This window comes from Oenanthe melanoleuca, chromosome 5 (genome assembly GCF_029582105.1).
Source record: "Oenanthe melanoleuca isolate GR-GAL-2019-014 chromosome 5, OMel1.0, whole genome shotgun sequence".
In the NCBI taxonomy this organism is placed as follows: domain Eukaryota; kingdom Metazoa; phylum Chordata; class Aves; order Passeriformes; family Muscicapidae; genus Oenanthe; species Oenanthe melanoleuca.
Window position 1 is genome coordinate 44,046,137 of NC_079339.1, and position 288,358 is coordinate 44,334,494.

The window sequence follows — 288,358 nt, forward strand, 5'->3', positions numbered from 1 at the left end:
ACAAGCTATAATGCTGTTTCCCATACTCTGACATCTAAGCTTGGCCTTATCCAACTTCCCCATCAATCACTGCACATTACTCTTTGGTATCATGTCATCATATTTCCATAATCATTAATCATGTTACCCAATAAATCCTTGGGCAATTATTTAAGCTGCTCTCTTAGCAGCTGTCCACTTCGCATATTGCCACCTTGGCTGCTCATTTACCAGCTTGCCTTTGATCTGGGAACTGTTCAATCAGATCAATAACATGCAAGGAAAATGCAAATGGTTTGAAACAAGAGAAATTCTTTCATGTGGAATATTCACATTTGAAACAAGCCTTTCAACTCTGCAGCTGAAGCTTTCCTTTATAGTGATAAAGTTCTTTATAACGATTTAACAGATTACAGCTAGGTAATGGCAAAGCATATTGCATTTAGCAGCAGAGCAAGTGGTAGGTGTGAGGAGGAGCTGGGAGCTCCCAGTCACACATGCACTGGCAAGCTCTCCTCCTTCCCAGAAACCCAGGAGATGAGATGCCAGACTATTCCCTGTGGGAAACAGATGAAGTGAGAGACAAAGGCCACTTGCACATTTAGGTCTGTGGGAAACTGCCTTGTTTATCCCTGTGCCTTTCCAGTGGTCTCAGACCTGCCTTCCCCATCCCTTTGTGGGTTCTGGTCGTCTCTGCATACTCTTTCCCATCAATCTCTCCTGCTCTCTTTCCCACCCTTTCCAGCTCTCCTGTGCATTATTATGATGAGGCTACTGACTTTGGGGGATCATTTTTGTTGGTCAGGCTTTGATGATAAGTTTTCTCATGTGTGAGAAGACCTCTTTGGCTTCAGGCAGATGTACAGCTCCCATCTGTCTGTCAAGAAGATTCATGAGGAACAGGCAAGATTACTAAATACAGTTTACTATCTGCAATGACTAAATGCCAAATGCAGATATAAATTGTAGTGCACTTGGAAAGCTGATTAATTAAAAAACCTTAACGCCACTGACAAATGCTCAAGTTTCAAATGTTTCTTTATCAGAATCATCTGACTCTTCCTAGATTGAGAGCAGATTATCATCAAGTAATTTTCAGTCTTCTCTAGTAAAGCTTTCTTAAGCATTTTGTTATTTTGAAACAAATCTTTTTCAGCCCTGTTTTCAAATGGTACCCATTCTTAGTCACAACTTAGCATAGTGATGTATAAATTTCCCCTCTAAAGAAGACAAAAAGGAGAAAGAAAAAGTGATAGACATCTTTAGGAATTATTATATTCCATGCTTTGTTTATTGTAGTGAGGGCTGGTGATAAATGATGCCACATGGCTGTGTAGTTCATCATTTTACAACAAACCTGCACTGCTCCCATTTGTACTGCAGTCCCACCTCCAGGCCCCCAGTGGGGCAGCCCCGTGTGCTGAATGCTGTACACATCTATTGACTGACAGGCCATTCTTCAAAGACCTTATGGGCTAGAGAAAAGAGATTCCTACTGATCAGAGAGTCCCCTTTCTTCAAACAGATGAACAGCAGATTTTGTTTCCATGACACTTGTAGCCACAGATGGGCTGGGGGAGCAGAAGGAGGACAATTTCAATAATGCTGTAGGTAGAGGCTGAATAAAGAAGTCTGCCTTCATGAGACACAGGAAGGATACAGTGGAGACCACTGGAAGAATCTGGAAATAGGCAAAAGCAGTTTTCCTATGGTATATGTGGAAAACAGATTTCAGTGGCACAGCAGTAAGGCCTTCATTCAGGATAACTTATTTGCCTCTTGCCTCTCTTTATCACTTTATCAATAATTTAATCCCCAAGTTCCTACTGATAAATATCTGATATGTGTAGAGAGATATAGGTATGTATGAGCAGGTGTTGGAGTAGAACTCATTCTTTTAAAATAAATTGTTACTAGGTTATGACAACAAGTGTTATGAAAATATTTATCTGCATAACATCTGCATTGACCAGGTAACATAAGGATGTAATATTTATTCTTAATTTCAACACAATTTGGAAAGGTAGGTTGAATCTGATTCAATTTGGTACTTTCCTCCTGACAAGGTACATCATAACCTACTCTAGAAAGAATGGAATAATTTGGAAGGCTGTCTAAATTGTTTTGTTTAATTTATACATCCAGTGAAAATCCAGGCCACCTGCCATTCACGGCAATGTGAACACTGTCATTAAAAATGGGTAATTCAACCTGAAAACAGAATGTTATGGAATTGTTAAGCAAGTGACAAATAGGTGAGCTGAAAACTGAGTCATATAACTGGACAGTCCTTTGGGGGTTATGTTTCAGATTTTCTGTTGCTCACAACTTGAAGTACAGCTCTGTGCTGAGAAAATCATTCTTATTCCAAGCTTTTGCTCTTGAGACATACACAAGAAATCTGTAGGCATAAGAAGATGCACAGTCTACAACAGCAGGTCATGTTATGAGCCAGCATAATAAATGGCATAGTTCCTTTGGCTTTGGCAGCTTCCAGGAAGCTTCCACAACTTCATGTGAGCAATGAGATTTTCTGCCACTAAGACACTCTCCATTGCCTGTTTATGAACAGTGCTGGGTACAGCCAAGTTATGAGATCCAATAAAAAATGATAATGCAGAATTTTGGAGAAAGAAGCTGGCTGACCACAACTGGGAAGTCATTTAGGTATTTAAACATGTCTGGTGCCACTTTAAAATCCTTTAGGATTTTAGGTAATGATCAATATGACTCAGGTGATCTAAATCCTTTTTGAAAGGATGCAAAGGAAGGAAGGAAAGGTCTCAGCTCATTTAAATACAGCAGCACTCAATAGCTGCCACTGGAAACCCAAATCCCACTGCTGACCTCTCATGCAAAAGAAAGAAGAGCGTTCCTGAGTGCTCAGAAGCAGCAAAAGCAAACAGGAGTGGTGGAAATTATATGTAGAAGAAATATTTAAGTTGAGAAAATTAAGACTGGGAGTAGGAGAAAATAAGAGAGCTGGCTTGGGGGAGGGAGGAATAGCATGAGGCAGATGTTCCCTTTCTGCTATGTGTAATACTACCACTACAAAACCTGCTCCTGAGAGGAACACAGCCTGGCAGTGACAGGGAGCTGCTTGTACTGCTGCTGCTGATAGCAGAGGTTAGCAAATCGAGGGTGGTGAGGGGCACGCTGTAAGGAAATGAAGCAGCAGCAGGGAATGAGATATGGCTGGAGAATGAGAAATAAGAGGTTTAAGTCCATTCCATTTTGTACAGATTGCAGTGGGAGCATGGTGTTTTCTGATGATATAAGCCAGTACTCAAGAATCTGGCCTGATGGACACCAGCCCACACACCTGAGGGAAAACCCCAGGCTGACCTTCCCGCTGTGTTTGTTCCTACAACTCCTATTCCTTCCATTCATCCACTTCATTACTTTCCAGGCAGGTGACAGCAAAATGAAAGTAGATGACACTTTTTGAAATAGTTTTTAAACTGAGATCTCCTCCTTTAATTTTTTTGGATTTGTTGTAAGGATTGGGATTTATTAATAGATTTAGACAGAGATGCTCCAATACCATACTACAAGACCTCAGTGATCAGTACAAATGGCTTAAAGACTCACAAAAAAGGAAGACAGCCAAACCAAACATACTAAGAACAGCAAGTATCAAACATCATGAAATATTACCTGAGTCTTATACCAGAATTCCAGCTGTATCATCACTATGGTCTTTAAAGGCTACTGCAATATCCAAAATGCCTTAAAAACCTTTTGACTTTGTTTTTCTTAAAATTAGTGAATGTCTTGTACTGCTGTCTATGAGTGAGAAATTGTAAGCCAGTTTGATCAGATACAATAATTAACAATTTTACCACAGTATGTCAGAGATCTACAAATCAGGGTGAAATCCTGATCCTAGTGAAACCAATATTCTCAGGGACTTAAGATGTCAGCTCCTCACTCTCTAAATTTTATATAATCTGGATAGATCATTTTTAATATGACTGCATAAATCATGCAACTGGATTAGTCTCATAGCAAAAAGTATTTATATTAATAGCTGTTTCAAGAGTATGCCACGGGTAAGTGTTCCAAAGCACAACTATTCTGCAATAGAAAAGCTATTATAATGACCCATTTTCCATTAAGCAGTTGTAGAGTATTTTAACCCCTTTCTGTTTGTTTATTTTGCATGTAATTTTTTTCCCAAACTTATTCAAAACCACCAATCTCAGGACTTCAGCAATGTACAGTTAATTGCTGTGACCAAGTTTTTTAACCTGATGAGAGGCTTTCAAAGAGCTGGTCTCTACCAGTGATCCCAGTAGGACAGGCATCCCTGGGATGATAGAGGACAGCACTTGTGCTCCAGATTTTTCTCAGTGGCTCATCCTTTTTAAGTTCTTCTGAGGTGTAGCTCACCCAGATGCTCACTTCATATTTGTTTTTCTTAGTTGCCTGTAATAAAATGAGTTTATTTCTTAAAAACTGTCTTTCACTGCAGAATATTCTTCTGGCATTGCTGGTTCTAAGCAATAAACAAAAGCTGCCACCCAAAACAAGAGTAAAGAGCAGAAGGGAAGTAAAAGGGCACAGCTATGAGAAACTAGCCAGAATAAATCCTTCTGGAAATGTGCTAATAACAGTTACACATTGCTCCCACCAGGAAAAAAACTAAGGCAGGCAGTAATGTACTCTTAGGGCTTGAATGAAAGCAGACAGAAAAGCTGCAGTGTGAATGCAGACCAAGTGACAAGACATAAAACTGCTTTAGAAATAAATTCCAGCAGTGAAAGTCTACCAGCAGGGAAAGATCATTTGTAAGGTTTAGCTAGAACAAGGCAAGAGTAAACACTGTGTGCATTCCCCTGGTTTTCTGAGACAGAAGAGGTTTTCCTCAGGCCACCAACTCCTCCTTTGGGAAACAGGGGCAAAGTATTTCAGAAGCCCTATCTAAACACAGGTGTTGAGGGATGTAGAAAGTAATACTATGATATATTGAGTCAAATGTGGCTCATAAGAGGGAAGTTTAATCATCTTCCTTGGCAATGACATACATAAATAAGCAAATAAAAAGGGATCTTGGAGAGATCACACATGCTAAGATCTGCAAAAACAAACTGGTTTCTTTAGCTTAACTAGCCAGGCAAATGGATGGGGGTCTACTTCTATGCTTTTGCTTCATATTCTGCTACCAATTCTTATTAGAATTAGAAACCCTCTTCTCCAAAGGACATCTCTGGTTTCCCTTCCTCCCCATCACAGTTACTGTATACCCAGGGACAAGGCCTCCCCACATTTACCTGCTATGAGCAGGTTTTGTTACACAGGAGTTCACCAGTTTTCTCTTTGGAAAGTACCATCCCACCTTCCTGCAGTTCTGCATGGAAGGAGATGGGGTTGGGTTGCATCAGGATACCTTTTATCCCCTCATAGCCCAGACTGTCCTGCTTATAGACACTCTTCTGTGGAATAAAAGCAATTTCACTGAGGGTCATTTAAGAGGATTAGGGGAACAGGGAAATTAAAAAAATCAAGAAACAGCCTGGGGAAGCATCTGAGCTGGAGCAGTGCAGAGGTGGTGGCTGGCACAGGGACACTTAGGACAAGTGCCATAGAGGATATCCATCTTCAGCCAGGATCCAGTGCACAGTCTTCCCATGGAGACTCAGTGTCAGACAAAGAGACCAAGGCTGTCTTTTCCATGCACAGGCACTGCAGTCAGAGCAGGAAATTAACCATTCTGTGCCGTGTGGCAACTTTTTTTGCTCTGCAGACCTGCACTCTTGGTGCTCTTCCTACAGAAAACCACTCTGTGCCAGAAGATAGGGGACCTGTTCAATCTCCTGGCTCTGTGGTCTTGTGCAGGGGAGGAATCTTTTCCCTCCTAATTAATTTCTCAGATCCCAGTGAGGACTACATTCCAGCATCTAGGCCAGCAGAAAAATCTAAAATCTCTCATGATAGAGAGGAAAGACCTTCCCAACACATGAGCTTATTATGCCATTTACTCACTCCAAACAACTTTAAAAAAATCCCTTGTGCAAAATTAAGAAGAGGGAACCAGACAAGTAGAAAGACTTTTGGATTTTTTTTTTCCCACTGTATAGTCAGAGAAATAAAAGAGGATATTCGTGAAAACCACCATGAGCCTGCAGTCTGATAAACAACAATAACCTTTTTCTTGACACTAATTCCTTTATTATATTTTTAGAAGAATTTAAAAGCCACTTATTTTTGAAAAGTGTGATTTCAGGAAAAAGTATAATTTTCACATTTCCTCTGATGTGTTATATGCCCTGCTGTGTTATGACATTTCAAGTTTCATCAAGTCACATTAATTTACATTCTTACATGTTTTCTCAGTGGAACCTGCTCTTTGGGTCTATTTTCATTTATTACTTGATCACTTTAATGTATTTGTTTTACTGAATACTTGGGTCATATTAACTGATCTTTCCATACCCCATGCTTGCAATTCATTAGCAAACATTTCTCTTCTCTGCACGAAGAAAGGAAAAAAGGAATGAGAGAAGAGAAAATGAGAGAAAGACAAAAGACTTGGAAAGAAAGCAAGCAGCAGTTTAGTACACAGCCTGGGATGCAGCCTGCTCTGTTGCTTGGGCTTTGGTTATGAGGAAATTTTATCTGCTGTGACCAACATAAATTGGCAACACAATAAAATAGACCTTATGCAATAAATGCAGCTAATTGGTTGTAAGCTGCCCATTATTTCAACCTCCTCAACTTTGGTAAATGTGTTCACAGCAGTAAATCTGTGTTAGAGATTTTTTTTTGGTACTAAGTGGACTGTTGGATCCTATCATTCAGAAAGCCAACCAATTGTCCAGTCTTGTGCAATGATCATGTCAGGGAGGGCTGGGCATCAAGTCCCATTTGTGGGCTTATTCCTTGCAGCAATATTTTGGTTGCCTGTGCCTCATCTTAGCTTGAGATGATGCCTAAATTCCCAAATCAGAGCCCTCTAAATTCAGTTTGTTCAGAGTGGGCAGCAGAGCTGAAGTGCAATATTACCACTCTTTGCCTCTTGGGATAGATGATTTGAGATAATTCTCAAATGATAAGATATTAGATGAAGGAATCAGCCTATTTTTCCACGCTTTCCCTGTATTTATTAATTTAATGACTGAATGAACCATGGTGTTTCTCCCCACTCTTGCTACCCTCTGCTTGCAAGTGGCATATGAATACAAAGTGAGAAATCAAATTTGGAAAATTTTGCAGCTTCTTAGTAAATTCCCATTCCTTCCTCAATATTAGGATATTTGATGGCACCATGAACATCAGGTGAAAACGTCCTGAGCAGGCAGCTGCTAATCCCCCACTCCAGAAAGCAGCAGCAAGTTTCAATGCCTGTGCAAGGTGTGTCTTTCTCAGCCAAGCATGGTGAGAGCTGAAAGCCTCAGACATCAGGCAGAAAGGAGCACCCTGCACTTAAAAAATCATGTGTCCTGCAGCTCTCCACCAGCGAGGAGTCCCATGCAGATCCAATTTGATCACCATGATAATCCATCCCCTCTGCTGTTAATACACTCCCTTGACCTACCCCGTACTGAGATCTTGCTGTAACCCCAACTTTGAGTTTGCAGCCACAGCATGACACAGGCAAGTGGGACACTCAGCAATTTAGCAGGTTGTAGCTTGTATCCCCCACCTAGATCCATGTGGATACACACCTACCCATCCCACACCTACCCCTAGCACTGGAGACATTGCATAGAGTCCAGCTGTTGACTAATCTAAAGCTACATAGTTCCATCTCCTGTCTTAAAAACAGCTCTGCTACGGGAAGAATAAGGGTGTGGGGAGGAATTGCCCCAATAGAGACATTTCTGACTTTTTGGTTTCTTTGTCATTAAGCTGTTTGTAGCCATCAGGCCAGGCACTACTTTAGTGACAGCTAGGTTTCATTTCAAACCTCCTCCCCACCCTTTGGTAACTCTGGGAGGGCTACCATGAAGGTCAAACACTGCAAAGCTCTAGGGGCAGAGACTCCCAAATGTGACCAAAGCCACAGAGAGCCCAGCTTGTCCATTGTGATGTCCTTGTGTCCCTGGGTGAGTAGGAGGATGATACTAAAGCTTCCTGTAGAGATTTGGATGGAGCAGCCTCATGTGTCAGAGCATTGGGAAGAGGGGACAAGGGAGACTGATGCCAGGCTATTCATCATTGATGGCAAATGAGCTGGTGGCAGCAGGACAGTGATCAGCACAGATATGAGAGCATGCCTGCTATCCAGTGCACACTGGTGACAGGAGGGAATGTAATCTGTGTGTTTATGTTCAGAGATTAGAGACAACAACTGGCTCCAACAGGACATGCTGTCCTGCCATGGGGAATAGAGAAGGATGCTTATGTAAAATGGCCTGGCAGCAGGGACAGAGGGACAGGCACACTCATTTTCTACTGTGTGCAGCAAGGAGAGGGATTACTGCTGAGGGGGAGGCAGGCATGAACGGGGCACAGAAATTAGGAGTCCAGATGTCCACTCTGTATATAGAGTTTCTGAGGGTTTTGGAAATAAAATAGAAATAAACCATACTGTAAATTCAGATACATGTGCAAGGAATCCACGTTTACTCAAGAGTGAGGTTGTTTTATGTGACCTTAAGCAAAATGAATCAGCTGGATTGAGTCTCCTCAGTCTTCTCTAGCACCTGTGAACCTGAGAGAACAGATTTTGCAGAGCTAAAAGTTAGTCCCTCCCTTCCACAGGGATACAGCTGTCTAAATGTCTATGTCCCTCTTAAGAATATAGGGTGGGAGAACTGTAAGGGAGCAGGGGCTGGTGTGATCCACTCATTCATGGCTTTGGCAGCTACATTTCATATTAGCCCTGCTTCAGTGTCCATGAAGTAATTTAACCCATTCTGGAACCTAGGTGCAAAACTGAGCAAGTTTAGATTGGTCACAATATAGTCAATCAGAATTTAAATAAAGTATTGTAAGTAGTATTCAGGCTTAATGAGGGCTGAGAGAAGGAATGCCAAAATGCCAGAGGCTGCCTTACCTTTTCCCCTTGGAGGAATATGATTCCTGACACATGCAGATGAAAAGAAATAAATAGTTTAGAAGCTCTGATGCCTTCCAAACACCAGGTGCAGCACTATCAGTGCAGCTCCATCTTATCTAGACTACAATTGACCTTTTAGTTTCTTCTTTTTTTTTTTCTTGTCTTTTCTCATAGGAGGCACCAGTCATCGCTGTCATGATAAAAATAGAAAAGTGCCATCTGTGTGTGCCTAAAGGTTTATGAAATGAGAGAATAAGAAACTAAACCAAGTGGCTCTCCTTACTATCACTTTCCAGCTCCCCTCTTGAACAACTTTCTGTATCCTTTAAGATGCTGTCCAACTGATGCTGAGCAGCAAGGTGAGAGCCTGTCACAAGGAAATATGCACAGGAGAATGTGCCAGATTTTCCTGTTTTGCTTACTGCCAGTTGACAACAGGACAGAAAGTCATCCCTAGCCAGCCAGGAAAGTTACTTTTTAAGTGATATGCATGTATGGTATGTGGAGACTGAGATCAATGGAGGACAGTAGAAATTTAAATTGACAGTACACTAATAATTGTTGACATTAACTAATCAGATAAGAATTTTAAAGTTCACGCTGTGAGCACTGATATTTTCTGTGTGAAGTGAAGACAGTTTGAACTGATATTTTTTCTATTAATAAGTGTTTGAAAGGGTGGTAAAAGAAATTATTACTGTAGTAATCAGAGCTCTCTGTGTGAAATCGCTTCATAGTCTTTGAGATTCATAAAGCTGGAGATAGTCTTTATTCAAAATAATATGAGCCTTTACCTGATGAAAACTTAGTTATTATTGCTTTAAATAATCTTTGTATTTATTCACCAGTATGCTGTTTTCATGATAATCTCTGTCAAACAGGCAGGGCCCAGGGCCCAGCCTCTGAAGAAGTGTTGGGAGTTATCTAAAGGGCTGTCTGGCACCCTCCACCCATGGACAATAACTTGCCCTGTGGCCCAGGCAGTGCTGGAAGTACCAGGGTGGAGATACCATAGATTGTGCCAGGCCATGGGCAGCAGGAACACAGCATGCCAGCCCTGTTATTCCCAATAAAATGCCACTAGCTCATATGACTGCCACCCAGAGGGACCCTGCATCAGCACTGGGGTAGATGCAGTTGTGTTTGTTCCAGCAGGTTTCACTTCTCACTAAGGCAAATCAGACCCAGGCTGATTTAATGGCATCTTCAGACTGCAGCACACACCAGATGAGAACTTCCCTGTGGTGTTCAGTGCATCACTAGCATGCATGGAAGAGCCCTGCTGGTTCCTACAAATATGAACATGTTAATTTGCAAAGATGAGAATGTTCTTTGCATCACAGGATCATTTAGGCTGGAAAAGACCCTTAACATCATTGAGGCAATTGTTAACACTACCAGGCCTCCAGCACTTATCCATTGTGTCATCAGAGCACATAATTCAGCATCAGTAACTACACATGATGGCTTCTAGCTCTCTCTTGGATTGGGAAGAACATTATTCCCTTTTCCCATGGTATAGCTGAGACTAATACTGTAAGTTGTATTGATGTTCAGCATGTGAAATCCAACCAACCTTCCCTTTGACTCAGAATTATATTTGACACAGTACACCTACAATATTATGCAAGAAGGAGTCTGGAAATGATCACTTGACACTCAGTCCATATCAGAATGTATCTTCAGTCAAAAAACCCCAGAGTGTTAACACCTTCTGAGGTTAACACCTCCTTCCCAGCAGCCTGCTTAGAGAGGTGAACACATTCACCCCTGCTTCAAATCAAATCCTTTGGTTTTCTCCCTGTGCTCCCCACTCCCATTTCTGACTTTACCTTATGATCAATAGAGTTCAAGTTTAGGGTATGTTAACAGAGCCATAATTGCAACTTCTACCATTATAATCTATAGGGTTGCTGAGAGCATTAGAACATCCAGGATAAATTAATTCAGTGTAAGTAAAAGCTTTGAAGTCAGGAGCTTCACCAGGGTTTTGAAACTTAAGCCCCATTTAGATTACTTGATTAAAGTAGGTCCAAAGCTTCATCAGTCAATATATTTTGCTTAGGAACAGTGTTGATACAGAAACATAATGGAATCTGCACTACCCCACCCAGAAGATGCTTCATTAAAGTAAAATGTGAAAATGTGCATGGGGAGAGAGGGGCAAAATCACTGCCATGTGTTTGTGAGTGCCTGTGAAGATTATTTGCAGCTATAGTCCAAAATAGCCAGCATAAAGAAAAGGGGAGCCGAGAATTGGCAAGAAAATTACAGGCTTGGAAAAGAAGTAACTGAATCTTCTATTAGTTTAAAATTGCAAAAAATGACCAAATGTAAATAGACATACCTACAGCCATGCATTATTAAAGGGATAGTCCTGCTCTTTGGCCACTTTCAGTTTGTCTTGCAATCTCCAGTGGGACCAGGACCATTAGTCTGGTTACCTGGCTGGCATCATCTCTGGCATTTTGCCAGAGATATGGCAATGCCACAGCATTGTATCTGCCAGCTAATATTGATAAAATCACAATTAATTGTACTAAAATTAAGAAACCTTAAGCCTGACCAGTAGGTCGTAGCTGACAAAAGCCAAAAATACAATCAGTTCACGATTTTTTTTCTCACCTGAGAATATGAACATGCAACAGGTAAAACAGGTAATGAGGAAGAGCACAGGTTCAGTTCTGCTCCTCTTGCTTTATCTCCCAAGTTAATTACACAGCTCCAGGGTCACTGGGTGCCAAACCACGGCTGCCAGACCAGCACCAGGGAGTGGGAACAGGCTGCTGCTTGTATCCCAATGGAATATATAATCCATTTAGATTTCTAACAGGACTTGATTAGACATTTAAGCAACTTTCCTGCAGTAGCAATTTAAATGAATTAGTTATATTTTCCAGCCTGCTGAATAGATCAGACAAGCAAATCCTGTGCTACCTTCACAGCACAGCCTGGCCCCAGCTCGGTGCCATGCAGCCAAGCTGCTCCCCAAGGGCCAGGGAGCTCTCCAGCCCCACAGCACCTGAGCAGGGTGAGCAAGGCAAACCTGCAGACATAGCCAGATTCTACCCAGAGTTCTGATCTTATCAGGCAGCATTGTGCTTATAAGGCAGCTCCAAAATCTTGCTGGGAAGTCAATCAGTAGATCAGAGCAAAGTTCAATGAGGTAACCAGGGCTGGATACAGCACAGTGATTGCTGGGCAGGTCCCCAGTGACAAGGCAGGTCTGTGGTCAAGCTGGCAAGTCAGTCTGCTGCTCAGGGTCTGGGTCAACAGGATCCTTGGGCAGGCACAGGCACAGCTCTGCCTGAGACAGAGTCTGATACTTCTGCAGCATCACTCAGACACAGACTGAGAGCCCAGGGCTAGGCTGGAATGGGGCTCTGAGTCCACAGGCAGCTGTGTAGAGGGACACCCCAGATGAGGCTGGTCAGGCCCATTAAGGGACCCTGACATTGATCATACCAGACAAGCATTTGCATTTTTTATTTCAGCAAGAACCTCAGTTTGGAGCTGATATTTGTCCATGCCATGGAAATAAACAAGTGCTGGAAAAGCCTCAAAGAGAATGAAATGAATATGCCAGGAGACTTTTATGTTTGAAGAGGATTTTGCCCTGAAGTATCCACCCCTGTAGAGCTGGGATGTGCTGATGTCTCCCCTGGGCTGTTCATTTGGCACCAACCACCTTGGGCACCCACAGCCAGGAGTCCCACCAAGCAGTCTCCTGTCCTCCCCACAGCTTGAGTGGCATTGGCTCTGACAGGCTGAAGTTTTCCTCACCAGTTGCATCATCTGCCCACACTCCTCTGACATGGAACTAACTTCCACATCCAGACTCTGGGTTACAGAGTTCCAGTGCAAAAGAAAACACCTGCCTTTATTGCCAGAGGCGACTAAAACTCAGCCAGATGAGCTGTGTATTTTTTAAACAAATGATTATTTTACAATAAATCCACACAGTATTTGCTTTTGCAACACACAGAGAGAGAGACAAAAATTTCCAGTTTGAAAGTTCAAATTGAAAGATAGATGGGAAGTGAGATGTCTTGGAGAATTTAGGGATTGGGAATGGGCTCTTCTTCATACATCAGCAGCAGACTGAGATGAAACACAGCAATCTGGTAAGATTTGCTTTTAAGGAGATGCAAACAAAACACTGGCCCAGATAAAAAAGTTGTCAGTGCAAGATCCTCTCAGCTTATTATCCTGTCCCTTGGGAGCTCCTTTGCATCCCTGCTGCAACTCCAGCTCTGTCTGACTCCCTGTGCAGGTGTGAACTGAGCCTTGCCCCAGAATTCTGGTGGTTGCTTGCAAGAAAAATTTCTGTCTTGGCAGCAAACCCCTTCCCTTTGGCATCCTGACTTGTTCTGAGGCTCCAGACTGTTTCTCCCTCCTAACCCTAACCTCAACATCAGGAGTGGGCTAAGTCTTCTCTGGCAAACCCTGGCTCTTCCCTAGTGACCAAAACTTCTGAGGGGCTAATCCTTCTGGAAACCCACCCTTTCCTTTGGCAGCCACTTTCAAGCTTCTCATTTTGTCTCAAAAATCAGTATGTTAAAGTAACATGTCTTCTGTCTAAAATGAAATATGTTTGTCTTTTTATTTTTATGCACATCAGACAGTTGTCCTCACAGCGAGCTCTCATGTATTTTAGTGGCATTCACAGTCTGCATGAATAAACAACTGGAGGCAATTGAAGGGATACAAGCTATGTCTGCCCTTGTGTGCCAAATAATCTTTTCTTCTGTCCCTGAATCCTCAACAAGAAATTATTATAATTCTACCTTGCAAACACAGCCAGGCATAAGTTATTACTTAGCTGTTTCAAGATGAATTGTTAGAAAAAAAAATTTTAAAAACCCCTATATTTTGAAAATAATTGATCATTTTTTGTGGTCCCTGGTACTTAGCCCTCACACAGCCACCCAAAGAGGCTGCACCACCCAGCTGCTCGTGGCTCCCCAGCCATGCCCAGCTGTGACTTGTCCTGCAGACCGGGTCCCCTGGGGTCCCACAGCTGCTGTGAGCACCCCTGTCGGTGGAGATGATTCTACCACTGCAATGGAGGTGACTGATTTGCTTCCAGGTACATTGTCACAGACTATTAATTTTACTGCAGCCTCATTGAAGGCAGTGGTGAAGCAGCAGGGCAAGCAAACAGCTCCTGTCAGCGTGGGAGTACTACATGCCCAAACCATCAGGCTTCTAGTTCACCACATCTCAGCAGCCCCCAGTCTCACATTTGTTCACTCCTCAGTTTGCTAAAGCAAACACAATGCCTGGGTAAGGTGAGAGCTGTTTCAGAGGTCAGGTTTTTGGTTAAGTCAGTGGAGTCTCTTTCAAAGAGTTTCTTTAAAACAGAGATAATAAAAATAGTGAAAGGACCTTAGTACCCAGATTTTGTGTTTAGGGCAGCTAGTCTGCCAACACCTAGGATTGCCCAAAATGAAGCAAAGCAGGATTGAGAGGAAGAAGAAAGGAGGATGAGACATGACTTTTCAGCAGGAGAGGTATATCCTAATGTGGTACCTGGGAACTGGTTGATAATTGTCTCCCAAGCCATTGGAGTCCTCCATCCATCCCACAGAGGTTCAGCACAGCCCTCCAGGCAGTTCTGTAGTGTCATTTCAGCTTGGTGCCGGGGTGCAGAAGTCACACAGGGCAGCTGGGCAGGCACATGGTGAGGAGCAGACAGTGCTGAGACAGCAGGACCTGTGGCACAGAACAGGCAGCCAAAATGCTCTGGAGTGGGCAAAACACTTCAAAAGGTGCTGAGAGAAGCCCCTCATAAAGGAAAAAGCGTTAACAGAGACAAAGCCACACTGAGTTCCTGTATCAGATGCTGAGCACTTGCTTATCACAGGGATTCTCCCCAGTCCTTTCCCTATGTACAACTCCTTTATGCCTCAGGCAGCACCAGGAGCCTCCCACTGTCATCTCTCCCTTCTCAGCAGAGACCTTTCCTTTCCTTGCAGGAGCTTTGCTTTCCTTTACCTTTTTTTCCCTGTCCCCCACACTGCATGCAAAGCCCAAAATGGCTGACTGAATGCTGTTTGCAGCCTTGCAGGCAATATTCCCCAAATCCATTCGTTTTGGCATGGTGGATCACCCAGCAGATCTCACTGCAGCATGGCTCCTCCCTGCTGTGCCAGGAGCAGGCAGCAGGCAGTGCCCACAGGGGCAGGAGCCGCTGCTCTGGTGGATGATCTGCTTCTTGCAGTGGTGTAACAGGCAAAGCCAGTTGTATTTGATTACACCCCAGGTGGCTTCTGAAACTGAGATGGTGAATGAACCAGGTTGGAATTAGCAAGTGTATTAATTAGTATGCTGATAGCTGAATAAAGCTATTTTTAAAATCACTGAACAGCACTGCACTTTACTATGATTGCAGAGATTATGTAAGAAGATGATTAAAACCAGGTCTCTGCATCACAGACTGATCCGTGTTTCAGAAATGAAAAAACAAAGCTGCAAAGGAATGAGAGGAGACTGTACTATTTTAAAAGGTTCTCTGCCTGCCCTAATTAAGGGCAAAGGAGCCATAGCATCAATGTTTTCATTTCATTCTAACTCATCCTACTTTTTCTATCATGTTTTGCCAATAAGCCATTTATTTTTTCAGACTGGGTTTGTATATATGGAAATGTCAGCTCAGGAGGGATCTGCTGCATCATCCCCCAACACAGAGCCATTTACAGGGTGTCCCTGATGCATAGCTTTTGGCTCCTGTGGTGCCCCTACCAGGAGTGTTTTCCTCCTATTTGTTGATGTTCTACCACTCATTAAAAAAAGCAGGAAAAGTAAAAAGTGGGAGTTACCTTTGTGTATTGTCTAACAGATTGGAAACAGACAGATAAGGAGAGGTTGTATCTCAGCAGCAGGAAGATGCTGCATTTCAGGACCGAGCTACCAAAAATATACTGTTGTTTTCAATGACAGTTATTTGGGAAAAGCCTCTAGAAACTGATTGTCATTAAAGACCTGGAGAGAACATTGCTTATGATGATAAGCAGAGATTTTAAAATTTTGTTTACAGTCTCCTGCACTGTAATGCTCAGATTGCTGTATATACACAATCATTATTTGATTCCTTACACCACAGTGAATAGCAGCTCTGCTGATCAAATATAAAGTGGCAACCAATCCTAATGCAAATAGAAATATAAACAAACCCTGCAGATTTATAGCCAATAAAAATTATGTCAAACAGTATAAGATGAAAAGCAGAGTGTATGCTTGTTATTAAGTCTGACAGATGTTTGCTGTAGTGTTTCCATGAAGTTTCTCACCACTGTTAATCATCTGTAAGTTATGATGAAGTTTAAAAACCCCTTTAATTATCTTACATGGATTGAATGTGTCCACTCGAAGTATTGCACTATGTTAAAGATTTATTCCTTTATAATATTTCTTTAAGAAGCAGACATCACAGAATCAACTGTTACTTCATATCCTGGCATAACACAGGATCTGGAGCATACAGAACAAAGCCTTTTGTCATTACTTACATTCTATTCTTTCTTTTTAGGCAACTTCCCCAGCCAGCCAGCGTGCATGATGCAAACAGAAGGGTCTAATGCCACCTCTTCACAGGGGAGGGAGTTTGTAGTACCAGATGCTGTTGTGTGAAGACAGGAATTTAACATGAAGGCCATACCAAGGTGGGCATTTTGTGTGTAACCATTTTGTGCAGATATGGATCAAGTGTCCTTGCAAACAAGGAGGGTGAGCTGGGGGCCCGTGTTTTCCCTCAAGTGCCCTGAGCTCAGTTTTCTGTGTTTATTTGGGTCCCTGGGGCTGGCACTGCTGGCCAGCAGCTGCTGAACTTCAGTGAGAATGCAGAGATGTCTGGGTGGAGCCATGTCCTAGAGACACAGCCACACTGGACAACAGCTGGCCTGTGCTGCCCGGGCTGTTTGGACTTCTGTAGCCAAAATTTGCAGTGTAAAAGCTCGTAGGTCTCATGGCCCTCATCATACACTTACACAGCCCCTTCTATTTCTACGTGGCGAGCAGGAGCAGGAGCAGGAGCCTAGGGACATTCTGCCTAGGGACTGCTAAAGGGAAGACATGCAAAGGCTGGGAGCACAAGAGGCAGCTGAGTGCCCCTACCAAGGGTGGGCACCTTAGCCATGGGGTTCTTCTGCCCATGCAGCTCCCCAGGGCTCTCCCAGAGCACAGCCAAGACACCTGCCCCTCTGTGCTGCTCAGGGCAGGGCAGGGCAGGGCAGGCCCTGAGCAGGCTGAACACCCCCATGGCTGAGGTGCTGAGGCACTGAGGTACTGCAGTGGCCAGGGGAGCTTTCAGCACAGGGGTGGCAGTATCACCCATGTGGCAGCTGCCCAGGAGTGGGTCACAGCTGGTTTTAGCCCACTGAAGGATGAGGTGAACAAAAAGGAGAATCAAGCCACTGGGTGCCACTGCTGCAGGCAGTCAGAGGGGCAGGGCATGCTCCTCCTCAGACGGATTTTACAAAGGAACCCACGCCAGGGCAGGAATTCCTGGAGTGGCTGCAGGCAGTGCATGCTGCAGCAGGTACACCCCTGAAGAAAGAGCAGCAGGAAGACCAGCTACATAAATCACCTTGCCCGCCCATGCTGCCCAAGGGCTTGCCAGAAGCATTTTGACAAATCGAGCATAATCCATGGTGCAAATAAGGCTGTTGAGTCTGGAGAGGAGGTAGAACAGGTGTTTATATAGCGTTTGAGTGTTTAAATTGCAGTTGCACAGGAAGTTGGTAGCACAGCTGGCATTCAGCACATCTCTTACAGCATGCCTGAGCTAAATGGCTTAAGACCCTTCTGCAATGCCCTATGCTGAAAGAAGCCCATGTCCAGGCTCTTGGCAAGCTTGCTGGATTGTACATAAAGGCTAAAACGTGTTCTGTGGTGACTGAGCTCTCCTTGCTCCTCTACACACGTCACTACGGATCCATCCGCTGGCTGCTACGTGATCCTTGCCTAACTGGCAGCAGACAGGAGGGGGGATCCATTAGAGGAAATGGTTCAGAGCACAGTTAAGAGGTTTTGTCTTCTCGTCAGTCAACTCTCATCTTATCTCCTTGGCCAAGTTTTTTCTCTCCTTGTTCAATTGCAGCAGCAGTGGGCAGTGAGGATCAGTTACAAACAAACTCTTCCAGGCAATGCATGGAAGTAGCAAATGCCTGGACAGATACTGAGCTTGGGCACTTTTATACTCTTTTGTATTTCAAACATTTGCTTCTTCTGTTCCACTTTCTCCTGGGATGTTCACATCCATCTTGTCCCTCAAAAGCCTAGTGCAGTAGTCTCCCATACCAACCACTCTGGATGGCATCAAGACAAGAGAGGGGGACACTCTTAGGTCAGCTCAGTTCCAGCTTCAGCAGCCATAAATTCCCATTACATGGCCAAGAAACCACCCTCTGCTTCAGCAGCATTTCAAATCAGCCATGAGGAAGTTTGAAGGAAAACTGAAGGGCTTTCTTTCTTCTCAGTCCTTTTCAAAGTTAACTCATAGATATTTAGGGCTGTTAACAGAACCCTTTCAAAAACACAGGGTCTGAGGAATGCCGTGACTTGTAAGATTGTACGATTCAGTTTAATTTTAATTGGAGAAAGCTATGATACCATTACAATTTTTTATACTCCCCATTATTCAGAGAATCCTTCTGCACTGTTCTCTTCAACTCTAGACTTAGATGGGAGGATTGATGCATAGATTACAAAGGTATGTTTTTCAGGATGTTATATGTATGGCATCAGACATTTTATTACTGTGTCTCTTCTGATCAGAAAAACCCAAAAAACCCAAACCAAAACAAAAAACAATTCCCAATGAAATCAGCTTTGTTTCTGGGCTGCAGAACTTATGAAAAAGGAAGATCAGACCCTAACTTAAATTGGTTTAGTATGTCTAGCCATTTACACATGACAGCAAATTAACATGAGCTGATACCTACAGCACTGAAGATCCAGGTAACATCCCACAAGGGCCAGAACTACTTAATAATGAAGGAATCAAAGAATTAAAAAAAAACCTCAAACAAAACCACTGTTTTCTGTCTTAATATGTGGGCATATTCTGAAACCAATAGTCACACAAATACAATAGTTCAATTGATGCAACTCAGTAATTTTTATTGCAACTGGAAGACAATACATCACAGAAACTTTATGGTAGGTTTTGGGAAAGTGTTATTTACAATAATAATTGATGAAATAGTTTGTCTTTGGCAATATGATTACACATCAAGAAAATGTAAAATGCAAGTATGCCTCTAAATCAACAATTTCATATTTCCTAAAGATCAGCTGATTGCACTTGCCTTCGGACTGCTCATTTAGGTAAACACAAATACAACTTAACATCACTGTTCATTCCCCGTCACAGTTCGTATTTTAATATTGATGAAATTGGCAGTTTCAGACGCCAAGTACAGGAAAAAAAATTGGCTTATCACTGTACTAAATTAACTTATTGGCCAGTTAAGGTCCTGTGACCCTTAAGCATTGATACTAAATCTCTTGGTCTTTTGATTGCTTTATCACTTTTTCTGTAAAACAAAATACTTCAGAAATTACAGATCAGAGTATAAAAAAATGTACAAGTTCATAATGCTTTTCATACACACACAAATCATTCCCCCCAACATTTTACATCATGGCAGTTTTAAGTAGTGAGTGTGAATGATGCAGGCATGGAACTGGTTATCAAATACAGGTATGATTTTCAATTGCTGTCCCACACACATACTCAGGAAATGTACAATGCTCTAGTAACTTAAAAATGTACTCAAGTTCAATGTCATCCAAACAAAAAAAGAAGGTCTTGGGATTTCAGGCCAGAGTAAACAGATGAAAAACATTCCCATTGCTAGACTGTCAGCCATTCCAGAGTCCAGCATGTAGTTTTAGTATCTGGTAAAATCCCTTCTAGCACTAAAGGCCAGCACAAGTTGTCATTTATCCCTTAAGCCCTCGGATGATGAGCTCCTGTAACTGCTGGCCTGATCCAAAGCCTCATGAAATCCACTGAAAATAAAAAAGTGAAACAAAACGCCCCTTTCACTAATTGTGAAAGGATTTTACATCAGGCCGAATATTCCCCTCTTTGCAAAAGGAAATGTGATACAGTAGAAAAACTGTTACATAGCTTCAGATAAATATACCTTGTTTTCAATGCTAAAACAAAACCCAAACTCCCCAAACCAGGAAAGGCTACTTATTAGAACAACTCAAAGTGACCTTTAAATCATTTCTGGTTTTAAATGTATACCAGCAAAATACAGCACCATAGACACATTAGGTTGAGACTTTTTTTTTTTTTTGGTCAGTGAAGCTAGTACTTGTTTGCTGAACTGTGGAAGAATTATAAGGTCATGTACGTGATCAAAGATAAAGCAACCCAGCTGACAAGTCTCTGCTTAATTCAAGAATAACCAGTACTAAAAATAAAAAAGCAAAAACAAAAATCCCTAATAAACCACCATCAATTAATACTTTCTAAATAAAAGGGGATTAACAGATGAATTTACAAATGTATGCAGATTTATACAGAACACCGAATGTTGTGTGTAAATCCTTATAAACTTCATCTCAAAACAGAAACACACAAAATGTATAGTTTGACTTACACATCCCATTTCAAAGGAAAAGAGACATCATTACAACTTGGTAACTGTGCTAATTGCAATATAAATCAAACAGAAATTCAGAGTTTGGCAGGTAACTAAGAAGAGGGTTATCACTTAGGTTATATAGCAAAGTGTTGATGTATATTACATAGAGTAGTATAAATAATAAAAAAGTATTATTTAAATTAGATCACAGTGCTGCATTATGTGCATAACAGTGTTTGATATATTACTGGAGGGCTGTGAAGAACACTACTAGAACTTAACTGGTCAGACAGTCAACACTGATACTCTGTTACAATCAGGAGGATTTATGGTTCAAATGCTCTTTTGGTGGCAAAGTTAAGAAAATGTTTCAAAATATTTCCGATAAAATATGCCAATGAGCTATTCAGGCAGTAGTGATGTGCCCAAAGGAGCTGGGCTTGCATTCTCCAGGAAGTGAAGTAGATTGCATTGGAAATGCATTTTCTCACTAGTCTGATCCTGGAGCACAGGAGAGTAATATTTTCAAAAATGCCTAGGGTTGGATTAAAGCAAAAATTGTAGTGAAATGGTAAAGGCTTCCAGGACCACTTGGATGTTTATAGCTCCACTGCAAAGGAGACCAGACACCTTCAAGTTCTAGAAAACCTCAGATTGTGCACTCTCAGACCCAAAGTATGATTTGTGGGGTGTCCTGTGCAGGGCCAGGAATTGGATGGGTTCCTTCCAACTCAGCGTATTTTATGATTCTATAATCTACATCTTTAGATGGATTGGGATGGGAGCCAAAATCTCAATGAAAATAAATTACCACTACTAAGAAACCAGGACAAATTGTTGTTTTGGTAATTTTATCCATGGTGCCATTTGGTGTACAATTTAGGATTTCATTCTCTGCTAAAGTATGTCGATGTATCTTTACCTCACTCCAGTGAAGAATGCAACCTCCAGCTTTTTTCTCTTATCATTTCCACAGATAGACAGTAATTCAGCTGAACACTGGGAGCCAATGCATCTCCTTTGGGATTCCCTTCTCCCATTAAGGTAGGAGAGGAACCAGAATATGAACCTCAACTCAAATGCTGAATAGAAGAGAACAGTCTCAGGACAGTTCTCTAGTCCTACAGGGCACATCTCGCTCCCACATTTGGCTTTTCAGCTGTAAAGCCCTGTGGTCTTTGTAGAACTACTGCCAGTTTTGCCAGGAGAAGATCAGAAGCAGACTGCTTTCAGAAACAGCTATGGGGTGATACATTTAAGCTGTTCAAGACCTGTGCTTGCATTTTTAAATGCAAGCAGAATCTGCACCAAATGCAGTAGGACATCCAACTGCTTGCAGAATGCAAGCACGATCAGCAGATTTCACCTCTGGAGATGCTGGTGGAATCTGCTTATGGCATTAGCTCTGGCCTGCAAGAGCTTCTTGCTGTGAAAGGCATATTCCAAAGGAACTCGCCATGAAGTCCAGCAACCCTTACAATTCATGCCTATGTGAAACTCGCCACTGAACACTTGCTGACCTCGCCCCCACCTGTCTTGGAGACACGCTAATTTGGCAATACTTACAGAGTGAGAAGAAGGGAAAGTTAGAGATTTGACAACTTCTCACCCCAAAATGGCTTAGAAGGAAAGCAAACAAGCAAAACCACACCACCTTCTATCTGACAAGTGAGAGAGTTTGTAATACAGTGCAATTACCAGTCCGTTTTGACATCATTCAGTTGAAGTAAAGACAACTCGATTAAAAGCTGACATCATATTTCTTGGAAAACAAATCAATTTCAGTTCTTACACAAAAAAATAGAAGAACTTCTCTGATGGAGTAGAACCAGTTCTGACAAAGTTGCCATTGTCAGCCAGGCACAAATATGGTTTAAAAGGTGACTCCCAAATACTTTATACAATCCAAATTACGTACTTCTCATCAACAGTCAGAGTAAGCATCAATAAGGACAAGTTGCTTTTAAACACCAGAAAAAATCCATTGATGGCAGCCCAAACTGCTGGTTCCCGAACATAACTTTGTAAAATCCTACCAAAGAATACCTTCCTAGCACATCAGACTAGGAGAAACAAATTTTATATGAAAATAGATGCTTGCCAACATTTTAGGTTTACCAGCAAGTATACAGAGGACTTGTTGAAGTCTTAGATAGGTGTTTTATATATATATATCTATATATATATCTGTATAAAGATAACCTGCCTAATTAGATATTTATGCAAAATGACTGTTTTCTAAGATGAGTAATACTAGTGGTAATTATATATTTAGCCACCAAGAGTCCACATTAATGAATGGTACTTGTTCAGCAGATACTGATCTCATTTGCACTGACACACTGCAATCAGAGAAGTTGCTCTGGAATTAGTGTTGTGGACAGAATCTGGCCACTGGCACACAAACACATTGCTTTCCCTAGAGGACAGAGATGGCTGAGCCATGGTTTGCAATTTCTGCCACTAGATTTTTCAGTGCTGTTTTTTGGTAAATACTAAGCCACTCCCAAGCTGATACTACTGTGCATTAATGAGCAAAGGTGGTGGCAAAGTGATATTGTAGTATCTTCTATTTCAAATGTCTCCCGTAAGTCTTTGAAAGATGAAGACCAAAATCTCTTGTACAGGGTTGTGTGGTTCACTGCCTACAGACTTTGGCTGTAGAGAGCATGGACCTGGGAAGAAGCAGATTATCTCAGTCTGATCAGACAAGGGAAATGTTATGGCTCATTCATCTCTGTGCTACCTGGCCAAGGGACTGGTCCTTCCTGTTTTCCCCAGCGTTATCTAAAGGGCTGCAGGCAGCCAACAAAAGTTAGTATCTATGTACTCCTGATTTAACTAGTGCTGGGAATCAACCCTGCATGCAAACTGAGAGGAACAAGGCTGTTTCTTGTACTCTCCATGGCTCTCTCCTTTCATATTTCCAAAGCTGGCAGCTGTGCTGAGCTCTGGCAGCTGTGAAGCAGCTCCTGGATCCCAGGACATGCTGGCTGAGATGGGAGGAGAGGCACACTTTTGCTGTGCTGCCCTGTTCTTTACAAAATGCTTGCAGAGCACAGGACCAGGTCCAGACCAGCCTGTCCTTCAGTCCTTCCACCTCCCAACTGAGCACACACCACAGGCATCTCCAAATACAACTTTTAGCTCACTTCCTGAGTAGGAAGTCAACCCTTATCTAACTCACTCTTCATAAACTAGATCCATCTTGGTGAAACTGCTGCCTGAAACAGCTGTTAGTGATAAATCTAAACCTATACTCTTTAAGAAACCCACCATTTTGTTCTCTTAAGTGGTTGGTTTCTGGGATTTTCTTTTTGCCTCTAGGATATTCTAAGTGTAGAATTTTTCATGCCAAATGTAAGAATACAGGTGAGAGAGACTGTTTTGTTTATTTCACAGCTTCTCTCTGCTGTAGTGGTTTTCAGTCTCATAGTCATCCTTACCACAAGAGTAGCACTGTACCTGAATCACACTCTCTGTAACACTGATTTTTATCCGGACATCTCCATAAGGCTCTTAACTAACTTTAAATTTTCATGGCAAATTAGCAAAGCTATTTTCTTGTCTACTTATTCCTGAATCAAATCAGAGAGTTTCCTCAATTAACCTCCCATTATTCTCTTGATTCTGTCATACACACTCACTACTAAATTTGCCCTCAGATTATTGCGTCATGTTACACATGTACAGACGAAGAAAAGACACACTTTTTTCTTTTTTTTTTTTCTTTTTTTTTAAACAGAAGTAGGGAGAGGGGGGCTGAATGTGCAGACAAGGCAGTATAATTCAACCATCCAAGCCCTACCAGAGCATGAAGATTTTATTTTTAATATTGCAGAGTAAGTTCCCCAACAGTCAGTGTTTGTCCCTGAAGAAGGTTAAACCTTAAACACCTGCTTCAAAAAAACCCCAACAATAACAAAAAAGAACCAAAACAAAAACAAAACAAAAAAAAAAAGAAAACCCCCAAAAAACAAACTCTAAGCCTAAGGGCTTAAAAATTAGAGGCATAGCCTTTTTCTCTATTTTCTATATTTATATGAAAATAATTCATGCTTCATGCTAAATACATTATTTACCTTACAAGAACTTTGTCATCTTTGAATAAAAAAAATTGTTTGCTTTTTTTTTTCCACCCTTCCCTAAAGAATCCATGCAATGTGGATCAAATTTCTTCTGCTGGCTATGCTGGTTGAATCTGGAAATTTGTTGTCATTTTTGCACAGACGAATCCTGACTGATGGTCACCGCACACTCATTTCTGAGGGCAGTGTAGGAGCTCTTTTGTTGAACTTCTGAATTTTACTGTTCACCAATACACTTTTCTTCTATTTTTAAATACAGAATACTACTAATGGCAGGTTTTGTAGCTTTGTTTCCCCTCTTAGATCAAGGATGTGATCCACAGAGAAAGATTCTGATGTACATTGTATCTACTGTAATTTCTTAGACTTGATTACTTTTCACTCAGGCAGTTTAGAAGACATAGTTTGTTTTTCCCTATTACTATTATTTTTTGCACGCAGTGCCAATCTTCAGGCTTATGGCTTTTTGAACATTCTTTCAATTTAATATAGAAGACAGAATTCAATGGTTAACAATGCTACTAATAGTCATCCCTGTTTCACTGAAACCCATTGCATACACAGTTTAAATTTTCTCAAATTTAAAGAGTTATCAGTCTTCACATTACAAGCCACATAGAATATGTGACACACTAGAAGTGCATTACTGCTTGCACAGTTGCCACCAGTGGTTGTCTAAAGACTTGTATGGCACAACATCTCTAAGTGCCACTAAATAGTTCTTGGTTGAGAAGTATGTGCCTCCTCTTTCCCACAAATTTCTTTATTCACATTCACTTCTAACACAATTGTAAGGCCATTTAAAAAAATCTTAAGGGCCAGGCCTGAATGAATACTAAATTATGCACAGCTCTTCTACCATAAGAGGGATTTCCACGTGCCCAATTTTACTCCCATCATATTAATGTTGGTATCACTGCGTATTCAACCATACATTTTTGACAAGCTGGAGAAAGCAATGGTGATTTTGGCTTTCCTTTTTTGTTAACTTTTTGTCTTCAGGTAATTAAAAGCTTTTGTAAATTAGCTGAGTGTCAGTATGAGTTCTATGGCTTCAATCTCCTTTAAAAATAAAAATCTTAAGGGTCAAAAAAAACCAAAAAAAACAACCCAAAGAAACAAAATAAAAAGAAATAGAAGGAAAAAAAAAGGAAAAAATTGCTGATATTGCCACAAATCATTAGAATTCACCTGACGTGCTGAAACAAAACTTTGTAAGTTCAAACAAATCATTGATTTGTTCTAATTTTTTGTGGTTTCCTTTTGCTCTTTCTGCCCCTTTGCCGTCCGATTGGTGATGTTGTTCAAACAGGATCGAATTCCTGCTAAATGCAGGAGTGATCCTGCAGCTTCTTTCATCTCCTCATCGTCACTTTCAGGGGGCTTTTCTGTACGTCTCTTTTTAAGAGGCAGTGTGTCACTTGGTACTTTTTTCGCCTTCATTAAATGTTGCCTTTTCTTGTGCTGGGATGCATATCCACTGTCAGCTAAAGAATCCTTGGTCTCCTTCCGACTTTGCTTTTTGTCCTCCTCTTCTGTTTCACTATGGCTCTCATGGCTCTGGAAGCTAACTTCACTTCCTTCACTGCTGTCTTGGCTACCTTTAGTTGCAAATTCATACTGGTCGTCAGCAGAGGAAGAGGAAACGGAGTCACTAGCAGGGGATGTGCTCCTGTGGTTGGAAGATTTGGCACTGCTGTAGTTGTGATCCTCCTTTGGGTCACCGCTAACAACTGGAGAGCCGCAGGACTGTTCACTTTCCGTCCGCATCCGGCAGTTTGTTATTCCATTCCTGTAAAAACAAACCCAAGCAGTCTTAGAAGCTACAGAGGTGTGATCCTGCTTCAAAGCAAAAGATGATACAGCCAACTGAAAGATAAATTTAAATTACAATCTGAAACTATGACTATCAAAGTAATGTCCATGCAAGCTGGTTTCAAAGCCTAATCGCTCGTGGATTGGACTTGACATACAAAACAAGCCAAAATATGCAAAATAGCACAAGAAGCAGGGACAAGTAGGGGATGGTTACAGATAAAAAATGTGTAAAACAGTATTGATTTAAATTTCAATGAATAGTTTACACTTCCAAAAATTAAAAAGAAGAAAACCCCAGCATTACTTTATCTTCTCGGTAAATAAACTCTGATAAGTTGCATAAATAGTCCTTCTTCTTTTTCATATAAAGGGATACTACCAAAAAACGTGGGGAAGAGACACTAGCTTTCTTGGGCAATTCCTTGCCTCCCCTGAAAGACACTTCCCAACTCTAATTTCAACTCGCATTCCAAGTGCAGGAGATGTTTCACTGGCAGTAGCACAACTTCTATTCAGGATTCTTTCCAAGACAAGGAGCGACCAGGTCCAGGTACAGTTCTGATCCTGATCAGTTAATAAATAACCTCAAAAGCAATACAATCTTAAGCCACTAGCTGCCAAGAAAATATTAGAACATGTTCAAAACAAGGAGTAGAAACAATAAATTTGGATTTGCTCTAGAATCTGTCATTTTGTCCTTTGGTTTTATGGCACCCTGTGCAGTGGGAACTACTGCACCATGATATATTTAAAAACAAAGAAGTTTTTTTTCTGGAGTAAAAAGTATTAGAGTATTGCCACTGACTTTGAAAAACAGAATACAATGATTACAATAGCATTAAAGAAGGCACTGATTCTCTGCAATGCTTAACTCCTGCTGAAAAGGAGGAGAGTAGGATGCTTGTCATTGAGTAAAGCCATCATCACCGCCACCTGCCAGTTTACCAGCCTTGAACCTCTCTGTCAGTGAAAAAAATCCAACAAAAAAGAAAGGCTGTTTAAACTTCACATGATAAACTGATTTAAAGCCTACTTTTGCCATCTTTGTGCTACCATTCGAGTGCTTTTGCACAATTGAATAGAGACGTTTCTTAAGAGGAATGGCACAATGGCAAGTCCAGAGTATTACTACTCTTCTACTTAAAAATATGGGAAAGTAGAATTCAGGCATTAGACCTCATATATGGTTTCCTTACACAAGAAACAGCAGAGTATTACACATTTCTGAGAGGCAAGGTTGAAAGGTGGGAAAAATAAGAGTGGTATGCAATTCCACAGTTCCTGCTCATCTAAATGCCCTTGTCTGCAAGAGCTCACTGAGTTAAGAAACCCCTCTGCATTTATGAACCAGTGACAGGACAATGCTAGAAGGCAGCAAATTAATTGGTCATTCCAAATGTTATTTACAGTGCTTTCAAAGAAATGTATAGAAGGTATACTTATTAGCAAAGAAAGCCCCTTGCCAACCTCTTTTGCTCAACTAAATTACTTTCACCTAGATTTCTGAGTAGATGTATGATCCATAAATTCCATATAGAACCCAGAAGGAATACACAAAACTCCTTCAATTATTAATGACTAAGTGCAATGTCATTCATGATTGTGCAGCAAGCCAGCTGCATTTACTCTGTGATGGCTTGCAACTGCAGGGGTTGTCATTAGAGGATGCCAAATGCTTAGAAGAAGAAATCATCCATACTAAGCTAGTTATAAGGTGAATTTATAACCAGCTCCTTAAGATCAGCCATTACAAGGAAGCATGTGATGAATTTTAAGTGACAGATATTTCATTTTTAGTGTAAATTTACATTTAAAGATGTTAAAAATTATCATAAATTAGCATAAAATTAAAGTTATTTGATTTTACTAGGCAGCTAAAAGTCAGAGCAATATGGCTCACTAAAAAACACACGCTACTAATTTCCCATTAAAAAATAACAATCAATTCTTGCTCCAAGGAAACAAATACAGGGCAGAATAGGTGGGAACTCAAATGAGATTTCCAGTGACTGCAAGTGAACAAAGCTTATAACAGATGTGATTTAAACCAAGATGCCCATTTTTATGCTATTTAGATCCACTCTTGTTAGTTTGTACAAAGACTGTCAATAAAAGGAAGGCCACAGCTCCATCAAGCAGCACAACCACATGCCAAAGAAATATCCCTGATTTGCTCTGCTCTTGAGTCTCTAGTGTTGCCTTTACATAAACGGGCTATAATTTGGATTCAAAAGCTCTGATCAAGGGACTTACTCCAGATCCCAATTCCTCCAAATCAACAAAAAAATAGAATGAAATGCCCAGTGAGTACAGAGGGACATCCCAGGGGAGGGTGTACTATGGGGCTAGCATCCCACAGTGAGTGTCTGCAAACAGAGATGCTGGTAAAGAAAAACAGAAGTTCACAAAGAGGTGCAAAAAAGGAATTGCTTTAAAAAAAAGTGGGAGAAAAGGAAACACCAACACACTTCAGAAGAAAGGCTTCTATGGTGGAACTGGTCAGGAAATGGATAGCGTTTGCATCTCAGAAAAATCTTTGGGTTTCACTTACATTTTGAAAGATTTCCAACCAGTTCTGCTTGAGGAAATACAAAAGGAAGAGAAAGCAGGTCAAGGAGAGAATTAGCAAAGGATATTTGCAGAAAAGTAAAAAGTTACACAGGCAGAGTGCTTTAGGATATTCACAACATCAAAAGTCATGTACTCTGGAAGTATCTTAATATGCAATAGCTCAAACATTAGATGAATTACTTATAACTGACATTAGTAGATTAGTAAGAGTTGAATGAACTAATATCTAAACAATTCATATTCCACACATGCCTCTGAGACATCTCAAACTCTACACTGCTCTTACACAATCATAAATTCGTTCCGAAATGAATCCGGAATCTACTTAGTTCAATCTAGACCATCAGTGGACAGAACTCCCCTGGGTTTCAGAACACAGATTTTGGCCAGCTCAATTTATTTTTGCTCACAGTTCTGGCTGTAACTCTCACTTTGTTACTGAAACAATAAGAGATTAACAAGCACTTGCTCTGATGTTGAGTATTTTTAAATTACAGAGGGAAAGAAAAGGTATTTAAGAATTCTGTGTTTACTATAACAATGAGGGGAAATTTATTTTCAGTAATACCTCATTTCCCCCAGTTTTTTTTTGTTCAGAACTTTATTTCAAAATTTCCAGAAACTGACATATTTTCATGTTTTAAAGCAGTAGCTTGCTCTTTCAGGAAAGTCAATGGGACAGACAGTAGAGCTTTTCATCCTACTGACATGGACTATCTTATTTGCTTGAGGGAACTGAGCCTAAAGCAATGTGCAGATTCTTTTTAGAATATTTCCAATTGGTTGTAGCACAATGACACTCACTACTCAAGCAGTGCAGATGTAAGTTTGGACTTCTGAAAGTCTGACTTCATTCCCACTGTCAATAGATATGAACTCTGCTACCAATGTCATCAGAAGCCAGATGGGACTCCCAGCAGCTGGGTCTCAAGTCAGAGGAAATAATATCCTTTGCACAGTGTTAGTGTCTCTGCCTTTCAAAGAGGTCTTCCTCAGGAGCAGACAAAAGTCAAGTCTGTCATTTTACCAAGTACAGGCATATCTTCCTTGAATTTCTCTTCTAGCTTGAAAGAAAGATAGGTAATCACATTCTGTTTGCAAAATGGCAAAGGTTTTGCTGAAAAATACTTTCTGCATTTCCCACTTGAGACAGATATATTCCTTTGATGAACAAAGAAAACCTATGTGGAGTTTATATCACCTTAATCTATCTCTGATCCTTCTGGATGACAGATACTGCGTACCCACAGATGACAGTTTTTGTATGTAACTGGAAACAACAGTTAGAAGATACAAAGAAAACAGTACAGGTAAGCTGGGTCTGTAGATTTTGACATGTCCCAGGTTTGCTTAAAAAAAACCCACTTTTTTAATTTCAAAGGAAAATTCAGTTCAGTCAGAACTTTTGGCTACATCTGGTTGAACTGCTTCTTAAAACCACTACAGACCAGCAGAGAGGAAAGATAAGCAAGCATTAGAAAAGTAAGTGGTGCTTACTGGCTCTACGATGAGATTCTGTCAGGGGTTACTGAGTTAAAAGTCAACAGTGAGCTGTTCGCAATAGTGACAGAAGCTCTTACAAAGGTACTTCAGAGAAAAATTGTATGCAAAAGACCACAGTAAATACAATTCATGAACTGCCAGCAGTATCAGCAGCAGATCTGAAATTAAGACAAATGGAGCCCTGTGTATTTTGCAAAGAAAGAGCAATCAAGTTAGTCAGCATTATTGTCCTTTAGTTACTAAGGAATTCCTCTGGCTCCCAAGGATAACTCATCCTGCCTGTTACAGCTGGGGACAGCAATGCAATGCCACAGGGATGATCTGGGCTTTGTTAAACTGATCATGCCAGTGGTAAGCACTATGAAGATACAAATATGAATTTATGGAAGGAAATACCTACCAATTCCTTTATCTAAGCAAAAATAGTAATTCACAGTTAATGTCAGTGAATGATAATAATTCTACTTATGTTTTGGCATTTACTCTGCACATGCTTCTTATGTTTGTTTTATTTAATCACTGCTTGAATGGCTGCTTCAAAGGAGGAAAATAGAAGCAGAAATAAAGTCAGCATGAGAAATAAAGTCACAATAATAAAAGCTATGCCCAAGGAATAATCTAGTAATTGCCCTATAATTTTAAAGTGCAAATAATTCTAAATAACCATTTTCCATCTTCAGATAAGGTTAAACGCAAAACTCAATCTTGTCATGCCCCAGTGATCAGGAGTTGCATAAGGAACTGTGGCATTAATAGGAGAAGAACAGGTACTTTAAAATCCACTCATGATGAAGTAGGTAAGGTTTGTTAGTGTTGCATTTCGGGGTGCTTTGTTGTTTTTATGATGGTTTTTGTTGATTTTTTTTAATTCCTCAAAATCAAGGAAGAGCTGTAGCTCTGTTGGCACAGGTGCACTTACTTTCCCTATGAAGAAAAACAACTTTATCTTGGAAACTTGAGCAGAAGTATTTTTTAACTGAGGGAAGTTCTTTGGCAAGTCTGTGTGTAATTTACAGGTAATTGTGATATTCCTTGAGAATGCGTTAAGCCCAGACAACAACCATGCAGCTGTTTGCTCTTCCCTGTCCAGGTGGGATTGGGAGGAGAACTGGAAAAGTGTAACCATGAGTTCAGATACGAACACTTTAAAATAAAGTAAATAATAACAAAACCAGTAACAACAATGTTGATGAAGATGACAAAAAGAGAGGTAACAAAAAGGGGAATAAAACACAAGAAAGATGAGGGATGCGCAACACAACTGCTCCCAACTCAACCCATCCCTCAGGAGTGATCAGCTCTTCCCTGCCAACTCTCCAGATTATGCTCTGTGGTATGGAATATCCCTTTGACCAGTTCAGGTCACCTGCCCTGCCCCTGCTCCCTCTCAACTTCTTGCACCTGCTCACTGGCAGAGCATGGGAAACTGAAAAGTCCTTGACTTGGGACAAGTTCTGCTCAGCAACTAAACCATCAGCATATTATCGACATTATTCTTATACTAAATCCAACACAGAGCTCTGTACTGTTACTAGGAAGAAAATGAACTCCATCCCAGCCAAAACCAGGACAGAGGAAGTATGAATATTTGGTGAAGTATTGGATGTAATTTCCCAGTAATTTTTATTTTTAACCTGCAGTAATTTAAAACCGAAGGTATTTCTAATAAACAGTACCAAAAGTAATCTAACCTATTACCTAGGCATATGTAGCATATAAAAAAGGTTTTTTTTTAAAAAATTACCAAGGATATTTTGTAAAACACCTTCTCCAAAATAACCTGAACCAAATCATAAGGCCTATGCTAATCAGCTAGTAAGGTTCTCTGTGGACTGAATTTCCATCAACCTTACCTCAGTGGATCTGTCCACATTAGGCAGATGAAAGGCTTAGGCTCAGTAGTTCTACTGCATGGCAGCAGGACTTGGGCATAGTCACAAACCACCCTACACACTACAGATAACTGGAGAGATCACAGTCATAGTGAAAACTGACATTACGTAATCTCAAATGTTAGATCAACTTCCAAGCTTGTGCTCTTCCCAAGGGTTGATGTCACAGGTTAGCACCTGACTCCTGTGGAAGGTGATTATATATGGTAAGAGCTTCGTGCACCTTGCCAAGACACACGGATGTCACATGTACTGGCCACTTGGACAGATACTGTTCCTACCAAAGCAACACAGAAGTTCTCCTAGGAAAACATTTAAAAGATATTTTCCAATGGCTGATGATAGGAAGAGCAAGAGCTCACTTTCACAACCAACTCCTCGCATGTAAGGAACTACTGGCTTTGCTTGCTTTTATTGAATACCTCTGTCAGTCAGTATTTTCTTTTCTACATATCCAGACTATCACTGCATTTGCTTTTATATTCTCTCAGGGAACTATACAGGGATATGGTCTGCCAAAAATATCCCCAAAATACGATGGATCTCATGCTAGACATGCTACACGCTGTGCAGCTTTGAAGCGTTATTTTTCCCTGCTGTTTTTGGGTGGGTCTTAGACTTGTCAGCCACTACATGGAAAATATGGATGGTAAACAAGCTAAAAGCGGTGTGAATAAAGTAAATAAAAAGCTACTGTCAAAACACATCCAATTATGCTCTGTTGTGGAGATTTAACACCAGAGGATGATTTTCAAAGTAAAAATAGTGTGGGATGCCTTTCCATTTGTAGATTATTTTGGAATGAAAGGCCTATTTAAGCCAAATGCACTATAAAATAATGATAATCTCCTCAATTGCAATTCTTTATTCATGGGAAGTCATGTTTGTTAAATAATTTTCAGGAGGGTTTTTTAACCCAAAGTGTTTAATTTGATAGTACCTTATTTTATATATACAATATAAAGTAATTACATGTAATTACAAGGGAAAAGCAACACATTGATATCTTGTGCAGGAACGAAATATGCCAATGCATTCAGTCACACTGTCAAAGATTAAAAGCACAGTAAAATTTTCTACTGATGGGAGTTAACACATCAGAAATCACAGATTTCAGCTTCTTAGTCCAATCCTATAGTTTTGGCCTCCTTTCTGAATAACAGATTAGTCAAAACACCCCATCTAATTCCAACTGCAAATTTAATTTAGGACCAAACTTTTTGTTATTGTGTTTTGGCACTAATGGCATTGCACAACAGGACACCATACTGCAAGTTATTTGCACCAGGTTGGGGGAGAACTAAACCAAAGACTATTAAGATATTGAGGAAATAGGACACAAAATTAAATAAACAGCTCAGACAGCAAGGAAGTGCCAACAGAAGACCAGCATCTTACAGAAGAACCTGATTCCTACATACGGTAACTAAAGTAAAACAGTTAAGAGATTTAATTTATTATGCAACTATCTGCTACCAAGAAAATGCTAATGGTCCCCTATGAGAATGACAAAAACTACCTTCTTCAGGTGGCTTTAGGCCTTTTATTTACAGCACAAAAGGAACACTTCTCAAGAAAACAGATATTTGATTTAAAAAGTCTTAGAAAGAAGATGTCTGGCTTCTTAATATATAGGCAGAAGCACACGATTTCAGCAGAAACCTTAACAGGAGACTGTACCACCTCCCATGGCTGCCCGGACCTCCCTCCTGGTAAAAACTAGTGGGGAAAATCAACCTTCCTGCACCTAGACAGGTCTGAAAACATCCCCTGCCAGACTGACAGACCATCATCCTCTGTGCAGGAATGACAGCTCAATCTGAGCAATCCACCTACTCTTAAATTGCAAAACAAGGCTGCATGGATGCTGTGGTAAATTTCCCCTGCTGCACATTATAAGCAGAAGTTATTCTCATGAGACGCCATGAAAGCTCAACACGACAGGTCCTATTTAGTCTTGTGTATCTGAGGAGAGGGGCTGGCACCAAGAAACAGTGTTATTTTAACAGGAACTGATAACAGAAGTATCCATTTTTAAGAGGACCAGATGATGTTCTAAGAGGCACTGTGAAACCAGATTGATCTTCTTCCTAAAGAAATTCTGAATCGTATTATCCCTGCGGGAAACAAGACAAAACTGCCTGCTGAACTCGCTCTGTTGAAGAGAGTCCCCTAACTTCTCAAAAGCTTTCAAAGCCTCTTGTCTGTGCTTCCCTCTGCCTTTCAAGAATTAAAAGAGGGGATATTGCAGGAGATTTTAAATATGAGCAGACATTATGCACATCAAGAATATATTCATAGCAAGCTATTTCTAATACTGCCTAAGGCTGGAGAAGAGAACAAAAAGAATTAGAAATGTCTGCATTGACTAATTATAAATGCTTTTCTGTGAGACAGAGCAAAAAGAACGTAAGCAAGGGAGGGGTAAATCCCTAATTTCCCATCTCTACATTAACAGGTAGCTGGTAAAGATCCTGTTCTCTATCTGCTGGGAAAAAACCATGAGAAACAGTCCTTTGAAAATATATAAAATTTAACTGTAGACAGCTTTACAGAATAGCAATTTGAGAACTTCTTACACAGAAGTAAGTCTTCAAGTGGCCTGGAAGTGAAACAGTTCTATCTCCTCCGTGAGTCCATTCTGATTATGAGAGTCAAAGCAGGAAATACAGATACAACTCCAGAGAAATATTGAGACCACTATGTGCTCCATTTAGCTTGAAAACCTCATAAAAAATATATATAATTAATGACCCGGTAGTCCCACGCCTCTGCAGTCCCCACTGGAGCAGAATACAAGTCCTGGGTAAAGCTAGTGGCAAAGCTGGTGGAGAGAGCTGACCCCTGCTGCTAGCAAGGCCAAGCTGTGGTAAAGGGAGATGGAGAGAAACTCTGCAGAATTCTGGAGGATGACCCTTGGGGCTGCATCCCTTCAGTGTAGCAAACGGGAAAAACAGCTGAAGAACTTGCTCATCAAAAAATATAGATTTTATTTCAATTAGTGTCTTCCCCTCTACGCATTTTAACCATCAAGAGTACATGAATGTCATAGGCTCTCTTTGTCTTTTCTCCATTTACTGGATGGAAAAACTGCACCCAAAGGGCTAAACACTGATTCTGAAAAGGGATAAAAAATAAAAAAATCCCATGTAAACAGTAACAGAAGAAGACCTACCAAGACACTTGATTTCACTGCCTTGCAGACCTTTCCTGAGAAAACAAAGTGCAATTGGAACAGGGCAGTAAAGTGAGGTCAGCACTAATTATGAAACCCCACCCAGAATACCCAACTGCCTGAGCTGAAATAGCTTTTGCAGATACTGAGAGTTCTGAAAGAGGAGGGCAATGGCAGTACACTTGACCAAATTAATCTCTGTCGTGACTGACTGAAAATGGAGCTACACCCTAGGCAAACTGTTTTTCCACCAATAAACCAGCACTGCTTTAAGTAAAACAAATCACTGAACCACAGTTCCTACTGCCATCACTAGATGTCTCTTACTGCCCTGCTTCCTGATAGTTGAGTATCTTAAGCAACATTTTACCCTTGAATGTTTCAGTATAACCTTGAAATAAAACTGTACTGAAAGAAACTGCCTCACAAAGATTTAAGTAAATAACAAAATGACAGCTATATGTTCAAACAGCTTTCAGGGTTTGCTTTAATATTATTGATACTCTTCTCTCTGGTATTTAATCCAGGCAAAAGTCTTTAAGAAAAGGAAGAGAGTGGAGGAGCAGGAAAAAGCATTTGCACTCAGAAAAACAGGCCACTATAGGAGGTTGTCACCACAAACTGCCTGCAATTTGCTCGTGAAAATAAAACTGCTTTTCACAAGCCACTGCGCAACAGACAGATATGCCATGACTACCTTGCAAAAGATGATACCTCAAGAATTTTAGGTGGCAGAGTTTTATTTCATTTAGAAACTCAGAAGCATTGGCAAGCAGCAAAATACCTGTTTACCAGAGCTTACATACACTTTTACATCTTCTGCAAAACACTGACTTATTTGATACCGATCCCACAATGATCCACTCTTACCTTACTGCAACAGCCATGCTCCCTATAGGGTTGATTGGCAATGGCCTGGCTCCAGGAAATATTCCTCTACTCAGTACTCGAGCTCCATTTTGTATCACTCCCGAAGGAACTAAAAACAAAACAAAACATAGAACGTTTTTTCTTCTAAAGGAAAAGTTAGAAAAATACAGGAGCAAAATGTAGAACTTGAGCTTTTTCAATGTACTGAAAAACCATTAGAGAGGCTCGTGCAGTACAGTGCTTACCTTGGACATCTCAGTCTCGAGTCTTCTGAGTGCCATTCTATTTCCAAAGCTATTTTCATGGCAAACGATAACATGGCTTTCCAAAGCCACTGCCTGACCTATCTGCTGCAGATCATTCCTTGTACAAATGAATTACTTTTGTTTTGTAATTGCTGTTCTGCTGCGAATGCATGTGCTTAGAGTCAAAACCAGCTATGAGCACAGATTTAACTATTTTGTCTACAAAAAGAAACAATGACCCCTTACAGATGAAGAGAACACAATTGCATCATGGCAATATCACAGCTGTCAGGTTTTTATCATACCAGTTTACTTTCTGAGGAGCAATATCTTGGCCCCCCCCCCATCTCTGCAAAACAACATATTCACTACAAATATTTACTTGCCAGGAAGAGAAAGACCAAAGGCTAAAAAGGCATTATCTCATAGCACTAATTAGGCCCTGTCTCTGGCCATTGATGACCCTGTCACACAGCCTGGCAGCAGCCCCATGCCCCCTGTACACGGCCAGGTCACAGCCAGGCTCCCACACGCATCATATGCCGATGCCACTGACACCAAACTCACAGGTACTGACCACTACAGACAGGACATTTCACTGGGCCATTCAGCTTGGCTCTACATCAAAAACTGCAGCTCTGGCCAACAAGATTTTAATCTACAACTTTTTTTCTACTCAGGCCTGTTTCTGTACACTACTCATCCCAGGGCAGACAGCTGAACAAGTAGCAGAGAAGCACTACCCAGGCACCGCCAAAGCAAGAGTGTCCTTAGCAAGTCTCAGGATTTTCCTCCTTCACTGTAAGATGCAGGAGTGCCAAATACAGGTCTTAGTTTAGGCCCTTACCAGGGACCTACTTGCATGTAGTAGCATTTGTCTGCACTACTATAATGTCCCTTCAGGCTGGAACAGTAACCTTGCTACAGCCTCCACTTGAACTCACTTCTTTAATATCCACAGCCAGCCAGTTCACACACATTCTATTTACTATAAGTCATCATTCATACCATAACTTCGCCCCATGGGATATGTCCAAAAAGAGAATGATGATCATTACTCTTTTTATATTATATTTAAACATACAAATATTATATACACATATAAGATAAATGTAAACCATATCACTTTACGTCCACAGAATTTATTTTTAAACAAATTACACAGAGACTAGAAAAATTATTCTGAATCAACATATACACTTTACATGCCCAACTTTAAATACTCACACCCTAAAATAGTATTCTGAGGCAGAGGAGTATAGGCTCAGAAGTAATGTTAGTTCTAAGCTGCTGAGGTACACTTCAACTTCCTGTAAGCATCAAGCCAGATCGACACCTCCCCTCCTACTGTGCTGGTGCTCACCTTATTTCACTCTAGACCACACAGATTAGTTCTGGGAAAATAATCTTCTTCCTCCTGCTTGTGAGAGAACATCACTCTCCCCATCAAATCCTGTCACTGTGTTACACCCACTCTTGCTTTTGAGCACCTTTGAAGAACAGGTCAGTTATATTTAGGTGCTTAAGTACAGCCTCAAATGGCTAAAATTACAGAACCTAGTTTATAACAACTTGGGTCAGCTTTCAATGACCAGAATAATTTTAAAATTGCATTTTGCTATTTATACCTCACTACTCTACACTTTTTCCTTCATCGCTAGTTTATGAGGAATTGATCAAACTTCATTCACTCAAGGGACATTCTAAGGCTTTTGCTGCTCCAATGTTCTGGTTTGTAGATACTGTAGAGGAACATTATCATGTTAAAAGTCAAAAAGCTGAATTTCTTATTGTGTTTGTTACAGCAGTATGACTTTGAGATGGTCCAAAGACCAGCGTCATGAAAGAAAAGCAGTCTGCTCAAGGATATGGCTAACCTAAAATGCAAGCATAACAGGTAAAATTCCAAGCCACAGATAATATCAATATTAAAAAAAAAACCTCAATAAAAAGACATGATTTCCATTTGGCATGGTTATTCCAATAAACTTTTAAGAGGGACAGATTTTATACTGAGCTTCTCTATGTTTTGGTATGGCTTCTCTATTCAAAAGAAAGGAACCAGCAGTTTTGACTGAGAAAGATCTGTGAATTTTCATTATGATACAAACCATAGTTTTATACTGAAATGAAACATTTATGCATACATACAGAACATCACTTAGCTATGGATACTACCTAAATATACACTGTAAAACTTAAAGCAAATATCCTGAAAGTGTTACTGCAAAAAGAGAGCAACAGGCTCCTTGATGCCCAAACTCTTCTTACCACAGTTATCTAATTATCCTGGTCTACTGGCAGAGTGAACTGATGCTTATTTTATTCTTGTTCTTCTTCAACTTTCTCTCTTATTGACAAATCCCATTGCCTCTTTACAACATACTGTTTGCTTCCTCACCAATTCTCAAAATTAGCTTCCTGTCTTTCCTTCTTTATCTCTTTGGAGTTTCCTTTTTTTCCCTACATTCCTATATATGTATCTATACCCATATCTATATCAAATACACTGCCAAGTCTCACAACTTAGGATTTCTATACATTGACACCCTTGCTGGAACCCATCCTTTCTTTGCAGGTTTTTAAGTCACGGAGTGCTACCCAGGAAACATTCTCTTCAAAAGCTTCACATTTAAAACATTGCCACATCAACACATGCACTCACACACACTCTCTCTCTCTCTCTCTCTCTCGCATATTCCCTTCAAGAAGTTACAAATGTTTGTAAAAATAGAAAACACAGAAGTTCGCTGTCTTATGAAAATATCCCCTAAGAGACAACCTGGTCTCTTGTCCTGCCTATGAAATTCACTTCCATCATGGCCAGTCTGTGCCTCGTGCCACCACTCACTGAAAGGCTTCAATAAAACCATCAGATCAGAAGAGGCCTTAACCATGATTCTATGACTCTAACTTTTCTCTAAAGTACATCACAGCTATGTATAATGAAATTATCACCCAGAATCCAATAACTATTTCAGCTTGCGACAGCAGTGTTATTGCTACTGATTTTTGGTTTTGTTTCCTCGGTCTCTGAATTATGATTCAGCAAAAGCACTACATCACTCAGACAGACAAACAGAAAGGTTGTATGCAAGGGATCACTGAAGAAGGACACTGAACCACATGTGTAGTATATGTTTTCAAGAAATAGATGGAACCATAAAGAAAAAAAAACCCAAAAAAACCACAAAATCCGAGCTTGCTGGTAAATCAGCTTCCATGGCACTCTAAACCTAAAATGAAAAGCAAGATTAAAACACTTCAGCAGTAAAAGGTATTAATTTCTAGTTATCCACATTACCTATGTGCCATAGTAAGATTGATCTTTCTTGCTCATTCATCTCTACTTACAGCATTTAAAGCATCCTTGCTAAAAATAACATCAATTACTTAATTTTGAAAAGATTACATATATAAACTACTACTACACTGTGCCTGGTACCCACAGTCTTCCAGCCTTTGTGCACACTGCATGATAGCTACTTATAGTCAAGGAATTATTTCTACATCTTAGTGCTTTTGAAGGGTTGTGGATTATTTACTGGAAATTATGTGGTGTTTTTATTCCAAAGATACATTTACGCCTTACAAGCTTTAATTACGTTTCAAACCCATACTTTGAGGTGAGATACTTATATTTTAGATTGAAGATTCAAGGTGTAGAGGTAAGATAATTTACTCCAAGTCATATCATCAATCAGTGCCAATCTGGACTAACACCTTACAGTCCTGACCTCTCTCTTCTAATGCTTCTTTAACCAACAGTACAGCAGGTTACAGGTTCCCAATTCCTAGGCAGAAGTGTGAAATGTAATTTACACCTTTTCTGTGCAAGTGCAGAAAGCCCTTTATATCTGAGAAACTCAGCTCAAGAAAACAATGCAAGAAAACCTGTGCATCTCTTTGATGAAGCTTTCCTTTTTCACAAAATGTTCCCACTGAAACACAAAGAGTCTGAAATGACAAAATCATTATTCACCTTTCAACTTTTGTCACTGCTATGTTTTCAAGGGTCTACTCTGCTCTCAGGAAATTTAAACCCAGGAAACACTTTCACTGGAGTAAATTGTGTACTGAGAATCTGCCCCTAATCTACTGCATGAATGGCTAAATTATTTTCGGATCTTATGCTTCTCTGGTGGAATTTCACAACCTGAGTAGACTCAGCCAGCTGAGTCTCCACTGGCTAACTCTGGAGCCAAGCAATGCACCCAATGTCAAAAATCAAGACTACATCTCTGAAATTCTCCAAGGGGAAAAAAAATTGTCCTTTTGTAGTGAACTTTCATGCTGTAGCTTAACAGACAATAAAGTCAATGACATGAAGGAGAACATATCATAATCTGAATCCATCAAGGCACTGTGTTCACATAGTGTTAAAAGAATCCAACAGAAGCCCTTCAAAAATCCAGTGTTGTTTCATAGCCTGTACTCAGGGTCTGTAGGTGGAAAGTAAGTAGAAGGCTACATGATGACAGCCAGTGCAGGACTATTTTAATCCAGAGCATGTTCTCATGTGCACATTAGTTGAGTAGACTGTTCCAACTATGGACATCTTTCACCACATCTCTCAACAGACCGCACCCCTAATCTCTTACTTGCAGGTGTGTGCAGGTTCATTCTGGTTGAGACAACTACCTCATCCAAGATCTTCACAACAGTGTCAGAAAACCTGTGCCAGACTGGGTCCTTCCCTGAAGATTTGACTGTCACACAAACAATGTAGCAATTTGGTAAAATTGAAGTGCAAAAGAAGGACGAAGTAATGCACAGTCACCAGACACAGTGACACCCCAACAGCTCACTAAAAAAGTAAACTAACTTCTTGTCTTGGCATGTGAAAGATAAATGAAGTATAATCAAGGAGTGAGATTTGTTGTCAATTACAACAATGAACTGGGTAAAAATCTTTTTCTTTGTGTGATCTCAGAAACAAACACACCCTTCACTAAACTGTCTAGCTCAAGGTAGCCATTTCTTAGTAAGGGAGAATGAATAGTATTTACTGATGAATTTTAAAGAAGTGGAATGTGTGAGTGCATGCTGTAGGGATAGACTGGTTCTTTGCTTCTTCTATCATCATATGGCACATGCATCGATCCCAGGGCTCCCTTCCCTGACCCAGCTTTTAGCACAGAAGAAATCATTATAGACAAGAGGTACTGAGTTTTGGCTAATATCTGTCAGCTTCAGCTCTTTTCTGCCAAGCTTCCCTTTAGCACAGTGTTTAGCAGAATTCTTTGTATTAGGCTATAAGAACTGAAAGTAGGAAATTGCTGATGATGTATAGTGGATAGGACATTAGAAGTTGCCAAAAGCAAATGTTTTCTGCCAAATGTGTGTAACTTTATTCAGCTATCTTATCCCACGCACAAATTTGATGACATCTGCCCAACTTGTATTTTACTGCTCCAAGACAATTTTACAGCTCTTAAATTCCATGTGCTGTAGCCCTTACAAAATGCAAAATCTAGGATGCAACCAACAAGCCATTTATTCTAAAAAAAAATTGAGGTGGGGGAGACACATGTATCCTGATAACATTATCACACTCATATTTTTTCTGAAAATATTATGAGGAGTACAGAGAAAGAAGTAGAAAGTATTTCATAAAAGTAAGCTTTCTTTCCAAATTTATTTCATCCCTTTAATGGCTTAATATTAAACACCAAAGTAAAATAAATCAAAACAAAATCCCAACCAAAACCCAGCAACAGAAAGTATATGAAAATATATCTTCCTAGTTTCTTGCTTTGATACAAAATTGTCAGCAAAAACAGCTTTATGAAACATTTTAGTCTCAATGATTTATCATTTTCTGATACTCAAAGTTAGGCTGGAAGCTGCCTCAGTTATAATAAGTGACTTGTCCATAAGCAGTACAAATAGAACATTACAGCTATCAAGTTTCATGTACAATAAAAATGTCCCAATAAAACAGCATGTTCTACTATATCTTATTTGGAGATTTTCTGACTGCCATTATGGCAATTTTTTTTGGCCTTGATTCCTGTATATGTGTCTTGCTCATATACTATCCACTTGCATTAGTTTAAAAAGTGACTTTCATTGGGGTATATGTTAGGAGTATGGAGGTAAAGTAGATCTCCTTAGGGAATTACTTCTCCTCCCACCAACCTTACAATGTATATATCTAGTTTGGGTTTTATATGTTTGGAGATGAAGACTGGTAAAGACTTCCAAATCAGAGACACTGGTTTCAACCCTGGAAAACCTATTTTTTAAGCAAAACTCCATGTTCATATCTTCCTAAACATCTCTACCAGAGCACTTCAGTCTCCTACAAGGAACCACCCACAAATCCAGTGTTGCTAAGTTTTCTGAAGGCCACCCCTTTCTAGCCAACGCAATCAACTGAGTAGTGATAAGAAGTACTGATACCAGAAGATGGATGTCAGGGCTGGGAAGACTCTCAAGTTTCCTGGTTTCTACCCAAAACCTTTCTGTGAGCACTGTTTAATAGCTGACTGCAGATCTAAACTTTAGGTTGAGCAACGTACTTACATTTGTGTGCAATTCACAAATTATATAGAAACAGGCAAAGGAATATGCATGAATGTGAAGCTATGTGTAATAACACCAAGAAGCTTCTTGAATTGAATCAGTATTTCCAGGATAATCCCTCTGACCATAGCACTTTCACCTGCAGTAGCAGCCATACACTAACACAGTCCCTTCTTTACTCATCCCTCCAGAAAAGCAAGTGGCTCGAAGTTCAGAATGACCTCACCAATTAAGAAGGTGCTGCTACTTACACTCTTCCAGTGACTTGCATCTCAGGAATTCAAATCCACTGCAAAAGCACCAAAACCTACTCCATTTTAATCATGGCAAAATATCATGGTTTGGCAAGACTCAATGACACGCCCAGGATGCCACACTCTTAGAAGCAGGGAATACTATGACAGGTAGTAATATTCTCTTTCAAGGCATTGGTAAGAATTGAAGTGCTGAAAAACTTCTGTACAAAAAGCAAGTGTAGAAAACTAACTCATGGACTTCACTGATGTAGTACCCATAAGTTCTAAACTGAGCTCTGCCATTTGTTCTCCATCCTGTTTTCTTCTGCTTTCTCTCTAAATTAGATTCACATGAGGGAAACAGGCCCATAAAGGCTGTTGCCATAAAGGCAACTTGCACAAGATGGCCCAGACTACTCAGTGCCTTGCAGATCAAGATACAGTTTTCAATGCAAGTCGAGTATTTTAGAATTAATATTCATGAACTGGCTACTAATAAGAATCCCAAGAATTTGTAACTTGTGATAGCTACTTCTAAAGGAAACAGGTGTTTCAACTGCTGTTTCATTTCAAACACAAACCTATAAAACCTGATGAAACAAAAGGACTTCAATAAACTGAAGCAAAAAGTATTAAATCTATGTTCCTACATGCCCTCTCTTAGCATATCACAGTATCTTGCATGCTTTAAGTCCTGGTGCCAGCTGGATTGCAGGTTTCAGTAGAAACTTGTACACAGCTGGCTACTTTGAACTTCTGCCTTTGGTTACAATCAATTAAGTACTTGTCTGTGAATATACTGCTAAGTGTTAATAATTGAGAAAATGATTTCTGATGTTAACACTAACTGCATATTCCTAACCTTCAGCAGCAATGTGAAGAATCAGTTTTATGAGTGTATGCAGTAAAACCTACACAAACACAAAATAATCCTAATAACAGTATTTTACTCTTTTACTATGCCTTTTTGTTTTAAAGGATGATGGAAGTGGGGTAAATGGTAAGCAATGTTTGTCAGACACCATTTCAAGATTTCATATAAAAGCAAAAGCTGATTTTAGAATTCATTTGTGATTGTTAGCAGTGTTTCCACACATCAGTGTGGAATTTTAAATGGTCATTTAAAACCATAAAGCTAATTAATCAATCTCTTACGAAGCAGGAATAGTTTACTCTGGGTTTTCTAGTACCACTGAGATGGGATTCCCTTCTGACAGACCATATTAACAGTATAAATTTCAGTAAGACTTTGAGAAATTGTCAGAGCTAACTTCAATCTAAAGATGCTTTTGGTACCCACACTGCCTAGATGAACATAGATTTCTACAGCACTTGAAAAGCAGCTTTTAATCCAAGATGTCTTCACATTCAAGAGCCAATGAATGTAACCATCCATAGAAAATGAATCCATATTCTGTCATAATCTGCCTTGGAGGTATCCACTTGTCACTACAACGGTTAAATGTCTGTAGGACAGGAAAAGGTCTTAATGGACCAGAGTTTTAAGCTTTCTGAGTTGTGAAGTTCCTGTAAGGTGAAATGACCTCAGGTTCTGCCTCCAGTGACTCTTTGTTGTGTCAGTAAGCAGCATGTTTGGAGTCAGACTCTCAGACCAAAGGAGGGTTTCATAGAAGTATTAAAACCTATGGCCAAACTACAAACTATGTCCTTCACTCTCCAAATCTTGTCTTCAGACGATGGGGCATTTTGCAGCCCTTGTGCATGTATTTGACACCACAGTCTAACACCAGGAATAGCACTCTCAGTCTTCAACAGATCAAATGGTATCAGCACACTTACTGTCCTGGTAATTCCCAGCTTGATTTATAGACCACTGTAGCCCCTGACAGAACAGAGAATGTGAACTTCCAGATGATGCTCAACATTGCAGTGAAACTTTTATAGCCAACCTCCCTTTTATTTGAAAACTAATTTTAAATGGGATTGTTTTTCATGCAATTGTTTCCTTAAGTAAAGTAGCAATTAATTTGCTTTAAGCTGCCTAAGATTTTGCTAGCATGGCACATAAGTGAGACTCAACTGCAATTGATAGGACAGGCTGCTTTACTTTTTCAAGGTATCCATTCACACATCTGCCAAAATTCTTCTCCTTTGTAATTCAGAGGGCCTCTGAGGCTAATTCTGGCTATTTCTCCCGGCAATTCTATCAATGTCTAGAAAGATCCATGAACTTCTGAGCAGACTCTGCATTTGAGTTTAAGGACACAGAGGAAGGTCTTGTTACTCATGGATATCAAGGAGGGAGCAGTGTCAATGAGGAACCATTTTTTGCTTTCATCTCCCTGTCACTTTTCGCATCCTCAGAACAAGAGCCCACTAGGAAGGTGACACAGGATGTGGAGATATGCCAAACTCATAGGAGGCTAGAATTTCCTTCCTCAGAGTGACCTCTATAACATAAAACAGTAGTAAGCCAAAACTATCCAACTGTAATGTCTACGAAATGACACTGCACAAGTCTTCAAATCACTTGCACTGCAATGCTGGCAAACACATGCACATGACAAAAATCTGCAGCATGTCTAGTACATGTTTAGTATTATGGATCTCCTCCTGTTCTTGTCTGCAGCCCTCTCCCATTCTCCAGTGCCTCCAGGAGTTCATATTTGTGTTTTCTCCATCCTTTTCTATGCACATACTACTCATGCCCTCTTCCTCTCCCACATACCCTTTCACCCCTGCACTTTGATTCTATACCAATTCCTTTCCCGTTTTATTCTACCTCACAAATCTGGTTTCTTTAAATCTGCAATCCTTTGGAAATTGTCTCATTTTATTCTTCCCACTATGGCCAAGCATAACCTCCTCTTCCCAACAAAATCTTCTTTTTCCTACCTACACACTGCAGGGATTGCTCGCCCCTTAACCATGCACAGTTCCTGAAAGTTGCTTAGGAGGAGACAAGGGCCACTCTTTTCTTTCCAGAACAGTTTCTTGGTACATCATGCTCTCCTGAGAGAAGCTTCTCAAGAAGCATTCCTCTGGCAGGGTCACAAAGCAGGATGACAATAGCTTTCCTCAGCTGCATGGGAAATGCTTTGATGGTAATTGACTCTCTTCCCCAGGCAGAGTATCAAAGTGCAAATCAAGGCTTCCCCTGGAATTTGGAGTTGGTTGCCCAGGCTAGAACAATAGCAGTGATGCTAGACAGTCTTGGTAATGGCTTCTATTTTAACTTCTGCCTTTATTTTTTAGAGCTGCCTGTCACTTGGCATTACTACCATGCTTGCTGACTAGTGATATGTTTGTTTTCTTGTATTCCCTGTTTTAGTGCAGCTGTATTCCACCATGGATTCCTGTAATATCTTCACTGCAAACTCTGTGGGGCAGGATGGTTCCTGCAGTATTTGCACTGCCCAGTACAGTGGGGGTCTGGGCCCCTTCAGTGCTCTGCTAATACACAGCCTTAAAACCTTAGACCTGGTCACAGAACAGGGAGGACAGAGGAAATGAGACCTCTTTGCTTCTTGTCGCCTGTGTACCACCATGCATCAGTCAGAGCAAAAAAAAAAAAAAAACCAAAATGGACAGGATGTGTGCAAGGAAGGAGCTGAAACAGTGCCCAAGTGAATGGAAAGTATCCAGATGGCTGTGGTAACTTACACGATAGGAGTCAAATCAAAACAAAATGAAAACACAACCATATGCCATGTACTCTTCACTCTCTTGCTCTCTTTCTCTCTCTCCCTGCCTTTCTCCTGTTGCCCCAGGTCTTTCTATGAGTATGGATAATAGTATGTTACTCATTTAAGTGTATGTCATGAATAACAATAACCTCTCTTTTACATTAGAGATCACGGATTAATATTATTCATGTAACAAAGAATGTAATATGAACCACAAAAATATACTCATGTTAGGTCAAGGAAGTGCAAGGGTCTACAAGGGAAGTTATATTTCTTTATTACATCCTTTTTATCTGGTATGCTGTATACTTATAAAAGAGAATATTAATTTTATACGTCTATGTTGCTATATGCTATAGAAATATCTACTCACAACCTGCTTGTATCTCAGGGGGAGTATTCAAAAGCATCATGGCAGTGGCAGCATCAATGTCAGGATCTGGAAAAATCAACCAATAAATACATTACTTACAACTGGGCTTATCTTCTCACCCCCATTTCTAAACTTCAGGTTTGACCACGTATCTGAGTGAAAAGGTATGAGAGTTCACTATTCAGAGGGCTTGCTGACTTCACATTAAATCTACCCCAAACTTGCATGTGATCCCATTGTAACTATTAAACAGAGTGGTGATCTATGTCACCAAGCCATACTTGTACTTGTGTATGCACGGTACCTTTGATGTTAGCCTCACCAATTCCCTGTTTAATTCTGTAGAGAGCAGTTAGATTTCATTACAAAGGATCTGTGAAAGCAGGTGCAACATCACAATTTTGAAGCAACAGAGAGGGATGAGCTGACAGCTGAGGAGTGGGAAAGCACAAGGAATACCTGAGCAAGTACAGAAGATGACATCTGGTCATTTCTATTTGTCAAGAAAGATTTTAAGGTTTGAGAAAGTGTTGGAAGACAAACTGCTGCAATTAAGAAACAAAAAAAAAAAAAAAAAAGAAACTAACATTTCATTGAAGCACCAACTTATTTGCATCCTTGACCACTGTCACTTTAATATAAGCAAAAATTATCAACTGGCTGCTGTTATTCTTAAATCGGTTTCAGAATCCATCATGAACAGTCAACTGACAGATGGCAAGTTACAGAGACAGAACAAAATATGATCCTTTTATAACTATATTCACTTGCTTCACACACAACAGCTCGGCTGCTATGGAAATGCAGGTATCTATGACAACAGTAAACAACCCCACAACGGCCACTGAATAAGCTGAAAAGAACATCTGCCCCAGCAAAGCGTCCCAGCTGCCCTGGGGCGCAACTTGCTAATCGTGCAGTGATGCCGTGTGACAGAGAAAGCCGCCTATGCCATGTCCAAATAAATGAAGTGTGCAATTGAAGCAGACATAAAAACGCACACCCTGGCTGACTGCTGCCTCTGTGCTGCTAAACTGAATGACTAATGAGTATGCATTTGTTGTTTGGGGTTGGGGGTTTTTTCAGCTTGTCAGTATTTATACCAAATTACATACCAAAAAAACTAATTTACTACTAATAGCTTCATGGCATTTTATTTTGGCTATTATGACAGAAAATTACTTACCACTGTTAAAAATATCTGTATTTTTGATCTTTATATATTTCAAATCTATTCCCAGTAATGTGATGTGGTATAAAGCCCTGTAATTTACTAACAATACAAGTGACATAGACAGGATTTCAAAATCTGCTTAAGCCAAACAGGAATTCACTTGACTGCAGAATTAAAAAAAGGGACTTTTTATTAGTCTAAGTATGTACTACTATTCTGTGAATAGCTGCAAACACTCTTCTAAAGGCTACTACTCTATTATTTAATTGCTAAAACAGGAAACAGAGGAACTGTATAGTAGGTGTCAAACTGAAGCTGAAGCAGCAGCAGCATACTTCGTATAAAAGATGTCTGTGTCTTCTGGACAGGTCAACATTTTCCAAAGACAAAGCAGTGTTACCAAGTTATGTTCATCTTCAATTCTGAAGATACCTCAAAAGCAGAATTCCTGCTGCAATTATGTATGCTGAAAATGCCATTTCCCACAGCTTCATTCCCAAATTTGTGCCATGTTGCAAGACTGGATCCACACACCACACAGCAAGTGCGTGCCTTCAAACTAAAGAGGAATAATCTATCTCATGTTAAAAAGCAAGACAAAAGAGCAAAGAAGCCTGAGAAATAAAGACAAATCAAACCAGAGTTCTTCCCTCTTTTTCATACAATAAAATCAGGAGATTGTTGAAGTTGAATTTAGTGTATTGCAATTCATACAGCCAAATTCAGCATTGGTTTATTGGCTGTTCCTAAATTTCATTTTGTTTTAGTTCAGCGGACGACACTTTAGTAAAATGCAAATTTTGCTGCTGAAAGAATAAAAAACAATACTAGGAAAAGCACATTTCCTGATGACTTTGGGTTTTGTTTGTGTAACAAACTCTGTGATTTGAGATAAAATTGATGCAACCAGTTTCTGTTGAAAGGTGTGTTCTTAGCCTTTGGACCACTAACGGTACCAGTGTTTCTGCGGTGACGTAAGACATGAACATGAGCTGCTCCTGACACAGGACTGCACCTGCAGCAGCTGTCTCCCGAAGAATAGCCATGTCTCAAGCTGATCCATGCCTGCTATGTGCCTAGCTCTGTTCCTGTTGGTATATTCTTGAAGAAACCAGACAGCTATTCCATAATGCCTTGGCAGAGGTAAGAGAGCTTGGAGGCATGCATGAATGGTGGTGTCAGTAGGATCCAGGAAAACGTGCTTTGGGTTTTCCTACTGCAAGGAAAAAGAAGAAGGAGCGACTGCTGCACAAGAGAGACAAGGGCCGAGGGCCAGGTGTCTGAGCCCACACAAAGAGGCAGATTGAAAATCTGGCACATTCTTTTGCAGCATTTTCAACAATTTGGAGGCATTAACATGAGCAGTGTGTCAAGAAAAGCCAAGAAGTAGCCATGAGGAGCAGCACCAAAGGCATGGGACTGAAGGGCACCTTTGCTGGGACTGGCACTTCTTGCTTTGGCGGGCACTGGTCCCCACCAGTGCCCCCACGCTGGTGGCCCTTTCCCCATTGCTGTCCTTCTGAAGTTTCTTCCATGTGGATGCTCCCATTTGTAGCTCTAAGGCCTGACCTTGCTTACTGCTTCATCTCCACCACCTGGCAACTGGATCCTGTCCCTTCTATCTGGCCTGTGTTTGTGAAGCTGTGGATTTCAGAATTGCTATCTTGGTCCTCCCTGAAGTCTGCGATCAACACAAAGGCTCCTGAAGTTATTAACAGTGGGTGGTTAGTGAAACATGATTGCAGGAATATCCTTCCCTAGGAAACCAGGTTAAAAATAACTACATAAGAATTTTGGAATAAAAAAATTAAGTATTTAAATGAATGCATTCTGGTTGCTTCTTTTGGTAATTCAAGTAAATAGTGAAATGACTGTATAGGTGAACTGTTAATTCTTTATCAGCGGAAAGTAGATGTCCAGCCTTCCCTGTGAAAGAAGGAAGGAACGAGGAAGAAAAGAAAGAATTGCAGGTGTTGTACAAAGAAGTAAGAGTATATCAAAGTTTCAAACAGGCAACACTGGAGAGTGATAAGAAAATAATGACAAAAATCGCCAGCAGCCACAGTTCTTTCTAACAAACACCTGCAGTCTGGCTATACATTTGGTGCTTCACACTAAAGTCTGAAGTTTCAGTGCTTGGCCCCTCATGCACCAAGGGTCCATCACAAGGTACCAGAAAGGACCTGTAAGAAACCTTAAGCACTTACAAGATCTTGTAAGGTATGAAAGGCATCAAGGGGCTGGAATGAAAAGTAACAAGGGGCTGGAATGGAAGGTAGTACAGCTGCAGTACCTCCCCCTGCGGTATGAGCCTGTTGGTGTTTTGACCAGCATTGCTCTCAAACACAAAACTTCTTTTCATGAAGATGATACCAATGCTGGTACGAACCTCATGGCAGTTCTGTTTGCTGCATTTTAGATTCACACCCCTTGTAAGCAGTCTTCAGCAGTGAACACCAAATTTGTAAACAGCACCTAGCTCTTTCAGTGAGAAAATAACCTACTATTTATCACTCTGTGGAATTACATCTATGCATATTGTCAAGACTTTGAGCTGAATTTTGCTTTGCATGTTACCTGTATAGATCAGAATCTATCTTGCACGTGAAATGGCGAAATGGTAGGCATGAAATATTTAGCATGAGATTACATACAAGCAATGCAGAGAACAGCCCTCAGGTAGCAGACTCTTTATTCAAAAACTAACTAAAATCAGACTGAGAAAGCCCGATGTGACAGCTGTTCTTTTCTACGTTGTGATCTCTGATCAGAGGTCATTTTATAGAAAGAGAATGTGATTCATAGTAATTCATATTATTTTGATATCATTTAAAACTTTGATCTGGTTTCATCAAACCCTTCAAATCCATCCCTTTCCAATTAAATAAAAATTAGGATAACATAGTGCCCTTTTGGTTGTGTAAAACGATATTTATCTTTACAGCCATACTATAAGGTTTTAAAGAAAACAGCAGCTAAAGCAGTTCAAAGCAACCATGGCCTGAATTTTCCAGCACAGATGCCTAGAGAGAGGCACTTAAGATGCATATTTAGGTATTAATAAAATGTTACAGCCAACTGACGTAAAAAATGTAGTGAGTAAATAAACTGCACCATCTGTACACTACAACCATAGCTATGTTATCTCATCAGGAAGGAATTTATAAGATCTTCTTTTAATTTAAAGTTACTACATCTAAAATAGAACTATTTTTGTAAAGCATTTCACTTTGCCATTCAGTATGCTAGTTTTTGGCCCATTTTACTTCTGCCTCAGCATCCTCCACGGCTTTTTCCCATTTATATGTTCCTAGTGTAGATGGCATACCTAAAACCTAGGGTCATTGTACTCAAAAGGCAGAAGTTCAGATTATCCCTTGTCTACAAATCAGCCTTAAACTCCCTCCCTGCCTTACTTTCTACCACAGCCCATTCCTACACTGTTTTTGTTATTTGATATTTTCAATTTTTATCAGTAGTAAAATGGTGCAAAAGCAACATTGTCTTCTATCTTTTACCTTCAGGCTTATTAAACTACAACAGAGCAAATAGCAACTTGCCCCTGTTTAACTTGTCTGTTAACAGACATGCCTTTTCCCTTCCCACATCATGATGGTTAACCTTGGTACAAAACACAGAGAATAATGAACAGAGTGGAGGCTTTTTCCCACTTGATTTTTTTTCTTTTCTATTTTTAATTTATTTTGCCTAATGATGGAATAAGAATATGGCTGTTAAAATAAAGTTGCAATGTGCAAGACAGAAAGAAATACCTGAAGAGAACTGTAAGTACTGTAATTCTGTCAAACTCCTTGGTGTGGGATGCCACTGAGTCCACTTCTGAAATATTTAAATAAGGTTGAGAAGTTCTCTTAAAATAAAAAGAATACTTGTGGAAGTGTACAGCAAACCAGTAGGATTCAGAAGCAAGATCTTGGGAAGAAACAAGAAATTATATTCATATCTCAACAACAGTGCACGAAAGACCACACAGAATTCTGGAAGTTATACAATAGAGGCCAGGAGGAAGCAATTCAATTAGCAATGCCAAGTTACAGTGGAGCATCTCCCACTTCTTTAAACAAATCTAGTATGAGACACAGAAGAAGAAAGGCACAGGTCTAAATGAACTAACAATTTTTCCTATTTAAGTTCATTTCCAGCACGGCCAAGTAAGCTATGGCATAAGTATCATAAGAAATCTAATTTCAAAAAATACAGAATATTTCTACCCGAAATCTTCTTCCTGCTCCTCTATTTTGCTACATTTGTATTGTCATGAAGCAACACATATGATTTCCATTCTCTAACAAGTTTTCATCTGAAAAATTTTATCAGCTGAAAAACTGTAAACCAAGCACACAGTTACAATGTAGTCTCATTAAAAATACTAGAGTTAATAAAAAGAATGACAGTAGAAAGAGTTATAGTAGGTCTTATACATGCACTAACTCAAAGAGGTTCATCTATCATTCAGAAAGCTGTGGGAAACTAAAGCACCCTAATTTTTCATCTCAGGAGTAAAGATGAAAATCATTTAGCTGTTAAAAGACAGACTCACAATACTGATAAGTCATTTTACCAGTGCAAAATAAAAATATTTTAAGAGACACCTCAAAAAAGAGAGATGAGATACACATCTTACACATAAAGATGATGCATTACAGCACATACTCTCCTTAAAAGCAGGGTGGAGATTTTTGCTTTGGTTTTGTTCCTTTATTTATTAAAATTGTTTTTTCATTTTGATGCACATTACTGGCAAGATTAACTTTCAGTGCACAAGGATGTGAAAATAAAATTTACCCATCATGAAGGCAACATTAAGTTTTTGACTCCATCCAGCCTGTGCAGCATGGAATACTGAAGAGAGAACAAAAGCTAGAGAAAACACTGGCCAGTGAACTAGCATAGAAGAGAGAAACAATTTGGTGTTGCATCATGTACTTACCCAGTTTTTGATCAGGAATTTCAACCATCTTCTTAACTGATTGCTGCAGCCTCAGCTTCTACAGTGGGAGACGTGATTGTGAGGACTGTAACTCCTTGCAGTCTTACAGGTTACAAACTTTTTTTTTTTTTTACTGAAGAATACACGTATACATAAACACACATGCTCTTTGAACCCAGTTATGCAGATGTGTGTTATCTCTGGGACATCAAGGTCATCATTGCTCAACCTTTCATAATGTTCCTGCCACTAAGAATAGGTTTCCCTTCCAGCAAAGTGGGAGAATGGCTGGCAGAAGAAGTCCTCTATAAAATTGTGGCCAGGAGGCAGTCCTCTACAAAACTCTGACCATTCAAGACCAAATAAACCATACCCTATATTGTCACATACTAGTGTTTTTCTAAGCACTCATTTCCTTCTCATTCCTATTTCGAAATACATTTGTGCCCACCAGGCATTGAGAACCAAGAACCTCTTTCAGTCCAGCAAACACAGGACATGCCAGCTAGAAAAGACCCAATGCACTTCCCTTAGCCTGACTCTTGAAGAAATGTCTTCAGCCCCCCTGCCTCCCTCAACCACTACAGTTTCCTGCAGTTCTGCAGGAAAAGGTGGCTTCTGGGTACCTTCACCACAAGATGAGTCTTCAGGAGGGCTTCACCCAAACATCCTAACTGTTGGAACGACTGTGACACAATCCACATGAAGAACAAAGCAAGGGAAAGCCTGGGGAAGTGAACCCAATAAATAAACTCCCCACTGGTTTCAGATCCAGAAAGCAAAGGGGCAAATATCAGATAAACATGAAAACAACAGTGAGAAGGGTATTCAGGGACCTGAAGAAAAAAATGTTGCAGGTAATGATGAGAAAAAGGTCAGGCAGCATGTGACATACCAATGAAAGCTCTGTATATAGTGTAAGAGCCAAATGCAGTCTAAAACCAAGGTAAGCGCAGAAAAGGTGAACAAAAAATCCAGCAGCTAAAATAGCTGTGTGCTAATGACACAGGCAGACTGCCATAATGGAAGAGGAACTCAAAGCACTAGTGCTATTACAGGAAAATTCACAAACAGGGTGAAACAGCAATTATTAGTGAAACAGGTGTCAAAAGGTCTGTGCTTTTCAAAGAAAATACAGATTTTATATGATAGGATACTGTTATGCAATAAAGAAAGAGCAGACTTCAGAAATAGAATAGAAAAGAAAATGTTTGGAAATGCTGTGGACAGATGGTCAAAGAAGATTTCTCAGAGAGACTCTGGGTCTGCTCTTGACTTCTTATACCAGATATAGATCTGGATACAGCTCTGCATCATTAAAGAAATGGGAATTACATCAACAAGGGAGACTAACTTCACAGTACAGATTGGAGAACAAATGCTATTAACCATGGTAAGACCAGTTATTCCTGGACGTGACAGCTGACAAGTTTCTTTATCCATGTTGCTGAATGAACAAGAATAGATTCTATTCTGCTCTTTATGTTAAATAACGAGGATGACTCTGGAATGGGGGACCATGAAGTGATTCAGTTTAGATTAAGTGGGAAGGGTAACAGCAAGCCTAAGTTTGTTTAAGATCTATTATTTTGGAAGAGCAAGTTCTGATGAACTAAATGCTTCCTGTGGAACCTTTGGAAAACAGACTAGACTGAGGAAATCTATACCTCAGCCTGGGAAAAGTTTCTGCAAGTCACTGGACCAAGACCTAGATCAAACCTGTATATGGAGAAAAGCAGGGATGATGCACTTTTTGAAAAGAAAACCACAAAACCTTAAAAAAACCAAGCTAGACAACCAAAATGACATGGAAACTGACTTTAAGACAGAAAGCAGAGAGCTTGGCTCGCACAGTTAAGCAAAACAAAGGCAGACAGGAAGTAAGACTATCAATATGAAGCAACCATGGGATGCAGGGGTAAAAAGCAAAGTAGAAGAACTATTAAGTTTAAAGATAATTTCAGTAAAGCAACACTGGCTGAAGACGAGACTGGCAATCAGAACACTTCTAGTAAACTCTTCTAACAGGAGCTGAAACAAAGCAAAAGGTCTGCATGTGAAATTTCAGAAGTATTTATAGTGCGTTGCTGCTCACAATGTGACACAGGGGAAGGGACACTTCAGAAGCTGCCTTCCAAACTGCTTCTCTAGGGCAGGTAAGCACTCTGCAAAATTATGACAGAGAGGGAAAGAGCACACAACACAGTCATGAAGAAACTATGCCAGTGAAAATTTATTTGCACAAAGGCTTATCTACACAAACCTGCAGAAGCACCAGGATGTCTGACATTCCAGGACCAGACTTGCACCATTTCTTATCAGAGGTGACTTGCAATAGGCTTAGGGGCTGTGCTCTGGGCACACAGAATCCATGTCTGCCAACTTCAAGCATGCTCTGTGCCCTGAGCTGCTCAACTCAGGCAGGATGGCTGAAGATCACTGGCTGTATGCACTTGGAGGAGACAATTCCTGAGCTGGAGCCTCACACCAATGCAGAATGGTGACACGAGCCACACATCTCATATGCTGCCAGCCTGAGCCCTGGCAGAAGGCTTAAGCATGAAAGGAAGACTCCTGGTGCAATCAGGAGGAGTTGGCCAAGAGCTACTCCAGTAGCACTGGAGCCATGGCACTTACAAAGAAAAGTCAGTGGGCAAACTCTGCGAGACCTGGCTTGCAAATGGTGTCACCTCTCCTGTGGCATTCTGTGCCTACTCCATTCCCTCTTCTCTGCATGACAGCAGAGCAGATCCAGGCAGGAAGATGCAGAGAGGTGCCATCAGGCAGAGCCTTATACATGGGGGACTGGGAGAACCAAAGAGAAAGGACACTAGACAACAGCTTAGGGAGGTCTATGCACAGGGACTGCTCCATGAACCTAGGAAAGGCTGGGAAAATTGGCTGCAAGTCCTACAGTTCCCATTTTGGTGTATGCTGGGCAATCCTGAGTTTCAAGGTGTGGATGAAGGCAAGACAGCTAGAACTGTCAACAGAAGTATGTCAAAAAAAGCCAGGACAAACAAGCATGACTAACTAGCAGGTACACAGACAGGAAGGTATGAAGTCTGCTGGGACTCTACTCCACGCCATACAGCCAACCCAGGCATGTCCTCCGATTCTAGATTAGGTGGTTTTTCCCCAGGAGGACAGTGGATACATGAAGGTGTGTTAGTGCTAATTCTCAAGTAAAGTCAGATCTGAGAGAAGAGATTACTTTCTATTTGTAATTATGTACAAATAAAGCAGAGGTATTTCAGCTCATCAGCTGAAAGGCGTAAAGTGTATTTACTCCACAAAACAGAGTGGGTAAGCTAAGAAGCTCTCATCCCCTCCTCTTTCCAGAAAATGAGTAACATCCATGGAAGAAGATCAGGGTAGCAGCATCCTGCAGGGCTCAGCCCCAGGCTAGAACAGCTGGGCAGCTTAGCTGTAGCTCAGGACAGTTTCATAAAGGACTAATGCTTTCATTAACGACAATCATAAGCATGTTTTGCACAATTCTCATGGGCATACAATTAGGTCAGAGAAGAAAATACCTTTTAAATGGTGCTAGATCTCATTTCTTTGCAGCCCACCAAACACAGCTCCTGATACCAGGCAGCTGTGTCTCTGGTGGGAAGGAACAGTCCTTGCTCCTGCCAAGTGGGTGGCAGGGCAAAAGTTGCCATGAAGAAACATGGAGCTTGCTTTTATTATTTAGTAATCTTGTCAACTTTGTGCTTAGAACCAAATAGAGAAAAAGCCCCACATTTCCTTTTGTACTCCAAAATTCCAACAACTCTAGAGAGAGCTACTTTCCTGATTTTAAGCAGCAGTTTCTGCAAGCCTTGTCAGTGCAGCACAAAGGCACCTCTCTGGCCTTTCAGAGAGTTCTACTTCATATACATACAGCACACAGTTTTTACTACCTCTGCCAGTGCAAAATTAATTTACTACCACGATCTGTGCATCGTATCTGAGTGTCTCTTGAGAGCAAAACACAGGCTGTTTGGGCAAATGAATCTTAATAATGTTGGGTAACCAGATCAATTACAACAAACCAAACCAGAGAGCACACATCTGCCTTGCCCCTTGCCCACGTCTGTGCACTCTGTGCCTGCCCTCTCCTGGGTGTGCCACATGGATACACTACACCCCACTATCCCTCTGTACAGAGGCCCTCCCAATGCACACATCTCCTCCCTGGCACAGCCAGAAGGTGAATAGTTGCTAGATTTCCCAGTGTGCCTGCTGAAGATTTCCCTTCCCACTCCACATCTCCCTGCTCCTCTCCTTCCTGTCTCCAGCAGAGTGCAGGGAAATCTCAAAGGATAAGGGTTGCAAACCTCCAGAAAAGCAAATGCAAAAAGAAAAAAACCTTTGATTTATTTTTCATTTTGCTGCCATCATTTACAGCAAACAGCTGTCTTGCACATAATCAGGAACAGAACTGAAAACACTATAGAGATCCTCTTCCCTTTATAAATACCTGATGCCCTGATTTTGAGACAATTATTCATAAGTCTGGTACAACATTTCATCCAGTACAACAAATACGCTAATGGCATATACTACAGAATTGTAAGGTTTTTGTTATAAAAGCTACAAATATTATTCCTTTGGGAATATATCAATGAAGATGTTTCTATTTTATGCAAAATTGTCAGTGAAAATTCCAGCAGAGTTACACATCTGACAGGTACAGGACTCCTTAGAGTAAAAAAAAACAAGTGCTACATTGTACAACTATAATACAGTTATAGAAAAAAAATACCGTTATAGAAAATAGAATAAAGCCTTGAAATGGCTGGGGAGAAGTCATCAGTCCCTTGTTTCAAAGAAGACTAAGAGTGATAATTATGCCTGAATAAAAATCAACTTTGCTAGACATGACACTAGTTGGAAAAGACCTGGAATTCATAAATCCATGATCTCTTAGTGCTGTGCATGCACTGAGCTACATCTTCCTTTACCAGAGATGAAGGTAAGCTGCTCGCTTCCTTCTAGTTTCAAGGCAAAGTTATCTGGGAAAGTGTTTGAGGCTGGTTTTCATGTCACTACTGGGTATTTTAACAGAAGTGTCAGGATGTATTTGCAATGTAACAAAGACCTTATTTATAAAGTTAGTTTTAGAAGTGGGAAAACTTTATTTTCTACTCATGTCAGCCAGTAACATCAAATATGATCTGACCCTCAATCATAATAATGCAGCACAGCTTGCTTAGGCTTTTTACTGATGGGACTGTTAGAGATTGCTAGAAAGGATGCTGATGAGTATTAACTATGATGTCTGTCATTTTGTATCTCTGGGTAATAATCCTACAGCTCTATCATTATGATAGCAGACTGCCTCTCAAGAATTTAAACATAGGAATTCTCTCTTGTTTTTTTTTTCCAAAACTTTTAGATTAAGTAGTTTGACAAGAGTATATGTATACATCAAAGAAAAAGAAAATGCATATAAGTACAAGGTACTGGAAAAAAGCAAAAAAGGCAGAAAAGTGAATTCTGCAAAATCTGTAATAACACTCTGGCTGAGCATGTCTACATGAACTCCTCCTTTTGTGGTTATTAAAGCCAAGCCTAAATGGCAAATACTGAAGGACATCACAACTTCTCAGGGGCAAAACTGGAGGAAATCTCTGGAAAAGCTTTGACTATTCAGACAACTATTTCAATTTTCCAGGATGGAAACATAATAGATATATTCCTAAGAGCCTCTATAAAAACAGCAGAAAATTTTCTTTTAAATAAGCTGGGGAGGTCTTGTCAAAGCAGCAAATTCTGTTTTTTTATTTTAAAGCCATGTAAGCATATATATTCCAGTCAGAGCAGCAGAGAAAGTCGAAGTTCACTGTTACAGATGGATGAAGCAGATACTTCTTGCTGGTGTAGCAACATGAAACCCAGCAGCTCTGAAAAAATGAAAAGCCCCCAGAGCAGAGGCAGAAACAATGGTCTGACACAGAAAGCAAATTTCTTAGCTCTGTCTCAACTTACCCACCATCACACTTTTGATACCAGCTCACAGAAATCTGGATTTGCTATAGTAGTCCAAAGCCCTGGTTGGAAAGCTGCAGCACTGCTTTCCCATGATGGCTGATGCCATCATCTCCATGACATGATATGCACAAATCTGACATCAACACAGAGCCACCAGCTGACCAAATGCAGAGGAGAGGGAGCTCGTCCCTGACCCCACAGAGACTTTTGGTGGTCTCTCAGCTTGCTCATTTGTATCTGTTCTTCTCAAACCAACACTTCCCTGTGCTTTATGAATATGGCTAGGGAAGGGCAGCCAATTACAATCACCACAGAATAATTTCACAAACTGGCAAAACAGTGTTCCTTTAAGATACCCCAGGCATGCCCACAGCCATTGCCAGAAGTGGGCTTGCCATTCTACCCCACAGAATTCAAACAAAAACATGTCTCTGGTCAAAACCTTTCATAACATTTAAATATCGTCCTCTCCAATTTTCTTTCTTTTCTCCTGTTTCTCTTGGGCATAATCAGTTCTTTCAGCAGCCTTTTTCTCTTCTTGCACTGGGATAAGATGTGGTGCCCATTGCTGTGGTACCAGAGCTCCTCACACCGGACAGACACATCAACACGCCCTGCTCAAGACTTCCCAGGAGGCTGGGACATGGCTGGGGGCTGAGTTTCAGCAGGGTTGGAAACACAACCCTTCTGGGGCAGGCAGCCATAGCTGAACACTGAAATACAATGCCTTAATAAGTAGGTCAGCCTGTTCCTATAAAAGCAATGGGTTTAACGCCAACCGTGCCTGCCAGTGAGAGTAGGAAGAGACTGCATTTTCCCCCCATTTCTCTCATTCAGCCCCTTTGAAGCCATGACACTCCTCTGCTGTTACCCTCCTGGCAGCAGGGCTGGGCTCATGGGGTGCCCACAGCTCCACCTCTGCAGGGCTGCTGTCAGGACTGCTGGAACATTGCACCACAAAGCAAATTCCATGAAAACAAACACTATCACTAGGCAATTGAAATGTAGTTGGTAGCAACAAACAAACCCTCTGCAGTGAGGATCTGGGGCTCTGTTCTTGCCAACAGGTTCAACAGGTTTTGCATATTAAGTCATCCTGAGATTTATTAGTGCCTAAAAGGGAAACACCACAAAGATCTTGTCACCTGAGGTTTCACACTGTCCCCTCTTAAATTAGAGAACTCATTCCCCTCCTGTCCAGCTGAAAGTTTCAAGCCCCCCAGCACACTGTGTGGGAAGGGGAGGTGGTGGGGGCAGCACCCTGCCTGCAGGGCAGTGGGAACACTTCTCTGTTTGTAGTTTTAGCTGCACAATGAAGCAGATCCCAGAGTGACTGGTGCCAAGGCAGGATGCTGCCCTTCAGGAGCACACCTGGGCTGTCTGCACTCCACAGACCACCAACAATCCTCTGTGATCCCACCCCAAACACCTGTGGCTGAACCTTACCTGCATAGCCTCCTCACCTTATCACAGCTAGCAGGGAAAAGCTCTCCTGAACAGAAGGATCACTGCTTGCAAAGGACACCCATTCATTTCAATAAAGGCTATGATATGCTCTCATCACTTTCTTTAAATATAGCAGCAGTCAATGGCATTTACTGAAGACAGCACAAAAGACAAAAATATCATTCAAATGTTTCTTCTCTTGGTGAAGCTGCTCACTGGGATGCCTCTGCAAATGGAACTCTATGAATCAGCCCAATATGGCACTGAGTGGATTGCAAGACCACAACACAATGCCCAAATACCATCTGCTCCTCCCATGAGCTTGGTCTTAGAAAGTGTTTAGCTTTTGTAAATAACTGCTGGTCTATTTTATTTTGAGATGCTGCACAATGTAGCAGAACACACTTACAAGCTGACTATAATCAAAAGCTTTATAGTCTGCTAAATTTGTTTTAAATAATACAAAAATACCAAAAAAGACACTGTACTTTTAATCTATTTTCATGCAAACTCAGTTTTCTCTGCTTGTTGCATTTTCTGTTTATAGCAGTGTGGTTTTAAACCACAGAATAAATAGTATTATTTTCTGTTCCCATTTAGCTCTAATCCAGAATCATACAGTATATTTAATTATTGTTTTGGTAGAGTCCACCTATGCAGACAGGCTGTGCTTACATGAATCAACAGCTATCTCTGGATTCAGGGCACTGAAGAGGTTAAAAAAACATAAGGGTACTTATGTCAGCCCCTCCTTCCTCCTCCCTGCATGTCATCACATTGAAAGGGTTTAAAAGTAAAAAATTCCTTCCACATCATATAATCCTGGCATCTGCTGTGTAGCAAATCAAGCTCACTCATTTTGCTGTTACTCCTAAAAGTAACTGTATGGATTCGGGTCTAGAACTCCATTTTCCACTTCCTGAAGTTTCCTTAGGCACATTAGAAAACGCAGTAAACACAGCTAGTAAATACAAAGCAATCTTCTCTGTCTAAGTGCAGTTCTGATTTCATTACTTAAGAAATATAATTTCCTGAGGCTTTTTACTACCTTACTTTATGATACACATGATATGGTATCAATCTACCAATTTCTTTCTGCTGCCCCTGTCTTCAGAAGTCCACGGCTCACCCATGACATTTTGTAGCTCAAATATGAAGCCATTACCAAGATTAAAGGACAGAAGGAATCCAGTTTAGAGAGTGAGTAGGTCGCTGTGGTCATGTTTATTATTTAATAACAGTGGGAATAATTCATATCACAGCAACAATTCTCTACCACTCCATTTATCAATTTCAAAGTAAAGTACATCAGACCTCCAAGCAGTGATGGGAAGACTCCATCCATCTGGACACTCTGTTAAACTCTGGATTCCTATTCAAGGATATAAGATATATAGGAACAATTATTCTATACCAGTATCTAGGTCTATCAAAGACCAACAGGACTAGATGTAAACCTGTGCCAGAAAAAGCTTGAGAGTAGCACAGCCTCAAATTCACATCTTTCTTCCGAGCAGACACTGTGGTTTCAGGTAATGTGTTTCATCCTCTCTTCCAAATGGATGAAGCTTAATTCTCCTTTGCACAGGTAGCCTGGCTGGTGTACTCACTCTGCAAGCTTTTTGAGGTAAAGGCTGCCTCTTACTACATGTGTCTTGTCTGACAATAACTGCCATAGTTGGCCAGAAGTCTATAATTTCTCAGATTTTTTAAACGTGATTGAATATGAAACGTTATGTCCTCACTAGTGCCTGCCTTGGATATACCTTCTCTACAACACAGGACAGCGCCTCAGTCATCAAGCTAATCCAATCATTAATTTTCTTCTTTAAGATGCCTTCCTTCACACCCTTGCTATTTGCTAATGTGATTTTCAATACTTATTGAAGGCGCAATGAAACAAAAAGGAAGAGATAACACTGGAATTGAATTTTTTATCACAAGTATTCTTACACATCTCACAGCTGAGGCATTATACTATCAGCTTGCTTCTTCCTACATGTCTTTATTCTGCAGCTCAAATTATTGATGAATGTTTTACCTGAGTTTCCAAATGCTTACCAGTGGGCCAAGGTTTTTTTTGTTTGGCTAATATTTTCACATCTATTTGCCTTGCTGCCACTACAACCAAACAGCACATAAGTGATTTGGGCTCATTCAATAAATTCCAGATTGGAAGTCTATTTTGTTTGCTTTAGGGCAAGAGGAGGAAGCTAACAAGAGCTTTGTTAAGTGAAGTTGCCCCATATTATTCTCTCTATTAGGGCTGTGAAAAGATATAGAAATTCAAAGTACTCTTTACAGACAGCATCACTTCACGCTGACCCAACTTGTTTCAATTCACTTTAATTTGACTCTGCCCCTAGAAGTGGTATAACTTTGATACCTACCATGTTCTTATGCATTCAGACAGATTGTTTTCAATTCAGCAGGACAACCTAAGCTAAGTTCCATTTAGTTTTGAATATTTGCTTAAAAGGAGGGATGGAAGCTCACAAGAACAAACCCTGAGGCTGAAACCAGCACTCTGGGTACCTAATGCCATCTTCTCATTTGTATCATATGATCAATTGATCACATTCCAGTGCTGGCATTGTTTAATACTTTGAGGACTTTCCCACTAAGGTGGAAAAGCTACTTTAAATGGTCTAATAAGCCCCCACAAAATAATTTTTTAATAACTGCTTACCAAGCATGTACTAATGCATAATAATATTGCAGCATAGCTGCAGCAGACAATCTGGCTTATGGTAGTTCGTCTGCAGTCTGAAATAGGTAGTGCTTTCAAGCTGATTTTGCTGCTCCATGCCTTCATGGCAGTCATTTGAAGACTTCTTACCCAATGGAAAAAAACCAAACAAAACTAACACAAAAGAATCCCAACAAAACCAGCAAAACAACCCAAATCCATCCAACCAACCTAACCCAAAATAATCTACTGGAATCAACATGTTCTTAAATAAAATAAAATAAATGCATTTTGAAACTTCAAAAATTTATTCAGTTTCTTTCCAGTCTAGCTCTGGCAACTAAATAAGTGCAACACAAATGCACATCATGGCAAGAGGCTGAAGTAACACTACAGCTAGGAATTACTTTTCTTTAGAAATCCATCCAATTGCATGAATAAGATTCATAATTCCTAAAATGGATTTTAAAACCCAAACAATTTCTGCATCTTCACTCAAAGGAAACTTTCTTTTAAAAAATCCTGCATGGAGCAGAATCCAAGAGCAAGGGACACACAGATGCTTAATTCACTTGGTTCCTTCAGCAGAGATGGGGTATCTCCCCTTTCAGCAGCTGCCTAAGCACCGCTGGCATTGGCAGAAAACTGAATTTAGTAACATCATGATGGGATGCAAAACCCCACAGCCACTAACATATAACTATCAGTGAGCTCCTAAGAGTGCCTTATAATCCAGTCTTTATTTAATATAGCCTCAAAAACAGTTGCTGAATGCATACAATTAAAAATTAATTAAACTGAAAAAAACATGGTTGGGATTATTGTTGTGAAGGTGAGGATGGAGGAAAGAAAGAAAAAGAGAGGAGACATGAAGATGTATGAGAGAAGAACCAAAAAGATGCTGTCTCAGAGGCCCAAGAAATTCTGGGCAACTGGTCAGGCAAACACAAAAATGTACAACTGATACGAGATTCACAGACGTAAAGGGAAGACAGAAATTTACTCCTCTGTAAGCTGAAAGTAGAAAGCCAACCAAAAAGACATGAACAGACCTCCAAAGAGTTGGCCCAGTTCTAGTTTCTGGTGTTCTTTCCAGGCCTGCAGAAACACCTCTCCCCCCACACTTCCCACATGAAGGTTGTCGCATTACACAAACACTACAAATGATTAAAAATTACATGAAATTTTACAAAATTACATGGTATGCTTCTGCTTCTATTGCCAGCCCCAAAGTGTTTAGCACACTGTTAAGCTATCAAGTTTTGTACTCTGTGCCAGTCACTCCCCACGGTGTTTATGTGAAGCACTCAAGCAAACTGAACAGAACATCTGTATTCTATTTGCTAATGAGCAATCATCATTTCTACAATTCTCCAGCCAGGGATTTTGCTGTTTGGAATACTAATGCCATTTGAAAAAAACTTAAAGAAAAAAATATGTTCTGCTCATTAGTACTAGAGTTACTAAATTACTTCTGCACTACTTACAATGCAACTAGGCTTCTAGTTCCATTGCTTTCCCGTATTTTTACAAAATTAGAACTTTCAGAAATAAAAACTTTGATGATATATACCTAATGTATTTTCTGAATTATTGTGATTTACTATTCATCTCTTGGTTTAATTACATTTTATCCACACAGAGGCAAAGATTTAAAATAAGCTATTATAAAGGCTTTTCAAACAAACCCTACTGAAGATTCCCCTCATTGTTTGCTTTATATATTGTGGCAACCCCCTGAGCAGATGAAATGAAGTAGAAGTTATAAAAATACAGGCCATGGTCTACAAACTTCATGGTATAACATTCCTATGTGCACACAGAGAGTGAGAGAAAGTAACAGCTTTGAAATATGGGATATGTTTTGTCTGCAGACAGAAGGAGCTATCAGTTTCCCTTCTAACCAATGGATGTGTGAATCATGTGTGAGCCAAGATTATCCTCTGATGGAAAGGCCACATCACAAAAACAGCAACATGCAAGGGAGTGCTCCCAGCTGCCACCCCTCACTGCAGTACTTGGGCATTTCAGATGTGACTCTCTCTTACCATCCCATGCATGAGAAATGCTGCTGAAGTCACTGAAGTTGAAGAACAGAAAAGGACTACTGAGTCAATAAGCTCAATTAAAATGGCTTATGTAAGAATTGCCTTTATATTTGCTCATGGAGTGCTGAAATGTAACTTACAAAGCAAAGAGAACAACAATAAATACAGGATTTGATTGATCCAGTTTAGAAATTCCAGGGTGGCACTTGTGCTCTGACATGGGAACAGGTGAGGGGAAAGCATCCCTGCTAAGCGGAAAAAGCACACAACTCCAGGAATGTATGTTTTTCCACATGAGAGCAGAGATGTATTTCAATATGCCATGATACCCTTTCAGGCTAAAAATAAACACCCTCCTGCTATAATCCCCAATCGCGTCAGGTAGGGTCAGTACATTTCAATCACCCATGAGAGACTCGAGGCAGCTCCACTCCCCAGCAGGGAAATACATCTCTGCTGCTGCAGCCAATTCCCAGGGAGGACACAGCGATGGAGCGGTGCCTCGGCTGGGGAGGCTTTTACTACCATGGCAACTGGCAGCAGGCCACCAGCACAGACCACAGCCCCACCCCGCAGGACAGCAAGCACAGTGCCATACTTCAGTCACCTTCCTTAAGGACAAAACAAAATAACACAGAAGAGAGTGAGACACCCCAACTTGCAGATGCTGGATGAAATAATCTGCTCATCACAAACCTCTTCTCCACCCCATGCATTCAGCTTCAGACTGTGCTTTAAATCATTCTGAGGGATGTGTTCTGTTTGACTGAAATACCCATCTGGCCTCATTTCGCTCAGCCAGACAGGAGGCAGCCCTGCTTTTTGCAGCATTTACCTCTCTTTTTAAGCAGCTGTCAACCAACTTGGAATTGCACACCCCTCTTCCTCAAAGAACTTCCAGCTGGTGGCAAAGCCAGACCCAGCCTGTGCAGAGGAGCTAGCCACCAAAGCAGGAAGGCAGCCCCAAAGCCCCCCACATCAAGCCAAGTATGAGCCAAACAAAACCAAAGCTATATATAATATGCAGGCGCAATCAATGTTTCCTATGCCATGGTAAGGTATCTTGTACCTGCCCCCTTCTGCCCTCACAAGTGCAGGCTGTTCTACCCATGGGGAGGAAAAATGCACTTCCAGAACGGCTTCAATTTGGTTAAAGCATTCTACATCTGTTTAAGAAAATAACACAAACCTCTTTTAATACACAGATTACCACAAACCATAACTCACTCTCGCATCCCCAGAACTAATTATATACATGTCAACAGAGTATCACACATATGTCTCTTTCCACCAAGAGATCACACTGCAGTCTAACACATTATATACTGAACAATACTCTCCATGCAATAGTTTAGGGAAAAAAACCCCACCTGGTCCTTCAAGTGATGTGTGTTCTTTCATGAACTTACCTAGAAGTAGCACTAAGCTATAGCTGTTATTATTTAATAACACATCCAGTGCGTAAAAATAAACCACACACCTTGTATAAATACTGATAAAAAACATTCTTCTTTCTGTGTTAGTTGTAGCCTACATCCACACCAACAGCAAATATAAAGGAACGTGGTGTACTTGCAGAGAGACAGCCAGCAAGACTTTACTACGAAAATAAAGCAGGAACCCTGTTTAAAAGCGAACAAAGTTAAACCCGAACCCAGGTTAAACACAAAGTTACAGTTCACCTGAATGCACAGGATTTGTGACCTTGCAGTTCGAATAAAGCAGCAAAACTATCTATAAACAGAGAGAAGCTTCTTTTAATGGGAAATACAAGAGCAAGCACAAAAAAGACTGTGCAAAACCTCAGACACCATTGAAGCAAACTGTTAAGCTGACCATATATAAATGCCTGAGAGAAACAAAATAGCAGGGAAACACCAGACTGAAAGAATAAAAAAGGAAACAGTTCACACAAATAGAGGGCCCTTCATTCGCACATCCCCTTCTTGCTGCAAATAAAATGGGATACCCAGAGGCAAAATCAGTTCTTTTCATCATGCAATGTCTATATAATTTTCCTAGAATATACTAGCAAACAAATACACCATTTCTGTTTCAAAATATGTTAGAATAACCCATACTGATGTGTTTCCTCAGCTTCAAGAACAAAAAAATCAAAGCTGGCATGGGAAATTGAATGGCTGATAGGAACAAAACTCCAAACAAATATGAAAATGTACAGACGGGCCTGTACCTCTTCTTGAATCTCCAAACATCCTCTTCCCTCTCAGCACGACAGCATGATGTATTGGGCCATGTACCAGAAGCATATTTCAAAGAGAACAGGCTGCAATACTGAACCAACATCAAGAAAACATATCTTAAAATTAAATTTTAAATGAACCACTTTCCTGAAAACTGCAAAATGAAAGAACGCCAATAAAATCTGAAGGAATTCAATATAAAACAAATAAGTTGGATAAAATTTTCAGTTTCTCTTTTGCGTCAAAGAGACAGATCTAGAGGTTGTTCTCACAGTAAGTCAACTAAGGAAGAAGTTTCACATTTTGAGCATAAAGAACACAGTATATTCAAATTTTATGTATGGGAATAAAGTCACTTGCCCCCAAAATACTTGTGACCAGAAGTACAGTGAGTTGAATCTTTCTTTCTTTTCACACATTAATTAAATAATGGCCACTCTTACAATGACTAAAAGAGCTTAAGCAATGCAATTATGTAGTTAGGAGAGAAAATTCATATGTGCTTATCCCAAAAGGAGAGGTGTACAAAGAATCCTGCAGGACTGCAGGAAACATCTGATAACCAAATGTGTGCACATAACATAAAATGAAGACATTTGTTTATTGACAGTTGCAAAATAGGCTGAGCATTTTATTTACTGTTATCTCATTTTCAGTATTACACACATCATTTGAAAGAGGGCAACAGGGATATAAGTTACCAAGCATAAAGCATGTCCATGTGCATATGTTTATGCTAACAGTCATGGGGAACTTCAGCTCTCTACCTTCTGTTTTTTCCCTGTGTGGGGCTACGACAGCAGAACAACTTTAGTGCATGCCAAGCACACAGCACAGTCTCTCCTCCCAACCTCTTTAGGCAGCTGCTGAACCAGGATAATTGCTCATGGTCACGGCTGTTCTCTCTTTGGCAACAGCACTGCCTGCTCTAGGCAGAGCTTGTGGCTCTCTGGCTTCTTCCCTCCCCACCCCTCTGAAGTGAGGGTTCATCTCTTCTACACAGTAAAACCTTGGCTACTGCTAAGAGAACTGGCAGAAAACACTTCTGTCAGCACCACACAGAGCCATGCACTCCAAGTTCTATGGTCAAACTTACTGTGTTAGGAGATGCACTGGTAGGACAGACATCCACTGTAATGGACATAAAGGCTTGAAATAAGCTCCCAAAATGTCCAGCTCTCCTACACAGTTTATATCCCTTTTAAGGTGGAGCATTCAACCACGGTGCTATGTTTAAATTCAAAATAGGGAAAGACCAACCAACCCAATTTTAAACCATCAGGACTGTGATAAGTCAGACTGACAAAATCAGAAGGCCCAGCCAACATGAGTGCTCTGCAAGTGGTAGAGGTTATCTCTTACCCCCTCCTATACAACAGTACACCATGACTTCACAGACCCAAAGACAGACAGACAGACACCCTCAGTCCTTCAAGCAGCTCTGCACCAGGTGAGAGTGTCCTTTAAATTCACTGTGTTAGGCAACACTGTTTCCAAAGACCAGCTCACTGAAACCATTCTGGCTCCACAATTAACAACCATGTAAGTGTGAAAAATCAAACTTAAGTTCCAGACCTCCTGTACTAAGGCCAGGGCAACAATCTTACAACATACCACAGTATTCCATACAGCTGCGTCAAAATGGCATAACACTGATCCCCTGTGACAGCAGGCATTTGTACCAAGAGATTTCTGAAAGCACTACAATATTTCTTTGTGTGAAGAAGCTGAGAAATAATACTCTCAACCCCCCTGCCACAACGTTCTTTTCCTTTGTGCACTGCCAAGCAAAATGGGCCCCAAACCATGCTCTCTTTATTCTTTTACTGATGGAAATTACATTAGGGAGAAGACCAGCAAAAATAAATTTTTTGGCAAGGAATTTGTCTTTTATGTTATATTCCATAAAACACTTGAAGATCCCTGACTGATATTTATAAAATCGTGTTCATCATATACCCATCCAGGGTAGCTGCTGCAATGTTAACTTGATCTGCACTTCAGACTGGCAGTATAAAACAAAACATTTAAAAACATATTAATAAACAAAGACTTGAAAAAAACATCCAAGCCCTATTCCTTTACACCTGTATTCTAAACTAATTATGGCAAAGAAATTCCAACGTACAATGTAATTCTCAACAATATAAGCAATGGATTACAAACACTTGTGGCGTCTTTGGTCCTAAATAAACTCCACCATAACTAATGGCATAGGCAATCCTTGTAACTCCTTTTCTGACAATTTGAGTCCAATTTATTCCCTCTGTTTCTTGGCACATTGCCACAAGCTGCACTGATTTTCTGCCCTCCTTGGTGACTGCTAGAACTTCAAGTTCAGAAAGGCTTTAGGATTCAAACTTGTGCTCCATTTTCAGCAACAACAACAACGGTCTGGAGAGTAGCTTTTGTTTTTTGCAAGACAGCAAAGAGCCAACAAACCACACAAACAAAGGCAAGGTGTGCAGCACTGTGTCAGAAGACATAGTCCTTCCCAGTAATAACTTTCCATCACAGGTATGGTCTGATCTATAGCTATGGAGTTTTGCTTATTGCTTATACTTATCACTGTGCTCTCAAATGCTTTAAATAGTGACAGTTCTTCACCAAAATGCAGTCTTACATGCACAGCCAGGAAGCTGCTCAGTAGTAACAACACTAAAATATTTTCGACTTTAATAAGGATAAATAATACATCAATAAACTTGCCAATTCCAACTTCCCCAGTTACAGCTGGCATTTTGTTGATGGGTCGCCATGTGAACCGAGATCCTGCCCCATCACCAGCCAGGGACACATCCAGGTCACCTTTGGATGAAGCCAGGGCAAGCAGAATGCAGCAGGGCTGGGCATGATCCCAGCAGGGACAGTCTCACACTCCTAAGGAGCCAGATCACAGCCAGTTTTCAGCAACTACCAAGGCTCAGTGAGGGACAGCGCTACACAGAGAGTCATCACGTGCCAATTTGTATTTGATGATGCTTGTGAAGTAAGTTACTATACTTAGTAAATGCAGCTGTGCCAGCAAAATGCTTTTTGGTGGTACACAGTGTATCTGCAAGGAGAATTTAACTGTAAAACCACATTAATAAACAAGACAAATTCTTCTGAAGCCTAGTGCTCAGGAGGTACAGCTACAGTTCTGCATTTCTTGTAGAACAAAATATAGCACAAACCATAAAGCAAAATAAAAAAGTTCTGAATTATTTCCAAATAAGTACTTTTAAATATAGTAATTGCAGCAATGCTTTTAGAAGTGACTCATATTTCAAAACACTGATGCTTCGTGTATTAAATAATTTCTATCGCACTTGCAAGAATTAGAGGCCTTAAAATCTGGAAGGTCTTTAAAGAACTTAGTTTTCAATACAGTACAGAAACTTAGTTTTCTTTCTTTTGGCAAACTGAATCATAATTTACTCTCCCTATCTTCAGTAAATCATTCTCTTTCCTGAACACCAATAAAGGATTAAAACCAGCCCAACATTTTGGACGAGATTTTAGGTCCCCAGACAAAATAAACATTTTAAAATACAGAAAGGATTTAGTGAATTAACTGAAGTAGTGACTCATCACCCATCGCATCTCTCTAAATTTACTTCACAAATTCTATTACATTGAGCTCTGTCAGTTCTGGAGGGAGGGAAATGCTTGATTGAAAGATCCAACTAAATAAAAACCATGGGGGGCCATTCTGCTCCTGCACACCTGTTGCCCCCTGTAATTTAACTGGCAGTCAGACACACCTGCACCAGCAACAGAACTGCATACAAAGAAAATATTTAAGTTGATTAGTAGTCAAAAGGCACCTTAGATAACCTGACAGTACTGCTGCAACCTCTGCCGAGTTTCACCTTATTTATTTTCAGCTATAAATTGTACAACTGTCAGAGTGCTGCATAGAGGTCCATGAGTCACTGGGGGGAAAAAGTTAGACCCATAAGAATCTCACTTCTTTAATGTCTTCCAAATCCACAGTAAAACCTAAAGTTTTTATAACTGATTATGTTATATTCAGGAAATGATGTTTATGTAATCAAACACTCATCCTTTACTCTGGGCAAAGGAAGGCCACTGGGAAAAATCACAGCTGCCAGCTGAAGCCTTGCATACACTGTGCTGGCCCAAGATTTGTCTTGTGCAAAAGTCCAGCAGAAATACAGGCAATGCATGTTGCTTGCTTACTGCATCTCTTGAGCATGAAACTGTTACAACAAGATCATTTCATTTTCAGTTGCTTGCCTCCTCCCCCATTTATCACTCAGTGCACCTCTCCACGTTAATTGCTTTTTAAACATTGCTCACACTTAAAATTCAGTCTCAGCCTATACCATTTACTTCCCAATATAACTTAATGCTCAGAGTAAAACACATAATTATTGTATAAAAATTTGCACAAATATGATTAAATATTGGAAACTTTTCCCCTCCTGAAATTAATACTACAACATACATGCCCTAATTAAACTTAAAGCCCCCAGTTAATGTCAGTATTATGAAACAAGTTTCTTTTTGCCTGTTCAAACTACAACTGCTTGAAGGGCATATGTCAGCACAGCAAACCACAGCATACCACAGCAAACTCTCGGTCCTTAAGGAAAAGTTTTTTTAAAATTTCTTTCACTGAGAACACACACAGTCTAAATCCTTTGGTGAAAGCTCCTGTAACTCCACAGACTTAAAGGGCTGAACAGTTAGTTCATCATGAGACACAGAGGATCATCACTGCCACCCATGGATCAGCCCACAGCTGATCACTGCACTGTGTGTACCAGACACGCAGGTTGGTACAAGGACTCAGCTCATGGGTAACAAAGAAGTGTTTTCAGTACCACTGTTCACACACTGTGTATGTGGAGCTTTCATTCTGCTCTGTCAGCTGATATATCACTTCCTGAAGGCCCTTCATATAAGAAAGAAAACAATTAAAACTTGTATTCTGACAAGGTAACACCTGAACATTGTTCTCTGTATCAAACAGACAGTGCAAAACTTGTGCGGTTTTCCTTAATTAATATCTTTGTGTGAAATCAGGATTACCTGATAGCAGGTAAGGTATAAACTCTTCCATCTCTATCAACACTTGTGCCTGTTGTCTTCTAGTTCAGGACATCCATGCCTTGGAAAGCATAGCTATAAAATGCCTGCTCTTCTTCTGATTCACACAGTGGCTGCTGCAGAAATTGAGGCAATTCTGAAGTTCAAATATTTTGAGTGTGAGCCTACTTCTCACTTCAGAGAAACAAGATCAAAGTTGAAGTTGCTGTCACAGTACATGGCAGATTGAAATACACAGCTGATAGCTGGTCCCAAACTCTAAGTAGCTGAAACTTTTGGAGAACTTGCTAGGTACTGATGGTTTTCTTCATGAGCCACAGCAGAGGTTCTGAGCAAATTTAATCATAATTTACCTAGAAACATACCTTTCTATAAGGCTGGTACAATGACTGGTGCCTTCCTCTATGTGATTTAATTGGAAGCGGCAGAAGGGATAGGGGAAAAAAGGGAAAACATAGCTAGGAAACCATGAACCAAAACAGCTAGAGTGACTCAAAAATTTGCTCCTGGTCTTTCTCCTGAGCAAACCAGCCAGTGCCTCATGGTGTGGGCATACATCACCCCTCCAAAATACAATCAAGCCATGCCAAAGCACTGTCAAAAATATACGTACAGCATCAATGCAGCAGGGAAGAGAAACCCAGGCTTGCAACAGATGCTGCAATAAAAATGAAAAGACCTGCAAAGCTACTCTTCATTTCACCCCAGAAGTAAATTGTTTAAGCATAATTAATGATCAGTTTATTAAACAGGCATCAAGCTTTTACGTCATAATTCTCCCAAAATCCTTGGCTGTTACATAATACTTAAGAATGAGTTTACATGGGATACTTTGATTCTGGAACATCAATGTTCATCTATCCATCAAGGGCCCAGTAGGATAGCTTACCACTCCTTTTAAAGTCAAAGTGATTTTACTTACTTTTCAAGATGAGCTCAGTACATTTGCATTTTTGTATGTTAGGCCAGTTTTAAAGACTTAGGAAAGTAAGTCTGTGGAATGCACTGCATTTATCACAGCAACAAAGCCACAGGAAAGGCATTTTTCTTTTTTTATGCTTGTCTATTTTCCTCTTCTTTGTAAAGGACAGTACTTTCTGGCATTCTTTTCACAGCCACTTTTCACAGACCAACACTCCAACAAAGGCAATCCATTTCATCACATTTACTGAGTCCTTATTGTGAGGAGAGACTACAGATTTGTCAGTGAAATGCTGAAGTTACTATTCTCTGTTAATAAAATGTGCTGTAATACAGTGCAATGCATAGAGTTAATCCTAGCTACTTTGCAGAACACAGTTAAAACAAGCACTTTCTCATGGTTACAGTCATGCTTTCTAGTGTACTGTCAGACATCTCAGCTTCAGTACCAGCAGAGAACAACCTCCACCTACCCCAGAGGCAGACTTGAAAATCCCAAATCCACAATGGAGCAAAGAATCACACGTTCTATAGCCCTCTCCAGTAACTCCAGAGAACATGTACAAACAACAAAATACCATCCTGTCAGCTTTGAGAGATCCATTATGCTCTGCTACCCATCAATGCAGAGAAAGATAAAGTCTTGACTCCTGGTGCTAAAGACGTTAAATAAAGAAGAGAACCATTCATTTCCAGCCATGACGGCACTTAGCAAAGCAAGTGAGGGAACCAACAGTAAAGTATACTTGGCTACTGAAGTTTATTGTGGATTGGTTGGAAGTTAGATTTCTTTCTACTATGATGCCAAAAAAATCCATTATGCAGAGGCACCAATAGCTATTTATTCATCTAACGTTAGCATGGCTTCACGAAGAAGCAGGAAATACTTAGTTTGGATGACAAATCATTCCACAAACATTATAAATCCTTTGAGCGGTAAATGTTCCAGGTTTCAAGAGCCAATTAGAAAGGTCAGCATCTATCTTTTTGTCTGTTTCCAGCCTTAATAACTTTTGCTCTCTGCCTGTAGATTAATCATTGAAGTGGAAGATACAGAGGTTTATAAATAGGAAAAAAACCCATACGCATAATAAGAGAGAGTTCAAACTGGACAAAAATTATCTCTACCTGTTCTGGTTTTGATGTCTATAGCCTACCTTAATCCAAAATCTAATTATTTGGATTAGATTAGGACAGTGGATCAGTGGATTTTCCTGAAATGCCCAAGCAAGCCACATACTATTTCATATTTGGGGCACAGGGTTGCATTTCATTTCCAAATCCCTTTTAATTCCACACAGGCATTTGTAATTTCCTCCTCCCATGACAGAAAATATTTGTCCCTTTGCAAAAGTTTAAAAACCAAAATCTCTGCCTCTCAACCTAGCAGAAGACTGTTCTTTGGCTCTCATTGTTATTCACTTGCTGCACTAAGGTCATTGCAATTACTACAAAGCTGAGAAATTCTACAGTTTCTCAAGTGAGAGACATTTTGTAGGGGGATTTGTTGCGTTTGTTTCTGAGGGGTTTTTTGAGGTGTTATGTGCCTATATTCCATAATAAAGCATAGTAACCAATTAAGTATCAGCAGTATCTATTTCTTCCAGGGCAGGAGAGCATTCCAAGATGCAGAAAAAGGGATGTTATGCAGAAGCAAGAATGAATACAAATCAGTCATGAATGTACAGTAAGACAGCAAAGAAAACACAGCTGACAAGAAAACAAAAAACATGCCTGTCATGTAAATAATTTCTGATTGCTAAATGGGAACCTTGTTTCTACACCTACCATGAACAGACAGTAATATTTAAGGTTTAACTCATCCATACTGGTGCATGAACCAGTTTGTTTAATCAGTCTTTACGAGAAAAAAAAACATTAAGATATAAGACATACATAAAATGTCTAAATTCATACAGAAAATTTTCTTTTGAAATTACTTCTTTCTGCATTCTTGAACTAGATTCCTCAATATCACACTGTTAATCTCTACTGATTTGTGAACATGGCTTTGTTGTTTCTCTGACATAATGATATCCAAAATGTATTATTATGAAGAAAATAAAAACAGTTCTCCCAAAACTAGCAGCACACAGAAGATCCCATTGCTAAAAGAGGATGTATAATTTGGACTGTTTGCTTCAGTTCTTACAGGCTGCACTAAGCAGGCACGTACAACTCACAATTTATTTCCAAAACATCCCCTTAGGAAAAGATCCTACAAAAGACTTCCTAAATGCTAGTTTGTACACTATGTGTTTTAATTACTGTACAGAATAGAAATTACCATTTAGATAAGATAATGCTCCCCAGCCACCCCACCTTTGCATTCTGAAACTCTGCCAGGTTTCTCAGCCCCTCATCCACTCATTATTTATTTCTAGCAAACCTCAGGCCTGGTTAGCATTAATTCAGCTGCAGTTGGAGAGTTTCTCCAAGGCAGTCTCTTCAACTGCAAAGTACATGGACTACTTAATTTGAGTGCTCTGTGATTCAAGTACTTTAAATAGAGAAAATACTGCAGGAAATTACAGACCTCAAACTTGCTTATGTGACTGCTCCAACAGCTGTATGGACAGAGGGATCTGCACATGTAGGTGCAGCCCCAGCTGTCAGTACAGACCCCCAAGAGACCACACCTGAGCTATTTGTGGTGTCTTGACAGAAATTTGAGTTCACCTGCCAAAGTCTGGGAACCACAGCAGGTGTCACTGGGCTAGCCCAGCTCTTACACAGCAGCCACACCTGTAGTAAAGACTCATAAAGATTATTGAAGATAAAAAGATACACTCTCTAGTCATGGAGGTGCTAATAAGATTTATAACTACTTCTCACAGATAACTCGTTACTCTGCAGTTCCTTTCTCTGCTCCTTGCATCTTCTCATTTGGACAAGTCAAGAAGGTCCCTCACCCTCTCTAACACCTGCCTATTTCTGGCTCTCTATAAAGAAATCCTGCAGTAAATGTCATTACCAGCAAAGAAAACCTATGGCAAGTTTCCTACCCAACTGAGAGACCATGCAACTTTTCATTCATTGGAGACTCCATGTCCAAAATGTACAAGAAGATAATTAACAACAATTTTGGGTCACATTTCTAGACTATGATGGGAGTCTTTCTCAAGGTAAATTTAAAAAGAAGTATGCAGGAACCAAGGAGGGCTCTGCAATCCCGTGGCTCGTGCCACACCTGATAGGCATAGGCTCATTCTGAAGAAGTTGCTCAAACTCTTCATTTAAACCAGGAGTTGAAGCGCTCACCTAAACCCACCAGAAAGGATACTTTGTGATTTAATTAGACATTAGACAATGCTTGAAAGTATTTTGAGAGTGAGAGGTGCTCTATGTGGCTGAGCTATTATCAAAATCCAAGTAATTTATCATTCTTGAAAACAATTCATAGTTTTTGAATATTAAACAAAAATAATTGAAGGGGTCCTGTTTAGACATGTTAAATTTAGACACTGTGTATCACAGGGCAAAGGTCTCTCATTCTGATTTTCTGTCATGTGCCATACCAATTACAGAAAAGCCCTGCCTGAATAAACTTAGGTATCATGTATTTCTATTACAGTAACAAGCTAACGAAGTCCTAAAAAATGGAAATGGTTTTCCTTGATAACTGACCCAAAGCTTCAATTTTAGTGAATGTAATAATAAGTAATTACTCTTGCATGAGCAAAAGGAACAACATCCAACTAAACAACTAAGAATTCTTTTTTGTTAAATGCATACCTCAATTAGAGGAGATTTAAACTTTCAGAATGGGCGCTCGAGAGTTTCATTTTTATTCTTTTTGAGTCACTCAGATAATGTACTCATGAGATATGAACTCATTCCATCTCAAACAGAACTGACAAGCAGGATGCAGAAGTGTGATAGAATTGGGTGTAGAATTTCTTCCATAGACAAGTAACAAATCTAAATGAAAGTCATGAAGGTAGCAGAACCAAAAAACCCCAGACCAAGTCCACCCACCAAAAGGTGATGCACTTAAAAGCTAGAAAATGCTGCATTTCAGTAGACTGAAGTAGTCCTCCAAACCACCGTTTCCACAGTTAATGCACTGAATAAAGCAAGAGACGAATAGAAAAAAAACAACCCACAGGTTAAGCAATTATATAATAAGAGGATCTGTATCCTAAAGTACACATAACAGGAGAGCAGAATTAAAATTGCATGGAAAGATTTAAGCTTATTTTTTTCCAGCCTATATTTGACTGGTAGGAGACAAATCACTACCAATAGCCAATTAATGTAACTGACAGTCAGCTTTGTTGGTAGAATGCATTATGGCAGAACAGCAGCCTGGCAGGGTTCAGCAAGTGTAGAAGAATTATGACTTGTGAAACCACCATTACAAAGCAGTGCAGTGAAAGCTGGGATGAATCTTTGTGTTGGTATAACAAGAACAGCATGTCGAAATCCTCACAAACTTCAGCATTTGCTCTTTATTCATGAGAATTAGCTAAATCTTCAGTCATTTAAGAAACTTAGCACTTGATGTAAAACTGTTCCCTGCCAGCCAGTTCAGGGAATCCAAGCACAGAAGAAAAAGTACATCTGAATTCTCAGAAAGGTGTTTCAGATGCATTTCTAAAGACATGGCTTACTCCAACTAGCCCTCATCAGCTCGTTTCTCCTTTCACAGGTCTCCAGTTGCTTTTTAAATTGCCTCTTTTCAAAACAGTAGCTGTCACAGGAACTGTGAGATCAAACTGACAGTTCCCTTTTAGAGAGGCCACCTTACTCTGCCCCTCAAAGGGGCCTCCTGGCATTGGCCAGCTAAGGATCACCACCTTCCCCAAAGGCTGATTTCCCTAAGCAGGCAGTCTCCTGGCCAAAGGCAAGTGCCGCCTTCCAGCGAGCAAGGTCAGCAGGAAACTCTTGTTTATTATTTTGCATGTGGTCTGCATGCCTGAAGGTACTTATGATACAGGCTTTTTTTTGCTTCTGAATGACCAAATGTCATGCCTGCAGGGAAGAAGCACAGGCTTCAGCTTGCAGGCTTCCTATGTAAAGTCAACAGCATTTCCCTTCCTGATTTTTTGTTAATAAATACTGGAGAAACCACCTAAACGAAGAATCCAGGCAAGCTGAGGTTGACAGAGATACCTGTAATATGACAATGCCTCAAGTCTGTAGGATGCTGCACTTGAGCACATCAGGCAGTCCCTAAAAGCAGTGGAGATGGCTGTTTTAACCAGCACACACATAAAAGTGGAGGCTCATAATGTCAACTATAGCAGCCACAGCAAATGATTCAAACCCTTCATTTCTTTCAATAACAACAGCTCAATCTTCATCAAGTTACTTGTGAAGTAATAAATGTATAATAAAAACATGTGAAAAGCATTGGTGGAAGGGTTACACATTTACAGACATGGGTTCAGAGTTCAAAATGAAACCAGAGCTAGTTGTTTCAAATCCGAGTTTTCCAAGGTGACAGACAGACAGCACAGCCGAAGCTCCACTCCCCTCTCAGGACCCTTAACCAGGTGCTACAATGCTTGGGTGTGGCCTGAACTGCAAGTTATGGGCTGTTTGAAAAAGCTGTTTTAAGATTCTTTGCATATTGTCTTGTGTCTATAAAGCTGTCCCTCCTCCTGTCAGGCTTACAGAGTACACTCCCATAGGACATTATGTGGAAAAGAATTTCAGCTTAGAAAACAGGGTTACCAGCAGAATAAGACATCTAGAGGAACTGTAAACTGTTTTTATGTTACTATGAAGATCTGTTTCTAAGTTACACTTTTTTCCTTATTGTTATTTTAACCTAATTTTCAGTAGAAAAGATTATTATTCCACTCAAAGTACTGCCTACATCTATATTTGTTCAGATGAACTACAAAAAAAGCCCACCTGAAAGTCAACCCTCCAAAACTCCCAAAAAATAAAACCCTGAGGAAAAAAATGAGAGATGCCTTTAGTAGACTAGTAGTTCACTAGTATCATCTTAAGCTATTTTACTCAATCTGTAGATTGCTGAACAGCTTTCAGTGGTCTTGTGTACTACCAAGTCTCACTCTGGACCTCTGTATTTCATTTTCCTTCTCTGGTAAATAAAAAGATTTCTTGTTCCAGTTAATCACAGAGAAAGCAAAATATCAGTGAGAAACTCAGGAGCATTTGTTTTATAATCTTTGCTGGCCATCCTTTGAAGAGCAAAAGCAAAGAGCTACCTGGAAGAGTTTAATGTGTTTCACTCTTCAAGAAAAACATCTCCCTGTAGACAGAGGGGCAATCTCTAAAGATAGCAGCCAAATCATGGAATGTTTACAAAATAAATCATGATGCCATGGACCTATATGCGCTTGCAAGTCTGGCAAAAGAGTAACTGCTGATCCTAGGAACAAAATTTCAGAAGGATTCATTTCAGAAATCTTCCAGTAAATTTGGATCCTGTCCTTCAGAAGTAATTGGAGCCCTGCTAGCCCCATCGTGACTGAACCGAAAAGCCAGGGAGTCATGACCTTGCAGTACTGTGTGTTCACTCAGCTCCATCCCCATCCAGTTTTGCCCTGTCTCATTTCTGCTTCCAAGCATTAAGCTGTTCAACAGATGGTATGGGGAAATTAAAGGGTTTGCTGGGTATTTTGAGAATCAATTTGAGTAGAAGTATCCTTCTGTATGAAACTGTCTGCTGAGCACCCGTGTTGTACACAGGTTGCCTTGTCAGTGATTAATGCTGTCCAAAGTACTAAGAACAAGTGTCAGTGCTGTATTCTGTATCAGTCCTTCAAAGCCTTTACTCAGACAACAATTCACATGTTTAAAGCCTCATCTTTTCACAAATAATACAACAGCTTCATTTGCACAAGAATAGCAAAAAGAGCTGTATTTGTACAAGACAACGTAAACCATTTAAAGCAGCTAAGTTACAGACTCAGTAAAAGGAAAGAACAAACTTGAAAAGCCAAAAAGTAAAACCAAATAGCCAGAACACCTCACAGATTGACTACAATGCAACAAAATAAATAAATAAATAAATGAAATTCTTCAATTTCTTAATCAATAATGCATCTTGGCCAGCATTTGCTAATTTATGTTTTTAAGCCACTAACTCATTTCTACAAGATGTTTGAAAATGCAGATCTAGCTTGTGGTTTTTCAGTGACCAAGGCAAGTCATGATATTATTATTTTAAAAAACTCTAAACAAAATAACACTCTCATCAGCAAAATTTGCAAGAGACGGATACAGAAGTATACCTTGAGCTCCCTATAGAGACTTAATGCAGCAAATAAGGTGTCTGCTATCTAAGACACAGAGAGAAACCTATCTTTGGTAATAGAGTAAGTTGTTATGGACAGAATGTCAACACAAATTCATGGTCATGTAAGATTAAGCAATTTTTTTTAAAAACAAAAACAATTTATAATAGACCTTGTTCATTTAACTCTAAACTGTCTCAAGCATTAGCAAGGTCAACTGTAGTAATCAAAACTTCAACTGTTTGGAAGGGAGTGGGGAGGAAAAATCATGAGGATAACAACTTTATTTTTGATCCAGGGGACTGAAAGGAAAAACTGGCAGAAACAAAAAATAATAAAGAGAAAAAAATGTTTCTAGAGGTCACCTCTTAAGCCCGAGATACTTGATGAGGCTTAGTCTGAAAGTCACCCTCTAAAGACATGTCAGTGCTCCTCAAGGTTCAATTCTTGCCTGTTGGGAAACTCAAAGGGATCTGATGTATTTCACTGAACCTGAGAGTAATCTTTGAAAGGCACCTTTACACACATAGAATAAGGTGTACATTTCGTTTTACCTCTATGTGTGTGACTTGATTATGGTATGAATGTTACTAACCCAAACCTAAAGTTAAGTCACTGTTATAATTGTAGTGAACCCTAATGAATCACTTTGCTCATATTAAAGTACTCAATCAATGATTAAATGTTGCCAAGCCCCTTTGCACGTTTATCTTCGCATCAGTATCCTTTGCACCCTTAATCCCTTTTGCAATCCTGTCTTCCATGTAAATGATTCTAAGTTGCTTCTAATTTGATCCTCCTTTGTTTGCTTTTTTAACCTGTGAGATAGGTAATGGAGTGAACCTTGCCATCCAGCTCTGTAAAGTCATATTTTCGCAAATTCACTTGATGCTGTTTCTTTAAGCAACTAAATCACTCATTTACAACAATCAGAATGGGGCAGATGCGCCAAATCTTTAGCACAAAAAGGGGAAGTTTTCTACGTAATTGTGTACTTCTTTGTACATGTTCAATACATTAGATAACTACCTATATTGATATTTAAATTGATTTAAATATACACACAGGCACAGAAGTATTTGTACACACACAGCTGACCAAGTGGGTCTGGCCTTAGCCATTTTTTCATCTCCAAGAAAAATAATGTATTGTTGTGGTTTCTAAGGAGAAACAAGTTACTTAATGTATTAATATCAGAAACTCAACTTCTGGTTCCCAAAGCAGCATTTCCTATTTTATTATAACAAAAAACAATGTATGTATTCACACAAAATAAATAAACTGTGCTTAAAAGATGCAAAGCATGGATGTTGAAATACAAAAATGGAAGATATGCAAGAAGTGTTGTTAGCATCTTGATTCACAGTATGAGTGTATGTAAAAATCAGGACTGGAGTTTCCCATCACTGCATAAAAAAATTTAATTCCAATTTCATTTTATCCTTCTTGTGCACTAGAGAGCAAAACGACAGGCTAGACACAGAAATAAATACTGTCAGTGAAAAACGGAATTTATTATTTTTATTGTATACAATTCCAAGTAATGTGACATTCTGACCTGAAAAAAAAGGAAACCAAACAAATAACCTGTACATGAAGCTGAAGATCCTATATTCCTATTTCCAAGTTGACATATTGTCCTAACACAATTTAAAGAAAAGTTTCATTTTCTGTGCTAGCTTGTGATCAGTATTAAATGCATTCAAGAAAGGATAAATTATTACACAGACTCTTACACTTGTAAGAAAATTAGTTTATCCCACCCTGCTGACTAGAGAGGACTGTTTTGTAGAAGTTTGTCTGTCAAAATCCAACTTCACTTTCTTTTACAAAGGATGCAAGGAAGAAGTGCTGTGTACAGTCTGCGTATAGACTGTGTTCACAGTCTACTCTTGGGAGGTGTACTCTAGTACTTTGAAACCTGTAGTGTAAAGCACTACTTACCCCAAAAGATGCCCTGGCTTTGGTTTTTGGGTTTCCGAACACACTATACTTGTCCTGAATAAGAGAAAAAATCCTGCCTCCTCTTCTCTTGCAGTCCCAATTCACTTTCTAGTCTGTTATCAATTTCAGGAAAATCAAATTATGAATTCATAGTTGTAAGAACAAACTGTGCCATCCCAGACTGCATACTCTCAAGTGTACAGCTCAAGAATTTCCAGCGGCAAAATTTATTCCAGTATCTGAAACCAATGGATTTTTTCACATTTAGCTTAAATAAGGCATAGTACTGAAATGTGCAAGCCACTGACCACCCAATCAATTTAAGATAGCATCTACTTCTCTCAACATTTCAAATAAAATTAAGCTCTCCTAGTAATATTTCATTTCTTTTAATTTGCCATTTTTTTATGTTTAAGAAATGCTTTTTATAGGACCAAGAACTTATCAGCAGAACAGAGATTTGCTTTGACCAACAGGAAGAAACTTCTAGCATGTTAGAGGGAAAAAATTGTTGCCAATGTTAATCATGACCATCAATAACACAGACAGCATACAAGAAAACTCACACAAGGACACAAACATTGCTTAGACTTGATCACCATCACTGACTGTTCTATAATTTTCCTCTTTTTAGTAGTAAGGAAGGTTTGACTTCCCCAAGGATCCAAAAACAGGTGACTGCCTATCACACAAGCAGGTCATAGCAAGAGAGTGTCTTAAAAATTCTTAGACCTTCTGCTTTAATTTCTTAATATAGGTCTGGCTCAAGAAATATGACACAGTCAAGGAACAGCCCAATTTGACAACAGCGTTCCCTTGCTCATAGCAATCTGCACATCACCAAAACTACTCATAGCAACACAACTGCAATAATATTCTTATTTTAGTAATCTCCATGTAAAGCACAGGCATATGCCTCTCTTGTAGCTGTGCTCTCAGACTCTAGAATTATGAAAGCCAAGATTGCTTCTAATATCAGCCACCTTCACATTTTAGGAATGCCAAACATTCACAGGCTCTCAGCATGAAGCATATGCTCCAGCTCATCAGCCCAGAGATTTTGATGGCAATAGTCACAATAATTTCACAGTTACAGAAAATAAATCTTTCCATACTCTACCATTTTCTAAGACACTATACAAATTTCACCATCAATTTTTAACTGCGACTTTTTCAGAGAACGTCTCCTATAAAATGGGATGTAACTGGTGGTATGCTATATTCCTGTCACAGGCCACTGAAATTTATTGCTCTAAGCCTAGCCTACGCAGAAGTAGCCTATCCCAAAACTTCACTTGGAGAAAGGTTCGACACAAGCTGCTGCCAGATTTGTCTCCATATCTGCAGTGATCACAGCCAGTACACTTCCCTGCTACATGACAGCCCCTTAGGAGATGCTCCTACTGTGCCGCCAGGTACCCAGTAATCCTGGATATAAACAATCACAACAGGCAAACAGCCCTCACTCTTTGAGCAGACTGCAACTCCTGGCATGGAAAGGAAAACATTGGAGGCTGTTCAGCAGTTTTAGTAAAGGAAAAAGTTACTGAACAGGAACTTGTCATTTCCTTTGCTCTATCTAGTCTCCATCTTTCTTCACCCAACTGAAACCCAAGAGCATCACAGTCAGTTTTCCATTTGTAAGTCAATCCTGTATGTGTGTTTGTGGGAGGAATACTGGAACATGTCTCTAGACAAAAGCACTTGTCCTGATGCCTACTAAAGGGTCAGTCACAGAAAATACTTTTCCTAAAAAAGCTGAGATCAGCTATTTCAATATAAAGGAAGTAGATTCTAGTGTTCAGATTGCAAAATCATAGCCACATCACCTGCAGGACCAGCCTGAAAATAAACTAAGAACAGCTCTGAAGCCATTTAGCAGCATCTTTGGAAAATCAGTACCTGTAGGTTACCCCAGCACTGAACTGCCAGGACAAGGACCACTCAATTCCTTCCTTCATGCTCTGGGGGGAACCTCCCATATCTTTTCTTTCCTACACCACAGCAGCTACTGAGGCAGCCAGGCCAGTACTGAAGGAACTTGCAGCAGTTACTTCTCTCTCTGGTGTGTTCTGCAAAGTGCTGTTTTACTGCCACCACTTACACAGAAGTTGACTGAAGGCAGAACAGGTGAGTAAGACCTGTGCCCAGAACCTCTGCCCAAGGTTAATACTGTGGTAGGACTTGCCTTGCAGCACTCATCCACACTCTCCAGTTGTCAAGGGAAATAAACAAAGTCAGTAAACCTCATCTTGAGTCACTCACAGGTAATAATTTCAAAAGTCACTATACAGGACTGTTACAAAATAAGCAGAGTTATCTGTAAAGATAGTAAAGACACCCATGCAGATATGAAATGTAAGTAACTGAATTTAAACACATTAGGAATTCAACTTATCTTTGTGTACTCTGCAACGTGACCTGCCATTACTGAGACTCGTCTGACAGAGTTCTGTTTTCTTCCTTTTCAACTTCAGAGACCAAAGGTAGCTCAGACCTTTTGGTCACAGGGAATAAACAGCTAGAGGTCCCATTTCCATACTAACGGCTCTAACATCAATGTTAGCAGGACCACACTTCAGGCACATAAGAAATAACAGCTTTTGCCATATTTTACACACTAAACTAGAAAAATATTAATAAAAAGATTACATACAAACTGCACAGCTACACACACACCCTACACAGAATGCAGAGCTAAAAATGTCACCCCAAGCCCACCATTTCTGTATGAATCACTGCAAAATTCAGTCACTCACTGGGATTTTTTATTGACTGTACAGTGCTAAGGCCATTACTAAATCCTCTCACAAACAGGAGCCCTTACCAGCACCCTCAGGACCTCAGCAGCCCCACTAGGAGTTTACCCACTTTCCCAAACAAAGGAGAGCTCTGCTGTTCAAATTACTCCCTTAGGGACACACTGCACAACCCCTCTGATTTAATTTTACTTCTTCAATAATACCACTGCAAACACACTGAATGCTAATAATAAATAAATTATTCAAATATTCAGTCTCTACGGAAGCACCATGTAAATCATCTTCCTGAAAAGAAACTCCTGAAGAGATTGTCAGGAATCCTTCACGCGTGTGGGGAAAAAAGAAAAGAAAAAAAAAAAAAAAGAAAAAAAAAAAGAAAAAAAAAAGGAAAGAAAAAAATAGGAAAAAAAAAAAGAGAAAAAAAAAGCTCATTTAAAGAATTATGCCATGTGAATGAAAAGTGATTTATTTTAACAAGGTGAAATAGTACCTTTGGTGTTATTTCAGTATGTTGACCCAAACCAAGTCACCAGCAAACAGAGCATGACTGTCGCCATTGTTTCAAGGATAGTGGAATGGCAGCTCAGAGGAGCAAAAGTTGAAGAGAAAACATGATGAAGTCAAAAGGTTTAATGCTCTGCCGACTAAAGTAACTACATTGGGACTAGATACTCAGCCACCCCAGGTCTCTACACAAAACAGTCATTTTCCAAGTATATCTCTCAGAGCAAAGAGTTCAACTGGAGGGAAAGAAAAACAAACCAAAAACCAAAATTCACTTCCCTGCAAAGGCTAATGGACAGCTCTGTTGCTTTTTATAGCTATGTTCGCCCTGTTTAAAGTTCTTCCATTAGTAGAGCATCAGAATATAATGCAGAGACAATATTTTGTAGATTGACAGCTCTGGGCAGTGCAAAGCATCATTATAATCCTCATCTCACAGAGCACAAAATCAAGAAATTATAATCCCAAAGCAAGAAAACATATTTAGATTCTTGGGTGCAGGAGATGCCCAAATATGCATTAAGAAATTTAGTTGGATTTGGATGTTAGAGTTTTGCCCAAGACTCTGTTATAGATCACAGCACCTAAATCTACCAATCCTATGGATGGATTATTTTGTATTGCTTTTGGCTTTTTCCTTATGGTCACCATGACATTTAAGTATTATGTAACATTAAATTATCTGTAACACATTCGCTACCCTGTCACATTCTTTTTGTTTGCACCTCTAGGCAGTAGAAGAAGTCAGAGCATTTCTCTCCAAGGTTAGTTTTCTTTCGAGGTGTGACATGCAATTGTGAAGGTTAAACACACAGGAGACTTGCTGAAGTTTCTTGTCTTTCAGCTCTCTCCTGTTCCCCCTTCTCCTCAGCCCTGTCAGCACCAGAAGGTACAGACACCTCGTGTTTCCAGGATGGGCTGTACCTCTCCCCTGCATGCCCAGGACTTGCACCTGTTCTGCTTGCCCAGTGGAAAGAGCAGACGAACTGAATTTCCACCAGGAGAAAGAAGCCCATTGTGCTTGCAAGGGCTCCTGGGTATTTGTTTGTGGTGTTGACAAAAACATTCCAGATTTTCCCCTTATTAGACAGAAAATACATGTGGCTGCAGGCATGCAGGCATCCTCTTTTAGTGATTTTGTTGTCAAGCTACTTCTTGAAAGGCTTTACTCTTGAAAGCAAAAAACCCAACTCCTCTCAGCTTCTCCAGAGTAGAGGCTGAGTAGCTGGTGTGGACAATACTTGTCCAAAGAAACCAGGCCCCTGCTGCTGTTACATTCTTATCTTAATGCCACTATTGACATAAAAACATAGACTGGATGTCTTCATTTATAAGAGTGAAAGTTTCTAATTTAGCATTTTTAAGGGAAATAAGCAACAAATGCCCTCCTTTTTGCCTCCTTCCCTGCTGGTTTATTTCTCAGCAACTGCTTCTACTAATAGCTTGTGCTTGGAAAGATCAAGTCCCAAATCTCCTCTCTCATTTCTTACAAATACTTAATGGGAAAGAGATTAAAGGGATTGTTTGGACATTTCAAGGATTCTCAAGCTTATTAGAGAAGAAAAAGATCTCTGTACAATTGTATGCACATGTTCAAAACAAACTGGCTCCTCATCTTTTTACGTAGGACATCTCATTTCTGGTCTATCCAAAGTTAACATAAAATAAACTTTCTTATTAGGAATGCAATTTTCTAGCTCAAATAACTCCCCATTCTCAACTAAGAATAAAGTGATCCATGTGCTTTGGTACCTTCCTTGAAGTCTCACATCTTGGCCAGGTGTCAGATGTCAGCACAATAAAATGTGAAAGCCACCAACCTGGCCTGAGGGCATTAAGGGTCAATGGAGTAGCAGTGCCCAGAGTTTCTATCCTGCAGCAAACTGTGGGATCTCCATCTCATACTGGTTTTGGTGACACCTGACCCCTGTGAAGACAGTGTCTCCCAACTCTTTCCCATCACAGCTTCTCACAGAGAGTGCCAGCTACAGCCATGGCAGCTGGACCAAGGCAGATTGCACATGGCTGCTTCAAGTGTCAGAGAAGGAAGTGTCCCTCTCACACAGTGCTTTCCCAGAGAAGACAAGTCATTCCAGGGAAGTATCCTATCCCTTGCTGTTCTGGAGCACGAGGCTGCCTATCCTCTGCAGCTGCTGGTAGAGAGAGAACTAAGCAGACCATGAGATCTGGGGAGGGAAATCCCTCCTTTCTCAGGCTCCCTCGGCCAAGAGGGACCAGAGGCTACATGCAACTCTTCACTGCCCCCCTTCTGCATTCTCAAGGGGATGGATTTCTCCAATCTTTCTTTCTATCCTCACTTCCTTTCAAGGCAAGCCATGGTGTCTGAATTCAGTTCACTGGCTGCTGCAATCCAGTTCACAGGTGTGAATCCAGTTTGGCAGATCTCTGAAGAAAAAGCTCATATCTTTGATGTAACAACCACAGGCAGCAGATTTAAATTGTGCTGACTGTCAGAAGAGGAAGTGCTCACCTTGCTCACACTAGAAAGCAGACAACTTGGCAACAATCACGGCTCTACTTACAGTAGGTCAGGCACAACTGGACCATCAGGTCCCAATGAGGAGGCTCATCTCCATTTTTTTTTCAACATCAATAGAGACTGGATGACCCAGGTTCACTTTCCTTCCCCAGACAATGAAGACAAATCAAGACAGAACAAATTTGATACGAAAAGGCAATGAAATATGTTGCATTTAATTTATTAAACTGTGAGGGCAAATAAGATTCAAAAAGAGTAGTAACTTTGTTGTTTCTGGTTTCCTTCCCTCAAAAGGGAAGTTACATCTTTAAGGAAACAAACCAAACCCCATCTTACAGGTGGCATTCAGACACTGGAATTTATATAACTGCTGCTAAAAGGTAATTTGAATATATATATTTTTGTTTATTCAAGAAGAATGTCAGATATATTAACAGCAAAATAGTTTTATTATTACCACTGATCTGTGAGCTCAAGTCTGTAACTTGAGCTTAACACCCAAGATCAGAGCAGAGGCAATGAAACTGCTCCTTTCAGAACACCATATATTAGTTTCAAGGTCTTTAAGTTAATGTCACTATGGCCCCACCTATCTACCCCAGTATAAGTTCCTGAAGAGTTTAGAATATGTCTAGATATCTTCCACCATAAGGACTTTTTCCTCACATATATTTTATTATATAAAAAAGAATGTGTTATGACAGATCAGAACACAAAAAACAGTGGGAACAAAGGCTCTCCACACAGCAGGTTAAAAAAAAGTAAGCCATGATTTGAAACCAACACACTGTATGTACAATAACAAGCTACTAAACAAAACAAAACAAAACAAAACAAAACAAAAAACCAAAACAAACAAACAAAAAAAAACCCCAAACAAAAAAACAACACAAAAAGCCAAACAGAAAAAGAAAAGCAGCAAGAGCAAAAACCTGTTTTATATGGAAATCCTGAAGGCTAGAACACAGCAATTTCCATGGACACAAAGGTAAATTTTGAGAGAAGACAGTAGAGTCTGGTAAGACTGAAGGTCCTACCTAAATTAAGGTCTGCATGGAACTTCTCAGGAAGATCAAGCAGTACAAGAATATAGGGAGCAACTGCCACCCAGCAAGAGTTCAAGACTTCAAAAAGCACCTAGGCAGGTGACTCAATACAGAGTAACTGGTAAGGGAGTTAATGCTAAGAACAACAGTACTATGATCCTGACAAAAAAAAACCCCAAGGCAGCCATCTCATATCTAATAAAATCATAGGCAAAAAGAGAATGGTGTAAATATATTTCAAAATTCTTCAAAAAATACAAAGCCAGAAAGTGACACAGAATTAATCCTGCTCATGTCACAAATATTAAGGACAGAAAATACCTAAAATGAATTTTAGCCTCCCTTTCTCTTCCTTTGGTATTTTGAGGTACACAGATAACTGTTTTCTCAGACACTTTCTCTGAAGAAATATGTTAAACTCTTTTAAATGGTTAAGATTATTTTGCCAAACAGTTCTGACATAAAATGAATGGAAACCAGGGCACCTTCAAATCTTCTTGGCTAAAGAAAGCACTACTTACATTGTGGGATTTTTTCTCTTCATTCCTCAGACCAGCAAAAGAACATTTTTCTTAACAACTCAAAAGAAATGAGGTGTGACAAGTGCACGTGCATATCACATTTACTATAATTACAGAATTATTCTGTATTATTGTCTATAACACAGCGAACATTCTTTTCAAACTTAGTAGAACAATTATCAAGTAAAAATAGTTTTAAATCCCTTTGTTACCTCCATTTTGCCAGTCAAAAACCAATAATTGAGTCAATTTTTCATTCTCCTGTTTGCATTAAGCTGATTATAAGCACTGGAAAAAGACTTCAGATGGTTGGGTAACGTAGGTTCTGACAAACATCCACACCTCATCTCACACCTCCCTGCACTGCTACCATTTCTCTACAGGGGTCACCTGGAAAAAGATGCTCAGAAGTAGCAAAGTGGTGGATGCGCTGTTTCCGTGCAACCTGCTAAAGCCTACGTATTAAAGAGCCTATTGTAGGGGAAAATCCAAAGACAGAAAGGAAGGCTTCATTGATTTATCTTCTTGCTTTAAAATTATAACCAGGAAGTGTTAAAAGATTACTTTAATGAGGTTTTTCTTCATATTCTCTCATCCTTCCAACCTCAGTTGTATCATGCATATTACAGTCCGTATTTGCTGTTTTCCACTTGAAATGGCAACGCAGAATGCAGTTCAGTTAAAGGTCTGTTAGGCTTTGTCAGTTGCTTGAAAAGGCAGTCATCTCTTTTCTCTATTTCTTTAAGATATTGAAAGTTTTGGGCTTTTAGATTTTCCACCCCAATACTGAAGGCAGAAGAGGGCAGAGGAGAAAAGGGTAGAGAACAGTGTATTCTTCATCGTGAAAAGACTTTAAGCAACAACTGAGATAGGGAAGACTACAAAACCAGCTGTTATTAAATCCTGGGATCTTGTATCTTAAGAAAAGGTAAAACATTTCTGCCATACAGACTTGACAGAGCAAGTTTACATTTTATCAACTCAGATTACAAAGACCACATATGTGCAGATACCCATTTAAAATCAGAATTACAGAAAAAGTGAAACAAATAAAGCTATTTCACGATAGTTCTTTTTCCTTACAAAAAAAAAAAAAAAAATAAAATCTAGTTCTTCTCATTAGGAAGAACTGTAAAGATAGTAGACCTGTCTGATCAGACTAAACCAAAGCAGCTAAACTCTACAATTTATATTATCTCCTAGTGCTACGAAATAATCTGAATGCTTTAATATATTTAAAATTCGCTTGAACAAACCTCAGTTATGAAAATTCTTAGATATGTGCAAGGAATGAACTTGAAAAATATTCTCAGGTAAACCTCAGATGCTGGACTATGCTTTGGTGTGTAGAAGGTAATACTGCCTGACAATGAATTATTTGCTTGTGTGTCTCATCGTGAGTAAAGCTCCATTGTAGGTGATTTGGATAAATGTACCTGAGAACATTATACAGCACTTTCTGTCAGAAGAAAGACCAGAGAAGTCTCAGCACCAGGAAAATGAGCTGAAAACTGAGACAATTAATGATAAATCCTTGCAAAGACCATAAAACAATCCTCAACCGAGTAAGTTACTTTGCACCACAGAGGAACACTCAAAGTCTAGGGACACAGCCTTCTGTATTCCTAACACACCTCCTTTAAGAGTGATATACTCAATGGCAGAAATATAAACAGACACAGCAGTGAAAAACTATTTTATGAAGTCTGGTATAGTAGACTGAAAATTTTCAGCTATCAAAACTGCAGTCATATAGCTTCTGTATATATTGTCCATACAATGGAAATTTGCTATTTAATACTGTTCTATGAATATGAGCACTATCAAACATGGTAGCTTTCTTGAGACAAACATTCTGGCATTTTTTTTCCCCGCTACATCATGGCTACCTACTTCTGGTACCTTTTGCTAACAGCACAATTAAGGAGCAAAGAAAAAGATCCCTCTCAAAGAACAACCTTGTTTCATCCACAGAGCTAAAAGCGATGTGTTCCTGGAACATTTCCTTCTGGGCACTCTTTATCCACACAAATGGAAAAAACCAAAAAGCCACCCTTCACCATATATTACAGCAAGCAATTTAATGATCTGAGGAAAGAACAAAAGCAGCAACTTTCACAGACTACACTCACTGTATGTGGTAAACCGCCATTTTCAAGGCACCTGATGCACAATAAAGGAGAAAGGGTAAAGGAAACAAAAAAAACACTTGGTTATTTCTTGCTGGGTGAGTATCAAAAAAGCTGTGCAATTTGCAGAAGTTATTTCTCAAGTAGAACAGTTACTCCAAGATGTAGTATCTATCACCTACCTTGTAGAAGGGCTCCATTTCTCTTGAAAAAGGTGCTTCCTGGCCAAATAGGTGGACCTGATGTGCTAAAGGGAATAAGAAACAAGTGTAAAGAAATTCACATTTGCATTATAGGTTGCAATTATAAGTTACTATTTGCATGAATTCTGTTTTGCTCTTAAGGCTAATGTAACATCATTACACTTTTGCCTTTAAGCAAGGGTCTAAAATTTCATGTTAAAAATAGGTTAATTTGATTCAAGATTGACATTTTCTACATGAGGAAAAACCTTCTCAGCAGAGCACACACCCACACTCTCTTGGAGGAAGACAGAAAAAAGCAATGTCAAATAAATAATAAAAAACGTCAGCTCAATGTCGAAATTATTTACTGAATTCTCGGTACAGCAAAATACATGTCCTTTTCCAAAGATACCTGCTAAAAACTGAAATGTTTTATGGCTCTCACCGGGCTGTGACAACACGCTGCCCAGGTAACGCGTCTGCCTGGCCGGACAGCGCCTCACCACGGAACCCCCTCAGCGCCCCAGCACTGACAGATCTCGGCCTTGTGCCCCTGCATGGTGACCACGGCTCCTGAGAGACCCTGCCAGGGCACTGGCCATGGGGGCACCGGGTGCCTGGCAGGTGTGTCCCTGCCTGCCCTGAACTCGGACAGCGCCAGGCCCCTCCTCTGCTTCGCCCCTGCAAATGCAGAGCCTTCCCCAAGGCCATGGCCTCCAAGAGGCCACTCCTATCACCAGTGCAGATGAAGGCAACAGCATCTCAAACACAGGAGGGGGAAGAGTGGGGAACACCAGGAGGATCTTGTTTCCTTTGACGCCTTGGAGCAGCCCCACAGTGCTGTGGGCAAGTGAGTGTGGAGCATCTGCTCCGACAGCCTGTGGGGCTGTGAGCGGGAGGAGAGGGGAGGCTGTGAGGAATTCCCTGCAGCAGCCACCCTGGAACCACACCAGTAACAGAACTGGGGCGACCCAACCCTGCTCCTGCCCTGCTGCAGGAGATGGCTGGGCCAAGCTGTTACTCTACACCTTTTGTCTCCTCTTGAGTTGACAATTGCAATGCAAAATGCAACAAAAAGAAAACAGATGCTGTCTATTACATTGACAGCATTACCAAAGTTCTGTTCAAATGCCATATAGAAGAAAATCACTTCTTCCACAATTATTCTGCAGATAGTCTTGTGCCAATACATAGAAACTTTACCGTGTTAAAATAAGGACTGTACATAAATCCAAACCAATTATGTGAGTAATAAAAACCTACAATACTCCTGAACAAAAAGGGGAATTGAGAGAGAGAGAGAAAACAAAATGACCAAAAAGAAGTTAAGTAGGTCTACATTCTAAGTGCTGGAGAGCATGGGGCACACACTTGTCTGAACACATGCTCACTTCATAGTGCTTAATGCAACCAATTGTTTGCATTTCTTATAGTAAGCACCTGCTCTTCAGTGCAGCTCCTCAACTCACAGGAAGGTCAAGAGCTGTTGAGGGCATTCACACTCCTGCAGCATCCACTCCTGTAACAAAAGTTACTGTGTTTCAGAGTCCCACATAATCTCTGGAACAGGACCGATCAGGCTACAAATGGAAAATCACAGCACGGTCTTGACACTGTAGAGATTCGCCAATCAAAACTCACAGTATGGCAACTAGAGACCTTTCAGAGGCCCAAGAGAAAAAAAAGAGTGAAATTCTGAAATCACCCTGCAAAAGAAATTCACTCTCTAGGCTGTCATAAGTGGGTGGTAGAGGGTTAATGAAAGGAGTGAGGAAAGCATATATATTTGAACAGACAAAATGTCTCCACTAGAGAAACAAAGCCATAGTGATTTATCTTCTTTTCCAAGTTGAAAAAAGGCCCAAGGCTCTCATAAAAATCTCCATCTGATTCAGCACAAATGCACATGAACTGAGAAAATTAACTGTGTCTTCCCAGGGTAGGAAGCTAAAGAATTAAAGCATGTAAATAATGTACTGCAGTGACTGTCAAGCCTTTCAAGCAACAAACTTTTGTGTTTGCAGGGCTTTGCAGAAGTTTACCTATGTCTCATATGCATTGGTAAATTTTTTTTCTGTTCCCAAACTTCTGTACGTGAAGTCTCAGAGGGTATTGATTATTATTATTATATATTTCAAGTTGAAAAATGACAGAGTTGAACTATCTCTCACTTTAAAGTGTTCAAAAGCTGCTTCCTCTCTGTTCCAGTTTAAGAAACCATTTGAAGAAGTTCACTCTTCTAAAGACCATCAATAAAAACCCAAAACATTTGGTCCATCTCAGGCATTTTTTCAAACAAGTTGCTTCTTCAGTGTGGACTGTAAGCTACAAGAGAAGAATGGCTAGTTGTCCTACAGAAGTAACAGCATAGTCAGCATTTATGCAAAATAAAAATGCAAAATCTGGGTCTATGATTTTCTTTTGTAATCGATACCTGATACAAAATTAATATTTATGCCATTAGCATTACTGGTGGAAGAATTTTTCCTCAAATTTACCAACTAATCACACTGACTAAAGTGCTTTTCTTCTCTTGGAAGAAAAGCAGTAAGTACTTTGAAGTCTTATCTCACTATGAAGAAACTTGGGGCCTATTACATTTTTGCTTTGGACTGGTCTACTTCTGAGAAGCAGATGAGTACAGGTCACTTTGTGGAGGTGGATGAAAGATGGACCTTGATCAGCCATAGTAAGCTGAGATGTCAAGCAAACATCTTGAAAGAACAATTCGTACAGTTTATGAATTAGATAACACATGAAACATCAACAGTTACCTGCCAAGGACCATTGGTTTGATTTTCAGAAAACACTATTGTTTGAAGCATACACTCAGCCAACAGGCTATCCATGTGCAACAGTTACTTGTAGGAAATGAATAAACCAGGATCCAGGGGTACAAGTTCAGAGGCATCCATCCAGTGCATGATCCACCTCTCTCCAAAGCAGTCATTTTTACTGTGGCATCTGTGCACCACCACAGGGAGCAAATGAAGTATTCACAGCCTGCTGAACCCATATCTGAGAGAACTGATGGAAAATGGTGTTTAACTCCTGAGGAATTGAGAGTCACCTCTGATCAAAGCCCACCTTTTCCATGGATTGCTAGCAATTTTTAATGGCAAGTGGGAATCAAGGCAAGCAATAAACTGTTCTTTCTCTGAAGACACAAACAGTAGGAAACTTTGTTGTGCTACTGGGCCAGGCATGGGAAGCTTCTTGACTGCAGGGATTTTTCTGAGGAAAAGCTTTTCCGTAGGAAAATGTTGCTTTGCTGAAATCTAAAACATTCTACAGGAATGTGTTGATTTGAATACTGTTTCTGCTGGAAACCAGGCCAATATGAAGACTGTCCAGCCAGGGTTCATGGCAGCTGGCCAGCCCAACCAAGAGCTCCCAGGGCATACAGAAGCAATAATGTGTGTGAGCCCCATAATTAATTATTTCTATCAAAACATATGGCAGACATTTATAAAAATCTTCAAAAAGTGCATATGCTTCAAGAAATTTAAAAAAGGAAACATAATCCTTTGTCTTCTCGAATTCCTATTAGAGCAAGGAGACTGCAGTCTTAAAGCCAAGCACTAAAAAAAGCCAGAGTAAGAATTCTCTTGCACAGTTGCAGTATTTCACAACTATGCCAAAAGCTCTCACAGGCCTCTTTGTCAGAGAGGCTTGATTAATAGATTTAAAAAACCCAAACAACTAAAAATTCAAACCAAATTCAATTGTGTGAGACTACACACCACAATTAAAGGATTATGAAAACATAGAAGCCAGCAATAAATACAGGCCTATGACTGTTACTGTGTGTTACCAAATATGTCCACAGAGTGACGGTAAAGCAGGAAGACACAGAAAGAGGGGAAAGCAAACACAGAAGCCAACACCAGCCTCTGGACACACATTTCAAAGCCCTCTGAAGCTAACGCTTACTAGTCCAGTGAAGGACAGCTCAGTGGAGAGGAAGGGAAACTGCCCCACACACACACACACCTTAGCCCACTGTGGCCAAGAGGAGGTGGAATTAGCTGCAGGGGCATGGGTGATGCCAAAATACATCCCAGGTTTCAGGAAAGCCCAGACTACAGGGCAGGACAGCTCCGAAAATGACAGAAATACGAACAGTGTCAGCTGTAAGTTAACAAGCTGTTGCACACAAAACACCCAACACAGTCTGCAGTAAGCAAACAGCTGCTAGACCACAGACAGGAAGCAAGGAAACAGAGGATGTCCTCTCCAGTCCTTACCAGTGGCAAAAATGATGGGAACAAGAAAAGAAGATAGACTAAATGCCTCTGCATCCAGCTCAACCCAATACACTGCAACTACCTGCCTTTGCCCTGAGGGCAATACCAGCTCTGAGGACAGCTACATAATTGAAAATTTCTGGAAACAGAAGCTACCACTGCCAGGTGGAGGGAAAGAAGGCACTGCTGTACCCATGCTGTAAGTATTCCATAACCAGCCATCCACAGTGCAAAATGCTTCTCTGCCAAGTTTCCCCAACACCTCTGACAAAGAGTGAACTAAAGGAAACGCCAAGAACACCAAACCTAGAAGCAATAATTTTGTCAAAGAGGAACCAATGAAGCATCTTGCAGGCACAGAAGAACATCTCCAAAAGTTTCTGAGAAGCAACTAAATCACAGTCTTATATTCAAGTTGCTGATAACAATAGCTGTAGATGCCTTATCTGGATGGAGCTCATTAAACCCTGTTATCTAGAGGCAGCAGGGAATGATGCTCTTGACAACACATTCAGCTCCCAATGCCAGCAGGGTGCAGACTGCTACTATAAGGTATATATATGGTTGTCCAACTGAGATGGAAGACTCTGGTTTTTACCATTACTTGAGAAGTATATTTAGGATGCTGCTGTAACTGAGGAAAAAAGGTTAAGTATGTTTTTGTGGGAATACAGCACTCCTTGATGTTGGAAGATAAATAGTACTTCCTTATGGCAATCAGCCTGTGTAAGGCATGGGAAATGCTTCCAGGTACAGTGATGAACAGCATTCTTGGCTCCTGGGCTGAACAAATGTGGTTTGCAGAGTGGTTCTTGAATGGCACAGGAGGAGGTCACTTGGTCCAAACCACACTGCCATAAGCTTGTAGAGTGAACACAAGACACAGAATTTTGGTGACTCTTCTAACACTCGTCAGCCTTTCACTGCTTGCACCAGAGATCTCACATCCTTCCACTGTTCTGGAAGCTTCAATTTTAATCCATGGGGGTGAACAACACCACTGCACTGCAAAGAGGGTCTAATTCTCTCCACCTGGGTATAAAACCATAGTTGTTTTAACAAATTGATCACTGTTATTACATCTTTTGAACAATACAGAAGTATTCATATACTGCTGGAGCTGTAATACTTGCATTTTGCTAATGAGGAAAAGAAAAAGTCTAATTCTTGCCAGCAGCTTGTTGGCAGTTAATATCACAACTAGCCATCACCCAGCAACAAAACAAGCAAGCTTCCTCTCCAAGCAAAGTAAAAAGCTCACTACTAACCTGAACCAATGACAATACATAAAAAAAAAAATCTTGAAGTCTGGTGATAAGGTATTTCCTGACTTCAATGAAAACTGATTAATACTTTAGAGATTTTAAATATATAAACCCATTACTCCGTCTTCTCGAATTTTCCATAACTGACAAAACAGTACTGTTAAACAGATTTATGAATTCACAATACAGATTTTTAATTTATGACTGCTAATCTAATATTCTGGCAATGCTTCTCTTTTCTCTGCAATTCCCTATTTTACTGTCTCTCAGTATCTCTCACTTATTGCAACATGTGAGATTGAGACTTTAAGCTCCTAGATGGAGTCTTTCCTGGTTTCTCTAGGGTGTCTAACACATTTTCAAGTGAACAATAAAATTCTGATTCCTTGCGAACTCTAAGCGAGTTTTCTATATGACACTACTGCCAAAGGGATTACATCTAAATTTCATTAAAGACTAAAGAGAAGTTGCTCATGAAATCCACTCATGAACAAAATGACTGAAAATAGAATTTAATGTTTTTTGAAGGATGAAGTGAAAAGTTGGCCAAATCTTTACATTCTCTAAATAGCCAAAGCCATTCTCCTGCAGGGTCTTCACTTAAGTAACTAAGCAAGAACATGGCAGGGGAAGTGGAATGGGGGGCAGGGAGAATTTAAAAAAAATTAAAATAAAACTTCTCATATTTCCAGAATCAGGGATAAAAATGGTAATTTCTAATTTCAAGAAAAACATGGTCATGGTGTCCTTTGAAACCCATCAAGGACTCTGCTGTGGTGCTCAAAAGGCCCCTCTCATTGCTGGTGTGATATACGAAGCCTTTTTCTCCCCTATGTGAGACTCTCTAGCCTTCAGCCAGAATGTTGGTCTTTGCTGAGAGCTGAATATTATATATTTACAGACAACACAGGATTTGTTTAAGTAAGTGAAAAGATCATAATTTTGAGAGAGTAATTGTTTCAAGACAGATGGCTGAGGTACACCAGCCTCATAGTGCAAAATGAAAATCTTTCATAAACCTGTGTTTAAATATTTTAAGATGCATATTGTGAACACAAGATAATTCTAGGCTGAATACTGAAACATGGGAAAGTCCAGATATATTTGAAAATTCATGGTGAGGCAACTGTCCCATGTTACTTTTAATTTAAAAAGATTTGTATCCACTGGGAACTGGGAGAGGCTGCCTATCAATCTCCAGTTCTAATTCTACCTCGAACACTGAAATGACACAGTGACTTCAGGCAGGTAATTTCATGCATTCTGTCTGAGTTTTATTTTCCTTCTTTTGTACTAAAAATAGGCTTACTAACACAAACCATATATCTCTGGAAGGAATAAAGAATTGTTAAGTAACAACACAATAGGTGAGGGAATAGTCTTTTGAAGTGCATGTAGTTAAGGAGGGACCAACACAGCTCCCACTTCCCTTATTTTGAAGTAAGGAAAAAGACAAGGTTACTTCACTTGCTAAAGTGCTGTGTTTCTCCTCAATTCACAAGTGCTATTAAATGGTTCCTAGACTATCACTGGATGAATAACTGGTAGTTGTCAGGCAGGGGAAACTTTGGAGTTACCTAAACTTGCTCCTGGGCTCCTGTGCTACAGAGCATGCCTGTGTCAGCTCAAGCAGGAGCCACATGTCAGTGCCCTCAAGCCCAGATGAACAGAATATTCCCTTTACAGACAGCCACTGGCCTCTCAGACTACAGAGGACTGTGGCCTCTTTTGGGCTACAGCAGCATCAAATGCTGACCTGGCCAACAGGGAGAAGTTTAATTCTCTTCTATTCTATGAAATTAGAAACAGAGAACTTCAGTTTTCTGCATCCATTTGCTGCAAAACAAGTGAGAGAGAAGATGCTCATTTCTGGTTTGGTTTCACTTGCTTAAAATTGCACTGGAAGAAAAAAAATTCTTCAATTTCAGGCTCCAGAAAAGAAATGAGTCCTAGACATTGTCTGTACCTAAGGCCCATTTTCACTTTAAAATTAATGTAAAGAGTCTGCTTGGCCAGTTAATGCTACAGTACAGAGAAGGCTCTAGAGAACATCCACAATGACCACCTGAACAACTAAACTGCAGTGAAATTGCAGAGCTATTAACCAGGCACAACATGATATTGTTCTTCTAAAAGAAAGATTCTCCCAAATCATAACTGATTAATTCTTTTAAAAACCCAAGGTTACACAACTGACTTCTGTTATTCTAGTCCTGAATTCTCCATTTATTATCTTGCAGAATTTCAAACAGCTTTGCTGATAGATTTCAGAAATATTTCCTACATGAGGCTCCCACTCACATCTCTAACCACAGCTTAACCATGGCCTGTCAGTCAGCTGGACTTGAGAGTGACGACAGGCACACATCCACCGGAATGGCTCATCACCCACACCTGAGAATATAACACTTGTCTGTTTTAAAGACATACCCTGAACATCCACAAAGTTATAAACATGCATAGGCAAAAGGGCAAATCTGATCTCAAAAGAAACGGAAGTAGATGGGAAAAAGGGAGAGGCCTTTAAGTTGTGTGTGTGTGTGTGTGTGTGTGTGTGTGTGTGTATGTGCATGCGTGTGCTCTGCCAACTCCTTCAGGTTGCTTGTTGAAATTCTTGTTTATCTGGAATGGTGTGATTCCCTATTTCACCAATTTAACAACTAAGGAAACTAAAAACTAAGCATGGCCTGCAGGCTGCTGTCAGTATAAACTCCCCCCCTCCCACCCCCAACACTTGCTCAAAGCCAAGGCGCTTACCAGCTGAAATTTTCCATACTTGGTCTTTTTCATTAATCTTGAATGAATGTGGTTCAGATGATTCAGAACTAATCTGGCTTCTGGAATTACAGCAGCAGAGGACAAACGAATGTTTAACCTCTCCCCTGGAACATTTAACCTCTCCCAGATGCCAAGGGTACTTTTCCCTGGGAAGCTTAATATGCTTATAGGATCTGCAACACTGCTGCAGAGGAGGTTGCCGAGATTTGTACTTACTGGGCCATACACAAAAGTGCTTGATGGATATGTCAGAAAGTTATGTAAAAGCAAAAAATACAATGATGACGATGATGATGACAACAGCAGCATCAAAACAGAAATACTGACATATTTGAAAAGTCCCAATTACATATTTCATTATCTTAATTCTACTTCTTCCTGCATCTACGATGTAAGTCCAGCATTCATGGTAATACCCTTATCCCCCAGAAGACCTGAGCCTGAGGACCATACTGCACAGCACACAAGATGCTCAAAAGATAAATTACAGATAGTTTATGGAAGCTATCACCAACACAAAAGTTTAATACATAAATAATGTGTTATCCTTAGGGACACATTTTTAGAAATAAACTGCAAAGGCATAAAAAATTCAGTATCACAATGTGTCAGTTTTCACTCATTCATATTCCCAAGTTTATTCATTTTGAAGAACTGAGAGCTGTATTTTAGGGATAGGGAGTATCCAAATTCACACACAAAAAATCCTACAGCATCCAACAATGTGCTGTTTCACCTCGGGGTCTGGGCCTACAGACTCAACAAAAGAGAGCATAGCATTTTTTGCATTCAGAAGTACTGTAGAAATACTGCCTATATAATTTCTCCCACTCACAGAGCTACAGAGAAATTATTTCCATTCAGAGAAAGGAAAACATACACACAGAGGTAACAGGGTACCTCCAAAAACACCCAGTAAACAGTTGCAGAGCAGGACTAGACCCCAGACACTTCTCTCAGCACCGGGCCCCAGCTGACAACCCACAACCCACATTGCTGTTGCCAGTGCTCCTCATCACTGACTGACAGTAGCTGGACCCACAGCAGCTCAGCTTTTCTCCTAAACGTAGCCCAAATGTTTCAGGTTGGTTGCAGAGGAAATTAAAAGCCGAATTCTAATATGTCTTCCACTTTACAATAAATTTAAAGCAAATGGCACAAGTTTGAACAAATTCTATCCTATCGACTCAGTCCAGTCAGGAGAAGATGAAAATATTCCACTTGAGAAGTCTTCAATTCAAGAAGGCCTCAAATTCAAGAGGCAGAGCAGATGAGACCTCACGGATATTTACACTGCAGAAGTCCCTTCCCTCTCTACAACCTCTGCCAAAATTAAGAATCCCACTGAACTGTTGGCTGGGAAGTCTGTGTGATCTGGACTTCCCTGATCACTAAAACAAGAGAGCTCCTAGCTAATTTTACAGGAGCAATAACCACAGCACCTAACTTCCAGTATCTTCTATTTAAGATTTTCAAAGTAGAACTATGAAATAAAGAATTTCATACATTCTGCACACCTAACTGTACACAAATACTCAAAGGACTTAATTTTTTCTTTTCATTTAATAGAAAAATAAACCTCCCACTGGTAATGGGAAATAAAATTCAGTGTGTATCTTTATCCCTAATCCTTACCTCTATGAACAGCTATTCAGCCTGTTGAGAATACTAACATTGTACTTAATAATATTCTAATAATTCTCTCAAGTTACAATATTATCTACATGAATGAAGGAACTCAGTGAGGAAAAGAAAAGCTGACCTTCACAGAATTTATAGTGAGAAGTCTCTCTTCTACCTTTAGGCCAGTGATTTTGCATATGACTGATGAAGCTGTATCACTAAAAAAGACACTATTTTTCCCAAAACTGTCTTAAAACATTGTCATTTCAACAAATCTCAGCTTCCCCAGTGGAATCCATGATGTGGTCTATTTCCTTTTGCTGCTTTTCCTCAGCTGTTTGGACAGAATTTGGATGGACTCAGTAAAACAAGGCTTTAACATTGCTTTTCACTTCGAGATTTGTGGTAGAAAGCAGAGGTGTAGGAATAAAGGATATATGAAGAAAGTGAAGTTTTACAATTGCTTTTGCAATGAGATACTTGTTTCTACACTTCTGTTTTATCCACTGCAACTCCATGTGGTGAAGGTTGAAAAAAAATTATTATGAATGTGAAAAAAGTCACAAGTCACAAATATCAGAGTTTCTCCACAGAGGGAGAGTAGAGTCTAGGGCCATCTACTCTTTTTTGTTAAAGCCCAAGAAAGTTACAGAATAAACCCAAATATGGCAATTCAGCAATCCTCAGTGCCCCTCCCTGAACAGCTCTGATTTAGCAGCCAGCAGAGGAGACCCCAAGTTCTCAACAAACCAAGAGGTTCTGGGAGGTCCATCAGCAGGTGGGTAACCCCAAAACAGGAGGTATTTCACTAATGAAGAGCACAATCTTTGGAGGCACCAAAAGGAGCTGCTAAGGACGAGCATGGTTACCTATCAGATACTGTGTAATTCTCCTTTCCGTTGGATTGGTATCTGCCATGCAGTTGCAAAATGCTCTTATTAATATTAACTAGCAAAAATATGTTCAAGAATGTAAATGCACTCTCTCTTTGTAATTAATCCCTGTAGTAAAGCTGTTCCTTGGATCACCACAGGTACAGAAAATCAGTGAGCTAGATTACAGGAAACAATTACTTACGGTACACTGGTGTTTCGAAAGAGACAGTGACACCCTGACATCCCCAGACAGCATCTGAGCCCTCTAAAGCTGCAAATCACAGGAAGTATCAAACTATGCTTTTCAAACATCAGATGATGCAAGCTTGTTCATTCTAGTGAAATGATACTAAACAGTCATAAAATGAATGGGACACAATCTTTTAAACATTCAAGAGGCAATAATTTATCAAGTATCAGTTTACTGTAACCAATTAAGCAGAAATATTTTCTTCATGTGTCAATTGTAAATTCTCACAAATCAGAGAAGGAAAAAATGGAACTAATTACTTTGCCAAACCACTCCAGTTAATTCTCATGTCGGTGGTTTCATTGATAGTTAAGTCTTTTTTACAATGTTGTGTGCAGAACACCACTGAATTTTCCAGCCAACACACAATTGGCTAATAGTAAATACGCATGAACTAGAAAGCAGCAAGCTCAGGCATTTGCAGGACTGAACCATCCAGACAGCTGCCTCTGCTAGATGTGATCAATACACCTGCAGTTCTGAGTTCAACTGGAACATGCTCAAGCAACAACTCCTTTTTAGAAATCCCTGCACCTAAATTTCAGATCACAGAGAAACATGACTGGAAGCAAAGCAGCCTTGGATACCTTCAGCAAAAATTGCTGTCATCTCATTCCATTCTTAACACTTCTGAAACCACTTTTTTGTCCTACTCCTAAGAGGACTTGCTACTCTGTTGTCATTACCAATGCTTGTTTATAAACTATCTCCTCCTCCATATTAGCTCCTCTGCTCAATCTGTTTCAGGGTTTTATTATTGTCTTTATTTTATTTCAGAAATTTTACGGCTCATTTGTACAGCCCTTAGCATCTCAGCACGGGGTAACTTTACAACTGAAGTCTTATTAAAGCTAGTTGCACATTTCCTATGGACAGGACAAGGGCCTGTGTTTCTTCATCAACCTGTGTGGAAACTCAGCTGATGAGTTTGTCTCTCAGTCTCTCCCTCTCTTCTTGGAGGGACTCTAGACTAGGTTGTAAAGGCTAGAAAGCAGCAAGTGAGATTTCACTAGATTACACAAGAGAAGTATAATGGAATTAAAAACAAAATGGACAAAAGTTTAGCATTTAACAAGGACTCTGGACGGGGACTAAGATAGTACTTGGTTATAAACAAGTCCAAAGATGACAACTCAGCTCAAAGAAAGATGTAGAATGCACTATTTTAATGGCTTTGTCTAGAGATAAAGGGAAGGTTATTTTTCTTTTGAAGGAGAGGTTATTTTCTGCGTGTTCCCCATACAACCCAATCTTGCCCATTATTCAGGCTACAGGAGCCTGATGGCAAGATGATGCTTGCTAACCTCTCAGTGCCACACTGGAAAACAGCTTTAAGCATTGAACTTAGAAGTCTTTTCAAACCTTAACGATTCTATTACTTGCCTATGGAAGTAGTTTTAACAAAGGCTTATGTGAATGCAGAAGAGAAATCAAGAGCACAGCAGAACTCATTATACCTTCATCATGAGAAACTTCCCAGAACTTGTAGGCACAGTGGACTGAAAGCAAAGGTTTCAAGCCTGCCTGCATAAGTGTCTTGCACTAAGCAGTTCCACTGAAAAAAGTAAAGAAAGGAAAAAGCAGGTAAAATACATTACAGCTGTGTGATCCCGACACAGCTATTGACTGTAAGCCACCCCAAGAGGAACAGCTTCTTGGGAATGGCAAAAGAAGTGTCACTATTTCACGCAGTCCTGCATGAACAGACTGCATCAAAACATTTCCTTTTAAGTTCACAATGTCTGTAATTCTTTTTGGTAACTCCCTCTTTTGTCATTCTCCTTCTGAAGGAGAGGAAGACAGAAGACTTCTCTTTCTGCTGTCTCCAGGCAAGCTCCAGTCTTCAGACCCAGCCCACTATGGTGTTACATGAGTGTGTATTGTGGTCTCTTCAACAGGGCAGCAAGGCTTAGTGCCTGCCTCCCTCTCCAAGGAAGAGAACGATGTTCACCACTATGGCACTGACCGGAGATGGTGCTTTTAATTGAAGTAGGAATTGCCTGATTTGCATCTTTGAGCAGGCAAACAAAAAAAACTGGCACTGAAATTCATCTGTAGGATGGGTTGTGAAAGGGTAACCCCAGTGCCAGTTTCATAGTAACCTCCAGGGAAAAAAGTTTCCCGAAAGGAAAAGAGGGAGTTCAATCTGCCTCCTTTTCTTGGCTTCCCTTTTAAAGAATACAAATAAGCTTCCTGAAAAACAACAGGCCTTTTGATGAGGTAATAGCTTTCCTCCATGTTTTTGTTTGTTTGTTGAAAACACTTGGATTTCACAGGAAGCAGTAACAAACACAACCGGGGATCAACATCGTTAAAGAACCTTAAAAATCAACAGGACACACATCTCTTGCTTCAGCCACTAAACTGGATTGTCTCACTGGCTCGAGCAAAACTGCTGAATTATTTCCCTAACAAAAGAAAGGCGCTTTTAGGTCCAATAATCTCATTTCAAATCCTTTTACCCACTCCCTTCTCTTTTTGGCCTTGAAATTGCAATCCTCTTTCAGGACTAATCTCGGGACTAATTGGTGCCAGCACTCCAGTTTCTCTCGCCATTTTGTCCCCTCCCTACCACATTGTTCAGGTGCCGAAAAGGACAGCAGGCCAGGGTTCAATGCCCCTGTAATGAGTCTGTTCCTACAGAGTAACTGTTAATAATTAGCAGGAAGCATTTTGCCATTAAATTGCACAGCATGAGCAGCACAATTCACAGAGCCAGAGAATTGCTTCACTGTTGCTCACGAAGCTCCCCAAGTTTTGGGTGATGTGCAGGCTGGAGAGCAGCGTGCAGGGCTGCCAAGCCCTGGCCAAGCCTCCCAGATGGGCACACAGGGTGGCACAGGCAGTGCCAGCCTCTCCACAGCTCCCTGTGCCAGGAAGGAGGGAAACGAGGAGCACGCTGCACACATCACCTACAGCAGCTGCCACGGAATGCATCAACCTGATGGGACTGAGCTGCTGTGGTGAAAGGACAGTCTGTGTTTAAGAAATATTCCAGAATACAATTCCCTGAAGAATAACAAGCAAAGAGGAGATTTAAGAAAGCCTGCTACTTTTCAGCTCAGGACTGTATTTGCAGGTAGTGCCAAAAAGGAACAATTACTTCTCTTACCAAGGGAATAGCAGTGTTGACTGTTTTCCATTTTCTGACATTTTCTCAGACTTGGAAGCAAAATTAGTTTTTCTGTATTTGGAAACTTCAATCTAGGAAGCGCATAAAACAAAACCATAAAAAAGCTGTTTCCAATGTATGTTCATTTTCAGCAAACCTAGGCTAACCTTGAGTTTTGATTCAAGCAAAAATAAGCCAAAAGCTTCAGAAGTTTACTTTGGTTTTTACACCACCAAGTGTACACCTTAAATTTTGACACTTTGATATTTTTTAATGCCTTCTACTGTCCTGAAGCTGAAGGGCAACACAAGAAAACTCCATCTGAGATACACACTGCTTCCTTCCATCGTATACATTCACATTCCTGTTCGCTACGGTCTTTAGCATCAAAAAAGGAAAATGACACAACTTGCTTCACTGTCCTGAAAGTGGAGCATCAGTGAGAGACAAGTTGTCAGATGTTGAGACTCCTGCAGAAGTCAACACACAAGACACTCATGTCTCACTAGATTTAGGGAATCTACCATTACTGCGAAGAGACAACACCAAAGATACACGTGTAGAAAGGAATGCACAGCCAGCATCTCACTACCACTGGAGAAAAAAGCAGTCTGTAACTGCAAGAACCTTCTGGAATGGTGTTGGTATATAACTGTTACACAGTAAGAACACATCATTTATCTCCTGTCATAGAAACTGATAGCAAATATGGACATAATGTTAAAATTACTAATGATTTTTCTTTGTTTGCACCATAGCTTGAGGTCAAGTGGTGTCTCAGTGGCTCAGTTAAGATGGGTAATAAGTAAATTCTGCATGTTATGCTAGATTCTCCCAGCACACTAAAGCCATCCACAATGCAACACCTTGCTGACAAATTCATATTATACATCAGCTGGAATAAAGGCATTCAAATTTTCCATTCCTCAAAATGCAGTTTGCAAATGCGCTTGAGATCCATCACTTATTTCTGTTTGCCTCCGTGTCACAAATTACAGACTAAGGGCTCTCCTCAGGTCATCCAATTCAGCTTACTGCCAGCAGAAAACTCTTTCTTACAGTCAATTTTCTAGAATTTTATTGAGTCTGCTTTTCAGCACTCTACCAGATGGATTTCAGACAATCTCCTTTAAGGGACTAATTCAGTCCAGTAAGTTCATTATTTGCACCTGGTCAATGACCAAGGAAAGATAAGCCAGGGTCTGTGTACTTGTCTCCTTCTCATATGCTATTAAAACGGGAAGTTTTCCATCCTAGTGTCAAAATCTGTTCACAGCAGCAATACAACAGCAGCAGAGACAACTCCATGAAAATGAAGCAATTGTGTCTACAGAGAGATATTATTAATTTGTTTACAGCATCAAAGCAACCTCCCTTTTCACACTGCAGTTTGAAACCTGGTAATCAGAAGACAGCAAGTGAAGACCAGTTCCTGTTGCCAGACCTCTCTCCTCAGGTCAGAGTCCCTGGGTAGTGTTTGTCTGCTTCAATGCAGTCCAAATGCCTGTGCCAGCCCAGGCTGCTGCACTGCTACTGCATTAGAACACCAGGGTGAAAGATGCAGCAGAATGCCGAGCAGTCCCTTGCAAATCACCCTTTTTCACCAAGCCTGTGAACACCAAGGAATCATGAAGCTGAGGTAAAGCTTTTTTTCCCTTGCTTTACCTGGCATTGGAAGACTTTTCTATAGTGACTTGAAAAAACAGATTTGCAAGTCAGGAAACCTTTAAGGCAGGTTTGTAGCACACACCCACCAGATTATAACGGGGTCAATACTAAGCACGATGATGCCTCCATGCTCTTCTGGAGAGAATCTGCCTTGGGAGCCAAGCATACCATAAATTAACTAGCACAGCACTGTGCTATATCAGTAAGATTATGGCTCCATGATGGGTTTCCACTGGTAGGAATGCCTTAAGAAAGCCCTTGTCCTTGACAAGTCCCAATACTTAAAAAAAACCCCACAGCAAATCACCAGAATCACACAGCAGAACTACACAAGTGTCTCCAACAGCACAACTAAGAGGACAGTTTGCTAATCTACAAGGGCAGCACCTTAAAATGACTTTGCAAAGAAAAAAAACAAAGAAAACACACCAAAAATCCCCCAACAAATCAAAGCCCAAAAGCAACCCTCTGAACAACCTATTACTATACAGAACAATCAGATGATACTGCTCCAAAGGTCTTCAAAGCTCAACACAAACCAAATTCCTACAGTTCTTGTTCCATGTAATTACAAAATACAGAGCTCATCAATACAAACTGTCCCATTTTCAAAGCAGAGTTTTGATAGTGATATCCCCCAAATCTGACAGAAAAAAGACCAGCTCTAACACTTCCAGAGGAAATTTCCAGTTTCTTTTCCCCCCTAAATCTGACCAAGTCTACTTCTACATATGAAGGCAAAAGCAGCAAAATGTACTTAATAATAAAAACATCTACATCACTTTAACAATATTGCTGACTGTGACTCTTAAACTGTCATGGAATAAATGTGTTTGTATAAAGCCTTCCTTTTACATTATATTATACTTCCAAGTTGCAAAATAAAAGCTGTCTACTCGAGAAGCTTTGTTTGTTATTAATTCCCTCAAGTTTAGAAAATTATTTCATTCTAATTAATTTATTTATTTTTTTAATCTCATGAGAAAAATGGTCTTCTTCATCTTTCATATGCTAAACAGCTAAAGAGAGAACAATTTTTTATATAGAAAAGGAACTCCAATTAATAGAGATCTTAAATACTTGGGGAGCCGTTATGAATTTTGCCATTGATCAAACAGCTGCCTGGAAAAAAAAAGGGCCTTTTCAGGAAAGTTACATAATTAGAAGTAACCCAATTCCTTTTTGTTTGTATTTTTTTCTCCATCTGCTTATCCAGATTAAACACAAAAATTAATGGAACCCAAATGATGTCGAATTTACTAAATTTACATTTCTCTTTCAAATACTTTTACTGGAACCTGCAGCTTGTACTGCCATCAGTTATAAATTCCCAATGCTCCATGGACATTTGAAAGCACTGTTACATTTTTAATAATGCAACCTTCAGTATCTGCATTACTATGCAATTAAATTTTCCAAATTCCATATATTGTCTTAAAAAACACCACCTTCACACTAGACAAAACCACAGAATTATACACACTTGTAAACACTGAAGTTTAAGTGTCAAAAAGGAGAGTCTGTTCTGAGCATCTTAGCTTTTGAAAATAACCTTAGGAAGCTCTCCACCAAGCCTGTAACTGTTTGAACAGAATTTCTTTTGGAAGCATATATAATGGAATTGTGATAAAAATAGTTACAGAAAAAAAAAAGCAGTGAGAGGCGTAGAGCTCTGCAATATTTATATCACCCAGGCAGACAACACAGAGAACCCATCAGTGAGGTTAAAAACTGCAGCACAGAGAACAACTAACAACAGCAGTCAGGTATAAGGGGCCATAAGGAACAAATGCAAAACTCCACCAGCTGCATAAAAATGGACACTGACTACTACCTTTAAAAGTGGGCAGAATAATAAATGAAAGCTATTTTACTCCTACGAAGTCCATGTAGTCCTGATTCCAATACCAAAAATATGTCATACAAGCTGATGAAAGGAAAAGTTGAACAAGTGCACACATGCTGCAGCAAGCCAAGAAATACATTTACAATTGTATTAGCAAGATCCACTGCCTGTTCTCTCTTGGATGCTTTAAGAACAGAGTAGTAAAAAATTACCATACATAATGGCACTGTTCATATGAGCTGACAGAGTGAGTACTGGCAATTAACAGAAGGGGATTGCCAACAAAGCAGAAATGAGTCAGGATGAAAAAGAAAGGAAAGATCTTTTAAAAGCTCAGATCCATGCTCATTTCTGAGCTGGCCAACCTCTTCAGTCATTTGCCTTTCACAAAGGAATAAAGGATCTTAACACACGGAGGTGGAAACCATGCTCCCTTGTAAACAGATACACATTGTATGTGAAAATCCAAACAACTTCACCCCATAGAGAGAGCTGCTACTACCCATGCTATCCCACCCATGCTCCTCTTCTGGTATCCCCAAGTTATTCATCAACAAAATTAATTTCCCTAACGTGTTAGCTTGTCCAATTGCTTTCACAAATCCCGACTAATTTCAGACTAGTTGTCTCAAGCAATTTTCCTATCACTGTTCTCAGAGTATTTGCTCTTTTGTAATGAAAATAGGTCACCTGCCCTAAAACAGTACATTTTGTTTCTAAGTGCAAGAGGGAACAGCTTCCCTGGCAGCCAGGCTGTCTTCTGACATAAAAAGTACACTGCAGTATATACACATGTCTGTGCACTGAAACCCCCAGAGATGTGCACATTTATTACTAAAACCATATGCATTCACAGGGAAAAAAAGCCTCAGAGACAAAATGGGCAATCTTATCAAAAGTAGAACAACATGAAAACCACCAAACTGGATGAAACCCACAGCCTGTTTAGACCAGGGTTTCTATGACCTAATGCCAAAGATGAATTTTTCACAGAAAGTGGAAGAGCAACATAACATAGCACAGTAAACTTGTGCTTGCTTCTTCTACAGCCCTTGTGAATTTGAACTACTGGAGAGATTGATTTAAACCTAAAAATCCCACAAGGGCTAGAATCTTCTTCCAGATACACTTGTATTAACTGTGGACGTAGTAATTAAACAAAATTCCACCTTTTGTGGGATTACCACTTAATCATTAGCCTCAACATTCTCCTGTGGTAACCACTAAGGTTCTACTAAGTAATTTACAGCCTGGCTAAGCCTCCCATTCCTATTTCTTAGTAGAAAAAAAAAAGCCAAAACAAACCAAAACAAACCCAACAAAAAAAAAAAATGAAACAAAACAAAACAAAATAAACAAAACCAAAACAAACCAAAGGGAAAAACGCTGCATTTTACAAACAGGTTCACAATTCAGAAACAGCAAAAAAGGCCACCAATGAATACCATATGTATTCAGACTGGTGTCAGAGACACCTGGAATGGAAAGAAAGCCTTTCTTGAAATCTATCTAAAACATGGGCCCTGAGTACTTACTTTTTTTTTTTGCAGTACCAAAACTGCCTGACAGAACTATGGTGTTTCCAAAATAAAGTCAAAACATCTGTGAAAAAATACACTACAGATAATCAAATATAACCTCCAGAGTTTCATCAGAGCTTTACTGAAAAAGAACAAGAAGTGCAAGTGCTGAGCACTTCAGTTTTATTAAGGAGAAAGGAGAACAACCATTTTATCAAGCCACTGTAGCACTGGACAGGCAAAGAGAGATACCTCTCACCTTCTGTTCTTTTACTCCAGGACAAACAGGTGGTGAGGAAAATAGTCTGTGTTCCCAGCCAAGGGGAACTTGATAAGGAGGATAATGGAAATTTCTCTACTAAGGACCCTCCAACACCTCCAAAACCCATTTTTTATATAAGTACTTTATTCTGATGAAACAAGCAGCTTGATTTTTCCAAGTTAAAATTCAAAACCCAAGCATAAAGAAGTTTTTTGCATTAAGAAAGACTCTATGCTTTTTGTTCCAAAAGTTCAGAAAAAAATGTTTTAATACCATTTAAGCCCTTTCTGTTTTTATTCATCTGAATCCTGGAGGTTCTTGTGAAAGGAAACAACTCCAGCAAACCTTCAAGTTTTATTCCTACAAAAGCCAATTCCATCAAAATAGGAGGAATATCACTTTTACTTAGGATCACACAGAGGGCTGACTCACACACACTGAAAACTGGATTCAACAGGAATCCAGGTGTCATGGTGATAGAGTTATAAAAGCCAGGAAAAACATGGTCAGAAATCAAACATGCATAGACAACTCCAGCCTTGAGCTGAGGCATTCTGACATCAGAAGTTGAGTCATAACAGATGATGACAAAATTCAGGATTCAAGTACTCAAATACTAACAAAAGAAATTACACCAAAAATGTACTTTCTTTAAACAAATTAATAAATTTCTTTTCTCCAGAAAGGATACCAGAAAATACAGAAATACTACCCCACCACCATAAGCACCCTGTTTATACACATACACGTACAAATACAACACACATCTCAGAAAAAGTGAATTGGTCAATAAAGATTCAAAAGGACTAACCCACTAAAACTTGTTTCGAGCTTTTCATCTGAAAACACATAGATACTGAAGAAATAGGACATCTGTGCTTTAAAAAAGACTGATTGATACTTTGAGAAATACTGGGTCTAAAACACAGGCAGGAATTATGGATACACCCAATACAGGTATGAAATGAAACTGCAGTCTCTTTTAACTGTATGTCTAAGAAAACTAGAAACACTATTGGAGCAAGCCTGGCTTAGTGCATGGGTGACTCTTACAAATGGGAGAGGAGGGAATCAGACGATTCAGGACAAGGACCAGCTGGTCTGCGAGGTCCAAATGTAAGTCTACCTTCCCCTGAAGCTAAAGGTCTTCCCAGCTGGCCCAGAGCCCAGGCTGATGGGCCACCATGTAGCTCAGTTTTGTATGTCTGCTGGCTAACACAAGGCCTGATGGACCACCTTGATCACCTGGATGCCACCTCATTAGCATTCTCCACAGTCATACTGCAAGCAGCAATGAAATGTGCCCCTCTTATGCTCTGCTTCCCACTGACATCATGCAGAGAAGAGGAAATGGTTCTCACTGGCCATGCTCACCTCCCGGGACATTTTTCTATGGACAACCAGGATTTTCAGTACATCTGTCACCTTCTGTTATGACCTGGGGAGAAGATGGGTCACCTGCAATCAGTTCCTACAGCTCTTGGATTCAAGAGGACTATGCCAAGCCTGTCAAGGCCTTTGAACCTGTGCAAAACTGGTATTATCAAAGAAAGATTACATATGGAACGAATTGGTTACACAAATATTGGGAGTTTTGCATAAACTACAACAGCTGCCTCACATTTTAAACATGTTCTCTATTCCCTAAAATATTTAAAAATGCTAGGTGAAATGATGAAAGCTCCAGGCTTTTGTTTAAGACAGAGCTACAATTCTTGGAAATAGTCATTGCTCCTTAAGTTTGAATTAAAACAAATATTAAATAAACAAGAAAGAATTAAATGAGTAGAATGCCTTAAAATCATAACCATTACAAGTAAAGCCATCCCTAACCTACTGTTTGAAAGATTCAAGTTATCTTAATATCTTTTCCTAATAGTTTATCACTATTAGCATAACATTAGAAACTGTTCTATGAATGTCAGTCTTACAACAGAACTACAAATAATGTAACTTTCCCTATCAATTTTTATTTATACAAGCACCAAAGGAAAGAAAAGTCCAATAATTAATAGAGAAGTGAAGAAAATCTAAAAAAAAAAGAAAGGCCATGATTAAAACTAAATTTAAAAATCTGAGTTATGGAAATACAAAGAAAATATTTCCTTAATCCAACAGCAGCAAGATGTGACACACTGTGATACTATCTGTGGCTTCCCAAGCTTCCAAAGTCTGTTTTCGAATTCAGAAGTCAGATGATTTCCATGGCTGTAATACTATGTTATTAACAAACATGATGCTCACATGGATCACTGTTCATTGCACAAACACTCCTTCCTGAGTCTGAATTTTCAACTAGTAAAACTTCACTGAACTGTTACTGAACACTGCCCAGGCTTCCCCATCCCCACAAGTGCTGGAGCTGTCACAGTAACACAATGGCTGTTCATGGGATGAAGGGTGACAGACCCACTCACACTGCCCAGGGACAGCAAGGAAGAGGGATGAGGAGCTGCAGAAAAAGTCTCAGAAGCACAGCACCCACGTGCTTCAAGTTTCTGCAGTCAGCAACTCACAGCTCTGTCAATGAGGCCACCCTAAATTTTTCATGTGGAAACAACCAGGCCAACAGAGGGTTTTACAAACAAAGTAACAAAAATTTCAAAACACTTCCCTACACTTTCTTTTTCCCATGAACTTAGTGGAAATATCTACGGTACCATTCCAAGTTATCTTTGGAATAAGGCTATATTTATCTACAGAAGGCACAGAGGAAGGGAAAAAGAGCCTAAGAAGCCAAATAACTGGAAAGACTGTTCAACTAATGGAACTATGAAAAACAACCACAAAGCAAGGAGCTGGTGTTTGCCTGGCATCTAGAGAAAGACGACAGACTAAGGACCCTGCTTTACCAAAAGTCTACACACACAAAAATAAATTCTCAACCAAGCCTTCATGTATTTGACAAATGGAAAACATGACATTTCTCCTTTTTGTGGGTATGAACAAGAAAGAATTTAAAACATTTCAGCTGAGAAGGCTCAGAAGCATGTCACTAATTTTGAGAGGAATGAAGATGTGATTAGAGGGTTATTTGTATTTCTACCAGCCATTCTTGCATGAAACAATTATGTTAGAGAGATCAGATTCAGACTTCCTGCTCTTCTTTTTCTGTCTGTGGCCACCTTTCCGAATTCATCTTTCCTCCCCACACATCCTTCATACTGTAAGGTGTGAAAAAGAAAACAAAAAACAAAAAACAAAAAAAAAAAACACCACCTTTTGAAAGGTAAGAAGAGTTGATCCGTTTTGTTTCCTGAAACTACATTCAGTGGAATCACGGAACGTAACTCTAATGGTTAGAGAACTGATAAGAATATGTTAGAAACCAAGTCCTGGATTGGCAAATCCTCAAATACTTATGCGTTTACCAGTGCATTCACTCAAGCAGAAGTTCTCTTTGCTATTCACACCTGACACCAAACTAGAGCAATATTATCTAACTTGCCAGAAAGAACAGATGCTCTTCAAATTAAGGCATGCAATGGTGGCAGGGGTTACACTTTAAAATAACTTGTATTCTCTGTGATCTCACAAACTACAGTACTATGAACACAACAAAACAAAAAGTTCCTGAAAACTCCACTTCAACACCACAACAAGAGAAGAAAAGTCATTCTGACTCTGCATAAGAAGTAAAATAGTTAGATCGTTCCTGATAAAGTGATTATAACATGCACTGAAATTAGTATCAGACTACCTATGATCAGCTTCATTTCCTTTCAAAAGCAGAAACAGTAACACAAACGACAACCAAATCATGTCTTTTCTACATTCCTTCTTGCAGTGAGACACCCTGCCGAGTCTTTTAGTGAATGGGAAAAGTGTTTAATCAGCTTCCCCAAACGGCCACAGATCATTTCTGATCTCAGCTTATAAAGTGTACAGATAGGAAGGGTGCTTATAATGTGTCTAATGTGATAACCTACAACTTTGATGCAGGTTCAGCTTTAATAAACAACTGAAAAAGGTGGAAGCTGTGATAGTAAAATCAAAACCTGCAAATATTTGAAGGAGTTGTTCCAGCAGATCAGTCAGCAGCTGATCTATAATAGCCACCCTCTTAGACACATGTCCATTTCACATCCTTGGAACAGTTTCCAATCTCCCTAAGGGGGCTGTATGCAAACCGCATCCCCAGTGAGGACACTGCTGGAGGCACTCTTGCAGCAGTGCACAGGGACCTGGGGTGTGGGTCCAGCAAGACCCCAACAGGCACTGCCTGGGAGCTCCCACTGCACTTGAGAGGGCTCCTACCAGTGAGATGAAAGAAGACAGGACTGGGTGGTAAGACTGTGTGCTCTCAGTCTTAGAATAGACAAATGCAAATGTAAGCATGCCCAGGCCACCTCTCCTGCCATTTACCACAGGGCTCACAGTGATGGCCATCACTTTCTCACAGTGATTTACGAAACTTGGATTTTCAGGAACAAAGCCTTCATAGACACCATGTTTCACAAATCTTTTTCTGTGTCTCTACAAATAAATTTCAAAAATTAGACAACGGTTTATAACCATGAAGTCCCTACTAATCTCAACCTTGGGATAAAGAATATTTTTATTAGAAAGAGGTATCAAAAGACAAGACAATGGAGAATGTTTAATATTTAAGAACAACAGATGAATGTTTAAAGGACTCATGGCTTTCTTTGGGAATCCAACAGTAACAAAAGGAAATGCCATAAAAAGACACTCAATTCAATAAAACAGAAACCAAAACAGAAACTCCAAATTTTTCAAATCCCAGGCTAACAATGTTTCATAAAACATGTGATCACTCGTGGACCTGCAGGCTCACTGTGATCTACTAGCCTGCCTCTGTAACCTATACTTCATCAAGGGAAGCAGAGTGGAAAACCAGATGACAAAGCCACACACGCTCAGATTAAATACTGTCCTGGGAAGTGGCTTCACACAAGCAGCAGAGGTGGTTTTCTGCTGACTCCTTGCAGGGCCTGTTTCTCCTCCATCACCAAGGTTGCAGCACTGTCTGGGAGCATGGCAGCACAGCAGAGTCGCTCTGCAGCACCCACTCCACCACCATCAGCAGATGCCATGTACACAGAATGCCCTACAACCATCAAACTTGTGCTGCAAGTTAGTTTTTCTTACAAGGTTTCCTGTTGGCTCCAGCCCTGCAAGGCTCAAATCCTCCCTACAGAGGGCAGCCTGGCTGAAATGCAGTGATGGATGCCAGAAGATGTCTTTTCCTGACACAAATGCTATGATGCGCACAGGTGGACTCCATGTCCAAAGACAAGCACAAACCTAGTTCAGATGTGTCCACAGTCTCAATCCTTAATAAAGCAGAACCAAGCTCACCCAATGAGCTTCCAATGGGAAGGAGCAAATCAACAAGGAATCCAACAAACCTTTATGAACAGGCAGTCAAGTTTCTATCTTGGGCATGTTAGCAATTTAATCAGTTACAGGACAGACCTGTCAACATTTGACACTGTTCTAACAAACAATTAGAAAAACATACTGAAAAAAAATGAAAAGCCATTAAATAATTTTCCATGAGTCTATAAAGCCCATACTCCTAGGTAGTCACCCAAATGTTCAAATATTTTTATTATCCTTGAAAATGACAATTTCTGTTATTTTAGATTACATGTCCTGATAGTTTTCAGCAGTACAAAGAGAAATACAATTGAGAAATAGCCCCATGTAGTATACACAGGAAAAAAAATCCATTTCAAGACCTCCTCCAAGAACTACTAGAAGAGAAAATCCCCCTTACACTTCAGTTAGAGTCAGAAAACTGGAAATAAAACACACAGATGAAGTATCAGGGCACTGACTTGTACAATTACTTAACCAAGTGTGTGTCTATATATTTCAAAGTTGCTATTGTCAAAATAACTGTCAAATTTAAGAAGAAACACTTTAGTCTAACATACCTATTTTTCCACACCAAGGAGAGCTTTTCCTTTGCAATGATGTGTATCAGTGTTAGTTCCCTCTTGAAATTCATCATAAATGACATGCTTCATGACATATACTTCAATTAGAAGAACCAGATAAAAACCCAAGGGGTTTTGTTTGTTGTGAGTATTGTTTTTAAGAACACACATCCAAGCCAATTAAACTTAAATAACTCACCTTGTGATATTCTACTTCTTCTCTTCTTACAGCTTATAGATAACCTTTGCCCTGAACTAAAGCAGCAATTCACACAACTGCAGTCTTAAGTTCCTTCTGATGTACAAACCCAGCAAGGTTGCTTTTTCCCGCAAAATGTCTTCTATACATGGAACCCACTGCAGTCCAAATATCGTGGCTTGAGTAATTTTTATCTCAAATGATACTGGTATAACACTGACTCAGCCATCCAAATGTGCGGGTTCACATCATGAAACTCCTTCAGAAAAGGTCCACCCCTGTCACATTTATGCAGGATGCTCTGCTGAAGCATCTGAAACTGAATTATATGATGTAATTAACTCTGTTCAGGAAAAGGAGAATTTGTGTACACAGTGATCATCTGGCTTGGGATATTTTTACAATGCATTCCTGCACTCTGTGTTCAATTCAACCCTAAGCTGCTTATGCAGATACTAAACACAACACATGATTAATTTGTGCATCTTTATTCTTTTAAAATATCTGATAAAGACAAGGAATGGGTCAATTTGCCCCTGTGGAATTTCACCAACAGACCCTTATAAACCTTGTTCCTAGAGACAGGAATAATATTGGCAAATTATTTTGTTCCAGATATATTTAATTAATATCAACTGACACAGCTTCTCTTAGTTGTGGACTTCCACTGCATAAGTTGAACAGACAGCAAAACCTCTGCCACCCAAGGATTTTTTGTAGATGTACTGTCTTCACCACAAGAAAAATTCCTCTTGGAATTTGTTACTATGACGATGTATTGCTCTGGAGATCTGACTATGGTGGAGTGGATTTGCATTTTCTACCCTTACTGAAATCTTTGTGCACATGAGAAAGCAATCACTTATACATGGGATTAATATTTTTTTCCAAATGCACAGGGAATGTTCAACTCGTTGAGAATATATTGGAAATATATTCAGAAAATTACCATGTAACTGCCAATCCAGAATTAATTCAAAAGTCACTGATAGCCTAGACCAACTTCATGTTGATGTTTCACCAGTCATTAGTAGGAGAATGAACAAATATTTTAGAATACTATGGGGATATTAAGTTTTATTTAACAGTGGAAATGCTGAAAGCCAACTAAGAGTAACAGTGAGACCACACTTTCTTCATATAAAACCTGGCCTCCGCTGTATTTGCAAGGCATTTGCTCCACACAAGCTCTTTATTTTATGATGCAGTCATTTCAAGGAGATTCCAAAGCACTTTGCAGCACAAGCAGTGAAGCAGCAGCTTGGACATCACATAGGTTCCAAGGAGAAAAAGTTTCCCTTTCACTCTTGGGACTCATTTGTTGGTGTTTCACCAGACCGCCCATTCTCTCTTGCTCAACTACACATGGCAGTGATTGAAACCCGTTTCTAAAATCCCATACTGTCTGGCACCTGCCAGTGCTCTTCTCTTCTCCCACTCATGAAAACAGGCTGTGAGATCCTGGACACACGCCCCATTGGAAAAGCGCAACACAACCTCTGCCTGAGGTATGTGACTCTGCAGGCATCCTTTGTCACACACAGCAAGCACAGAGCAGCAGTGAGCACACGGCTGTGCAGGATGAGCACAGGGGAGCAGTGGGCACACGGATGTACAGGATGAGCACAGGGGAGCAGTGGGCACACGGCTATGCAGGATGAGCACAGGGGAGCAGTGGGCACACGGCTATGCAAGATGAGCACAGGGAGCAATGGGCACACGGCTATGCAGGATGAGCACAGGGAGCAGTGGGCACACGGCTATGCAAGATGAGCACAGGGAGCAATGGGCACACGGATGTACAGGATGAGCACAGAGGAGCAGTGGGCACACGGATGTACAGGATGAGCACAGGGAGCAGTGGGCACACGGCTGTGTAGGATGAGCACAGGGGAGCAGTGGGCACACGGCTGTGCAGGATGAGCACAGGGGAGCAGTGGGCACACGGCTGTGCAGGATGAGCACAGGGGAGCAGTGGGCACACGGCTGAGCAGGATGAGCACAGGGAGCAGTGGGCACACGGCTGAGCAGGATGAGCACAGGGGAGCAGTGGGCACACGGCTGTGCAGGATGAGCACAGGGAGCAGTGGGCACACGGCTGAGCAGGATGAGCACAGGGGAGCAGTGGGCACACGGCTGAGCAGGATGAGCACAGGGGTGCAGTGGGCACACGGCTGAGCAGGATGAGCACAGGGGAGCAGTGGGCACATAGCTGTGCAGGATGAACACAGGGGAGCAGTGGGTACACGGCTGAGCAGGATGAGCACAGGGGAGCAGTGGGCACACGGATGTACAGGATGAGCACAGGGGAGCAGTGGGCACACGGCTGTGCAGGATGAGCACAGGGAGCAGTGGGCACATAGCTGTGCAGGATGAGCACAGGGGAGCAGTAGGCACACGGCTGAGCAGGATGAGCACAGGGGTGCAGTGGGCACACGGCTGAGCAGGATGAGCACAGGGGTGCAGTGGGCACATAGCTGTGCAGGATGAACACAGGGGAGCAGTGGGTACACGGCTGAGCAGGATGAGCACAGAGCAGCAGTGAACACACGGCTGTGTAGTACACAGGACAGCTACTGTGTGCTCCTTTACACCCAGACAGGGTATCTCTAAGGATGCAACCCTGCAAGGAGTGCCCACAGCAGTGCTGCTGCATTACTTCCTTCAGCATAGTCTAGAGGAGCTGCCCATGTCGCTGCTCCTGCTGGCAACACCTGCCATCATATTGCACAGTAGCTCTGGCAAACCCAGCCCATTGAGTCAACAGTCACTTCAGTCATGAAAAATGAGAGATCCTCTGGCTTTCAACTGCATATGTATGCTGGATTTTTTTGTTTGTGGGGATTAGAAGGGATCAAAATCCTTCAATTTCTATGTCAGAGGTGCATTACTATTCTACTCAATATGAGAATATCAATAAATCTGTATGAGCGTAATTAAAATACTCTTTAAATAGACAGCAGTAACAATAAAGCAAGGGCCAGGAAACATGCTTTGCTCAAATGCACAAATTACAGTTTTAATCCCTTATGTGTCCTTCTGCAGAGCACAGCAGTGGGGGGTACTTGGACAGTGTTTCCCCAGCACACCACGAAACACCAGGACAGCCGTGCTGCACCGTCTCGGGACCCTGCAGCCTCATCACCGTCTGGTTTCCAGAGGAAAATCCAGAGGACCAGGGGAATCCCCCGACACACGAGCAGGCTCAGGCTCCCGCTCCAGGCCGCGCCGGGCCCGCCGTTACCGCGGCAACGCGCGGCCGAGCCCCGCGGCCCCGTGACGGCAGCGCCGGCCCGGCCCGCCCGCGCGTTGCCGCGGAGACGCCCCGTCGCCACGGCGACCATCACGCTGCCCTCCCTGGCCGCCAGCCTCAACGCTAACGCGGAAAAATAATAAAAATCTCAGCCGCCACGAGAGCCGCCAGCGTCACTGCTCAGGCCCGGCGCTGCAGCGGGCCCTGCTGCGGCTGCCCCATCACGCCTTCCCCCATCCTGAGGGGGTGGGCCAGCACGGGCCATGAACCCCATTCCATATTAGCATCGAGGGGAAAGCAGCTCTGCCAAACCTCGGCGCCTGCTTGCCTGCTTTGTGGATGGCAGCCATAGATTACGCCTCTTTGCTAACACTGGTCGTAAGTGAAGGCCAGATCAAAAAACGCAAAACGAACGAAAAACCCCACCCCATGTCTGTTCCACTGAAGCAAGGAGTAAATCCAGGTAATCCTAAGGGCCACCATGGGCACCTATCCACCACCAAGGGCTGGTCAGGCCACCTGGCCACCAGCTCACCTGGTGGACATACTTTCTGCAAAGGCAACATCGGCCCTCAGCTCTCCCAGGAAAAGAACGAGCCCATCTCCTCGAGTGAGTGAGGGAATCAATGGTGCCTTCACCAAATGGGATAAGTGGGCACTTCAGAGCTCTCCATTTGCTTATCTGCGCTCTAATTCCAGGCGTTCCTGCACCCAGCAGTTATTGCAGAAGGCTGCAGCCTCTGCTGGGGAACTCGCTGATGCCAGCAGGTGCACAGGCAGGTGAGAGGTGCCCTGGACACGCTGATCAATGCCAGGCACCGCCAGCACTCCCGGGCTGTCCCCACCAGCACATCCCAAACTGCAGTGATTGCATTTAGTGTCTTACCCAAGAATCATAAGCAACATGCAGGAAAACATTTAGAGTTGTAAAATGCATCTAGTTCTTACCTTTGATATGCCTGAGGAGATGTGGGAGGTGTATTGAACACATGCGAATATGGGTGATAGGGTGTCTTTTTCAAAGCCTGAATAAGATTTTGTCTATATTCTGGGTCTATACACCATAAGGACCCCTTTCCAATACTCTGCAAAGAGAAAAGAATTAAAAACAAAAATCAGATGCTTGATCTAATGGCACAGCCTTATTCATTTAGCAGTTTTTGTCAGAAAAAGCAGCAGGGTTTGGGTTTTTGTCTGACAGAAGTGAACATAACTTGCTTGCCAGAGATTATTGCTCCATTAATAATATATTATGACTGCATGATTTAAATCACAATTCTGGGGGAAAAAAAAGTAAGAATGAATGTTTGGTTGCTCTTTCCCTCCTTTCTCTTGTCACCAGTTAATATGATTTAATAATATCTGGCAATTTTCCAATCACCCCATATTGGGAAAATAAGAAGCTACAGGTAACTGTTTAACAGCAACTTTTAAGAAAAGTATCTTGCTTTTGGAAGTGGTTTTCTTTTCCTTTTGCTGTTATACAAACAGAAACAAGGCTAAAAAGGAGGGGGTTAAACACCCTAGCAACTGTTTTAAAAATAAAAGGACTTAATCCTCCAACCCACATGACATCAATGCCATTATACTACAAGAGGAAATTAATCATCTTTTCTCCCCAGAGGGGAAAAAAATACCCAAAAAACCCAAAACAAACCAATGAACCAAAAAAAAAAAAAAAAAAAAAAAAAGCCAGTATAATCAGAGTATAACCATTTAAGGGAGTTGTGAAATTGTGATCAGCTAAAACAACAGTTACTGTAATTACCGTTTCTGGACACAAGGAACAACACAAGCAGTTAATCTGTAAGGCAAAGATTACACTAAAATTCAGTGTTTATTCTTCAGTTACAAGCAGTGCAATTTCATTTCTTGTCTCAATCCCATCAGAGGTCAGGGTGAGGATATTTTGGATTGTTTGGGGTGAGTTCTCAAACAAATATGAAGACTTTGCCTCAGCTTTACTATGAAAGCATATGGAATGATAGTTCAGGAGCAGTCTTGCCCTGGTTGAACATACATAAAAACAAACACCAATCCTAAGTGTTGACTGAACTCCCCTGGCAGGCTTTCAAGGCATTATGCTAAGATTTTTTGGTAAATGTTGATGTTTCCTGGGACAGGTGGAGGAGGCTGCGTTACTGCCTCTAGCAGCTTTTCAACCCAGGACCATCCCTTTTCTCTGCTTCAACTTCTGTCAGTGAAACAAAGCTCTCAGTTAACATGTTAAAGAACAAGCACACACAGACACACACAAACAGAATCACATCAGAACAGGGATATTATTTTCTTAAACCATATAGAAGACCAAAACCAGACACTTGTTTCCTTTTGAAAACTTGTATCTTTGCCCTACCACCTCCTGAGTGCTTCTCTGCCCCATGGACAGCTTTAGAATACACAGTGCAACACGCAAAGCCCTTACACATAGCAAATCCACACTAAATTCTCCTCCCCAAAAATAAATGAAAAAGAGTCTTCCCCAATGTCACTGGATGGCTGCATGTGCATCTAGAAAGTTTCCAGCACCATATGAGACTTGGCTTGAAAGAAAAGGAGAGCAGCCAGCACAACCCACAGGAGCTGTGAGCTTTCTGCCAGAAAGAAGCACGGCTGCATGCTGCTCTGGTGGAACAGGAGCACGGGGTCAAAACTCTTCAGGATGGCTTCCACAGTTCAAGCCCATCCATCCTTTTACTGCCCAAAGGTGCCCTGCCAGGAGGCCACAGAAGAGAAGAACAGACATATCCCGGCTCTTGAAGTGAAGCAAGGCCCTGATAAGGCCAAAAAGCCCAAGACTCAAGGGGCTAGAGAGACAGCAAGCAGGACTCTTCAGCTCTCATCTCAGTAAAGCACTACAGGCAAACGACTGAGAGATCCAGTGCTGCTGTCAGCCTTGGAAGCTGTGCACCACACTTCTCAAACCAGTGTGCAATAAGGAGGTTGTGATGCTTAGCCCTCTTAAATATGGGACAACTAGCCAGACACATGATAAGCCCAGTAAGTGATTTTTAGGCAAAGGACAGAGTCAAAAATAGAGTCCAAACATCCCAAATTCCACTTCCATGCTCTATCCAAGACCCAGATTAAGAACATAAAATTTCCTTTTAAGCAAGTGAAGAGCAAAACTAGGAACATTTTTAGGAGAAAACCTTTGCTGGATTCCTTACTTCTTACAGCATGGGATAAGCTCATAAAAAAAGCTACACTTAAATACCATCTACCTTATTTGTACTTACTGGAATACAACATATTGTTTTCAAACTTCTCTCTTTTTCACTTACTTCCAAGATAGACTTTTCATCTACTTGGAAGAGATTATTCCCCAAAACCCACCAGTTACTTTAAACTGAGGGCCTTATAATATGAAGTCACTACTGAAGAGTGACTTCAAAACCTTTCATCACTGTTAAGATAAATTTGTGTGGCTTGCCCATATTCTTACAAAAGCCAAAAATAATCTCACTGAAAAACAGGAACTCTCACAAAAATTACTGAGAAGTACACTCTTCATTAAAAAAAACACTGGGAAGGCAGACTTGCTATATTTTCACTACAGCTGAGCTGAATTATAATTTACCAGCAAAAACAAATGTAATTTAAGGCAAAGCTTGCCAACTTTGCAAAGTTCTCTTTTAAGACAGTTATTTTTGTTTTTTGACAATCACCTAAGAGAGCATGAAAAAAAGGAAAACTGAAGTGACATCTGGTTAAGAAACATTCTTGACTGTTGGGAGGTGTGAAGAGCTTTGTTAACTGTCTGTTCAGATGTGTCATTACTCTTCCCGTACACAGAGCAGTCACAGGAAAGGAAATCATTGAAGCTCAGACCCGTCGGTTAGTGATTAATTTCCATCTTATGACACTTGGCGTGCTGCTTCACTACCTCTTCCAAGCCAAAAGTCAATAGTGACTCCAATCAAAAACCAGCAAGGCAGGGTCAAAAAAAAACCCTGTGGATTACATTTGTCTCCCAGGCAACAAGTGACTGAGGAGTGGATAACAGCCCCCTGATCTCCTCAGCACTTGGAGTGCTCTCAGATCTCCCGACTTGCCACCTCCCCAAAAGGACCAGGCCCAGCCACCTCCTTCCTGCCCAACACAGGTTACAGCTTCTGCATCGATTCCTGGTTAAGGTGATTAAAAAATGGGGAATGTCACTACAAGTCCTCTTTGTGTGGTCCAAGAGTAAACCATAGTTGAGGGTAAACTATTTCAAAGATGCTAATGGGGAGAGAGAGACAAACAGAAAGTTGATAGTATATTATATACATATACAGTATATAGACTACACTGTATATATAGTATATAGGATATAGAACAAAAATATATGAAAGTTTATGACTGAATACTTTATTTAAAAAATCCTGATTCTTTTATACAGAGAAATTAGTACTCCTTTTTACGTCACTTAATATATATGTAGATTGTGCACAATGTTGTGTACTAACTCCCAATTTATTAATAAATTTGCTTTGAGATCTCAAATATCCAATTCTGATTCCCTTCCAGCCACTGAAGTCAGTGCACTGTCACGAAAAGGTACATGATACACTCAATGTTCAATTGTTTTTTCTTCCAATGGACTGCATACAAAGTTTTTTAATACTACTTTACACAACCTATTAGTATTATGTTTGGTAACTTTTTAGTAGAATTGAAAAACTATTGAAATTTTAAAATAATTAAAATGCTTGTCAGCTCTTTCAGTTATTATAGTTGGGAATTAATAGCATTATCCACTCCTCATTATAAAAAATTTTCCTGCATATACCTCACAACTAAATGCCTGATCTCACCTATCAGCTGCTGTCTGCCCAAAGCTCAACTAAAAGAATTGTGTGTTGAGCTCTTTCCAAGATCAGTGTCTGGGAAAAAAAGCACAACCTATTGTACTAGGTTTGCATGGTCAGATTTTGGTACTGCAGGGGTGACATTCATCTATATAAAAATTTCAGATAGTGTTTATTTGAAGAATTTTGTTCCCTGGTTATTTTAGCACAGACTTGAAAGGTGTTAGGAACACAACCCTTTTCACAGAGTTGTTCTTTTCACTGCCATAAAAACAAGTCTGGCCAAAACAAAGCTTTGGGAAGAGAGCAGGCACAGAAACTCCAAAACATGGGATCAGGGAGATGCTGGCATTTCCAAATTTTCCCTTCTGAAGTTCTGGTAACATGTTTACTCTGAATCTGCACCAGGGAAGAGCAGCTTCAGGCACCCATATCTCTTGCAGCAGCATCACCACCAAGATGGTCCCCAAGGGAACAGAACCTTAAGGGAAATCTGCCAGAAAGGAGATTTTTTTCCGCCAGAATGCCTTGCATGTGCCTGGGCCTTCTTCCATAAGCCCATTTCAGTCATTTTCCTCAAAGAAAACTGTTTTTTTCCTTACACAATTTGATGCAATTTACACTCATTAAGCTGGCTCAAATGAAGAGTGTGACAAGTATCCAGAGCGCTGGGGCAAAACAGAGGATGGATATGGGGAGCCAGAGAGGAGAATGGGAGCTCTCCCCTCCTGCAGCAGGAGCCTTGGTGGCATCCTGATGCACCTTATGAAACTGCAGACTGAAAAAGGAAAACCAGGACTCTGGCTGGACATAAAGCAGCTTGTAAGAAAAATGGCAAAACCATAACAATAGAGCAGGGGTACAGGGGAGAGCTGGGTGAGCTGGGCAGCAAGGGAGGCAGACAGCCCTGGAGGAAAGGTCAGGCTGTGCATGGGAAACCAGAGACAGTGAGAGGCTGAGCACCAACACAGGTGCCTGGAGGCAGGGAGGAGAGAAACCAAAACAAGACACCCACTAGTGACTCCACAGCCCCACTCAGGCACCTAAGCTATACCAGCAGGCTGAGAATTTTAAAACAACTCTGAGTTAAGGACCTTGCTACCAAACAACAGCTGCCCACTGAGTACTGTACTTCTCCTCTATCAAATCAGGAGGGGATGAGTGGCCATGGCTAGGCTTTCTTGAACCAAAATGATCAGCAGTATGACTCAGGCAGCTACACAGACTGAAGGCGTGCAGGTGTACACCATCTAAGAAGTATGTCACATTAGCTCCAATAACCATAAAAGCAAAGAGAAAAACCAGAAATTTCCTATTACTCAAAAAAGGGCATTTCCACCTAGCATCTGCAGCCTCAAGCTATCAAATACTGAAATCAGTCTGACATCTGTCCCTGCCTAACTCAGTGTAGGTTGCTACAGTCATTAACACAGGACTTGTGAATATCAAGGACACCTTCTTCAGTGATTAGGAACCTTTTATTGTCAGTAATTCACCATCAAGAAGTTTTCTCTCATGGATGAAACCCACTGTTGTTACAACAGGTGATATCTTTGCAAGTAATAGTGGAGAGATTACTGGGTATTAAAGGTTCTTACTTTAAAGAAATATTTATACTGAGCTCATTGTGCCCAGTTATATTGCAACAGCAGGCTTGATGCAAACCTTTCACACAGAATTGCCACCAAGCTTATCCATGAGGATGCCCAACAGCTTCTACAGGTCTAAATGCTCAATATGAGCACAGAATGATTTCTACAGAAGCAAAAATAATTGTATGACAGAAATATGTATGTCACCACAGAACTTAAAACAACGGTTTGAGTAACTACATCCAGGACTAGGATCTGTCAAAGATAATTGTTTTATACCAGAAGCACATTTCTCAACTTCTATGACTGCATCACATCTAATGTAGCAGCACAAAGCCGTCAGCCACCTTGCTGACACTGTTGTCACTGCTGACACCTGTGCAAGATGCCTCTGGGGGTGGAGAGAGCACACCCAAGGCTGTCAGGCAGTAAGGATCTGAAGAAGCACCCAAGAGAACAAGACATGATGGAAGAATCTATCCACAAAAAGAGCAGGGTCCTTCACTCACCACCTGACACTGCAGTCACCCAGAGGACAGAGCAATTCTGGAAACCGTGACTAAAACAAATTTCTGGTTGGTTCCCAGGAACAGCAAACTACCATCAGGAATTCCTCCTGAACACAAATTCCCCTTTTCTCACCCTATTAAAAAAATATATTTAACAAGAAAAGTGATGAAATGGAGAAGCAGAAAGAAGGCAAGTAAAATACTTTCTGAGCTGCTCCTTGTGACACCCTGTCTTCAGCTCTGAAGTGCACCGAGAGAAGCACAATCATCACTCTAAAATCCACCTCAGGAGAGAATGACTTGCTTAAATAACTTTGTTGTACTAAGCAAAGAAACCTGCCAAGTGACTTCAAAGCCATCCCACAATTCTAACACAGATTACACATACTTCACTAAATATACCTCTACTCTTGAAGGTTTGCAAGTGTTGTGCTGGCACTATGGGAAAGAAGTGGTTCATGATTGCAAAATTCACCAAGACTAGAAAATGAAAGCCTGCTGTGACCACTGATGCTATGTTGAATCAGCACTACAAAAGCAAGGGCAGAGATGTTTTTCAATATCCAAGGAGAGAGAACTTGTGCAACCAGGAACACTGTTCAAAGGCCAGCTCACTTGCAGACAGTGGTGATAAGAAGAACACACTTTACTTTACTCATCCCTCATGTTAGTATCATGCTCCTCCAAATGAAGGGTATCATTCCTAGAACAGAACCAACTCAGTACTGTACTTCCTTCATTTACATGAGGCAGAATGAGCATGCTAGTACTAAAACTTGGAAAATCTATTACATATCAAATTTTAAACTATTTGCCTGGCAAGCACTCAGGAAGATTTAAGATTAGATGCCAAAGTTGATATGCTGGTCTGTTTAACACTCTATTGCTTATCTTTACTCATCAATATTTCAAGTTATCAAGAAAGTCATAAGGTTGCTTGCTCTGCTCTCCTTCATAGATTCTCCAGTTTTAAGTAGTTTCATATGGGTGGTCACAGATAATACTAAAACTTTATTCTCTATAACAGCTTGCCTATACCTTGCGTATGAGCCTGGTAGTTTCTCTAGTTACTCCTTTTTTTAAACAATTGAACGTATTTGCAGAAACACACAAACAAAGCATTGAATCATCTGAGGTCAGCTAGGTTTTTAATGTTTTTTGGGTTTTTTTTTGGTTTGTGTTTTTGGTTTGGTTGTTTTTTCTTTTCTTTCTTTTTTTCTTTTTTTTGTTTCTGTTTTTTTAATTAAGAAGTACAGCAGCTAAGGAACTCTTAAAGAAAGAAAAACAAAGCCACTGCCAGTTATTCATATTATTACAAAACACATTACTCAGATTCACAGCAATCTTACATAAAAATTATAAATAACTATTCATGCAGTTTAAGGGCAGATTTTCTTTATTCTCTTAACATTTCTAGCACAGACATTCTCTATGTCCAGCTTTACGGAATTGCACTATAGACCTTGACTGCATTTTAATGACAGTGACAACTGCTTACTAAGCTTTCAATTTTCATAAAAATCCCCCGACCTACAAACTTAAGAGAGCTAGAAATTTTCCCTGCTCTTCCAAGGAAAGTTCGACAACATTAGGTGACAGCTTGACACCAAGCTGAAGTAAATCTGAAGTAGCATCTGCATGTTGCATAACAAAACCCTCACAAACACTTCTGCATGTTTTCAACCATTTTTCAGTAAAGCATCAGTCACAGCTCAGCTCAAGCACAAAGGTGAAGAAGCATGACGAGAAGAGACCATCTAAAACAATTACATGCCCATAAACATATGCTCGTCTAATGCATGAAATTGAAGTTTTGATGTGAAAGTCTGGTGGAGTACAGTGTTCAACCCAAGTAAGACAGTTGAATCAAAAAATCATCAGCACTTCAAGTAAACAAAATGTTGGAGCTTTTTAAATCTTATTTTGCTCCAAGTAAAAACATCCATTACTTCAAATCATGCAAGTCCAAGTCTTTGTTTTCACACTCATCTCTTGGTATTTTAGCTGACTTGCTCACTGAGCTAACACAGACACCAACCCAGCCATCAACCTTTTATTCCCCTGATCTGACTTTGTCAAAGTGGCCTGGTTCTTCCCCACAGGATGCAGCCACAGGAACCACCTCCACATCTCTGCTGTCACAAAATGGGCACTGTCTTTCTGACTGGAGAGGCTGTGTGGACATATTACTTCCTTGAGAATGGAAGTATGGTTAGAGAGGAAAAGGACGATTTTGTCTCATAATGAAATAAAACAAAAAGGAAGCCAATCATACAAATAAACAATGATACAGGAATAAATAGGCCAGATCAACACTGAGAAGTAACAGCTGAGAAAAGGGAAGGCCATGGTATTCCATAGCCAAAAAAAACCAACCTATTTCAGAGGCAAGATGTAGCACATCCTGCAACACAAAAAAAGGGTACCAAAACGCACACTGTCCAGTGGTCTTCCAATACTAAAGGAGCTCAAGTCTCATCAGCACAAGACATATCAGAAGTTTTCTTTGTACCTCTGGATTTGTGTGTGCTATCAGAATGAAAGGCCCTGCCCTCTGCAGCAGTGCCTTCTGAGGCTGCCCACCCCCCCAAACCTGCAGAGAGAGCCCCATTAGTAGTGTCACAGGCACAGACTCTATGGCCTTGGTAGAGCAAAGAAACAGGGGGCACAGGACCGACTGCTTTCGGGTTTTACACATTCATGGGCTTTTAAGCCATTTTTTACCTCAGCACTTCCCCTCATGTGTACAGAAAAGTTAGGAATGTCTTCTAGTGGATGACCTAGACACCCAGCAAGTCTGAGCTGCAACCACGACTGCCAACCCAAAGCATGTGTCCTGAGTCCAGGGTCCTGATCCTTCAAGAGGCACTTCAACACCAGGTCTGGAATGACTCTCTACCATTACTTCATGGGCACAGCTGGTCCACTGCTCCTCCAGCACACCAGCACGTGTCTATTAGTACAGGTAGGCTCACACAAAGCTCACACTGCTAACAGCCAGCAGTGGATCTCCTACATCACATCAGCTTCCCACTGCTCTCATCATAAAACAATTCCTCCAACAGGCTCAGGAGGTGTTGCATTATGTCGCCCAACTCTGAGAGTCATATTTAGCTTGTTAGATATCTCCTTGTTCAGTTTATATATGTGAACCACCTTATAAAGCTATTAGGCTGCCACACGGAAACCCTGCAAGCAGCTGAAGAAAACAATCATTAACTGCCCTTAAACAATGCCTACCTCCTATATAAAGCTGATGTTGTTTCATGCCAGTACCTAGCAACCCCAAACATTGCCCAAAGTCTCCCCAGGCTAGGCAAAGTCTGGGTGCTGAAGAAGACGAGCTGAGACACTGCAAAGGAGGAACGAAATGCAAGATCAGATACAGGGAGACTGGGCTGGGAAAGCAGGAAGGCCCAGAAGATAAGCCTGTCATCATGACGGACCATCACAGGCATACCTGAGGGAGATTAGACAGCAAGTAACATTAAAAACGCTGTTTCAGCCTATAGAATTTCTGTGTATACTTGGAAAGTGTAATTATCCCTACACTATTGAAAAGAAAATTGAAAAGACGCAGAAACAAAAGAATAAAAAAAGTCCTTAAGGTCACCTATAAAATCCATAGCAGAAAGAAATAAAACCCCCCTAGACTTCAGACCAGTAGTCAATTTAGTGGGGTGTGCTAATTTCATAGCAGAGGTGCACTCATTTAAATACCCAACTGGCTATCCATGCCCTTCATATTATCTACAAATGGGAAAGACATAAATTGCCTTTTCTTACAAATGTATAGTTACATCATATATGAAAACCTAGAGATAATTTTAAAACACAACCCTCCACAGAACAGATATTAAAAAAATTATTCAACACTTAGATCTGTGCTAAAGATTTACAGGTCGTTTTTTGCCTACTGCTGTATTAATGACAAAATAAGCTAGTAAGTGAATTTCCAGGGGAAGGGGTTAACAGCTGGCAGAAATGTGTGAGAGGGAACAGGTTGAACTAAATCCATTAACCATGACAAATAAAAATAGAAATAAGGAAGACCTGACAAAAGCTAATGGATTTGCACCATTTCCCTCACAACTGTTTATTTAATGCAAGGTTTTCCTTGTTTAGTGTTTAATATTGGGTTGCACAATATATTGAGGAGAAAAAAGAAGCACTTTGATAAATGGTTTGAGAGGTTCCCTGGATGTGAGGTTTCCAAGTGTTCTCAGCTATTTGCAGAAACAAAGCTGTGCTCCATCCCAAGCTCCACTCAGCAGCCTCAACAGATCCGTCACCTTCAGCAGGTACAGGCTGAAGAATAACCATCCTCCTGCAACAAAGAACTCAATGCTACCCACATCCATCCCACACATTACTTCTGCTACTTACATTTACATTCTACTCTGCTTGTGTCCCATGTCTATGCTAGGTTCAGAGATACTCATTTTTCACTATCTTCCTCCTTCCTCCTCCTCTTTCTCATGGCCAAATGAAACCCCAGAAAGCAAAACAAAACACCTCCCCATGCTGCAAACATCCCCCAAAATGAAGCAACTCATGACTGCAGTGAAGTTTTCATCTCGTTCACACAGCCCAAATCAGCATAAACTCATCAGGGCAGGGCCTGGCTTCAGGAGCCTCAACAGCCCAAATGTCATAACACGAAACCTGACAGACTCAAAAAAATCTGGGACTTCATGCAACTTGGCATTTTTGCAATCAGCCTACACAAATCCTCCTTCCACCCAAACATCAGGTACTACCACAAGCCTCTGGGAAATGCCTCCTAAAATAAACAGTAAGGTCAATGGCTCTGCAATGAAGACAAACCAGAGAAAGACCAATTTAAATCTAGGAGCAAACTATCCTCCTATGTGGAGGTCAAAACCCAGCAGCTACAGCATGCATACTCGCTCTTAAGACACTGGGCACTCTGGTGGGACTAGAACTGCAGTGCCTGTGGAAGAGGTCTTTCCTCATCTGATGGGATTTGGCATCACATTTTTACTGTAATGCAAACTGAGCAAGAAATCTCACCTGAGAGGTGCACCACTGAAGCCCACACATGGCCAGAGAGCAGCAAGCCCTCATTGGGACCATCTGCAGAGTCAGAGCACTACCACCTATGGCAGTAACCTCTTCTTTGTCTTCTGGAGTGCTGGCCATAAAAGCCTTCTGGGAGAGTCAAACACACCTCAGTTGCACCAGAGCCTTCCAACATAGTCCCTGGAGGCTCCAATCTCAAGATGGCAAGGAAATCATAAATGCAGGCAGAGACAGGGAGCAGGCCGCTAAGCCACCTGTCTGTCTCCATTGAGTGCCCTGTCACAGGTCACTACAAGCACCCTCTCCCAGCCCTAGCTGTACCTCTGGTCTCCTCTGGCAGCAGTGCCTGAGTGCACAAAGCTTCTTCCCACACCAGCTCCAGCCCATGGATGGTGGGAGATAGCCAGGGCCATGGCATTACCACAAGCACAAACAGGAGACACGGTGGCATGTGGGTTAAACACAGCATTGCCATTTCCACCCTGGCAGCAAGCACAGTCCCCTTACCCTCTCTGGAAGTGCAGAGTGCCAGCCCCCACTGTGCCACAGCTGGGGAACCTGCACCCAGCCCCAGCAGATGAGCAGTCTACCACGAAGTCAGGGAGGGAAAAACAGGTGAGAAGTGTCCTTCTCAGCAAAAACATGCAGGGAAGGGGTGAAAGAAAGCTACATTGTCAGGTCTCATCCAAATCATCTTCAAGGTGAAGTAACCTAAAAGGAACAATGCAGGAACATTTCGTTGTGGGAGTCATTAATTCAGACATACTTATATTTTCTCCCATTTTTTCTTTAAGTCTGCTGCAGAAGTAAAGGCCTGTAAAAAGAGCAAGAAGATGAACTTGCCTAATCTTCAAAGTTTAATTCACGGTAAGCTTCATTAAAACTGTAAGAAGACTCCCTTTAATATTTATCTCTACACAGCTATCTCAAAAATAGATTTGACAACTATACGATTTTTTTGTCTTGGGTTTTTTAGGTGACTGCATTTTTGCAAGCATGGCTACACAGGTTGAAAATGGTAAAATACTAAAAGTGGCAGAGACAACAAAGCTTGTCATGAAAAACTTCTGCAGCATGAGCCACTGAATCAAGTGTATTTTAGAGTGGATAATCAGCTTCCCTGGGCGCCTTCACCAGTGAAACAAATTTGAAATTGTAAACACAGTAAAGTGATTACACTAGAGAAATAATATCTGAACTCACTGGTGTGCAAAATAGGAATATTTAAATCTACAATTTTTCCAAGGAAGCTAGCAAGTCCCTAATCAAAACCTACATCTTGGCAAGACTAGAATTCACAGGTTTATTCATGTTATTTCCTGGGCTGACTAGTTCTACAATAGCAGAGCATTAATCAAAGTCTAAATACTTAACCAAATCCTGACTCAATATAAATTATCTCTGTTTAGAAGTCTACCTCATTTTTCCAGATGCCATTCCAAATCCCACAATGATTTTGCTATAATAGTAAAGAAGAAATGAGTTTCCTCAAACTCACAGGAGAGCATCAAAAGGCATGAGAGGCAGCAGCAGAGAGCCAGCCTGCAAATTCACTGAAACAGACCCAGCAGAAATAGAAATGTCCCTCTTCAGGGCGCTCTAAGCTGGTAGCAAACAGGATGTGAGCATCAGTCACTGTGTGCAATAAGAGGTTATTCAGGATAGCAAGTTCAGGCACAGACCAGGTCTTTTACCCAGTAAGGAAAGAGTGGGAGGAAGGAGGGGGTAAAAAACAGCTTTCAACCTACACACCACAGACCTGCCTATTTGGGTTTTCCCTAACTTCTTTTTAACTGAATGATCTCACAAGCAGTCATGTTTCATTTTCAGTACGATGTTCACAGGACGCCCCCATGAAACAGGAAGCCTGTGTGTGTTTGTAGTGTACTGAAAGAAGAAATGACAGGCTTCTCAAGAAAATGAGATACTGGACAACCTCAGCAGCACCAGCAACCCTGAGAAGAGAACTGGGGCACTTAATGAAAGACACATCATCTACAGAAAGAAGGATTGACGCTCAGCTTGAACAGAACAAGGACGGAAACAGAGTTTAGAGTAGGGGAGGGGAAAAGGAACTAGAAGTCTAGAAACTTCTGGAAAAAAGCTGGGTCAACTTCTACATGGGGCTAAGTCACCATCTTCACCCTCCCACTCATCGGTGTTTACTAGGAAGCTATTACTCATTCTGAGCATACAGAAAGGCCGTGGATCAATATTGCACAAGAGTGAAAAGTGATCAGTGATTAAACATCAGTGTATGAATTCACCTGACTTAACATGCCTGGAGTGGAAGGAAACAGGGAGAAACAATTTCTGAGCAGACTCCAGTGATAAAAATTGACTACTTGCCCAACATGAGATGATGATGTGAGGAGTTCAGAAGTAACAAGGAAGAGAAGACGTATGATATTCTCAGACGGTTAAAAAGTTGTTTTCCTCCAAATTATTCATGATCAAATATGCCTTTGAACAGATCTACCATCTAAAGGAAAAGAAAATCTCACTTAGGGATGCCAAAGCAAGGCTATTTTGATGACACAGGTGTCATGCAACCAGGCCTGCTGTGACCTGAGTCACTGTTCCACGTCTCCTGTGATCTTTTTCTTGATCAGTTTCACACAGGAAGCCTTCATAGCTGACATGCTGAAAATAGCATATGGTTTACAAATGAAAATCCTTCTTCAAAAAAAGGCTGTAACATTTTTTCTTCTTCAAAATGCAAATACACTTTCAGTACAGTGCAACAGTAACTAAAATCACTTGACCCTACATTCCCCAGACAGACACTTATGATCCGTTACATTTAGAGATGATGCAGATAGAAAAAAAATGAGAACTAAGGTGTGTTTTTGACGGGATGGGGGAACCAAAAAAACAGCAATTAGAATTGAATACCTGAAGGCGAAAAGCAACCTAAAATAACATACAAATGCCCCTACAGAGAAAAATGCATAGCTAGAAAATTAAGTCCCATCAGCTGAAGACCTTATCCAGAGGCTGAACAAAAAGGAATGGATGCCTTATATTGATTCCATTCATCCCACCAATACTGAAAAACTTAAACAGCAGTCATCTTACCTTTCAGCACTGCATAATGCACCAAACCCTGCTGAAAACCAGTAGCCAGCTGTTGAGGATGGTGGTGTAAAAACCCACCACTGGTTGCCCCTGCAAGAGGAAGCCAGTTACACCAGCTCCAAAGCTCCAGCCCATAAAAAGGGCTCATTGCTCCAAAGGGTCCTTCTCTCTTCATAGTTGCACCCAATGACCACAAATGCTGACATCTGCACTGTATGGCGAAGGACTTCTGTAATTACTGTGTTAGTCTTGCAAAATACTTTTCAAGCAATACTAAACACACCATTAACAGAAGAGTTTGAAAGAAACTTGACTTGCTTTATTGCAACCTCCAGAATCTGGCTTGAATGTTGCTGATTCATAGCATTTTTAGCATGTTGGTATTCTAGATGTTTCTATTAGAAAGTCGTGAGATGGTGCAAAGTCAAGGGGGAGAGGGGACAGGGACAAACCAAAAAACCTTTCCAGCTGTCTTTGCTTCTATAAAAGAGCTTGTAAAAGTTCTTAAAGACTCTAAAATAAGGCACATGGCTCCTCCGTTCATTGTTTTAAATGACAACGTGATTTTTAAGCCAATTTCATAACTTTTAAGATACAAATCTCTACATAAATAGCCTCCCACACCACTCTTATCATATCTATTCACATTACTACACAAACACACCCTTAGATGCTAAGATTACTTGGTCTAAATTAAAAGCCATGCAACACAAACAGAAAATTTATTTGAGCACTTGCAAAATTCCCTTCCTTTCCAAACAAAAGCATGTCTTGGTACACAGTACAAGTCCAAAGCTACACATGGCATGGCCTGAAAACCTGTTTAAACCACTCTGGAACTGTTTTGATTTTTCACCTGATTCCAAACAAGAAGAATCAACAGATAGTCAAAACACAAAAAAAGGCAAATTCACTGATGAAGCAAATTCTTCCCCTTTTAAATGCATGTCCAAATTAAAGATTCAAAGTGCCAATCCAACAAGTCTGCAAAAAGCCTGTTTTATAAATAACGAGGGGAATAAATATAAGATGATGTGGCACACAAGTGGATAACTCTACCATAATTAAGACATGGCCTTCTTGCCCCATCAGCCCAAGCCAGCCAAATACATTTTGGACATACTAGATACTAGTGGAGGGTGGTACTGGTGAAAGAGCAGAAGGTAATTTGCAAAAGTGGTTAGATAATAAGCATATTTACTTTGAAACTGAAATAATGCAAGTATTTTAGCTGGTGGGAGGAAGACATTTTCCAAGTCACAGAAGAAAGGGATGAAAAAGCAAAACCTCTCCTACAATTTCATTGCTACAAATGAAAATCAAAGCTTTCTAAATGAAAACTTTTCTTTTTTTTTTTTAAACGAGAATGACTGAAAACCTTGTCTCTTAATGGAAAGGGTCATAATTATATTTCTGTTTTCCCAAATTGAAAATTACTCAGCTCTAAAACCTAACAGCAAATGACACATCAAAGTAGACTTGCTAAGCCAAGAACAAGGAACTTTATTCCTCTGAACAAATGCAGCACTGCCCAAGAGGCAGTGAAATATTACAGGAGTTTCACAAAACCTGAAACAACAAAAAATTAGACAAAGTAGAAGAGTTTTACTAGATTTTTACATGCTGATTTGCTTTGGGAAAAAACAAGATAGATGGTTCAGGTTAGTTAAGACTCTTAATTTAGAGTCTTCTGTTTAGACTAACTCATAACCAGTTGTGGCAACACATCTTTCCCAAGGAAATTTTGCAGAGATTAGCTCAGGTGGTTAGAACATGGTACTACTGATAATGACAGGGTTGCAGGTTTGATACCTGTCTGGGTCATTCACTTGAGAGCTGGGCTTGAAGGTACTCTTCCAACACAGAATATTCTGTGATTCAAGATGTACTATTATGACAGCATCTTATTTTCCTGGCACAGAGATACAAGCAGACAGAAAGCTCTATCTAACAACCGAATTTTTGCTCCCATTTTACCTTGAAAGTGGCTGATTTAAAAAACAGTGTGACTCCATAATGCTTTTTATATATAAAAAGTATTTTTATATACACACATATATACCGATAGATTTTTTTAAAAATTAAGCAGAAAAGGGGAGGACATCACGAACAATAAAATTGTATTTGCCTCAAGAGACTGCATCTTCTGTGCAATTTGTCTCTATGATAGCTTCTTTACTCATTCTCTGCTATGCAGCCAGAACTCTAGAAAGTATTACAGATCAATATAAAATTGTAAACCAAACCTACACTCTTTTACAAAAGCAAGGTCTGTATATTTAACCCTGAGCATTGTAGGGGAAAACCTTCAGCTGTAGGGTAAGCGAGAGAAAAAACAAATAAATTAGTGCAATGAGCAATTACATAAAAATAAAAGGATTACATTAATTTTCAAAACAGGAAAAAAACATTTTGGACAAGTTTATCCTACTGCTTCAAAGCAAACCATGCAAGGATACAAATGCCAGCATTTGTCTAATTCTCAGCCACATCGTGACTCCCCAGCTTCCCATCTCTCCTAATTGAAGACAAAACCTGCACTTTCCATGCACACCATGCATTCCTGCTTACTTCAGCTATGCAGGAAAGCCAGCAAACTACCTACACCATTGTATCATAAAATGATTTTTCACCCAGAGGATGGCTGGGCACTGGAACAGGCTGCCCAGGGAAGTGGCCGCAGCACCAGCCTGAAGAGTTCAAGAAGTGCCTGGACAACACTCTCAGGCACACAGTGTGATGCTTGGGGTGCCCTGTGCAGGGCCAGGAGCTGGACTCCCTTCTAACTCAGGATGTTCCATGATTCTATTAATGTGCAGCCCTTTAGCTCTCAAGTACTTAAGGAAGCATGGAATTATGTAAGAATCATATATTATTTCCAGTTAAATTTATTTATAAATATTACATCTGAAGGGAATTCCTGCAGAACTGAATACCTTTTGACCCATGGTATTTTCCCAATGCCTAAGTATAACTGTAGCTCCATATACACCAGCAGCAGGCAGTTCTTAAATCTGTCAAACGTTCTCTCCAAAAGCCTTCAAAGCGCTCCCAGGAGCAGTGATCATCTCTGGAAGTGCAGTGATTCTGGGTTTTCCTGGGGCTTAAGAAGGCTGCACACAACAAGGCACTGCAAAGCAGTGGTACTGAGGAGAATCCTTCAATTACAACTTTTCCTGCATGGCAAAGACACTTTAGTCCTAAAGATGAAGATCTTGTCCTTGCAAGGTCTATGTAGTTCTCAATTATTTAAAGAGATCGAATTGCAAAAGTTCTACATTTATTACATGCTGAACCACTAAACCTTAACGGTGATGTTTAACATTCCTCCCGCTAATGTAAAATCAAAACATTTAATGAATGATTTCTCTATTTTTACTGAAGCATGCAGAACCTAGAACATGTGTTCCCACTCTCCCCACTAAAGGGTAAGAAAAAGAGATAAAGATATGTAAATGAAAGCTTGAGATAAGGTATGACAGCAACTAACCCTAGTCTTGCATTAACCCCCCCACAGCCCCTGCAAGTTGCACTGTAGACACTTTTTTTCAACTGTAAACTGAGAAATACATTCATAATAGTTACTTCATCTCAGTGAGTACCTTCCCACAAGTAGGCAGCTGTTGGATCTCATAGACATAGCTCTGGAGCACAGGCTAATTTCCTGCTCAAAGCTTGAATGAGTGTGAATTCACCATACAACTAGATTCTCTTATGCAAAATTCCATCAATAAGTTTCTGCTCCACGTACTGCCACAGACAATTCTCCATGCCGTCGATACTTCCCTGTTTATTCCTCTGCTTACCAACAGTTGTCTTTCAGCTAGTTACACTAGTGCTTCAAAATCCTGAAAGCTCTCAGCTAGTGGTAAATTGCTACTCTTCACTGTTGCAATGAAATATAGCAATTCAGCATGCCGTAGATAGTGTTTTGGTATCTTAAGTCACTGGCTAAGGGCAGCAATTTGGTATGTTTTCTACTGCAACAAGGAAAAACTCCCTCACATTTAAGATCCTTAGAGTGAGTCCTCCCCCAAAATCTTACACTAGTTCTCAATTTTTCCATAAGAGCCCAAATGAAATCTGAACAACTAAACAGAAATAAATTAATTTAACTAAATTAATTAAAACATACCATATCCAAAATTATTATTATGGATAACTAAGCAGGATGCAGACACATCATTTATGGCCACAACAGCTACTTTCCACAGCTTTCAGTCCCAATTCTGTTGTTGATACTCTAAATCAAAAGCAGCTTTTCTGAAGTCAAGAGTCCAAATTGCTGAAAAGAACAAGTAATGTTTCAGGCTAAGAAGGGCCAACAACAATCCACAAAAAATTCAGGAGGAAAAGAAGTTGTAGGAAGGTCACTCTTTCTTTCTCTCCACTGTTGCTTGTCTTACATGACCTCGATCACTGATGAGTTTGACACCACTTACAGCTACAAGAAATTTAGGACTCTTTAAAAGCCAGTTTTGTTGCCAGCATGTAGATAAATTTTTTCAGCATCAAGATTCTTACAAATGTGCTTACTGTCCAGAAAGGATAACCACTGTTTTATTGCCATTGCAATAAATGGCCAAATACAGCAGTGATGATGAGCATGAATGGGTGTACTATCCCAACTGCCAAACAACTCAGTAGCTCCAGGCACCTGATCACTGAGATCCAAAGGCTGCAGGCTATGAGGAATCATGGATACAATGGCATGGCAGAGCCAAAGTATTCTACGCTCTCTTGTGAAATTGAAGGTAAGAACTGCAGTGAGCTTCAGTCCTGGATGCTGATTTTGTGCCAAGTGAAAATATCTTGAGAAGCTCTTGCTAAAAGTGCACCCGAGGAAGGTGTTTCTTGCCCCCATCTAAGAGGTCAGTTAGTCCCAGGGCAGCCAGACTGCTGAAACCATCCATAGGGCCACTCTCCAACAGCAACATGCCTGGTCCTCCAGAATATCTGCCTTTGCCCACACCATTAAAGAAAGCATATGGTATTATTTCTGTGCCTTAATTCTTCCAAGCCAGAGAAAAGACACACAGGAATTAAGTCCAAAAAAACTAAGCTACAAGACTGAAAAAAATCATCCAAGCACATATTTGGGATCCACTTTATCTTTAAGGATGTCAGAGCTCAAGTGTCAAGGACAGAGACTCATCATTGCACCTGAACCAACCACCCATGTTTCTCGGTTGCTTGTCAATGAAGCACTGCCAGACAATCAATTTTGGCAATGCTTCTCCTACCTAGACCATCCATAATAGTTTCATTGTTTCTAAACTACTTTAAAACTGACAAACTAAAAGTATCACAAAACCAGCAAGACTCTTACATATCTCATAAAAATGAACTTTCCTCCTTCTTTTACCTAGAAGACCTTTACCAGACTTGTACTGATTAAAAATACCAGACTACGTATCAAAAGATAAAAGCAAATTACTTAGCGATAAAAAGCTTTATTAGCTTAAAAATACATATAAGCATGGGTCACATCTTTCCCCAGATGCTTGCTAAGCAAAACTTAACCAGAGGCAGCCACATGGGGCTTTTTCTTAAAAAAAACTGTTCACAAGAGTAACTGAATAGAATCATAGAAGGGTTAGGTTTGGAAGAGACCTCAAAGATCATCTAGTTCCAACTCAGCCACCATGTGCAGGGATGTCATCCACCAGACCAGGTTGCTTCAAGAGACATCCAGCCTGGCCCTGAAAACTTCCAAGTATGTGGTACCCACAGCTTCTCTGGACAATCTGTGCCAGTGCCTCACCACCCCCACAGTAGAGAATTTCTTCCAAACATCTCATTTAAATCTCTCCTCTTCATTTAAAACTGTTCCCCCTTGTCCTGTCACACTCTGCCTGTATAAAAAGTCCCTCTCCCTCTTCTTCTAAGTCCCCTTTAAGTAATGGAAAGCTGCAAGGAGGTCTTCCTGTAGCCTCTTCTCCAGGGTGAACAACCCCAGCTCTCTCAGCCTGTCTTCATGAGACATGCTTCTGCCCTCTGATCATCTGCCCTCCCCTGGACCCCCTTCAACAGGTCCATGTCCTTCCTATGTTGGGGACCCCAGAGCTGGACGCAGCACTGCAGGTGGGGTCCCATAAAAGCAGAGCAGAGGGGCAGAATCCCCTTCCTCGCCCTGCTGCCCACGCTGCTTTGGATGCAGCCAAGCAGAGAGTTGGTTTTCTGGCCTGCAAGTGCTCATTGCTGGTGCATGTCCAGCTTTTCAGCCAGGAGAACCTCCAAGTCCTTCTCCACAGGGCTGCTCTCAATGACTTCATCTCCCAGTCTGTGCTCATAACTGGGATTGCCCTGACCCAGATGGAGCACCTTGCACTTGGACTTTTTGAGCTTCATGACATACTGCTTTGTTATAGCCACACGCAGTGCTTGCACCATGACCTCATCTAGCAAGTCTGCCCAGTCTTGCAATTACAGAAGTCAACTACTTTTATATGATAACCCACCACTCCTCAACATACAAATGACAGCCAGCTAAATTAAAAACAGTCACACACAGTCCCTTCTTCATAAGGATTTTGGCTTATGTTATTCTATACCATTCATTTGCATTAACTAGATTTATGATGAAGATACAGCAATAAGCTGAAAATGACACAGAAGGAACGGGTATGAGCAGCTTGCAGACTGCTGCCCAGGTCCTGCCGGGCCAGTGGTGTGAATGACTCCACCAGAAATACGGTCATGCTGCAGGACTGAACGAAGGTTCAGTGGGGACAAGGTAACTGCCTGAATCCAGAGCGAAGAAAGGTAGCTTCTCCAGCAACTAAAAGGCTGCTCCAGGCTGCCTGAAGAGTATTCTCAACTCCTCAATTATTTTCAACAGCTCAGTTACTATCGAGACTTGAAAATATTTTTTCTCAAGGTCTTCACCCAGGAAAAAAAGCCACACAGCCCAATTCGCTGGGCTCTTTCAGACAACATAAAACACTTCCCTTTTAGGAAAGGAAGGGGGAAGTCTAAGGGACATATATTTAGTAACTAAAATGAATTCTTCGATGTTTTGGTGAAGAACTGAAATGCAAGACAGACGTGCATACACTCGGCCACACCAGCAAGCCCAGTTCATCTCTGATGTTCAGCTACAGCTGGAGTTAACACAGCCACCACTGTGGGCCTGGTGCTCAGGGACATGCTTTGCCACATTCACTAATGGACATGGAGAAGTGCTCCTGTGTGTTCACATCCTTCAGGGAGTGAAGACTCCGGCACTCAAACCAGAATAAAGCTCCAAGATCTGTGCTTTCTTTGCTGGCAGTGACAAGGGCACTTCATTATCTCTCTGACAATTGGAAAAGAAACACAGGAGGTGATGAGGAGGTAATGACAGCAGCATGGGAAAAGCCTGACAATTGATTTTATAGACATCCTTTCTTCTTCCATAACAGCTTTTCAGAGGATGCACAGCACAGGTTCACACAGAGCCACCTCTACTGTCAAAATTAAGAACCTTGGGCAACATAAACAAATCTTGAAAAAACACACGTGCACACATCCTGGTGCAACTTTTGCTGTACAATTTTATCCACGTCTTATGGACCCAATCCAGCATCAAGCGTGTATCTGAACATACAAGCAACCCCAGTGGTTTAAGCACAGCCTGTGCTCTCAAAGGTGAGAGTATCCTTCACCCCTTCCCTTCCCCATCTCCTGCTGTCACCAGGTCAGCTCTGAGCTGGCTGGAAGCTGCAGGCACAGCTTCATGCCAGATTAAACAGAGCTGAGCCCACGGCCTGTGCTGACACTGGTGTTCCTCTGACCACAGTAACCATGAACTAAAGAGGGAGCTGAAAATGAATCCAGCTACATTAGCCCAATAAAAATAACCCAAATGAAAACTGCATAAAGAGTTCTCAACCCGATCATTACACAGTGCAAATGTGACAGTCTGAGCTGAAGAGGGGCTTGCAATACCAGCCCCAGACCAATTCCACATCCCAGGAAAGGGAACAGGCAGCCAGGTTCAGCAGGTTTCATGCATGAGAATGGCAGCCCAGAATTTGATCACTTCAAATCTGCTGTAAAACACCAAGGAGAGTCACTAACACAGGCTGCTTGAACTGCAAACAGCACAGTCTTGCTCCTAAGGGGAAACCAAAACAAACTCCTCCAGCAGAAGAAAGCATCCCACTGCATTTAAACTTCTGTTCGTGTTTTACCTTAACCTTTACCTTGGGGCAGGGACTGCATCCACCAAGCAGTCATGCATCATGCAGCTGCCAGCCCTTCTTCCGTAAGGAATGGCTTGTCTCAGCAACCCTAACTGGCAATGCCCACTCTCCCCATCATTTCTATTCTCCTTGTCATGTCAGCACAACTGTTACCTGGACTGAGCTGTACCCTGAACTGGGGACTTAAGCTGAAAAGCAACACAAGAATTAAAAGAAGAGTGAAAGATAAATCCAGCCAGATCAGTTGTTTGTCACAGAAACATGAAAGTTCATCTGCCAGGAAGGTGGTGGAGCAAACAGTCAGAAGGAAGGGAGTGCAAACACAGCTGAGAAATGGACTCATCAACCTCACCACAGCCCAAGCCCAATGGGTATAGAGCAGCTCGCTCCTGATTTCCTACATTCTTTCAGTACTGCTTAACAGGCTTTGCATCATCTTTGCTGTGGGTGAGGAGCACAGACAGAGCCCGTTCCTCCAGTTTATTTAACGTAAGTGGCCAATCTCTTCTGGTAGGTCAATGGCCTGTCACTGTGCAACCAACACCTCAGTCATGCAGCAGGGCACCTGCCTGCAGGCTATCTTAACTGAGAGCAAGATAACACAAATACCTTAGATATAAGGTTCAGAGGATTCCCTGGATATTGCCATCTCTCCTGTCATTACTTGAAAAGAACTGCTTGTGCTTTGTACAGCTCTAAAACAGTTAATTCAGGCGGATTCCAGTGCAAAGAGTTAGCTCTGATGTAGTCAAGCAGCTGGAAGCCAGTGAAATGAAGAGTGTTATTTCCATGCACAGCTTTAGGAAATCTATTATTTAAATATTCTGTATAATCCTTAGGTTTGCAATTCAAAAATAAAATTGAAAGGGTTCAAGAAAAGTTCTCCATAAACTGTCTTAATATCTTTCAACTCCATTTACAGTACGGTTCTAGAGACCCTTATGATTTCTCTAGAAAGACATGATCCTTGTTTCTCTGCACACTGATTTTAAAAAAAGCTTCTGATATTAGAGAACCTCTTCATATGACAGACAAGTATAAGAAAATGCATTTCAAGTTAAACCAGACAAATTCCAGTTTAAAACCATAAAATATCCTTTTAATAATGAAATTAACAGTTGCATCAGCTTACTTAGGACATTATTTTTTTAATGGAGTCCATAGCACATGAAGCCTTTAACGTGAATCTGAGGGGTTGTTTTGTTTGGTTTGATTTTTGGTATTTTTTTCACTTTAGCTTCCCCAGAGGTTGTAAATGAAAGTGAAATTCTGATACTTCATTTATTTGGATCAGTCTAGGTGATAACATTAGAGGAGATTATTTCTATCCCCAGTGCGAAACTCAACTTTCACAGGAAACCTCAGCAACATTAGAAGAGGGAGGACAGGGTCCTGTCTCCCTCACCTTTGTGCATATGCAGATTGGATTGGGAGTTTCTAACAAAGAACAAGCAGGGTCCTTTTCCTCTCACTCCAGCTAGCACTGATCTTTCCACAGGATTTTAACTGCCAAAAGCCCAGATATTATCACATCAGAGGAAAAACATTTGCAGGAGGCACTCCTGAAAAGTCTCACTCGCACTTATGAGAGACAGTCCATTAGACGAGGACAAGTTGGATATCAGCTCTTGCACAGCTCAAGGACCACTAAGGAGTCCTCAGATCTCAGAGTCTGCTCCAGACGGAGGAGGAGCCTGGCTGGATCTCCATGACCCAGTTATGGACCACGTACTTCTAAGAATAACTTCCACATCAAGCGAGGAGAATTTTCTTCTCCCATCCCCATAAACATATCCTTTACCCTCATTACATTTTTATTATACATGCCTCAGCATAAGTGCCAAATAAACCTTTCAGATACTTGAATTTCTTCAGCATGCACACAGCCAGAAGCATGCGTGTGTTTTCCTATCTCAGACAATGCAGAGCAGACACAAAGAGGTGCTCTCTTGATAGAATGGAGCCCAAAGAAGCAGAGACCAGGGAAAAAACAGCAGAATAACAGAGAGGAGCATGGGGACAAAAGCTCCAACCTTTATAACCACGGGCTATTCACTGAGACAAAAATACTGCAGCGAAGCCAGCGAGGTCAAACATCATTTCCCCCCATCTGATAACGATGACTGAGGAAGTTTGAATTCATAAAAGGCACAGACACATCACACACCCTGGAAAGACAATCCCACCAGCCTTTGTTCAAAGCAGGAATCTCTATACGAATGAATCAGATTTTCAAGGAAGGCAGAAATAGGGCTTGCAACAAAATTTTTCAGCCACCCCTTAGCTCGAGCAGCACTAGTGGGCATAGCTATAATCACAGCAAACCTACATAATGGGTCTGAACTAGCTTAGCCCTTTCCCTGCAAGCAGAGAAGCTGCCACATCAGTAACTCCGTTGCTAGGGCAACTGCTTACTTTCCATATCAACTGCAAACTCGTTGCTATGGTGACACATATACAAGAAAAATTCCTCTCTATAGCCAAGGACCAGATGGTAGGGAAGTCATGGACTAACGGGCTGTACTAAGTGGGACACAGACTACAGGACATTTAGATCTGTATGTTCACAATAGGATTAATCTGAACAAGTGAATTCACAGGTCTGGCAGTATAAACAAAGCCAGGGAAGTCTACATCTACTCCCCATCATGTGATAACTTCATACTCTGGCCAACTATTATTAAACTGCTGAGCTCAATGCAAAGTGGTTTGTACAATCAAGGGCTCAGCATTTTCTCTTCTTCAGCCCAGCTCTCTGTCTCGATCCAGATCAGCCTCATCGCAGTTACATGAACAGCCAGGCTTTTGATTTGCCAGGTAAGCCTGATGGCACTGCAGCTGATGTGGAATAGCAGCAATGTAAAAAAAAAATCCTCTTTTCCTGGCATTCCACACCAGACCAAAAAGCACCAGGACAGGGCAAGTCCAAAAACAAAGTGATGAAGCCTGCCCTTCTTAATTTTTTTTTTTTTTTGCTCTCCATTACAGTGATCTCACATCAGGAAATTCAAGCATTCATATGCAGGCAGAAAAAGCTGCAGACTATTAGATGCATATTTAGCCCTATGAATATAAACTAGTGGAACTCAAGACTGAGAAAACTACTATGAAGAGGGAGTTCAAAAAAGAATTAAGTGTTCAGCAGAACTTTTTTTTAGAAAAATGATTACTGAAAGGCTACATAAACAAACACTGGAAAGCACAACTATGAGAGGAAAAGCTTCTAGGTTTTCACAATGTGTCAACGCACATCAATCGGCGAATGCCTGCAATTCCTAGCACAGATTAACTCTTTCCCTCCATACTGTACATGTTTCAGAGCCCATCTTGTCAGCATTTCATAACATGCCATTTGCTAAATGCTGCTTTTTTTTTTTTTCCATGCAAAACCAGTAAAAGAAGCAGACCCAACCCTACAATTTGCAAAAACTGTCTGCAAAAGAGAAGTAGGATAAAATTATTCCTTACAGATGAAAGCCCCCCTTTCCCCTGCCCCAAGCCCCATACCAAAACCAGAGAACCCTTTAGATGGACACCTTCCTTCTGAACAGCAGAGTTATTTGCTGCAAGGTATGAATCAAGCCCAAGTGTGCACACACACGAAGGTATTTTCAAAGCCATCAGTTGACATTTACTGCTTTCCAAGTCCACAATTAGCTGTCAAGCACCTGATTCAGCAACTCTGACCCAGGGCCAATTCTGCACTCAGGACTCTGTCTGCCACATCCCTTGGCCAGGACACACGAAAAACCCAGCAGGGGACTCGAATGACCTGCTGTGGTGCATTTTACGTTTGAGATTATCATCTCATTCACCTTAAAACCTGCAGTTATTAACATCTTTAGGAAGTGGAAGAAATTCTTTCTCAAAATCTGAGATTTTCCTGGAATTAATAAAACTTCACCTTGTGATTCATACAGGCAAGGCCTCCTACCACACCTTGTTGTCTAGCTATGTAACCATGGTCATAATCATGAATTTGAGATGTGGGTGACCAGTGATGCATGGTGCTGTGCCACCTCCCCACAGAGCAGCAGTGCAGCATGGTACTGTTCCAATGAGCTCAGTGGATGGCCGGATATTTGACAGATAGACATGAAGACATTCCTTCCTCATAGGAAGGAAGCTGAAATCTAAATAATTCAACTTCTAAACAGAGGAAGAGGGAGAGAACAAAACACAAATGGCAGAGTTAAACACATGCCTCGCCAGTTACCATAGTTTGGTGGTTTTTTAAATGCATTGTATGAAGATTTCTCAGTCTGGGACAGGGTCATAAAAGTCTGTTATGCTGTTTGTTATTATAGTCTCACTTCCAAACCAGAATTTAAGACTCTGGCTTACACAAAACAAGACCCAGTTCGGGAGCAGGATTTTTTCACCTCACACATGAGCTTTCATAGCAATTAATTGATAAAAATACAAGTATACAGTGTGTGATCAGCAATATGGGGACCGTGAATTCTAGGGAATAATGTTTTTTAAAAAGAAAGAAAAGAAAGACAGACATGTCAATCCTTTATGAATGAAAGCTCCATAGAAAAGAAAACTCATCTAAAATGAAAAATTGCTAGTTTAGGATAGTGTATGACTCTTCCCCTAGAGTGACTTCAGCTTCTATTACAGAGCTTTTAAAGTTAAATTGCACACAAAATAGGGAGAACAGCACCACCAAGAGAAGTCTAGTTTCAGGGTAACAAGTTACAAGACAATCACAGCATTTAACTCACTGAAATACAAAAGCTGAGTGTATCCATTGTTTTTGCCAGGGTAAAGTGTTCACTACTTTCTGATCTTCAGCCAAATTTAGAGACAGACCATGAGTGATGTGATTCTACCTGGTATTTATTTCCCTAACCTGTGAGAAGGCCTCTGAAATTAATCTGCAAGCCAGTATTTTTATCAGTATACTAGTACTTTGCCAAAGATTCATCCAGTCCACTGCTCCTTGAGAAGGTCCCCTTTGGAAATTGCTTCCTGCTCCCAGGCAGACTGACAGAGTAGGAGGCTGTGCAAGGGACTGCTCCCACTGCTCTGCTCACTTTCCCATTCCCTTGCACACAGCCTCTTCCTGCAGACGCCGCTGGGGAACCAGCAATGAAACCAGGAGACACCAACTGAGACCCGAAAGCAAAGATGTGCTCCCAGGGCTTCTGCTCTGCACCAGCTGCACAAGTTACATGAGCCCAAAGAACACTAGAAATTTTGGTGAATGATAACCTTCACCTCTGATGCCAGATCTGCCTCCTCTCTTTGTTTGAAATGGAACAAAGCTTCATCACCATTACCCTCCTTGTGCAAAAGAAAGAAAAGTTTTTTTGGATTACAACACAGACCAGGGTAATAGAAATGGACTCTTACATAAGGCATACCCTTTCACTATACATTTGTATAAACCAAGAACAGCAAGCAGTCTATTTATAACATGATTACATTCATCTAGTATAGCTGGAAACCATTACCACAGCATGATAACTAAAAACAGTATTTAACCACTATGCATGAAGACACCAGCTGGGGAGAAAAACACACACACACACCGAACACTTTCTTACAGATGTCTAGACAATGAATTTAATAAAATCAGAACAAGCAATGCTAAAGAAATGCTCGCTCTCTGAACTTAATGAACTACATTACCAGGCACAGGGTTGCACATTCTGTATTTCACTGTTAAGGACACATTCTGGAATTAGCAGGTGAATACTTTCACAGCCAGATAGGTTCCCATAGTTCCAAACTCACCTGACTTCGGTCTTTGTCCACTTTCTTAAAACACTTATTCAAGGATAGATTATGCCTCACAGAATTTTTCCATCCAGTGGGTGCATTTGCAAAATATGGAAAGTGTTCCAAGATCCAGTTGTATATATCCTTTACGGGCAGTCTTTTGGTTGGCGAATCCTCAATGGCCATAAATATGAGGCAGCTAAAGGAATAAGGAGGTTTGCAGTTGGGGTTCTGCTTGGCATCGTAGGGCATGTCAGAGTGGGCAGGAGACGGCGGCGTGTCATCACCGATGTCCTGAACAGGGCTTACGCTCCTTAACACCGAGTCCCCAAAGCTTTTCAGCAAGTTTTTGCTCTCATGTAACCAGTTCAAATTAGTTAGTTCTTCATCTTCCATGGCCCCTTTATCTAATCTGATGGCAGGCAAAGAGAAATCTAGGTCCTCGTCATCATGAAGTGCCTTTGATAAATCGCTATCTTGATAACGCTGGCTCAATCCACTGGGAACGCTAATTCCTGAGCCCTCTGGCTTCTTACTGGGAGGCATGACTGGACCCATTTAGACAGCAGCTCCTGGGAGAGTGAATCCAAAGAAAAGGGAGAAAGAGAAAAGTTAGCTCATAAAAAGGTCCTGTGTAACATTTTGACTGCTTTTCCCTAACTGGTCACTTGGCTTTTGCCATTAAACATGACAGTTTCACATAACACTCATCCACAACTGTTGAGTAAAATTATCTGAAGTTAGCACAAGGGAAAAAATTTCAATTGATAGAGTAAGTTGATAATCCAGATACACTTCAGTTTTGCATGCACATGAAGCCCCACACAGGAAATTCCAAACCACGTCTCTTTAAAGAGGAAGCGGTGTTTTCAAACCATTGAATACTCCAATTGTATCAGTTTAATAAGGATGTGAACTAAAAAAGAAAAAAAAAAAAAGAGTGACTTATGGCCAGTTGCTTCAGATTAATTTCAGCTGTTTCACATTTGAGTACAATACAACAACACCATGATTAAAATCACTCTGGCTAAAGGCCTAGGCAGACAAATATCCATACTGACTTGGTTGCATCAAAACTCAGAAATGAGAGCAGAACTTGAAAACTGGCAAGGTCAGGATAAAATAGGAGGGAAAGCAATACCCAGTAGTTTTGGGCCCAGGGCCAAGAAATGGGGAAGCAAGTGCCAGAGCAATAGAGCACTTTGAAAATGTATGTAAACAGAGGAGATTTTAACATAAGCTTTTAACACAAGAGCTTATTTCAAACATAGCAGAAAACAAGAGTCAGAAAGACCATTGTGATGCTCAACAATGGCCTGTGAGAGGTTGGATGAGCTGCTGAGGGTACTGCACTAGCATGCCCTGGGGGGACACCTAGGAGCACTAAAATTTGGGATGACCTGCACAGTTCAGAAGCAAAGTGAAGTTAGGCCCCTGCCCATTTTGAGAGAAGCAAATGAGCCCAACAATTCTACTTAAGGAGACAGGCTCCCTTAAGCTTCTACATACAGTCAAACTGCCAGGAATTAAGTCTGGAGATGTGAACAGAAGTGAAACAAAAACTGGACGGAGTAAATAACAGAATTTAAATGGATGAAACTTTCTGCACAAACACTGAACAAGAACAAAACTATTCCCGTACCTAAAACACAACCCCCAGCAGTTGCCTGAAGTCATGCAGTCACACAGACAATACCGTAAATGAAAAGTTAAAAAAGGCACAGGTAACAACAGAATGAACTACCTATGTGCAGGGAAAAACACAGCCATTATGAGAAAGAGAAATAATGGGCTTTAATTTAGCTGTCAGAAATGGAAACTTTTAAGCTTCCTTAACTTTTAAGAAGTTACAGCAAAGCAGACACTTACTAAAAATGAAACACACTGAACTTTTCTGTACAGAAGCCTATCAATACATTAAATATAGTGAAAATGTGCAGTTTTACATGAGTAAGTATCTGGAAGAGGAAAAAATACCGAGGCAGATACAAACAGCAGGAGGCCAAACTTGCGTCGGCCCCATTTCCTAGTTTTCAAAACTGCATCCAGCGTAACCAGAAGGTAAATAAGGGAATGGCCAGCGTCCAGGGGCACTGGCACTGCCTACCTAAACCACACATTCAACTTGGACTCCAAATGGAAGTTCCGTCCCATGAGCTTCTAAACAGGAAAATTATATGATGGCTGACAGTAAAGTAATTTAATTGCACTGTTGCTATGACAACATGCTGCTCTCTTTCTGTTTAATTTCCTTATTTGCCAGTATCCTCCCAAAGGGCCGTATCACTTCATGATTTTTTTCCCCCGTCTCTCTCTCCCCGCTCCAGGCAGCGGGGGTGACCGAGCGGCCGCGGCCCCGCGGAGCGCCGGCAGGGCAGTCCGGCGGCGCCCGGCCGAAGAGCGGCTCCCGGCGGGGCCGCCAGGGGCGGGCGGGGCACCCGGGGCAGCCCCCGCGGCGGCGGGGCCCGGCCGGGGCCGCACCGGGGGTACGGGGGCCGTGGCGGTGCGGCGGCGCCCCGGCGGCAGACAAAGGAGCGCCGGTGACCGCGAGCCCGCGGCCGGACGGACGCGTTCAACCCGCGGGAGCTCGGCGGACGCGCCCCGCACGCGCCCGCCGCGGCCGGAGGGGGGCGCACCGGGGCGGGCCCCCGCCCGCGCTCCCGCCGCACCCGCCGCGCCGGGGGCCGCGCGCCCATTGGCCGCGGCCGCAGCCAATCAATGGCGTTGCCAGGCGACCGGGGCTGCCCGGGCCGGGCGGCGCGCGCCGCGCACCCCGCCAATGCCGGCCAGGTGTCACCGGCTCGCGCGGCCCCGCGCGCCCCGCCGCACGTGCGCGCGCGCGCCCCGCGGTCCCGGCTCGGGCGCTGCCGGGACACCCGGCGGGACGAGCTCGCGCCGGGCGCGGCCCCGCGGCGCGGCCCCGGCCGGGTCACGGCGGCGCGCACGCCGGGCCGCGCACCAACTCCCGACCAAGTTGTGGCGCGGGGCCGGGCCGAGCCGGGCGGGACCGCAGCGCGCCGCTCCCCGCGGCCGGCCCGCGCAACCCCCGCCAACAACAACACCAACAACAACAACACCGCCAACTCACCTGGCGGGGGGCGGCGGTTTCACCGCGCTCCCTTCATGGCAGTGGCACAAAGTTTCATCTGACGGAGGCAGGCATGGCGCGCCCCCGCCTCAGCCCGAGCCCCGGGGGTGCCGCGGGGGTCCCGGCGCACGGGGCTCCGCCGCCTGCATGGGGCCCGCCTGCCCCGCGCCCGCCCCGCGCTCCCGACGGGCAACGGTCCGCCTCGGTGCGAGCCCGAGAGCGAGAAATTGTTTCCACTGCAAACAAAAAAGGCGACACATGACCACGGAGGGAGGGGAGAGAGAGAAAACGTGGGCTGGGCCAGCCGCGATGGGAGAAGCCGCGGAAGGGAGGGCCGCCGGCGGTGGGGGAGGGCGGTGGTTGCTGCCGGCCGGCGGCGGGGACCCGGCCGTGCCCTCCCGCGGGGCGCCCGCCGTCCGGGTCGTGCGGGGCCGTGCCGGGGGCGGGCGGTGCCCGAGGCCGGGCGGGAGGCGCTCGCAAGCGCCGGTACGCGGAGCACCGGCAGCCGCGGCGCTCCCACTTGTGCGAGTCTCCCTTCCCCGCGCCCGGCCGGGCCGACCCGGCTGAACCGCGGCGTACGCCGGAGACACCGGCGAGCCCAGGAGCCCACGGCCCAACAGAGCGGAGCCCTGCTTCTGCCTCTGCCGCGAGAGGAGCGGGGGAGGAGGCACCTTTCACCGGCCTCCCAGTGGGCAGGTAATTCCTGCCGAAAACAGGCGGACCTGCCGGCCCGGCGGCGCACACGAGCCCGGAGCCGGGCACCTGCCCCGCAGTGCGAGCGGCCCTCGGGGTCCCGCACGGGGTCCTGCGGCCACCGCGACGCTACGGCCACCGCGGGGCTGGCGGTGCACAGCAAGAACCGTGTTGCAGGAATCTGCACTAACTGCCGACGGAGGAGGAGGGATATTTCTTGAAGGAAATCTGCTTTTAAAAGAAGGCTTGACTCAATTAGGAAAAATGCTGCATTTCTCCTCTGCTATCAGACCCTGATATAACTAGTATTAACTTGAGTAAAAAACCCTTGCCATCAGTTGAATTGATTGAAGGGAACTAACTTGATTTAAAAATAAAGAAGTTGTCCAGTCTAGATAGCACTAGATGAACGTACAGTGTCCTGTATGTTACATGCCAGATCTCAAGTAGCTTCAGTGATTTGCAGCAGAAAATTGAAGTATGGCTGTCTATCCACCAAACAAGCACATGGAACTGTGTCATCAGCTGGTCCACAAAAATCAAACATTTCCGCTCTGGGTAAACAATGCTTGCAGATTTAGCATACTTTAAAATAAATTTTTCTTTCACCACAGAAAATACCTGCTACAGAAATGTATAGACAATATCACTTAAGTCAGAAATACAGGTATTCTTCCCAGTGCAGCCGTCCCTGGTCACAGAAATTGTCACTAAGCCGAGAAGGAAAACATTTTAGCTGTTTTATTTAGAAAAGTTAGAACAGCTGCCTCAACACCTTTAGGGAATTCTGCATTATTTCCCAATTGATGGGTTACCTTCTTTAATCTCTTTAATACTCACAAAATTCACAGTTTTAGATAAGAGTGGCAAGCACCTCATTCTCAAAGTGAAGGGATAAGAAGCATTTCATTGATTCTCTGGAACTAGAAATTCCTGTCATAACTAGCTAAGACTTCTTTTGCCGGTAGCTTTCCCTCCCCTACCCAGTGAACTGCTATTTCACATTCTTGCATATTTTCAAGACACACCAGCAGCTGAATTGCAGAATGGGAAGAATACCTATCAGGCAGCAGAGTATCGTCGTTACCCCCTGGCAATCCTGCCCTGTGACTCCACCAGACCTAACACTCCAACAGTCAGCAAGGCCATTAGTTTGCACAGCTCTTATCTCACGGCCGTTTGATTTCAAACCCAAACTAAATTATCAAGTCATAACTCCACCCACCTGAATTTACTCCAAATGCTTCAAACATTTTTCTGAGTGAATCAACATGCCTCTTTATTGGCAAGCAAGGAGATTTATTGCATTTATTATCACTTGTAAAAGTCAAGTGTCTTGAAAGACTACCAAAAAGAATTCAGCTAATGAGAAGTATTTCTGAAGTGAGAAGGGGGAAGCCTCATGAGATGCAGGGTAGTATGCAAAGAAAATTATACCCGGAATACATTATGTATGCATCCTATTCATCTCAGTTCTGTTCAGAATTAGCGGCCAAATTCCCCATGAATATTGGTGGAATATGATCAGCAGCAGTGCTGGAGGTGAGGACAGCAGGGGACAGACTGCCCGCGGGGTCGGAGGGCGGGCAGAGGCTCCCGCTGAGGTGCCCCAGGGGAGGCAGCAGTGCAGGGCAGCCTCTTGCTGGCTCCCACTTACCCCGAGCTCAACAGCAACTGGAGCTGCTGGCTTGCAGAGCACTAAAATACCAGCAACAAGGTAAACACTACTGTCTTGCCTCTTGGGAAGATTGTCCCACAACTTCTGACTCTTTGCAGGAATACCCAATACAACTAATATAAGAAAGGAGCACACAGTCTCATGCAGCTCCACTGAAAGAACATTAATTGCTGGTGTAGAGACTACAGCATCAGAACAACTAATATATCGCCATCAAGTAACTAAATACTCACTATAATCTCAGGCAAGCCCCCCAATTTATTAGGGTGTTGATTTCCCCATTTCTGAGACAGTAATAATACTAATTCATTTAGCATAAGATTTGCAACACTGACAGATGAAACTGTTTGTACATCAAGACCAAAGTACTTGCCGTACTGAAGGCTGATTAGAAGTTCCAACAGTGCAGAGCTGCACTTTAGCCTTGTGGGCTAATATACAACAGTCTAATCTTTCCACTCAGATTTCAGAATACCAACTGCAGATGTTGCAGTATCTTATTTAATGAGGATTTCCAGCCATCTCCCTATACTCCTTTATCTCTTATCCTCCTCTAGATTTGAATCCCTGAAAATTTCCCACAAGCCATCAAGCACAGCAAGGGTCATGGGCTCACGGGCCATCCTCCCCCCTCAATCTGTGTCTCTGCTGGGAACATCTTTCTTTGCTCGTATTATGACCATGTGTCATGGTTTAACCTTAGATAGCAACTAAATACCACACAGTCGCTTGCTCCCCCGGCCACATACACACAGTGAGGAGAGGAACCGCATAAAAAAATCCAAAAAAACCCTTAACTTAGGGGTTGAGATAGAAACAGTTTCCTAATTCAGACAAAATAAATGATGATGATGATGATGATAATGACTATAGCAATAATACGAGACAGAAAGAGGAATAATATCCAAGAGGAACAAATAATGCAAAATACATTTGCTCATCACCTGCTGACTGATGCCCTGTTCATCCCTAAAAAGCAATTGGCCCCTCCTGGCCAATTCCCCCACAGTTTTTATACTGGGCATGATGCTCTATGGTATGGAAAATTCCTTTGGCTACTTCAGGTCTCCTGTCCTGGGCATGCTCCCTCCCGCTTCTCACTGTCAGAGCACAGAAAGCTGAAAAGTCCTTGACTTAGGGCAAACAATGCACAGCAACAACTAAAACATCAGTATGATGATAACTTAATTCTCATACTGAATCCAAAAATACAGCACCACTGTTCCAGTCAAAAGCAGGACACCACGTCACATGACCTTGCTAAATACTTCTACTCTCTGCCTTCTGGCCTCACCTGCCACACTTCAACAGTCCTGCACTATTTATCCTCGCCTTTAAGCCCCTCTTCCTAAATTGGTCTCCAATTACCATGTCTTTACTGACTGGTGTCCTTGTCAATGTTTATTCTCTCTACATCAGAGTCAGATTTCTTCCCTGAAGTCTGCTGCAAGTTTGCCAGCAAAGCTTGCTCATTAGGATTTAGAATTAGACATGCAGCTGTACAAAAACCCCTCCTAATTCTTAAGGGTCCTGATGTACCTTTCAAAGAATGATGTGGACAGGAGTGCTGACTCTTGTGATCAGACCCTCAGTGTAGGACACAGCTCAGGCCCTGACACCTGTACACTGACCATCTTGTTTTGTGTCAGTTCTTCCCCAATGCAGAATGTCTGGTGTGTCCCCATCAGTCTTGATATTTCTAATCTTCTGTTTTCTCTGAGGCAATGGATTTAATCTTGTACAGAGCGCAAACCCATTGGGCACCTTCGAGAACTTATAAAAACTAAATCATGAATACAGTATGTGTTTATTCATTTCCTCTTTCACAATTCCTGTTCTCAGCATTCTTCTCCTGCAGTATCAACACTTCTTTATTTTTAACCACAGCAGACCAGCCTGGTTTTGTTTTTTGCTCTATGCCTCCTTTTGGAGCAGAGAAACAGCTGTGTTTGAATTCCTGGAACAGTACCAGAACAGCCAGAGTCTCTGCCCTGTACAGAGGTAACACACACCTAATGGGCTGACAAATAGTGCCCTGCTGCCCTGAAAGAGAGAAACTCTGGCTTTGCAGCTGCTCTGAGTGCACTTGTACCCTGCCTACCTGTCCCATGGCTTTTGCAAACATGCCCTCCCCTTTCTTTACCCACAGCCAGCACTAAGCTATAAGCTGCACATGCAGTGAAGGCCCATCTTACTCCAGCTTACCAACAGATCTATCTTTTTCTCATTCACTCAAGAACATGGAATCAGACTTACAAAGCATTTTCCCAGCCTTGCATTTAATTAGTCTTCAAGTTCTCATCTTCCCCAGCAGGAAAAACTGAACAGAAACAGAACTGAATCTGTGAGAAAATGAGCACCAATACAAAACTTTGTCAGAAGTATGAGCAAACAAAACTATCTACAGCATTTATGCTTCACAGGCTAAAATAAAATAAATTTCTTCCAATAAAACTCACAGTTTTTATTAAATAGCTCCTTTATAAATTAATATATGCACATTTACGATGTTATTGTAGTAACGCTTGCAGTTTCTAGGAAAATGAGTATACTCAGTGCTAAAATTACATACAGCTGAGAAGCTACCAGCAATTGTGTTTCTGTGCACCAGTGTGGTGGGAGGAGAGCATCATGCATGCTCATTTGTCCTACATATATTTGTTAAAATGGGTCCATATGAGACATGCTTTCACAGTGTAATTACCCAACATACAAGGGCCCCAAGCACAAAACTAGCTTAGTCTGAGAAAGGGAAGCTTCTGCCACTGCAGCTTATTTTAGTAGCCTAGTCAGTGGAAAGCAAAATGTCGCTGGGATAAACATGTCTTTATTGGAGTCTTCTGCTATAAAGGTCTGAACTCACCTAACTAACCTGGTACATTAACTGTATACAAGCCAGTATTTCTGGTACAGTTGTAGTGTTTAAAGAGGCTGAAAAATGAAAGAACTCCGTTCTGTGGTTTGGTGCTCTCAAACTCTGCTATCTGCTGTAAAGGTATAATGCCATAAGATGTGGCCTGGTGTTATATCAACATCAGTGTTCACCACCTGGCAGCTGAAGTCAAACTTACAAGTAATCAGCAGAAGCAGAAATCCACTGTATTTTTGCTCTCAAAAGCAGTGTGGAAGAAGAGCAGCAGCCAAAGCTGCAGACAAGTAAAGATCAGAAGTTTGGGGGAAACTACAATGGAAAACCATTTTCTTTTTATAAAGCTCCCAAACTGCATTGCCAAGTGGAATTTCTAAAACTAAGAAAAAATTGTTTCAAGTCAATGTCTCAAATTCTGCCTCAGCTTTCCTGAATACAAACTATTCATCAATTATTTTATAAATTTGTCCTTTATTTGTGTATCTATGCATGCAAAATTAATTTTGCAACAGGGCCTCACAGGCAGTGAAGTTTGTGTTCACATCTCATGAGATGAAGTTCTCGGCAACTGACATTAAACATAGTTTACCCTCACGACTGCTATAAGCCAGAGGGCAATTATTCTCCTCTGACCATTTGCTTGTGCCAGGTGCATTTCCTAGCCACAACTATACTTGTGTGAGTCCCAGATTGATTTCCAGCCTTTTGTAGCACAGGATATTCCAGGGTCCTTTCCTCTACTCACTGCTTAGCTCTACTCTTCCTGTACGTTTCTTGAACACGGGTCCCGGAGGAAATCCTGTGAAATGCAGATTCCCAGATTGCAACAACAGAGACAACTATGAGAGCCTGCATGAGGTGGTACAGGGATGAAGCACCAGCCCAGCTGTGCTGGCCTAAAGCTGTGTCTGCAGAGATGCTGAGAGGGTGCAGGTTGTGGGAAACACACAAAGTGACATAAAATGAATAAGCAGACTTCTATCCTTGGTGGTTTTTTAGTGCTACAGACCAACCCACCATAAGGGCCTGGGAGCAAGGAATGGAAAGCAATGAAAAACTGCAGTGGAAGGACTAAAAAGACTGAGTACCATCTGCAGAAAGGTTCTGTCTTGTCCTGTGCTCTCCTTCCACAGCCACAAGTGAGGTGGCCTCTCCAAGGCTGAACCAAAGAGCAGCCATCAGGCAGAGCAGGTAAGCAAGATTTTGGGAGGAAGGAGGAAAGCTGGCATAGCAAAAAAGCACAGCTCAAGTACTCACATCCCAGCAACAACTGTGGCCAGAGAACCACCCCTCTGGCTGCTACATTCATGTCCTGTGAGGTGGGCTTCCCTGCAAGCAGCTTTTGGCTCCTCTATGGTGACAAGAGTGCATTATTATAATGGACTGACTTATTCACTGCGACATTAATTTCTGCCAGGCCTTCTGGCACTGCCCCAGTCTTTCTGGCAACAGGTAACTTCAGTGAGCAGCTGCAGTAATCTGGGAGGTTTGGTGCATCTGGCACCTCAAAGACTTTTTGCAGGCAAATTTCACATTCCACAGGTTTCTCACAGCAGTGCCATAAGGATGGGGTGGGCCTCAGCTGCTGAAGCACTATGAAATAATCTTGGGAATGTTTTCCTCTTTAAATCTGCAGTCTTGTAAACATTGATAGTTAAGCCCTTTCCTTAGGCTCAGCTAGTTCCAGCACAGTTTAGCACTGCCATAAGCATTTCAAGGACAAAAAAATGTTATGGCTATGCTGTGGTTTAACCCCAGCCAGCAACCAAGTACACATGTGCTTACTCACTCCTCCCACCTCTGGTGGGATGGGAAGGAGAATTGCAAAAAGGTAAAACTGTGAGTTAAGAACAGCTTAATAAATGAAATAAAGTACAATATTAATTAATAGTAGTAGTGAAAATGAAGATATGAGAGAGGGAGAGAAATAAATCGGCCACAAAAATGATGGACAATTCAATTACTCACCACCTGCTAAGAGATGCCCACCCTTTACCCCTGCAGTGATCAGCCCTTTGCAGCCAACTCCCCCAGTTTATCTACTGGGCATCATGCTCTGTGGTATGGAATATCCTTTGGACAGTTGCAGTCAGCTGTCCTGGCTGTGCTCTCTCCTGGCTTCTTGTGTACCTGCTTGCTGACAGAGCATGGGAAACTGAAAAGCCCTTCACTTAGGCTAAGCATTGCACAGCAACAACTAAACCAGCAGTGTGTTACCAATGTCATTCTCATAATAAATCCAAACCACAGCATTGTATCAGCTACTAGGAAGAAAATTCACTCCATCACAGTCAAAATAAAGACAGGCTATAACAAAATTTTTACGAACATTTGAGGAGAAAAGTCACTCATTGCTTGTATGCAAGTACAACATGAAAACAACACAATATCAAACCAAACACCACATGTAAGAAAAAAGAAATAAGCCATGCCTGGAAAAGCCCTGCAGGTTACTGGAGCACTGCTGGGAGGCAGAGTTGGGGATTCAGCAGCACAGGCCATCAGGGCTGTGCCAGCACAAACCCGGCAGCCGCCAGCCCAGCCCTCCTCTCGTCGTGCCTGCGAACAGAACACCCATGTAATGACAACCACAAAACTCACTTAAGCTCTGAAAAGGTGACTAATGAGCTCATTCATACTGCCTATAAATTATTCAGTACAACACTGAACCCACTCAAGACAAACAGCAAAGTAAACTTTAAATACAGGGAACAGGAGCCTCCTGTGTTGTCAACTTCTGCCTGTAAAACTTCTTGCAATTCAACAGACACTTCACTTGCTTCTGCCCCCTTGTTAAAATCACTCAAAGGTTTAGACCTTCTTTTTTACTAACTCTTGCAGCTACAGCTCCTACATATTTATTTTGCCACTGCCAAGTCTTTTTCTTTAGTAGTTCCAGGTAATCACAAAGCACTATACATAACTTTAAATTACATTCTTCAGAAATTAAAATCTAACCTCAAAATGAAGGCTAGGTCTAAAGAAGTAAGAAGACAATAGCACATGCATGTTTAATGAGAAGCAGCCCGTCTCCAGAGCCTGCACTTACTGATACTACTGTGAACATCTATAATTTGTGCCAAAAATAAAAACCGAGGTCTTAAAAAAACAGATTCATTTCTTAGATATTGGTCCAAAAAAGCTTCTGATATGTTTAAAAATAGTCCATTTGTAAGAATGCTTTTGTTATTCTGTTTAGTGTGAAATAAGAGGCAGATAATGGTTGGATGTTAGCAGCACAAATGGTGGAGTTTGCTGCTGTGGTGGCTGGAACAGGCATTTACTCTCTTCAAACAGTACTTTTCTTCATAAAATAAATTACACCATTTATAAGTTAACTTTAGTAACTTGTTGAGCAAGACAGAGCAAACTACAGAGTGACATTAAAAACACTGTCTTATATGACATGTCTGATCTTCAGTGGGAAAACATTACTTGCACCTCTGCTTACACAATCAACTCCAAAGGTCGGGAGCAACTAGATAAAAGGGAAAGACGGGAATTACATAGCTAAAGTCCAGTAGGGTATATAGTAAGGTAAAGCATGGGAGACATAAGGCAAATGGCTAGCAAAAGAAGTTTGCAAATGAAATAATCATTCCAGATTTCACTAATCACTCTTTTTCTTCCAAGCTGTCAATGTAACTAAGCAGACTAAGAAATCCTGCACTACTTGAAGACAAAGACTTTACCAACAACTATGTGGTTAGTCTTCATTTATTTACATCCATGACTCTGAAATCACCAGAGACGCACAGAAACTATGTTGCCCTGTTAGTACTGCTCTTTAAAATGGTGATTAGAAAAAAGCAAACACAAGACAGCATTGGAGCAGCCTACATTACACAGCATGCATGCTGACTTTTCAAAAGCTGTTGTGTTTTAACCCCAGTCAGCAGCTAAGTCCCATACAGCCACTTGCTCACTGCCTCCCAACCCCAGTTGGAATGGGAAGGAAAACTGGAAAAAGGTAAAGCTGAAGAGTTAAGAAAAATTTAATGACTGAAATAAAGGTAATAAAATAATAATAGTAATCCTAATATTAATAACAAAAACAGTAATAATAATAGATGAACTAGTGATGCACAAGACAATTGCTCACCACCTGCTGACTGATGCCCAGCCCGTACCCTGCAGTCATCAGCCCCTGGCAGCCATCTCCCCCCACACTGAGAATGATGTTCCATGGCATGGACTATCCCTTTGGCCACTTTGGGTCACCTGTCCTGGCTGTGCTCCCTTCCAGTTTATTTCTGGACCTGCTCACTGCCAGAGTACAAAAAACTGAGAAGTCCTTAACTTAGGGTAAGCATGGCACTGCAACACCTAAAACATCAGTGTGTTATCAGTATTATTACTCTCATATTAAATCAAAAACACAGACCTCTACCAGCTACTAGGAAGAAATTAACTGTATTCCAGCTGAAACCAGGACAGAAGCTCTCCATCTGGTGAGATTCTACCCCTCCTGCACCTGAAGGGCGTTGGCAAAGGGCTACATTGCAAGCACAGACCCCCCCAACCTGCCTGGCGAGGGGTGCTCACCTCCCAGCTCAGCGCTGGGAAACAGCGGCACTTCCCGCAGCCACTCCCCACACCCTGCTCCTCATTTCCCTAATGAGCCCCAGCACTGATGTCAGTTTTGCCCAAGGCATGATTTGGTCTAAATAATAACAAACTACAGTTGGCTACATAATCAGAGGAATGCCAGATCTGGGGGAGTATCAGCAAACAAACTGGTGGGACAGCTTTTAACTGCATGCAACAAAGTCAAAACTGGCTACAAGTGTCAGTAAATCTCTTGATTGGTCAATGCCACTACTCTTGCTGAGAGTGCCCTGGATGGCTTTGACCTAAGAGGTCACCTGGGAGATACCGGTCTGTGCAAATTCCTGCAAGACTGCCATGGATGGGTAGGGCACACAGCCAGCCCCGGGTGATGCTGACACCGCTTTGGGGCCAGCTGGATTACGCTGGGTACCAGGGCAAATGCAGCTCAAGCCACTCTGTGGCTGTTACCTCTACTGGAAAACTGGTCCTGCTACTCCTCCTTCCTCTTGGCTGTCCAAACAACATAACCTCATAGCTCTCAAGATCCCAGTGTGTGCCAATCAGTGGGGAACGCTGGGCTACTCTGTGCTTTGGTCATATCAGTACAAACTGTAGGTATTTCTGACCTGCAAGTAGAAAATCCAGATGTTCACAAAGCAAAGAAAGTCACAGATTCAACAAATAGGAAAAACTGTGGCCCCTTTAAATTGTATAATACTCACCTCTTTATGAAAGAAATTGCCTCTCTAGTGATCCATTACCACACACAGGTCCCAATCAAAAAAAGCCCAGATTTATATGCTCCAGTGATTACAGGGTAGTCACTTTGCCAAGTGAGAAAATCTGTACGTGCTGACCAGATGAGGCCAGACAATACACACATCACCCTTACTTTTATGTATTTCTGTCCATTGTCATAACCTCTACAAAAATGAGAAGACAGAACAAATGTGCTGAAACAAACCATCAGTAATTTCCTACTTGTTCCTCTGCTACAGCTCTGGTCTTGCACATTTCTTGTACACAGCCAGGGTTGACTCAGAATTCCCATACACACACATCAGATTTAGGGTGCCAGAGACATGATGCACTCACATGTGAAGTGTGGGTCTGCAGCTGGGCCTTGGTGAAAAATGTATTTGTGTGTGTGAATGCACACCATGGCAGGCGTGTGCTCAACTCTGTTCAAGACTGGGATTTTGGTCAAGTACCCAAAGGGGGTCCTTACTGAAGTTAATGGGTTCCCCTTGAGCCGTTTCTTCTCTCATAGGCTAGGCAGATGAAATAAGATCTTGAAATTGGCCAGGTGGAAATTTCTGCCTGTGCTTGCCTTACTGAGCAGGAAGTGTGATTCTGGCGCCTGCAGAGTCCTTAGGGAGCTGGGCTGAAGCTGTCCTCAGGTACCCCAGTGCTCTGTGGCTCTGTGCACTACTTGATTGCATCCTTGGATTTATGCCAGTGCTAATCAGCATCCAACCCTCTACCTTTATTTCTTCCCTACATCCCTGCCACATTACTGCATTTAATGTTTACGGTAAGAGTTAAAGAAGCCAGTCAGAGCAAAGCTTCTCTTGCCCATGTCCTTGTTCCAGCCATGTTCTAAGGAAGAAGAGAGAAAATGCACAGTGATACTTTGCAGCATTCTCCTGTACTTCCAGAGACCTGCTGCTTAAAAGCTGAAGCTGAAGATGCAATCAGATGTTGTGGTATGCTGTAAACCCAAAGATATTTTTTTCCTATCAACTTTCAAAAAGGTTCTTGTAAGCTTCAGTATCAACAACAGCCTGTAGCAATAAGTTTCATACTTTAACTATTGACTGTGTGAAAAAAATTCTTCCTTTGCTTTAAATGTGTCACCTCATAGCTTTGCTTGAAGATCCTATTTCTTGTGTATTATGGTAAATATCATATATCTAGGACATATGACTCACATCTATGCAGGCTTCTCTTGATTTTATAGCACCTCCCTACTGTTCCAACAGTGCTACTAATAACCTGCATTTCACCCTCTGAAATAACTACAGGTATACATAAACATCAGAAAATAATATATAAACATACCTATCAATGACCATCTAATCATACAGTCATAATTATCACTATTGTGTCTACCAGATAAAAGAAAAGGGAGTTATTTTTCAATAAAATGGTCCTCACAACTTGTTCTCCCTTGTAGTCTCAGACTGTAGCTTTTTCCCTTACAGACTCACTTGAAGTACCTGGAGCTTTTCCAAGCACTTAATATGTCTATACAAAATGTGGAAGCAGATCATTCCAGCTGACAGTATCTTTATCCATGAAGAGAACAGCAGCTGGAAGATGCTGCCTAATACGAACAATAACTGTGACAGATCAGGCCCTATGCAGGTTCAGTCCTTTAAAAAAGCTGCAGCTTCAGAGCCACCAACCTTCTCAGGGCTGCTCCACTAGAAGCTCTTCCCCCAGCTTCCACCTTGCATTTGCCTAAGATAGCAGGAGCATGGCCAAGGTGGAAATGGTCTGGGAGATGAGGAAGTGCCATGCAGCATGGTGGGAAGGGCTATAGGGAAGTGATAGAGAGAGAGTTTGCAAAGGTGATGTGGATCTAGGTCAGGTCTGGGGTGGTCATGTGGGAAGCAATGGCCTTGCGTCATCTTCTGATCAAGTTTCAGCTCTGGCCCCACATGAAAAGAGCAACAACCCCCCCCCTCCACAACAATCCACAGTCATCATTATACATGATCCTTGTGCTTGGATCAATGGAATAACAAGTGATAAGTAAGTGTGAATTCACAAACTTTATTTCTGCTGCAAGCATCCTCAATTCTTCACCTGTGCTTCCAGCTCCTGGAGCAGTTCTAGCCAGTGCTGAGTGTGGGGCAGGGGACCTGCCCATTTGAGGCAAAGACTAGCAGTGTGTCAAGGCTCAGCTGGCAGGATGTTTGTGAAAGCAGCTCAGTTCAGTCAACAATCTCCCCCTAGAGTCCAAGTACATCACCTCAAAAATATGTCTCAGCTCTTCTGGCATAGAGCCTGGGAACCCAGATTTGTTTCTGATCCAGGTCCTCTAGCTGGCAGTGTAACAAATTGCTGTCCTGCCACCAGGATGAATAAAGTCATTTTTCACTCATTATGTTATGCAAAAATAGATCAGGAGCTTTATTTAAAACAAGAAAGTAATATACTGGAAATTAACCCAGAAAAAAGCTCTTTTGCTTTATAAACCACAAGGATAAAAGACTGAGTTAGAACAACCCGTTAATATCCCAAGGAGTTTGACCAGAAAAGAAGATACTCAGATTACAAATTGTACTGCTTCTGGTCTTGCAGCTAAGTCTAATGTTCCATCCATGTCAGGGAGTCTGCTTTTTCCTAGATCACTAGTATTTTTCCCTGCAGTCTACAGAATGGCTTCAGGCAAAGAGGTACCAGAGCTGGTCCATACCAGCTGTTGAACTGGATAACCCATGGTTGTTTTCCCCCAGAAGTGTGCTGGGGTGAGTGACACCTCTGCTGTTCTGACTGTACCTCCTTGGTGTATGAGGCATCACTCTCTTTCCCAGGGTACAATCCTGCAGCTGCTCCTACCAGGACAGGCAGCCCTGAGATGAGAAGCAGAACCCTGAGAATGAACCCTGTTTACCTAACAAACTGGAAGGACTCTGCTAGACTTCTGACAGTGTCTTTCAATCCAAGGTGTTGGTTACCAGCAAGTTAAAGGAGGGCAGACAGATGTACCTTGTGTCACCTGATGGTAACGTGATTACAGCTGGTTCACAGATCAGGAAACACTGCTCCATCCCCTTGGTCAAGGTCTCCCTTGGACTCTCCCTTGTCTCAGCAAGGAAAAGATGGACTGGCCACACAAGCACTCATGCTGACTTGCTGGCCTTTGCCTGCTGGATGTCTCCATCCTTGCCTGTCACCCACCTGAACTGGGCTGATTTACCATCAGCTTTTATTACTGACTAGGTTTTTTTTCTATTAACCTAAATCAATACACTCATACAGTAAACATCCCAAAATTCAAGTCAATATAGAGAATTTATAAAGTGTTACAGATTTATAGATATTTACAGCTTTGATTAGAGATCCTTGGATGGTGCAATGGAGGCACAGCTAATAGATTAGAATTTCAAGTACTGCTGGTAACTTGTAAGAAAAGCATTAGAAAGATTTAAAAGCCCAAGTCTCACTGACTTCTAAATGACTTTCAGTGAAGTTAGCAGTGCTTCAGCCTTCAGGTACTTTCAAAAGTGCCATCTTATAGCCCTGCCTGAAGGTTTGCCTCTCTCCTCACTGACACAATACTTGTGAGAAAGGAGGGCAGTTACAGCACAATATTCATCCTACAAGATGGTTGTTTTTCCTCGGGGCACTGTCCTGCACAGAAATGAAGATGATTCTGGATATATCTGGCCCTCAGCCATTACACAAACCAGAATGGCCAAACCAGCTGTGGCTGCTCTTAGTCCTGTGCCCATCCTGCTCTGCTGCCAGCAGGAGATGGCAACACAGGCAACAGAACTGGTGTCCTCCTCTCCTCTGATAGCTCTGCTTTTTTATTTCTAATCAGAAGAACAAGTAACACACCCTGCTATACAGCTTTCTCTTTGAATTATTTCAGGACTGTGCATTGCAGGTACTGGGTTAGGTGATTAGGTCCTAGCTCTGTGAGGTACTGATCCCCAAAGGGAACATGCCCAGCTCTGTGCAGAGAGCACATCCAGAGCAACAGAGGCTGAGCCAGCCCAGAGGGATGAAAGCACTGTTGAGTCATGGCTCTGCAGAACCCCCTGCCCCTGTGCTTACACTGTCTCTTGCCTCACTCTTGGGAGTACATTTGAGAAACCATCTCAACTTGGAAGCAAGTTGTAACAAAAGGGAACCACAACATCCTCTTGCATGGTAATCTCTAAGGATATATCTGCTACCCCCTGCACAGTACAGTGTAGGGACAGCCAAACCATGACATCCTGTAAACAATGTCCCAAAGATAAATTCACTGTCCAGGAGGCTGAACTTCTCCAAGAGAACTGCCCTGGAGTTCACTGGGATACCTTTTGCAGAGCATTATGCAGGCATTCCCCTGGAGACATCAGATTGTTTTGGTTTGGTTCTTTAAAGAATCTTTTTTAACAAGCAAAAGTCACATTCAAAATATTTAAACTTCCTTTATTCAATTTTTTTTTAATTTAAATGAATGAAAATGTACCAATAAATGAAAACTTGTCTTTTTGTCCTGGACTTTTACTCTGCAGAACAGGGACTCTGCCCAGCAACATCTGTAAGACTGTTATACAGTATTCTTCAATTTAAGTAGGTCACCTGACAGGGGAAAATATCTATGCAAAATTTCAGTGAAGCCAACAGATTTCTGATTAGAACTGGCACCTGGCAATAGCTATAGATTTCCACACATTTATCCCTCCCAGCATAGAAGTCATACATCTCATGCTAACTCAGATGCATAAGGAAAAAATCTTGCATACATTAATACAAAATGTAGCAACTTCCTTCAATGCTTTTAGATCATCCTCTAGAAAAACAAAACAGCGCATATCTCTAACAGAGTTCTGAAAGTAGATCAAAAATCCTATATAAAGAGAGACTTCTGTATTTAGCTCCAATTAATTTGACTTCAGTATAGATATGCTTGAGCCAAAAATAAACCCTAGACTGTTTGACTCCCATTTTCTGTTCTAGCCACTAAACCACACTTTGACAATGATAGGTACTTTACATAAACGCTGGTTTCTCTCAGTACTACATATTTTCAGTCACTTTTTCAAATCCACTCCACTTCAAGTGGCTGCCACATAAACGTATTCTTTGAATCACAGAGTCCAATTTGACACTTAGCAGAACTGCCACCTTACACGATACAACCCTTGTGATCTATCTAATTCTTGGCATCTAAATACATGGGTTTTATCAGAATACATCTATCAGAGGTTATTACCCTACTGAGTGCTGCCAGCGAAGTGCAGTACCAGGCACAGGCACAGGCACAATATCCAGAAACACCTGCTTCAAAGCACAGAAATAGGAATGGCACTGCAGAAGAGCTAAGGCCAGAGAAAACACCAGCAGGAAAAACATCCCTGTATGGCTGCCACCAGTTCCATGGGGGCCAGGTCTCACCACGAAGTGTGTCAATTTAAGGACTTTGAAATAAAATCCAAAACTTTACTTGGACATCAGTGTGGGGGCCCAGAAGGGGCAGGTCTTTCCAAATTGGCACCAAGTCCCGCACTCTTTATTCCTGGAACAATTTTATTTACGTTATTGCAATTCTGGGTAAGGATTGCAAGATGTAACTCTGAGATCAGGGCTCTAATCCTGCCTCTCTGTTTACTGCATTGATTGTACTCTTTTAGACTCTGATCTCGCATTCCTGCTTAGTGCAGGCTCCCCTCTATTGGGGATGGGGAATTAAAATGGGATTCAACTGAAAAGCTCAGGCAGAGCAGGGAATGATGAAAACACATCATCTGCCATGAGCAGCCATCACCATGGCTAAATTTAGAATGTAGGCTCCTCAGGCAGAGAGATGATCTGCCATCCCTGTGGGGCACCAGTCACACAGTGCTACATAAATATTAAAATAATAATTGATGATTAATTAATAATGGCTTCCTTTTCCTCATGACCATCTCTCAGCTGCCATAAGAAATAATAATTTCCTTTCTTCTAGATGCAGACACAAACAATCATTCAAAAATGTATCTCCTCAGAGAAAATTCACTTTCCCATTTCTTATCAGTAAAATAATATTTTCTGCAGCCTCGGACATGAGATTCTGAACCATTCACAGGCACTCTGTTTAAGAAAGAAATATTAATTAAAAATGCCTCAGAAGCCACAATAACCAAAATAAACACCAAGAAGGTAAAGCTGAGGTACAGAAAAAAAAGTGCAAATCAATTAATTCCCTTTTGCTCTATAATTACTCTCTAAAGACAAAAGTCTTTTAATAAAACACAGTTTAGATGCTGTAGGGAAATATTTTAAGGATACCTACATTCCTTCGGTGACCATAGATACAGACATCTGACTGATCTTACAGCTGCCTTTTATCAGTGTATTCTTGCTTCTGATATGCACCTAATGCTTTTGATATTCACTTTATTTTCTGTATCAAAACCCTCCAGAATTCAGCAAGCAACCCACTCCTTTTTCATCACCTTGCTCTGTCCATCTCTTCTAATCCATGGCAGCCTTACTCACCTTCACCTCCCACCAGCAAGCCCTCTTGCTGGTTACTGATCCATCACACTGCCCAGCAGATCTTGTAGCTACTAGCCCTTCTTGTAATCTCCTAGTTAAATAAATTTAAATTAAATAAATAAATAAAACAAAAATACTTTGTTCTCCACCTGTCATGTTCTATTAGCATTTAGCCCTCAAGCTCCAAATTTGGTGTCTGCAGCCTGAGTTCATTCCTCTCCAACTTAGCCTGCTTTCTAAATGTCAGATTCTACCAAAGCCCTTCCTTACCAATTACACTACTATTACTCTTCCTCCACATCCTTTTTTCTGTTGGTTTGTGTTCGGGCTTTTTCCCCAAATACCCAGCCTTACTTTCTCCAGCTGCTCAGCACTGCAGGTGTCAACCACCTAAAAAACCCTGACCAAGCCTCAAAATCCAAATTAGTTTTCAAGATAATTATTAAGATAATTATCCTTTTTAGATAAAATTGTTTCCTTGCGGAAGAAAATCTACATCATCCAGAACATCAACATTTGTCTATGAAATTTCTTCATGGTGTTTTTACTGATAATGAATGCCATCTCTTAATAATCCCCTAGGCCCTCTTTAAAGACAATTATTATAAAAACGTATCTTCCTAATGAAGATGGAGTTACTAAGTCCAGAAGTTTCAAATCACTAATCAGGACAGCTGTGAGACTCTGTGCAGCAATTAGTTTAGCAAGGAGCTCTGAGATAAGTTGGATGGTTTTCTGAAAGGGAGGGATGCTACAGGGCCACAGTGGAGGGAACCCTGCAGGGCTCAGCGTGTGCAGCACTGGAGTGTGCATGTCACAGAGGCACAGCAGGACAACAGCACCTGAGAGGATCACAGGAGACAGCAAAACAAGCAGAGCCCTGGTGCAGGAAGCAGCACAGGGAGCCCTGGGGCAGCCCAGCCCTAGGCAGGCTGTGGGGGCATATGGGCAGTGCCCACTGCAAAGTTCTCAGCATGAACATACGTGGCTGCAAACATGACAGACCCTGGGACTCACCTGGTTGTCCTGCACATCCTGAACAGCTGCCTGGATGTAAGAAACCACCTCTGTAAACATTTCACCCCAGGAAGTAGTTTCTCCACACTTTTAAAGCCCATAGTAGAAGGATGGCACCTGCCTCCAGGAATAGGAATCATCTCATGCACTGGATGATGTTCACCACTATGCTAATTTTAAAAACTCCTGGGCAAACAAATGAGGGTCCAGCCCTTCAGCCCAGATCCTGCAGCTCCCAAGCCCTTCATTCAGGCAGAAGGCTCCTGCCTCCTTACCCAAGGACAGGATCAACAAATGAGTGCAATTAAAACATAGATAATGCATCTGAACATGTGCATTCCTCATTTATTTAACGAGCACAGTTCAGCTTTAATTATTTATGATAACACTTTAGAAGAAACTAGTAAACATAGTGTTGTAGACTCTACAAAAGTAAGACAGCCCTTGCTCCAGGAGACTACTTCATGGTCTCCTGCTTGGAAACCTCTGCTGGGACAGGGACTCAAACCTCACCTAGTACAGCAATTACAAGGTCCAAGAAACAGGGCAAATAAGGATACTGAGATTGTATTTGACTAAAATCTTTCCATCAACATGAATGGTCTTATTCAGAGTTGTCTGTGTTGAAAACCTCTCACCTCACATGCATGTGCAGGATGGGTAGGTCCAAGTGGCTCAAGGAATCTTTAGACCTACCTACTCCTCCTCCCTGCCCCACCAGCAAAATCAGAACTTGTTGCATATCAGTGCATTTACTGTACAAGTAGCTAAGGGGAAGGGAAGCCTTGGTCCATTTGAGCCAGGCAATGTGGGATCAGACCCTGCTCCCAAAAGCCCACAGTCCCTGTTAGACATCAGCAGACTGGCATGCTGCACGAGTCAGTTCAGTGCCACCAGTGTCTTAAGCTCAGCTGGGCAGAAGCTTTGATGGGAGGGACAGGAGGAGAGAAGGGGCCATAAAAGGAAGGGCAGGGGAGGTCTGGACAGGAGAAAAGAGAAGGAGCTGTGAAAAGAGAGGTAGGAGCACACAGCCAGTCACCTCAGGAGCACCTGTTGAGCATCACCTCCAGGCCAAGCCAGTGTGACACATCCCTGGGCACCCTCTCCCACAGCTCTCCCTTCCAAGCAGCAGCACCAGTGTCTGCTCCAGCTGCCCTGATCCCACTGCAGGCAAAGGGACCCCCTGCAGCACACCTGATACCCCTCTGATGGAGTTCTGCCATCCATGCTAATTCAACTGTGTGAGGAGGAGCCAGAGCTTTTCCATCTCCATCCTTGTTAGCAAAGCCTCTGTCCCATGGACAGTGCTCACTGTTGTTGCTCTCAGAGACCATGGAAATCTCAGTGGGGGCAATGCAGTAGGAGGGCCCCTTCTCAGCTGCACTGCTGCCTGTCAGCTGCCATAGAACACGCTGCTGTCTCTCAGCCTGGGTTAGTGCACCCAAAGATGTAAAACAGTTTGAAACTGCAAGTACTCCAAAGTCACAGTGCTAGTCCCTGCCTTCCTGAGACAGTTGCAGTGTGGGAAGAACCTGTGGTGTCTACTGAAATCCAAGTGTACCAGCTAACAAATATCGTCACACTGAGCACTGCCAGGCAATTTCAGGACCCTTGATCTTGCATGAAGAAGTATGTTCATTGGTGACTAGATGGATAGTGTCTCTGCAGGCTCTGATATCCAACAGAAACCCATTCTGATGCACAGGTGTGCAGAAAGACAATGCAGCCCTTTCCAGACAGCCGTGCACAAATGTGGAGATATTCAAGTCTCAGGCCAACTTGGGATTGTTATTCACCAGGGAAACCTGAGACTAACTTTAGCACTTATCTGGAATCAATTCTTTTGCCCTTACTCTATAAAAGTCAGGCCTCTTCCTTAATGAAAAAGGTGCTATGCACACTAGCTTTGCCTTTTCTATATTTCAACTTAAGGTATCACTGGCTGTATTTAATAGTTTCACTCCTGCAGAGCAACCTTCTGAAAAGGTCAAAACAAAACACTGGGAGCCAAATTCATCGCTGGTACTACTCCATTGACTGCAACAGCATTACACCTGGGATAGATCCAGCCCTAACTGCTTCCATTACAGTAAGTGGAAAAGAAGTGTGCTTGCTGTCTTAACTTTACTTTTCAATTGATCTGTTCTTTTCTACTCTGTGTGTTTCATTGCAATCAATAGGAATATATCTACTAGAGAAAGTTACAGCACAAAACATCTGAAGAGCTTTTAAAAAACTTGTCCTCTTGGTTTATAATGAACATCAGGAAGATGAGAAGGTAGCAGGCATTCAGCCTGCACTCAAGTGCTTTATCTTTTACAAGAGGATACATGTAAGCATCTACCATAAATATTTTTATGTATAAGCTACATCATAACCAACAGAGCTCTTCCTTAAAGATCTCTTGACAGCAGGCATGAGCTGCCAGTCCTGAACAACAACGTCAAACAGAGCTCAGATATTACAGGGATGGGCACTATAGATGTTTATAAGCAGCTAGATTAGGGGGGAATAAACTTAAATTCTCTGGGACTATGTTCACATGTTTTGCTCTGCACCACATCAGCCATGCTGACAGACTCCTTCTAAGCAGAGGTAAGATTACAGGAATCTTGTCTGTATTTCAAGTGATTGTTTTCCTTTTCAAACTTTCAAAACTTCTTCCTTCAATTCTTCTTTACATGCCATGATGGCACTTTAACACTGTACCAGAACCCACTGCTCTGGCTGAAACACCACCCAAAGCACCACTAGTTGAGCCATTTTTAATAAGTGATCCTGGAAAAATACCACAAATCAATCTTCCAGATCAGCTTTGGTCAGCTTTGAGGATGTTATGAAATGAGATGACATTATGCTCTTAGCATTAAATTGTAGTCATGTGGCTCTTTTAACTTACCATTTAGCATTTCACTTAAATATCTGGCACAGAAATAACAGAAATATCTATTAATGCCTGCCATTATTCCAGACTTTAATTTTTATTGCATTTCAGTGTCATGCATCATTGCACTAGAAGCTTCTGAAAGACACTATGGACTGTGCCTGGTAGTATGCAGGAATTCCCAAACTGGGATGTGGGATGGGGATGATCAAGACATGGAACAAGCAAAAAACTAAACTGCAGATTCATCACTCCAGCACACATATGCTATACAACCCTTCTAGATGTGGGACTTGGATTTTGAGACATTTTACCAACAGAGAGGCTAATCTGGGCTGGAATGTGACTGTGCTCAACTACAGCCCCAGCATCTATTCTGCTTAAGAAAGCTAAAGGTGGTCCCTGAATCACCAGGCACTAGAGAATATCCATGTGCTACCTCTTCCACAAGATAAAGACCCTCTATCTCAAACTGGCTACTTATGCACTCTCTCACTGACTCCCAGTTTGAAGGCTTTGCTGTGAAATTCAGTATCAACTCTATCACACAGACCCTTCACCATTTATCTCATGCAGCTCAGTCAGTACCAGTGACCAGGTCTCACATGCTAATGGCTGTCATTTAAAGGTTGCTTTTAACGTGGAATCAGTAAAGGAAAAAGCAATTATTTTAAGGAATACTATTGTATTGATTTAGTTTGCATCACTAGGATGTCTTAGCATAATGGATAAGGCATTCATGACCAGCCCTGTGAAAACAATCTTAAGATATAAATAATGAGACAAGAAGGATTTGTGAAAGGGGCTTTTTCTGCTCTTTGTATTTGCTTGCTCTTGTTTTAAACTGTGTATCACCCACTTTAATGTACATATTCTGAATAGCTATGCAACTGAGAGTAATTCAATTTTCCCACCACAATCAACAAAATGTTCTTCCCTTGATCACTCCACTTCGTACATTACTTTGTGGCCACTTCAGTGTCAAATTCAGCCTTCCCTGCAATACCCAAATGCTTCTAACACAATTTACAGCCTACTTAGAGACTACCTTCTTGAAAATAATGTTAATCAGGATAATTTCTCCTCTTACTTTAAGGAGCTCTTGATTGGGTGCTTTCAATCAGCTGTTAGCCAGTTACCTCAGAATTTCTCCAGTTCTTATGGGGAAATGGGACAACGCCATTTAGCAGTCAGAGAGCATGTTTAATGGATCACACTAATCTCAGGGAGGGCCTATGAAACTCTAATTTGTCAGGTTTCATTACATTCAATAATGACTCTAATTTTCCTGAAGTGTTCTGCTCACTAGTAAATTATGTACCATAGTTTTGCACCCCATTTTCTTTAAGTCTGTATTTGGAAATCTCGTTCTCCATGGCCACTACCCAGAAGGGGCCTGAAAAAGAGGGGTTAAGAGTTCACTGTCAGATGTATTTATCTCAGAAGCAGGTATAATTCTTTGCAAACAGCTAAGTGTCAGTGCAAAACCAAGCTGATTCAGGGTAATAAAAGCACTTCTGCAAAGCTTTTAGGTGACACTATATCCCTCACAAGCTTTCTCCACCCCTGCGTCCATTTTATCATCCGATACCATCATTACCTTGACCAATCTGCACATTATTTCCTTTCCAAATGGATCGATTTTAAACCAGCTCATCTGCTAATGCTCAACGCAGGTTTGGGTGATTCTCCTATTGTTTCAATTATTTCTTTGAGGAAAATTCAATCCTGTTAAGCAAATAGTGCTTTTATCTCAGCTGAAGATGTGAGAGCTGTGGTTGCCACTGACAGATCAAGAGCTTCTTATGAAACCCTCCTTTCAGCTGTAGCACCCTCAAGTGACAGAGATGTCCCAGTTTAGCTCATTACAAGTAATAGACAGTGTTAGCTGTAACCTGGCACATTAAATAGTTGAGCTATTAAAATTATCCACATATTTCTGGAGGAAGATGTGCCATCTCAGCAAATGATCTGGTGATTTCCCTGATTTTCATCTGCTGTAGCTAAGGAATGGTTTCCCAAAGAGCCAAACAAAAGGCATATATGCCTTAACCCAATTTCCAGGGGCTAATTCTGCTTTGGAGGGAAACCCAGCATTGACAGAGATTCAAAACTGAACCTGTCAGGTTTTCTCAGATGCCTTTGGAGATTTGGCTTAGCAGTCCATAAGTAATGCAGTGTGCAGATGCGAAAGCCTCAGGGAGAAGAGAATGATCACAAAGGAATAAATAGAGCAAAATAGATGATCTTCCATTTGCTGCTTGTGGGGCAAGTCCCCTGTACTTTCATACCTCTTCTCTTCAGAATAACAGTGCCTATGTTCTTTCTGAACAGAGACTGAAGTGGCTCTGCCCACAGCCATTCAAAGTCCTCTTTAAGGTACTATATACTGAATGGGGGCAAAGTACTTTGATTATAAATGTCTGAAGTCACAGTTTTCATCTCTACAATCATCTTCCAGGATAATTTTATGTAAAATTTTGTCAGCTATGCTAAGGAATAGTGTTTATCAAGATCTGCCTTTTATAAAGTCCAGTGTAGCACTGCTGAAAATAAACACCACCTCAGTCAGAGATTCTAATTTGCAGGCATCTTATGCCAGCACTTATATGATTTTCCCAGTCTTGCTCAGATATGCATGAAAGGCCCAAAAGAATAGCCTTACTGTAAGCATGCTGTTGTAAGCATGAGACAAAAGGGAGCCACTTCCTCTTCATTACTGCCTTTAATGCACGAGCCTGGTGCTGGAGGGACCATTCTGTTGCCACCAGTGAAGTCCTGGGCAGAAGACATAGCTTTCCTACACATGACACTTAGAACTCGTCCAGAATAAACCAGGAAGAACTTAACTGTGAAAAATGTCACCAGAACCCTAGTCAGATGACAAGCATCGTTTTACTTGAATCCTTCTAGTCTTCAAGAAAGTAGCTGCTGGGGACTAGGAAATTAGCCCTGTTCAAAACAAGGGATTCAAATGTCTCTTAAACTCATATATGGCTGAAGCTAAATGCAGACTTCATGGCTTTGCCCATCACCAAGGTATCTAGAGACGCCCTGGTATGCCAAAGCAAATACAGTAAATGACCCTACTCACTCTACACAGCATTATCATTCCTGATTTGAAAAAAGCTTTTCAAGTCAAACGTGCTTTGCAATATCTGAATGCAGAAACTGCTTTCTGTTCTGCAGTGTTATGCTAAAAATGTTTCAAATGGCCCTTGGTTTCTGTGCCTGGGGCTGATACACACTCACTTACACCAGCAGCTCCTAGGCTCCAGCCCTCACTGAGGAAAAAGCCAATTTGCTGTTCACTGCTTTAACATCAACATAGCAAGAATCAGGGCATTTCTGAAATATCCCCCATGATTTTGTTTGCAACCTGGGCACTTGGGAAATTCACGCCACTTTGAATGATGATGTTTTACTGGGAGAACATCAGAAGTAGCAAGATGTCTTATACTGACATATTGGTTCCACTTTGCTGGACATACGGGATCAAAGTCATCCCTGGCGGAACTCCATAACCTTCAACAGATGGGATAAATTTGGCCCCATATGCCCATAGCAGCTGGGGACTACAATTATTTTCCTATTTTCAGCCATATTTTGAGGATACGGAGTCTGATTTTCTGCGTGCAAAGCAACTTGAGATTTTGGCATATGTGCAATGGGAGGCAAACAATTTGTATTATCATACACGGCCCTGGTATGATTGTTAGGGTCATCTGCAGCACATACCTAAATTTTAAATTAAACACGTGCTATAAATAGCCTAGGAAGAACCAAGCTAGAGATTATTTTATCAGACACTCAGCAATCTGTTCAACTGGCTGTCCTGCTCACTAGACACAGCATCAGAGTCCCTCCTGAATGTAAAATTATGTTTTCTTCATGTAGCTTCCCCTATCATCTATTGTATTCATATAGAGGGAAGCAGTTCGTAAATACCATTTCACATTCCAAACTATTTACTATAGGCAACTACATCATTGCTTTGTTCAAATAAATTTACATAAATCATTATTAGACTGTTGTATCTTAGCAACTTTATTTTGCTCCCAGAGCACAAATTAAATGCATGCATAAACCAGAATATTTTAGAGGGAGTTATTCCTGAATTGTTTATGAGACAGTAGACATTTCCACTTAATTTTTCATTCATAATGTAATTTCTTTAGTTTGCTCTGTATGGTTAAAAACTGCACATCTAATTTGCTGGGGTTTCCCTGGAAGTGCGCAGTAGAATAGATGGCTGTGCTGCAATCTGTTCATCCATCAGCCAGTGCTTCCTTTGACTCACTCCACATTCTGCTCAGAACACTTTGTGGGAAAGGCCAGGAACAACAGTAAGTCCCACTTGCTGCTTGACATGATCGTATTAGGAGTAAACTGTTGTCATTAACCAAAATTTGCAAATGAAGTCACTGGAAAATAAATCTATTTCTAGTAAACATTTCTGTGTTTGGATTAATTGAACAGAGCTCTCAGAGTCCTCGCTAGCTCAGATTTACAGCTAGGCACCCACCCATGCATCTTGTAAGGAAAGGCACTGTTCTCGTTAGCCATACTCAATTACAAACACACACATCCTAATTGCGCTCCACTCACGGACTGCAAGGAGTGACTGCAGAAGAAAAGCAGCAGCCACAGTCACCCAGGAACTGCCCCTCAAGCCCAGCACTTCACCTTGCCCAGCCTGAAGGTGCAGCAGACCCCTCCAGCACATGGCTGTCTGTCCTGTGCCAGGCTCATGTCCCTCACCAGTGCCACAGGTGGGAGCTGAGTAACAACCAGCCGCCAGCAGCTCTGCAAGAATCCTGTCCTGCTCATCTCCACCCTGTGCCCCAGAGTCAGCCTGCAGGAGCAGCCCCCAGCACAGCCCCCTGCACAAACACTGGTTTTGAGAAGGTCCATGCAGGTTGACCTGGAGACTCCAGGTCTCCACACCAGGTTGCAAACTCCTGTTAAGAGCCCAGCTGCAGCTTTTCCAGCAATGCTGCCACCACTCCCAAAGCTCCCTGGTGTGCCACAGGATCTGGCACCTCTGCACCACAGATTTGATGAGAACTTCTGCATCACCCTTTCTTCCTCCAGAAAAGAGTAGACCACATGTCTACTGTCGCATTTACTCCACTTGCATGTCCTGCTGTAGGCATTGCTGGTACGTCTCAGCTGCGTGCCCATCAGCTACACATCAGTTTAAACAGACATGAAAAATGCAGCAGAAGCAGAGACACAGCTGAGAAGTCTGTATCAGCATTCAATGCAAATACCACCTGCCCTTGTGGTGTTTCACTCTTGATCTCAGAGATAAGATGCAGTTGTGCAATCTGGAACTACATCTGGGTCAAGCCAGGAGTGTGGGAGAGGTTTAGGTCAGAGAATGCTCTCTTCCAGGGCCTCACAACTTTGTGTTAGCATAGATAAATAACTCTGCTATTTGGGATAAAGGGTGGAGGGTGACTGCAGATAGTGGAAAAACCTCTTGCAGGTCCTTGCCTTTCTCCTTCCTGAGCATTCCTGTACTCAGAAACCAGCAGAATTTCATGCAGAGCAGAAGAACCAAATCAAATCTCTTTGCTTTTTCTTAATCTAAGTATACAGCATCCTTATGGGTCTGGCCAGATCAGTTCTCAAACTAGCATATCACAAAAAATTGCATCAAATACAGAGGCTTTCCATCCCACAGCCACGATAATTCTGTGTGAATAGCAAGTAACTGAGTACTGGGAACCCAGTGATGCCTCAGTAATATAGCCATGGAAGATGGCAATAATTTATCATCTCTGCTGTAGTCTAATCCCAGATGCACCATTTGCTAATTTATTTCCATATGTACCTGGCAGACAGATTAATCAGCCATCTCTCTCTGAAACCTAGATTGCACTTTATCCCTTTAGTAAGCAAGAGAAAACAAATGTACACAGCAAAATAAGAGTCCCTTACAGAGGAGCTTTGTCAACCTTTATAGCTTGTGGTTTCCTTTTTCACCTTAACAATGGCTTTTCAAAAATCCAACACCCAAATCTACTCCCACAACAGTGCACTTCTCCATCTACTGAAGTCTCTTTGCTAACACTAGTGAAAATGAAGGCAGAGAGGGCACATCCCTTAGATTCTAGACTCAGCTGGAGACAGCAATATGGTCCAAGGAGAGGGCAGCAGCCCTGCACCAAAGCCAGGATCATCCCCACAGACAGCAGCGACTCCTCTGAGCCAAGGAGGCTGTTTCTCTGCCACGGTTTGCAGAGAAGCAAAATCAAGATAATAATATTTTACAAAACATTTTGAGCTCTACTGAACTAATTACTATTATCAGCAGTAATGTGCTTCTGATACACTTAGCCCTTCTTCTGGAAAACTCCACAAAGGGGCCGCACTTGCTGGAGCCGAGCAGCTGTTAGCACTTCAGCGATGTTATTGGTAATAAATACAGCGTCAATTCTGCAACTGGTGCCCTTTAAGGATCTGTTTGCAATCCACTCTTTATTTTGATTATAAGACATTATCTGCATTAAACATAATTAGTCATATTATGGCATTTCCCAATCTAAGCACAGTCACTTGACAAGGCAGCATGGAGTTGAATGAAAGCACAGTGCAGCCTGAAGCCCAAGGAGATGAAGGGAGTGGGAACTGGCACAGTCCCAGGCAGGACACAGACTCAGGCATCCCCTGGCCACAGGCTTTCTGTGAGAAGGCTGTCACTTGCATAGCCACACTGTGACTCTTCCTTGTGTCAGAGCCTGAACAGGCACGTGCAAAATGTCATTATCAAACCAAGGAAGAGTAATAAAATGATTTCTGAAAATGAAATTATTTATGAGCTTCAGTACCCTCGTAACAGTTATAATAATCAAAAATACATAAATATTTGGATATGCTAGTGACAGATGGCATATACTGGAATAATCATACAGAATATGTCAGCTTTCAGAATCAGCTTATTCCAGAGTTGGCATGTTTCAGGGCTTTCTGCTATTAAAATAAGCACCTGGTATTTGATCCTCCAAAAATGTATTTTCACAAACACACGCGTGTCTTTTGATAGAAAAGCTATTGAGCCTGTCACCATCCACACACAGTACAGAGTGACAGAGTGCTGCCACCAGCATCCTCTGCTTTGCCTGCCTGTCACAGAGGCAGTGGAAGCCAGTCTTGTTAGAGCTGGGGCTGTCAGGACAGAGTGACAGTGCCTGGCCAAAGTGTATCTGTGCTCTGGGTTTGATCCACACACTGCCAGCCAGGCAAACTGTCTCCCAGGAACTCTGCAACCCCAGGAAGAACAACCCAACTCCTGCCTATGCTCCTGTGTTGGCAAGTTTGAAAAATTCCGGGCTTTTGAAAAGCCCTGGTTGGAAATTAATGTTCATTAATAATGATCAAAATCATTACTGTGGACAAATATGTTTATTTGTGTTGGGCATCAGTGCAGCCCTAGACTAAGAAACCCATAGGGTAACAGCCACAGGTGAAGGAATAGAGAAGAGCCAAGGCCATGTCCATCTGCTGCTCTCCTACAGCCAGGACAGTGTGGAACAGGCTGGCACGCCCAGGGGCATGGGGACACTGTGTCTGTACCCCACAGGGTTATTGATGAATGGCAGCCTCCTTCCTCCCTGGAGGAGACCCTTCCTCACATGGCAGTCTAAGCCATCACTGGCCCAGGATTTCTGCAGGCCACATCCTGCCCTGAGTGCTTCTGGAACACTTTGGCCATGGCCCTCCCAGGTAGCAACTCCTCTCCATGAATAACAGTATTTCCAGAAAGCTGTTTACAGCACCACATAATAGGCTGTTTTAGCAGACAGTAAACAGACAAATTTTAAAGATTAATAGGCATTCATTTATTATGTTACACTCTTTTCAGTTTTCCCAGACAATCAAATTGGTAAATTAGAGCCATAATTTTCCACCAATTAATACCAGATGTGACACATTCTGACATTAAAAGAGTAAATATAAGAGAACTGTCAAATACTTCATATTCCTAATGTAATACTGTCTGAATAGAAAACCTAAAATCCCCATGCCTCAGACTTATTCTGAAACACAGACACAAAGGATGCTGATGTTCCCAGCTACTGCACATTCACAGGCTGAGCACTGTCTCCTTGACAGCTGCTAGCACCTTTCCCAAATGCATGTTGACTAAAAAGCCCAACCCCAAAGCAGTATTTATACCTGTAATCCAGCACAGGACATGCTGTCACAACATCAGAGGAGGTACCATAAAAAGCAAGAGAAAATGCCAAAGACAAATGGGAATTACTGCATGTTTTCAGTGCAGTACGGACAAGGGTAGTCAGCAAAGCTTTTAGAAAAGAAAATGAAATATGAAAATCTTACTTTAGTGCTTCTCTTTTCCAACAGTTTCTACACTGGGACATTCCAGCATCAGTTCCAGGCCAGTCTGCAGAATGCCACAGGCCAAGAGTTACACAGGCTCTGTGTCAATGCAGCTGATCAGAGCAGCCAGGTCAAGGGGGCCCGCTTGACACACAGGGACTGGGGGACAAACCTGCTCCCTGTGGCCCTCTTGGATTCCCTCAGGCAGACTGAACCCTACTCCTCAGGACCCAGAAGTGCTGCCAGCACTGCTCTGGTATGCAGAGAGGAGAGACATGAAGCTCTGGGAGAAATTAAAGCGTATTTCCTTTAAACTCTGATCAGCTACAGTTTTGGGGAGGTGGGAACATACCATAGAATAGCTCTCCTTTGCTTCAATTATCTCCATGCTTCCTTTTTCCACATAGTCCCAGGCAGCAAAGACTTTTGATAGGCTGAAGGTGCTTTAGTAAAGAAGGAAATATCCCCTTCACACACCAGGGATGCCCCTACCAGGCCCTCAAGCAAATCTACCTATGAATTTTCACCATTCACACCATGGAAATGAACAGTCTATCATCAGTGTCACAGAGCCCTCACTCTGTCACCTGTCTGCCACAAATTCCAGTTCTCTCTTCCCAATGCACCAGGCAACAATTTCTGCAGATCTCAGGTTTCACTACACCTTAAAATAAAAGGGATTGAAAACAGGAGGATGGCTAGAAACAAGACGTCTTTTCCACTGGTGGTTGCTTTACAACCTGAGGCAGCAGGCAAAGATCCACCACAGTCAGATCCCATTGGCAAAGCCATTGAAGGAAAAAGCAGCCGGGTGAAAATCACTCTCCCTCTTGTACCTCACCATGTTTTCAAGGAACAGGCTTCCCACACACAGCCATATGTCCTGCTTTGCCAGCTGACAGGTTTTCTAGTGGCCAGGACATAACCAGCTAAATCTGTTGCTCAAATCAAAAGTTCTTCTCCTTGATTAGAAGGCATGGGATTTGATGCATTTTGACCCAGATTAACTGGCTTCACCAGGCTCCAGAAACAAAGAACAAAGCTGGACTGGAAAGGGGCTCAGTTAAAATTACCAGGAATCTGCAGAAGGGTCCCAGAAGGGTTTTGGATCCAAGGCAGACAATGCAAAGCTGCATTCAGCTGGTACAGGGGAGGACCAGCTTGACTGGCCCTACAACATTCATGATGGGATGAAATACAACCCAAGGCTCCAGAGTGATTACACAGCCTGCCTCAGCCTCTGTAGACAGTTTCCTGGAAAGATATAAGAATAAGGCTTGAAGCAGAATTGGACCCCAGGCAAGAATATCCCCCTTCCAGTCTTTTCCCATAAATAGGCAGTGGGGGGCAGAGGGGAATGGACTTTAAATGGTTTTGCAAGAAGAGCCCAGATGAAAGCAAATCAGCTACAACTGAGAAAATCCAATCTACTTAACTGTCCTGCACAGAACTAATTTTGCCTGGTGCAGCTGTGACCTTGACAAACATCAGGTCAGCAGCAGCCTTACTATCTCCAAATGAAGGTAGAAGATAGTCGTCCCTGAGCAGGCCTCCCCAGTGTCAGAGAGAAAAGAGCTCTTTTACAAAGCACAGTCTCTGGATCAAGAGGCATGTTACAGAAAGATTACACTGCAAATCTAATCCCCTATCCCTAATGCTCAACAATCTGATACATGAACCCGCCTTTCATCAAAGAGCTGGTGACTGCAGTATTGGGTAATCTGAGCAATGGGTAGGGAATGGGTTTGCCAGCTGTGTCAGCCAGCTCAGGCACAGGAGGATGGCCACACCAGCTCCTCCTGGTAAGGAGTCCTTAAACACATGTTCATCCAGGTACACGTTGCAGCACATCTGGGCAATGACTTTTAAAAAGGGTCTTAACATTTTCCATAGTGCTGGTACAAACCATCTCCTGGTCATCTTCTCTCCAGTTATTTGCAGAATGCCTGTCAAATCTGACTGCTTTCAATCTTTAATGCCCAAACTGACTTCCAACAACCTCATTCACTCCTCCCATATAGAGTGGCAAAGCACAGGCCATAAAGAGTCATATTTGTTAACCCTTTGTACCCCAAAGGCAGGCACACTCAACAGGCAGCTGTGCAGATTCCACCTGCACAAGGCAGAGGTTCTGGTCAAGGGAGCCAAGTGACTTGTACCAGAATTTGTTGGCCAGTCAGTGCTGCCCAACTGAGGACATGTTATTAACATGTGCTACTGGTCACCCCCCACTTTCCAACAGGCACCATGTAGGGCTAGGTGGTGAGGCTATAAGGTTTGTACTTCTAAGCTCAAGAGTCACAAGAAAAAAGTTCTTTCTTTCAGAATCTTAAATCAGGAATAAGCTCAAAACAAGGCAATACAGAAACATTGCTTTGAAAGCAGAATCAGGCACATTAGCTACAAGTTCCTCTAAAGTACTCAGAGCACATAGCCTAAAAAAAATGTTTAATGGCCATGTCTTCCCTGTAGGAGTGATCTCAGAGTGCACAGAAACTACCTGTGTCACAGTCCAATGGTTTTCAACCATTGAAAATACTGTTATATACTGTGAACCCCATTTAAGTATCTACAAATAGTAATGGGAGAAGTAAACCTCTTGTCGGGAGGTGTAAGTTTGCTATACGAGGAACCCTCATCACCAGTAAAGCTTTTTAAGTGGTCTGCAGTGGAAAGAGGTGTAAAACCACTGCTGGAGATGCCTCTGTAATTGGCTATGGGACAGAGATTGACATACAACTCGCCAGCTGAAAAATTCTTAAGGATGTTGATAAAATCATTTGGCCAAAGGGAGAAACACGCCAAAAAAGTTTCATCTTATTTTATTCAGTTCCTGTCACTTTAATAGAAATAAAAAGAGTAGATCACATGCTCCATGCCTGCACAGCACATGTAAGCACAGTGCTCACCACCAGCAGTGCTGGGATACCCGTGACCTTCTTTGTTATCACAACTCATTCTTATCACACCATTTGTTACCATGCGCTCTTTTTGCAGGAGCCTGCACCCCTGCTCTCTGAAAATGAATCCCAGACTGTCATCCTGAGAGAGCAGGGCACCTCCAAACCAAGGATCTCCTGGCTTTGCCAAGAGATGCCTGCTGGACATGAAAGCTGAACAGATTAGAACTAGACTAATTCACCAATGGAACAAACTACTACAGGAAACAGTGATCGATACTTTGTCACCTCTGACATGTCAGGATCCAAATGCAGACAGCACTTAATAAAAGACCAGTTACTGGGTGTACTTCTCATCTGTATTATATAGGGTGTGATGCTCCCTAGCATTATGAGAGCTTCTCCACCTCAGAACTGGGACTCTGTAGTTCCTTGTCCACATACCCAACAGACTGACTGCAGTGCTTGTTTTATGATATATGAGAGATGAGAACCATTTTGGACTTTTTCCAAATCAGCAAACTTTTTTTTTTTTTTTTCCTCCAGCAATCTCCAGTTTGGAATTCCTCTGCTTCTGTCGGAGGAGTTCTGGTGACTCACATGTGGATTGGGAGCTTTCTCAGCCCACAGCTGAAGGCAAGGGTGTTAAATATTTAATAAAGAGACAGCTTTTCTCCCAAATGTTTTGGATAAATAGCTGCTAAAAGAAACCAAAATACAAAAGGGTTTTAGCTGCAGGAATAAAAATATCTTTTTCCCTTCCCAACAACCACCAAGCTGCCCTCACCTGGGTTCTCCCTGGTGCTCACAGCTGTCCCCAGCTCCCACCACTGACCCATGCCTGCACTCAGGAGGGAACCACACTTCAGCCAACCTCCTGCAGCCTTACCCATCCTGCAGCTAGGCTCAGCTTCAGTCACACAAACTATGAGGAGGAGGAATAGTAAAAGCAGAAGTTTTAGCTGTAGCCTAAAAGCTGCTCTGGCCTTAGTGTGGTGCTCCTGGCTGGGCCCAGCTGGTGCTAACAGTTGTTAAGCAGCAGGTATGGTAACAGTGGCAGGGTGTCCAAGTAGTTCTATCCTGTAACTGCTGCCACACAGCAAGGCACAGGAGACATGCATCCTCACATGTGTGACTTTTTTTTAATAACAGGAAAGCAGTGAACATTCAAGAATTTCTACTTTTTAATGTCTAATTAAATATCAGTATTAAGGAAGTAACTGGACCTTCCTAGGTCCACAGTTTTCAACACCTAATTATCTGCTAACTTTATTCCATATGACTATTATGTGACTACATTTTTTATTTCTTTTCCTTAATGACTACCTAGTTAAAATACTCCAAGATGGAATGCAAAAAAATGAAAGGATCAAATCCTTAGACAGTGAATTATAAACTCTGATATCTGCCTATAGGCATAGCAGGATGAAATCCTTTTTTAAGCATCAAACAGGATTTATTTAGGCATTCTGTTATCTCTGTTGAAGTATCAAAACTGCACATATCATTGTGCTGCTAAACCCTATCAGAGTTCCTGCCATATAGGGGTGATAAGAGGTATAGACACTGGGTCAGGATTTGGCCACTGCTCAGCTGAAAGAGAGAAATGTACTTTGTCTGTGGCTGTCCCCTAGTTAAATCCTCTGCTTTCAACTTGAGGGAACACACAACCATCCTCAGTGTTATGTGTAGCAGCTGATGATCCCCAAGACCCTGGACTTTTTCCTAAAAGTCCTGAAGGTGATTTGCACCAAGCATCCGTAGCACCAACTTTACCTCACTAGTTCATTTGCTGGGAATGTGAAAACTGATGAACTTGAACTTGAGCAGCCATGAGCAAGGGCCTGTCAGTAGGGAACCCTGGGCTAGGGCTGGACTGTCACCTGAAACATGCTGCTATGAAGGTTACCTCTGGCATTTATCATCCACAGGGCGAGAGGCAGGACTCGTCTGCTTTGGGGAACCTTCTTCCAAGCCAGTGGCACCGCACAGATGCGATCAGCGTGTCCTGCATTGTTCCAAAGCTGTCAACATCTGTTAGGAACAGTAAATTTTACTTTATCTTGTTCGAGTGGAATGGGTTTCCATAAAAAATTATGTAAATAATGCTAAGAACAATAAAGAGAATTAGTTTAAACAGCATGGTAGCAATTAGCCACAGTTCTTGCAGGGACTGGACAAGCACCACAGCACCACGCTGCTACCAGCTGCAGCCCCAGCTCTGCCATATATACAAGAAGGCTGTATGGCTGTACTGGGTAAACTGCAGGACAGGTCCCAAAAAGTTCCTACTGGAACTCACATATTAAAACTGAAACTACATGCCAACTCAAGCCAAAAAAAAAAAAAAAAAAAAAAAAAAAAAAAAAAAGGCAAAATATGAAGAAACCAGCTTGAAAGCTTGTCACTGATACAAACCAAACAGAGGAAAAATGACTAACTCAGAAACATCAAGTAGAGGTCAATGTCTGCCTTTCACTGTACCTCACATAAATACACAATCCTTTCTACCCGCTTCGAGGGCCTCTTCAAACAAACCAAGCTTTTTGAGATACTTCCCTAGACTACAATCACAAATTCTGATTTTGCTTATGCATTGCTTCTGCTGCCAGCAGTCTCCTTGTCCTGTTTAAGCACAGCATGTAACTGCAAGCAGAATGGCAGCAGCCTGTCTTGCCCCATGGTGAGCACCAGCACCGAGTGGGTCAGCAAAGATGGTCAGCAGCTCCTAAAAAGAGAGATGGGCTCTTGCCCACCTGTAACCAGCAGACAGCAGCTGAGTACCTGCAGTTATAACAATGGGAACAGCTAACATGCCACATGCATGTGCAACTCCTTGTATTTGAGGATCTGTATGTATGAATGGTTCACCTTTCTATAACCTCTCCAAAGACTAAAATAACAGAATTTCCCCCTCCCTTCCCCCCCACCCCCTGCCAAATCTCTAATTTTTGCCCACTTGACTCAGAGGAGACTTTACTTGCACTCTCTTCAAATATTAATAGTGAACTGCCAAGGCACATTTCTTACTGTGATGCACTTGTATAGCTCTGGGTAATTCCCACTGGCATTAATGAGAATGGCTTATATAAATCTCTTTGCCTCATCCCATAATCACGATCACGGCTTTAAAGAGGGTGATACACAATTTCTGTGTCTCCCCACTGCAGGACAGGGCAGTTCCCATTTTCAAATTCTCTGCACATCACAGGTTAGTCAAGCTACACCAGTCAAACATCAAGTTAGGGCATCCCTCCACACCTGTACTTCTCATGGAGCTAAACTGCAATCACTTTCTTAAGGAAAGTACTTTCCTTGCATAGATGTAAAACATTGTCTGAGCCATTTTGAATAGGTGATTCTGCTTTGGGGATTTAAATTCCTGCTGGAAGAAAGAGCACAAAAATGCTTATTTTTGTTTACAGTAGCATCTCATTACAGAAGTTACCATTATCATAATTTCATGGTCCCTTTTCCCTGCCAGGAGAGCTTGGAGGGCTTTTTTGGTGAAGGAAAATCTTCCATCTCACTGTGACTACCTTAACTCCAAGTGTTCATCTGAGGGTGGTTCAGAGAGAGAAGACAGCATTTGGTACCAACAGGTGAACTCCTGGGGCCTTTGTGGGAGCAGCTGGCTCCTTCCCCACCCAGAAAACTTCCTCAAGCCATCCTAGGAAGCCTCTTAGAGGGCAAATTTTCCCCAGCACCATTGGGATGCTGCAGCTCTGCACTGCCAAGCAGATATGCCTAATTCTGAAACTCCATTCTTGCACCACAACAATGCCAGCTCATCCAAGTCCAATTAAACCCCCCAAGAATGAATCACAGCAAACTGAACCATATTTACTTTCAGCTCATTATCACACTCACAAGTGGTAATTTTGGAAATTTTATATTCTGAGTTCAGCAGCAGGCTACAGGCTGCACACCTTTTGCCACTGTACATGCCTGAGAGAGATGTCTTTCTTTTTTCTTCATCCCACTCACTGTTCTGCCTCCTTAGAAGGGAATTAAGGCAGCAGAGAAGTGTAAAACCTCTGATGGTATCCATATCATAAAATCCTAAGTAACACACAAACCAGAAGAAAGGCCATCTCCAACCTGCTGGACCAGTCCCAGGATAAATGTTTGCTCTAGGCAAGGACAAGACAAGTAGGTTCTTTAGTATTTTTTGTTTAATATCCTTTTAACGTGAGCCTGGACTGGTGCACAAACGAGCACAACTGCTCAAATGAGTCATACTTCTTTTTTAGGGCCTCGTTCTGGCAAAACTCCCACTGAGCTCAGCAGGGGTTTGGCAGAGTGGGAAATGAGGAGCAGCCCAGGACCCAGATCTGTGGGATGGGTACATGAGCACAGGGCAGGATTTGATTAAATACATCCAAGTTCCAAAACCTGTGAATATTTGTAATCTTTACAAATAGCAAAACAATACAATTTAAACCAAAATGCTCAGAGACAAGACAAAACTAGTGCTGAGATGCCAGATTGCATCGTTATCAGTTCTTAAAGCTCAGGGTACCTTAAGTGCATTTAAAGGATCATAACTATTACAGCCCAATTACCACTGGAAGCCCAGAGCAGGTGCACTCATCTAAACCAAAGCCTCAGAGAAAGCAATTCAAACTGAAATTGCTACAGGATTTTCAAAGTGTGAAAGGGACTTGTTGAGAGTAATTAAAGGCTCCAGGATGCAAAATAAAAAGGACATATCCTATCCAGACACAGGGGAAAGAAAGCACCATCTCCAGATACTGCTGGCAGGAGTGAGCTCCCCAACAGCCAAGTGGGCACCCACAGAGGGCCAGGGCAGCCACGCCATGGGTAAGCAGGGGAATCTGTCTGCATAGACCCTGCTTGATACCCTGCAGTTATCACAAATCAATTACTGTGATAATTACTGGCTAATGTGCATGCTATCTCCAGGTAAACATGGTCTACATAGGATGGCATGGCCAAGGGAAGACCTCAGCAAGCAAAGGAGGGTGGTGGCTGGTAGGGAGATCACAGCCACAAATTTAGGGTAAGACACTTAGGTGCTATCAGCTGAAAGCACCAGGAGGTTATGGGGAATGCAGAAACCAGCAGCAGAACAAAACATACAGCAATGCTGAGTCACACCTAAACTGGAGTCAAACAGCACCCAAACAACACCCCCCCCCGAGCACAGACAGAAAAGAGAATATAACAAAGGAAGGCAACAGAAAGGAACAGGGTTCCCAGGATGTGCTGCAGGTTCAGGTGGGATCCAAATAACCCTGAGCCCACCCTGGGAGATGATACCGGTGGCAGATAAAGATGAGACATGTAGGATTGCCAATTAGGTTATGATACTTCTAACCTTTCTTCTGTTTAAGTACTGTTGTGTGATGGTCTTAGGCTCTGGCTACCTCTAAAGGGAAAAAAAAGCCATGCAAGTCAGAAGTCTAGCATCTCCATGGCTATTCCAAAGAGACTGTGCTTGAATTCCAGGGTACAGCCTGGGGCAGGGAAGGGCTCCAAGGAGCAGAGGAGCAGCAAGGACTCTGGGGCACTGCACACCAAATGTTTTCTGCTTTGGGTCATACTACAGGAACTAGGGCCTTGGTCCCCTCCCCTTCTCCAGGAGCCACAGCTAGGAAAGCCAGCCAAGGAAAACACAGGCAAAACCAGAATTTCATGTATTTCCCCCATTTCAAGAGCCTGTGACATGCTATCTTGGAATTTTACAGTCCACGATGATGCCTGGCCACTCCAGCTTAATCTCAAAAATCGAAAAGAAACTTAAACATTGGAATAAATAAACAGCAATGCTACCCTGCAGAGGGTATTAAAGCATTAATTTCAACAGACAGATGGCACGGATGGAGAAGGGCTATGTACAGAAAAGTAGAACCAGGAGCTCAATGTGAATTCTTGACCCTGGCATTCCTATACAGTGAAGTATCTCCCCCTCCCATTAAAAACAAAGAAATTAATTTTTAAAAAAATTTAAAACCAAAAAAAAACCTACAAAAACCCCAAGAAAACAAAACAACAAAAAAAATTAGAAAGAATTTAAAACCCCAAACACAAAAACCCCAAGAAAACAAAATAAAACAAAAAACAAACCCCACAAGCCACCGAAAAAACAAAAACAAAACAAAACAAAACAAAACAAAAAAAAAAAACAAAACAACAAAAAAAAAAAAACTTAAACAACCAACCTATGAAAAAGCCCCAAAGCCAAAACCTACCATGCACCTTCCATTTGTAGCAGTAACAAGGCCAGAAAAGTGGTACCAGTGCCAAGCAGGAGCTCAAGGTTTGCCCCAAGCTGATAGAGGAGATGTCTCAGGGTACATTGTTCCCTACTGTCCAAACCCACTCTAAAGCCCCCACTGTGCTTTGCCAGCCCTGCACCCTGGCTGTGCCACACTCCAGGGTGGAATGCCAGGGCCCAGGGGGTTAAGCAGCAAGGGGCAGTGCTCCCAGCATCATCTCCTGCTCCCAGGGATCAGCTGAGTTCATGTGCCAACTAACCAGACAATACACAGCAGCAAGGAAAAATTATGGGCACGTGCCTAGATCTCTGACTGCCATAAATTTGTAATTTTATTGCAGTAATGTGTCATAAAAGTGATCTGCCTGCAGCAATTCCATATTGTGGCACAATCCCACCAGATCTCAAAATGCAAAGGAGACAGCACAGGGCACAAGCAGGAGGTGTGCGTCCTGCCTTCAGCACTCACCCTCCGTGCCAACCTCAACCCTGCACCCCAAAACCGGGTCAGGAGGATGGTGTGCACTGCCCAAATGAGGCCCTCTGCCATACTGCAGGTCCTGCTACCCCCATGGAACTGCTTTCCCTGGTCTCCCATGTCTCCTCCTCACCCTGCAGCCCCCTGGCCCCAAGAGGACAGGGCAGTGCTCGTGCCAGCCTGGGAGCACGGGGAGTCAAAAACTAGCTTTGCCAACACTGCTGAAATACCTGGATTTATCTCTGGGCATATGGCGGTATCTTCAGGGAGAGAGGAAGCCACTGCTGCCCTTCTTGCCAAATTCCTAGTATTTCTGGAGTATTTACATGTTGTGCATCTCAGGTTTCTCCTCTCCCTCTGGCTGCTTGCTGCGGCAGGATGACGCAGCCTGGCCAGCGGGGGCCAAAGATATCCAGCCCACAACCCTTGCCATGCTAACTACAGACAGACAGTTTTAGCTACCTCAGCCTACAACAGTTTTCTCCCAGATTTAAGCAGAATAGCCAGCAAAAAATGAGCCTCTTTTAGTGCATCCATAAAACACCATAGACTCCTCCTTGAGACCACAACAGAGTCCATAGAGAGTTTAGGAGAGGAAGAGCCCACCAGAGGTGGGTTTTTCATCTCTGCTCAGACATGCCTCTGAAGAACTGTGAAGTACACAAGCATGAAAGCATAGGTAAGTATTTTCAACATAGGGAAGATGTTTTCCAAGAGGTGTCAGCTTCAGGGGAAATCTACCAGCCAAATGACCTCTGGCACTGGATCGTCCCCACTTCCACTAAAAAACTGTACCACCTTTGCTCTCAGAAAGAAAGCAGAAAACACACAAAACTGAGTGGACAAACTCACTGATTGTCTGCACCCAGGGGATGGGGAACCAGAAGAGATTCCTTACAGATCCTGACATCGATTTGGGCTGCACCAGAAGCAGGTCACCCACCCTTGCATGGCTCATGCCCCAGCAGGAAGAGGCTGTGCATGGCCAGACCCAGCCTAAGGAGCTGCAGCTGGCACCAACCAGGAGGAAAGCTCAGCTTCAGCAACACAACCCTTGGCTTCCTTTGAGGGGATGTTCACACACAGATTGGTCATACTGTTACAATTACTCTTCCCTCCCAACTTGCAGCCCTATGCTGAAACACAAACATTGAAAATAACACTCTGAAACGCTCAAAACCTCACACAAGGCACAAGCAGCCTTTGGCATCATCAGATGAAGAACCGTGACCACAGGCAGCTCCACTGGAAGACAAGAAGGCAGCAAGCACAAAGCACCTGGAGGCACCTCCTAAACCCAAAGCTCCCTGTGTGAGCTGCTGTCAGCCAAAGACTCCATCTGCCCAGCTGGCCACCCCCAGGACCCAGACCTGCTCCAGAGCCACAGTTTCAGACATGAAGACATCACAGCTTAGTACCTTCCAGACAAAATGAACACTGCTGTGTTGATGTAACCATTGGCAAGCACAACTACGTTTACTTTGAACTGAAAAAAATCCCTCGCATTCCCAAACTGAAGCCAAGAGCAATTTTGACAATATATCCAGAAAAGGAAGTCTCCCAAATATTTCCAGAAGATATTATGGAGGGGTTGGATCTCTACTAATGTGTGACAACAGCATAAAAATATATCACAATGATAAAAAAATATATATATATCTTCTCAATACTACATTTTTGAAAAGAAGCCAGCTGGCATACAAACAGGTGATGTATTGAACAGGTTACAAACAAATACATGTTCTAACAAAAATGTTTGCAACTTTTTCCACTGAGCATTTAAAATATATTGACAGCAATAATTACAATGTTCTTTGAATACTCAACAAAGAGATGGCAGCATTTCAAAAAATGCACTTTCCAAAGACTGCATGTAATTCTTTGTGCCAGTAAGATATGTTGGAGCAACAACTACATATTTTTTCATATACATACACTTACAATAAGTATGTGTTAATTTATATTAATAAATACATATACTTTATATATGTATTTTATATACACATAAAATACACATATATAGAAACAAGTCTTATTTAAAGTTAAGAAGGAGAATTCCATAATGTCAAAAATAAAACAAACTGCAGATTAAATTTAAGTTATTAATCTGATTGATGTAAGAATGGGAAAAACTTCTGCTCCAGGCCTTTCCTTTGTGTTAAAACCTGCACATTGTCTGTGCTATCAGTTTGGTTTAAATTTTCACTAATTGTCGGCACAAATAGCATTTCATTCTTGCTACCACAACCTGAAAATCAAGCTGGCTGACAAAGGTGATGAGAAGTGAAGAACTAACTGTCCCAAGCTCCTTTCAGCAGGGTGGTGGTGGAGACTTCAAAGCTCCATGAAGCCTCAACATTCACAGGGCAGCTGGTATAGTTCAGTTGATAGATTAACCTTCTTTATGTATTTCCTTTCATTTCAGTTACAGCCCAGAAGAAAGTGTCTTTTCCAACACAAAATCTTCTGAATCACCAGAGGGAATTCCAGCAAAACAACTTTTTTTTTTTTTTCCCCCAGACATGTTTTTCCTCATGTACACTTCACAGTAGTCCTCAGTTTCCCAAAGATAATCAAAACTTAGGAGCCTTCATGAACTACTCATAGATGCCTTCACGTACTGCTCCCTCTTTCCATCACAGACCTACTCTGGCCCAGGTTCTCCCTGTTCCTCTCTCCTCCGTAGGCAGGCTGAGGAAACAGAGGGAGATGGGGCAGCTTCAGCCTCCAGCCAGCCTCAGCATGAAGTAACCCTCATCCATGCAGATCTAACACTGCCAGATACACCAGGGCACAGCCACCTTGTGTCCACCCCCAGTAGGGATAGTGAGATTTCAGACATGAACTGACCAGCAAAAAGGAATGGCTTCCAGGAAACACACAGATGAAATGCAAAACTTCCCCCCACCTGGGTTTAATTCCAACCTCTGCAACATCCTACAGCCAACAGAAATAACCTAGAAACTGCTAAATTCTAGCATGGGTACTACAGTCTTCACTGGAGCAGGGGAAATGAATTAAGCAGTCCTTCTTCTTTCCCTTGCTGCAGCTCTCTATGGATGTTCATGAGAATCTGCAAATGATTCAGACAGCAGCATTCACCAACAAGATCAGCCAATTATTCCTACACTTACCTATTAAATTTAAGAAACCCCTGAGAGGCTGAGCCTGTCGCAGTGTGGGAGATGAAATTAATTCTCCAAGTATGAAAAGTTTTTAGGAAACTCTTGCACACAGAGTGCTGGCTTGAATTTTCACTGCAGACAGACTGTGGGCTCCATCAGCAAGAGCAGAATCCTAGCAGACCTGTGTATTTTCCACATTGAAGCACAGCATAATTAGCAGCATTAATGGACAGACTGTTCATTTAATTCAGTTTTTTGTTTCACAAATAAAGTCTGTCTGTTTTTTATTTGGTTTTATAAATTAACCTCTTTCTTTTCTCATTAAGTAAACAATGAATGAAGGATTACTCTGTGGGAAAGATGCAAGTGCAAAGGGCAGCGGTTTTATACAGCTGCAGCTATTTCCTTTCATGCTTCCAAATAACTCTACTCTAGAAGGCAGAAAATCATTGAGATCTAATCATTTATTTAGTAAGATACACTGTTTTCTTCTAGCTTAGGAAAACTTGTGGCTGGAAAGCTGGTCTGTTTATGAATGGCCCCAGTCCCTCACAGTGATGGAGAAGCTGTTTGCGTGCACTGGACATCAACAGCAGCGCAGCACAGGGAAGGACAGAGCACGGCCTGCTGCACTTTGCTGTTTGGACCTGAAGCTCCTGTCAGTCCCATCACAGGGTTTTCCATCTTCACTGTACCTCTGGAACTAGGCAGTCACGCAGCTGAGGATCCCAGAGGGCTGCCTGAGCCACAGCTGAGGTGGACATTTCCAGCAGACACTTCACTGCTGGTTTGTTTGCCTCAAGAGCACCTTCTTATGGTCTGACTGCTCCCCCACTATCCCTGTATGGGTGGTAAAACAGTCATATGCTAGGATCTTGCTGAGAAAAGTTAAGCTTTACAGCAATAAAAGCAATTTTTTTCCCTTTGTTTCTCCCCTTTTAAAGCATAACAGCAGGCTGACAGAAATGGCCGTTCACCTCTGCTCAGTGCTAGTGAGTGCAGAGACAGTGAAGTACTGGAGCAAGACCTGAGGAGGGCTGCAGTGGTCAGGGAGCTGCAGGACATGACAGGGATGGAGAGGCTGAGAGAGAAGGGTCTCCTTAGTCAAAGTGAGACAAGGCTCCAGGGAGAGCTGTTTACAACCAGCTGGGTAGGGGAGGGTGTCAGAGGCTGAGTGGATTTCCTTTGGAGGACTTACAGGAACAGGGCAAGAGACAACAAATACAAGCTGAGCATAGAAAGTTCCAGTTGGATTATGAACAAAAAAAAATCCACAAAAACTACAATGAGAGTAGTGAAGTGTTTGAGCAGATGAGCCAGAGAGGCTGTGAAATCTCCATCTGGGAGCAGCTGGCTTTTGCTGGCCCTTAGCAGGCCCTTGGACAGACAATCAGCAGCAGTCCTTTCCAGTGTAAATTATTATGCTGTGATGCTGTGGCCAGGTTTTGGAAACAAGGCAGGTTTTGACACTGCACGTACAAGCAGACCTGGCTCAGTCAAAGCTAAAAGCAGTAACCAAAAAGGAGTTACCTCCTCTACCTTTTCAAAATCTCTCTCTTCAAAATGCAACAAACCTAAAGATGTTACACGCACTTATTCCTTTGGAACTTACACTTGGCCACTGCTGAAGGCTCTTGGCACCTCATAATGGGGTGCCTTATGCCCCTGTTCCCAGTGGGGTCACTGCATGACACCTGAGGACACAACTTCTCTTTTCACCTCACCAGCAGGAAAAGCCTTGGCATGTCATAGTGTGCACCCATGTGTACCTATGGTGAGCAAGTAATGTGAGTGCAAGGAGCTTGTGCAGTCAAGTAGAGCCTCTAAAGAAATATAGCCATGATATGGGTATGTGACACCTCTGTGTTCTCATCTGAGTGCTGTATGCCCTTTGCTGCTGCAGCCTGCTTTGTCTGGACGTGCTAACAGAGAATTGCAAGCCAGCCTCACTAGTATGGACCCTGCTCTATATTCAGGCTAAACTCTACCACCAAGTCTGGTTCCTGGGATACAAATGCAGGGCACCTTCAAAAACCCACACTGGACAAAGGTTAATGAGAAAACATACTGGAGACCTCACAGATACACAACCAAAGGCAGAAATTTAAGCAGTGTCCAACCCACGTTTCTCTTAGGCCTTCCACAGCACTGAGGATGAAGAGTCATCTCCTGTCAGCAGCCTCCTCAGTGAGGCTCCTCTAACAGCAGCTCTGCCAATGGACCCTCACCACCGTCAGATGGAGGCCATGGGATCCTGCAGGGAAACTGCCTCTCCCCTGGGAAAGCCCCATTCCTCCAGAAACACAGAAACAAACCTTCTGCTTTCCAGGCTGGGCAACACCTCTGTGCCACATTCCTCTCTGGATGCACAAAAACTCTTATTTAATTAGATTTAAAGAATTTTGGATTTTTGTTTCAATAGGGACAATCATCCAAGAGTACTGTATCCTACGATCCTCGTTCTCACTTCATCAATCTTTGTGTCACCCACAAATTTTATCAGAAATAATTTTATATTTACTTCCATATCACTGCCAAAAATGATGAATAGCATGAGGGTTCTGACTGATCCCTGCAGAGTTACATTAAAAAATGTTCACATTCAGTAAAGATTCCCTATTGACAACTACTTTTTGAGCTCTGTCAGTTACCTTGTTCTTAATACATTTATGATATGCTTCAGTAAAAGTATATAGCACTAATATTTTAATAATAATGTCATGTGGAATAAAATCAAACGCCTTACAGAAGTTAAAGTATATTATATCTACACAGTTATCTTATCCCCCAAACTTGCAATCTTATCAGATAAATCAGGTTTGTTTGACAAGACATATTCTCCAAAAAAGAATGTTGAATGGCATTAATTATATTCCCTACCTTTAATTCTTTAAATCCTCTCTCAGTTCTATTCTTTTGCCTGGGATTGATGTCAGGCTAAGCTGCTGGCAGTTACCCAGGATCTTCCTCTTTCACAGGTTTGCTCATTGTGAATTTCCAAGAGGCTTAAGAAGTTAACAGAAACAGACCAGAGATCTTCTGTATCAACTTCTTTTAGAATTTTTGACCATAAGTTACCTATAGTCACTCACCAGAAAATGTTTAAGCACTACCTCACTTCATTGTATTGCAGAGACTGAACTGTGGGTGCTGTGACACAACACAAAGCTCTCCCTGGACTTCACCACACCCAGCAGGGTCAGACCATGGACAGAGACTTGACCAGACAAAGACTGAGATGAGTTTAGTGGGTAATGGACAGTGCTCCAAGGAGTCTACTCACACTGAGCAAGTCCCTTCATTTTAAGAAATGCTCTGCCTTGCTCTCAACCCATCCCTGTCAGGCAACCCAGTCTGCAGCCAGGCTTACATTTCACACCAACACTAAACTATCCCACAGAAATCCTTTTGAATTCTTTCTGAGGAAGAAAATATTGCCATCAACTTTGGGTAGGAATCTCCACCCTGTTCTAACGGATGGTGACCTTGTTGCAACCTTTTGTATTTTATTATCGCCCATTTAGCAACAGCCATGCAATATACCAGGCATGAAGCCTCCAGTGCTGTGGAGACTGCCACAAAACTCCCTGCTGTACAGCTGTCCTATAAGCTTTTTACCACCCAACTGTATCAAATCCAGACCTGTGTCTTCAGGTCACCAAGCCCACACACAACAGGTCCAAGCTGTCTACAATACCTCCAGTAGTGCCCAACTGAGGACTGTCATCAGCAGTTTGAGTCTTCAAGCACAGCAGAGCTTTCTATTGAGTTGGGAAAGCAGTGCAGGAAACAACACTTCCCTGAGAGCTAGACTGAGTCTGGCCAGGAATTAAGGGAATCTTATCTAATAAGACATAAAATAATACACAAAATTTACCTACCACAACAGATCCTAATATTGCATCATCAAAAGGGACCCTACAGATCAATCCATTTTGCTGAAAAGCCCTCCTCTGCTAAAGTGTAACTCATCTGACATAAGGATGTGGTGCTCCAGATAGCTGGGGGACACACCAGAGAGGGAGCTTTATAAATTCCATTCAAGGCAATACAGAGCCAGTGTGTTTGCTCCAGTCAGTGTTGTCAAAATGGGAGAAAATTATGCATTTAAATAAAACTGTTCTAGCAGGAGGTATAGCAGCAGACCAGTGAGAAGCATTAACCATGCTTATTCCACTTCACCCATTAACTATTTTTAATTTTTAAGCAAGTTATTAGAGATACTATAATATTATAAATATTGTATTACTCATTCAAAAAGATTAAATGGTCTCAAAAAAGAGAAGATATTCTTGTTGCTGCTTTAGTGGCTCTTTGTGATAGGCTACTTTGCTTCTCTACCCTTCTACACTTCTCTAGGACATCACGGATTGTACTGGGTGGTCTCAATTCCTTTCCATCCTAAGGCACAGTAGAAATATCCAGCATCGAGCAGAATCAAGCTCTGAACATACCCTAGCTAAGTAAAATGACACTGTGAGCCTGTTCTGGTGTTACACTTGTGATCTGCATCATAGTCCAAGATGCTGCAAAGTGCTGACCTCTGCCTGTCACTGCACTGGTCACCTGGGTCCAGGGGAGAGGCAGAGCAGCATTCCTAGAGGCAATTATCTCATCAGAAGCACTCCTTTGGCAGAGCCAGTTTGTGCTCATTTCTTTCTGGGGACTGTGAAGGGGTGCTGTCTGCCTGCCTGCACCCACAGCCAGTAGCCAGGTGAGTGCCACTGCACAGGACAGATAGACGGGCCGGAACACTTCCAACATCTGTAATAAAGGCTTTAAGCTAACAGCTTATAAGGTAGTTTCTTATAACATAAATCCATTTAAGACTGGAAACAGTGATTTTTGGTTTGTGTTTATAGTACATGGAGTAAAGGCAGGATCACAGCTCACAACCAGGTTCACCAGGAGTCTTCACAGTACAGATTAATGATGTACTCGTTAGGACCAGCACTGGTGAGAATAAGCATACTTCCCTGCCCAGACCCCAGCTGCCATTCTACTCAGCATGCAGCTTACAGCACGTTCCCATTTGACTCCTCAGTGAAGGCAGAAAAATAAAGTTGATCTAACCAAAAGAAGGTGACCTGTCCTGAAATGGGAACCCATAAGCAGCAAAAGGAGTGGGACTCACATCTGCTGAATTTGGCTAAAGATATGACAAGACACAAATCTCATAATTAGGAATGAGTATGACAGGAGTTGTGCTCAGACTGGGACACAAACCACTTGTTTTCCAATTACACTTTCAACTACAAGAATTGTTTCTCCCCAACAACCCATTAATTACTCAATTAAAACCTTAATATGCAGAATTTTGCTGTTATTCAGGCTCCTGTCTGGTAAATATGATGTTAGTTTTTCATACTCCCTATTCAGTTCCCAACAAATAAGCACACCAGCAATCAGGAGACATTCCTTCTTTTGAACTTCAGCCATCCAATGCCCCACTTCCAGGTGGTTCCATCTGCCACCCTGTACACAGCCATTTTAGAAACAGCACAGACAAAACCAACAGCTGTCATTGAACAAAGCTTCATCATCTAGGTGATGGAAGCTATCAATCTAGAGTTGAAGGACTTTAACAAAATGAATAAGAAAGAATCCTTGCAAGGTGGAAGAACAAAGAGACAGAACAGCAGCTTTTCAATCAAGAGCCACACACTATATGCTTTAGGAAATAACAAGTTCAATAGCCAGTTGATAAATAGCTTGCCACCAGAAAGTGCATTTGAAATGACACATAACTGCCACAGATATAAGCCCAGAGTCAGCAAGCTCCATGCTGCCCCACCATGTGCAGCTCAGTGCTGCTGCGGGTTTTCCCTGCCTGCCCACACAAACACCATCTCTCAGGGCAGTCCCTGCTCCCCTAAGGTCACAGGCACAGGGACCAGGTCACCCCAGGACACAGGTGCAAGAAACAGCTTCACGGCAGCTGCATGCCCACAAACAGCTGCTCCGAGGCGGGGGCAATAGAGGGAGCAACACAGATGAAGCAGAGCAATGTTTCTTGGGTGAGGGCAGATTTTTCTCAGTTTAAGGGGATGTAAAATGTTTTTGCTTTAGGAGAATTGATGCTTTCCCTGATACCCCTTTTATGTTTCTATACACTAATTTGCAGTGGTCATAGAACCTGATACAACAGCACCTATACCAGCATAGCCCTCTTTGCCTTCCTCAGCCTCCCAGGTCCTGCTTTCTCAACATCACTCACACAGGTCCAGATCCAGCAGAGAACATGTTTAAGTTTCAACCTGTCGAGAAGTTCATTAGTTTCAATAGGCCTATAAAAAGATTTAAAGTCAAGTACATTAGTAACTGCTTTGCTGAATCAAACCCTAAGTAAAAAGCTTGTCAACATAAATAAAGGCACCAAAGGCAGACCATGAAAGATATCTGCGATTACACAGGTAGGATTTTATGTGAGGTTTTCAGCAGGATTTAGTCCAACCATTGTAAATGTGAAAGGATTTTAAATTCATCCTTGAGAACAAGATGGACACGTCTTCTAAAGGAATCCAAACAGTGAACAAATGCATCCTATAATAATTAAATAATCCATAAAATTAAGGAGACACCATCATATTTGGCATTAAAATGTTGGCTTGCACAACACTCAACACAAAGAGCCCTCTGATTCCTCCAAAGGCTTCTTAATCTACAACCCAGCAGTGCCTGGTCCACTGTGTGTGTGGCCACGTGTCCTAACGCTGGTCAACCACAGGACAGGGAAGCACAACCAATGTGGAGGTCACAGCTATCCATGCCAGCTGAGCCCAATTCAGGAACAAAAACAACTACCAGAGAGAGAGCAGTCAGTGACACATACAGCATTTTCTGAGCTCCTACAGCCCATGGTTTTTACTTGTTACTACAAGTAAGGACCTTTCTGGAAAGGAGGCAGAGATTCTGCTGGCAATATGGCTTTAAGACCCCAATGGAGGGGAAGAGCAAGACCATCAATGTGAAGGAGCTCGCAGCACCCGCTCCCAAACCAACGTGACACAGTGAACTGAATTAACAGCTCTAACAAAGATGGCACGAGATGCGCCTTCCCCATCCCTGGCACGAGAGCCAAGCACTGAGTGAGGCGATGCTCCCGCAGCAGCGAGCCGTGCCCATCCCCTGGCACAGGGACACAGTGCCGAGCGTGCACTGCAGCCCTGCTCCAGTGTGGGGGGCAGCACAGCACAGCACTGCAGCACAGCTCCAGTGTGGGGGGCAGCACAGCACAGCAGCCCAGCTCCAGCGCAGTGGCAGCACAGCACAGCACTGCAGCCCAGCTCCAGCTCCTGTGCAGTGGCAGCACAGCACAGCACTGCAGCCCAGCTCCAGCTCCTGTGCATTGGCAGCACAGCACAGCACTGCAGCCCAGCTCCAGCTCCAGTGCAGTGGCAGCACAGCACAGCACTGCAGCCCAGCTCCAGCTCCTGTGCAGTGGCAGCACAGCACAGCAGCCCAGCTCCAGCTCCAGTGCAGTGGCAGCACAGCACAGCACTGCAGCCCACATCCAGCTCCAGTGCAGTGGCAGCACAGCACAGCACTGCTGCCCACATCCAGCTCCTGTGCAGTGGCAGCACATCCATCTTCCTGCAGGAAGGTTGCTGGGCAACCCGCAAGCTTTCGGCTGGGCGCTGACGTCCACGCGCGCACGCACCTCCTCCATCTCCTGCAACTAACTTGATTTTGATGGATTAACATAAGATGAAAATCTACTGAGCTTCTCTCTCTCTCTCTCCCCGACAACGGGGTTCATTAAGATACAAAGGAAAACACAATAAAGCATCGACTTATAATGCATGCAGAAGACCGTGTAAAGGACAATGCAGACACTAATGATACCAGCTTTCTGAAGTGATTCCTTATTTTATGGCAGAGAAAAATATAATTATTTAGCAAAAATCTCAATAAAATAAAATTAATAATAAAGCATAACACATGCCCAAACTGTGATTCTCTTGCATCCTTTTCTCTTTTACATCCAGAAACGCTGTTTATTTTTTCACTGCTCCTTGTCATATGATAAAACCTTCACCTGCTGGAGACACCACTGGGACACAGAAGTTCCCTCTAATCCCATCCAGCCAGGCATTTATACCACTCTTATTAGCTTGGTATCCCAGTACCCTACTGAGCTGCATTATCATTAATTGTTTCTCAAGTGTTAGCCACAGGCTCAGCTTTACACAGTACAAAGCAAAGATGTGATCCCTGCCCTGAGGAGTTTTACATGCTAAACAGATGGTTAATGACAGCAGTGTAATGACAGCCTTTGGACTGGTAGGGGATAACATTTATGGAACAGGGAATAAATTAGTTTGGATTCATGACAAACTGCACTTGCTTTTCCTGGAGAAAATTTGAGGAAGACTGCTTTGCATGATAACCTGGAAATGTGTACTGGGCTTGAGATCCAAAAAATTATAATCTCAGTATTTTTCGCAAATTAGAAGTTTTATTCTAACATGAAAAACTATTTATTCTTCATTTATTCTAAATGCAAAACTGATCAATCTTCTCTCACCAAACACACAGGGTGTTTGGTCAGAAAGAGGAGAATTTTAACTAAGCAAAAAATATTAATGTTAAAAGGACAAAACATAAAATGTTTTAGTAACCCTTGAGTTTAAAAATGTTCTTTTCAAAAAATATGAAAAGGCAAAATGGAAAACAACTGACGAGCTGAATGGGAATCTGAGGTTAAGGTGTTAGGCCATGCCACTGGGTGAACAAGGACACAGAGACATACAAGGCTTTGGGAAGGTACAAATAAAGAGCTGGGCACAACATGGTCACTTTAAGGACAAGAAACTCACACCTGCAAGGCCAGTGAAGGAAGCTGATGCAGACACCCTCCAGATATGCATTATTTATTTCTCCAAGACCATCATCACTTGCAGTGCAAGCTCCTCCATTGATCAGCAGGGACAGCACTGCTGTGACTGTGCTGGGGGACAGGAACACCTACCACCCAGGCTGGGACCACCAGTGGGACAGGGATGGAGGCTGCTGGGTGGCATCTCCCACTGCCTGCCTGACAGCAGGGTGTTGAGCTCAACTAACCAATTCCAATTAACTGGGGCATTTCTTGTACTCCTAACATCTGGCTGAGACAGGGCTCAAAACAGCATTTCTGCCCTCCTTGCCAGCCCATGTTACTGGTTTCAATACACATATGAGAAGATGGATAGCTCAGAGAGCACAAACCCACAGAGCCCAACTTCTGCAGTGCCCCATGCTCAGTGATACATGTGGTGGGACAAGCAAGGTCAGGGACAGCTTGAAATCTTCTGATGTGACAGAATTCAGCCTGTTGTGTTTTACTGCTACTGACATTGGTGTTAGTATCTTCAGTGCTAGAAAGCTGCTCATAATTTGGGCAGCACACAGCATGAAGTACTGGGTATTTCTGTATGATTTCTACAAGCCTATTCTCAATTTTACAGTATAAGCACATAAAAATATATTTTCTACTCTGTTTTGCAGTGTACGAATGGCTGATTTTTTTTTTTTCCTCTCAGCCTTATTGTGACTTTCTGGTATTACATGAAGACCAAAAAATGTATAACCACTGATAATTTAAATAAGCAGACAATAGAATCTTCAGCCCAACAGGATAAACACCTTTAAGAGTCCCAGTAACTTCAATGCAAATTTAACTTAAAACAGCTCTGAGACAATCTAAAAACGAATTTGTGAACAGAATAATTGATAAGACTCTTGGGCCCTTATTTCTGTAAACTCACATAATGGCAATTAAAGTTAAGCACCTTTGAATGGCCTCTAAACAAGCACATTGAAATCTAGGAGAACCTTTGAGTGGGGATTATGCATTAACCTAATGTTCATAATCATGCTCAGAAAGTTTCTCTTTGAAAACTTGAAACAGAAATGTTAATAATCTCAGGCAAATAAAAAACCTTAAGCTATTGCAAAAGGTAACTTTTGAATCAAGTATATAATAGGTAATAAAACTTCAAAGGATTCATCACTCGCTGCAATTAAAATGTCCAACACAGATTTTTAAATAGCCTTCTCATGTCTAAGGAAACTTTTTTCCTCCAAGTAAATAACTGAACTCAGGTGAGTATCGGGTTTTTTTTTAGGAATAAACATAGGCTTTTATCTGTGGTGCACTGAAAAGAGCACATCATAGACCAAATCAGCAATCAAAGCCATTTCCACTTTGCCTTATTTTGTGCTTTAAGGATTCAAAGTACCAATCCTCCTTTTAAAAAGCTTCAAGCATGAACAGGGAACATAAAACAATGAACAACTTAGGTGAGAGAGTAAAAAAAAGACTCTAGGAAAAAATACTGTCCCCTCCCCAGTTTCCACACAACCAACTGGAAATCTTCCATATTTTGGTAGAAGAGAGGATGTCTGCCAACAGCACGATGACAGATATGAGCACACTAACAAGTTCTCCCTAGGATGACCAAAAAAAGAAAAAAACAAAAAAAAAAAATTCCCACGGGATGGGAATACTTTGTGATTGCCTTATCCTGTGACTGGGAACAGCTGTGGCATCAGGGCAGGTCTTGAGGAGCAAGTTGGTAACACCTAGGCCCACAAAACCTGTGACAGATGTTGCTTTCACAATACACAAAGAAATCATAGCAGAGCAGATGAAGGAGTGAAAATTTTGTAACAAAATCAAACTACATAAAATAGAAACTTCATGGTATTTATGGTAGGAAGTCACCTACATCAGCCTAAAGGACTTATTTAAGAGTGGTCCTACTAACAGCTGAACTAGCTTGAAGTCTTACACCCCAACAACACAGTTTAAGCATTACTTACTTTCACTAAACAGTTTCAAAAACCTGCTCTTCTGTAACACAAATTTGAAGAATTGAAGGGAAAAAAAGAGTCCCAAACACCACATTCACAACCACTTCAGCTTTATTTGATGCCTTTAAATTTTATAGGAAAAAAATCCAAGCTTATTTCCAAATCACTTTGCACTTAATAAGCTTTAGGTATAATAGTATCCTTTATCTTCAGATAAGGTCAACTTTATCCCTTGTAACCTGATCAAAAATAAAACAGAATCAAACTGATGCCCTTGTTTTTTAGAGACTGAAATCTGAGCATGACCACTTTCCTTCTTTTGTTAGCAAAAGAATGCATGCCTGGGACATAGGATGAAAACATAAAAATGCTTAGATTTGGGGAGAAAACAAGAAACAAAACGAGGGCAACAGAAGCAATCAAGAGAACAAAAATTAGAGAACTGCATTCCTGTGGCCTGACAGAATCTTTTACAGAGTATCTATGAGAGCTGATGAGGCCAACTTACCACACATGATCTCACCATCTTCAAAAGTCATTGACATCCTTCATTAGGACCTGGATTTTATCCCAGTCTCTGATAATTACCATCTTCTTTACAGATGGCCTGAACGGAGGTTAAATTGTTACCCTATCTCCTCAAATGTTACCTCGGCTAGAAAAAAATCCACAGACGAAAAAAAGGTGAAAGCAAAACCTCCCATGGCCAGGCACAGCAGTCCCAACAGCTCCCAAATGTGCTCCTTTCCAATTCTTCTGAATAGAGTGATGGCTTGAGAGTGATCACAGCCACTTACCTGGACACATATGGATTTTCAATGGCTTCGTGCTCCAGCTTTACTCATGGACTTCTGGAAATCCCTGCTTTGACCCAGACCTGAAGCAGCACTAGCTGCAAAACCAGAGCTTGTTATGTGCCCCACCAGCATGGACCTACTTCCAGCTGCAAGCAGCTTCCTCAGGGAGGGACAAGTCTCGCAGTGACAACTCTTCATAAACACCCAGCACATCTGGATTTTGCTCCAGGCGTGCCACAGCCTGTTCCACCGGGAACATTTTGATTCCCATCCGCTGCATAAAGGCTATTGCTTTGTGAAACCCAAAAAAGTCCTATAGATGTCAGGAGAAAGAGTGACTTCCTGATTTTTTTTCCTTTACTATTGAGAATCATGTTCTTCTCACAAAACCCAAAAACCCCAAAGCCCTCATGCTACAGCTTTGTTAAAGGACCATGCTTAAAACCTGAGGACTCTGCTAAGTTTGAAGAGGCACGGCAAACACATCAGGTGTAAATGCAAACCACACTTCATGTCAGTATATACACTATGTCAACAGATACACACCAGCTGAGGAACTGATACAAGCATATGTTTAAATCTCTGAAGAGAGAGATCTAGACCAAAACAGAACTGTAGGAGAAGCTGTTCCCTCTCCAGAATGGCACTGTGTAGGAAGAAAATGCTTTTTGCTATGTTAAAACATCTCCACATTCTTCCTTCTTGGTTTTTTGTATACTTTCAAAACAAGACTTCTATAGAGAAGAGTGCAGGCAGAACTTAATACATTAAAACATAAACAGTTTTCACCTCAGTAGCAGCCACAGATCAGTATGTGTGTGAGGCACTGAGCTTGTGAGACTTGTTCAGACGAACTCCTGACCACGCGCACCAGCAGCTTGCCAGAGAAAGGCTATTGAAGCCTTTTATAGCCATTCAAGCAACAAAAGCACACCCCTCTACACACAATCATCACAGCCTGGCTTATCAAAGCACTTCACAAGTCTTACTGCTCAGCATCCTTATTTTTTAGCAGTTATTGTTCTGACGGGTAACCCTTGGGCAGCATCCAAGAATAAGGGCAATATCTGCTGCGGGATGCCTGGAGTGCTCCTCCTCTGCTAAGTGAAGCAATAAAATCAATGTGTGAATGTGCACAGAAGTGACACAACCCACCTGCCTTCCAGCTGTGCCTGAAGAGGTCACAGGGTGAAAAAGCAGCCCATCTGGGAGCTGCCTCTTGGGTGTCTCAGACTAAGTGATGCACCATGGAGAACTAAGAGCAGCAGCCCCTATCCACAGGTACCTGTGCATCAGCCGGCTCTCCCTGAGCCAGCCATGCAAGCACAGGAAAAAGAGCTGATTCTCAAGGCACATTTAATAGAAGAACCAATGCTGAGCTTTAGCTTTGGTGCAATGACTGGTGAAATTCGAGGGCCTCTGTATACAGGGCTGCAAAAGCTGCCAGTTAGATACTAACTCGGCACTAACCAGGAAATAAAAAATCTTATCACAGCCCATGCCAACAACCAAACCACTGTTTGGCCCCAGATTAATGAATATAATACTTGACAAGAGTAATTGGAGATTAATGGCCTGTAACTGCTTGGCTACCTTGCACTCTATAGGGTCAAGTATATTAATGTCAGTAGAGAAATAGTTTGTCTCAAGCCAGTGCTAGTACTACAAAGACCCATGAACTTGGAGATACGAGGGCCAAGCTCCCAGAGCCACTTTCTGTCACTAAGGTCTATTGGTGGCCAGTTCTCATGAGGAAAAGTCCTCATGCAGGGGGAGTTTAATTCCCCCACAGCACACTGGAGACAGATTCCCAAGCGAGGCAGGAACTTCAGGGCAGCAAAGGCAGCAGACGGGAGAGCAGGTCACTCTGCTCCCACCAGGGCTGGGATGGAGGCAGCCCAAGACCCAGACAACCCCAGGCAGTCCCCTGACCCCATCTGCTCTTTGCTTGGCACGTTGTCATACAGGAGAGAAATACAGCCAAAATCTTCCATTGTTCTTGGTCACTGCATTTAACTGCAAAAATTCACTGCTCTAACATCTGCAGATTTTGCCCTTTGCTCTGCTTTCCAACTCCAGGGTATTTCCAGGGGGCCCAGGACCTGACTCCTGAGCAGAGGCCAGGCTCACTGGAGCACCTGTGCTCACCTCCAAATAAATGATGTACCCAGGCCATACAGCTGAAACACCACAACTAAAAGCGGTGGTTCTCAAATCTGGACACATACATGCCCATACAGAGACACCAGTTCTGCCTTTATTACAGTTAGATTATTTAGCCCCTTTATCTAGGAGGAGAAATAAACCACGGATAATCTGGAGATTTAACTAGAACCACTCTTCCTGAGAAATTGCTTTCTGGAATGCATAGTGAAGAAAAAAAAAAAGCGTGCAACTTATACAGCTCCCAAGGGAAAAATGAATATGCCAGTTGACCTTAGAAGAGTCCAGTAGAAGTATTGAGCAAAATTTTAAGCACAAGATGCTAAGCCTTCTTCAAACTCCTTCAGAGGAATTTTGCTTTACCTTCTGAAGCTGGCAGAAATTTTGTTTATGAGACCATTGTTCATATGCATATTCTGGGTGCAGACAAGAGTACAATAATACAGGAAAAAGTTGCATTAACCTGTGTTAAATCTCTGAACAACAGAACAGTTTGAAATAACCTGTAAATATTCCCTCTTACCCCATGTTCCTCAGTTTCTCAAATATAAGTATGCAAAGAAAGGCCAGAAGGCAGGGAGAGGGAATGATGACCCCGTGGTGTCTCACAGGGCTGGCACCTTAACACAGACACACACACCAGACAATGTGTTGCTCTGATACAATGGGAGCAGGATCCACAAGAGCCAGAACATCCTTCACACTCAACATATGCTTGGGAAGTGTGTTTTGGCCACAGAGGTCATACAGCTTTCAGAGATGCTCCTGGCACCTGGAGAGGGGATGTTCAGCATCCCACTGACTCCTCTCAAGCTCCAGGGCTTCCCACATGGCCACCAGCCACAACCCTGCTACAATGACCAAAGCTCCCCAGCAGCTCTGATTATTCCCTCCTTGCTATCCATCTCCATCCACATTCCTTAGAGGACATGAAAGGAGTGCCAGCCATGTGCTGTAGGTATAAGCCCCTAAAACATCACTACAGAGTACACTGGAGCAAATATATAATAGAGTGCATCAAAGCAAGGAACAGGAGTTAAAAAGTGGCAGCCTAGAAATGCACTTTCTGACAAGTTTTACTTTGCAGTCTCCTCGGCTAACTGTGCTTTAAATAAAAGTGCTTTTTTGACAAAAAAAAGCCTTCAGCTCACCCCTAAGAGCAGTGGACCTTTGGCAGTGAGGTGGAGTAAAGGGAGGTTTCTGTACCCAATATTACTCCTCCTCCCTGCTGAATCCTCACCTGATTTCACATACCACCCCATGGCAGTGAGCTCCTTGGGCACAAACCCTTCTCTCTGTGCCTGCAGGATGCACACTGCAGCCAGCCTCACAGTGCTTCAACACCACCAGTGACAAGGTCCACCATGGCTGTTGGACTCTCAAGTGAGAAATCAGCTCTGTCTAGCCAGAGAAGAGGAAAAAGAGACCAAAACAAAACCCTGAGCATATTAGTCACTGTTAACTGCTCTTTCCAGAAATACAACATTGAAGCAATTTCACATATTTCCTGGCAGGGAGATTTTGTGATGGCTCATAGCAAAGATCAGCAAGAAATCCTTTGAAATATACATATACACACATTAAAACTTGAGTATTTTACTTTTCTCCTCAAAAGCAATTGCTGCTGTCAAGTACACCCTTCTCTTACAGCCACATGTTCTGTTTAAGAATACCTAATCAGAAAAACATTCAGAGGTATTTAATCAGGTTTTTCTTTTCTCTTTAATGACCTAATGTTTTGGTTTGCAACTGCTGCCAACTCACGCTGGGTAGAAATTTAGTACTGTCAGCATTTAATTATTATTTTAACACAGATTTCTCTACCTTCCTACAGTGAAGAAATAGCTAGAAAAAAATGCCGCTATGAGCAGTTTTTTAAGCCATTAGCTTGTTATTTAGTCACACTGGAAATTACCATTCAAGGACACCCAGATGCTTGCTCTGCCATCCCCTGCTAGGGCAGATGCTCCCCAGTCTGCAGCCCCATAGCCAGCCAGAGGGACAGTGTCCAAGGGACAGCCTGGAGGGACTGCAAATACCCTACCCCAGAAGCTCCCCAATCTGGGATACAGCTCACCAAAAGATTTGCCAAAGAGCTGGAACACAGAGCACCTAGTTGGTGTTGTATCTTGGGCCATAAATAACAAATCACATTGTATATTTTTGTAAGCTTAAAACCCATTTTCCTAATTTTTTCTTTCCCTGTCTGAAACTAATAAATTGAATTTGTAGCCTACAAAAGGCTACAGGGGAAATATATGTTGGTCTCCTGTAGACTGCAAGACAGGTTTGTTTCATTCACAGAGGGTGGGGAAAAAAGACCCAAAAAAACTGGTTCTATGAATTTCAAAATAAATCAAGAGCTGAGCTCACGTTAAGCTCCCAGCATCATGTAAGTGTTGCATTGCATGGTGTTTTGCAGAGTGGACAGGTGCATAGAAAGTTCCCCTCCCACACCCAGCCAGTCTGGTGAATGCCTGCTCCCTGTTCTCCTCCTGAAAAGCAGGATTTAGGCTTCAGTCCTTACAAAAACCATTGGAGAAATGAGTCTGCAGCAAAGCAGAGCTCGTGACAGCAAGTATTAAATGATGCAAGGAAAGAAGGGCTGTGAGGATGCACATGGACAACTCCATCTTCCAGAGCAGATGGAATAGTCAGCCACACACTTATTAAAACAAGCATTAGTCTGTGATAGCAATCTAAGATAACACTAAGAGGTTTGTCACCCAAGGTAAAAAAATAAAAAATAGAGGCCAAAACCTGACGCTATTGCTGGACCTATGTCTATAGAAACCACACTTAACCTTAGCAGAGGATCCAGCTACACAGGTTCCTCCTTATTTAAGAAACACAAGCGCCCTGTTTAGTGTATGCTGACCTTTGCACACAGACACACTCCTATTTAAAAGAGAAACATGTATATGGAAAAAGACAAGAACAGAGGCTAGCAACAGGGAGGTAACAATTTCTGCAACAGGGAGGTAAAAAATTTCATTTCTCTAATGGCAAAGCAGGGCTCTATTACACAGTCAGCAGGAATGAAACATTGCTCTTCTCTACCTGAAAAGACAAAGTTGTGGATATGGGATTTTAAATCCAGATGGTCACCATCAATGGAACTTAAGTGTGATGAATAAAGAGGCAGCTATTTCATCTGCTTAACATTAACTCTTCCCAGAGTGCATTCTTTAAGTCACATGCAGAGAGCAAAGGGCAGATGCTTAAGAAGCCACATACAAACCAAGTTTTGCAAGGTAAAAGAAAGGGAAATAGCCTTGGTCACTGAGAGTATTTGAATGTCACTCTGTTAGGCTGTGCATTGCATTTGACAGAGCTAGCAAAGGAAATGAGAAATGATAACTGATAGTGCCCTGATTAGATCAGCCACCTTGGGAAAGGTGCTGAAGCAGAGATATTTCACTAAAATAAGGAGAATCCTGGGAATAGATTTCTGGCGAGTGATCGCAAAGGAGATATGGTCAGAATTAGAAATGGATTTTGCAGGCAGATAAAATGTAATAGGTAGAAGGCAGCTCAAAATGATATATATCGTGAGGGCCTACAGAGCAACTATAAAGTTTGTTCACAGATATTTAACATATAGAGATCCTAGAAAGACTTACCTTCAAAACACACTTGCTGTGTTATTGACTTTAATGTGCAGAAATAAAACAATGTTTTATTAAAGCTCTCTAGCAAAAAAGGAAGCTGCCTTCTCCCCAGCTATCCACCTCTGACTCCATCAATGGAGTTGTATTATTTTATACCACAAGATACAAGTAGAACAGAATTTCCTTGCACTTCTGACTGACTGACAAAGATACATGAAAATGTACCTTTCATTATCTTGAAGGAAATCACTTTATTAATAATGTATAACTAAAGGCAGTGGTAATTAACATATTGTAATAAACTCCTTATATGCATTTCTACAGCTTAAGCATGATTCCTCCCTCTGAAGCTCATAGACAAAGCAGTTCTTCAGACTGATCCTTGGGCATTTTAGGGGAGTTAGCTCTACCAGCTATTAGAAAAAGTCTTCACTGATCCTGCCATCCATATCTTTCTGTCTGTTTCCTCCTTAAAAAGTTTAGCCAACCAAATATAAAGACAACTGTGTTCTTTTAGTTCTGTACAGCATGGTGGTCAAGACAGAAACCCATGACAGTAATTTGGGGAAAGGCTGCTACCTGAGTTCAGTCATTACACATCAGAGTTCCCCAATACAAGACAAGCGTTGACAGCCCATCTTCACTTGCTCCTGTTCACAAGACTTTGAGATCAGTCCATGGACTTAAGAGATGGCAAGTCAATAAAGAGTAATGCAATGCTCCCAGGGGCCTGAGTCTAGCCCCCTGCTCCTCACTTCATTGGCCAGTAAAATGTTCAATTTTGCACAAACAAGCAATGGATTATGCATTTTTCAGAACAAAATAAAGATGTCACAGTTACAACAACAAAAATCTATGTTGCAGCAAACCTGTGTATTATGAGATCTCATCCACTGGCTCCAAAGAGCCATATGTGCATCACTCACACTGCCAGAATGGGAACAGTCACATAAATCATCTTTGGTATCAATGGAAGAAGCACTTGTCAGAGCAAAAGCATCTGAGGAACAGCCAAATACTAACATTTACCTACCACTGGGATACAAGTTAGTGATAACCATTATCACCATCACTACATCAATGATGGCAATAGAGCATCAAATTCTGCATCCATAAAATCACTGCCACTGCATCCCTAGGGAACCCTCCCTGAACACACAAAGGTGGAGTTGAAATATAAACTACTTACATGATTAAATGCCAAGCTATTTGCTGAGGCAAAATCTTCACTGAAATCAGCTAGGACTATCACAATCAATAGATTTTGGCATGAAAAGGGACAAGCTTCGATTTTCCCAGCATTCATGCCCATACTGGCACCAGAACGGATGATTTTCCAAAGTGTCATGCTGCTTACTTCAAAACTTGTAGAAGACAAGGCACTTCCTCACCCACAGCTGTCCCACCTAGGCTAAACCTCTTGTCCCTTGCATTTGGAAACAATCAATCCATATTGGATTCTGCACTTGGGATGGACAGATTGGGGAATAAGAGGCTGGAGAGCAGCTCTGTGAAAAGAAACCTGCGGGTCCTGGTTGATGGCAAGTTGAAATGAGCCTGCAGTGTCCTGGCAGCTAGAAGGGCCAACCCTGTCCTGGGGAGCACCAGGCACAGCATCACAGCCAGGCAAGGGAGGGATTGTCCTGCTCTGCTCTGAGCTGGGGTGGCCTCATCTTGAGTGCTGGGGGCAGTTTTGGGCACCACAATATAAAAAAAGCCATCAAGCTGTTAGAGAGCATGCAAAGGAGGGCCATGAAAATGGTGAAGGGCCTTGAGGGGAAGCTGTACAAGGAGTTGCTGAGATCGCTTGGTCTGTTCAGCCTGGAGGAGAGGAGACTGAAGGGAGACCTCACTGCAGTTACAGCTTCCTGTGACGGTACAAGAGGGGCAGGCAGCTCTGCTCTGTGGTGACAGTGACAGCACTGAGGAAATGGCCTGAAGTTGCGTTAGGGGAGGTTTAAGTTGGATATAAAAAACAGGTTCTTCATCCAGAGGTGGTTGAGAACTGGAAAAGGCTCCCCAGGAAGTGGTCACAACCCTAAGCCTGACAGAGTTTAAGAAGCGTTTAGACAACAAGCTCAAGCACATGGTGTGACTCTTGGGGCTAATTCTGTGCAGTGTCAGGAGCTGGACTCCAGTGATCCTTGTGGGTCACTTCTGACTCAGAATGTCCTATGATTCCCAGCACTAGCATTCAAGAGACTCCATCAAAGCAGAGCTCTGTTTTTGATATAAACCCATCTCTTTCCAACAGCCCAAGAGCTGAATTCTGCTGCCTTCATCACTGTTGTTTTGAATGAGAGAAAGGTGGGAGGGAAGTTTCTGTCAACATTAATCAATATTTAGGTGGTTTCCTGCCCATTCATTCATGTGCTAAAAGTGTTTTTGACATAAGAAATGCACTGAATGTAAGCAGGCCAGTAGCAGCTGCTTGAGAAATGCCAATAATACTGTGCATACCTTCCAAATTTCCCCAATGTCCCTAAGTTATTAGCGGGTGACAGGAGCTTAAATAAAGCATGTGAAACATGAAAGCAGGACAAATAATTATATTGGTATAGAGACTTCTATACTGGAGCAATTTTTGCTCCAAATACCTTATATCAACTGTAAGTTTTTGGGGTCAGAAAGAAAACTGTTTTTCCATGCTATGTCTTTGAGAGAGCAGGGTGCTTGGAATCCCTGCTGTTCTGTGGTCCCAGCTTGTATCCCCACAGAACCAGCAGTAGCTAGCAGTACCAAGCAAGACTGAACACAGAATAAAAATTACAACAAAAAAAATTCTGCTCCAGATTTCAAAGCATTTCCTGAACTGTCCACATCACACCATGATCAGACATCCTCGTTTGTGCAGAGAGAAAAAAAGCAAGATGGGAGGAAGCCTGGATCAAATAAACCAAGCTCAGACCATATGGGGAGTGGGCAGAGTCCACTGGCTTGGGACACAACCCTCAAAGGGAGAAAGGGCAAGTGGGCAAGACTAATACTATTCTCAACATCAGCATAGCAAAGGCTGTTTCATGCAGCTCTTTGAGGAAAGATAACACTGCTTTTCTGGTAAAAAAAAAAAGCCTTTGTCACTAGCATTGTAAAATTATACCCTTAAAAAGCGGGTCGGGGGCTACATACTTGTGCCTGGCCCTCTCATCTGCTCCATTCCTTCAGTGGAACAGGCAGAAAACACCAGACAACCTGATCCTACAGCCACAGTCTCTAATCAGCCTGGGTGACAGCTGAGGGTCTCCTTGTCAGCCTTGTAGGAAGCAGAGCAAGGCTGCTGCAGGAGCACACACCAGCCCCCCACTCCTGGAAACTGTGCTGGAACACAAGCAGGCCCTCGGATTCCCAGCCTTAGAACAAGCAATAGGGGAACTACTGGAAATCCCTCGAGTGACCCATGGTGAAAGCCTTCACATCTGTTACTGTGCCTCCAAGCCCACCACATCTTTCCTTGCTTTCCCCAGGAGTCATCTCTCAACCATTTTGGCTTCAAGATGCTCAGCCTTTTTTCTCAAACTGCTGCAATGGTAGGTTTCCATACAACTAGGAAACAAAGAAATCGTTCCACTTGGAAAGCCAAGATGCTTTCTGTTTCTAAAGACACTGACTTTTCCACCCAGGCTGGCTGCTTCAGAGGCACTGGTCTGGGAGATCCCCAGAGTCACCAACTGAGTGACTGGGGATTTCCTCACCTGTCAGAAATGGTACCCTGTCTTAGCAAAAACAAAGGATTTTTAAAGCACACTTCACTTTTCACAATTTGTGCTGGATTGTTCAGGGCCTTTTTTTCTTGTTTTGGTACAATTAAGTCCATCCCATTTCCAGTCAGGCTGGTTCCAGTTGTTGCACTGGGCCCCAGGACTGTGAATGCCTTACAGTTGCTCCAGTAATGAGATGGGCTTGTGAACAAGAGTGACCATCCTAATACATATGCCTAATTTCTACATTTTTCATTTTTTCTTACATTTTAATCTCATTTTTCACACATTTTACCTAATTTCTTTCAGTCTATGTTTTCTTCCTCCCTGCACAAAGCTACTACATCCTGAGTGAGATTTCCTGCCCAGCCACAACACAAACTGAAGCTGCAATGCTTCTCTCAGACCTTCTTCATCATAACCCAGCCCTGCTCTTGCCTGACACAGCAGATCAGCAGGAACCCATCTGCTGCCTCCCCTGCTTCCACAGGTGGTTCAGCACTGCACACTCCCTGACCTGGGGTCTAATATCTGGTGTGCAGCAACTGCAGCTACAATGCCGGCGTGTTTAACCAGGACACTGTGACTCCCCAGCACCTCTGTGAATTTCCTGAGCAGCACAACTGCAGCCTCCCCGGGCTCCCAGCTGCAGAGGCACAGTGCCCAGCTGGGGATGCCCAGGGTGAGCCGGGCTGGCAGAGCCTGGCGCAGAGCTCGGCACGGCGCAGCTGCGGCAGCACCGCGGCACAGCCCGTTAGTGACGCTGCTCTGACCACCCCCAGGACATTCAGGTCTGCTGCACCAGTGCATCAGACTAGTCTGCAGTAACAGAAGTGAGGAGGGGAAAAATTAGACATGCTAGTGAAGATGTAGCTTATTCATGGTTCAGCTTCTCAAAGTTTACTAACTAGTACAGATTATTCACTGCTCATGTCTTTTAAAAAGCCAGTGTCAGTCCCTTTCTATTCTTAACCCTAAGTAATATTTTATTGTTCTGCTATTCTTCCTTTCAGACTGAAAGACATTTGTCCCATCTTGGCTTTGTGAGATGTTGTCTTCCAGCCCTCTTCATCCTTGTCTAGCAATCATTCTGTACCTCCATGTTCTCTCCCCCAGCTCCTGCTGTGGCTACAGTCTTGGTCTGTTCTGTATACCCTCCACACCCCAGGCATGATCTTACTCACTCTGACACCAATTCCTACTGTGCCAATGTGAAATGCACTTTCTGTCATTGACTCTCCTCTCCAGCCAAGCCCATCTCTCAGCCTGCCTTGCTGACATCTTTTGCTGGGCATCTCATCATCAAATCAAACCCAATATAGCTGCAATGGACCTTGTGATCTTCCTTTGCTTGCCCGGCCTCTCTATCCCTTCTGAACAAACTTCTACCCTCCCTGCTGCCCATATAACCTCTTCCAGTCCTACCATTCTTCTCAGTCTCACTCTTCCTGCAATACCACCTGACACACCATCAGGTGGTATAAGTCAGTGTAATTCCACTAACTCAAATGGCATTATACCAATTTACAAGAGATGAGTTTCTGTCCTGGTGCTCTAAAAGCAAATATATTCTATTTGACAAGTAAAAACCTTCAGCCAGCTCCCTCAACATCTCCCGTATTTATTACTTTGATCTCTTGCCCTCTGGACTCCCAACAGCCACCTTCTTTTCAAAACATGACTCCTCCTGAAATTCTTACATGTCCCTTAGCTCTCCAGTGCTCCCAACCCAAAACATTCCCTTCCACTCTCCAACCTTGTGTATCTACCCACTGTCTACTCCTAAGCCAGTGCTTGGCTTCTTAAGCCTTCTGAATATACCTGCAATAATCTGGTGTGCTAACAATACTTAATTAACAGTAACAAATCATTCACTAATTCACAGATTTATTTTATGACAAAATAGAGGAAAAAAAGAAATTTAAAAAAGAAAGGAGAGCCACCATGAAAGCTGAACACCAATTTCAAATTCAGAGACAATTAAAAAGCACATGTTTAACACAAGGCGGGCACATCTGCAAATGTATGCCATGAATCGCCAAGATTACATGAAGTATTAAATGTTATTTGTGTCCCCCAACACTAAGCACAATGCTATCCCAAGTAAGCTGGAAGTTTCATAACCATTTTAACACCAGTATAAATCTCTGCTTAAGCCAAACATGCCACAGTATAAAATGATCCAATGGATACCACAATAACACCTGTGTCTTCACACTCCCTAGACCCCACACTGAAGTTTTATAATGGCCGGAGACTTGGCACTTAGTGGGTCTGACCTAACCACTGCAGCTATTGTTGCATAAATGTTTCCAGTTTATTTAAAAAAAAAAATCAGAAAAAGAGAAAAACCACCAAAAGACCTTACATGTTTTGTTCAGATTAGTATCCATTAAAAAAAAAAAAAAAAAAAAAAAAAGCACTTTCCAAAAAATAGAATAGCATCTGCATTTAGGGTTTTCCACACCTGGAAGGCTGCAAGAATGTGGAGGCAAGATCAGGTCTTAAATGAGAGTGCTAAGGACTTTACCATATGCACCATGCCAAAACGATAAAATGTTAATGAAGTGAAAGTATATTAGTGAATTATTAAAATTTCACTCCTCTCTGCAGAGCACAGAGTAAGAAAAACACAGTGAAGATAATGATAAAAATAGGATCAAAACATTTGGATCCCTTCAGCACCTCCAACATAAAAGCTTTACAAAATCTGGTGTTAAAATTAACATATTAATTGAGTAGCTTCTACAAATGATCTACTGCAAAACCAAGTTCAAAACAACTTGGAGTTGGGGGTAAAATGAGACACAATTCAGTTAAATCTAGATGGGTCAGGCCTACAGCTCCCTCCCATTTCTAATAACCTCTCATAACCCCTCTAATGCCTCTGTTCCTCTCCACAGCAAGCTCAGCCAACAATTAAATTGTCCACAGGAAGATCTCAGAGAGGGAAGTAACAGTGAGCAGGGATCTCCACAGATGGGCTGGGGAGTTCATGTCTGTGTGCTATGCCAGCAGTTTTGTCCAGGGAGAAGTGTGGCCTCACTATGAAGGCCAGGAGATGACCCAGAAAGCAGCCAGGGTCCTGCAGAGGTGCCGGGGGTGCAGAGGGGAGCCTTGCTCCAGAGGCAGGGCCACGGGAGACACCAGGCCACTGCTCTCAGTGGGGCAGGCTAAGGACTGGCAGAGAACCACACTAAAAGCAACAAGGGCTTTGCCACAGAGTATTAACAAGCAATTTCCAAAGAAGCTGCCGTTCTGTAAAATGCTTTCCAGGGTCTAGCTTGGATTGCCTTGTACATAAAGTCCTGTCTGATAGGAAGTCTGGAATGCTCTCCTTGCAACAGAAGTAAATATGCCTAGACATGGTGAGCAGGCTCTATCAGCAAGCTGGTGGCAGGTAAAGCACTTTGCCATCAGGATCCCACCAGGGAATCTCACACTTTGCCTGAACAAACAGTTCAGTGCTGGGTCCCAACACAACTCAGAACATGGGAGGTGGGCAAAGGAAGAAATTGGCGTAGGCCAAATGCATCCCACTCCTGGAATAACACCTGTCTTTATTTGGCTTTAATCTATTTTCAGTAAAAGATAAAACATGCAGAGTTGGAAATTTCATTATATCAGTTAACATTGATATAAATTCCTGCCAATGTTGTGAAAAAAATCCCAATGTTAAACATCTAGGCAGATCTTTCCATTCAGTGGCACCTACCAAGCCTGACCAGAGGTCACAGCTTTGCCATCTGTCTGTCCTGTAGTCAATGAGGACACAGAGAAAACCATCTCCAGCAGAGACTCCTTGACTACAGACAGGAGAAATAAAAGAGCAACAAAATACTGTGCAACATAATAAGTAGAAGCTTTGCCTACAGTAGACTCAGCCTGTCTGATTTTTCCAGACATTATGGAATTGATTCACTTTAAGGAGGGTTTTGCATATGTCCCTTATGTACCTCCCTAAGAGTGGGGAGAAAATGATCCCCAGCAAGCAAGTGGCCACCAGAGCCTGGGCTAATGTGAGGGTGGTCCTATACAACCCACCTGATAGTTGTGTGCCCAGCCATGGTGAGTTTCAGCCATTCCCAGCCCCCTGCACCCACCACCTCCAGAGCAGGGCTATCCCACTGCCGTGTGTCCATCCTCAGGGAACAAACGGGACACACGGAGCCTCACTCTGTGCTATGCTGACACCCAAGGTACACACTTTTGGCTGCACAACCAGCCTCAGCTCAGAACAGTTACTAAGTCCCAAGGATGCTAAAGGCACCTAAAGTCTTACAGTGAGTTTAGGGAGGGTTTGAGTTGTTCTCGTGCTTGGCAGCTCAACTTGAGGCATTTTTATCGGAGCAGAATTTCCAAAACTCTAGGAGAGAATTACTTCCCAAAAACTGCCCTGTCTTGCAGAGCTTCAGGCTGGTTTCCCAGAATCAGCTGATCACTTCTGAAAATACACAGCTGTAACTTTACACTTAACTGAAACACTGCTCTGTTGGAGTCCTTTTTTTTTTTTTTTTTTTTTTTTTTTTTTCATTATTTTGTTACAATTTTACTTTGGCTTGGTCAGGAGAGAAGGTAACAAGGCAAATGCATTTTCATTACAAATATGTCAAAATTCTGGCCAAAGTCACACTGTATTGTGTTACATCTGAAGTCATGGACAGGCAAATTCTAGCATCAACCACAATAGTCCAGTTTAGGCTGCCAGATAGCCCTGGTAGTGTCCTGGTTCCCTGCCAGGAACAGCTCTGAACACCAAGACATCTCCTACAACCAAAAATCACCATTTGAACCCATTCAGCATGCCAGGCAGCTTCTCACAAGTTTATATAACTTTTCCATGTTCTCCCCTCAAAACCCTCTGCAAAGCTTAACACCATAAAAACCCTGTTGTGAGCTGACATCAGAGAGATGTTTATTTCCCTGAGCCTCCCTGCTTATGAGCATAGAGACCTAAACTACAGCCCTCACCTTTGCTCTGAACCTTCATCCAAAGCCGTGTCTAATCTTACAAGCATCCAACCTGGCATCCCAGCCATGCTGGGCAGAGATCAGAAAGCAGCTGGCATTTTCTGAAACCACTGCTTATATTCTCACCCCCAGCCCCATATCCCAAATACATGCACTGGTGCATTAGCATAAGTACGCTTGGGAAACGCACAAATATTTTCAAAGTTTTAATCCATTAGCAATTGCTAATTAAGGGGCAATTAATTTGACTCCAGCTCTGCTCCCAATTTGCCTTGCAACTTTGTGTAGCCCATGTGAAATGCTAAGTTTCAGTTTCCTATATTCCCACAACTTCTGTGGATATTAGAACATTAATTTCTGTAAAGTGATTTATGATTCATGATGAAAGGCAGTTCAGAACTGTAAGAACTGCCCCTATTAGTAAAATAACTGGTGCATTTTTTGATCTTTCATCTTAATGGGGGAAGAAAAAGAAAAGCCCAGCTGAGTATGAGCAATGAGGCTCAAAAGGTAAAAATTGCAAATTGGACACATCTGAAAACGTAGCCCAGAAATGCTGGTGGGGTGTTTTTTTTATAACAGCAAAAAAATTACAGGACAACACAAGCATTTAACTTCTTGCATTTCCCTTGGGAATGCCTGACATCATAAACTTTCACAAACTAAAATCATTAGAGATAAATAAAGTAGCACAGACATGGGGGGTGATGAAGGGTCAGACTAGAAGACACCTAATCCTGCTCATTTCCTTCAATGTGTAAAAACAAGTAACCGACACGTTTCCTGCCCGTGAACCTTCCTGCCGATAAGGGTGCTCCCAACAACAGGAAATTCGCCTCTAGAAGCCAACGCACACTTTCGCTACCAAGCCAAACCTTCTCCATCTGAACCCCACAGCAATTAAAAGCAGCATCTGTCTAATCAGAAGTGAGCTGGATTAAACAACTGCCTGACTCCCTAAGCCTCTCCCCAGCACAGGGAGGGGGTCCCACCTCCCGCACCCTGGTGCCAGCCCAGCTGCCAACAGGGACTCCTCAATCAGAAGCAGGCACTGCTCCCTCTGGCTCTACTGTCCCTTCAGCCTGCTCTGCCTTCAACCAAGTTTTAAAGTCAGGCCTTAGGTTTTTCACACAGCCAGATCCAAGGGTGTGGGTACAGAGGTTAATGATCATCTTCACCTCAGTCCCCTGCATGATTTACCTCCTGATCTGCAAGACTTGATCGCCAATCTCTGGATCTCTTCAGAAATAATAATACATAAAGTGTAATAAGCAACCAAACCAGTCATTTAAGGTTTCAAAGTGATGATTTATACAGAGGGTAAAGCACTAAAGTGCTATTTTGCAGCTTGGTCACTACAAAATGAAGATTAAAGAAAGCAACAAAAGGAAATGTTTTGGAGAAAATGTAGTGAATACTCAAAGCCATCTCTCTATCACAAACATCTGAAATCAATGGGTACTGCCCAAGAAAATAAGCAAAAACATTAACACCTTTCTTGTGAGTTTGCTGTGAAATAGCTCTTTCCTGCTTCAAAAGCAAAATAGCTCTCTCCTTTCACACGCAATAAACTTTCAATAGTCCAGCAAAGTAAAACTTCAATTTACGACAATAATAGTCTGATTTTCTCATGCTGCATTCAGCAGCAATGAAGTATATTTCATTCTCATATCTCTGCTTTTCTTCTCATAGCATTCTATAACAGAACTGTTTTCATTTTTCTTAAAAGCATTGCAAAGGGCTTCCCAGAGTCATTCGCCACCTTTTTTTTTTTTTTTAATAGGTGAGGCAGATCTGTGAAATGGCCTTAATATGCAAGTCCAAATCATTACATCTTAATATAATTTCACAATGCAAAGGAACAGAGAGAGATCAATCCCAACTTTATTTCCCAGGTTCACAGATGCCCATGGAAAGAAACATGGCCTGATCATTCACTTATAAAAGTCATCCCTTGCTACTTTTGCCTTTTAAGCCCCATGATCTGCTTTGAACCCTTTCTCAGGCAAGGCTGGGGCAGGACACCAGTGGGCACGGGGCAGGTGGCTGCATCTCCTCAACTCCTCCTCGGATGGAAAGTGTGGGACAACGTCCAGGGAGGAGAGAGGGAGGTGGCGGTGCAAGGTTTTATTGTAAAATGACCTTGATTTGACAGGCATGTTCTCAGGTTTCAACAGATGCTGTGGGAAAGGCAACAGCAGCCAAGGCGGTCTGCAGGCATTTCTGATGATATGCAGACTTTTTTCTTCAGCCTTTTTTTTTTTTTTTAAATACATTGGGGGGGGGGGGGGGGGGGGAGTCTTCTCAGTTTCCATGACAACAGTGTCTCCACTTGTCTGTTATTAGATACCATCCGCTTCCTGTGTCTAAATTTTTAAACCAATCAGAAAAGTGTTTATAGATTTTGTAGCTCCTGGGACAGTCCCTCTCCTCCAAGAGAGCTACTTTAATGACACGTAACGCGCCGGCAGCCAGGGCTGCGAGGCCTTATATTTTCGGCTGATCACAGTTTACGCTGTTTACCGGCTGATTCACGGGCTGTGCCAGAGAAATTCGGGGCTTTACTGCCCCATTTACCGTGCCCTTCGTAGACGTCACCACGTCAGATTGTTTTAAAAACCACACAAACTCATTTTCATTGTTTGCCGATTTTTGTTTCTGGTTCCTCCCGTGAAACAGCAGGATCTGTCCCTGCGTGGCACGCGATGGCCCCGGCGAGGCCGTCATCCCACCGGGGTATCCTGACGGAAATGGATGCACGGCACAGCATCGCCTGCTGCAATTAAAGTTTCGGCAAACTGGGCTCTAAGAGCAGCTGCACTATAACCGTGCGAGCAAATTTATACAGGCAGATTTTTGATGATGTAAATAATACCTGGCCGCATCACAGTCGGCAAATCAATAAGGAAATCCTTCTCCAGGGCGCAGGGACACCCACATACATTGTGAAGAAATTAACACACGCTAAGTCCGGTTAAGTGAAGAGCCGGCACTGAAGACCGACAAGCAACGGGGAGCTGCTGTGAGAAGGGGAAAATCCCTTTCCCGGCGGCTGTGACAGACCAACACCGCCGGAGGAGGATGCCCTTCAGGCGGGTGTGCAGGCACAGACGGAGCCCGGGAAGTACCGAGCGGCTCCTTCCCGGGCGGGGATCCAGGCGCCGGCGGCACGCAGGAACAAAAGGGAGCGGTGGGGGGGCTGCCCGCCGCCGGCCGCGCCGCTGCCCCGCCAGCGCCCGCCGGGCCGGAGCCGGAGCCGGAGCCGGAGCGCACGGGCCGCGCTGCCGGGGCACAGCCCGCCCGGGATGCGACCCGGCACCCGCCCCGCACGCGGCTCCGCTCGCCCCACGGCGCCCTTCCCTTCCCTTCTCTTCCCTTCCCCACCGCCCGTGGCCGGCCGGGCTGCTCGGCGGCGGGACGGCGGCAGCAGCGCGGGGCAGCCCTCAGTAACGCCCCGCCCGCGGCACCCGCCGGCCCAGAGGCCCCAAAAGTTTGGCCGCGGCTCCCCGGCCCGGGAGGGACGGGGCGCGGCGACAGCGGCCAGCCCGGGCGGGCGGGCACCCGCGCACGCTCCCGATGACACCGCAAACGCCCCCGCCGTTACCTCGGTGCGCGTCCCGCGCTGCCCGCCGCCGCGGGGTGGTGGGCGCTCCCCGCGGCCGCCCCGCTCCGCGCCCCGCGGCGGGAGGCAGCCGGAGGCAGCCGCAGCCCTCGCCGCCGCTGCCGCCCCCAGCCCGCCCCCGGCGGCGGCGCCGCGCCCCGCCGGGCCCTAGCGCCGCCCGCCCGCCCCGCCCCGCCGGGCCGGCCCGGCCCCCGCACTGGCGGCGCTGCCCGCGCCGGCTTCCCCGAGGAAACTTCGGGAGCGGGGAGCTGGCGGGGGCGGGCTGAGAGGCGCTGCTCCCTCGGTGGTGTTTTCCTGCGGAGGAGGCAGGTCCCTTCTCCTTCAGGGGAGCCCCCGGCGCCGCTGTCCCGTCAGTGCCCACACGCCCCGCTGCCTGCCTTGGCCGGCGCGGTGCGACCGGGAACGGCCTTCGCGCCACCGGAGCCGGTGTTTTACACCTTGAAAAACAAGACATGCAGAACTACTACTGTTATTTTTCACCGTCTCTACCCGCCAGGAGCCTCGGCGAGGCCTGACACCTCCGTGCATCGTATTCACGGCTGAAGACAGAGGAAGCTCCCCATGCCTGAAGAGCCTGCAGTGCCAAGGGGGCACCTGTCTCCTCCTGCCCACTCCTCTGCCCCTCTGCAGCCATCCCTCCTGCTGCTTGTCCTGCCGTGCCGCCGTGGCTGGCAGGATCTCAGAGGGAGCTGGTGCCATCAGCACTGCCACACGCCTGCAGACTGTCAAGCCTGTAATGGACATTTAATTATTAATTTTAAGTTAGCTTTCTCTAACCAACCCTGTAGAATGACAACTCGAGGTATATGTGATTGCTCTAGTGATTACAGGAAAAGCCTAGCTTATCCTTTTAGATTTACTTTATCATAATATGGGAATGGTTGGTTCTAGATGTGATGATTTTTTTTTCTTTTCACGTAAGGGATACATTCTTTCCTGAACACAAAGCTTGCTTAGATATAGGACAGAATGACAGCTGTATGCTCCCAACTCTTTTTCCTGCCTACTCAAACTCCACTATTCTACAGGACTGCCAACCCTAGATCAACATGCTTTGCTGTGGGCATGACACAAGGAGACCCAGATTTTGCACCAGCATATTGCACAACAATGTACAAAAAGTATCAACTCTGAATTTTGATGACAAGATTTGAAAAAAGAAAAGGAATGGCGTTTTCTATCTATATCAAATATAGTTTTACTAGGAAATGGAAAATTGTTTCTCTGCCCTTTTTTCTTACTGTCTCCAAGTTGATTTTGAAAAGCCAGTAGAGGTTGGAGTAGCAGTGTAGTCTTTCCATTTGTAAAACTTGCTGGCATGTTCTCTTCTCCCTGCCCCCGTCTTGGTCCTAGTTAGATCCCTGAGCACTGCTCGTCTGTGCAGATGGCAAAACCTCCTTTGATTCCCTGATGCTCGCCTCTTCAATGGATGGATGGGCTCAGTTTATTCCAAAGTGAATATAAAACCTTGGGGTTTCCTGAGCAAAGTTACAGTTTTCATTATGTAGGTGGTTTTGGTGACACAGACACAGAGACAATCCCATCCCACAGGATTCCTGTGCAAGACACACAGGTTACTCGTTCAGTTCAGTTGAAAGTTTTCTACTGACTGCTCTGCAAAAGCTCTGCAAAATTTTCAAAGACTGTATCAGGATAGATCAGCCTGGCTTGCTGAATGCTCTTGCAGCAAAGCACTGACAAAAATCAGGTGTGGAAAGAACCCAACCCCAGGCTCCTCTTCCAGGCTTGTTTCCTGGTTCTGGTGGATAACCATTGGAGTGATGGCCACTGGAGAAGCCCTCAAGGTAGAAACGCCTGATTTAGTTTTAGTGACAACACTCCAAGTGCAGCTGAACATTTGGGATCAACTATTGATGCAGCTGGAGCTGGAGACCCTGGACAACATATTAATAATAAGATTTCTATTAATTTTATTTAAACATATAGACACTTGTTTGCAATGTCATCACATAAGGAAATCTTACAGATGCCAACAGAGACTCCATGAAGGGTAAAATCTTGGCCCTATTGAAGTAATGCCCAAGTCTCATAATGAACCTGCATACTACAGGTGCTGATAATCCTCTCAGGGCTACTTCATATCAACAATACAAACAAGACATCTTTTCCTGTGCTTACCATTAACTCTAAGGCAGGTATTTTTCCTAATGAAATCAGTTTTAACATTTCTTTGTTCTTTGATCAGATCATCTGAATTACTCTGTGCCTGCATCTATGCTAACCACAGCCATTTGAAACCTCAGCCTAAGTTCCTTCAAAATTTAGCCACAAGTATGTGCATTTCCCTTCTGTTGTTTTCTTTCAGTGATGCAAGCTTCATTATTCTTTCATTTCTTCCTCCTTCCTCCCACTCATGTATTTGAGGCTTTCTTACATGCTTTGTAGCTCTACTTCCCACCTCCTTCTCATTTAGATCCTTCCAAAAGAAAAGTGTTTTAGAAGACCCACATTTGCAAGGGAAAAATATTAATAGTGGAAAATTTCTCAGAGATGCATTTTTCCTATGCCTGCAAGTGCATCTTGTCTCTCTGTATCAATCCAAGCAATGTTAACTCTCCCATGTAGAGGCTGCTTTGTTATCTCTATCTGCCAGATTAAATTAATAGAGATTAAATTCTTACCTCTCTCCAAACTGGGGAGAATTTATGATTTATGCTGTAGAAATTTTCAGATGTCCACATCAGTCCATTTTATCTAATTTTCCTTGGAGTTCTTCGTTAAGCCTTGCTCTCCTGGAGAGTTTGCAAATCCAAGCTCTCCAGCTAACAACTCCTGGGTTATTTCTGTCTCTTGGTTCGAGTTTGCAGCCCCCAGAGCAGCCCCAGGGCACAGGTGACTCTTCTCCTACCTCAGGAAAAAATGCCTCTGCTGCCTTCTCTCTGCTGCCAGAACAATGTGGTGCTTGCTCCAGGGTCAAACAGATGAGAGGCCCTTTTCCCTCTTGGGAAAGACTCCAGTCTCACAGGGGAGGCAGCTCAAAAGGAGCATGACTGCATCTACTGAGTAGCTCTAAGTCCATCTAAAAAACCCCTTGTGCCTCTTCAAGGTCTTGCTGTAGCAAGACGTGATTATTTATCAAGGAGTGGAGCTAGGTTTTGCATGAGATGTGAGTAGTGCTCCTGTGTGTGCCCTGCCCCACAACTCCATTGTGTTATGTTGATACCCATTCCCGTTTTTTTACTTCCAAAATTTTTTAATCAAGACTGGGATGTGTGGGGAGCTCCCAGGACAGGTGGTGTGGCTAATAGGGGCCACATAAAATTGAGCATAACTGTGGGAGGAGATTGGTCACCATACAACTGCTCAGTTGTCACTTCCAAAATGTCACTTAATAGCTGTGCTGTTTACCCTGCTTGTTTCATGAACTTGTTTGGTCTCTTCATTTGAACACAAAGATTGAAATGCTGGTGCTTTAAGCTAGATCATTTTTTCAAGGGCAGGACTCAGTGACTTTTTTCCACTTACCTATTTACCATTCCTATTTGACATTGCAAAACCAGAAGGCAAATAAATAAAAAATTCACCTAAGTTTTCAGGTAAATCTAATATACCCAGTGCCTCAGTTTTTTTGTGTGTCTGATTTGAGTTATGATTTCCATAGGATCAATACCTGTTCAGTTCCAGGTCAGTTTGTGTCTCAGATGCACAGGGCACACATCCCAGACTCTGCACTGGAACACAGTTGCCACTGCTGTACACCCCATCACTCTACCACGTAAGGCTGAGCCCCATCAAAGTAAAGAAATACAGGGAGATTACAGTAATGCCATTCTAATGCCATTCACTCTTTCATGCTGCTGAATCAAGTCCCACATGCCTTCCCCTTGAACAGCCAATGAGACCTTTTATGGTCACACAGGGATACTTAATTATGCACATATATGTGTTTTTGTACTACTTTAGTAACAGCGTAAGAGTTGAGCAATAGATTTAATTTTATGATCCAAAAGGAAAAAAATTCAGGTTCTCTAGTGCACAATGAAACTGGAGTTTTCCACTCTTCCTTATTTTATTTTTGTTAACACCACCTTTAAACTTTGAATTATCCTGCAAGTATTTAGGCTCATTAGCTTTGGTTCAGCTTGTACTTGGGACAATAAATGTAAATGGGACAGCTTTTTGTAACAAATATTAATTTCTTGAATGATAAGGCTAAATGTTTAATAAAAGCCATTAGTAGAACTATATATAAGGACTTACAAGAAAGGTGATAGTCTTCTTATGGCTACTGCTATATCTCTGGTTGCCAGTGATCTTTCTGGCTTGCCTTCTGCTTATAGCAGGCCTTGAGCTTTTACCTTTCCATGCATGGGATAATCTAATTCCCACATACTATACTAAACACAAGCTCCAGCCTGCCCCATGCATCTTCCAAGCTCACACACATACACGAGAAGAGAGACCTTCAGCCTTCCTGCGTGACTGAAACATTTTTAAAAAAGAAGAGCCACTTAACCAATGAAATAAAGCATGTTGGTTAAAAAATATTTCACGTGCACTTTTTCTTGTAGTCTTGCCAACATCTACGAAATTAAATATCTACAGATCTGAGCACTTTCAACCCCTTTTGGAATCTTGCTCAAAAAACATCTGTTTAAATGGTCCTCTCTAAATTCTCTGGGATCTTTCATGTCTTGCTTTGCAGGCCCCCACATTTTTCCCAGGGAAATCTCTCCAGTGAGCCTAACAGGGACCCAGCCAAAACATCACAGTGAGGAGCACTTGCTTTGTTTCCCAAGTGTTTCCTCAAAAATGTGTGCCTGGATCCATCTTTTCTCTCCTGGGTACACATCTTGACAATCCAGCTATTGAAGTAGCTCAATGTATGCACACAATAAACATGTCAACACATCACATTCATAAATTATTACAGGCAATGCCAAATCTGCCACAAAGATTTTTTTAACTTGAAGCTGTAGAAGAGGATCTTCAGTGGCAGAAATGCTGAAAAAACTGACTGTGAAAACTAAGGTTATATGTTAATCTCACGTAGCCAGGATACAAGACAGCATATGCTTTATGGTTAGTGGGGAAAAAAAAAAAAACAAACAACTGACAAGTATTGAGAATCAGGATTTAGAATAATATAAAACCACCAGAAAACATTTATGAAGTTGTTCTGCTACTTCCAAAGTTAGTCCTAGCTGTGTCTCTGAAGGAATCATTAGGAAGCATGGTAGTCTTCAATGTTTTGTAAAAAATTCAGTCAGTTTTTCTGGCTGTTCTAGATCTAGCCTGAGGCACAGGGATGCTCACTATACCTCCTCAATCACATCAGCACCTGCTTCTCAGGCCTTTTCCCTTCTTTGTGGTTCTCCCACTTCTCATCCTTCTCAGTGTGGCACCCTCTGTGCCTCCCCTCCACCATGCTGCTGAGCATAGACAGTTGCACTTTCCTATGTCTGTCTTGGGCAGAGTTAAGGATTTTGCTCTCTGGTGTAGCTCTGCTCTGCCTCTGAAGCAATGCTGCTGAACCACCATCATGCCCTGTGTGACAGCACCAGTCTTCCTCAGGAAAAGGTAACCCTGCTCAGCAGAGACCACTTCCTCAGGTGGTTCAAGTAAATACTTTACATAGAGATGGATTAAAAATACGGAGCATCCCAGTGTGCTGTGGCTGAGGAACATTCAGAAAGTGCTATGATGCTGCTCCAAGTGGCTTCTGCAACTGTCCTGACAGATCTCCCAGAGCTCTTTGCCAACTCAGCAAATTCAGCCATTCCATCCCCAAATCTGCTTCAGAGGCTTTGGGCTACCACAGTTCTTCAGACCTGGGTAGAACAGCACATGCATTAAAGTCAAAACAGTGAAAATCAGACCATTAATCTCTTAATCTCTATTACTTTGAGATTTGTCAAAACCTGGGGCTTTACCTGCCATGATGGCTGTTCCTGACAGCTTCCCAAGATATGGCTTGGGCAAATGATGTTAATTATAGCTGTGCTGGTGCCCAGGGCTGTGGAGGAGGAGCTTCAAGTCTACTCTGGTGTTGTGCTAATTTGCTATGTGCCATTGAAGCTAAGCATTCATCCTGCAAGCCTGGATTTGAAATTCCCATGTAACTTCATCTGGCTTTGAGTTTCCCCAGGTATGTAGATCTGGCTTCTTCCAGCAATGTTTTTAGTATGGCCCCATTCACTGGCCTTCACTGCAGCTCTCAGTAATCTGCTGTTTTAATTATGCCAGATATTTTTTCACAGCAACTTAGTTATTTCACTGGCTTTCAAGTTCTGAGATGAGTGGCATCTAATTATCTGGGTCTCTTTGTTTTTTTTGCCTCTGCTTCTGATACTGCCTTGTTTTTCATGTATGTAAAGGGTAAATGAACAGGAAAGATTTTTACCTCTATTCTATCAGTTCAGCATGCCAGCCACACATTCAATACTTTTCAGGTATTGATACCTGTATCAAAATGAAGGAACTGCAAGTAAACAACATGGTGGCAACAAACAATAAAATACAGTGTGGACTTGTGGATTCATCATTTTTGTCTTGAGGTTAGATTCAGTAAATCTTCCTTCTCATTGCCTGTAACAATTCCTGTCCTATTCACATCCCAATGGTTCTGGCAATGCAACAGCTGCTGCATTTTGCGTCTTCACCTCATTTTTTTTCTCGAGGGAAAGCTCTCAGATACTAGCCCCATACCTGTTACAAGCAGTAGGGCTGGAGTATTTTATAGCAAAAACAAAACCTCCACATTTTATTGGGATGAATCAAAGACAAGGATCAAGTTATCTTGTAAACTAGCTTTATCTGCATCTTGTTAAAAAAATCTAAGTCATAATAACACAGTTAATCAGGAAACAGAACTTCTTCTGCCAATTTTTTGCTTTTCTTGCTTAAATGTTTATGCTGCAAGTCTAGCCCATCTGGTTTAAATTGTAGGATGGAAATCACAAGATCTACCCACCATTCCCTGACTTGTAATCCTGGAAAAGACTGGAAGTACTTTGGCGACATAACGCTTCCCTGCCTCCTGTAGAAACAAACCTCAGCTTCAGAGTAGATTGCAGCAGACAATAGGGTAATTTCAAAACATAGACCCAAGGCACAAAAAGGGCAGCTGATCCAGGTTCCTAGTAAGTCAGTGGCTGGTGTCCATGTTGAGGTTCAGGCTATTATAAATTAAGTAGGAATTAGCTGTGCAACCTACATTCAAGCCCAAACTTGGACACTACACCCTATGAAGTTCAGCAGACACCTGGATGTCTGGATGTAGTCTCCAAGAATTTTGCCCTAGAGTAGATGTGTTAGTCCAGTTCCTTCCACAGTCTGCTGAATACAAATGCAAATGAATGCTGTGAGTGTGGTTATTGCAGAATTATTTGTTGCATGGTGCTGCATGGTGATGGTCTCAGTATCATTAATGTACTATCTCCTGAAATTCATGCAATCAGGGAAACATTATTGTCTCCATTTTACAGGTGAGGCAAGAATATGCAAAAAGACTCAGTCACACAGAGAGTCTTAATTCATCTGGGAGTTGAGTCCTCCATCAGTGCTGCAACAGCAAAGCCAGCCATTCCCTTGCTGAATTCAATATAACAGGCTTCCACTGATATCTGATACCTAAACAGCACTCTCCTTGCAGATTCCCAAATCCCTTCACAAAAATGGCTGAATAGCCTTCTTCCCAATTTGCAGGAGGAAAATGGAAAACACAAACAAATCCCTGTGAAGGCGTCTTACCCACTGCAATGAATTCCTGAGTTAAGAGAAGGACCAGGTTTGTGAAATGCTTTGAGATAGCTAGGTAGGACATTTATCAAACTTTAAGGCATGACTAAATATGGTTGCTGTTTGTCCATAAACTGTCACAGGATGCTTTGTCTAATCACAGTGGAAACTTAAGAAATATCCATGTGTCCTTGGTTGGTCAGCAGCAGGATAGCTTGGACATGCCAGGATGACAAAGAGCTGTATGCTGGCCTGTTTCAGCCACTCTGGATAGACCCAGCCATGTGGAACCTATAAGGGCTTTGAAGCTATCTGCCTCACTTATATAGGGTGTGGAGAAAGTTGTCCTTTAGCTTCTTTCAGATAATTGATTTGGCCACTGGTTTTCATTACTAAGTAATCATCAAGATAAACAAAGATTTACTGCTTTTAAGGCAATGAGGCAAGTGATGCACACTCATATGCCAAAGCAGACATTGATAATATTTCCGTAACACCTGGGGTTTTTATTAGTGGATAGGACTGAAACAGAGCTGGAGATTTGAACTCCTGCCTGCTTTAAGGGACAGCATATCCAGAGGCAGGAACATCAAGCTCGGATCTTTCTCATTGGTGGGGTCATCTCAGAATGTAGGGGACAGTTTCTTCTCTCTTCTGCCATTAATAGGTATCTGGACTGATGCCACTGATGCCATACATGTCCTTGTCACTTGAGATATATCAGTGTTCCTGTGCTTGGGAAAGGAGCACAGCCTTAGAACAGGTGAGGAGGGACTGGGGGGCTGGTAATTCTTGCATTGTGCAACTGCAGAGGGAGAGTGGAGGCTGGGGTAGTAAAGGGATGGTAGAGTCCTGACTGTGGAGCATCCACCCATCTGTGTCTGCACCCAAACACTGGGGATAATAACAATTTTCAACATTTTCCCTGAAGAGCAAGTGGGACCATTCTTTAGACTACACAAGATAACATTGGATAAAATATTTGAAATAAGAGAGGAATACATGAATGCTGCTGGAGACGTGAGGCCACAGCCAGTGGACTCCAGCCAGCAGGTCCTGGCACTTATTTACTTGTGAAATTTTGGTTCTGTCACTACCAGAAAATGAGGTTGTGATCTTCAGACTTGGGAGGCACAGACCCTGCTGCAGACTCTCTGAGACCCTGGTGTGGATGTATGGCCTCTTGCTGGTTCAGTCTTCTGTGAAATGGGGATAACAGTTCTTCACAGAGCCTCTGAAGGGATAAATGTTAACAAGTGTGAAACCCTCAGCTACCAAAATGATAAAGTCCACTTAAGGGCAGTAAGTAGAGCAGAAGACACAGTGTTGTAGGAGGATGCTGGTTAGCCTGCATTGCTGTGGAGTTCAGCAGACACCTGCTGCTCACTGGCTCTGACATACAGTGTGGTTGCCAATTTCTCCAACACCAGGATTATAGCCTCAAGTCACCAGAAACTTCACTGCTACCCCAGAACACCTGGTGCTTGTCATCAGCTAACAAAAGGTTTTACCCCCAAGCCCCTCTTTCAGCTATGCTCAGGTTTTGCAGGGGCAGGTGTGGAGGTTGCAGACAGCATCTCCAAGCTTACTGTACCACTGGATCTCTCATGCATCTACTAAGAAACACTTGTGCAACTGCTTGCTCTATTTGTTCAGAATACCTGGATTTATGGTTGTTGTGAGAACTAAAGCTGAATTTCCTGATTTTGGTGTAGACAAAATTCTCTGCACAGAGTAACATGGTCCAGGTGAGAGTGGGGCAGGGCTGTGGTTGTGGTACTAGCATTGGAGCATTGGGCGTGGTCAGGAGGTTGGTGCTGTGTGCCTGCTGAAGCTAGAATTGGGTTTAGATGATTTCTCAAAAAAAAAGATGCACATGATATTTTGCCAGAAGCAAGCATGCCTTCCAGCCATGCAATCCTCTATTCTTAAGTGTTGCTTCCTGCCTCACTTCTGCAAGAACACTGTTGTCTCAGAGGCTCATCCTCACCAGGAAGGTGGATTACAGCAAGACTTTTTACTTTTGACAGTAACCAAAGATGGGAGAACCACCACTGGGCAAAAACATTTTCCTGGAAAAGTCTATTCCTGGAAAATGCAATGTGTTGAATAACAGTGCAGCTCTATACTGAAATATGAAGGACTTGGCCTAAAGATCCATCTCAAAAATGCCTGTTAAGTAGTGCAGACTGTGTTGCTTCAGGTAAAAATCAGAAACGCAGCAAAATTCTTACTCTTCAGAAAGATGTTTTCTGAGCCCTAGGGCTAGAACATTTCTGACTAGGGTAGTTCAGGAGTCAGGGGCTTGGGGGAAGGCAGGCTCAGGGAAAGCATCCCTCCTGCACAGCTCTGGAGGTGCTGCTCATGCTATGGTGAGTGATGGCTCTTGACCATCTGTGTGCTGCACTTCCCTGTGCTAATGGAGACAGGACATCACTGGGGCAAATACTGTCCCTGTACTGTTATTCACATGTGCAAGGTACATATGGTGCTGCTGTGGTTTGAATGCACTTACTGTGCATTAGAATATCTGAGGATGGCTATACTGCCGGATATACCAGCATTGTGCTTTCCAGCAGGAGAAACAGAGCAGTTCACTCAAGGATGCACAGAGATAGGAAACAGCAGAGAGTTCAAGGTTCTGCACTTCTCACTGAACTTCCTTCTCTGGACAGTGTTACAGCTCCACAAACACACCTCCTCAGCCTTCCCCATCCAAGAAGTGTCCTCTGTGCAACTTGCTTGCATCAGAATTAGCAGTTTAAAATATTCAGATATGCCTCCCACTTTTTTTTTTTTTTTTCTCTTTTCCGCTGATCCCAGAAATACAGATAACATCCCTCTGCAGGCAGGCTTATCAGGCAGGAGTGTTTGGGTGAGCTGTGAAAAGCAGCACATTCACTAGTTGTTAGAAAAATCCCCTAATGCTTGCATAGCATTGTTCCGAGGTGTGTAAAGACACACACATATGTTATGGCTCATTACGGGAAACGCACCAAAAAGAGCAGTTACACACAGACACTGCATTTAGAGCCATTTGCTGCAGGATTTTCAAGGAAAAATTACAAGGGAAATTTACCCACGGAGAGCAGGCTGTGCTTTGAAAACGATTGCAGAGCTCAGCCTAAGCAATTTGGGATCAAGGTCTCAGTTCTCTGCAGGAGGGACCTCAGGCTCTTGTCCCGTAAGAGACGCGGGGGTTACAGAATGGCAGCACAGCAGAGGAAGGCAACGCTCTGCCATGACCTGCTGCCAGTGGCCAGACAGCCATTTCAGCCAGGGGCTCTGCCCAGCCCATCACTGCCCTGCATGGGCGTCTGAGCAGCTGCTTTGGGGCCCATCCCCAGGTCAGTCCCTGCCCAAGGCTCTGCTGGCAGAAATGCTCAGGCTTCGCCCCAGCTCAGGCTGTCAGAGGCACTTGACCCTGGCAGCAAAGGTCACCTGCTTGCTCTACCATGTCTCCAAGACCTGGAAAGGAAAAATGGTGCCACAGGCAAAGCAGCAGGAAAACAGCTGTGACCTGAGGACAAGCTTGTCAATTCTATTTTCTCCCTGCTTCATGTCTTGCCCAAGTAATGAAATGAAGGGGACATAGGGACACCAAAGAAATCTGAATTATGTCACCACCACGTCCCAAAGATACTAAAAGCAATCTGTAAGAAACCTTCTGGGAGGTTAAATCAGCAAGCCATTACTAAAATTATAAAGGGAGAAAACTTTCCTCAGCAAGCTGAAAATACAGGGTCCTCAAATGGATCAAACTATCAAAACCACACTTCTGCCTTTTTTTCTTCAAGACAAGAATGAACCAGTGCATATGAAATATTTTTTAAAAACAAAACCTTCTCATTACTCAGTTTGCTCTACTAATGCAAGGTGGAAAAAAAAAAAGGAGTGTAACCAACTAGATACATTAATGAGAAATGGGGCTGTCTCTCTTCACCCCTTTTCCCAACAGAAGAGATCTGTGAGGTCAGATCTGGATTTATCCCCTTAATTGTACACTGGCATTTGAGCACTGCAGCAGTGGTTTTCATGTCTCCTCCTCGCTTGTTCTGTCTGAAACAAACTCCTGGAAGCTGAAGGTCAGTCCAGGTTGCAGCTACATGAAGATGTGGCCACATTGCTACAAACAAAATCATAACAAAGATTAGTTTATCCCTTCTTTGGCAAATCTTAAAATGATAAGTGGTGAATCTGGCATTGTTTCTGCCCATGCTTTGTCCTGAGACTTAAAAATGTAATCTGAAGGTCATCAGGCTGGATAGTGTCCTGCCCAGAAACTACATCCAGGGCCTTTTGCTCAGCCAGCGAGTCAAGGCTGTCTCAATTTTCTCAGACTTGCTAAACAAATGGGTGTTTTTCCCACTGAGGCTGTTCTGCCTTCTGTTCTGAAAGAATGAGACATGTGGGTAGGAGAAGCAAGAGGCTGCTGGAGTCAGACTGGGAGCCTCATGTACTGCAGATATACACAAACATCCAAGAAGCAACATCCTCATACTTCAAAATTTCAACCTGGAGGGTGCACACTTTTAAAGGAAAATAAAATAATTTTATTTTCCAATAGTGCCCTGTGTGATCACAACCTGTATTGAAGGGTCTGTGGTATTTCTGTGATGCAGGATGGCTGCATATTTGCAAATCAATGGGCAAAAGACTCTACATTTGCAATGATATGACAGAACACAGGAGCTGTGATGGAATCACTCTGACCAGTATCTGTTCTGTCACTCATCTTCTAGCAATAATAAATGATGGGTCTAATTTAACAACATTCACATCTAGGTTTTATCTATATAGAAGTCTCAAAAAGTAATCTTCCATTGCCCTGCAATGAAACTGGATGCATTTTTTGATGAACTGTGCTCTAAAAATGTGTCTGTACTTGTTATCACCGTGCCTTGGTTATGAAAGCTTAATGCCAAAAAAATGAACTTGCTTACTACATTATCAGGACATGCTGGGATTTTTTTCTGCTTTCACCATCTGCTTGCTTTCATATGCTTTCCATTACTGAGACAGCATATTACACTGCTAGCAGAATTAGGAAGAATAATTTAGCTCCCAAAACAAACATGATAGTAAATTCAATGGGTAACATTCTGCTCTCTTCAGTCTGTGCAATCCACCAAGTCTGTTCTGTGACACCTAAGTGGGTGAAATTATTTTCCTAATTGTAAAGGTGCAGCTCCAATTGACTTTAGTGATGAAATCTGGGTTTAGATGCAGGAGAAAGCTGCTTGCATTATGCCTAACATCTAATTTAATGGAAAAAAGAAGGGGTTTTTTCTGTGGTATGCTAACCTTTTGAGCTACTTACTGAAGTAGGTGCAGTTTAAGGCTTATCTAGCATAAACCATTGCATGGAAAGGTCTCACTAGGCTGCTGTGCCTGCTGGGTGAGAGCAGCCAGCAACATGAGAGCAGCACCAAGCTAGAGGCCCTTTGAAAAACCAGTTATAAAGGGCTGGCTGAGGAGAGGCTGTGCTCTGCACATGGGCTGGTGGGAAAAGAGGCATCCCAGCACAACAATCCTCACCTATTGGGGATAGCAGCTACTTCACCCTCTTGTGCAGAAGGCCTGAGCCCAACAGGCTCTACTGACTGGCCTGTCTTGGGAGCTGTCTGGTCCAAACTCTGTACTTGGGGCTGGCTTGTGAAGAAGGACAGGGGCCAGAATGAAAGCCTATTTGCATTGTGTGAGCACAGGATTTGTGTGCTGGTCCAGCAAGGAGATTGCTCTGGAGCAACCTGAGGAAAGGGAGAGCCAGCCACACCTGGCTGAGAGAGGGAGGCTCTCCAGCAGCATTGCCACACCTCTCCATAGTGCATGCTAGGGAAGCACCAGCTGTGCTGCTTGGGGAGTGCAACCCAGCTGCAAAGGCAGCACAGGCAGCTGGTGCAGGGGGGTAGCAGCATCACCCACTCAGCCCTCTTCAAGGAGGAGTCCTGGCCTTCAAGGTTATACTTTCAGGGAGGGAAGAGCTGGTGCCAGAAAAGAGACTTGTTGAGGCTACCACTCCACCCATGGTATTGCTGGTCATATCATGAATTTCTGTGAGTGCTTTTGAGAGACAACATATTTTTCCAGGATCACAAGCACAGGTAGTGCAAGATTTGTATTAACAAAATAGAGAATTAAAGAATATGTTTACATGATATAACTTGGAAAATGTTAGCAATCTGTAATGTCTTGGCTGTTCCTGTTTTTCTTACACTCAAAAATATGATTCTGCTGTGTATTCTCTCACTCTGCTGGGGAGTCATGCACTAAGCTTCCATGAATGCTCTTCAGTGACAAGAGGCTGCTACACCCCTTAGTCTCAATCACTTCCACTAGTATCTCCTTATTAGTCTGAACAAAAAGAAAGTAGCAAATTGAAGAGGTTCACTCCATTGCATAGGAAGAGCAATGCAGGAGAAGGACTTCAAGGTGAAGCTGAACATCTCTTTATTGCATTATTAGAGAGAACAGAGAAGCACCACTTGTCATTGGCTTATGCACTCTCCATTCTGCCATGTTTTTTTGTTTTCAGGTTTCACTGTAAAGAACCAAGTTTATCTCTGAAATTAATTGAGCACATGACTGCTGGTTTTTTTCACCCATATAGCATCATTTTCAGTGTTCTGAATTAAATCATAGAATCATAGAATCCTTAAGGTTCAAAAAGGCCTCTAAGATTTTTGAGTACAATCATTAACTGAACTACTATGTTTGCCACAAAAACCCCAAGAGCCACATTTACAAACTTTTTCGAACACTTCCAGGGATACTTCCAGTGTGACTCCACACTTCCTTAGACAGCCTGTTCCAATGCTTGACCACCTTTTCTGTGAAGAAATGTTTTCTAATGTCCAACCTAAACCTCACCTAGCACAATTTGAGGCCATTTTCTCTTGTCCTATCACTTGTTACGTGGGAAAAGAGACCAAGCCCCACCTGGCTACAACTTCCAAGTAGGTGCAGAGAATGATAAGGTCTCCCCTGAATCTCCTTTTCTCCAGGCCAAACAACCCCAGTTCCCTCAGCCACTCCCCATGTGCTCCAGAACCTTCACTAGCTCTGTTGTCCTTCTCTGGACACACTCCAGCAACTCAATGTATTTCTTGTCCTTTTGCCTCTTTGAGAAAGGTACTCCCCCTGTTGCCAGCAGGCTTGGTGTCATGTAAACTGACCTGCTATCAAAACCCCAAAATTCTGCTTAACAAATTAACCCATAGTAGATAAACTTTCATTAACATTCATAGTAAGTAAACTTCCTCCCAGATTTGCTTGTGGTGAATAGACCTTGGCTCTAGTCCTTGAAAACCAACACTGAAAGATCAGAGCTGAAGCTGTTGTAAACTATAATTTGTGGAAGCAGTGTGAGTCTAGAAGTCTATCAATGTAAATTATTGTAAATCAGGAAGGAACTTAACACAAATGTGGTGCTGCAATAAACATCAGGCTTCCACAACTGAAAAGCACAATCGATATCAAGTTCTTGATTCAATAAAACTTTCTTAATGACACACGAGCTTTGTTTCACAATATGGCCCTGCACTGTTTTGTATTAGGGTGCTAGAAATGTTACTTTCTTGAGCCATTCAACCCAGCTGGACCTGCTACAGGCAAAGAGAACTTAACAGGAAATTTAGGATATTGGCATATACTGCTATTGTTTTAGGAGGTTTATTTTGACTGCACAACACAAGAAAAATAGTATCTAGAATATATAGGCAAACAGCTCCAGGAAATTTGGTTATCTAATGTAGCATCTCACTTACTTGCAGAAACTGTAATGGATTCTTCTCTGTGACACAGTAAATCATAAAGATTGCATAAATAAGTTGATCTGAAAATGAAAAACACTGTTGAGGATCTACCTGACAACAGACACCCATTGCAAATTAAGTAACTATTTCAACTACCAGGATAGTATAAATATTTTCTTCTTGTGTTGCTTGATTGTGGTTACTTGCAAATTAATTTGTTTATTAGAAAAGAAAATATAATAACCAGGAAATATTTGAGCTCAACAAGTTGTATATACTTCCCTGTTGAGTTCAAAATGTATCTAAACATATACAAATCAAGTAAGTGGCATCAATGCCTTCATTATTTAATGCACTTCATCTTATGAATTGAAGATGAGTTCTTCATGTTTGTCACGATTAGGTTAGGTTTATGAGTGACTCATAGTAGATGGATAGAGGAGTACATAATAAAGGACAAGGAAAAAACCAAGGAGGCTGGTGTCTCTGGCATGCCTCAGGCAGGGATGATATGTGGAAAAGGTGCTAAGAGCACTCCTTTCCTCCAAAGGGGTGGTGATCATTAGCATAGCATTTGTACAGCTCAGATATTCCCAATAAGGACCCAGAAATACCTGTTCCTCACACAAGGCAAACAGGTTTCCAAGAGAGGACTTTACTGATTTTTTTTGTTTTTAAATGTGTAAAACATGCTTTAAAGAGAGGCGGGGGTGAGGGGAATGATTAATGTTGTTTTTGTTGAGATCTCCCAGTAAACTTCAGTGCAAGAAGAAAAAGAAAGGGTGTAACTGAAACACTGCATGATTCACAGATGAAAGTACATGCCTCTATTCTCTGTCAGCCTAAGGCAGAAGATAAGGCTAAGAAAAGTTAGTGAAAGGGCTACTTAGTCTTTACCAGTGCAGATTAAAGGACTTGAAAAGCCTAAGGAAAACACTATCCTAAAAATGACTTGATTTAATCACTTAAATTTCACAAGTCCTTGAAAGGTACATGCTGTTCAGGAAACATGGAAATAGAGATTATCATGGTAGATTAATATGATGTGGTAGTTCATGAAAGAAAGAGAATAGGCAGCATGGATGAGAGGCAATCTGCTGGGAATAAAGTAAATCTGAGGAATGACAGTAAGGGCTGGTCTACTGAATCTCTGACAGCCCCCAGGAACAGCATCAGAAAAGGTTCTAATACCCAATAATGCTCTCACAGAAATGTCACATCCCATGCCTCAACTGCAGAACAAACATCACCATCATTATTACAGCCTAAATACTTGTGCATCAGGAGACCCAGATTTCTTCAGAGAGACACTGAGTCAGGATGCAGTGGTGAGCAGGGGAATGCATCACACTAGAGACAATCATAGCCAAAATTTTGCAGTGAGTGGGCATGGGCTGACTCAGTTAAAATTAGATCAAATAATAAATAAAAATAGACATGTTACTATTTCTTGAACTAATTACCAAGAAACAACTAGTGAAAATAAACTGACCAAATAACTCAGGGATTTGACTTTAGAGAGGGTTTGAAATTTAGTAAGCTGAGGGGAAAAACAACTTATAATGAAATGTTTTGTAACAGGATGAATAATAACTTCAAAATGGTTGTCTCTCATAGGGAGATCAGAAATCCTAGATTATCACAGCCATCCTGAAATATTGAGATCATCCTATAAATTCCTGCCAAAAAATCCGTGAGACACTATGAAGCTCTGGACTTTCCCCACTCCAGGCAGCAAGAGAGACACTGTTCCCAAAACCATTGCAACAGAAAGACTGGGACAGTTTCAGCCCCTTCCCAGGTCACACATCCCAATGCAAGGGACATGTCTCCTGCCATAAGACCCCATGTCCCTTTAAAAACAAAGCAAAGTTAATCACCTGAAGTCTAAGTAATCAAAGCACTTAGATGAAATGGAAAAAGAGACAGACCAGCAAAGAAAACTGACTTAAAGGTCAGAGTTTAGAAATACAGTTGCAAAGAAAATTAAAATAACAAATAGCTCCTCAGCTATATAAATAAAAAGAAAATAATGAAAAAAACAGAACTGCTTTGAAATGGGAATGATGTGAAGATTAAAGGTAATTCAAGGATGGTTCCAAACCTAAAGGTGTGTTCAGTGCAGAGGGAGGGAACAAGAAGAGTTGATGTCTCTCCCCAGTTCTGATTGGCCAAAACACCAAATGACACTGTCAAGGAGCACTGTCTCCCTGGATAACAGCACTGGTAGCACCTCTAGAAAGGAAATGAAAAATAATCCAGAAAATTATATGTATTTTTTTTCTGAGATCAGTACTATACAATTTGTTAGAAGAACTACTAAATAAAACAAATGTTGAGGACATGAAAGTAAATGAGTAAAATATACCCTGAGCTTACTGAATAATATATTCTTCTGAAGGAGGAGGGACTGTGCTGAAAGAGGTTTCTGCCAAGGCAAGTGCTGAGAGTGCTCATGGACTGTTCTAGTACAATAATTTAATCAGAGGAATTTATGAATAAGAAAATTATATCAATATATAATTTAAATATATATATTTATACCAATAAATGTTTTGATGTCACAAATTTAGGAAGCAGGCTAGCACAACAAAGTATTGGAATGTCATGCAGGAAGACCAGAAAAACACTTTGAAAAACAGGGAGGCTGAATTTATCTGGAAAAGCAAAGGCAGGTAACAAAACTGTTGCAGTTAGATGGAGAGCTGAAAATTAATTAAAGAAGATAAAATCACAGGGTACTCAGCTGCAGGGTGAGTACTTCTAAAAGATGATCATATACACTCCTAGATTGTGGTAAATGAATTCAGAAATTATTTTTCTCATCCTCGAAGAAACATCCATACCATTGCAGCCACTGAGAAGGGCCCCTGTGGAGCTGTGTACCGTTCAGGTAGCGGGTGTCACATGGGAGGAATTCAAACCTGAACAGATGGGAAGGGATTTCTGCCAGGCCCAAAGGACTGCCTGTCCTGCCTGGGGAGTCCGGCCGAGAGGGAACTGCTTTGCTTAGAGAAAGGCAAGACTGGGAGGAATGAGTGCAGCAAGGAAGTGAAATATAAAGGTGCTAAAAGAACTCATTATATTAAAGTAAATTGGTCCTGCATGGATCAAAGCTCGAAGTAAAGACACCCAGACCCAGGCAGGCACAGAGGCTGCAGTGTCTGAGCCAGAGCTGCAAGCCCTGCAGAGCCCACCATGGATTCCTGCAGAGACAGAAATGCTCCTGCATGCCTAACCCATTGCAGATCCTGGTCAGCTGGATACCAGGCAAAATCTCTCCTTTTCCTCTCTGCCACCCCAGATAATGAAGTTTAGTACATCTGAAATTTATTTTGCTTGTTGTGCATATTTACAGATATTCACTGTCCTGCTTCTTGAATAATGTACTGGCAGCTGAATAAGGGACTTCTATTGACTAATGGTTACATCCTTAAGTACCCCAAACCAGCAAAGCTACATTAGCTTGCCCTGGCTAGAGATCTAGCAAAAAATATCTAACAGAGGAAAGAAAATACATGAAAAATACACAGATATTAACCAGAGCTTTGTGTGGTAGCAAGGAGGTGGCCTGAAGGCTCTGGTTCACTGAAGGGTCCTGGCATGGGAAGGGGTAGCACTTGCCAAAGGAAATGCTTTTTGCAGCATTAGCTTCCTTCCTGCTTCAAGGTGCTTCAAGGCTCAAATCCCTAAATTTTCACACAAGAAATGGCTGTGTGAAGCATGCATAAGTCCCTCTAGTACAGCCAAATACATCCAAATAAATGAGAGCTGAAGCCAGCTATGTGGGTGAAACAATCCTGGCTTCTGTTTCTGTGCTCTGTCAGCAGGACCTGAAATACTTACATTTTAAGGAGAGTCTATAAATCTAGCTAGTACACACACACACACACACACACACACACACACACATTCATTTAATTTAACTCTTATGAGTAGCCATATAAAACTCCAGGAAAATAAGTTGATGGATTCCTACCCCCCTCTTTAGCTAGGTTGTAACAACTGGCACATGAATTTATATTTTGGATCTAAGACAGTAATTGTAACTTTATTAGTGTATTATCCTTTTCCTCCTCATGAACTTGACTAAGGGTGTCACCCTAAAAACAACTATATAGGTATACAAAGATGAATGCTTAATCCAACAGCCACAACATATTTGATCTTTAAGGAAGGCTCAGTTTAGGATGGATAGCATAACTCTAATAAAGTGATTATAAAATGTCCTTTCTTTCAAGGGCTGCAATTTTTAAAGTTTTGCCAGTGTATCCTTGACACAAGAAGTCTGGAAGTCCAGAGAAAAGACAAAATGGCCTGACTTGCAAGAAGGGAAGGGAAGAGAGGGACAGCTCTTCACCTGCCTGCCTGGATGAGGCACCCTGAGGAGCAGAGGGGAAAGCTGTGGCTCTGAGAAAGCCCCAGGATACACCCATCCTTGGGCAGTGTGGGCTGCTGTGGGGGCAAACAGGAAATGGTGAAACTATTTAGGAAGGTCTTCAATGATAAAACAGAACTGTGTTTTTCTCCTATAGCTCTTTTTTTTCTTTTTTTTTTTTTTTTTTTTAGTAAGAGCTTTCACTGTTGCCAGTCTACATTTTTGGCTCCTGCTTTATCTAAATAAAATAAAGATATGCCCTTCTTATCCAATCTTACACAGAGGCTAACAGTGACTACTATGGCAGCAATAATCTCCTTCCTCACTGGGATGAGAGGTGTGTTTGGGCTGCATCAGCCTGCTCTCTCCATCTGCCAGCCTCTGCTGAGTTAGGAGCTTCTGAGAGGCTGGAGAAATACTTCTCAAGTTATAAGGTCCTGGCTGTAGACTACTATCTGTGTGGACATTTTTGACAGATCTATTAAGATTAACTTAGCTGCCTTACAAATAGAAATTCCTGTATGTCAGAGCACTATAAGAAATGAGAGCAGATTTAACAGAATAACAAATACTGATAACAATGGATGCGGATGGCAAAAATTGAGCTGTAGATGCTGGGGAGTGCATTCCCATGAAGACCAGTTGCCTACTCTGCAATAAAACCCATCAGAAATGGTTCATCAGCACAAATCTTGTACTTTGGTAACAGCAAGATGGGAGCAAGGACGTATCTCAGCTGTTTTGCCACTGTCTTCCTTTTGTCTCAACAGGAAACCGGATTATAATCTTAGAGCAGAAATAAATATTAAGGGGAGTAACCCTGCTTTACATCCTTGGAGCAAGGACTGAGCAAGATTTGAGGTCAATCTATCACACTGCAGTAATTTCTCAACTCCTAGAGAGTATGAAAGGATTAACCACAGAGAAGTTTGTCACTGCCAGAAAAAAAGCTGAGACATGGTAAGTGGTCAATGCTCAGCATCTTGTCCCTGCCTCCCTGAGCACAGACAGCACAAGGTTAGTGTGAACATGTGAGAAATGTGTGTGTGGGCTTACATGAACAATCTGCAAGAATGAACTTGAAGGACTAGAAATAGATTTGTATAAAATAAAATCACCTTTCCTTTTCATGAGGTCCTGCACCAAATTTATTATGTTCATTTCCTGCAACATATAGTGACAAATGCAGGGAGGAGCCTCTGTTCGTCAGCCTCTTTATCAAGACTGGGGAAATGGAAGAAGTACCTGAAAGATGAAGATCATTTACCTATAGTTAAGACCCCCTCTTTACTGTTTCCAAAGTAGAAAATTTTTTGATCACCAAAACACCAGTTCACTTTTGATGAAACACAATCCCCTCTCTCTTACAGTGATTTTATTTTCCTTTTTACATTTTCCAGTCAAAATGTGCTTCTATTTCATATGGAAATCAACATTGGTCAAGTTAAAGCCTGTGCAACACACCTAGGCCACATTCAGTATTTTGGTAAAAAAAATATGTATTTCTGTGTACTCATGTTCTTCTAGTTGGCTTGTTTTGTCTTTCTCCATAAGAATAGTTGTACTTCACTTTCAATTAGGATTACATGACTTAGTTTCTGAAGGAGCAAAACTTAGGATGTTTAATAACATAATAATTCTCATACTGACCTTTGTGTCTTTCTCATATGACCTTTGGTATATCTGCTAAATATTCTGAACTTCTTTTTTTCTACAGTTTATCATGACTCACCCATTACAATTAGTTTGCTTCACTTGGTCAAGTCTTGGGTATGTTAATTTTGGAATGAATTTTCTAGTACAGCTATGATATCACTAGTACTACTGCGTTTAACAATTCCAAAACTAGGAAGATACAAGAGAAGAAATTTCTTAACAGAAGTAAGTTTCTTTTACTAGTACTCTTGGTACAATGAAAAAAGGAAGAAGTGAAAATCTGATGCTAAATAAATAATTTAGTTGTTTTCTGAACCACTGGGAAATGCTGTTCCTCCTTGACACCTGGGTCTGTGCCTACCCTGGGCCCCCAGTAAACACTGACACACCCAAAAAGCAGAGTTGTCTCACTGGGTAACATTAAAAACATATGAAGTAATTCTTGCTTGTTGGTTCAGCACTGGTGAGGTCACATCCCCAGTATGTCCCATGGAGGACCTGGAACAACCAGGGACATACCAGATGGAAGGATCAAAATAGATCAGCTCTCTAGAAACCACAGTCTGCAAGTATAGGCTGAATGAACCAGGGTTGTTTAAATCAAAGAAAAATCCCAGCTGGGACACAACAGCATCCTTTAAGTACAACCAAGCTGTCACACAGAGAAAGGAAATTATTTCTATGTCTGTGATGGACTGGACAGGAAGTAATTGTGGAGAAGTAACAGATGAGAATGTAATTGCAACAGTGACAATTGGAAAGATTTAGGTTAGATATTAGCAAAACATAAAGAGGATACAGACACTAGAAAAGATTCACTGAGATGGCAGTGAAATTGCCATTAAAGTAGGTCTTTAACAACAGGCCAAAAGCAAACATCCTTCAGGGTGCATAGTCTGACTTTCGGTCAAGCAGAAAACTGCTGCCTTGCAGCCACATCTATCTCTATCCCGTAAGGCAGATCTACCACAGCAGTTTTCATGCAGGTCCCCACAATCCCAGTGGTCTCTTCTAGTCCTGGTAACTACAGAGAAAAGAGTTTTTCACATGCCCTCTAAAGGTGGGCAGCGTGGGCTTTATTAACTGATGGATGTAACAACACAGATGTCAAACCTACTGGTACACAGCAGAGACCTGTGATGTCCAAGCATCAGCTGGCTCCTACCAGCATGAACTCTGATACATGTGCCCTCCCTGGGCCATATTATTTACATGCATTATTGCACTTTACTTCAATTTATGCAAGTAGGGACATAACATAACAAGTTAGCAAGTTCAAAGGGAGCACTGCCATGAGCTTGAACAGCACAAGATGTCAAAGAAAGTGCAGTCTGTAGTATCCTGGAAGGCTCCTAAATACTATCTTATTTCAGCTGTGCACAGATGGCCTTATCTATGCTAAGGAGGATCAGGTGGTTTTTTATCCAAGCAGCAAGGTGCTTCAAGACAGTTGCTTCACCTCTAGAAGAAGCAGCAAGAGAAAGCAGGACAAAATATATATATGTATATATGTATATATGTATATATGTACACACACCTATATCTATGTAGCTACAGGTTGTAGAGTTTGCAGAGTTACAATGCTGCTCACTTTTTCTGTGCATGTCTACTATGGATCTACTTCTTCATTTCCCTGAGGTGTGAAGATGAATATTCAGGGAAATAGCATGGCTCCAGCAGTGTTAGAGCTGGCAGTGGCTTGCTGGGTTTTTGACTGAGCACATCCCTGGATGCCCTATGCTCCAGTTCTCCAGCCCACAACCTGCTTGGTTAAAGGCATTAGCTAAAGACTATATTACACTGTTGTGTCACAACTTCTAAATATTGACAGTCTCACTGAACTGCCACTTGTTGAGGGTGGGAAGGGGAATGCTCTTTAGTGAGATCATCTTAATTCCTGCCCTGGTTGATGCCAGCAGTAGCCACAGCTTGAGGTATGGTGACAACTGTGAAGTCCTTTGTTGGTCCATGGCTTGTAACAATATGCATGTAACTCCCTCAGGTTTTATGAGGATTAATTAGCTAATGTTCGTGAAGCTTTGAAGATAAAATATACTCTGTAAGTGTTAAAGAACTTTGTCCTGATGTGTCATCAGGAAATCAAGAATATCAAGGATATCCTGCTCTGCAAGGCACTGTCATTCAGTTGATCCCACACAAGCTATTTTCCCCCCACTTGTTCTAAGCTTAAAACTTGTTTGGGGAATTATTTCATTGAAAGATGTAAAAATCTTCTTTCTTATCCCAGGCTCCCCTCATTTACAAGGGCCATGTCCCCACTGCCCCAAGCCTGTGTCATGAGCCATGCTCCTAAAAGATTTATTTAAGCTTTCCAACACACTTTACTGCAGGAGAAATCACAGTGCTGGGTTGTTAAGGAAAGCAGATGCAAGACATCTAGCCCTGCCTTCCTTTTCCACAGCAACATGTTGCATTAGTCCAAACAGATACCTCCATCAAGCAGCTTCTGGGGAATGAGGTTGGTTTGTGATTTACTGCTCAGGTCCAGCCATATGCCACACAACAGTAATTTGCTTTCAGTTGTCTCTAGTATCTTTTCTCCAACAGCAACAGAAAATGAGAGATTTTCAGGTTTAGTGAACAATTCACCTATAAAAACATATAAAAATTTCAGAGAATGATAAGGGTACCTATCTTTCTAGATACGCATAATCACAAACTATTTGTAGCATGTAATCTGCAGCTCAGATGCAAGACGTCCACCACACTAGGGCTGGATACAATTCACTCCTTTGCAATATGACTTGGCTCACTTCTGAGCTGAGTTTCTCCTTTCAAAATTTAATCCTCATTCACCCCTGTATACCTAACATTGGTTGTAACTCCAGAACAACTGTCAGCTCCAAAACTTATTACGAACTGGGAACTACAATTTGATGAAAGAAAATGAGGGGAAAAAAAAAAAAAAAAAAACCAAAACAAAACCCAACACTTTTCTAAGCTTTGTGGGAGAAGCAAACAAATTCCTTGACTGACAGTGCAACAGAGGGTTTTCAAGTATTCCCTTAATTCTTAACATTCAGGGAGTCAGATTCTACATAGCTAAACAGGATTTGGAAGCAGGTATCAGGTGGTATCTCTTGGTAGCCAATTTCTACCAATACCATTGTAAGTCAGAAAACTCCAGTCCTACCTTGACTTAAGTACTTAAAACCCTTTAACTGTCCTTGGTTACTCTGAATCACAATTGATTATTAGATTTTAAAATGGCAGAAAATGAAACATCTGAATCAATTTTATTTCTTATATTCCCTCTGCTCTAGTGGGATGAACCAGTCTTTTTTAAAGGAGAAGCTGGCTCATTAGGGTGTAACAATCCTTCCAGTTGGACATGGTTGGAGAACCTTAGAAAAGCTCTGAAAAGAAGGAAGTGAATTTGTAAAATTCAGGGTAATTATTCTTTCTTAGCCTCCTTGGATGTAAGATTTAATATGTGAGTTAGGCAAATGCATTTCATCCTTCAAACAAAGAAGTCCACAGAAATCTGGACAAAGGTATGAGATTATGTTACCAATATTATAATTCATGTAACATGTAACTTAGACAAAAAATAAAAGCTGAAGTTGTGGAAGTGTCCTGGTTTGTGTCTTTAACACAGTAAATTGGTTGTTTCATGAAAAGTCACCAATGCCAGTCTCAATGTAATGGATACCCAAAGGCAGAGGCGGCAGCACCACCTCTACTGCCTGCTGGAAAGAGTGGTGAATACACCACATGCATACAGTCATGGCACAGGACTTCTAGGACTTGTGAAGCACTGCTTAAGAAAGAATTAGATGAAACTGCTTTCTGCTTTTTCAGCTGCCTTTTTTTTTTTTTTTTTTTTTTTTTTTTTTAAATATATTTCTTTCTTAGCCTGGAGAAGGAATAGCTCTGCTTTTAAAAGGGATCTCTTTGGAGCCATTGCTGAATTGGGACTTCAGGCAAAAAATTCTCCAGTCTTCTCTGGAGAGGAGGCTAATACATAAGCATAAGGTTTCATAATTTTATCTAGATAAAAGTATTTTAACCTTCTGGTTCTGGAAAAACAAGCCATCATGTTGCAGTGATACAAACTGAAAACTAGAAGCTCCAGCATTTTTTATAAAACTTGCAATAATTAAAAGCTTCTTGCTATTAATAATCATCTGTACAAATAAATTCATACAAGAGAAGGGAATAGCAGTAGCTACAGAAAGAGAGTTAACCAGATGACCACTTGCTCTGGCTAATTGTTTATTTCACAAAGGGACTACCAATATGTTCTCTCAGACAAAATGACCCAGATAAGGCAAATCTGCATTTTGTAACTTTAACTGACTGAGACACAAAGCTAAAAATCCCAGCAGGGCTGTTTCAGCTACAGCAGCATTCCTGTTGCAGTTTCTGGTTTTTATTCTTATGCCATTCACATCTTTTCAGCTCCAAAATGCTCCCTATTTTTAGTACACAATCTGAATTAAAAATTAAACAAAATGGGAAAGAGCATACTGGAAATTACTGTCCCAAAGCACTGTATGATAATTGCAGACATACTACATGCCTTGGCCCCTTCTCTTTCCACTGAGTTGAATGCAAGTTTAATAGCTCTTCCCTCCTTAATCCTGTACTTGCCCGTTGTCCTTGTTTTGCTCAGTATACTTGGTTCTTTCCTTTGCTTTTATCTTCTCTTAGAAAATAATAGGAAGCTTTCTCATAGCACACTTGCTCTTGGGCTAATTCCAAATGTGCTTGCACCAATTGAAGCTCCTATTGACTAAAATGCTGAGAGGCAGGAGAGGACAGGGAAGGACTGAAGACAGAAAATAACTTTATATAGATGAAAAATTTAAGTGGCACAAATAAAAGGTGAATCTGAAGCATAAAGCTTTTACCCATCCAAATCTGCTCAGAACTTAATATAAAAAGGGCATGGGGATATAATCACTGTCTGTTACTCACTGTTATATATAAAGCACAGTAGCACTGTCTAATGGTGCACAGGTGAATAAAAGGAGAAGAGTTTAAATTATGGAAATGTAGAGTAACTTCCTGGTGCAAGCAGTTATTCCATCAGTATAAATGCCTTCAAAATTGGGTTCATATTCTAAGAGATTATAGGCATTAGAGTCTGCTCCAGAGATGTCTGAAATCAGCAGAGAACTTTCAGGCTATTTTATCTGGCTTCTGATTAGTCTCTTAGCTTAGACTAAAAACATGACAAGGGATAATAGAGCTGATAAACAAGGAACAGAGAAGGAAATTTTTGCCAGAATATTACAGATAGCTCTCATTAATTCACAAGAATTATGATGTCAAGTCCAAAATAGCTGCCAAATGTTTTAGCTAATACATTCATTCTAATCCTACTTTATTTTTAAAGTGGAATCTTTACACAAGTGTCACCTGAAAGGTCTTCACTGCTCAAATTTGCTACATTAGCCTTAAAATTGCTGTATTATTAGAATCCAAAGTCATCAAGGTTAATCAGCAAATAGTTCTGCCTAGAAACACCACAGGTTACATCTTTTCTGGCTATAAAAATTATCCAAGTTCAGACTCAGGGTCACTGGATCACAGGGCCCAAGCCCATGGCAGCCACACACTCTGGCAGCTGGTGCATTCAGCATTCTGACAGGCTAGCTCCCATCTCCCATACCTCTTGTCTCTGCATGCAGGAACCTTTGAAGACGTGCAGCCAGCATGTGTAATGCCCCAAATCTCCAGCCTAGCCTCTGACAAGGTCAGCTCTGGGCAATTTTCCAGAACAAGGTTCAGCATACAAGCCATTCCTCTATGTCTTCTCTAGACAGGACCCTTCCATTGCCCTAGACTGCACAGCTACCCTCAACTTGGCAATACCCAGAATGGAAAAAAGAACCATCACAATTGCAAAAGATGCTTTTGAAAGTCTGGGACACACCATTCCACCCAGTGTAGGCAATTGCCAGACACAAAGTGTTTACACTGATTACAGCTTTGCAAACTCCATTAGCATCAGTATCCGCTTATCAGTGGCCTGTTATATTCTGCCCAGAGGAATCCAGTGCTATGTTGTCATGGTTTAGGAATGGTATTCTCCCATTTGGTGTTCCCATTAAAACACCAAATCAGGTGCCACTCTTCACTCCCTCCTTCCCCTCTCTCTCCCCTATTGGGGCTGGAGAAGAGAACTGAAATCACAAAAGACAAAAATCACAGGTTGAGATAAGAACAATTTACCAAAACCAGTGATGAAATAAGAAAACAAACAGAAACAGCATTAATAATAAAAGTGTACAAAGGGCTCCCAGTTACCTTAACTGGAGCTCTCTCCTGAGTGCCCTGCTAAAGAGGCAGCACATTAGCACAAAAGCATCCAGGTCATGCTTCATGTGCTCAGCATCACTGCCATCAGTGTCAGATGTATCTTGGGATATCTCTTTCCTGTACCTTTCCCTACAGTGCACATCTACAAGTCAGATTAGAAAGAGGAGCTCATGGCAAGCCTTCCTTGCTAAGGAGAAAGATCTCTCCTGGGTTCTGGGGTGCTAGGGGAGCTTCTATGGGGCTCCCAGGCCATATGGTGTGTTCTGCAATTCAGTCCATACATAGTTATGTCCAGCTTTGCTTCCTCCCCACCTGAGCAGGGACCCATGGATGGTACTGCTGGCCAAGAGATGAAATGTGCTCAATGCACCAAATCTCAGCCTTGTTCCCACAGCAAAGACATGCACAAGAACAAAGAAAAGAAAAAGCACAGGCTAAGAAGACCTTAATTAATGCTACTCTTCTATGGAACCTTCTGGGGAGATGGCTGAACTTTACTGCTGAGCTTTCAGTGATGTCAAGCTACCAAACTCACTTCTGGGTATTTAGGTTAAACTGATGGGGTCTGATTTTTGTAAGCAGAAACTATCTGGGATTCCCACTTCAGCTCAACACATGGAACAACTTTAAATAAAAAGATCAATTCAGTGGTTTTCTGCTTTCAAGATATTGACTCACTCTTCACGTTTTGTTTTATGCTTGAGATGTCATTTGAACAATAGGAGAAAATATCAGCTCCTTTTCTATTCTTTAATGTGTTTTGAATAGTATTCTTTCCTCTTCTTGTAAAAGCAATGCTAAAGAGACAAATCTAGCAAATAATCGAGATAAAAGATGCTTCACATAATCAGAGATCAACAGGCATGCTTTTAGGGGCTTTCTTTTATAATTTCTTCCACTGAAATGTGTTTAAACACAAGTATGTCCTGATAGCATTTTCTAATTGAACATGAAAACATTATTTTATTGAAACGTCAAAGCCTAGAAGTAATGTTGAAAAGGAACAGATACAACAGACATGCAGTATTACTAAATGCAAAAATGTAAAAACTAAAAAAAAAGTTAAGTAAAAGACTCAATCTCAGTTTTTTAAGATGCAGTGTCACAAGAAAAAGGGAATAGAAACTCTAAAATGTGTTGTCTGATGTGATTATTTCTCATAGCACACAAATACAGAGAAATCTCTATTTTATAATTCATTAGGTTAAAATTCAGTACTTCATCCCTCTGCTTAACAGTAGTAACTTACTTTTTATCTTTTTGTTCATATATACTCTTATTTTTTGTTTAGTACCTCTTTTATGTTATTATTTTCATTGCTTCAACCTTAAAGAAGTGTTCCTTTTAATGTGTTTTATGCCAAATTTTTGGGGTTTTTTTAACTGCAAAACCCAGGTTTTGAGTGCCTCTGAAGAATATATACATACACGAGCAATGGCCACATGGTAGAAATGTGCACCCTCAGTAGACTGACTGAGGCCATGGCCACAAATCACTCACATGAGTTCATTGTCCATTTTCAGCTTATTCACAGAGTTATTGTTTGGGGTGCTTCAGCCAAGAAATGTAAAGGCCTTCCTGACAATGTCAGAAAAACAACCAAGAGAAGCAGTGTAGCAGATGTAAGTAGTTAGTCTGCACTGAGTAAATATTAATCTGCATGTCTGCAGGTGAAATTACCCGCGTGGCTCTTCAGGAGGGTGGAGGGAGAGAATCACATCTGTTCACTAGCTTGCAGTCAATTCAGAAATAAGAAGTCTGCCTGCTGGGCTCTCCTAACACACCTTAACAGATCTATAATAAAGTGTTATGTGAGCAGATGTTGAATACTGACTGACCTGGAGCACAGTCTTAAGGAAGCTGAGCTTGTATGTGCTGGAAGGAACTTTTGAAATTCTCACCTATATTTTCCCAGTTGTGCCTAAATCTTATAATTTGCCTCTGGAAGTGAATCAAACCACGGAGAGCAATTTGGGCTCATTGTGGTAATGTACAAATTGATGTTGCCTGAGGACAGCAAATGCTCCAACTGCCCAGAAATCTAAAAAACATCTTACACTTGCTGTGAGAAGTTGAAGTGTGGATTTTTAAGCTGTAGAGCTTGGCAAACTTTGAAAAGGCTTGAAAATTGGATTGATTAAACTTCACACACATGGCCATTATACTTGTAATATTCATTCATTGTTTTCAAAAAATAGATTGTTGTGAGAACAGAAAAGTACAGTGCTTTGACAAGAAGGAGCAGCAAGAAGTAGACATTGGATGACTTCTGTAAATCTGAAAAGAATTAATCTTTTGAAAATAGGAGTCAGATTCTTAGCTGTGGGATATAAAAGGCTCAATTCCACTGGTTTCAACATAATTGTGCTGTCAGAGCCATCTACCACTGTGTCATAGTCACAAGACACTCTTGTACTATTGTCATAGATTCCTAATTTTTCTAGTATGGACAAGGAGACTGAAGGGCCAGATATAGTGGGGAGATAAGTACAAAACAGAGGGAGGGAGGAAAAAAAACAGGGAACAAAAGGAAAACCATGAAAAAGCCCAAGCATCTGTGATGTTAGCCACTGTCTAGATGTGATTGCTTTGACCACAAACGGTTATAAAGGGTTTTAGAGGAGCCACACTGCATACTTGAAAGATGTACCCTCAGACCAACTTCCCTCGGGACATTGGGAGTGGGAAGTCTGTCTTCCAGAAATTGATCTGAAACCCTGTTGTCAGAGTACACAGAAGGAATTCAGATAAGCAGAAGCCATGCTGTCAATCTGGAAGGGACCAGAGACCACAAGGAAGAGAGAGATGGATGCAGCATTGCTGGTTTCCTGTGGGCTAGCAGGGCAACTAGTCTCAGTTCATACAAGTGGGATTGCAGGAATGAATAAAAGAAAAAGAGCTTGGCATTGCAGGGTTCAAGGACTGTCTATAGGAAAGGACAAAGCACGGATGTAGCACCAGGAAGAAGAGCAGAAAAGGACAGCAGCACTTGTGTGGCATTGGGACAGCAGCAGAGGGCACCAGGAGCAGACAGAGCCCCTGCAGCAGAGGCCTACGCTGGGCTCAGATGTCCCATGCTCTAAATGGCCCTGATGCCCTTCAGCTGCTCCTCTTCCTGTCATCCACTGCCCATACTCAAGGCCTCACCACAGTGACAACTTTCCCCTTGTCCTGCTAATTCTACAGGAGCCCTGTGTTTCTCTATGTTGCCCTTATCCCATGGCTTTTCTAGCCACCATCACCTAGCCAGGTGTTAAGGGGAAAATCTGGTGGGCTGGAAGCATCAGCAGTGCCTGGGGCACCACCCTGGCCATGTCATGTGCCTGAGCTGCCAATCTGGGCTTCTTAGGACCAGGCCCTATCACCAGCCAGAGGCCCAGGAATGAGCCTAATGGCCCATGTTCTGTATAGAGCACCAGTGCCTGGAAGCTGAGTGGTGGGCACAAAGGGTAGAGGCTTTCTCATGGCTCTGTGTATGGGAGAAGGAAGAGAAGAAGTACGCCACAAGGCTTGTCAACAACCTAAAATGGGCATCAGAGAAAAATTCTTTTGAGAGGGACTGCAGTGTGCCAGTTGTCAACCCAAGGAAACCGAGGGAGCTGCAGTTCAGAGCAAACAAGTGCTCTCATGGCTCTGAGTAGCCATTAGATAACCCAGTGTGGTTGTTCAGCCAAGCAGGACTGGGAACTGCAGCTTGCTGTCCATCTGTGCCTGCTAGGCTCCAGCCAAAACAACTCCCCACAGGAACCTGCACTGATGTTCACTCTCATTTTGCCAGACAAGGAGGGGAGAGATGATGGAGAAGTGGTACAGAGCTTTGACTTAAGGCAGATAATTAGTGTCAGTGAATTTCTGTTTTCTTGTAAGAGCTATGACTGATTGCATCTAACTCCTCTTGCAGACAAAATCTGAAGAGTACAATATAAAAAATGCATGTTATGCAGAGCCATACCTGTCTTATTGCTCTTCTACCTGCAGTATATCCTGTGTGCCAGTGACTTAATTTAACCTTTATTTGAGAATTTATTTTAAAGAAACACCCACTATCTAACTGAGAATTATCAATTTACATGGATATCTACACACAAGTGTCAAATATTGAACCCCTTGTCTACCAAATTCAATGCCTGGGTAAAGGCAAATTTGGATAAAAGCTTCTTGCATATTTATCTGAGTCTAACAATTCTCCATGAAATATTAATGTGCCTGTCTAACTATCTACTTGCACATCAAAACTTCACACTAGTTTTTCTAATGCATACAGCTGGACTTTAGGTGCAGCAACTTGTGAGTAGCTCTAAGTGCAGCAAAGCATCAAGTGCCTGTGAGTATTTTAGCCCTTGGAGTGTAATACCCTACACTTCTCCCAGCCCACATATTATTAATTACTCCTCTCTGCCTTAAACATATGAAAAAAGAAAAGGTGGAGAAAGGGGACTGGGTAAAGGATACCCACCATCCATCTGGCTCTCAGCTGTGAAATGCTGCATGTGCTGGAGGTTGTATTTTTGACAAGCTTTTAGATACAGGGGAGTTTTTCCCAGCACATCCTCATCCTGTGAGGAACATAGTCTGATCACAGGCACTTCAGTTTCTCTATTTAGGAAAGCCTTCTAGCAACTTCAATGGGAATTTGAGAAAATGCCTCAGGCTTCCCTAGCTGCAGGCTTCAGTGCCTTAGTGACATGGAGTTGCTCATATTGTATTTGCCATGTCTGAGTCAGATCAGATGATGTAGTCAGAAGATCATTTTGGATTTTTAGGTAATTTAAGAAAAAAATTGCATTGAATGAAGCATTAGCTTAATCAAAAAGCCAAATTATGCTGAAGGTATGAAACACCACTCAGCTATGAACAAAACTCCATTATTCCTTCTCTGTGCTTATTTTATCTTTTTATGTCCTCTGCATTTATTTCCCTTGAGTATCCTACCCCTAAGTGCTGTCTGATGAGAAGAGTCTTGCATTTGGCCCCTGTTACATGATCCTCCAACAGCCTGTTGACAACAGACATAATCAGCCCAAATGGGAGGCAAAAGATAATCCTGGGAAATGACAGCTGCAAACATCCCATTTGATAGTCTTCAACATGTGCTAATAATTGTTTTCAACACATGCCAAAGAAACACAGTGCAAACGTGGCTGTAGAGTGGGCATGCATGAGAGCTGAATAAATTATTGCAAAATCTTCTACCAAATGATAAATGGGCCAAGAATCATTACAAATAGTTCCTTGCTGACATACACAAGCAGATGGATTCTAGTCCATTTCTGCCCTCAATTATATGGTGCAGTGGCCAGGCAATTTAAGGGGGATGGCACCTGGAACCTCCATATATTATAGTTACAGGGTAAGTTTTGAAGCATGCCGAAGCACAGCTTACATTTAGTTCTGTGATTGAAGCATATTAAAAATGGTGATTTAAAATAAAATATTTTAGTTGTATATCTAATAAAATCAATCTAATAATTAATCTAATAATTATTGGCAATTTAGCAAATACAAAGTATGTAGCATTTTGTCACAGAAATGTGTAAGTTTTTTGAGTTTTGCATTCCTTGGAGTGCTTACCTCAGTCTAGTGATTGGTCTTTCATCTCCTTAACTTTTTAGAGGATATATCAGATTGGAAGCTGTAACTTACCTTTACTGAAAAACCATTGAAGTGACTTGGCTTATTTGGAGATCAGTTTGTTCATCCACAGCTTTCATTAAGAAAGGGAGCAGAGTTCTGGAACTAAAAATGTTCTGCTTCTTGGAATACACTTATGCATAGATACTTAAAAATTTATGTCTTCATTATCACGTGGGACAATGTAAGTAACTGTTAAGGTAAACTCTATGATAATATTTTCTACTTACTAACACTAACAATAAAATGTCAACCTGATTTTAAATGTCAAAAATTATGTACTGGATTTAATGTGAACAAAAGACAAAGGTAAAGTCACACTATTCTGGGGGACAGCTCCAGTTAGAAGTCTTGTTATGTGATGAGGAAAAAGGAATTTGTGACTTGGCATGACAATGCTTTTATGTTTCCTATGTATATTGAAAAACAAGATTTACTGTGAGGCTTGTAAAGTCTTTCAGTATTAATTTACTTGGTTTAAGTCTTGTTTTGTAGATATTGTGATAGATAATTTTCTGTAGTTGTTTCACAAATATAACTTTATAAAGATGTCTGTGTTGTACATTTTCTGGTTCTTTGGACATATCTTTTAGATTTTACTTTTCTGATAGCTTGAAAAAATATTCAATAAATGGAGTTACCATGGTCATCAGATAATTAAAGCAGAACAAAGGCAGCTGTGGCTGGAACTGGATATTGATGTCCCATTGAAATTACACCTGGAAAGCATCAGAAAGCAAAAGTGCCCTGTCTGCACAGGATGTGAGTTATTGATATACCCACAGAAGAGTGGGGTACTGCAGCTGCTGGGTAGCACCCTGGGTGCCAGCAGCACCTCAGCCAGGCTCTCTGCTTTGCTCATGGACAGCACAGGCAGAAAGGACACAAGGACTGTGAAGCACATACTCTGCTTTGCCCTCAGCTCTGCTATGGACATGTGCTCCCAGCTCTCAAATAAAGGTAATTCCCTTGCCATTGTACTATTTCTCACTTTGATTACTGTGTGACCATACTATGTGATTTAATATCAAATGTCTGTCTATTGGCACCTCTAAAGCACTTATCTCCATGGTGTGACTTTAGCATTAACATGGAGGAAAATAATTACAGGGAGATGTAATTACTTACATCTTATCATGGGCAGCTTGAAATGATAGCAAATATTTTCATTTATACTACTGTTTTTATAGGTACTTTTGAAATAAACAGTGTCTTCTTACTCAGCTTCCCATAAAAATATTTGTTAGATTTTTTTCCATTTTCATTTTTTCTGAAGAAAACCGTCTCCTGAATTTCATCCCTTTTTTGCTTCCTGTACCTGAATTTCCTCCTTGACTTCTTTCATGTTGCACCTAAAAGGAATGAGAATAAAAAGGTCAGAATCTTGTAAGGGAACATTTCCAAAAGGTTTTCTCAAGAAAATTATTGTGCTGGCTAAACGAATGGAAATTGCATCTTCTGTTTCTTAACTCAAAGAGAAAACTTATCTATTGGTTGAGTTATATTGTCAAAGATTTAGCTAATAATCAAATCTGGTTTTACTATGTTACTATTTTTGGTGACAAGATCTAATAAATACTAAAGTAAAACCAGGTTAATTAGAAGATAGTCATTATAATTAAACTCTGATATAAACCTGAGAAAACTGTCTTAATACAAATGAGGCATAAGACCCCCTGTTTGAGGGAGAGCACTCAGATCAGCAGAGGGACTCAGACACAGTTATGAAAAAGGGACAATTCACTGCAGTTATCAAAGTCTAAATAGGAAAAAGTGCTTAAATTATTTAAGTGGTTTGCAGTGATTTCCTGTTCCCATGCAGTTTTTTCTCTAAAAAGTAAGAAGTCTTTCATCTTCTCTGCATACTTTCTCTACATCTTACCTGGAATCAATTTGCAATCTAGAATCAGGTATGGATCCATCCTTTTACCATATGATTTAATAACCCCCAAAATCTGCTGAGATTCTTAAAAGGCTTTTACTAATCTTCAGCAAATAAACAAATATCATGTGACTAATAGTTTACATTATTATTTACAACTGAGTAACAACCAAAACTACCAGCCAACTTTCTTCTCCAAGAAAAAAATAAACAATGAGATCAATGGTTAAAACACAAAGCTTGTAGTTTGCCCTTAATTCAACAGGATCAAAACAGAATTCTTAACAAACCATTGCTCTCCTTATACAAGTTGGTAGAGGAGCTTGCTGGGAGCCTGCTCTGCTTGGGATCACTGGATGGGGCCATGGGGAAGGGTACACCAGGAGGCTGGCAGGAGGGAGCAGACCTGGAGCCATGGGGACCCAGGGAGCAGAAGGTTTCTTCAAGGAATGGCATGAGCTTCATGGACTTACTCAGCTCAAGAAGCCACTGAAAACCACAGGGTGGAAAGGCCAGGCTTGAGGGAAGGAGGTACCCTGCAGGGAGATGGGAGCAGGAAGGAGGGAGGTTTCCAAACCTTGTGCTTCATTTGATGTCAGAAAGCTATGTTTATCTATGGAAAAAGGTTATCCAGGCTTATTTTGATATTATAACATATAAATAAGACAGAGATCAAAGGACTGGACAATGCTGAGGTCTTTTCACATGCTCACTTGGAAGAAAGAGAGGGACATGCCTGGCTCAGGGTTGCATCACAGGTAAGAGCATGTTCCCAAAGTGCTGCTCTGCACAGAGAGGAAAGACCCAGGCTTCTGGTGGAGTGAGAACAGAAATACAAAGCAGAAACAACTGGATGAAATTTACTTTTCTTATTTTTTCTTTATCCTTCATGTTGTTATATTTTTATTGCATACAGCATTCAGAAACAATTCCATTTTCAATAGAGGGAAATTTCAGATTCTTAGCCATTGAGATACATTGAGGACAGGTCTCTGGCTTTGAGCAAATGTTTTTCTTTATGTAAGCATGACAGATGCTAAAGGATTTCCAGGGATCCAGAGATCAGCTCTGTCAAAATTCTGCCCTATGAATGAGAAAATGAACCACATGCCACTTCCCAGAGCCAAACAGCCTGACATGCTTGTGGCTGCCAGCATGTTGGCACATTCTGCTTAATGTCTTAAGCAGAAAGGGGTAGAAGAAAGTTTCTGAATAGCAGGTGACTGAAAGTTTCTGAACAGCAAGCTCTGCTTTCAGAAAGCCAAGAGCACAAAGGGGAGCAGCCCGTAGGTTTCCATCATCTCAGCAGTGCAGCAAACAAGGGAAGCATCACACCCCCTCATTTCCAGCTGGTTCCAAGGAGCATTTGAGTTGGATCAAGGCAGACAGACACCTCTCTCCTTCACAAAGCACCTCACTTACAACTGCCACATTTTCAAAATGCTGAGCAGCCACAGCTCCCACTGAGATCACTGAAGGTTGTAACAAAACTTAGCATGTGTGAAAGACTGGGGGATTTTAGTTTTCACATTTGAATATCAACTTTGTGTCTGACTTCAGGTGTCCACTTACAATGGGAGCTAAAGCAGATAAGCATGTCTGCTCCTGACTAATATTGTTTGGAAAACTGGGCATGTCAGAAAATAACAGAGAATGAAGGCTTCTTTCAGTAAAATTGTTTTCACATAAAGTTTAAAAGAAAAAAAGCAATATATATTTTTTTCAGTTTAAATATTTCTTCACATATTTAGTAATTTCTAGTATGGGACCATATGTGCAGAGCAAATAATAGCATGTACTGGAGTTTTCTCTAACATGTCTTTTCAAATCCTCACTGCTTCTTCTGATTAGGCTGGAAGCACAGCACTGGAATGGAGTAATGAACATCTACTCAGTAATTTATGTGACAGGAAATTGAACAACCATCTCCTCAGCCATTATTTCTGTGAATTTCCCAAGCTGTAAATGCATCAAACAGTTACAGAAAAGCATAAATTCTGTTAAGCAGATGGTCTAATTTTTCTAGAGAAAAATGTCTCTAGATATCTAAAATATTTGTGTCTACAGTCTTGACCTGTTGACCAAAAACCTGTAGGAATGTTTACTCATTTCATGATGAATTACCATGGTGGCCTAAATTGTCTGAAAATGTTAACAGTTTTAGATGCCCTGTAATATGGGATAGTAAAATCTAAAGTTATGTTGTTTTTGAAAACATTCAAAACACACATCTAAACCTCAAACCTGTCACAGAATGTGTTAAATTGGGCATTAAAACTGCTGGACACTCAAAATATTCTTATCCAAATGTGAGCTTAGAAATGGATAAAGTGGAGGTTGTTGGTGAGGAACATTGCTCTGACAAGTCCACAACTAGATGCTAAAGTACCATTACTTACCCAATATTAGGATTAATGCCACTAGGAATTTATAAAATTATTTTTGAAAACCTGGAGAGAATGATGAATTTTATGAACCCGCCAGCCATAAATTTACCTGATAAAAATAATTTGAACAAGAAATATTCTGTGGTTCCTTAGTGACCAAAACTTCAGTGAAGTGTCATGCTTAGGTGTGTTTAAATTGTCTGAAATATACTGTGTCAAAACCCTCAACAGCAGCAGCAAAGAGCAAGGTGCCCGTGTCTATTGAGTAGTACAAGTATAGAATTCAATTCTATTTTTTCACTCTGACTGCCAATTTTATGGCACTTCATTTAAGCCTGAATCTCCAAAGAATCAATTCAAATTAGCTTTCTAATTTTCCCCAAAGAATCTGCTTTAAAATAAATTGAATAGTAACATAAGGCTTAGTAAATGAGTGTAAAATTCAAGTGAACTTCTCTGAAGAAAAACGTCTTTTAATCTGAGGACCAATAAAGCTCAGGTGCAATAATATATGACAACTCTAAAAATAGTTTGTCCTTGCTGGTGATTTAACATTAGACAAGCTATTCTTTGTGCAGTTGCAATGTCTAGGGTTTCATGCCATGATACTGGGAATATGGGTTGTTATTCAAGATTGTGTTTGAAGGCAGACATAAAAATCCTTTTTGGTTTTTTTTTAAGAACTGTCATTTCATCAAATCTTAGAGATGTCGTGGCAGAGCACTGGTGTCTTTTAACTTGTTTTTCTACATTTGTGGTTCAGAGTGAGATTTTTGCAGTTTTCCATCACTGTCAGGGGCAATATTTCTTACAATTTTACATGTTTTCCAGCACAGGTGTTAAAGTTTCCTCTCTAAGTAAATGATAGGAAGCTGGAGGACTACATACCTGTGACCAGATAACTTGACCACTGGCAGTGAGCACAGGCTACAAGGGACAGAGCAAAGAGATGATAGAGTTGCAGCTCTCATCTCCCAATTCCACTCAGTCTTCTTCCCAAGGAGATGGAAAAGAGCATGCCTGGCCTTGGGCTGGAAATGAAGGCACAAAAGCATAGCTGGCAGCCAGCAGAGTTGTCAGGGGAAGCTTAGGACATTCACCTAAGGTGATATTAACAGATTTTAACCAATTACTGGTGTTCAGCAGAGCACTGAGCCCAGATGTCCAGAGCCCTTCTGAATTCTTTCTATCCCCATCATTAATTTCCACTATGTCTCCTTGACAATTCGTTCAGCTTTCCTTTATAGTTCAGAATAGCAAGTATGGAGAAAATGCTAACTTTAATTATCATATCACATATACAAAGAAATAATTTTCAATTCTATTTATACACAGCTACATTCAAGGTGGAAAGCTGAAGTTGAGATAATGTGTCAGGCTTCCCCAGTAATTTGTCTAAAGGATAGTCAGGAGATAGTGGTATTCCTCTGTGGGATCCTGTGGCTCTTGCCCCATTGATATCTTCAGAAAGTTCACTGGAAATTTGGCTGAGAGATGTGTCTCCTGTTGCCTCAGCACAGCAGCAGAAATTCAGGTCTCAGCTTGCTCAGTGCTAATCAGGGGATGTTACTAAAATAATCAAGAGGAAAAAACCCAAAACATACCTTCATGTTGCCTGATACTACATATTTACTGAGGTATCAAGTAGTCACTCGTGTTGTCACTTTTTTTTTTTAAGCAAATGAAATCAGATTACTTCCAATTTATATTTTGAATATGCAATGAACAGACAAAATAAGCAATTATTCAGCAATGGCTGAAGCACTTCTGTGGCTGAAGTCAGCAGCTCCTAGCCCTTGCTCTGTCCTTAGCTGCTGCATGGACAGTGAGAAGAGCTGTCCTTCATGCCACTGATGTACCAGTGATTTGAACATTTCCATTCATTGCAAAATTGTTATGTATGCAAGATACCATCTGCATCCAACAAGTATGGACTCGTGAATCACTGAATCATTAAGACTGGAAAAGACCTCCAAGATCCCTGAGTCCAGCATTAACCTCATATGACCATCTTCATCACTAAACCACATGCAAAGCCTTTGAACACTTCCAAGGATGGTGACTCCACCACTTCCCTGGACAGCCTGTTTTAATGCCTGACCACCCTTTCCATAAAGAAAGCTTTCCTAATATCCAATCTAACCTCCCCTGGCACAATACATTTCCTATTGTATTGTTTTTTGATACCTGGGAGAAGAGACCAACACCCACCTGGATAGAATTCATTTCAGATAGTCATAGAGAGTAGTAAGGTCTCCCCTGAGCCTTCCTTTCTCCAGGCTAAACAACACCAGCTCCCTCTGCTGCTCCTCACAGGACTGGCCTCTTAGTTCCATCTAGTATTACATCCAAGTTCAACAAACTTCCAAGTCTTGGTGTTTTGGGAGGAGCTGATGAAAGAATGGCAGCATTCTGTCAGGAGTCCTGAAAATACAAAGATGGGGACTTGCCTCCTTCCACCCCAGAGGAGGCCTGGTGTAGTCTCAGGTGGCCAAGCAGGACAGGGGGACACACTGGGGGAGACCATCTGCAGCCAGGAGGCGAACAAAATCCCAGGTCTCTCCCTGCAGCAAGAACATAAAATATCCCAACAATTCACAGAATTGCTTTGTAACAGGACAGACTTTACAACACCACTAATGTAGGTGCATTTTGTCTGAGCTCAAACCACCTCAGAAGCTGTGGGGCAGCAGGCCCTGGCGGCTCCCTATGGGCTGTGGGAGCTCACTGGGATAGCAGGGCAGTGGGGACACTGGGGACAGCCCCAGGATGGCAGCACAGGCTGGGGACGCTGGGGACAGCCCCAGGATGGCATTGCAGGCTGGGGACACTGGGGTCAGCCCCAGGATGGCAGAGCAGGCACTCACCTATTCTTCAGTTTGCCCCTTTTGTACAGACAGATAGAGCTCTGAAGAGCAAAAGCATCTCTGCATATCTGACAACCTTTGTTAATATTATTTCTGGGTTCTGCTTGAAAAAAATACATTGAGAATATTCATATGGGCAATGTGCTGCCCAACAGAGAACAAGTGACAAGTGAGTGAAAACGTTCCATAGATACTGTCAGAGAAGTCTTCATTCAGGACACCTCATTATTCACCTAATTATTCATTTTGTTTATTTACAGTAGAGATATTAGACATAATATGGTGTAAGTCCCTAGCATCCTCAAACACCAGATGCTGGCTTTTCTCTTCAGTCCCAAAAGGAAAAGCCAAAGCATCACTGTGAGAATTAACAAAAGTCCAATTAAATTTCTTGCCAGAAAGCTAATTTCCCGAAAATAAAAGCAGCAAATTAATAAGAAGCTGCTAGTCACCTCCCTTATCACTTTTGCACACATTTGAAATGGCAATAATCTGTGTTTAAAATGAACATTATCAGATAGACAAGCAAATTTTAAAATTGATTTTAAAAACAACCAAATACATAATGCTTTACCTTTTTCTCCTCTCAAGCACTGGTCAAAGGGAAGAACTGCTAAAGGCATTGCTCCTTGAAATGACAAGTTATGCAGAAATGTTGCTATAAAGGCATGAGAGATGAGTCTCCATGCAGAATACAGAGGACCACAGCAGGGGTTGAAAGGATCTCAGAGGTCATTCTTTCATCTCCCTGCCCCATGGCAGAATGGGCTAAGCTTATCTTGGCAGGTGTGTGTTCAAGCTCTTCTAGAGCCTCCTTGTTAATGGGCACTTGACAACTGCTTCAGGCAAGAGATCCCTGCCAGTCACTCCCTGTTCATTAAAGAGTTTCCACTTCTTTAAAGTAAATCTCACTTGCCACAGTTTAATCACATTACTTTTTGCACTATCAATGGACACGGAAAAAAGGATTATTATGGGGTTTTTTTCACATCTGTAAGTATTTAATGCATTTGAATAATATTTTTGCTCAGTTGTTACTTCTCTGGGTTTTTTTCCCAGTTGATCTGACACAACCCCGTTTTGAGCAGACAAAGGCAGTACCATACACACAGGTGTCAAAGAGAGTTTTGCCATTTTACTGCCGTGCACTCTGGCCTGAGCCCCAACACCTTTGACCTCACTCTTCCCTCTCCTTTCCTCTGTGCTAGGGAAGTCCTATTGGTGCCCTAGAGTGTGATTAAATGAGCTGAGAGCTTCACACTGCCACTCCATGCTCATAGCAACAACTGAACTTTTCAATTCCAAAACAATAAGGTCTCTTTCAGCCATATTTTCAGTCTATTTAGAAAAACTATTATTAAATACACATTTCTTAAAAGGTTTTGACAAAGCATTGCTCTTTTTTTATTTCAGGGTCCTACAAAATCATGCATACCCTTGTTAAACAGACTTCCATTTTAGGTGTGGGGACCAAATCAGTGCTTTCATTATCAATGAGCAACACATCTTAAGTTGCAACCAGATGGCACTTGAGCAATTATGCACATATATTATCTGCTGCAGGGAGGAGAAACATCAAACATAGATTGCCAGCCTACTGTTACCCATGTGATTTTTATGATAATAACAGAGACTATTTCACAGAGGTGAAATATTCAGGTTTGCTGTTGATTGATTCAGGAAGGGGCGTTAACAGGTTTTGCAAAACATGCAAAAATGTGGCATTTGCATAGCAGGAGATAAGTAAAATCAGTCATAAAACAGTAGAGTAAGTATTTTTTCTCACCAGCAGGAAAGATGAACTATGTACCCTATTCTCAGAGGCAGAGACCCTCTCAGATATGGTTCCAGAGTACTTTGCCTACTAGGATCCTGTGCAAGGGTAGATGCTGATGTGCTAAATATTCCTGAAATAGTGATCAACTGTATTTAAAGGAAAGAAAACAGGTTTTTTTACTGGATTGCATGCAGTTTACAGCATGATGCTTTAAAAGGCATAAAAATGACAAGTTTAAGATAACCCTAGCCCTATATTGCAGGTAACTTAACATCACATATATTTTCTAATATACAGTAACGGTGTAACTGTAGAGTTAGATTAACTGCTATGCTCTGAGAAGTGACTACGAAGTGGCATCATGGTATTTCTTGTTTATTGGGCAGAAATAGTTTGTGAATGAAATATAAGTTGTAAGTAAAAAGATGTTTTGTGTAGTTGCAAATCTTCCAACAAAACTTCCAACAGTTGACATGTAACTAGATTACTGTTTTCATACATATCATCAGCATTCAAGATTATGGTGACAAAATAAAATCTTCTCTGAAACCTCTCATTCCACTGGCTATGGATGGGATATCGAAAAATGTGCAGGAGTATTTCTCTGCTGTGGAGCACAGCATAGAGATATTCCCACAGTTAGCAAGAGAATAATTAGGTCAGATATTTGAAAACATCTTAGTTTCAGCTACTTTTCACTGATATAAATTACCTCATGTGTATCTTTTTGTCCTAAATCAAGCCCTATGGTCTTTAGAAATATGTTGTATGTAACTTCAGTGAGACAAGGCTCTAAGTTTCATACTTTTAAAAATTCCACAATACCTTCACTGGTGCCCATCTAGTTCTGCCAGTGTTGCATTTACATTAGGTGAAATGGAATGCAAATCAGCAGACACAAATAATATTACTATTATAATCATGTCTAAATCCAAAATAGTTTTATATTACTGTAACTTCTTTTGTATGAAACCCACAAATTAATTTGTTTGTATATCTCTCTTAATACTTGAAATGCATTTCTAGTGTCATATTCCAAGGTTTCTCAATTGTCCTGAGATGCTCTGGTCAGGCAGATGTGACACTCACAGGCTTGGTCTGCTTTTATCTCTGGGTCCTTTTCAGTTCTTCAAAATAGGAAGTCTCTATCACCATTTCTGCTATACAATCAGCAGGACTGTTAAAGACAGTAACATGTTTAATTCTCATCTTCATATATAACAACCTTATTAACAGATGTCTAAATCTTGTTCAAAATAATGTAAACTAAATTAATGTTGTGGAAAGTAAATAGAAAAGAAAGTAGAAATGAAAGTCATTCATGTAAGAGTTGAAGTCATGAAGACTGAGGCTACCTCTGAAAAACACTGAAATGCAATCTGTTTCACATTTGTCTTGGCTTCAAATTCTCCTTCAGAAGAATTTTTAGCTAGACTTCTCCATGATGTACGCTCAAAGGGTCCTTATATTAATTGAGATTTTATCTCCTGGAAATCTCTACTTTTTCATGTAATAACAGGATGTCACATCCATAATGATTGTGTAACAGAGGGAGTGAAGAAAACCTCTAAAGTGAGAGATGGAAGATAGGTACTTCAATTATTGCCATTCACTTGGGAAGATGTAATATTTCCTGGAATCTGAGATACTCTGTACAATCTCACAGAGAAGCCCACAACTTTAAACACATACAAAGTTACATAAAATAACCATACAAAGTTACATAAATAAAACCTTGCTTATGTTCTTTATTTGTTAATTTTATACTATTTTAGGAATATAAATGGAGTACAAAGCACATTTATACTCATTCTAACATCCCTTTACAGTGCAAGAATGACATAAATAGGACCAAATATAAATAAGAAATGCAGATAATGCATGAGAGAATAACATACCCAGCCAGAAATCACAGGATGGTACTATACTCATGTCAATCAACACATTTTTAAAAATCAGACCTTGTTAAATAAACTTGGAATTATGAGTCTGCTGCATTAATCATAGAATTGTGGTAGCACTTACTTTGGAAAAGACCTCTAAGATCACCAAGTCCAACTATTAATGTTGATCTGATATGACAGTCTCTCTGAGGGATTTGATCCCATGCTAGGTAGCATTGGATTTTGAAATTATTGTATAAAAGCAATGCAGTATACCTTAATTCAGAAATTTATGATAAATCTTTCCTTAACACTTTTATAGAAGATTTATATTTTTGGTTGATTTTTTAATTATTATTCTGTTACTTTTTAATGATTATGTGAGTTTGCAGATTATTGAAGACCTGCAAATAATTAAGTGGACAGCTCTTTATATTTACCACATTTGAATACATTTAATGCAATACACAAGCTGCATTGGGAACATCTTTGTGAAATATGGTGGTATGTCATTGAGAGAAATAATTTTCTCATTTTTAGCCCAAATAGATGGAAATTTTGAAGTAAAATATAACTGAAGGATTTTTGTGTGCAAGTCCATCTTTAAATCCTTCCATCTTTGATACCAAGGCCCCTGTTAAGAGCTATAGTCTTACTGAAAGCATGATAAAAGTAATTTCAAAGAAAGTAGGTGCAAGGGAGAGCAAAGCTGACACTGAAGAATTTCCTGTGTTGTCAGAAGGCTGTGGAACATTATTAATTAGAAGCTAAAATATAATCTCATTTATAAGCTTCCTAGGAGAAAGGAGCATGCTGTAAAATAATACTGAGCGATATATCTATATAAAGATCATAAATATACTTTGAAAGTCTTGACTGTTTACATTGTCTTATGACAGAGTTTAGGTTTTGTTTTTTCAACTATAACTGGAAGGGTCCCAGCCCTTTTCAAGTTTAGCTTAGCCTGTGTTTAGCAATTCTGGTAAAAGTAAATGTTGGGGGGGTTTTGCCTCATAAGTCTTTAAGACTAGCAGAGTGCCTTCCAGCTTTCTTAATCTGGTGTCTGTGGATATTGAAGCAGTAAGAGGGGACTGAACTGCAGGCAACACTCCGGCTTCTGTGCCCTTTCCAAATAGTGTTTCCCAAGAGCACAGTTGGAAGCAGGCTATTGAACTTAATGGACCACAGACCTGACCCACAGGGCATTTCTGAAGTTCATATTATTTCAGGAGGACAAAGGTGCCTGAATTTCTTTATGTCCCTTGCCCTGTGTACACCATTTCTGAAATTTTTTTGTTCCATATTATAGGTAGAGAACTGCCATAGAGAACAAAGAACTGCAATGATGAATCACTGCAATGGAGAACCGGTACAAATCAGAGAGTTACAATTTTGTGTGTGTGTGTGTGTGTGATTCTACTGTTCTTTTTGCCATGATGAGTTCTCAGAGATCCAACATGATTTCTCACCCTTGACTTACACTTTTCCATTCTGTATGTCTAAAAACTGGTCTTTTCCTGCTATAAATTTTAACACATCATCCCAACTTGCAGATCATGATAGTTTTCACAATTAGGAGCAAAACATTATAATTATAGCAACAATGTTTCTGACCAGTCTTTGTCAAAGCACCTAGGAAGTTTCAGTGTTAAATGATTCTTTTTAATAAATCTGTATGACTCACTTTCCTTAAGGTCCAGTAAATTTAGGTGATTTGCTAAGTTTAGAAATCTGCAGTTGTTCTCATGGATCATTGTGAACAGAACAAATCTCTATGACTCTTCTGATCAGAATACACACAGGTAGTGGCACTGCATAGAAATTAGAACACTCCTTGCCTAACAGGGCAGGTGAAGCACGGAACAGCAGTGCAGAGGGTTCTCAGCAGATGCTGGGAAGACTCCTCCCACTCAGAGCAGCCCAGCTGTGTCACCACAGCAGAGCATAGACCTCAGACCTTGTTTCTAGGCAGCATTCTGTATTATATTGCTCTATAGTCTATCAATCCACCAGTGGTCAAGTACCAGTCTGAGGATCTACCTCATGCTCTCAGTAAACAGTGTGACTGAGGCTTCCCATGATAGCTGTCTGATTTTTAATATTCTTCCCTTTCCTATTGATTCATATAAAGTGTCTAATTTTTTAAAAAGCTCTTAAACTGCATGCTAATTCCTGCAAGATTTTCAAAGTGATGTACAATTAGATTTCAGCACAAGCTAGCACTTAGCTGCCTCAATCATTTTGCAGATTAAAAGAGCCACCTTCCTATTTATTTAGGTGCTTAAATATTATAAATTGTCTGACTTCTAATTTTTATTTCTTATTTATGATAAATATATTTATTTTTTATGATAGTACAATTATACATCATGTATGCATGAAGATCATGGCAAAAATAAAGAGAAATCTAACTGCTTCCTAACATTTCTGAATTAACTCTACATCAATTTCACTAATGATCCTTAAAATCTTAATATGAAAGCTACAGAACATAAAATGGGAAACATCATGCTGCAATATAAATTCACAGTGATTTCCACACCCTCAGTAGTGAGCATAGTTCTGATCATATAAAAAAGACTGAAGAAAAGCAGGACTGAAAAAAAGACACATAGAGGGGAGCAAGTGTGATTGAGAACAGAAGCACATCAACAGTACAGTACATGATGGAGGGGAGATGTGAACCTCTGGCAGCCAGACACACAAAGCATTATGGAGGCATCACTCCTCTAAACCCCTATTGCTACATCACCATTGCTACCAAGTGGCAGAGACTGCACTTTGGAAGAGATGGATCCTAGATCTGTCTCATAGTATAATTACAATTTTCTTATATTTATCTTAAATTTCAGGACTCTGCTTTTGATCTTTCATGTGGTGAAATTTTGTCTCTGTCCAGAAAGGTTTTTTGGGCTCCATCATTTGTACTGTTCTGTAATTTTCCTTGCAGGTCTGACTTCAGGGTATCATTAAAATATCCAATAAAAACCATCCATTTCACAAAGCTATCTGTAAAAAAGACAAATAACACCTCCCCTCCCAAAACATTTAATTACATGTGTTGATTCAGACCAAGACCCTCTCAGAAATTAAAAGAAATCTTAAAACATGTTCCTAATATATATAAATACTAGTTTATCACATCAGGTTTACCTGTCTTTCAAATGAGGACTTAAAAAATCTAGGATACTTGTGGTCCTGTCTCAGGGTTGCTTTCTTTTGGCATAAGATGTCAGTACTGGAATAGGGCATTCCTCCTCCAAGACAGTACTGTCAAAAGTTAGAATGTCATGTAATTAAACTTCTGAGGTCTTTTGAGATAGATACATATGTCTTTATGCTGCCTTCCCAACAGAGTGGGTGAGCAGAACTTCAAATGACTTGTTATTTGTACTGTTTTATCACTAGATTTCATATTACTAACTCTCAAGATTGCCCTTAGCCAGAAATAGGAATGCTAACAAATATATGACACTTACAAAATTAGTACAATATTTGACTATAACATGATTCCATAGCATCTGTTACATCTCAATATGCCACTGAATATTTCACAATTATTTAACATCTATCACAGCTTTCTTCTCCAAGCAAGATTAAGTATTTAGAAGTTTTTTTCCTTTCATGCAGCTATTAGGCTTTTCTCAGGAGATCTATCCTATATCTTTTAACACAGCAACTCATCCTAAGATGTAGGTGTCTTAATTTTCATAGCTAGTTTGTAAGCCATCTTTGTCCATATTATTCAACTTCATGTTGCATATAGTAAAGCCGACAGTAAATTAAATTTATATAAATTAGAATGACTCTTTAAAGAATTTTATAAAAAAATGCAAACTTGACTGGAACACCCAAAGAAATACTCTTACCTGGTGTCAGTGAGAGATATCATTTGACTAAGGCCAAGATGTTCTCCACAGCATGGATATCAAAGCAATTTTAAACACCAGATTCTGTGACTAACTCTACATTAGCAAATACTCCAGTGTAATTTAGCAGGAAAGGCTGAGGGAATTTCTCTTTCTCTGGAAAAGAGAAGGCTTTGGGGGACCTAATTGCTGCCTTCCAGTAGCTGAGAGGATCCTACAAGAAAGCTGGAGAGGGACTTTTTATGAGAGAATGTAGTGATAGGACAAGGGGAAATGGTCTCAAACTGAAAGAAAATTGTTTAGATTAGATATTAGGAAGAAATTCTTTACTGTGAGAGTGGGTGAGACACTGGAACAGATTGCCAAACTCTGCCCCCACTCTAACTTTGATCAACATCCCATTGAAAGGACTAAGAAAGGCCTTGAGCCACAGAAACAAATCCAAGAGGACACTGACACAAGAGGGCAGTTTTTCAGTTGAAAAACCAGACATGGAAAATGACATGTCTTGTTGCTGATGGTCAGCTGGACTGCTTGACATATACAGGAAGGTCTGGAGAACTTCATGGTGGTGCAAAGTAGTCATTATTCAGACTCATATCTCCATTGGGTATTGCTGCATGTTTCATGTGAGCCCAGAATTGTCTTTTAGTTTATTCTTCACCAGAATGAATATTGTTTTGCATGAATCTGCAAACCAAACCAATGCACAGTGGGGAAGATCAGGAGATTCTCTTCAGAACTGCACTGCTTTGAGACAAAATGTTAATGCACGTGCAACCTCTGTGCTCTTATAAAATTCATCACTAATTTTTTATCACTTGCAAATAAGAGGCTCAAATATGGATCCTTAAATAACTATGACTAAAACCCCCAGTTGTTACTACTATTCCTTTTAGACAATAGTACAATGTATTTTCTTAGATTGTTACTGGGAATCTCTACACAAAACGTTAAGTAAACAGACCTGACTCCTTTTCACATTTGGGCAGCCTTCCCAAATAATAGTGTTAAGGAATCAAAGCAGGAATGCAGAACGCAGTTGTAATTCATCCTGATTTTAAGATGGCATTTCATTGCTGGAGAAGTGCAAAGCTGATATATTATAGTAAATGAGAGTCATGCCAAAGCTTTTCTTTGAACTATGACATTTCATGTGTCAGCTAGTTACTCTGACTAGTCAGCCACCACCCACACAGCTGATTAAAGATAGAAGACACAGTAACACTGCCACAAACTTAATGTACTATCTTTACACCAAGTTTTATTTTGGGAACCTTATAGAGAAATACTGCCTATTCTATGATGTACTGCACATATTAATTTATTTTTATTCTTCTGATTACTGAATAAATGGATGAAATACTATTTTTGATAGGGGAAAAAAGTAGAAAGTAAAAAAATATTTATGTGTGACCACTCTTGATATTTGACATAATTGTCTCAATATTTTTCAGTAAAAACTCTCACAGATGTCAGTATTTTGCACTGGCCAGGTCATCAGGAATGTCATGTTACCCAGAGACCCTAGTTTTACAATTTAAGAAATAAAATAATAGAAACATAGAACAGGATTGGTTTGGAATATTTAAAGGTCTTTTAGTCCATCCCTCTGTCATAAGCAGAGACATCTTTCACAAGATCAGGTCACTCAAAGCCACATCTAGCTTGACCTTAAATGCTTCCAGTGATGGAACATTCACACCTTCTCTGAACAACTTGCTCAAACTAAACCTACCTTCTTTCAGTTTAGCAGTTTGCAGGTTGCCCTTTTTGCTGTACAGACCACAGTAAAAAGTCTAAACCATTCAAAACCTTTAAAAGGAAATTACAGATTACTAGATTTCAACAGCTATAGGGAATTACAGAAGTCCCAAGGGAACAAAACAAATATACTTTAACATTTATGGTTATATAATCTATTTGCTATAAAATGCTGGCAGTTGGCTAAGCATATAAAGGATACATTTGAAAATAATTTAAACAGATAATAACTCACTTGGAAAGTAAATATTTTTAAATGGATACTTTTAACAAGGAAATCCTGTTTGTTACGTAAATGAGGTGTCAGAAAACAAGAAAAAGTTTATGTAGTAAGAAAGCAAATGCACTTATTAACTTTGAAAAGATAGTATAATATTTTGGTGAGTAAACAGCCCCTGTTCCATAAGATACAAGAATAACTATTTGTTAGACAGCAATGGTTCTTTAGCTACTGTAATTAATTTTTTTTTTTTTAGTCCTGGAGGTTCAGACAGTTATGGCTCCCAGGGGCAAAGATGGCTATCAAACAAAAAAATTTTATTATCTCAGCCCATATCAGTTTCATCACTGATGTCCTTACACTCTTGGAAATGTTGCAGATAAGAATGTAACCTGCTAATGACTGAATAGTCTCATTTTACGTCACTCTGGAGTTAAACTGAGTTGTCAGAGTTGCAGCTTGTAGGCTGAGGCTGATCACAGCTCTTAGCTCTGCCAGTCCTTCCATGTTGATATTTGATGTTGAGCTCTAACACCAGCAGCAGAAAACAAAAGTAGAGGAGCATGTAGCCTCTTTCATCCAATAGTCGGGTAGCTATTGCTTTTGTATTTTCCCCAAACAATTAGTTAGAATAGGCCATCACCTAATAAATGTCACACCTCATTTTATCTGGGTTTAGCCAAGGCTGAAGTGTTTCTGCAATTTGCTAGCCAAAACCCAGACAAGCAGTAGCCAGTAATTAATTTCCACTCTAGTACTCAAAAGGAAGAGTGTCACCATGACCTACTCCATTCCACTTCACTGTGGTCATCAGCAGTTCCTGCCTGTCAGACCACGTGGGAAGAGAAACAAGAGTGCTTATCATCCTTTAATACAGATCTGCTCTTTTCTAAAAAATCCAACACCGTAAAAAAATGTCATTGGCCTCTCTTGGAGTTTATGTTGACTCAGCAATTCAAGCTCATAGCACCTTGAGAAAATGGGGATTGAGAACATATGGAAATAAAGGAGATAAGAGAACTTTTCTTTCTAGAGTTCCTTGCCATATATGCAAGATATACACATTTCTTACTGTTAAAAGCATTCAAAGATCTTTCTGTTTGTTAAAATATTTAGTAGAATATTATGCATCTGCAATATAGGATATGCATTGCCAGCTATTTAGACAACAAATCACAGGTACATTAAAATTATAAACAGGAGGCCACAGCATTTTTACCTGCTCCTTATGAACTAAATAATTATTTTTAAAATAAGTATAATAATAAATAATAATAAAATAATATATCACAATAAAATAATGGATTTAGTGTTTAGGAAGAGCACAGGATCTGGGCACCAAAAAACTGAGGTCTACCGAACAAAAAATACAGTTTAAGTAATAATATAGCAAACTGTCATACATTTTTTCATGACTGTGCATAGACCTGAAGCAACTATCCCTGTGGGATAATAATTCAATCTCCTGCATCTCAGAAGAGCATGTGATGATATTGCTAATTAACAACTATGGTGATGATTCTCTTATGAAAACATTCATCTATTGGGAAATGGCATTTCTAAGGCAAAGCTCCAATCTATTAGCATGTCTTACCACCACCTTCCAAAAGCAACACCAGTTTGTCCCACTGATTAACACATAAAGCAGGATATTTGAGTTACAGCTCATTTCATCTAGCAGGTACCTGGTTTTCATATACAGAATTGGGTATATCTGCTGATACACTCAGTGTCTCCAGCTTCCTCTCATTATTTACATATCACCTGCCTTGGAATCAAAAAAGAGAAAAATTTCAGTTTCATTGTACCTAGAGAGAAACATACATGTAACAGGAACAGAAAACACAGGTATCATTTTATAAACACTTTACTTGTAAATTGTACTCTGGAACATCTCATTGAAATTTGAAAAAAATTGGAGACTCTCTTGACATAAGAGTAAAATTAGTACCCTCTTCCTCTTACTGATCATTATTATTATTATTTGCTATTTTGCTCTTAATTTTCAGCAGTATTAAGTATATGCTACAGACTCGAGGTTCTCTTGAGGAAAGGATTGCTTCTGGACAGCTTAAAAAAAAATCTCTATCATGAGCAACTTAACAGCTGGCAGGTAAACAGAAATGAAGCCATGGCATGGGGCATATGATCAGAGACAGTGCCTGTAATGAAATCCTTATTTTCTGTTACTATTAATATGAATATGAGACAACAGTGGGAAGTGATCACAGATAAAATAAATAGAAAAAAAATATTTTTCTCATTATAGCACAGCTTGAATGGATGTATATAAAGTTATAGCAAGTAAGAACATCTCTCAGTTACTGGACAGACGAGACAGACAGAGAGAGGGGGAACAAAGACAACTTCATAGCCAATGAAAACCTCTACCTTATACTGTCCCTCAATTATTGGGACATTCTGCCATCTTGCTAATGTACATTCATATGTATATCTCCAAATTCTTCCCTAAAAGTCAGCTGAAGGTTTGAATACACAGAATTTTCAGCCTACAAGACAGGAGTCCATGCTCAAAAAATTTGTTTTTAAATCTATTAAAAAACTAAAAAAAAAAAAAAAAAAAAAAAAGCTAAGTATTTAATTGTTCAGAAATAAATCATGCAGCTAATTAACTAATAAATGTTAAATTAAAAACAATATGTAATGTATAAAAAAAGAACTATATATGCATGTAAAACAGTAAAGGGAAGACAAATATACTACTGATAAAAAATCCCAAAACCAACAGGCATTTTCTACTATTAATTTAATCTACATGTTTCTATACATGTGAGATATTTTGGTCTCTTGAAAAAGTGAATAAGTCAATTTCACAGTAACTGGAAATTACAATTGATCCTTTTTTGTCTCTTAAGTCAAAAAGAAAAAGCACAGAGTTACAGTTTCTAAGTAGGGTGATTGTGAATCAATTGAGATTTCAAATATTTTAAGCATTCTACACGCATATGCACATGTAAATTAATACACCCAACTTGTCAACAGTAAATCTTCAAAGGCTGTTCTTCAGAGCTACACTTACAGTCAAAGTTCTTAAAATGCTGGCTGAAACAAATGAAGTTTCATTGATTTTTAAATATCTTGAGATCTGAAGTTTTCACTTTGTCTTTTTACCAGAAAATATTCCTTAGGCAAAGTACACTAGTGATACTTCTTCTTGTCCATACTTCATTGCAGATTCAAACTCTTTGAAGCTGATACAGCCATCAGAATCCTGATCAACTTCTCTATAAGAGAAAAGATTTGGTATTTAAAACCCAAAAGACTATGCAAAACAGACATACTTAACTATCTGTTATATATCCAACACCAATATTGTTTTTGAAGAGCTCAAGAGTCCTAAATTTTGAATTCTGTACAAAGAAATAATGAATAAAATCTGGTTTTTGTGCAATGCATGTATGTGAGGAGCTCAGTTTTTTTTAAAAGAGGAACAAGTATCATGATATATATTCAAGGTAAAAGTTAATTACTGTATGACCTGAGCAAATTTAGCACTTCTAGCACTAATTTCAATCCTACACCTCATGCCTAATTCCCTTAATTCAATCATCTGTAGCAGAGATCCTCAAAGATTCATAGTACAACATGCTACCCAAGACCTCTAGGCCTTAAGATAGGTCAAGCTGACATTTGAAATTTCCCCAAGTGCCCCATGACCTTCCACATGCTGCAAGCTTATGTTGAAACAAAGATTATGTTAACAGAAGACTTACTCCTTGTGGCTGTAAGAAAAATAAGCTAATTTGTATGTTATTATATCCTAAAGTGAATATTACAGTAGTCAAAAGAGGTCTCTGAAGAGTAAAAGCTGTTAATATTTATTTCTGAGACAGAAACTGGTAGAAGACAGCAATTCAATTAATGACATTAGCACAGAGGGCTAAGTTTTATTAAATACACCTGGCAATATTATTTGATGCAGTGATAAATTAGGCTGGCAAAATGTTATTAATGGTATTCTGTAATATTTGCCTTAGCTCTCCACAACTTTCCTACTAGAAATACATTTATACAAAAGTTAAATAATTTAAAAACTGATTAATTGTTGGATCTCAGCATTCATTCATCATTTAGAAAAGTATTTCATTGGTTTATACCAATGTCTAGATCACAGCTTAATTCATAATCTAATTAATAATAATTCAATAATTCAGTTAATAATTTGATTTTATTAATAATTTAATTCCATATTGATTATTATTACTGTCAACTATTACAGATGACACAAAGATTGCTTGAATTATACTGCTGCAAACTTTGCCATTACCATTAGCATTGAATGGTGGTATTCCTGTCATCTTGCAGCATGCAAAATGGGATGTAACTTCTACACAGGCAAAACTAAAAATTCCAAAATGATCCATGCTCTTTAGCAGAGGCACATTATATTATCCTTCAGATGCTCTAGAAATTTCAAAGAAATTCTATACTGAAGAAGCAGTTTGATAATTCAGTTTTCAACAAAGCCTAACACAAAGGGATAGGATGTCCTGTTTCTTATTCTAAAAACAGCCTCGAGAAAAACCAAGTAAAATTTAAAGAAAATAATCTATATACACAGCCTAAAACACAGAAATTCAGTTTGAACCATGTCCTTCCCTTTTTCCTGAAGAAGTCCTACTTAGATTAAAATTTCATTGTTCTCTCCTTCAATAATTTATTTAACTTCATTTATTTCAAGAATCCCTCAAACTATCAACTTCCCACTTTTTTGGAAATTTTAATATTGTTTGGTAAGATTCCTCTCATCTGTTGGCAATAAACAATCTGTACTAGTGCTTAATTTCACTATCAATGAACTACTAACCTCTTGTGAAGCAGACTTGATCAAAGTTCAAGCCTCATGGTGCAATGATGAATCTTATATGGCCATAAACACATAGAATGACAGCCTGACATTATGGGAATATTGAAATTAAATTCCTTCAGCTCGTTGTTGGCTCTGGCATAAGACTAAAACATGATGACATTCTATTGCTTTTCAGGTAAGGACAAGTTTGAGATGTGGTCACCTTTAATCAAGTCTTCAGGGAAAACACGGTAGCTGAAATTAGACCAGTCACACAGTTTCTTGAAGGACCCTTTTAAATACCACATATCATAATACAAAGAAAGGTAAGCTTATTCACCAGTGAAGGATGAATGCAGGTCATAATTACAAGATAGAGATGGTGTCCTGAAAGCAGGAACCGAAAAGGCTGAGGAGTCATAGAAAGTAATCAAATGAAGATCATCTACTCTGATGCTTTACGTAAGACTGTGAATACAATCCTTGAATGTATAAGCAGGATAATATCTAAATCTAATGCATGACTGATTTTATTTCAGAATACAGTGTTAGAAAAATTAGGAAGGAAATACTGTATCTATTTACTGATGCCCATACTTCTAGAAGGACACTGAGGAACTTAAAAGAATTGAGACAAAAAAATTAACAGTAAATGAAATTAACAGTAACTGAAAAATTAAGAGTAACCTAAAAAGCATGTGTTATAAAATGTCTTTTTATAATGTCTTATAACAAGACATTAAAATACTCTGCTGGGAAAAAGGAGATTGAAGAGATTGAAGGACTGATCTGTTCAAATCAAGACTATAAGTATCTCTCTAGGAAACGTATTTTGGATAGTAAATATCTTTTTATGCTTACAAGGAATGACATACAGATAGGTGGAAATTTAAGCCAAAGCTAGAAAAACTCTGAACTTACATAAGATTTTTTTTTTATTTAAAAAAAGGGGGCTGATGGGTTATTAATATAACTTACCAAGGGGCCTAGGAAGTGATAATTTCTTTATTTACCTTCCCTTGGTACGTTCAGGAGTCTCTAAATCACACATATATGTCTGCAGACCATTGTGATGTGTATTTATTGCATAGAATTGTCTAACAGCTTTTTGAACTGTTGTGAAGCCCATGGCCTGAACACCTGCTCTATGATTAAGTACCACCTCTTATTTGTTTTGAACCTGCAAGTGATTTGATGCTCTTTATAACTGAAGTGCTCTTCTCAGTGACTCTGTGTCAAAGAGTGCATAAAATGCATCTATATTTAAAGATCAACCACTGAAAAACTTTTTAACAACAACAACAAAAAATTGTTATAATCTAGGCCCTTTGCAAGTAATTCAGATCATTCAAAGAAAATTACAGACTTAAATACCTGAGAGATTGCATAGTAACCAAACAGCAAAATTTGTTTGTTTTTTTTTTTTTAATATTATGATGAATTCTCAGAATTTAGCACTGGAAGATCATTTGAGTGTTTTAGAAGTTCATGCTGATAATCTGGCTAAACTCATGTTAACGGGAGTTTTGCCATTAATTTTCAGAAGGCAAAGATTTCACCCAAAATATCTTAGTTACAGGCATAAACAAACCAGGACACACACCTTTAATGTTCGGAAGCTGCTTTTGAAAAATGGCCCTCAACTTTACATGGTGTTTGTTCAACTCCCTGAAAGCCACTAACTGACTCTTTGATTTAAGAGTCACTTGCTGAACAGCCTTTCAACACAGATAAGCAAAATACATTGGGTGATAAGTAAATGACAAATAAACTGGTAAGTACTTAGCTGTTGTAATCTGAAGAAATGCTACATTTATCTAAAAGTTGTGGATTTTTGAAATCCTTGGAGTGTTAAATTTTCATTTTCATTTAGCTCAAGCAAATGATAAATTCATCCTTGTGATTATGAAAATACTATGTCACACCATGTTGATCTTTATTTCACAGGTCACTGTTCATTTGACACTCTTAGCAAAATACACAGAGATATTTCAAGGTATGTAGTGCCTCGGGTAAGTTGTCTGATCTTACACTGAAAATTGAGTAATAATCAGCATCTCAAGTTACTGACTGTGAGATATAAATTATTCTCTTATACAATTAGGTAATTGAAGTCTTCCAAAATCACCTAAGTGTATTTTCACAGGAAACTGGATTAGATAAATGGCACTTTACTTCTGACAGGAATATTTTAACCATAAATCCAAATGGAGTAAATGAATAACCTAAAAGACTGATGTTTAATATAAGCTGCCTTTTGAAGTTTTATGTTTATTAGTTCACCGAAGTAAGTACTTATTAGAAAGGAATCCACATTCAAATGCAGCCAAGCCTTTTATTTTATAAACAGCTGTATATATTCATCAGTCACTTCAGCTTTTTTCCAACTAACTCCACAACAATTTACATATAGTCAGATCTTGAAGTTCTGAAAATAAAAGCATACATAGAGATTTTGGCCATAATATTTCTTCATTTTGTATGGAAAGACTCTCTCACAGGCACTCTCTCTCAGTCACGCAGTTACAAGTATATTGTATTTATCTGAAAAGTAATATTTTTTCATTAATCTGTATCAGAATAAAACCTCCTAAAATATACTGTAGAGATTGCACTTCTACCCTTTATTTATCAAGGTTATCCAATATCTGTCCTAAGTGGTAATCAGATAATTAAGCAATCTTTTCTATTACTTAAAAAGAAGAGCAGTGAATGCTCTGCAGAGCTAGCAGAGACTGTCATTGAGTCGGCTTTCAATAGGTTTGCTCAGTAGGACAAGTCTCTAAAGCCAAATAAGAGCCAGGATAAATTAAACTGTGCTCAGATCTCTGATTCCATGGCCATACACCAGATAATTACAAGTGAAAAAGGTAACTTCAACTAACTTAGATTTCTCCACTATGCAAACATTCTTAGCAATCATTAATTTTACTACTAAAGATGGATGGTCCTCACTTTGACTTTGAAGAAACAGAAGCTGACCTTGGGAAGGAAGTTGTCATTTAACCTCTTTTATGCAGGCAGAAGTTTTTATAGAGACTAGTGAGGAGAAAATGTCAGATATATCACATAAATTAAATACAGGAAAACAAATAAAATGTAAGGGATATATCAATGAGAATGAAAATGTCAGGGTTCTTTCTCACAGCATTTCTACATGAGAAAGGGTTCATTTTGGTTACTACTCAAAAAAAAAAAAAAAATCCAAATAAACAGAGACTATTTCTTTAAAAGTCCTAGAAATGGCTACTTGGCTTTCCAAATAATTTCTTGTCCAATATATGACTTGACCTGTAATGATACATTTAAATTGGGTAAAATTAGAAGTTGCCATAACTAAATACAAAATGACTACTTTCTCTGTAAAAGTCATAGAGTTTGAAATTGGAGGAATTTCATATGCTTGTTTCTAAAAGCTTTTGTTTTCTAGTTAACTGAGGTATTATGAGAAACAAGAAGTTACCTTCCACACACAGTGCAATTTATCATATTCCTACACATGAAGGTATAATACCTGGCCTTTAAAGCTTTGCCATTTTAAAACCATATTTTTAAGCAGAGGAAGGTATAACAAGATCTATACCATATGTATAAGTAAATTATTAGTAGTAGTCCATGAACTAAGTGATTTTCCTAATTGTCCATATTTTTTCTTCCACACTGAAAGGCTCAGCAATATTATATTCCAGTTCTCCTGATTTAGAAACAGAAGCATGACAGACACACAGGCTGGGTCTTCAAATCATTATTTCCCTGCAATTTATATTTCCCTGCTTTTAGGAAATGCCATTAATAGCAGAGTTTTTTCCCTATTTATTGTAGTCATGCAAATGACATTAAGCATTCATAGATACCATAACTCTCAAAAATCTATATATATCAATTTCCCTGCTATCTCATTATTTAGGTGTATACAGTGAGTAAAGAAAAGTGCATTTTCTTTAAATTATTTCAGAAAACTGCTAAGGAGTGCAGTTTCCTGAATTAACATGCTAGATTGTGTCTGAGCTGCATTTGAGTACTGTGAGCCATTCAGCAGTACTGCCTTGCTGCTTTCACAATACATTTATTGTCTCATTAAATATTTTCCACATTTCAAATGCTATGGATGATTCAGGCCTGGAGTCCTTTTTGCAAGTGGTTCTGTTTCTGGTTCTTACTGGGATAAGAAGGACATGAAACTGTTGGATCAAGTCCAGAGAAATTGTGAAGTGGACTGGAGCATCTCCCCCATGAAGACAGGCTGGGAAATTTGGGACTGTTCAGCCTGGAAAAGAGGTTGTGTGGAGACCTCACAGCAACCTGCCAGTGCCTGAAGGGGCTACAGGGAAGTTAGAGGTGAACTCTGTGTCAGAAACTCCAGTGATAGGACAGGAAGTAATGTTTTCAAACCAAAAGAGAGGAAAATTAGGTCAGATATATGGAAAAAAAAGAAGAAATCCTTTACTGTGAGGATGGTGAGACACTGGAACAAGTTGCCCAGGGAAGTTGTGGATGTTCCATCTTGGGATGTGTTCAAGACCTGGTTGGTTGGGACACTGAGCAATTTGGTCTAGTGGAAGATGTCCCTGTCCATGTCCAAGAGGTTAGAATAGGATGATCTTCCAGGCACCTTTGAAGCCAACCCATTCTATGATTGTATGATTGTGGACACAGTTCTTTTAGACCTAATTTCAAGTATAATGATGTCTCCCTTTCACGCTTCTGATCTGTCCATGATAATCCAAAGCACATTTTCTATTAAAATTACTTTTCTCATTGCATAATTTAATGCAATCTAAATTAAATATCATAGGGAGCAACCTACTCAGAAAACCCATGGTGATTTCACAGGGAGAAAGGACCTAAGAATCCCACTGCCTTTTTCATTAATTTCAAATTATGTTAAATTTTGATCCAACTTGTATTTTCAAGGAAGCTGAAGTACTGGAGAAATGCTACTTACCTTGTGATTCAGCAATTTTCCTGCTTCTCTACAATTTCTGACACTATCTTTCCTCTGCTTCAGTCAGAAAGTTTGGATTCAATTTTCAAGGGAATCAGCTTTCCTGTTAAAACTTCATCATTCATTGTATGTGGCACAGTAATAAAATTTTCCAAATCATGTTTGTGTACTGTATGAAAATTCTATTTAACTCTTGTACTGACATCCTTTTCTTCAATATTCATTTGCTCTATAGACCCTCTTGTTACAACACTTTCCTAGCTCTCCTTGATGCACTGAGGTTCAGAGTAATATAGATATATAATATTTGGCTCTCATACTGTTGGTTCTTTTAATTTATTGCTTGTGACTTGAATAATGCCAAAAGGTCTGGAGAATAACATGTTGTCTGCTTGCCATGAGTCAGAGATGACTGCTTTACTGTCTTTTCATTAAAACAAATAACATTAACTGGAAAAAGCTGACACCTCCTCCCATTTTTTTTAACTTCACATGCAAACTGCATATGGAAACAGCAATTAAAACAAAATAATGTTTTCTTGGAGTTTCAAAGCAGCAGCCTGCAAAACAGAGGTTCAAAAAAAAAATTCCATATTGTTGAAATACAATTCCAGAGAGTATGCAGATACATCACTTGAATATACATTAAACTATACAATGACAACATAGACCTAAAATGTTGTATTTCAGTTGGAATTACTCTAAGAAACTCATGACATGAAAACTATTCAGAAAACAACTACCACCATTGAATAACCTGAAAACAATTGCTAGAGACTGCAGAAATTGACCACATGTATAATCTCGACGGTTTAGGTATAAAGCTTACATCCAGAGTTAAAAATTGATTGTATCTGTTTCATCTGAATTTTACTGCCTTTCCATTTATTTGATATTTCTAAACAAATTATCAAGGAATAATTTAAATTAGGGCCAAGACTTTCATTGCATTTAGAACCAAAGCTGTCATACCAACTGAGCAGCGAGAGCAAAAATGACACTTAATGTAAAGAATCCCTGCTGATGACAAAATGACCCACCAATTGAAGATTCAGGGATGACAGCTTCTTCAACAAGCAGCCTTCTCTTCTGATTAACCAGCTGGTTCTTTCTACTCATCCTGCTTGCTTCCCTGTTGATGGGATTCCTGCAGTCTCACAGCTGCCTTGTTACTAATGTGCATATTAATTTCACCTATTTAAAAACCTAAATGTTGAGAAAATCCATTCTGATCTTTAGTAAACATAGAAAGATTATGAAGATCCCCCCGGTTTTGCTTCCTGAAACAGCACCTGCCATCAGAGTAATGGCAGTCAGAAGTTTCAGCTAGGTAGGAGAGCATCAGGAAGTATTTAAATTGTCACAGAATTACATTACTTTTAAGATTACCTTCAAAACTAATCAATTTTTTGCAATTGTTTTGAAGAGAGGACAACAAATGAATTACTGGCAGAAGGGAGAACCCCACCAACAATATATACTACCTTCAGTTATTTCTTCTCTGTAATAAATACTGTCATTTTTTAAAGAGTGTGCTGCCTGACTACTTCTTTCAGTAACTGTAATACACTTTGTTCTGGATGCCCTATTTTCTACCTGCAATATATCTTATCCATTGATGTGTACCTCCCCTGTTTTTCCTCTCTCTGAACAATGGAAATAGTCTTGGACACCCTAGACCTACCAAATTTTGTCCTTTCTTTCTTAACTGGTCCTATTTTCTGAATTCATTGTCACCAATGCCATGGTTGATCCTGTTGTGCCAGAAGTGGTTCTTGGGTAGATAACTCTTCAGTTTCTTTCTGTGAATCTTTCTCAGTGACCAAACCACCCCAGACCCCCTCCTCTCAATCCCTTCTGCCTTCTTTTTCTACTGACAAGAAAAAACTACACAGAAGAACCTCTGAGCCTCTATGTCTGTTTCCTGGCTCATCTTGAATTGTTTGGTTGTGCAACTGCTCACTGCAGTTTGTCTTCTCATGTCTTCCCATTCTGTTTCACTTAGGAAAAACTACTCCCTGTTGAATATAAATGATGCTTGCTTATTTGAGTCTCCTAATCTTCAGACCCTTGGACCAGACCTACTGAAATCCACAACGGTCTCCAGGTTTTATAGGTAAAATAAGAAATGCCTTGCAGAGCTCAAGAATTGCCATTTGGAACAACCACCAAACATGTGCTTCTGGTGGATTTACTTCATGAGCAATTGTTGGAACAATATCATTAATAAATATTTTTATCCCTGGTTTGGAATTAAGTAGAACTAATAATATATGTATTATAACAATATCTAATAATATAATTTTATGGACCACATAATCTATAATACACTCTACAATTCTTACTAGGTAATATTTAATGTGTAATATAGAATATAATAACTGTATAATGATACAATGATATATTATAAAAAGAAACATGGATTAGTCAGAGAATGATACAATAGTATGTAACATGGAAAGCCTGGTACTTGGATACAATAGGCTGAATTGTGCATTAAGCTTGCCTATTTAAACAAAATACTTTTTGTAAAGTCAAAACCAGAAGCCTGGGAAAAAGAAATGTGTCCAAAATGGGAGGTTTATCACAGAAAGATGACCATACAGAACTCTGGAATCTTACTGGAAAAACAACATGGCATGAGCTTTTAAGAAACTTATGTTGACATGAAGAGTGAAAGAACCCATTTTTGGTTACACAAATAAGGGAGAAGTGTTATTTATGCTGCAGATGCAAAATGCCTTGTATAATGCCAACACTGGGATAATGCCTTCAATCCTGGTATCTCTTCTTTAAAAAGAGAGTACTTAAAATATTAGGTGATGTAGAAACCTAACCTGCCAAAAAATCATCTGGAAATAGAAATTCCTGTTTTCATTAGGCCCTTCTGACATGACCATAGTGTAGCTCCATACAGTTATTACTTAGTATCAAAGAGCTATTGAACAAGAACCAGAAACAAAGATTAAGAAGAGATAAAATTTTATATCTTTTATATCTTCTGAATAGATTTATTTGAAAACATGCAATGCTTTACTTCATGGTTTACATTTTTAACTATTTTTATCATTAGTATTCATCTACTACTGTTGCCTTAAAGTTCCAGTCAAACTTGGTCACATTTAACAAGAAACTATAAAATGCAACAGACAAAACCTGGGAAAGAAATGAGCTCATACCTATAAGAAAAGACATGAAAAAACCTAATCAAAAATAGATGAGTAGATTAGTACATTGAAGTGCTATCTAAATGGGAACTT

The 288,358-nt window shown here is 41.3% G+C and overlaps 1 protein-coding gene across 9 annotated transcripts; it reads right to left on the bottom strand.

The window, feature by feature from the left end:
• Nucleotides 1-19,079: 19,079 nt before the first annotated feature.
• FOXN3 (forkhead box N3) lies at nt 19,080-225,388 on the bottom strand. Of its 9 annotated transcripts, none has more exons than XM_056492229.1 (8): nt 225,269-225,388; nt 187,693-187,817; nt 150,561-151,117; nt 122,563-122,699; nt 92,808-92,872; nt 47,536-47,598; nt 36,504-36,612; nt 19,080-26,466 (listed from the first exon to the last, which is right to left on the bottom strand). In XM_056492229.1, exons 3-8 carry the CDS (start codon nt 151,101-151,103, stop codon nt 25,917-25,919), a joined length of 1,467 nt encoding a protein of 488 aa, XP_056348204.1. In that variant the 5' UTR covers nt 151,104-151,117; nt 187,693-187,817; nt 225,269-225,388; the 3' UTR covers nt 19,080-25,916. The 9 variants fall into 9 exon arrangements, with proteins under 9 accessions (XP_056348204.1, XP_056348200.1, XP_056348201.1 ...); XM_056492225.1 differs by having other exon boundaries at nt 47,533-47,598; XM_056492226.1 differs by having other exon boundaries at nt 47,533-47,598; nt 187,667-187,817.
• Nucleotides 225,389-288,358: the final 62,970 nt, after the last annotated feature.

Coding starts and splice junctions, on each gene's coding strand:
- FOXN3 (XM_056492227.1), bottom strand. CDS start 151,103: ATGGGTCCAGTCATGCCTCCCAGTAAGAAGCCAGAGGGCTCAGGAATT. Junction 36,613..47,532: donor CCCTGAGATACAAGCAGGTT/GTGAGTAGATAT, acceptor TTTTGTTTTTAG/TTCCTTCGGGAGTGATACAA. Junction 26,467..36,503: donor AGCATGGCTGTTGCAGTAAG/GTAAGAGTGGAT, acceptor TTGTTTTTACAG/GAATGGAATAACAAACTGCC.